The sequence below is a fragment of the Echeneis naucrates genome, chromosome 6 (assembly GCF_900963305.1).
Source record: "Echeneis naucrates chromosome 6, fEcheNa1.1, whole genome shotgun sequence".
Classification (NCBI taxonomy): domain Eukaryota; kingdom Metazoa; phylum Chordata; class Actinopteri; order Carangiformes; family Echeneidae; genus Echeneis; species Echeneis naucrates.
Window position 1 is genome coordinate 4398500 of NC_042516.1, and position 240999 is coordinate 4639498.

Below are 240999 nucleotides of genomic sequence, written 5' to 3' on the forward strand. Positions count from 1 at the left end.
TTCGTATACAAAACAAACCTCATTAACTGTTCTTTGACAAAATTACTGAACTAATACATAATGATATATTATTATTGTGCAGCAATGCACTTTTTCAATGCAGAAAATGAGTTTCGTGTGTAACTATCCCCAGGATTGCAGTCAGGTACAACAGCTGAATTGCTCTACCGCAAGTAGTTTAGTCATAGAGAAATGCAACACAAGCACCGTCTGCACAAGATCATTTTGTGCATGCCAAACACACCACAACAAACAAGCTTTCATCATTCATGAGTTCACAGACATAAGCCGTCCCCATAGATGGACCCACACTGAAAAGAGATCAGGTAAGGTTCTCCTGATGTGCCTGTTTTTCATCTCCCTTTCAGGTGCTGAAGAGATTTCCAAAAGATACGATGAGGAGGAGGATGTGAATAAATGTACAGATGCACACATAAAACACATCAAACATCTGTGCGTTGTTGAGCACGTGATCAGTCTAACAAGTGAGACATCGTATGATTCTTTTCAAATCTGATGTTTTGCCCCACATCTGGGAGACTGTCACCCAGATTTCTTTGCCATGCTGACTCTGCCCAGCAGGTGGCAACTTATTTTACCACATCTGGGGCACTGACCCCCAGGTGCACTCTAGATAACCCCTGAAGTGGACTTTGTGGGAGCAACTCCAAAAGTGAGCAATGGCTTTATTTCATCATCACAAAAATGTATTTATCTAAATAAATTCCTTGGTAGTATTTTAATCGTGGGATTTACTCCTCACCAGGATTTTAAAATACACACCTACGCCATTGCCGTGCAGACTTGAAATGGCTTTTGCGTTTGCACTCGTCAGATATGTCACTTTCTCTATAGATTATAAGAGCTGCTGTATCAGACCCAGGAGGTTAAATACTCATGCCAAGCAGAAAATTAAATTCGCTCTCCATTTCAACCCAAACACTATAAATCTTGCGACCATTTCATTCAACCCAACACGTGTGAAACAAATCCTTATGATATGACTTTGCACTTTAAACGTTTTTCTCCACCTCGTTTCAATTTTACTTCGCTTAGCACGAAATGCAAGTGTCGCTTTACAGCGAATGGTTCATTTGCAGCAGTGAGTAGGTCTGTTTGCGGACAGTGTGGCACTGTGACACTCCTTCTTTGCTTTACCAATGACACCTGTTCTCAAATGGCTTCTTAAAGTGCACCTCGTATATGAATGGAGCTGAACGGAAAAAGTAGGCCTTGAAACAAAACATTGTTGTGTTTATGTAGTATTTTTTGTTTTATTTTGTTTGTTTGTTTGTTTGGCATTTTAATCGTGTATGCCTAATTTAGATTAAGTAGATAAGTACTTAAGTACAACACTTAGACTGCCTTTCTGGCGTGTTTACAACTAATTGAAAGTCCCTTTTCCCGAGGGCAAGCGAACTCATCACAAACTCCTGATCCTCAGCATTGGGTAACTGGACTGTCCGGAGTTGCTACAGGAGCGAAGGGTAGTGGGCTGAGCGGGGATGAGATGACCAACAGCAGACAAAGATGTGAAAAGAGAGGACTTAATCTCTTATTTACATGAGAAGCACAACATGGCGAACTCCAGTTCACCACACGAGGCTCCTCTTCTGAACTCCGCTCACCGGACTGAGATCCTGGAAAACCCTCTGCAGGTAAGTGTGCTCAGGCTGTGGGCCAGTTCGGACTGAACCAGAGTCCATGCTGTCTGTCACTACAGGGTTTCCACCTGTCCCTACAAAAGCATGGATGGTGACAACATAACTTTTTAAGAATTCATTTAATGAGACTAAACCTATCATTAACCACATCGGTTAAACGGGCATCTATTTTATATTGGCCTAAAGGAATGTAACAAGCTTGTATAGGTCTAATTTTTGTATTTCCCTCTTGATATAAATCATTTTGAACCTGTTGAACATAATAGCAAACATTGCCGATATATGAGGGCTTTTGTTATGTCTTGTTTTGTTTTACCCACAAGAATGTCCCTCACTGAACTTTTTAAATAGGAAGTTACACTCTAATGCCCAACAAAGAGATTAAATTTCCTGTCTAAAAACATATTGGGGTCAAAAAATGAGCTCAGCCTCTAAAGCTCTTTGTGTAATGAGCACTCAGTGTGGATGAGGAAACCAGACAGCACTGAGATAAATGGGTGTTGGCACCTGTCAGGGCTGTTTTCCAAAGCAACCACAACTAAATCATTGTGGTGAAAGGCCATTTATGTCTTTTGAACTTTTGTCTTTGTAAAGTGCACCGTCTCAGTGCGCATTGGTGTGTGTGTGTTGGTGAATGGTAATGTGACATCTCTCCTTTTTGACTGCGTGTGCATTTACTAGTTTGTCATCAATGTGTGTGCCAGTCCTCTTTCCTTCCCACTCTTATGCAGAGACGCTTTCTCTTCGTGCTCATCCTACCCTGTCAGTGTGTTTCTGTCTTTCTGCCATGTTTCCTCTGTGTGAAATTACCAGAGATGGGTCAGAGAGAGGGAGAGAGAGAGTAACAGAGGAGGAGTGAGAGGCGTGAGTAATGAGTAATGGCTCATGGGTGGGCTGTGAGAGAATAGATCCACTGTGAGGGTCCTGAACAACTGGCTAATGGTCCCAGCTCACCCTCTGTCCAAAGCTACCCACCATACCAGTGAACATCCCAACATCCAAGGGACAATATCTGTCTGTGTTGCGCTTTACTGCCTTCCACAGTCCGAAGTGTCTGCATTGGTGTGACTGCACTTGTGGTTTTTTGACAGTGTAATGTATCCCATGTATTGCCCTTTAGATAACTGGTTCTCCCGACCTTATACCCAGTTCATCAAGTATAATGTTAGGTTACAGTATTTATTTAAAAAAAAGCATTTTCTGGCCAATGTATGCAGACAATTGAGGGAATACAGCAGAGAGATGACAGAAAATTAAGGGAGCATGATACTGAGGATTTGCATGCATCAAAGCTCCTTCGGCTAGTTCCAACTGGGTTCATTTCAATTCATGATCACATGTCAAAGCCTGAGTCAATCATGGAACTTAATAGTGTTGCAGAAATTAAGTCCCTGATTATGTAAAAAAAAAAGTTGATAATACAACAGTTTCCATCTTTTGTCAAAAAGATACAGTTTCAGCAAAGTGCAGTGTTGGCTTAATTGTATCTCTAGTCAGATAGTATGCATTTTTAGATATATTTTAGGCATTTGATTTCATCTTTAAAATGTTTAATAATATTATCATAAATATATATTTTTGATTTAAAATCCAGCCATCAAAAAAAGTTGAAGGTACAATATTTCCCTTTGAATTGTAGTGGTAGACATGATACAAGTACAGTGAAATACAAATTTCAAGTCACTGTCCAACTACTAACTGATGTTACTTGATGTCAGTGTGGTAAGTAGTTCAACCTTAAACTCTTTTATAGCACACTGCTTATATTTGTGTGAAATTTTGCTGTTTCCATAGAAGGTGAAGGAGGTGAGTGAGGACAGGAAGAAGAGTTAAGAATAACAGTTTAGCAGCAACAGAACTGTGCTGAGTTAATTCATCAGATTTCTCCTGATAGCAGAGGAGGTTCAGGCAGCTTATGTCATGTTATGGCATCTCACAATCCATCACTTTGGCCCAGACTGAATAATTTCCACAGCCACTGCACACATTTTCATGCTTCCCAGGAGATAAAAGCACATGTGATGCGCTACCCCCCACCCATCACCTATCTCACTCATTGTGCCAGCAATAAACCAAAATGAATATGGCCACGATGCCGATTTCTTTCCTTTCTTAACCTGACAGTTCATTAAACATTGGAGGCTTTCTTGGCAGTAGAACCTGACAGTGGCTTTGCTTCAGTCAGGCATGCAGCCTGAGTATTAGCGTAACTGCACCCTGTAGGCACAGAGATAGGTCTTCTCATGGCTAATGGCAGGGTAATTATTAACAACATTTCAGACATTTTCAGATAAAAACTGAGCCGTGCCAAAAGCATAACCTTCATATTATGTGTGTGCCTGTGTTTCCATCCTCCATCCTCTCTCCTCATAGCAATGCTTCTCCTGTACCCACCACCCCTGAACAGAGAGTGAAGGGCTTCATCCAGAGATCAGCCCATCCTGGGAGGGACAGATCCCCATTGTCAGAGGACACAAAGAGCCATGCTCTCTGGGTCTGTCTGTTTTTCTCTTTGTCCGTCACTCAGTGTCCTAGTGAGGAGGAAAAGGAGGAGGATCATTGCTCTCAGACCCATTCAGCTTTTATTACTACAGTTGATTCAAGCAGGAGATCTGAAATTGCCATTCATAGCACCTAAACATGCTTTAAAGTTCTGATGTTGTGCTCTGATCCAGTGATGACAGTTTGCTTGACACTACACACTGCAAACTGCTTGTCAGAAGAGTTGTGTATATATGAGAGTGATGCAAGGTCAAACGAAGGGGTCAGGATGAGGGTCACTGTAAGAAGATAAAGTAGAATGTGTTCAGGGTTTGATGCTCAGTGTGGTCTCTTTTTAATATAATAAAAACATCTAATCCACTTAATCTCTTGCATTTATGTAAATGTCTTTCAGCTTTTCTGTATGGAGTTTGTGCCTGTGTGGTTTCTCTCACAGTCAAGACATGCAGGTTAATTGGGAACTCAAAAATAGGTGTGAGTGTGATGAGGTGTGAGGTTATTCTCTATATGTCCTTATTTGTCAGCCCTGCGATGCTCGCTCCAGGGTGTCTGCTAACTTCACCCAATGTTTGCTGGGATTGGTTCCAGCCCCCAGTGATGGTCACTGGGGCTGGAGATACCGTAGATGATGGATGGATTTACTCAATTAACTGCCCACAGTTTAAGAGAGAACATGCAGTACTGCAATATTCCAACAGTAAGACAGTAAACGTAGAGGAACTTTAGTGAAGCCAACTGGACAGCCTGATGCTGTGCTTGTCAGGTCCAGTCTAAGCTGTCTATTCTGACCTCCTTTGAAGGCACAGTCCTTTGAAGACAGCAACGTCAAGATCTTGGACAGAGAGGACAGATGGTTTGAAAGAGGAGTAAAAGAAGCCATCTATGTAAAAGTGGAAAAGCCATCCCTTAACAGGGGAGGGGGTCTGTGACACCACCTATCTCCCTTTACAATGTCGCCCTTTCATCTGTACCCAGGAGAATTAACAACTTAACCTCAGACGACTCTCAACAATCATAGTTCACCAGGGGTACACCTGACCCCAACGACTGTTGTTCACATGTGACCACAACAATGGTCAATTGAAACCAGTGCTTTCACAGGTACTTTTTGGTGAACACGCCCACCGAGGTTAAATATCTGGGTCTTTCTCCACTGCCGTGGTCAGACTAGTGCAGACTAGTACTGATGAAGTGATGAAGCACCTTGGATAAGAGGCGAAACATCTTCAACGTCTTCGTAGACAAATACAAGTCCAGTTGCCTACGAATCATGAGACAGAGAACAATGACCTGGATAAATGAGAATCTTCATATAGAAGCTTGTCAATATGGAAATTCTAATTTGTTTCTGTAGTTGCTCTCATTAGGTTTTATCATCATCATGACCTTTAAGCACCAAAGAAAGTAACAAGAGGACCTTGCTTTGATAAATTTTCTCATACTCGGGATCATTGTGATGTTAAAGAATGCAACAACCTTGACAGTAATGTTGGTACTTCCTCAGACTCAAAAAGCGAAAACCGTACTGTTCAGTCTGCATCATGTGCATGTGCATGTGCACGCATGTGCATCATGAGTGTCATGTTCTGTTGTCACATTAAGACTGTCAGATGTTTGGTTTCATTTATTGTCTGGAGACATTTTCCTTGTAACATGGTTCGCTGGTTGAGATTGTGGTGAGATCTGATTGGCAGCTGAACACCTGAACTAGGAGTACAGTGAGAAAATAAGAAAATTGTTAGTGGAAGCAGGAAACAGCTCCTCCTGATTGAAGATGTATTAAGCTTCATTGACAGAAAAGATGATGAAAACTTAACTCACTAACTGGGAAAGTGTAAATATGGTGGTGGGATACATGCATATCTTTTATTTCAGTGGATTTAGCAAAACTGTAAATTCACATGATGCAAAAACGACCAAGAGTCCTGTATTCAAAATGTTACTCGGTACTTAATTTGTCAAAACTGCACACACTGTGTCACATCATTTATTTCACTTTTCAAATGTAAAAATATCTATATATGTATAAAAGTTATACAGGGTGATAAACAGGTACACTAAGTTGTGCAAGTCTAACAATTCATTTTCATGTATTCAGTGGAGATACCTGACAGTTTCTATAGAAAGGTCCATCTTTCCTTTTGTTTTCAATTAGACCCAAAACTATTTTCTGGTGATAAATACCCACAAACCTTTACAAAAAAAACAAAAAAAAAAACATAATAATAATTGGTGTTATCAATTAATGTGATGGTACAATAAAGTTTTGAAATGGGACTCTAGCTGAGCTCTCGGAGAAACTGGAGCACTCGCCCTCAAACCAAAGCTGAAGTGGTCCTGCTGATAACGTGACTGGAACTTGCTTTCCCTGTATTTGGGACCGCCTATCACTGCATGGGGAGGGTTAGAGAAGGTATAGCGCTTCAGTAATGTAGCCTATCATCGTTATAGTACAGTGCTCATGTTGTGACATTTCCTGTTCTTTCCCTCAGCAAAGTGTGTGATGTTTGCCAAGTAAGCTGGCAAGCCAAAATACAGGCCTCTCCTTTACTGGCCTTGTTTGCTCTTCCTGTGACAGGAAAACTGTCTCTCCCTCTTGCTCCCTCTCTCCCCTGCTGCTTCCGTTCTCTCACTCTCTGCTGAGAGTATTTCTCTCCCTGCCTGGGTAGTGCATTGGGCTCCTACTGTTAGGCTGAGGTGCTTGAATCCTGCTGTGACCACATATTCTGACAATCCATGCACATTCTGTCTGCACCAACACTGACACAGCAAACAAACAAAAATAAAGAATAATTAGGGTGAATTTACTGGCTTGCAAGCTCATTCTATTATCTGAATCCAATAAAAGGTCAGATGAATACCTCCCCACACTGCGATAAACTGTCCGCAGGCTGTATATTCACTACCTGGTGTTCTTAATACACTGTCTATCTCTGCCCCCTGGCCCCTTTCAGTATTAACTAGCAGCCTCCTTGCAGCACAGCAGGCCACTTACACTCTGTCCTATAAAACTTGACAAGTGTATTGATCTTGGTTTAGTGAACAGACCGGAGCTGGCCTGAATGATGACACCGTCTGTCTGATCATGAATTACTGCTGAGCTATGGAGTCAGACCCACCACACTCTCTGTCTTTCTGCTTCACCGTTTCAGGATGGAGCCCATCACTGAACACCCACACATGGAAACATGCACTTTTTACCTTCACGTGTTATCAGTCCCCAATGAATCTCTGCATCAAGCTGCCTGTCTGCTCCACAGCTCCTGCTAAATGCTTATTACCTCTGATGCCCTGCATTCATAATGCACCTCCACATATACACTGACAAGCATACAAGTACTGGAGTCAAAACTCCTGTTTAACTCACTGTGTCATCCCTGTTGTGTTAGAGGTCAGATTGGGTGTCAGGCTAAATGTGAGGAGCAGATAATGAACGAGAGGACTGCACTGGTGGCCTTAAATTCAAAATTCAAGACATTAATTTATCCCATAAATCCACTTGACTTGAATTATTTTTCTTTTTTTCAACCTCTCCTGTTCCGCAGCTGGGGCAGGCAGTATGAATGCTCCTAGTGCTTTGTTATGCCAAACAGTTTTACTCTGTGAAGGAGGAGTCTGACATACTCCTCCTGTCACTCTGTGTGTTTAACTTTATTGGCAATGGTATTGGTTTATAGATAAAGCTACCGGACTGAGGCTCAGGAGTGGATAGAAAGAGAGAACAGTAAGTAAATACAGTAAGCATAAAAGGAAGCTTAAGTTTCTTATGCTCTTATGTCTGCTTGCACTCATGTAATCCCTTTTTCTATCCCAATCATTTAAAAGTACAGTGCTTCTTTTCATCAACACTGAATCTGACTAAAGTGTGCACAAAAAACAACAGAAAGGCTGCTGACATGGGATTCAAGTAATGGCTCTAGTTCTTTCCAGTTTACTTGTGTTTTAAAAAGGGTATATGGTATATAAAACTGAGGGTGAGCTCAGGGTAGAATATCAAAAAACCAAAAGAAAATTAATTGTTTTAGACCAAGGACCTTTACTATGCATCAAAAGTGTTCATATAAATTTTATCCATCCTTAAACAGAATTTCACTCAGTGGTTTTCCTGCTGTTATACTTTCACCTGTCCTGCCTACCTGACTGGCAGTCATCTTTGGGTTTCAGTAGGAATGCATCCGTAGATTGACATATCTATTTTTGAGCCACATGTTTCTTGTGAGACTCACATCCCCTGTGTCGCTTAAAGTCGTCTCCATCTTGTCGTCTTCCTCTCCATGTGAAAATGAAGAAATAACTCGATAACAAATTTCACAAAAAACTCTTGAGAATCGCCTTGCAATGAGTTCACCCAATTATAAGTGTTTGTTGCAGCTGCATTTTCTTTTCTTTGTGTTACTGTCTATCATATTAATTCCGCCTACATCTGCATTGTGATTTCATGGTGCTTCGCCGTTTTCCCCATTGGGCGTAGCCTAGCAACAAAGACGGTGACAGGTTAAACTGCACTTGACCCCACGTGTGCCCACTTTGACATCAAACACAGCCCAAAATGACAACCTTCCCTGTATTCTTCACAGCCATTGGAGAAAAGCCAACTTTTTGAAAAGCGTCTGTGCTGCACTGGTTTGACTTTTGAAAACTAGAGCCAAACAAATTGCGGGACATCATCTCAATATGTGGGGGCGCAGAAAAAAATTCTAAAAATGCTGTGCTTTCCCACACGAGCAGAACAACTGGTCACCCAAGCCCAAACATGAGCAGAGCTCTCCACAGGTGCAGATGTAGTCCAGGGCAGCTCAGACCTAGTAAGATCACCAGCCAGGGGCACACTGTACAACATAAAGGCCGGCAACCAACCCCAGCCCCACCACCAACGCCTAAATCAAAGCCCCCATCACCACTTGACTTGAAATCTTATCTGCAGTGTTGGATTGAATTATGTTTTGTGATGATCAGAACGTGGAGATAACTATTTGAAAATTGACTGATGATTTAAGAAGAGTAGAGTTGGAAGGTTTTTTTTTTCACAATTTCACATCTGCTGTGTGTTTAGAAGTTTGGAGTAGTACCTCTATCTTTCTTTTCTTTTGGTAGACTAAAAATTCTTTGTCATGGTGAAGGTGCTGCAGCATGACCAAACATCAAGCCTTAGTCTACACTGATACAGTCAGAATAAGAAATAATGAAAATCACTTGTGATATTAGGCTGACCTTCTGTATCAGGGTGGTGGAGGCGCTCTGTGTGTGACTCAGTATTGACAAATAGAAGTGGTCATGGCGAAAGTCTTATCATGTGGGCAAATGTGGACAGCTTATTCTGACAAGGAATTCCTCTTAAGGCAACACATTGAAATTGGCGGCATTGCCACAGCCAACAGGTGTAGTGGATAAAAAAGAATTAGGTAACTTTTCATCTTGAAAGATCTTATGAGTTGGGCAACCTTCCTGTGTCCAGTAGATGGTGCTCTGTGGGTCAATTAGTATTAACAGATAGGTGTGTTCAGGGTGGGACAAATCATGTGTGACAAATTTGGGGCAGCATGGACAATGTATCCTCATATTATGAGGACTTCCTCTCTAGAAATTGGTGCCACACCATGCCCCTCAGGAATAATGGGTAATAAGTCATTGATAGTATTTCATCTTCAAGGTCTTGACTTGGTACTCAGTGAATGTAAAGTCATTTGGATGAAAATTGGAGGAGTTCGTTTATCTATGAAGCATGGTATTTGAGAGTGACTTCCTGTGTCCAGTAGGTGGTTAGGGTTAACCCTAACCCTTGCTCAATATTAATGGATAGACTTGTTCGGGGGGGGGGGGGCTCTGATCATGTGTGTTCTTCATTGTCTTGAGATGATGCTGAGCAAATTTTAAATGATTTGGATGAAAAAGGAGTTTCTTAAAGTACGAGGCGTGGAAATCACCAGAATCGTCAAAAAATTAAAATTTCAAACCAAATAGACAACTTCTTGTTGGAGTGAGGGTATGGGTCCTTAAGACTCTTTTGCGCAGCTCGTCATGATACGTGTAACAATTTTTGGTCTTTTCAGTCATGAACGAGGGCTTCAACAGAATGTGCACTGTGGAGTGTTTGACGTACATTTCTGCAACAAATGAAATATCGAAATTTCACTCATTCCTGTCATGCTCCTGGTAAAGAGTCCTTATCTGAACAATGTCATTGCTAAATCACTTGTTGTGAGTGTTCAGAGTACTGTTCAAGTAAATGTATTTAATAACTGTCCACTAACAGTAACGGGATGAACATGATAAACACTAAAGCTGGCAAACATCACCATGTTAGAACAGTCATTGTTAGCATGTTAGCACCAAAGCAAAGCACCACTGTGCCAAAGGACAGTGTCTTTGTTGTTGCATGCCTTCACCACTATAGTCTTTCATGTTTCCCATAGCAGCAACAACGTGGCAATTGCCTAAAGTGATGATTGAAAACTGACTACTATTCATGGTTTGAGTGACTTTGTGAGGGGAACTCATGTCTGTGAGGGGCTGATGTATAACTACATCACATGGAGTCAGTGCAGCTTGGAGAAACAGGACGAACTGATGAGGTGCAAATGTTAATTTGATTGATCCAGAGCCATCAGTGAATAGTAAAGTCATGGTTTAAGGAGGTCTCATCTCCAGAAAAGCTGTTAAACTATCGAAGTGTACCATCAATATTTTGTCTGGAGCTTCGCTTTGCCATGTTTTCTGAGGCTCAGCAGAGGGTAATGGATGTCTCTCTTTTCTCTCTTTTCCAGAGGATGGTCTTTGGCCTTTGTTGAATGATTTAAGAGTGAGCTCTAATGACAGCTCCTCCTCTTCTCTGCTGAGAAGAGAAATCCTTTAATGTAGTCCCTGTGGATGATCAGTAACGTGCTCTGACAGAGAGACAGCTGCATCTGGATTGCGTCATAGTGATTGTCTGTTGTGTTTGGAGTCCCGAGGAATTAATTTACACTCCATGTATTTTGGCATCATTTGACCACAGTGCCATTATCTTATTGTCAGTAATATCAGATGGCCAATGACAGTTATTGACAAAAGCCTACTGCCAGTCTCAGTGAATAGACAGCTGAACCTGAGGAGAACACACCGCAGATGCCAACACTGTCACTCTCCTCTCACTTTCTTTTTTCATGTTTTATTGCCATTTCTTCTTCTCCATCTTTTTAAACTGTTTCTCTGCCTGAATCCCTCACACTCAGTCTGACTCCTTCCTTTCCTAAGCTTAGCCACATCTTTTGTTATACCTCCTATCACTGCACAGCCCCTTTTTTTTCCCTCCCCAAACCCTCCATCTCTCTCATAAAGCTCTTTCAAGGGATAAATACTTGGATATGCTTGGCTGTTGCTATTTCTTTTACAGTGATTGAGTTTCTTTCTTTAGATTTTCATTATTCACATTCCACCCCCACTCTGTGCTTTCATTTCTTTGTAAACTTTGTCCGCCCACAGCTGCCAGTATGTTTATGACCTAAAATTAAATTTCCTATTGGCAGTCATTTTCCAAGCACATGGGGGAAAGCAGCCCTGTGCATTATTGAAACATTTAAACCAAATGTATCCCCGTTTCCACTTATATCAGTTAATCATCAATTATCCATTTATGCTGTTGACTACAGAAAGATAACCATTTTAAGTTCCTGGTATTATGGCATATATTTTTTTATTACTAAGATAAAGCATTTTTTGGTTTTTGTGGCTCAGGGAAAAATAGAGTTGGTCGTTTCAGTCTACCACTTTGATCCAGAGAAATGTTTTAACAACTATTGGATGGACCTTGGATGGACATTGATGGTCCCCATATTATGAAGCCCTACTGACTTTGGTAATCCATTTATTTTGCACGGCACATTCTTGTCACTTGTCTTGTTGCGCCTGCTTTACGAAATATATTTTTAAGTACTTTAAACATTTTTAAATAGTTATATATTACTTATTCTAATTTCTATATTGTTTTTAAAATTGATCTCAAAAGTAGCTTTATAGTCACGCCCCTGAAGTTGGCTAATTAACCCTTAATTATCATGCACAAGGTAATTTTGCTGATTTACAAATGGCCTCATAATGCTCCTTTCACCTCAGCAGACAGAACACACTGAGCCAAAATGTCGTGCATAGACATACACTGTAATTTTGAGGGTAGATGGGTTGGTTGTTTATATAACTCTATTTTCCAATAAATAATATAATGAGAAGGATGCCCTTTTATTATCACTTGAGCCTTTCCCCCTCCCTCCAGAATATCTGTGTACGGATGCCCTGTATCTACATTATTTTGGGTTACCCTTTTTTGTGTGTGTGTTGCTTCACCAAAGGAAGACTCGACTAACTCAGTCACCAAATAAAAAACTGGCTTTGTCCAGTAGTGTAACCAGAAACTACTGACATTCCTGTCAGTCCCACTTGGACCTAATGAAATGAAAAGTTGTGCATGCTAGACCACTAAACCAAGCTGAACATGATAAACAATATTTATTTGTTATTGTGAACACTTAAGCATTGTGACCTTTGCTTTGAAATGTTCCTCTGTGCAGTCTTACACAGCTGCTAGTGTGGCTGCAGGCTTTTCATCTTTCCCACATTTCCAGCTTCCATAACACAGGTTACATTATCAAAACCCTGTGTCATGTTTGTGTGCCTAAAGGTGTGAATGGCCCGGCATCCAGAACTTTGTGAGGTTTCATATATCATGGGAGAGTTGGATTGAGGGAGTGTTTTTGTTGTGTAAACATCTTAAATGTCTGTATTTACATATTTTACTGTGTGAGAATTGAGACTGCAATCGTACCTTGTGTGTGTGTATACACAAAGAAGCAAACACACACACACTTTATGGTGCCTGTAAAAGGAGAACCAATGGAACAGTGCTGTCTGTGGTTGTCATGGAAGTGACAGATATGACAGCTGGAGGAAGGACTTACAGGGAGTGTTATGGCTTTCTTGTAATTGTTGTCTGACAAGTGGTGCATCACCTAATCTTCTGTCTGTTTACTGTTTGTTTCTTCAGATCTATCTCCTGGGAATCATTATCTCCATATGTGGGAACGTACTCATCAGCATTTCGCTCAACATACAGGTATGAGGTGCTGGAATCCAGTTGTGCAGCAGACACTCAGAGTACAGCAAGTGCTTAATGTCTGTCTCAAATATATTTAGACTCCCTTTATCCTAACAGTGTGCTCTCTCTTCATCAAACTGTGTTCATAAGGACTTTAGTGTGATCTGACAGTGGACAGACAGAAAAAATGTCTGTGCCTTTGGCTCTAATAAAGACGATTTGAATTCAAATGAACAGAAGTGAACCAACAGAGAATATATACAAGCAACATATTATTTGCACTTTGTGTCTGGACCTGTTTATTGAACTGATTATGGTCTGTCAGTGCACTCCGGACGCCTTATGCAGTTGTTGAGAATTACGTGGTATTTAAGAATTGACCAAATAGTCCCATTCTGCCATTGTGTTACCTGGATGGAATTACAGTGAAAATTAATGATCTACCTTTTTGCTAGGGACCCCCATAATGGCAGCTGAGGGTCCCGGCCTTCACTTTGAGACCCACTGATTTAGAGAACACATGTAATCCATTAACCAGCCTGAGAGGCCTTTAGGAGACTATGGTTTAAAAACATACCTGCCATAGCGCAAACATTTTTTCATTTTATTTTTAATTTATTGATTTACCAAATTTTCTGTAGCTAAATTACACTCTGTTAGAAAATGCAGAAGCAGATGCAATAACTGGGGCTTTTGTGGAAGGAGCACGCTGGGTGTGCAAGACAAATTGAGAAGGTGAGACAGCATCATCTAAGCCTGCATTATCACAAAAATATTGTGAGGTCCGAAGAAAGGGGGGGGGTGGAGATTCCAATCCCCCACACCGCTCAAACTTCTAAGAGACTCTTACCTCCAAGAGAGATTTCTCAGGTCTCTGTTAAGTGCCGTCCTGGACCCTTATCTGAACCTGGCATCTAGAGACCCTGCTTTCCCAAGACAATAGATTGCAGTCAGTGCCACAAATCAGCATGAACCTACCTCACCCCGCAGAGAGGTACCCCTTTTCTGACCCTCCACTCAGGCTGACCTGATAACCTTATCAGGCAGCGAACGCAAATTGCCGCTCTGGAAAGCATCCATACTTATAAGGACACAAGGGTTGATATAATAAAAAATAGGATACTCTGATCAAGTAAGAGACTACAAAGACGCCGAACCGACTTCTCTGAAAAAAGAGGACTTCGTAGCTGTTCGAACCGTTTTTCTACGAGCTAATTTGGCAGAGATATGACTTACACAGAATAATGAACTACTCCAATCACGCAGCCACAGCACCACCTGATGGCGAGCCATCGGAACCAATGGCGCGTTACATATGCATGAAAATTATCTCTTCTTAGTTAATTCGTTTGTGCGCTCTGTGATGTCGTGATTGCCTAATAACCATTTAATTGTGTTTCACAGTGAATCAGATAAAACCATGTCCACCGAAGTAACTACAACAAGTAGAGAAAACTGTACTTATCAAACAATACATTTATCCTTGTTTACGTATAACTTCAAACTTGGGTGAAAGAAAGGCGTAGTTAACATCCAAACACCGCCTTTGCTAAGGCCTGAAGCTTAAGGGAGAAATTCAATTGAACCAAATTTGCGCCGACAACCAGACCACACCCATGGGTCGGCCTCCAAATAAAAGTATAAAAAAATAAAAAATAATTTTTTTTAGGAGTTTTGGGGCGTTCTGGGGAAGTTCTGAAGAGGAGTGCTTCCTCAGGAGACCTTCCGAAGCAATAACAACCACAACAGAAAAGAAACTCAGAAGTAAGAATTTAGCCGCTAAGCTACAAGGGCTAAGTTCCAAGTTGAAGCTAAAGCTGCGGGAGACCGAAACAAGTTTGGCTGCACGGCACTCAGCCTCCAACGTCTCGAGTTGCCGTGGTAACCATGGCCGCTTGTGCCGCCCGCGGCTTAAGTCTGTTTTCATCAGGAAAGAGAAGGATAATTCGGATATTGACTTAATAACCAAGCCAATCGCACGAAAGACAACACTGTTGCTGAAGAGGGACGAGCCATACCGACAGCCGCTTCAGCCGAGGACCAGTCTAGCTTGGGAGGCCATGACGAAGGACCTCGACACGGCCGCTCTCGTTGGACATCTGCTCTTTTCGTGGCCAGTTTAGTCGTCTACCAAGTAAGGTGGCGTTTATCTGCTTCTGCATCTGTTCTGAGTGGTGTGAGGCATGGATATTAGAAAACAGTGAATCTAATTTTAGTTTTAGAGCTCTCCTTCTTCAGACAGACTCCCCCTTCTATTTTGGCAAACTATCTGCCATTCATTCGCCCAAATCTCAAGAATGCTTTGACTGCACCTGTATATAATGAGCACGTTATATTTCCCCTTTTTTTCATTGATAAAAACCCCTCTATATTATGCCATTGTTGCACTCCTTCCTTCAGTAACTGTTCTTAAATCAATGCACAGTAAAGAACATTACTTCTAGATTGAGATTTGATAAGAGGAAACCCTATACACAATCCAAGGCACAACAAAAAATGACGTATTTTTCAGCACCTCTTGGGCCTGTATAGGTAATTAATGACTGTGTGTTGCAATTTTGGGTATATTTCATGCAGCTCTCTTATAAGTGTGTCCACTTTCTCAAAATAATGCCTACTGGTCCCTCTCTCCCTGACAGAAATATGCCCATGTCCGTCAGTCTCAGCGTGGCTCCAAGCCTTACTACACCTCCCTGATGTGGTGGTGCGGTGTGATTCTCATGGGTATTGGTGAACTGGGGAACTTTGCTGCTTACGGCTTTGCCCCAGCATCGCTCATAGCCCCGCTTGGCTGTGTGTCTGTCATAGGTAAGGGCTATTATTTTCCTCTCACACATTATCTATGCATATATGCAGGATGAAAGGTTCCTTCTTGTGATCCTGTCATAAAAAGACTTTTTCATGTCAGGTGCTTAATTTATGTACTGAAAAACTGACAGCATTTAATTTAAATACCCTGTGAGTACAACTGCAGAGTAGAAGCCTTAGAGTACAGATCCTGTCCATCTGTAAACATGACAGTAACAGGCTTATATAGAAATGGTTGCTCCTAAAAAGAGCAGTGAGATTGTTGCAGTTTGATGCACCATTGATATGTCACTGTGAAACTATTAAACCATGATTTCTTAAGTCTTAGAGAGTCTAACATTTTATGAATAATTCTTTGTCATAATTTTTTTCCGTTATCCTTTGTTAGAAAACATTTCTATTTCAGTGCAATTAAACTGCAAAAACAGTTGGGTTAAATTTAGGTTTTGTTAAATTAAAATGAACATGTGGCTGAAGTCACTGTGAACGTTTTCTTTGCTATAGCAGACCACAATCTAATAAAAAAATATATTGTTATTAACTTGGTTATATTTATTCATTCTTGAAGTATCTTGTATCTTGAAAGTATCTTTACCTAATCTAATCAAAATACCTCTTAAAGCAGCTTTTGTCAACAGCAAACAGAGCTTCCTTGAATGGTAACTGAAAGTGTTTCCATGATACTGGGAGGATTAGGTGCTGACGTGTTCAAGTTGTGTCTGTGTCACATCAGCAGTCTCGGTGATGCGGCTCAGTAATCTGCCTAGCACACCTGCCATTAGCTGTGACTTCTCTATGACACCTCTGCCTGCTCCTGATGGAAACTGAAAACTTGACAGTGCTGCGAAGCCTGTGTGTGTTCAATGCCAAAGTGTAACACCTCTCCTAGGTGTTTTGAATACATCTGATTTATAAATATGGGGATGAGGTGAAATGTAGTCTTGCCCAAAACAGAACATGGAAATGAATGACATTAATGAAGTTGTGTATCTGGTAATACTGTTTCTATTCTTTGGATTACAATTACGTGCTCTGGCAAACCTGAGAGGACTTCACTTTATTCAATGAAGTCTCCCACACTTGATTAAAAAAGTTTCCAAGAATAAAATAAAAAAATCTGTTACCAGACAAAGCCCTCACATCAGGCCACTGTGAGTGCAGGCGTTGTTTTCATCTGTTTTTCTATGCAGCATCTGGATCAAAGGGATGATTTACAATTCTCTTCAGGTTTTGTAGTGAATTAAGGAAGCACACCTACTCTTGACAATTTTAATACAACAGTCTGTGAGAAATGAAGCCGTCATGAACTAAGCTGGATTCATTAGCCAATCAAAACAAAGACTGCCCAGTCACTGCAGCTGGCAGCTGCTCAGTGCAAGCACACTAAACACAGGTTAAATATTCAACAGGTTCATTTCTTACCTCCTGCTCCCATCACTCACTAGCACTGGAGGTGGTGGTGAGTCATGGATATTAATGAGAGCCATTACCCCAACGCTTCAAACGATTTTCCTATAGCCATGCCTCTTAAGTGGATAAATGGTTGGAATAAAACGCAGAAACACATGATATGCGGGAGGATGCAACTCTGTCGTACTTGTTTTAGTGATCAGCTTAGTTCACAAATGATTTCACCACAATAGCAGGATTCAACACTATGTTGTACTGAAAGCAGTAACCTCTCTATGCTGTGTCACTATAACGACTGTCTTTAAAACCACAGGTATTAATAATTACTGTGCTCATTTCCATTTTACTATCATTGTTTTCCTTATAAAAACCACTGACAGCTTGAGGCTTATGTTGAATTGGAGTGTGTGTGAATAATACTCAACCCAAATGTGCTGGAGAGTCTTGAAGAATTAATGAAGCCAGAGATGAAGAGGGTATGGGACAGGAAGGGAAGGTAAAGGAGAAGACGATGTCTGCAGCAGTGACACGATCTGTCATCCTCCAAGGTAATACGTGGAGCTCAGTGTGAAAAATGTGCAGGTTGCTGTGTGTCACTGTGACACCACCTCTCACCTCATACAGACTCACTCACATTGTTTGCAAATGAGAAAACACATCACATACACACACTGTGCATAACTGTAGTGTGTGTTCAAACTCCCTGACATCCTTCCTACTTTGGGCCTGTTTTCCAAGAGCTTTACACAAAGAGCTGCGTGAATGCTCATTATCTGCGGGCCCAGTTAGGGGTAGGTGGGCAGATAGCAGGGGGCTTCCTGTGAGTAAACATGAGGTTGTTGAAGTGGTTGGGGTGGTGTGAACAGGGGTGGATAGGAGAGAAAGGATCTGTATGAAACAAAACATCAGGTGAAATTTAGAGTGGAGAGTGGGAACCGAGGAAGGAAGGTACTGGATGGATAGAACTGATGATGATGCTGCCTTGCTCCCTGTCCCTGCATGTCACTCTGGCACCCTCAAACTCCGTTGGGAGCAATTACTACTGTTCCCTTCCACAGAGCACATCGGTCTCTATCATGAATGACAATATCACTCCCGATGCTCATGTATGGACTAGAGCATCAGCTCTCCCCACGTCATCACATGCAAAACAGAGGAAGGCTGGCATGATGGGAGAGAAAACAAACGCTATGCATCATTCAGAGTTCAGAGTCACAGCAATGTGCCCTAAACAAAGGTGTACTATTTAGCAAAGTGTGTAAAGTATTCACTAAGTGCAGTATATCATAGGTTTTATTTGAGAAAGCTAAGTTGGTAAAATCTGGAAAAAACACTTCACACCAGGGTTTTAAGGTTTGGCAAAGCAAATTAGAAGTTTAATTTAAACATATACTTTAACATCACAACATTCACCACACGGACATTTGTGAATGTGAATGAACAATGTGTACAACGTGGAAATGGTTCTTACATATGAGTTTATCTGGTAGATGACAACCATACATTCTGTGCTTTGATCTGTTTATGTCTGTAGAGCGGTTGGCACAGTGTGTTTTCCCACAGCAGCCTGTTACTACACAACTGACAAAGAGCACATAGAAGGGAAGAACTGAGCTGTTGCATACACACACACACACACACACACACACAGTGATATACATAACTCTGTAAACAGTCAGGGCCAGTGACAGGACTGTGTACCCCAGAGGTTTTTGTTGCCACACATTCATTTTATCAAGCCATGTGAATATGACTTTGTATGGAGTTGCTATGGTTACTTACTAGATATTGCCAGTCCTAGAGGCAAAGACAAGTCCTAAATAATAATACGAACATGCTCACAGCATGAAATATTGAACAACCACTGTTTCGTCAGAATACCAACAAGAGTCGTTATGAACTTCCAGTTCGACAGTAATCGAGCATGTCCACACCCTGTGTGTGTCCTCTGTCCTCTGAAAGACACTCGTTCAGCATCATATTGTATTTAATTTAAGCCCCTGAGTGCAATACAGATTTTCATAGCTCTAATTTATTTGCTGTATAGTTGGTGCTAAACACCCAGAGAACCTTTCCTTCATGCTACCACACTGCTGTAGTGCTCTCTGTGTCTTTGACATGCCAAACTGCTTATGTTCTGTGGAACGTGAGCATCCCCCTTAGGATGCTGGCAGACTCAGACTGCCTTCATCATCAGTGTTTCACAGCAATTTCTGTCTTTGGTTAGCCATTTTCTGTGTAAGGACCTCAAACTGCTAGGCTGTCTTGCAGTAGACAATGTAAAATTTGCTGTCATTTCTTATGGGATGTTAGCTTTTGAGAACCCCACGCATGGCTACCTTGGTGTGTTATGTAAACTGGCCTCCTCTCTTTGACAGAACGCTGTCACTAACGTGTCTTTTGGCCTACCTGCCAGTCTGTCTGCTGCCCGTCTCTCCTCTAGTTTGTTTTTCTGTATCAGACTGACTCCACCTGTGTGGCCATCCATCTGTGTGTCAACCTGTTTATCAGCACGTGAGCGTGCATATCTTCTCCGCGTCAACATCTGTCTCTGCGACAGCCAAATGCTGTGTGTTTATTTATCTTCCTTGGTTCGGCGCATATCCCCGAAAAACATTAAGAAGACTAATCTGAAGCTTATCGCATGTGAAGCTGATCGCTTGACAGCATCACACTTTCTGAGAGTGATATTGATGAATGGGTTCATGAGAAAAGTGACATGGCATTTTGCTGTAATTTAATGCTGGCACTATGAAGTCTTAATGAGTACCATTTATCTAAGCATGCTGACAGATTTGTCATGCTGATCAATATAAACTTGTCAAGCATTGTATTGTATTATTTGAACATACATTAATAAAATGTATGTATTTGTATTATAACTGTGCATATGGGTGACAGAATGCTTGCATATGGATAACTGCATATAATTTGTGTGTACATGTAATATAGGAAGTGATTTTCTCATGTTGCCTGTTAAAATCAGATTACTCTTCTTCCAATGACTGTATATGTGAATAGAGCCATCACTCTAGTTCTGTCCGAAGCCTCAGACCTTTGGATTAAACCGACCCAGATTTCAGAAAAGATTTAATTATCTCTTTGTCATCAGGAGATAAGTTTTTATTCTAATGCATTGTGTTGCTTTTACTGCTCAATTCATATTTTATTGTGTAGACTGCTTTAAATGTCTTATGACAGTGAAAGAGTTCCGGTGGGCTGCAGGATATTTTGACTTTCAGTCCGATTAACAGTAATATATTTTCACTTCACAGCCAGTGCTGTCATCTCTGTGATTTTCCTGAAGGAGACTCTGCGGGCTTCTGACATTGTTGGTAAGCAAACATTTAGTCCGGATTATAGCACCTGAGGACCTCACATGTCCTCTCAGATCCCTGTCAGTCTCAATAAGTAACATCTTCAATTTAGATTTATCAAACTCACACACAAACTGTCGGTGTGCAAGAAAATAAAAGGTTCCAGTCTCAGTTTGGATCATACCAGAATCAAATATTTTGTTCACTTGTAAAAGTCAATTTCTGTGTACCATGAATTGGAGAGAAAATGCACATAATCAACAGACCTATCTCCTTATATTGTTTTATGGAAAGCTATTGTTTGTCAGAACAATTTCTAGAGTCTGCCCCTCAGTGGCATGATTGTGATGGTCGCTACAATAATGATAATTAAAGCTGCAAGACTGGAAATTCATGTAATCATTACATGCATAACTGCATATTGTTCATCATCAGCATTTCCTGCCAGTTTCGTATCATCATGTAATTGCGGATTGACATTATGAACCACATATTTGAAACATGTACTTGTATGAATGTTTTATTTATAACAGGGATTCACATTTTTCGGTGGTTCTCAAACAAGCCAACAAAAAAACAAACTAGCAACAGAATGAGACATACAACAGTTTGCTGGCTACTTTCAATGGATAAGGTAAAATGAGAATGAGTTTCACAAGTCCAAAACTTTATTATCTTTATTTTTCTGCAATGCAAATAAACTACCACGTTTGGTTCATACTTAAGTCTGATTTTCTAAAGACCGCTTTCAAAGACAATGCTCTGTGAACTGAAGGTGGCTTGTTAGATATCGGCAGGTTATTGGTTATTTATATTGGAAGGAGGGAAGTCTGCATGATGTCCAGTGACTATATCTCTCTAACATATATTACACAGTGATAACCCTAGTGTATAAATTGATGTTGCTTTTATTTTTGGGTGTGTGTAAGGTAAAGATATTGTCATAACTGACGTAAATGTCATAATTAGGGCTGCATGATATGCAAAATATGTCTGTTTCTCATACCAAACAATAGCCATATTGTGATTAGATTTTTATCATTATATTTTGATTGTCATTATGGTGCAACCTATGCAACCACATTTTTAAACTGTCAAAGTCTAAAAAAAACTTCAAATGATATCTGCATACTTTCTGTTTAGAGTTGAAACAAAGTGTGCCTCAATGGTTGCAATGTGAAATGAGCTCCAGGGAAAGCAAAATAAACTTACTACAGTTTCACTACAGTCTCACCATACTCTGCTCTCTTTCTTCCATAGGGGGAACGCTGGCAATAACAGGAACATATCTCCTGGTGACATTTGCCCCCCACACTTCCACACACATCACAGCCCATCTGGTCCAGTACTATATCATCAGCTGGCACTTCCTGCTTTACTTTGTATGTAAATCTATAAAACGTTCATCCTCAGTGCTGTAATACTGTGCATAGAATGTATAAGCATGCTTTCTTGGGATGACTGTTTCTTACTATGCATATATAAATTTCTTAGCACCTTGTCATTGAAATGTCCATGTCAATGCATCTCCTGGCAGCTGTTAGAAAGAGTTTCGAAGCATTTAAATTCAATCTAAAAAGAAGTAATAAAAGGACGTCTTTTAATTATTAATCTTAGGTAAAGCAGTTGAAGTACTGCCAAGGGACATAGCTCAGAGTTTGAGCCCATGCTTTGCATGCAGACAACCCAGTTTCCAACCCCAGCCACAACGCAAACCAGTGGTACCCTTGTGCCGGTCCCAAGCCCAGATAAATGGGGAGGGTTGCATGAGGATGGGCACTGGGTGTAAAAACTGTAGCCAAATCAATCATGCAAGTCAAAGTCACAAATAGGAGAGAAAATAGCTGAAATAGAAAAAAAAAGTTAAAAATTTAACTAATCCCTGCTACCATGAAAGATTTTTGATATTTTTGGTATTCCAACTCAGATGGATGAGCTCATTTCTCTGCATTTTTGAAACTAAGATTGTCTGTTTTCCCTCTTTATATAGAATCTGCCTCTACCTCATGGTCTGCAAGTGTATTCACACTCACCACGTGTTGTCCCTCTCCAACTTTGCCTCAGGCAGGGAGCCCATAAACACTGGTGTTTCCATAGTGACCGCTGTGGAACAAAGTGCTTTTTCAAATCCTGCACATCACAAAACTTGTTCGATACTGGTAATAGCACAATCCTAAATGGTATTCGGCAGTAAGTTGTGCGGAAGAGCCCTATTTTGACTCCTGAGATCTGCCGGTCACTAGAGCCAGTAGTCTTGATGCCAACCCTAGCCCTAACCCAAATTTAAAATTAGTAAAGTGAAAAATAAGCTCTGAAAAAAAATCCTTTGCACATATCCCAGACTATGACCACGCCAAAGGTTATCTGCCCAAATGAAGCGGAGATTAACCTAAAACGACATCACCTAGCAGCTCATCAGACGAGCCAGCCATAGTTGAAACAGTTCGTATAGGGCAGCAGTGTCATCGTTATTCAGAGCACAGCATTGCCCTCAACTATATTTCATATTCCACTCCTGAATCTGATCCTTTTTCCTGAAGTGACACACACATAGCCAGAAATAACAAAAACAGATCTAATGCATCAAAACCAAAAAGACAAATGTTCAATCAGACATTAGGTAAATAGGGGCAGATGGATAGACAAACACATGTTTTCAAATTGAGACAGTCCTGCTGCTGTTTCCTGCAGTGATTGACGGTGCGAGAAAGGGTATGCTGTCTAAAACATCTAGAAATGCATTGTGAATACTCAGTCAGAGAACAAGCTCCATCCAAAATGGGATTAACTGTGGGTGGTGATTAATCAGAGGAAAGTGAAATATCCATCACTATCTTCTCATTATTTCCAGAGGTCATATTATTATTGCACGATTTCATCTGCCTTCACAGAGCATAGTGTTAAAGGATTAAATTATTATGAATGGTCCAGGTCTTTCTAAAAGACTGATTATCTTCCATCCATCCATTCATCTTGAGGTAATCCCTCTTTAGCATGTTATAGAAACACAAAGATGCTTTAGACATACAGATACAAAAATTCTGAGGTGAGCCAGCCCTTTTCCTCTCTGATCCTATAGTCCATCTGTCAGATCTCTACGCTTTCATATTCAGGGTCCCTTTTAATAAAGACAAGAAATTCATTTAATTTTCCACCATGGGCAAAGGTTTGATTTAGAAGATGCTGCTCCCTACCTGCATACAGCACTCATTTATTGCTTATTTCCTATATATTAAATCAAATAATCAAAAAAATTTTAATAAAATTATAATAAATAACAAAAAACAAATAGAATGAAGTTTAAAAAACAACTTTTGTTGGCCTACCCCCTTTAGAACAAAAGCAAAGAAAAGGAAAAAAACAAAAAACAAACCCAAAACAATAATTTTCCTCAACACAGACTTCTCAGCCAACTATAAAATCTTTGTATTCCTGTCATTACTCCAGTACATCTATTAGTTCCTCTGTATTATATTGGTTCACTGTGGAAAATTTGATCATTGGCTTAAACTTCCCAAATGTTCCCCATGATTGACTCCTTTTATTGTGATGCTGCGAGACTCTGTGTTTGTCCTAATTGGTTGTTATTTTTATTATACTTTTCCTCTCAGGTCATGCTTAATTACCCTAATCTGGAACAGCTTTTGGATACAGATAATTTCTGACTCTGTACATGATTTATAATGTTCTGAAATCAACTAATCTTTTGAATTTGAGTTTGTTTGTTTGATGAAGCTTGGGTTTGGTGGTTCTCTGTATGTGGACTACACGTGTTGCTTTTTTTCTGCAGAATGAAGATTGAGTTAATATTGGTTTTGTATGTATCCCTCCATACCTTGATGCAGTATCAGAATCAGAATCATACTAGGAATTTGACTCTGGTGTTTCAACCTTGGACAAAGGAAAAATAAAAAGGAAATATGTGTATAAATATATAAATACATATATACATTGAAATTAGAAAATTAAATTAAATTAGCCTGTAATGTATGGTAGTCTGAAGAACCAGTACAAGTGAATAATGATGTTTTCTTCAGGAAATCTTTAACTTTATACAGTATTGCTATTGACTTAGCTACTTTAGCTTTAAAGTAATTTAAACGTCACTTTCAACTTACCTGTTATTACTCCAAGTAATTTGATTTCTGTCATTCCTTCATTTTCAACATCATTTATCGTGAGTTTCTTGTTAGAGTTTCTTGTTAGAGTTTCTTGCTAGAGCGATTTCCAAATATTATGCATTATGTTTTGCCTAGATTAAGTATCAATTTATTTGAAACAAACAATATCTTTCACTTCTTCATTTCAATGCCCACTGTATCCAAAAGCTATTCTATGGTTATTCCGACCCCAGAGTAAATTTGTGTCATCAGGAAATATGAATGTCTTTAGTGTTTTGGAAACTTCACGTCGATCATTAAGTAGTCATGCATGACTTTGTTGTATAGATAAAACACAAGAAGTAAAAGTCAAGAACAATGCAGATTTTCATTTTCTGAGGCAATGGTGTCTGCTTTAGTGATTTACATATCCCCTCTCCCTCTCTCAACAGTTTATAGAGGTCGTCATCTTTTGCATCCTGCTCTATCTGTACAAGAGGAAGAATGTGAAGCACATCGTCATTGTGATGTTGCTGGTGGCTTTGCTTGGTATGAACAAGTGGAAGCAGCCTGTTTCAGGGCAGAGGCTATGGATTAAACCATTTTAGATAGTCAGAGGTTGCTCTGTTGCCTGGCTACCGAAAATGGACCTGTGCTCTGTAATCATTTCTGTAAAGAGCTGAGTAGAACACGATGGAAGAAAAATAATTCACTACAACTCACTGCGAGATAATTAACCACCTCCACAAATCAGCATGAACCAGTGAAGATGTTTTTCAGTACAACAAGTTGTGATGTGTTGCCTCTGTGTTTCTGCAGCCTCGCTAACTGTGATCTCCGTCAAAGCTGTGTCAGGAATGATCACAGAGTCGATAAAAGGCCAGCTGCAGCTCATCTACCCCATATTCTACGTCATGCTTGTCGTCATGATTGCCTCCTGTGCCTTCCAGATCAAGTTAGTCAAGGTTTTCTCTCCTTTCATGTGCACCTTCTTTTTCTCTCTTTCAGGATTTTTTTTTTTTTTCTGAAATCCCTCTTTGCCACAGACTGGATTAAATTCTCATATTTTTTTTTTTTTTCAGTTTCTGAACAAACAAAATTAAATATATTGGACAGGGTGACATGCAGCATATCTCCAGTATTATGATGGATGAAGGCTGCTTCATGGTACCTCTGTAACCGTGCCTCTGAAACCTTTGTCTATGCCCTCTCAGATTTCTCAATCAGGCGATGAAAATGTTTGATGCCACAGAGGTGGTCCCTATCAACTTTGTGTTTTTCACCGCAAGTGCTATAATCGCAGGTTGGTCAACCATAAGTCTTTCTCTTCCTGTGAGTTATGCTTCACATATGGTGTGTTGGTGTTTAAAGTGAGTTATTCTTCTTCTTTTTAACAAATCTCACAAAAGACCAAAACCAACAAAGAGTTGATAAATGTTTATAACCCTAATACATCTTGTTTATCAACACTGTTAAATTTTTTCTAAATTTATTTACAGACATGCATGATTGTCATTTCTGTTTGTATGGAATCATACACTATAAATTACATCAGGGCACACACTTTACTTGGTTTAATACATTTAATTCATGTTATTTTTTTTGGAAATGATGGAAAGAGGATTGGAAAAAATGTTTTGAAATCAGAATCCTTAAAGAAAAAAAGAAAGGCTCTTTGTGTCAGGAAGACATGAGAGATGAACAAACAAACAACAAACAACAAACAAAATATTGCTGGCTTTGGGCTTTTGATAAAATTGGTTGATTAGAAGAAAACGTAACCACAGCGTTATCTTTGAAGAATCATGTGTATGCACCAAAACTCTCAGCAATGGTTGAAATCAATTCCTGACACTACACAGTGGAGTACTATACACAGTTAAAATGGTGATTCACTCCTATATTTATGACTTGTTCTGCAGAAGGCCCACAGTATTTATTGTATGTTTATTTTGCCAGGTCAGGTCTTTAATAGCTTGTCAATAACAGGGCTCAGTGTTCAATCTGAAAAAAATCAAGCGTTTCTCTAAAGTAATTTTGTCTTGAAAAGAAAATAATGTGAAGACACTTGATTTTAATTTGAATTCATTTTCAACAATGGACCTTCAATGCTAAGTCAATTTCCTTCCTTGTTAGTCTTCTTTTGGATAAATTGCTCAACCATTGCTGACATTATGTCACTTGAAGTGCTTCTTTAGTAGATGCCAATACAAATGTTCTAGCAATTCAGAAAATATTAGCTATGAACAACACATTGTGAAGAAGGTCATGGGTTTGGTTCCCAGCCTGGGGCCTTTCTGTGCGGAATTCGAATGCTCTCCCCGGGCCTACATGGGTGTCCTCCAAGTACTCCGGTTTTCTCCGACCATCCAAACACATGTTTGGGTTTATTGGTGACTCTAAATTGTCCATAGGTCTTAGTGTGAGTGTTTGTTGGTCTCTGTGTGTTGACCTTGTGATGGACTCGTGACCTGTCCAGGGTGTACCCCACCCTCACCCAAAGTGAGCTGTGAGTGGGTCCAGCACCCCCCGTGACCCAGAAACAGAAAAGCGGTTGAAGATGAATGAATGATCTAAGAGGTTACTGTCAAACTCTGTTAATGTGGGCACTGGGAGAAAAGCCACAGAAATACCCCAGGCCTGGGAACTGAACCTGCGACTTCTTGTTGTGGGGCAACAGCGCTAACCACTATGCTGCCGTGCTGACTTTCACGTCCCATAACACATCCATCATAGTGGCGAAGCCACATGGTATGTGGTGCTTGACTTACTCACCTTTTCAGAAAATCATCTGCTTGGTTTTGCTGTGGCCTTCTCTGAAAACAAATATAAGCCATACCAACACTGAACAGCTGTTGTATAATACCTATTAGAGGTCTGCATAATAGCATCAAGGGGGTGGACTTGTCCTGTAAAAATACTTTTGTTCCAAATTATTAGCGGGGTCCTGAAGTGGTGGGCAAATCAGTGGCCTTGGGTACAGTGAACTTAATGCTCCCACTGGGAAATCTGCTCAGGATGTAAGTTACATTTCACAAATAAACAAAGCAATAGAGAGCCGTTCAACATATTATATTGCTTTGTGTAATTCATTTTAATGGGCTTTTGTATTTCACAGGGATAGTATTTTACCAGGAATTTGAAGGCTTGGCTTTACTGAACATCCTTATGTTCTTGTTTGGGTAAGCGTTCAAGAGAACACCTGTAACTACACCTTCTTGAATTGATGTATTCACTGTAAGATCATGCCTGTCCATCCATCTCTTTTCCAGCTGTCTTCTGTCTTTCCTTGGAGTGTTTCTGATAGCCAGGAACAGGCCAAAGATAAAACAACAAGATCGTAATTTTATCGCCATGGACAGGATTCCTGGTAACAATCAATCCACTGCTTATCAGTTCTCGTCACAGCAGAGTATATTGAATTTTAATTTATATCAAGTATGCATTGACTGACCAGGCAAGCAATGATAATGTGACTCTCCCAGACGTGACCCTGGATTTGTCAGGCTGCTAGTTTTTCAGCCCTGGCAGCAGGGTCCATCTAATGAGCTGTGCTGACTGTGTTCACAGGGAGAAGAAACACAGTCAAAGTGCAGCCTGAGGCAAAGACTCTGACATACGGATCGCTCGCAGCCAAACTCATGTGCAACAGAGCTGGCCAAACAGACGATTCTTAGGACCAACTCCATCTGTCATGACTGTAATTTTGGTAGATATGTGTGTGAGTGCATCTTTTCCTGGGTACTTCAATAATAACTCTATTTGTAGAAATTAATGATAGACAGTGATTAAAACCAGTGCCAGCTGAGCGCCAGCATCAGTGGCAATATTAGTGGTACATTTTCATGCCAGAAATGTTGAGTACCTCTCTCAAAAGAGACTTTTCAGTTTCTCCTGTGTTAATAGTATTTTCAGCAGTTACTGGTGATACCTGAGAAGACAGGCTGTCTCTGATTCTTGATTATCATCAATTTTTAATTAGGAAATGGCATCTATGAGGCCACTGTGACAAATGCCTCAGAATAAAACATGAATTATGTTAATCATCTGAATAAATTTGGTCTGTGTGTGCATAGTCCGAGGAGGCGCCCTCATGGAGCACAATAAGTGCACTACCGCCCTCTAATGGTGGTGGAAGCTCAAAGATGATCTGGCAATTGATTATCTTTGAGCTGTCATATTAAACTGAGACAATGTGAATTCACCACATTGGAAAAAGCAGTTTTTTTTTTCTTTAAATCTTTTCTGGTGGTTCATCAGATAAAGTTTCTCACATTTTTGTTTTTAGGTTTTCAGTGCATGTGTGAATGACGCACTTGAGCTTTCATCTCTCTGAAATCATATAACAAGGAGTTCAACTGGAGTGTAACTGGTGTAAAAAAGTTCTAATGCACAGCCTGACCACCCTTCTTTACCTCAGTTAAACCTCAGACTACACATTCAGCTGAACTGCTTACTAACTTTAGTGTTGCCAAGCAACAAACACTCTTATCTCCCACCTACACATTATGGGATGTGTGGAAAACGACTGTTCATGCCAGTTTAACTATAAAAAGAATGAACATTTAAGTATTAGTTGTTTCATGCATTTATTTTAAGGCCAAACTTTAGTGTGTATTTCAGTGCATGTACTGTTTTTATACAATTGGAGTTGACAGTAACTCCACAGATGGCTTATTGTGTCAAGAGCAGGATTTTATTACCGTTTTGAACAAAACCTTTTCAGTGTTGTGGTGTTTGAACAGAAACAGGCACATTTCTGAAATTCAAAGTTATTCATTTGAATTTTTTGAGAATAGGAAGAAACCAACAAATATTTTCAGGATGAAAAAAAGGTTGTACAATAAACCGTAAATTAATACCTTCTGGAAACCAAGTTGATAAAAGGCTGAACTAATCTTTCTGAATGAATGAAACCAAGGTTTTCATTCAATTGCTTTATTTAACTGATCCCTTGGAGAAATTGGTATGGAAACGAATACGCAAAAACAACTAACCTTCATTCAACTGAAACATGCCCCTAATTGGAATAAAATATACACAACTACAACTTTCAACTCCTGGTCATTCCACATGCATGCTATTATGTCCTCAGCTGACACAGTAGACTATGGCAAAATACATTCATGCAATTATGAATGCGCAGGGATTCTGGGAGATTAGTTAATGAGGCATCTTGCAATTCATGACCTTGAGCCTTCACAGCGCAAAAGTTACAGTCATCTTTCTCCATCACTTCTCTGTCCATTTTATAAATCAAATTCCGTAGTGGATCAGATGTTTCATTCAGACCTCAATGTTGATTTTAGCAAATCGGTAATGTAGGGAGGTGGGGTTGCGCAACAGGAATATTCCTCTGTGTTCCTTCGGCTGGTTGAGGAGGGTGTGGATGAGACCAGTAACACTGACAAACCCCAGAGCTTCCCCACAGCCTGCAGACAGGAAGAAGTCACCCTGTGTAACCCAGCCAAGAGTCACTCTGGAGCAGTGAGAGGTGATGCTCGGCAGAGGATCTGGCCACAGGCCGACAACCAGATCTGTGGAAGACTCGGACGAGGACTTGGGGTCTTCAGCAGAAGTGATACAGTTTGGGTTAGGGGCAGAAAGGTCTGACCCTTCACCCTTATCAGAGGAAGATGGAGCTGCTTTCTTGGAGCTCTTCTTCCTGCGCTTCATTCTGCTCTTGAAGTGGTTTCTGTGTGGTGGCTCCCGGGGGCAACTGCTGTCAGATTTGTTGCTCAGCAGCTTCAGGTCCTCTGTGAATGGCACACACACCATGGCATGGAGCTCTGGCTTGCCCTTCGACAGCAATGACAGACGCACCCATACCACACTCATGCTGCACTTTGTGAGAAATGACATCATAGCTGCAGAGTCGAGAGGTGGTGTCTCCCTGGCACGGCACAGCCTCTGACCTTTAGATGTTGTGGGTCTGCACCAACCAGAGAGCAACTTCAAGGACTTCCTGTCCCTAGAGAACAAAGAAATAAATGATACCTATTTATTTTAAGTGATTTCAATTCAAATGTTGCAATAGTCATGTTAGACATTGCTGAACGAAATTTTTTTAATCCAAATGCTGGAAAGAAAAAGGCAGCCGATAGAAAAGCAATCAAATTTTTTGCTCATAAAGTCAGTAATTACTCAAATCTTATAAGATGACTTTATGAGAACAGATACAACTCTGTATAATTTCTGTGATGTGTTGGAACAATTTAAAGCTACATGTACTTAGGGGATTCTCATCAATGACAGGATGATCAAAGGGAGGTAGACTTTAGAAGTGTCATATATCATGCTTGTCAAATAGTGTGCCAAGGTGAAATTTGGAGGCTGCACATTCCTGGCCAAGATACCTTTAAAAGTTAATTCTATCAATATTGTTCGAGGTGTGATTTAGATGTGCTGGATGTTTAATGTCTGAAGAGACCTCAGTATAAACCGGCAGTGGGAGTGTGTGTTCTGAGTCAATAGTAAGCAAACAATAAAGAGGGGAGAGAAAGGGGGGAAAAAAAAAAATAAAATAAAAATCTGAAAACATAAAAATAAAGACCATAAAAGAAGTTAAGCTAACCATTTACCTGAGCACAGTGAAGTGGCTGAGAGGCTTCATTACAGCATTATCTAGCTGTGAGGTCGACTCCTCTTCCATAACTGCATTTGCATTGCTTGTGGTTTGGGTCTCAGTGGCGCTTTTCCTCTCTTTTCCTCCTTCCCTTGTGATGAGCTCCCATTCCTCAGCCAGCTGTTGCCATGGGCAACGGAATGGAGCCAGACAGCCATGTTTTATGTAATTGGTCCTTTTGGCGGGCGGACGCCTACAGGAGAGGTCAAAAGGTCAAACCCTTGTCAAACTGTTGAGGCAACCCTGCCAATATATGCAACCATGCACAATTGCTGAGCAGTGGCTAGTAGAGGAGAAGCAACATGCAGCCTCATTACCATCCATTTGCACAATGGATATTAACTGGGATCACATCTTTAGAGTTCTTCCCTCCACAAAAACCTCTAACCCACTGACAGCCCCACCACTTACTTAGGCTGAGGGCTGGTAAATATAATCTTTTCCTTGAAGAGTCAGTTACAATCACACAGTAACAGACCCTGTCAAAGCATCTTTCAAGCAGACTGTCATGATAATTTTTCTTCATGAAAACATGTTCCTTTAAAGTTTAAAAGGTAATTAGCAATCTTAATATGGTTAATTATATAAAGGTACAGTTGAAACGTCTATTAGTTTAATATGCACTTTTATATCTTGGAGAGACAGCTAGGATTCTTCACATGATGATAATCACCATGCATAACATAACTTCTTCAGCTCACCTTTTGAACTTGACCAGGAGGTCGATCTCCTGCTCCTCCTGAAAGCGAATGCCTGCGGGGCAATCTGGGTAATCATGGGGGAAGTGCGGGGTTCCTTTATTCTGAGCGTGTTTTAGACTCATATTCAGTCCACCGATGTGAACGCCTCTGTACACCTGGCAGAGGGTAAAATAAGTAAACAATGGATTTTAGGCATTTTGACAAACAAAGCAAACCTTCCAGTTTCCTTGTAAATTTCAAGGTACAGTTAACATTTTCACAGTGCTTGTCCAAACAAAATGGAGCTGCTCCAAAACATGGACAAGGCATCCAAGTAATGGATGTCCAAGCTCTTTCACAGAGCTTTCCACACTGACAGCCACGTGTTTGCAAAACACTTCATTTGAACATTTGGATGGCATGTGCTCGACAATATATCAAACCAAAAATTGATAGTGTGCACATCCAAAGAAAAGTAAACCTCATCTGCACACTGAAAATGTAAAGCTCAATAAAAACATAATGTTTCAACCATTGCTTGATGTTGCATTGTTACATTATCTGGGAGCTTGCAGATGCCAGAGTGTAGACAAAAAACTGTTTTTCTTCATGTGCGTAGTTGCCCTGCCTGACATTATTTAACAAATATATCTTGATGTCTACAATTGCTTGCCCTGGAATATGATATATGTCCCATTTCAACACCAATGCAGACAGTGGCTTATGAGAATGGAAGGATATTCTAACAATGTTTTAATCACAGTTCAAACAAATTACTGCTGGGAAACAAAATTCCCAAACTTTTTCAACCTGGCAGATCCAAAGAGATAAAAGAGTAAAATTCAATCAGTTGAAAATAGCACCTACCAGTGGGACCCAAAAGGCCATGCCCCAGCCTTTAGGAAGCAGCAGGTCCCACCCTGCACCCCATGACCTCATCTCATGTCCCAACTGCTTGCCAGGCTGGTGAATCAGCAGGATTGGAACTCGCCCCTGCAGGGGGGTGGGGCTAAGTCTGGAGCCCGGCACCAGCACTTCGCTCCTCATACGGTTCAAATCCTGTTTCAATAAACAGTAATTGCTTAAAGTTACAATATCGCTGAGGCTAAAATGTTATGTTGAGGTAAAAATGGATAGTAACCATTACAGAAAAACACTGTACTGTTAGAAAGTGGCAAAAGGCTACCTGCTCTGATATCTTGTTGTCAGTAGCATTGTCCCGTACAGACTTCTCCCACAGGAAGCTCTGACAGCAGTGTTGTGGTACTCCTCGTAGCATCAGCTCCCTCCTCTTCTCTTCCTCCTCCTCTGAAGGGACACAGAGCATGCTCTTGTATAACCACCGTCAACAGGCTTGGTGAAATATGAAGCTCTCTACAACTGAATTTTAACCCAAAACATAAAAAGCACGAACCATATCACTGATTAATAAAACAAGTCTATGCTGCAGCAGTCCCTACTTTTCATGTGATTTATATGCAATGTACCTGTGCTATGTAGGCGTAGTGATTGTTCATTCAATCAAGTATAGCTTAGTGCATTCTCTAAATGGAACAGAATGAAACAATAAAAAACTGCCCTTACATTGACCTTTATGGAAGATCCTGTTATGCTTTAGTGTGGTAATCTAACAATCTATAAAACTGAAAGTTTAAATAGGTTAATATTTAATTTTATTATCACTACTACATATAACATTTGAAATCCTAAGAAAATTTTATGAATACATTTACAGGCCAAGTGATGATAATGTTTGGATATAATATTCCAGCTCCTGGAAATGAACTGTTGTCCTCCATCACCTTTTGGAGGAATAAATGTGAGGATTATTTCCAAACCCCAGTGGTCTCTGAGGGTGCAAAATCATTTAGGCAAGGGGAAGGTGGGAGATTGACACCAACAAATATGGCTGAATAACTTGACAGTCATACAGTGAGCAGATTAGTGAAAAGAAAAAAGAAAAAGCAAATCTCTTATTTAAACTATTTATTTCTTTGCTTTGGCTGTGATCAAGGTCTCTTTGTCAAAAAAGCATTTTCTATTTGTTGTAGGAATTCATATAAAGGATATGGATATGAAAATTCCAGCTATTATGTGATAACACATCCGTTAAACGAGAACTGATTACATTTTGTTCTTCCATATCTTACTGATGTGAACATAGGCAAGGACTAACAGGCAGCAAAGTAAACAAAGATGTGTGAGCAGTGAAACATGACCTAGGGCAAATCAACTTGATATTATCTCTGAAATTTAATTTTGATAGGATTTCCTTTGTCCCATTTCTACTGAAACCCAGAAATGTAGTCGGAGCTGGGAAAGTGACAATAAAAGAATGGACAGGTTTTGTTGTGATACGGAAGACTATAAAATACAGGCAGTGGCTATAGTCTCTGATATGTCTGGTCACTACGACCGAATCAGTTGTCAGTCACTGAGGGTGCATTTTGAGTACAGGGTCCTGCCAGGATTCGAACCTGGAACATCTGCATGGCCGGACAGAGGCTCCCAGGAGCACAGAACCAGATGTGTACTCGGGAAACAACCTCAGGACCAAACAAGACTGATCCCATGTTCAACAATACAGGGTGAGGTTTCTGCTCATCAGTTTGATCTGCTAACTGTATGATGTACAAGTACAAACTGCATCTTTGATTGAAGTTAAGGGTGAAAGATTTTTTGTTTTCATGCCCCTTTAGTTTTTTTCCAAACTGTCCCCTCCGATGACTGCTTGGTAGGTCAGATTTTACCTTGTATCTGCTGTACATGGGGCAAAGCTTTAACCTTCTTTGTTGGCAAAGTCAGCCTGGGGTCATCTACAGCCAGACCCAGCACTGTGCCTGAGGGGAGCTCTCCAGTTGAGTAAATGCCTGGGTGGATTAAAACATTCATTGTCACATATCCATGTGTGCCAAATGAAAAAAATTGTAATTTTTTTTGAATAAATAAGAATAAACCTTTGAGTATATGAAAGATATCAGCTTGCAGTTGGTGCAGTTTCATTTTACTCTCATCTTTGCAATGCTCTGGCCACCAAAGTGTTGATGGCTGGGATTTATTCACTTCCTAAATAAATAAATAGATTTATTATTGTTATTGTTATTACTACTTATACTACTACTACTATTATTATTAATAATAATAATAATAATAATAATAATAATAATAATAATAATAATAATACACAATTATTGGTGTGAAATGCAGCTATAACTCAGAGACTGATTGCTTTTCACTTGAACAAGGTAAAACTTACATCACAGTCTGTAGCAGCTTCTAAAGTCTCAGCCAGAACTGAGTGCGACTGTGGGCCAATCAGGCGATAGCGTACAATCTCCATTGTGAGATCACTGCAACAGATTCACAGGTGTGAAAAAACAATTGCAAAATGAAAATCAGTTCTAAAAACTATTCAATCAAGCCTTATGTTTTCTGTAAATTTCACTAACTTAATAACTATTCCAGTGGAGCTGGACCTCCATGTCACTGGGGTGGTGAGAGATCTGGTGCCATCTCCTAGGATCTTCTTGGCAGGAGGACCACCAGCATCTTTACAGTTCTGTTTTCTCTTGGTCCTGGGCATTGGTTTGTCCTCAGGGCTCTCTCCTGGTTCTGGGATGGGTGTGGACTCTGCAGGTATCACCAAAGGCACAACTGGAGGAACTACAGCCTCACAACACTGGCACACACTTTGTAATTCTGGAAGAAGATCCTGAAAAGAGGAAACAGAGTCTGGAAGTCACAACTTGTTTCCCTTTTGACTCAATGAATTAAAAAAAATAAATAAATAAAAAAAATAAAATAAAAAAAATCAAACTTTCATCAGAAATCAATTTTTGAGAAATGATGTATACTTTTTTCCAGAATACTTAATGATGGTGTTTTTAATTTCCATACCAAATACTCAAACAATTTACACCTCTAAAACACATACCTGTTTAATAGTGGGATGAGCCCAGATCCACAGCTGTCTGTGAGTGGAGCCTTGTGTAGAGGGTCTCCAGAGGAAGGTGACAGATCCAAGGGGCTGTGAGGGGTAGCATCCTGCTCTGTAGACCACCACACTGCCTTGTCTTTGCCCTGATAAACATAGTGCTGCAGCAAACGTAGGACCTGAAAACACCCACAAATACGTATATTTACCAACTACCAAAACAAAAAGATAAAAAATTCAAATAATGGTGTACACATCTTCAGTTAAGGGGGAAAGCAGCTTACCAGCCTCCTTGCTGGTCAGCTGTGACAGGGCAGCCAGCAGCTTGTCTTCTTCTCCCTGTAACTCTATGCAGCAATAATAAGAAAGGTCCTGAGGGGGTAGATTAAAAGTTGATTTCAATTATACTTACAACACTTTCTACATTTAGAAACCAAATGAAGCATGAAACACATTCCCCATCTGTGTGGTCACCTGTAGTAAACAGTGGGTGCTCATGGCTCTATAGCAGGGGCGGTAACATTTGTATGTTGGTCTGTCACCAAGGCAGTAGCCCCACTTTTTAACCATGTGGAAGCGCTTGGCATGCCAAATGTGCGTTTCCAACCATACATTCTTCCTTTGACGGCGGTTGAATTCAAGCAGTAGGTTTCCATGCCGGCGACGGGCCTTGCGACTCTTGCTCTTTGCCTGCTCTTTCTTCTTCTTCGAGCCTGCCTGGAGGCTCTTTTCTCGCTAGAGGGTAGAAGTAGAAAAAATATAAATGATCAGAGATACTCAGAGAAAGATAGTTTGTGTATTAAAAAGAGACATGTTAAGTGAGTGATTGCAGCACTAAATGCAAACATGTTTACAACAGTACCATTCTGTTGGCCACATCTCTTAGTCGACGAGGAAGCCGCTTGGTGTTGTGGCTCATGGCGCGTCTCCTCATGTGTTTGGGAAGGGCACCAAACACATGGCAGCTTCCCGTTGTCTTGCTGACAGCTTTCAACATTGCGTTCACTTCTGCTGCCCTGGCCCTAGCAAAACCACCAGCTGGGCAAAACATGGTGGTAGCAGGCAAGAAGAATAGAGTGTGTCAAGTTTTACTGGAACTGACTGCAACAATTACAGTTTCACGATGTATTACTAATGTTTTGTGACTTTTGATTTCATTTTTATTTTGAGAGCAGAAAAAAATACAGTCTAAACTACATCACATGAAAGCAATGGAACTAAAAATGTAAGCAATTGATCACTCTGTAGAAGCAGCAGTACCATATCACGATAGCCATCAGACAAGCATTAGGTTGTGACTTCATTGCAATCTTTGTACAAATACCACTTCTTCATAGTCTGGTGAGGTTGTTTAAGCAGGACATGTCTTTACCAGAGATGCACTTGGGCAATTCCTTAGCATAGTTTCCTCCATCTCTCTGGTGTCCACGGACCCATCCACTCCGGTAGTGAGAGCTCTTCAGCCTCTCTGTAGCTGGATGGCTGTCAGATGGACCATCAGCAACACCTCCGCCTTTAAGAAAATCAATTATTTGATTGATTGGTCACCTTTTATTTTTGTTGTTTTCATGTAATTGGGTGATTTTGAAATACATAATAAAGGGACATGTTCATGCTCTTGTATATTTATACTGTTTATGCTGATTATGTGGCCTGCCCTCTTGACATGATACTCCACCTTCGCACATTTTTAAAAAATATATGCTTAATCGTCCTGAAGAAATTGGCATGCAGAAAGTGTGAAGTGGTGTAGTATTACCCAATGGTGACATTGCTATTTGAAAAAGGACCTATTTGTTCTGACCTTGGGGGCCCCATGGTGATTTGACACCCTGAATATGTCAGTGTTTTTCCCTTTGGATAAACTTCTGTTTATCCAGTGCGTATGTTGTGTTTTTGTTGGTGACATTCAAGCTGAACCTTCAACAACCCAGATACGTTTGATTAAATTCCAGAGACATGCAAAGGCAGGGATGAGATGAGATGTAGTGAAGGACAGGGTGCAGACTGAAATCTGCTGACCTCACAGCAAGAGACGGCGAAGTCGCAGAGAATAAGCGGTAGTGAGCAGAGCACACACGGCCCCACCAAAGCAAAAGAAATCAGAGACAGTGATATTGCACATGAGCAGAGGAGGCAGGTACCGGAGGCCAGCCCGTCTGCTGGGTTGTGAGGTCTCCCCTCCACACTCAGCTCACCAAACGGATACTGCACACTGGGCGGCTGGTTCCTCATCTTCTTCTCCCGCATCTTCACCTTCGCGGCAGACATTTTCTGCAGGGAAGAAATAAGCGCACTCGATGTTTACTGAACTCAAGGCTAACACCCCGAGCAGCGACATGACTGCTAACTTCAATGCTGGCTAGCTCAGCACGTTACGCTACTCCGCCTAAAGTTGAGGCGGTTGATTATCTAAAAAAACAATAACGACAAAGATATTAGTATTAAGAGCAAAATAAATACATTGCGTGTATTCACCCCGGTGCCAGCTAGCGTGTCTGTATCTCAGCAGCTTTGTTCCAAATGTAGCTCCTCTCTCTACTGACGGAGCTGCCATGTGAGTTTTTCTCACGCTGGTGACGCACATTTGCTTCCGGGCATGTGGTTTTCGTGGAATTTGTAGTGTATAGGAGCAACGATTTCAATAAGCTCAATTTACTCTCTGTATCGATAAAAAGGGAAAAAATCTTGTATTTATTTTAATCTTAGGTGTCATTTATATCTTAATGTCTGCACTAGCACTAAAATTTAAACATAGGGGGGCGGGTGCGCATCTAAAATGTACTATACGGTAAAGCATCTGAGCTGTTCATACCTCACCCTGTACTTTCCAGTCTTCTCCACGCCGGTCACATTGGCAGCGGTTGTTTCCCCCACCTGTCCTGATATAAGAGCAGGGAAATGGCCGCACTGATCAGGAGGATCATCAGCACAGCCAAAGCTCCTGCTGCTATCGGCCCGTACAGGTGAGAGAAAATCGGCCGTCAGCCTGGAAACACAGGCCGTCAAGTCACAGCTGCCGCTTAGCTGACGCAGGCACAGACATAAATAAACACCATTCGGTGTTAAAACTTGGAGAGGTATTGATTTAGTATTGATATTTCCCTCAGTGTGATCACTCAGCTGTGTTTGTTTGAGAGGGATCGGCCAGTGTTGCTGTTCAGCGGGCTTGGAGCAGTGTTCACTCAGTGAGATGTGTTTACAGAATCAAAGTACACACTTTTGGGTTGCACTTTACACTTTGTAAATTATTGAGAGGGTAAGCTATTAAAATGTCTCCATGTCACGATTCTAACAATGCATTTGAAAGTGTAGTTAAACTGTGCAGATTCAATGTGAACACTGCATGTGATTTACTACAAGAATGGAAAGCAGTTTATAGTTTATCGTTAAATTGAGAAACTTCTGAATACTGTCTATTCTCCACATGTGACAGTACAGATCAATGGGCAATGAGAATGAGAGTGACAATGAGAATAAACAATGCATTTAATTCAAGGCAGTAGTTTTTGGAGATAAGTCTTTGTTCCTCCAGCCAAGCAGTGGTGGTCAATAAGATGATGTACATCTCGGGACAGCTGGGGATGGATCCTGCCAGTGGACAGTTGGTGGAAGGTGGCATTCAGGCTCAGACCACACAGGTAACCCCTCACACAATCAAATCAAATTTATTTTTATAGCTCCAAATCATAAAGTTACATCAGGGCAGTTTACACATAGAGCTAGTCTAGACCAAACTCTTTATGGAGTTGTTACAGAGACCCAACATATCCCTCCAAGAGCGAGCACTTACGCGACAGTAGCAAAATAAAACTTTCTTTAAGAGGCAGGACTGGGCTCGGGGAGGGCGGCCATCTGCCTCTACTGGTTGGGTTGAGAGAGATAGGGGTGGGCGGGCAGATAGAGAAGCAGAGGAGGGGGGAGTCAGGAGAGAGATGGAGAGAGAACAGCAACAGGAGAAGGAAAGATCACTTTATTCTTATCCCTAAATAAATCTGTTTTAGGTTTTGCATAATTCAATTCATTAACGCCATGTTAAAATATTTAAATTTACCAATTTCCACAGGCTCTTGTAAATATGGGTGAAATTCTTAAAGCTGCTGGCTGCAGTTATGAGAATGGTGAGAAAAAAACTTCCTTGTAAAGTTTTGCATTTTGAACAGGCCACTTAAGATCACGTAATATTTCAAATGTACATTTCACGCTATTTGTCCTGCAGTTGTCAAAACCACAGTGCTCTTAGCTGATATGAACGACTTCTCCAAAGTCAATGATGTCTACACACAGTGTAAGTATAGTTGACTAACTTAATAAACTGACTTTCTCTTAGCATTTTTGGACTACAGCCATCAAAAACTTTTCATTTTAAGCCTTCATGTAATTCCATTCGAAAAGATATATCACTTGAAACATGCAGTCTAGTTTTTGCCACTGGGTGTCAGCGCAATCGATTTATGCACACAAAATGTGTCATGCCATTGCACATACTGGTCTTATTATTCACATTAGGAAACACTGTTCACTGTTTTTCTGAATGTTTGTCTCCAATCACAGTTTGTTTAATTTTTAATATAGGCCAGATATCTATCTATAAGCACCGTATTTTACCAAATACAACATTCAGATAATTGTCATACTTGATATTGTTCTAGATAGTATGTTCTGAAATATAAAACAAATTTTCAGAAATAGGTAATTTTGATAATCGAGCTTGTGCTGCTGATGTGCAGAGTCACCACTGAAACCTGATCTAATGCTGCCAGAGGATGAAGAAAGATTATGATATTGATGCACATGCAGACTCTGCCCTGTAGCAGTCTGAAGTCATGTTGTATTGCTTGGCCTTCACGCAAGATTCAGATAAGATTCTTTGAACTAGCTGTAGTCGTTTGTATATTTTTATTTTAGTACTTTTAAAGCACCTGCATGGAGCTAAAGCTATTATTTTACCAGCACTGCAATGATGACACCATCCTGTGCAACTGAATGAGCTCGGCCAGTGATTTCACTCAGCGTTTAATTGTGTCTCATGTAACCATGTAGCCATTTAACTTGCTGTTTTCTTCAAGTCTTTAGCACTAACTATCCTGCCAGAGCTGCCTACCAGGTTGCTGCTCTTCCCAGAGTATGTACTCCTTTGTGACTTGTGCTCTTTTCCCTTTATCCTATTGTGGATCTTGAATCTGAATTGAAAGCTCTTTGCTCTCTCTGTTTGTAGGGCGGACTGGTGGAAATCGAAGCAATTGCTGTTTTGGGCCATCTGACCAATGCTCCTTGAAAAAACCATCAATTAAAGGAATCCACAATCACTGAAAAACATTTGAGCTTTTTTTTGTAGATCAAGCAGGAATTGATAAAAACTCAATTACTATATGGTACTGATTATGTATATGATAGATGGATAATTTGTAGAACTATAAGGGCTAACTAATATGTTGAGGATGGTCATGCAGATTGACAGCAGTCATGTTTGGAGCACTATCTCTTGTCTCATTAACATTTATGAGACAGGGTTACATCTTATATTCACTTTGCTCAAATTTCACTTACAACAGCTAAAAGGCCCCTAAGCTTATTCTCTGTATTGAATTACTCTACCAGTCTGTGTTATCCCAAGCTGTACCTATGACAGTGGATCCTTTCTAATTATGATCAAAAGTAATAAATATTTTCAATTACCTTCAATGCTGAGTTCTGCCCTCTCACACACATTGCTGTAAATTCACTTTGGGACATGTATATTTTCATTTTGTCAGTTGGTGATAGGTCAGTACATGTAGTTATATACCAGGGCTTTATTGATGCCCACGGGGTGTGACAGGATGTCAAACCTTTCATACATTAACACAGTCTGATTTTTGCTCTTTAATCATTCTAATGCTATTAACATTAACTGTGTGTATTTGCAGTTGAGCATCTTCATTCATTTGTCTTAAAATCAAACTGAAAAATTATGTGCGTATAATCTTTGCACGTGGCAAGTGTTTAATGTGACATGTCACATTAAATCAAGTGTGTGAAGAAATGGAAGCTTTTTCACATTAATTTAATTTAAATGACATTGCATCAAGCTTTGGGAGGTGATGTGCACTTAATGTGAATTCCAGTGGCCTCTTTCCCAGTTTCTATGAGAGAGGTAAGACTGCACAGCAGACTCATCAGTGATATGGGGGACATAGTTAACTGAACCAGTTTTTCTTAATATTTCAACTTAAATGAAAGTGATCAGCCTTTATTTTAGTTTATGTTTTGTGTTCTTTAAGAATAAAACCTGTGCAGGGACATTGGGAGCACATAAAATATAGTGACATTTCAATTAAAAACAGCAGATGTTTTAGTGGGTAAACTTTATTCTGTACACTAAAAGGTCAGCAGAATCATAAAACAGAAAATGAATATATTACAAATAAAGAAACAGATGGAGAAAAACATAAATTCTCATCATATGCAATTAAATCATTTCCTAAGTCTTTGACTTTTTAACACAGCATGCAGAATTAATGAGAATGTAAATGTCATGTCCACAAGGCAAACTCTTATTGCACTACGTATGTATGTAATTCACTCAAAGCCAAACCAATGTGCATGTTACATCAGGGTGGCCAGGCCTCATCTATTTGGAAATGCCCTTACTTTCAGGTAGAGAATGTAATGAGCATCTGCCTGATGAAGAATAACATGTCAGTACTTGGATCACCTGCATTCTCAACCTGGCAGTGACCCATTACATCATTCCTGATATTTTACACATGCATCCAATAATCTGTATGTTATTTATTTCTTACACAATCCATTATTTATTCATGGTTTTCAATGTAAACTAATAAAGTGATATCCAAAAAAGATCCATTTGACTTACAGTAGCGTTCATCAGTATTCCATTGTACACCATGATACTCAACATTTAGTATTGTCAGTTAAATCTTGCGTAAAAACTGATCCAAGTCTAGATTTAAACCAGAATATACATTTCAGAAAATTTATTAAAAATGTACCCTGTTTTTTTATTTTATTTATTTTATTTTTTTCCCAAAATGAGTTTCATATAGATGTTCTTGTATAGTTTGCTGTCACTGCAATCTCTCTCATTGTTATATTCACAGTTGTGTTTGGCTTATATTCCTCTGAAGCAGCTACTTTATATAGTAAAGCATTCACTGTGAGCATCATCCTTTGCACTTAAACACACTGCCACTCTAGTCACTCATGAGTTAATCTCTAAAGCAAGAGTTCACAGATTTCACAGAGTATTGCACCTTCTTGTCTCATGTAACCTCTCCGTTGTGTTTTCATAGCATGTTGCATGCAAAGGCCCACATGGGGCTCCAGGCACTTCCTGGTCTCAGTAGGAAAACTAACCATAAAAGGTTTATATTTACAAATGTATGAAAAATCCTTCCCTACAAGACAAGTTATTAAGGCACTTTACATATTAAAGTATCTGGTGTGATTTGGTTTGGTGTGAAGTGATGAGACAATACTGTAAATGTAATGTTTGTTTGGTCACTGTCATTTTTTTCCAGTATAAATTTTGTTTTATGAGTTTTCAGTAGATTTCTTCCACCTGAAAGAGAATTAGAGAAAACAGCTGACATGCAACTCTTATTATGGCATGTTCAAATATTACACTTTAAATATGAAAAAGTTTTAGCAGGTCTCAACAGAAAAAAATGTTGATGTTTAGTATGTATTACAGTTTACACAAAGTAATGATGGATTCCCTCCAACAGTCAGTAAGTGAGTCTGATCTTGCAGTATTTGCTCTGGATTTAGTGCGGTTTGTGGTTGTGTTCTTACCACCTCAATCCTCCTTTTTGGTTTTGTTGCTCTCTGTATCCTGAGAGGCTTCTGTTGCAGACACAACTGTACACAGACACAATGAGAGGAAATCAATACACAATGTTTTCATTCAGCACAAGCCACTTTCATGCTGAGTTCACATCAATTTTGTTAGACAAATGACTTCATGTTGAGTTCACATCAAGTTTGTTAGACAAATGACTTCAAAATCATCAAGACAAAGAACTCATGCTTGTGCTGTCACAGCAGCTCACAGAGCAGAAATGACAAGCTAAGAGCTCCAAATCCACATCTGGTTCTGCTCAACTGCTTTACCGGCGAGCTGACTTCTCCGCACGCACACAAATACACCCACATGCACACCCATACACTCATTGCAATGTATGGTAATTGGCCTGGCTTGCACACATCAGTACGAATGAGACTCTCATAAACGTTATGCAAGGTCTCTTCATACCAGACCAGTATATGACATGTGCTGCTTGGAGGGGTGTCTGGCCAAAGAGTACAACATGTTCTCTGACAGTCAAGTGCGGGGTGCAGACTGAGCTGGGAACCATGAAAGCCGCCCAGAGCCAGAGGCAACTCCAGGCAACTGGAGGTACAATAGGTGGCTTCATATGCTCAGAAAAGTGTGGATAGCTATTTCAGCTAGTGGTTGAGTTTATTTTATTCAGCAGACCTTTATTCAATTCTTTCTCTATCTTTCATTACTCAAGGTTTCACAGAATGATAGCTCTGTTGGCAGCTCACAATAGAACACAATGAGTGAGTGAGTTGTGTGACTGGAGCTGTTGTGCTCACAATATATTCCTGCTATAATCAACACACTCAAGGGGCGCTTACACAGAGTGTGCATCGCATCTTTCTGTGACTCGGACTATGTTGGCAGTTCAGCCTCACAGGCCCAACAATGTTCAGTTCATCCTTTCTGCGCCAACCAATCTTAGGGGGGATTGTTTGGGAAAACAGTTTCTTGATTTTTTATGTATGTGTTGGATACCTGCATGGTTACCAAAAGCAGCACCTTTCCTGGTTTGACATTTGTGTGCAAGAAGATCAATCAGCTGTTTGGACATGTTTGACTATTAACTTTATCTAAAGGTCAACAGAATCCCCTTATCTGTCTCCCTCCCCTCTCACTTCTTGCTGCTTGTCCGGACATGTTCACTGACTGAAACACTTTAGAAAAATGTTCCTAAATATTTTAGCTGTGCTGTTTAACCTCCACCCAAAAGCTGCCAGAATTCATGTCATTCACCTTTTAACAAGCCTATAAGCCTATATATTTTACTCTAATTGTGTTGTATTTTTATGTGATGACAAAAAAGACTTATCTTATCTCTTGTCTTATAAATACAGCTATGACACCTGAAAATCAGAGAAGCATGACATGGAAATAATTTAGTCTCTGAGCCACAAAACCTGTTAGAAACTCACTGAACTGATATAAAACAATGATAACCTTTGTCAACAGAGCTCCCATTATTGCCACCCTTCATTCATTGATTGATTTATTTTGACGTTAACAATGTGGTTGGTGAACTGTCATTTACAGAGCATGAAGAAAATCTTATATAAATGTACATAATGTGCCAGATATTTTACTTAATTGAACCTGAAATGTATTTATATTTAATTTAGTAAGAAAAAGACTCATGTTCAGGCGTTGCATACCTTTGGGTGAGGGTTCAGGTGCCTGGTCAGCAGCAGTGGCTGGTGCTGAGATGGGCTCCAGAACAGGAGCCTCTGCTGCATCTGTACTATCCACCAAAGGCTCTGAGATCACAGCTGCTGGTGTTTCTTCTGGGGCTGCTTCAGTGGGTGTCTCTAAAATGTCTGCTGTAGATGCTGAAACCTCTGCCATCTGGACCGGCTCAGCTGGACCAGATTCAGCTTGCGGGGTCATCTCAGTGGGGATTGCAAGATGTTCTGTGGCCTCTTCAGTGGGGGGCTTAGTCTCAGCTGCTACCTCAACTGTGGCTGGAGCAAGTTGAGGCATCTCTGGAATAGTTGCTGCAGCAATCTGAGTATCTATGAGAAGGTCTGCAGCCTCCATGTGCGCAGAGGATTCACTTGGTGCTTCGGCCTCATCTAGCACCACAGCTTCATGTGGTGCTGGTGCTGAAGTCTTATCTGGTTCTGAAGATTCAGCTGATGCTGCCAAAGCAGCCTCTGGGGCCACACTGTCAGCTGGAGCTTCTGCCTTCACAGGAGTCACTTCTGCAGGGGCAGCTGCCTCTTCAATAACGATTGAGGCCTCTGCTGGTTCGGATACAACAGGTTCAACAGCAAGGGGGGCAACTTCAGGGGAGGCCTCAGTATGCATATCAATATGCATAGCAGTAACCTCCTTGGTCTCTGCTTGCACTGCTGCAACAGATTCTGCAACAAAAGCCTCTTCTGCGGCCTCAGCCACCACAGTTTCTACTGGGGCAACTTCCTCCACAGGAGACAGAGCCTCCACTACCAAAGCAGCCTCAGGTTCAGCATATTCTTCAGACGGAGCAGCAGCTGGAGCCTCCGGAGCTTCTGGAGCTGGCTCTTCCAGAACAGTAGGATCTGGCTGTGGTTTAGGAGCAGACAGAAGGTCCTCTCCAGAGCCAAGATCCTCCTGGGCCTCCAGGGCCACTAACACAGCCTCAGTCTCATCATCAGCTCCTGGTTGAAGGTCATCAGATAATGCAGTCTGCACAGGCAACTGCATCTGGTCGTCGATGGTTTGTGCATCTTCAGTAATGATACCATTTCTTACTGCTGTCAACACAAAGACAACAAAAGCTTGGTTAGAATTAATGCTGATTACGCTGACAGTGATCAATCAGTCCTTTCAACGGCTGACGTCCTGTTAATCTGTAACTTATGACAACATCAGGTAACAAAAGGTCTTCGAGAAGGTTACTTAATTGTGTGAGTGGGAAACTTTGTGTGGGGGACAGAACTATTTATTGACCCAAGTGTTATATTTCAAGCTGGCTTTATCAAGAATGGATCATCTGCTTGATAAATTGCATGTGTTTCTATACTGATTACAGCCACATTAGCTCCACACACAGGTAAACTGAAATTAGGGTTCTTGCAGGTAGCCTATTGTTACACGGCAGCTGTTGCACTACATTATGGGATTTGTAGTATAAGTGTTATGGGCCATTAAAAATTCGACAACTGAAAGGATCTTGCGGTCCGGATATGATCGTGTTCTGGGCCGGATATGGCCCATGGGCCTTGACTTTGACACATGTGCTCTAGGCAAATGAATATTGACTCAACCTGGAATGCAGGACATAGGAAATGAAGCAATAAGGTGCATGCTGAAGCATCCTTTCATTTCTGTGGCTGAAAATATTTTTTATTGAAATCTTTTTGTCTAATGGCCTGAGGGAACAAAATTCACTTTCTAAGGGAATAAAATACATGTGACCACAGATTTACTACCTTTGGAGAGATGGCTATGCTTGTATTCTTATTCCCTAAAACTGTTCTTCTAGGGTTGCTCTGAACTGGCCTGTGGGAAAAACTATAGTCAATGAGGAACAATAGTGGGCTTGGATACCAAACTCAAATATTAAGGTGAATCTCAGTTCCAAGAATTACCAACAACAAAAGCTGTAATTATTTTAGATAACTGGGTGGATATTGTTCACAGATGAGACACACTAGAGAGCTCCAGTTGGCTGGATGGGTGGACAGTTTGGACACTGCAGCTTCCTGATTTTATTTGTCTGTCAGATCAAGTAAAAAGAGCTCAGAGTGATGGGTGGAATGGAATGTGAGGGCCTGGCAACTCCAATGAACAGGAGTCGATGGAAGAAAATGCAATACAAAACACAATTTCGGTCAATATGTTTTTATATATCATCACATCTGATGGGACCATCTTTTATATATCATGCACTAACATTAAAGTAAAGGTGAGCTTCTTGTGACATCCTTAGAAGACTTCTAACATGCTCTCTATCAGCCTCCAGTAATTCAGACCTGATATCCCAGAATAGAAAGTTGTTGTCTGAACAGAGGACCAGAGCTTCTTTTGAAATGTTCGAGTGTATGGTTGGGTCAAGACAGAGACAGCGTCCCCAGACATGGATGACTTGGGTGTCAACATGATTTAACAGCCAACCATGACAGAGATCCCAGTCAAAACAGTGCCATGGCTGACTAGAAACACAAGGGGTGGGGCGGCAGAAGAGGCAAGGGGCCCAGACAGGGGATGGGACCAGTGGTAACTTGGACAGAAAACAGTTTGTTACATAGACTGTACACTGTATGAGTTAAATCTCCACCCTATTCAATAGCTTTTAGACTACAATGAGGGGGTTTCTTGTTGGAGTGATGTCAGAGCCTGGAAAGAGACCCAAGCCTGTCCAGGTGACAACAGCTGACTGGCTGTAGAGACAAAGCCACGACAGACATCACTCAATGACATAGAGGAAAATGGAAATGCTGAATGTGCCCAGAGGAAACCATGACATCTTTTCCTCATCAAATCAAAAGACAATCTTGAGTTAAACTAAAGCAATTACATAAGAAATAAGAAACAAAACAACCATTTTCTAAGAAGGGTACTAACTGATGTCGTGTCTCTCTCTGGTCTAGGGTTGGAGTGGAGGGGGTTGGTGGTGTCAGAACATCCTGTGCATGCAGCTGTGCCTAGCGTGACATAACCATGTGCCAGGAGGTTGTTGGACTTATGAATGTACAATCATGGTGCGTGTCATGCCTATTGGTGGGTTACTGCAGGCTTGAAAACAGAGTACATGTAAAGCCAAAGAAACCAAGATTATACCCATGATTGCATATTACAACGCAGACTGAGGCATGCAGACTTTGCTATCCAGGGCAGAGGAATTCAGGAGTATCCTGGAAATATGTGGGCAATCGTTATTCTGGCATCTCTTCTTTTGCCTTTGCTATCCTTCATTTACTGTGTGTGAGAGCTGTAAAATCAAAGCTCTCCTTACCATTCTCACACAAATGTAAATCTAAGTCACTTACTTTTTTCACTCACTTTTTTTCTTCATACAAACGTTGAAGGCATGAAAAAAATGCACACTGTCTATTACATTTCATTCTTTTGATCTTTAGTGCTTGTGAAACATATCTAAAGCCACAAATCAGTTCACTACAGCATGTCAGCAAACAGGTCAGGCTGCACCTCTGACCCAAGGCTGCGAATTGACTGCTTAACACTTCTAGCCAGCTTCCACACAGCACTACTGCAGGAGTTCCTGACAGTCTTGTATAACTTCATTCTATCTATATCAACATAAAGCTCAGTGTTTTGCATGGAATGAGATAGAGAAGACAACATGATCCGTCCCACTTGTCAGGAGAAGAATATTATGCACAGTGCACAGAGGATGTTATGCATGAAATGACTGACTAAAAGTGAATCCCAGGTACTTTTGTGCATTGTTGAAAAAGTGGCTCAACATGAATAATTCTCTCCACTGCAGTGTGCTGTGCTGCAGGACGAGTGAAAAAGCACACGGTGTACCAGACCTGCCGGCAGCAGTCACACACCCCTCAGCAAGACTTGATTCTAAGTGACAGAACCACAATTGTACAGATCTTGGTAAAACGTCTGTACCACGTTTCGCGCTCATACAGCAGATAAACACACCAGGAAAAAGATACATTTAAACTTAAATTAGATAAAACTTAAACATTTAAACTCCACAAAGATGATTACAACTTACCCACTGTGTCTCCGTTGCTCTCCTCTGGCTTTGCACCTGGTCTTTTCTCCTGATCCACAGTCTGTGCACTGGATGAGGAGCAACCCATGTTTTACAGAAGACTTGAGATACACAGCAAAAAAAAACAACCTAGAACCTATTGAGGAGCCAACAGAAGTCGCAATGGTCTCTTTCAACCAAGACAGGGAGCGCCTAGCAGTGAAAACATGAACAGCTGAACTCTCTTTAGTTCCTAAGAGAAGCTTGGCACCATTACCTCCCTGTTTGTGTGTTTAAACATGGCCTGCTGCCCTCTTGCTCCAGACAACAATCTGTTGTGAGTATGCATCCAGGCAGCACAGCTATCCAGCTGAATGTCCCTTGACTGCTTCCTGCTCACAGTTACGCTATTCATACGGGAGGAGGAGGCTAGCATGTGCATGTGTGTCCTCCCCTTCCCTCAGGAGGAGATCTACCACCTTGTGGCAAAGACCAAAGTAGCAGAGGTACACTTTCTCTTCTCCCTCCATTTTTGTGGCCTTTTTGACAGTCGCAGTAGTCTTTGGAAAATTGAAAGACTAACATATGGTTTCAAAATGTCTGTTCAATATCACCACAAAATCTAATAAATTTTAATTAAATTTTATTCAAAATTTATTTATTTGACTTTGCATGACATAAGAAAGAATACCATAGACAAAAATAGGCAATAACATTTAGATAACAATAATATTAAAAAAATGTATGTCTATCCCATTTCATGCATTTATGGGGGCCCAGTCCAAATATTTCACAAATCCATTGCAGAAAAGATATTTTCAGATTAATCTGAAATATTGAATATTTTACAAAACATTTGAGCTACAGGGAGGTAAAATCAGAGTATTGTATTAATACTTTCACTCCCCTAACGGGTGTTTCAAATCCAAGCTGTTAGAATTAAATCATAACTTTATCTATGTAATTCAGACAGGATTGAGTTTTGAATAATTTATTGAATTCACTCACTCATCTTCATCCGCTTTATCTGTTTCTGGGTCAGGGGGCTGCTAGAGGCAATCCCAGCACACATTGGGCGAGGGGCGGGGTAAACCCTGGACAGGTCGCCAGTGCATCGCAGGGCCCAAACACAAAGACAAACAACCACTCACACTCAATTTAACGTCGGCAGTTAACCTATACATGCATGTCTTTGGACAGTGGGAGGAAACCAGAGTACCTGGAGGAAACCCACGCAGACACGGGGAAAACATGCAAACTCCGCACAGAAAGGAGGCCAGGAACTGAACCCGCGACCTTCTTATTGTGGGGTGCTAGTGCTAACCACTACGCCGCCGTGCTTTTTTCAATAAAAAAAAAGCATCTGCCAAATGAGTAAATGTAAATTATGAATAGAATAATAATATAATGTTAGAGTTGGCATACATACACCCCCCTGTGTCATATGTGTTCAAGATATATCATATTGTCCATCCTGCTGAATTAGGAAGAATTGAATAGCTACTTAGAAAGCCAAAAACAGCACCATACAACATATAAATGAGAATTTTTGTACTAAGCACTGCTGAGTGTTTCTCAGACAGTGTCAGTGCTGGTCCACCCAGAATCTTCTCTCATTCATATATTTAGACAATACTTTAGAATATGCAAATCAAGTACACTCATTCATTCATTCATTCATTCATCTTCAACCACCTCAGGGTCGTGGGGGGTGCTGGAGCCAATCCCAGCTCACACTAGGTGAGGGTGGGGTCACTCACACTCACACTCAGACCTACAGAAAAATTAGGGTCACTAGTTAACCTAAACATGATGTCTTTGGACGGAGGAAACCCACACAGGCACAGGGAGAACATGCAAACTCCGCACAGACAGGGCCCAGGCCTGGGTATTGAACCTGCGGCCTTCCAGTGGTGGGCCAACACCACAGGGAGGTGCTGCCAGATGAACTATAGCCAAAAAGAAAGTAATACATGATTTTTATTATTATACAGAAAATGATATTACTCTACTCCAGGTTCCTCAGTATGGACATGCGGTCAGGGGAGGCAGGTGAGGCTGAGGCTGCCTCAACGTAGGGGGCGATAGTCAGCCTGCCAGTTCAAGTTTACGACTCGGTTTACTCTTGCAAAAATTCAAAAAGAACATCAACGTAACAACTGCACTGGATTTTCACCCTAAACATGGAGGATTAGGTTTCCGCATTAAGGAATTGCAGGATAATGTATCGTAACCTTGTGATTACTGACAAAATAACTACCCTCAGGCTTTAGCTTAAAGCTTTTAAAAACTGGTTGAGTTGTCTGGTCACATTTTTTGTCAGAATTGGAAATCAGTTTTTTGCACACCACTGTTTACTTTTGTGTGTATTTAATGTTTATGTACTGTGGAATTGCAAGAGCAAATATGCTCCCTCTGAGTTGCTATAAATTTAACTGCCAAATGTAGCCCTATTTGTGTGTAAGGATTTCTGATCCTGTGATCTCCCTTCAGTAAACGCAATGCTGACACATGGGATGTTTGACTTGGCAACTTCTTTAGCTGAAAAGCTGAACATGTGACGTATGGCTGAGACCATCATAGAGCCTCTCCCCATGTACTGCATCCGGCTCACAGCCTGTTGGATGCTGTGGTGAACTGACCCAGGGTGAACTCTGTTTGGACTTCGGTGGAGTACTGAAGGAGACCAACATGCGTGCCTGTCTTGGAAATGTCCAGCGAGTCCACAATGCCATTTACAAACTGTTTGACCATCTCAAAGTTGGCCGGTCCCAGACTCTTAGAGCCGTCAATCACAAAAACCAGATCTATGACTCCATTGCAAAACTCTGCTTCCGCTGAGACATTAAAAACATGTTTTATTTCTTTTTATATCAAAACAGTGAAAGAAATTGTCTTTAGGGTGTAGAATCATACTTTTGACGCTCTTCCCGTCTTCAGACAACATAAATCCCTCAAAACATCTGCAGATTTAGGATTCGGGGGTGCTGGCACACTGATGTTCACAACCATGGTCCACATTCTGACAGAGGTCCAGACCTACAGACACAGGGGATCAGTTTGATAAGGATAAATTATCCAACTTAATATTGCATATGGAGAAATCATATTGTTGTATTCTAAAATTTGTTTTAAAATTAATTAAAAGTTTGTTTCGCTGTTATAAATAACTAAACATGAACACGTTATCATAGTGAGCACAGAATATTTCCTTAATCTAGAGGATTTTTTGGGGGAGCACAGGGATTAACACTGACCTTTTGCGACCCAGAACACATTTTCAATTACGTAACATGCAGAAAGTGCCACAGCAACAATTAAGCGACACTGACCAATGATTGCCCCACTGTGCCAGCAGTGCCAACAAAAGCATCATTGCTGTGTTTTCACGCTGGAATGGAGGTCACCCATCACACTGTAGCTGATTATGCACTAACTCTGACATGTTTTGCCATCAGTCCACAGTGTGTATCCTTCTCTGCATTTGCACACACATGATTCTGTGCTCATGATGTCGTGTTCACAACCATGACTTCCCCCAGCACAGGGATCAATTTCTGCAGAAAACAATCAGGTTAAGCTGTGAAAATAAAGTAACTCTGGACCACTTGCCCACCTAAACCAGACAAAAGAGCTATGATCTGTGGTGCATACATACATCACGCCTCCATCTTAACATAAGTCAAAAACAAATGAACGGCATCTTTCTTGCTTTCCATTTACACCTGAATTTCTTTTACCTTTCACACATACTTCAACAGACTCAAGTTGAGCTCTGTTATTAATCATCTGATTCATAAGAATAATTTGATTGATTCATTCATTAATTCATAATAATTTGATTCAGAGAACAGTGATGATGTGATACCTTGATGTGTTTTTGACACTTATGATATATATGATAAGATATGATGATTTTCAACAATCAAATAATTTTTTGTGATTACTATCAGATCCTGCAGGATTTAAGTCAAATTTGTTTCTAATTGAGATATAGCAACAGCCTCAGGTCTGTGTCCTGTTGAATTATTGGGCCTGTTTTCATGATATGAATCTCATGAAGGGAAGATGCAAAATGTGTTATGAGTCCAACTACGTTGCACTCATAGCAAGAGGGATGAAAGCTGCCAGTTGTGCTGATTCCATTTACAGCCTCAGGTTGGATTTTCAACTTGTTCATTTCATCAACTTTAATTGCTTTTAGGAAAAACTTTCACATTGTAATGTTTAAAGAACTCAAAGAACAGTTCTTTAGGGTAGAATGTATTTTCCCACTGAATTCAAAACTACATCTACATTTTTAAAACATAATAATTTTTTATACTAATTAGCAGTAAGAAGCAAGTGTTTCATTCTGACAGCAATGTTCAGTTGACCAGCAACCAGCAGAGGAGGAATACTTAACCCCAGACACCTGTATAATATTAAGACTTGCATGATTAAAACATCTTAAAAAGCATTGTAATCTGTGGTCAGATGGTATTTTATTGAAGAAACAAATAAACTGACAATAATATTCAAATCCATTTCCAATGCAACCCATTTGCATTTACGTAATTCTACACAAACAAACTGATTCAATGATATCTGCAGAAATGGATTTATGCAGGGTTACACATGATAGAAATCTACCTGTGGAGGTTGTGGAATCTAACTAAATTTTATTTTAATGACAGGTGGTTGTGAAAAAGGACTTGACACTTACTCTTGCATGTTTCTTCTGTGTTCATAAACTCCTGTTCACAGCCATAGATGCCAGCAGCGCAGTGATCAATCTCTGAGGAACATTCAATAGAAAAAAGACAAACCTTGGGAATTTAGGAGGTTAATTTACTAAGATAGGTAACTGTTGAGCTGCACAGAAATAGATTTTCATTTGTGCATTGGAAGTATCAAAATCTCACTTAAAGATTATAAATGTACTGATAAGATTCTTTCTCTTTTCTTGATGAACTTTCTTCTTTTAATCTTTATTCAACTGTATCAATACAAACTTGATGAAGGACTTGGCACTTACTCTTGCATGTTTTCCCATCAGACCTCAGTGTGAAGCCTTTTCTGTATTTACACACACAGGAGTCTTCTGTGTTCATAAACTCCTATTCACATCCGTGGGTGCCAGCAGCGCAGTGATCAATCTCTGAGGGACATTAGATATAAAACTGAAATTAGCAGAGTCTATTGCTGTGGATCTCAATCAGGATCTCTAGCTAATTTATGTGGCCATACCTTATTTGCTGTTTGTCCCACTTGTCATCTGTCCTCAGTCATTGTTAATAGAATTTGAGTGTGGACCTGCTCCTCTCTGCTGACCTGATGCTGTGGAGTGACTGTGTGCTTATTCACTTACAACTGCAGGTCTTGCTATCCAGGTTCAGGATGTAGCCCTTGTTACACCTGCATATGCAGGACTCAGGAACGCTGACACAGTCATGTTCACAGCCATGCTCCCCCAGGTCACAGAAATCTATCCCTGAGGGAGAGGCATCTCACTTACTCCACTTCTTGCATTGTATTTCAAATCAAATCAAATCAAATCAGATTTATTTGTATAGTGCCAAATCATAACAAAGTCACATCAAGGCACTTTACATATAGCAGATCTAGACTAAACTCTTTAAAAAATTATTTAAAAACACCCAACAGATCAACAGAAGCAAGCACTTGGCGAGAGTGGCAAGGAAAAACTTGGGCAGAACCAGGCTCAGGGAGGGCGGCCATCTGCCTCGACCGGGGGAGAGGGATAGTGGAGGGTGGATGGGGGAGTGTAGTGCAGGGTGAGAATGAAAGCAGGATAAGGGGACATCCAAAACAGGTGCAGGCAGAAACATGACGCCACATGAAGTTCATGGAGATGAGCTGTAGCATGGAATTCATGAAGGAGACACCGAGACTTCAGGAAAACATGGTTAGTAAATGCAGTATACATGCTTAGAAATGGGAGAAGCAATGATTTTTAAGAAGTGTGGTTATTGTCAGCGCATGCAAGGGAAGGGTGAGAGGGAGAGAGAGAGATGCTCAGTCCTTCCCCAAGTAGCCTTGGCCTATAGCAGCATAGCTAAAAGAGTAGATGGACTAGAGTAGATAGCTTTTAAACTATAAGCTCTGTCACACATAAACGTTTGAAGCCTGATCTTGAAAATTGATAAAGAGTCCGCCCACCGACCGATACTGGAAGTTGGCTCCACAGAGGAGGAGCCTGATAACTAAAAGATCAGCCGTCAGATTTACTCTTGGACACTCTAGGAACCACAAGTAAACCTCCATCTAGAGAGTGGAGTGGCCTACTTGGACAGTAAGGAACTATGAGCTCTCTGAGATATGATGGACCTTGGCCATTAAGAGCTTTATACGTTAGCAGAAGGATTTTAAATTCTACTCTGTATTTTACCAGCAGCCAATGAAGCGCAGCTAACACAGGAGAGATGTGCTCTCTTTCCCTAGTTCCTGTTAATATTTGTGCAGAAGCATTCCGAATCAACTGAAGGCCTTTCAGAGATTTGTTTGGACATCCAGATTGTAATGAGTTACAGTAGTCCAGCCTAGAAGTGGACTAGTTTTTCTGCATCATTCTGAGAGAGGATGTTTCTGATTTTCCTAATATTTCTCAGGTGTAAGAAAGCTGCCCCACTGACAGGTCCTGTTCAAAGGTTACTCCAAGGTTTCTTGTAGTGGAGCTCAAAGCCAAACTCATGCAATCCAGACTGATTAGATGATTAGATAGCATTTTTATGAGGTGCTTAGGGCCAAGTACAATAACTTCGGATTTGTCAGAGTTGAGAAATAAAAGATTTTGGGTCATCCAAACTTTTATGTCTTCAAGACATGTCTGCAGTTTGTATCTGGCTGATTTCATTTGGCTTCACTGATAAGTACAATTGAGTGTTGTCTGCATAGCAGTGGAAGTTGATGCTGTGTTTCCTGATAATGTTGCCTAGAGGAAGCAGGTAAAGTGTAAAGAGGATTGGTCCAAGCACCGAACCCTGTGGGATGCCATAACTGACTAAAGTGCATGAGGAGGAGCTGTTGTTAACATGAAAAAACTGATGTCTATCTCATAACTAGGATTTGAACCACCTTTAGTAGTAGTGCAGTACCTTTAATCCCAATTCATGTTCCAGTCTCTATAGTAAAATATTATGACCTATGGTGTCGAATGCTGCACGAAGATCTAAGAGGAGAAGTATGGAGGCTGATCCATTGTCTGAAGCCATTAGAATATCATTAGAGCCTTTAACCAGCGCTGTTTCTGTGCTGTGATGGGCTCTAAATCCTGACTGAAACTCTTCAAGCAAGCCGTTTTCATGTAGATGGTTGTGTAATTGGTTTGCTACTGCTTTCTCAATGATTTTAGAAATGAATGGAAGGTTTGATATGGGTCTATAGTTGGCCAAAACATCTGGATCAAGATTCGGCTTTTTAAGCTGGGGTTTTATGACTGCAGTCTTAAGAGTCTGAGGTACATAACCCAAAGATAAGGTCAAATTAATCAGATCTAGAATGAATGGCTCAATTAAGTAAAAAAAATCTCTTTAAAGAGGCTAGTTGTTACTGGGTCTAATAGATAGGTTGATGATCTGGGTGATGAAACTATAGAAGCTAGCTCTGAGAGATTCAGTGGTGAGAATTATTCCAGATGTACAATGGGTGTTGCAGCTGATTCAGGAGTTGCTGTATTCAGTAGGAGATTATTGTCTAATGTAGGTAAGGCTAATGATTTCTTTCCCTGATTGTGAGAATTTTATCTGTTAAAAAGTCCATAAAATCATCACTGCTGAGAGCTAAGGGGATCACTGGTTCAACTGAGCTATGGCTCTCTGTCAGCCTGGCTACAGTGCTGAATAGAAACCTGGGGTTGTTCTTGTTTTCTTCTATTAGTGCTGAGTAATATGAACTTCTAGCACTGCGGAGAGCTTTTTTTTTATATGTTTTTAAACTATCTTTCCAGGCTTGGTGAGTGTTAAGTCAAAACTGTTTATTATTTGTTGTATGTGCAGAAGCAGGAGAGGGCAGTAGTGAGCAGTCAGGTAGAGATCCTGCGGGTAGAGAAGGAGAGGGGAAGTTATTTAAGGCAGGTTAAGTAGGTGGCCTCTTTCTTCATGAGCTGCATGAGGCTGCTGCTGTAAGGAGCGCATGAGAGCTCAATGCCCAGTTGACGACAGAGTTGCTGCTGGTAGGTTACTTTTGTTTAAGCAACATTATTTGGTTTGATGTGTAAATTTAGTATTTAGTAAATTTAAATTCTTAGTCTACTCTGTTTATTTATTGCATGTTGTTGGTTTAGTTTTAACCTCCGCATTTATTGATTTGAAATCACAATAAAATGAATTCATTTGATTCATTAAATGTATCATCAGTATTTTATGATCAAGTTTGTTTAAAAAAAAAAGAAAAGAAAAAAAGAAAATTGAAAGTAAAAAGGTCTGAAATAATTTTAATATCAAACATTTAAGAATTAATGTTTATTTAAAAGAGCATGATTGGTATTAATTAATTTGATAAAATAGGGTTAAAACCTGAGTAAATTCATTTATTGTGTTAAATTTCAGAATAAAATTATTTAAGAGCATTAAAATCTGAGTTAAAATATGGTTTTGCATTCATCATACTATGGGTTTCTTGACTGAATTTTGTTTTTTCTGTCTTTTTTCAACCTAAGGTACATCATGTTTGAAAGTAATAAAGAAATTGTATGGAGTTGATCTACGTCCTCTGTCGTCATCCGTGCCTACTCAAGTTTAGGCAAGCATTGAAGCTAAGACAAATATAACTTGACAGTGAGACTCTTCCGACTTACTGCAACGCCACTTTCTTTCTAATTTCCTTGACGTGCTTTAAGGCACGAATTTGGGAATGATACCAGGGAGCCAGCCCTGCCCTTGTTTGGTTACTTTCTTTTTGAGAGGGGCGGCATCGTCAAGATTTGAACACAGTGTGGCCATAGTGCTAATCACAAGGTCATCAACCTGTGCATGGGAGAAATCCTCATTTGAATTTAGATATGGCATTGTTGGGAATGATGACCGAATGGTCTCTTTGAATTCAGCCACAGCAGCTTCAGATAAACATCTATAGCTGAATTTATTCCTCAAAACTGTGCAGCCAATTAAAGTAAAATCAAAAGTAATGAGGTAATGGTCGGTCAGAGTTTTGAGGAAAAATTGTTAACTTGTCAATTTCAATGCCATATGTTAGCACAAGATGAAGAATATGATTGTACAAGTGAGTGGGTTCATTCACATGCTGGGAAAAGCCAATGGAGTCTAGTCGGGAAAGAAACCCAGAACTAAGGCTGTCGCTTTCTACATCTGCATGTACATTGAAATCTCCCAGTATAATGATTTTATTTGTGCTGAGTACTAACTCTGATATAAATGTGGTACACTCAAAAGATGTAACCACATTTGATATTATTATATTATTAACAATTATAAGTAATTGTTTTGGTGTCATTTAACATTATTATAATAATTATAGTGTACTTAGCAAAAGTTGTCCTGTGTAAATAATATTGTAGGGAAGCGGAACCTTTGGCATTACGCGTTTGCAGCTCCCCGGTTGCATAGTGCGGACCGATTTCCTGTTTCCGTTCATACATAAACTGGAGAAAGACGAGTGTACAGCTGTGGTTCCTACTCTTACACCCTACATATATTGTACAGGCGTTCTTTTTTTTGACGTGGTCACCGTGCCAGCTGGGGCCCGTAACAAACTGTGGGGGCTCGTCCGGGATCTCTCCTCTTCAGTCTTCAAGGGGCAGATCCAGCGATAACAGAACCAAGACGACCGTGACCAAGGGGTCGCTTTAGCCAAGCCAGCCAGTGGGTGTCCATAGAGGGAGGTCAAGGTGAAAAGCATCTTCGCCTCATCGGAGAGCTGCGCTGCTGTAACGGAAAGACAACGCACGCTAGTCACTGCAGAGCTTCATCACCAGAGAATAAAGACATGTCAGCCACACGGAAGGAACTTGCATGGAGCATCAGGGGGAGCCTGTTCGCGCTCTTTGGGTTAGCAAAGAGCCTCGCTGCTGATGACGGAGACACAACACAGTTCAGCCAGGATGATAAAGAGAGCTGCATGAGCTATGTGACCTCCTGCATCCAGTCAGAGACTCTCCTAGGCCTCGAGGACCAAGGCATGAGTCAATTGCTGGCATTGGACGACTTAATCAGCCGAGCCATTCAGATCAGCACAATTGACACACCCTTTGGAGCTACAATGCCAAACGTGCCGAATCCCCATCCATCAAATACGCCATCAGAACCACCACCCTCTCCTGAAAACCAAATGGACATCAATGCAAATGTGAGCATGGAGACACAGTTAATAGAGGAGTTGAGGAAAGTGTACAAGGAACTAGGTAAGCGACTGAAACAGTGCGAAGCAACAGTCCCCCAACTCAGCCCAGAGAGAACAGTCACCATAAGAAACCTCTCCTATCTTCCACGTAGAGAATTTAAAGTATTTGGAGGAGACAATAGTTCTGAGATCAGCTATAACAGCCTCGCCAAGTGGATCAATTAAGGGATAAAGGAAGGATTCGCTGAAGCAGAAACTGTTAGAGGTGTACTACGAATCGTCAAACCTGGCACCTTCAGAGACATGCTCCTGCTCAAAGATGAACTGTCTCTCCCCGAACTTCAGGGCTTCCTCCGATCTCACCTTGGAGAAAAGGCAACAACTGAAATGTTCCAGGATTTAATGTGTGCTAGACAAATAGAACAAGAGTCACCCCAGCAGTTTTTATATCGCATGATTGGACTTAAACAGAACGTAAACTTCCAGTCAAAACAGGCCAACACAGACATTTCCTATGGTCCGAAGACCATACAGGAAGTGTTCCTACACACAATCTACCAGGGCCTGGGAGCTAAGTATGCTGACATGCGGCAGAGACTAAGACCCCTAACTTTAAACAATGATGTCACAGCCGAAGAGATCTTTAGAGAAGTCACCAAAATAATCAGTGAGAATGAGCACCAACGGAGATTGGGCCAAACGCCTCGTCAAAAGACAGTACAAGCCCACAGAGCTGTAGTTGAAACTGATGAAAAGAAAGCTAGAGAACACCAAACCTCTCAAACAATCAAACAACTCACCGCCCAAGTAGAGACCCTGACAAATATGATGGCCAGTCTAATGGAACCCAAAGCTGCAAATTCCTACCACCCTTCCCCAACCCTACCAGTCCAAGTTCACTCTCACACCCGTCCACGCCCCCCCCCCCTCCAGTGCCATTACCCACTATCTTCCCCTAGCTTTCAGCCAACCGACCGACAACCCCCTCCAGGAGAACAGCCCTTTGCCCAAAGTGCACTGAACAGAACTTACAGAACTGTTGTCATTGCTTCACGTGTGGTGAGGAAGGACACAGAGCAGTTGGATGCTTAAAGCGGACCAAGTTTCAGGGAAACTGGGAACGGCCTCTGTCGAGGGACAGCCAGAGACCAGGACAGGACCCCAGTCCCAGCCAATAAAGACTGGATCTGCCAACCCTGTCAAGCCACCCACCATAAAACGCAGCAAACAGACTAGAAAATAAGCCAAACTCAACAGGAATAAATCGGATGCATCCCGCTGCCAAAGCACCGCAAGCCACAAAGTTCCCCTAGTTGGTAAGAAAAGCCTACTGAAATGTGTGATTAATAGTTATCCCATGACAGTGTTACGTGATTCTGGTTCACAAGCACAGTAGACAGACAGTGGGCCAAGAAACACATTCCCAGCTACCCAGTGAGACCGCTGCAGGAGCCCTTGAATGATGGATTGGAGGTTTATGCAGTCAATGGCCATGCTGTTCCCTATGACGGGTGGGTTGAACTTACCTTCACCCTCACAGGTCACGAAGACCCAAACCTTACTGTACAGGCCCCCTTCCTTGTAAGTAAGCTGTCACTTCCCCAGCCACTAGTTGGAGCTAATGTGTTAGGGGAAATTATCCAAAACTAGGGGATGGGCTGCTAACGCCACATTCCTTAGTCTCCTACGCAGAGCTTTTGGTATGGATGAAGAGCAAGTCGTAGATATTGTTAACTTTATTGAAGTACCACAAAGTTATGACTGTGACCCAGCAACAGTAAGAGTTGGCAAGGACAATGTAAATATTCCAGCAGGTAAAGCAGTACAAGTTTGGTGCAGGATGCCCCAGAACTTTGATGTTGCTGACCCCCTTGTCCTTTATGAACCTGCAGAAGAGAATGTTGCTTTGAGACACCTGAGTGTTGGAGAAGGACTCTTGGAGATCAACAATACTCAAAGACCTTTTGTGAAGATACCCATTTCCAACCATTCAACACATGAAACAATACTACCAAAAAGAACAATCCTGGGCACCATCCAGCATGTTGCCAAAGTGATAGAGCCAGACGCAATAGGGCTGCCCAGAACTCAGACCATGCCAGTCACAGTAACAGCTATGAAGGTGAACCAAGGCACCCCTCCTAATGTCCCCTCTACTGATGCCTGGTTACCACCAATCAATCCCAGTCACCTGAGTTCAGACCAGCAACAGGCAGTAGAAAAGGTGCTGCAGGAAGAGTGTGAGGCATTCTCCCGAGACAGTAGCGACAGAGGCCGCATCCCCTCACAACAGATGGAAATTAGACTCAAAGATGACACACCAGTCCAAAGGGCCTATGCCTCCATCCCAAAGCCCCTTTACCGGGAAGTCAAAGAGTATGTCCGAGAACTATTAGTCAAAGGATGGACTGTAAAATTGCAGTCGTCCTATGCAGCCCCTGTCATCTGTGTGAGAAAGAAAGATGGAATCCTGCGCTTGTGTATAAATTATCGCCTTCTTAACAACAAAACTGTGCTGGATCGTCACCCGCTTCCCCGAATCCAAGACCTCACAGATTCGCTTGGGGGCTACAGCTGGTTTTCGATCCTGGATCAGGGAAAAGTGTACCACCAGGGTTTCATTGCAGAAGGATCGAGGTACCGCATTTTGACTGCATTCACCACGCCGTGGGGTCTCTAGAGTGGGTAAGGATACCCTTCGGGCTGTCAAATGCACCAGCAGCCTTTCAGGGGAGTATGGAGGAGATGCTCGACACACTCCGTGACGAGTGCTACTTCTCTTACCTTGACGATGTGCTGTGCTTTTCCAAGTGCTGTGCAAAGTGCTACAAGCTTTACAGCACCATGGTGTGAAATTGAAACCCGAGAAATGTGAGTTGTTCTGCAAAGAGGTTTGATATGTTGGACGCTTGGTGTCTGCAGATGGCATGAAAGTGGATCCCAAAGACATTGAGGCAGTACAGGCACTCAAAAACAAAAGACCACAGACAGTTGGAGAAGTCCGACAGCTATTGGGTTTTCTGAGTTACTACCGAACGTATGTACAGGACTTCTCCAGTATTGCTAAACCCCTGTATGACCTGCTGCAAGTAAAATCTGACACACCACAATCTAAACCAACCAGAGGCAGAACAAAACACCCCCAGCAGTCTTCTCGAGCTCCAGTGCAATGGAACGAGGAACACCAAAAGATACTAGAACAGTTGACTGACATGTTGACCCAACCACCAGTATTAGCGCACTGGTGGTACGCCCCTTCACCCGCCCCTTCATACTCAACACGGATGCATCCCAGAGAGGCCTTGGAGCAGTCCTTTATCAAAAGCAGGACAACAAAATGCGAGTTATCGGCTACGGGTCCCGCACGCTAACCCAGGCCGAACAAAACTACCACTTGCACAGTGGCAAACTTGAGTTTCTAGCCCTCAAGTGGACAGTTTGTGACAAATTTAAGGACTACCCGGTCTATGCCCCACATTTCACCATTTTAACGGACAATAACCCCCTAATGTACGTCCTAAGCACAGCGAAATTAAATGCAGTTGGACATCGTTGGGTGGGGCAACTAGTGGATTTCCACTTTGATGCAAAGTACCGTCCAGGAAAAGTCAACATTGATGCGGATGTACTGTCTCGCTGTCCCCTTGACATCAATGCCTTCATGAAGGAGTGCTCTAAGGAACTTATCCTCACCTAATCAGCCACTCAAAGAACCTCTCCATCCTATCAACCACAACGAACTGGTTCGAGAACAGCGAGCAGATCCTGCCATTGGGAAAGTCTTGGAGATGAAAGAGAACAACATTACGCCAAATGAAGACAACAGAGATAAATTTGACACAAACACTAAGAGACTCTTAAGAGAGTGGAGTAGATTGCACATAGACAATTGTCTTCTGTACAGAAAGACTACAGAACACAAACAACTTGTCCTAGCAGCTTCTTACCGGCAGACAGCGCTAACACACCTACATAACAACATGGATCATGTTGGAGTGGAGAAAGTCCTTTGTCTAGCCCGAGAGCGTTTCTATTGGCCTTTTATGAAAAGGGAGACAGAAGAGTATGTCGCCAGAAAATGCCCATGCATTAAAAAAAATTAATGTCAGTTAACATTCACCAGAGGATCAGCAGAGACGTCACCCAGTCGTGGGTGGAGGGACATCACTAGCAGTGGGAATTCAGCTTCTCATTTTGATGGAAGGTCCATCAAGATCACACACATGTAAACTACCAACCGCTCAACCCTATTGCTGTTACTCCTATCACCATTAATGTCACTTTCATTGGATAGTGGTCTTTTCCGTGTACTCAAACTCTCTCTCAACAGATGGCTGCACACCCTGAGTCTGGTTGTGCCTAATGTTTCTGCCTCTTACATGGACCCACTGTCACAAAGCGCTTGTCCTTGATAGGACTTGGTGGGTCTCTATGAATATTAAAGAAAGAAGGTAGGGATCCTCAATAAAGTTCTGCCTTATTTAAAAAGTGTCTTAAAATAACTTCTCTTGTGAATTGGTGCATAAAAATAAAATGGATATGACTTTACTTTTCATTCTAGGCTAATTTGTTTTTATCCAGGGGGCACCCGTAATCTACTTAGAAAACCTCATATCAGAAAAGGACAACAAAAGAATAGATTATATTTTAGGATGATTTTAAATCACAATATTCGAGGCCTGAAACCAGAACATTATTTGGCTGGTGTCACATTAAATATCCCCTGTGTCAATGTTGGTATGTTGTGAAAAGTAGAAATTCTCATTTCAGGGGGATATATTCTCTGAAATTGGATGACAAAACACACACACACACACACACACGACCATGTTGAAAGGAAGTCTCCAGAGGTTAACCCCACTACAGATGAAGAGGAAAGAACAGTTGCGAGGAAGGTGAGAAAAGTATTGTTACTGTTGCACGTCGTCAGGTCTATGGTGAGCTCAGAGCCAGGCCGGCAGTGACACTTGTAGCCATCAGGCAGGTTAGCACAGATGTGCGCACAGCCATGATCCACAACAGCACACACATCCTCAGCAACAACAAGGAGAGAAGTTTTCAATGCCAGTCATCCACTGTGGAAAGAGCGGAATTAGTCCAACCATAACAAACTGTAAACACCACACTGATTATGATCTCCTGTTAGAAAGTACATCAGGTGGGGGCAGAGCATTTGCTTTCTGCTCACCATTCATTCTCTGCTCCTTTTTGTCGTCCACCAGCTGTTTAGCTGTGTCTCCAACATGTTTTTCTCTAACTGCGTCATCTTGTACACATAGTGTAGAGTTAGCCTTTTGGTTGATAACAGCCTCCTACAGCTAATGGTACAGGTGAGAGTGAAGTTAAACATAAAAATTAAAAACTGTGAGTTAGGGATTTTCAAACTTTGTGTAAAGCTGAAGGGAGTTGGATTTGTCACCAAAGCAACCTGACCATGGCAATTTATTATAGCTTAAAGTACAAAGAGGCAACCTTCAGTGACTCTTCTCACCTGATAACACCCATTTAATGGGCTGACAACAGTGAAATCGGGTGTGTCCATGGTGTACTGGATGGCCAGACCAGTCATGGTCCTTGTGGCGAGGTGCTCCATGGTCTTCACTGCCTGCTCTACTTCAGCCTTGCTGCTATAGGTCTTAAAGGAGAACTCAGGTTGGACCACGCTGCCATACTGGAGCAGACCAACACGTGTGGCATCAGGGCTTGATCTTCTCGTAGTCATTGGGATGGATGCTTCTGGAGCTATCGATTACAAAAACAAAATCCAGCAGGGTGGCTTTGCAAGGGTTTTCTGTGAGGAAAGACATACCCCTGACCAAAGAACCCCAGTTGGTTCCTTGTTGAAGCCATGAGTGGACATTTCACTGTCCAGCAGGTCCTGGGCTCAGGTTCAGGTTCAGGATGAGCAAGAACACTATGATGTGGAAGAAGAGGTATCTGAAGAAGAAGATGAGGAGGAATACAACACAGACCATGAAGCCTCTTCAGATGAAGAAGAAATGACCCAAGCTGACAGAGAAACATTTTTATCCAAAAACAGTAAAATAACATGGTCCTCATCAAACACGGACCATTCAGCTGCCCATGCCAAGGACATCTCCTCCACTTTCCTCCTGTTCATCACACGGCAGCAACCGTCTCTTGTCAAACACAACGCGAAACTTTTTCTGAAATGAAGAATTTTTTAAGAGAAATCCCCTTTTATCCCTTACAATGTTTTGCTGAGGGGTTTGAATTAACCCCCCCCTCCTCCTCCTCCTCCCCTCTCTCAGCACGCTCACATAACCGTCCACCAGTCGTTGAATCTTTGACAGCTGTCATGCGTCTGCGTAATACCCTTGACTTTGAGAACAGCTTTTTTCTTGTTCCTGGTTTGATAAGAGTAGCTTTTAGGACCGGCTGCAGCAAATTCTTGTATGCTGTCTCTGTCTAATTCGTCGGTCAAATGTCCCAGGTAGTTGCCCAGAGGCAGTGTGTTTTGGCCCTTTCTAGTGGTGTAAATGAGGCTGTCTGTGTCAAAGTAAAGAACTCTGTCCTGCATCTTTTCCAAGTAACTGTACAATTTTAATCTGCCTTAGGCCGGGGTGAAAGCGGCTACAAACACATTGTCTACCTTGTTGGGAGGGGCGATGTAGCGATCTCCGTGCACCCACTGGATCAGAGCCACGCTGTCGTTGATGAAGTTAAAGTATTTGACTTTGTGTTTTTCTGAAAACATAAAAGAGAAAAACTCTTTGGGTTCTGTGATGAGAGACGTCTGACAGAGGTTATTTCTCTGAGCAAACTTTCCCCAGAAGCTGTTGAGACACAATTTAGAAATTTGTCTTTTTGCCAGATTTGGTTTAATTTGGGAGGCGTCCAGCAAAATGCCCTGATGCGTCTGATAGTCCCTGACGTATCTTTCCCTGCTCTCCTCATCTACGACCTCGGGTGGATAACCCGAAGCCTCCTGTTTACCTTTCAAAAATGTCTGCATGTACTTTAGAAAGACGGCGTCGTCCCTGCGATCAAAATGCCATACTTCTGTGATCTTGGCCAAAGGATAGCCCATCTCCAAAGCCTTGTTAAACTCTGGCCTGACCCAGACCCCCTTTAAAGCTCTGGCCTCGTCACTGTGAGTGCACACCCCCTGCTGAAAATCCATCTCTGCGCAGGTGAGGCACAGAGTAAAAACCAATTTACCGGAGAGAGTTCTGTACGGTAGAACGAGGAAAAACAAACCTCTGCGCGGATACACTACAGCTTTGATTAGCCCAAAGTAGCTGCTGGTGTGTTCAAAATCTTTAAGGATTATTTCAGGGTGACCCAGAGGATAAGGGAAAATGCAATTTACACAGGGATACAGGGAGGTCACGTCCACGTAACCGTCAGCCTCAGCTTCACGGCACACGTGCTGCCTCTGTACAAAGCCTTGCAGGGTGACAGAGGCTGAGGAGCGTCGTAAGATCTGAGAAAATCTTTCACCCCCTTGTGTGTTTTTTTCATCTCCGCCCACCTGTGCTCCCTCATGATGACCGGTGTTACCCCGTGCACCGAACGCAACCTCTCTAGTCTCCTCACTGTGCTAGAGTGGAGCTCCTCAAATGTCGTCCCTGTGAGAGGAGAGCGTTCTTGAGGCTGAAAACACACAGGGCAACCGTGATAACATCCCAGATGCTCCCAGATGTACTTAACGCCTCCTGCTTCTGCATAACTGTCTACAAAGTAGTTAGCCAGCTGTTCCTCACCGGCATTCAAAGCGTGTTGTATAAAGATGCCGTGGGTGTTAGAAACCCATTCTAACCACTGTATGCTGTCGTGCGAATAAGATTTAAACTGACGTTTGTAATGATCGGGAGGAGGAATGGCTAAGGTTCTGGGCCTGAGAAAATTAGTGAGAAATACTTTCATGCAGGCCAAGGCTATGGTCGACCTGCTGAAAGGATCCACACCCGTTTCCTGGATGTAACCGTTTCTGAAAACGGTACAAGCCTCAGAGAGAATGTCCACTTCGTTTTGACAATAAAACAGCGCTTCTTTTTCAAAGTTAAAGACTCCGCCCCTGACCGTTTCGTACCACGCCTCAAACTCCCTCTTGCCCGCGGCTGTCATGCGTTCTGTGCAGTTCTGTGATGAGAACTGCACAGCTCGCGGGTAAGGACCTTCATGCTTCAAACGCTGCTCAGAGCTGAAACCGTGAGGAAAATGGCCTTTGGTTTTATCAGCAAAACCTAAAGCTTTGGGCATGGCGGAGAGAGGCATGGTCAGAAAACTCGGGGAATCTATGTATTTATGACCATAATCACTTTCTGAAAAACAAATCACTTTGCTACCCTGCATGACCAAGGAGGGCTTTATGCCCAGCTCTATCATGGCTTTGAGGACCAAGTAGCTGTCAAAACCTTTTGAATTATGTGCCATAAAGACGGTTTTCTGATAAGACACCGTTCTGAAATGTCTGACAAACTCTAACGCGCATGTCACGCCATGGGCGTTCCATCTAACGCCGTCTAAGGTTTTTGCGCACACCAGATATGGAACGTGCACGCCCTGCATGTAACATGGATGCTTCTCGCTCCCTGACTCCTCCTCCTCGTCACCGGTGACCTCCCCGCATATTCTGCATTTCAATTTTTGACACACGTGAGGTTTGCTCTTGCCGTTCATAGCGACGTACCACAGTCTGTGGCATTTTTCACACTGTTTGTACATATCACATTGACTAGCGTACGACCCAAACCCTATTCTCTCAACGGGCTCCTTGTGTTTACTCAGACACTAAGCAGACCGACACGTTCTGTTACAATCTACAAAGGACGGGCTTGAACCTGACTTTACAACACGAGCCGTCCAGACACACGGAGCACCGCCCTGGACAGCGGTAGCTGCAAACGCCGTCATACCCCGTGTAACAGTACTCATACACGTGACGGGCTCCTAGAAAGGATTGCACATATTTTATGCCATAATAGTGATTCTGGTGTAAAAACATAAACACAGTTTTGTCTTCTCTAGGGTTAGGGGTAAGGAATTTGGAGCGGGCTCGTGTGCTTTTGTTTCTTTAAAACACTACAATTATACAATCCAAGGCCCTCTCAAATTTTGAAACATCATCAAACGTCACCTCCGTCTGATCGTCAAAACCTACAGCCGTCTGAATCTCTCTGGCCTTCCTCTCAGCCTCTCTATGCAGAGATGGGGATGCAGCAGGTGTGCCAAATTAATAGCAACGCACATTCTGTTGTGGAGATTTTCCACCATGTACAAAAATCTCCTCTTTTTCAAACAATTTTCCTCTCAGCTCCATCTGTATAATGTCACGAGGCTGTGCTTGCCAGAAGACTCTTTCAAACAGCTCATGAGCGGCTCCCATCACAGCCCCATAAAACTCTCCATAATCAGCTATCAGCTCAGATCAGCTCAGATATTTAAAATTTGCCTAATTTCTATATTATTGAATCTATCTCTGATCACTTCCCCTAGAAGAGCCTACATCCCCCTCTGCCCCTCTGCCCCCTCCCCCTCCCTCTCCTCTGACCCTGAAACTACACCGGCGTTTCCCGCCTCCTGATTCTCTAACAGGTGTACGGCCCTGTCTATGGCATTCAAACATTCTGTGTGTGAAACAACCGGTGGAGAAGGTGAATCAAGCCGAGAGAAATGAGGAGAGATGGGGGGCTCGGTCGCAGGATCATTTTCTATAGTTAAATTGTTTATTACAGATCGCAATTCATTTACAGCATTCATTACAGCTTCAGGATGATTCAACTCATCCATAGCGAGGTTTATTGCAAGAAAAGGGTCGTCTGAAAAACTCCTACAGTCGTCATTGCTCCATGTCACACCTTTTTTAACTCAAATCACATACGCCAGTGCATACAACCTGTCAAGGAATCTATCGAGGTTTCTGCCTGAATCCTCCTGCAGTTTGGTGATCTCCTGTAGTATGGCGATCTAATTCTTCTGTAGGATGGGGACCTGTTTCTTCTGTAGCGTGAATTCCTCCTCTTCTATAGTCTGAAAAAAAAAAAAAAATTCCCACGGAGCTATACACGGTTGAACCAGCTTCGCTCTGTTTCACTGTTCATGCAGGTACACAGTTTGAAGTACACGCTGATGTTTTAGATGAAAAACAAACAGAGTTTAAAAGATTCTCCTCGAGCTTCCTCCCGTCTTGAGACCTCCGGGTCCTGGGATAGTTGTTTATCCCCATACGGTTGTAGTTCTTCAGCCGTAGCTTTCCGGGAGCCTCCGGCCTCTGGAACTGTCTCTGGTACGGGCCAGTTCACGGCTGTAGCGGTTGCTGGTGCGGGAGAACTTTCCCTGAAAACTCTCTCGATTTCGTCCAGATCTCGCGTACAAACTACCGGAAAAAATGAAAATAATATGAATATAATCTTGATAAAGACGCAACACTTACCTTCAGGAAAATCATCAAAAGTGAGACACTCCAACTCACCCTCTAGAAGACTGCCTGTAAAAACAAGTCTTTTAAGAAAATATATATATATATATATATACATCACAAAAAACTTTTCAGAAACAATCCATTAACTGCGTTATCTTAGAATGACTTACCGTGGTTCATTTATTTTCTTCCGCCGGTCCGAGTGGTCATCTGATCACAACTTGTCAATCGATCGTTTTGTCAATACAAAGGCTGTGCTCGCTGTGCCCCTCTGTGCCCCTCTGTGTGCTTCTTGGGCTTTTAAACCCCACCTTGTCACGTCAGCGTAACTCATCTGTGATTGACGGTCAATTGAGTGTTTTCTGGCAAACACAGAGTCCGAGATTTTGTCCGTCCAGACTCACCCTGACAGTTTTTTTACCCTTCATAGATAAACAAAACTTTTTACCATATGTAATAAACATATCAGAGTCAGGGTCTTGTCCTTTCTTGGAATGAGAAGATGGACTAATTCTTTGTAAACTTCATATAGAGAAACACAAATTTCAGATTATTTAACACACTCTGTCGATCTTGGAATTAGAAGACAGACTCACAAAGGTGTGTGTGAGAAACATAAAATCAGATATCCCAACACTACTTATTACGACTTGAAGAAGCTAGTTTTGAATGAAATGCCTCACCATAAAGAATGAGCAGGATTTTTTGCAACAAAATTTTTGTTGAAAGCTTAACATAATTGGGAGCAGTAAGCTAGATGTCATTTAAAAATATCTTTATTTTGCACAATGTTTAAAAAGTGCATACTATTAAACAGTAAATTTTTTTCTTTCAAATACATAGAGGTAAAGCCAAAGATTTGTTCCTCTTATGTTTCTGTAATGAGCAGTTAAATATCGTGTTATTTATTTCAACTCTTGCATTTTACTGTGACCTTTGACCTGTGATCTTTTAATTCCAACAAAGCCACCTGGTCTATGGAAAAGAAGATACTAAATGTATCTAATATAGTGTTGGCCATATTAAAATAATTCATGACATTTTGTTGAAAAAAAAGGGATAAAATAATCATTTTTAAAAATAGCATTTGCAGTATTGGAGAAAAAAATCGCAGTTAGATTATTTTCCAAAATCGTTCAGCCCGATCCTGAATCATCCAACATGAACTAAATTTTCTCCACTGCTCTACAGGGCGCTCTTACAGAGTCAGTGTTCACTGGTGACTTCAATTAGGTTTGGTTCATCAGAGCACATGGCTTCAAACACTTGCTGTCCCTCAAACTGATGGGAATTTTTAAGGGGGCTAATAAATTTGACCCTGGTAAATTAACTTTTTTGTGAAATAACCTTGTTCCTGTGTGCAAATTAAAACATGGGAAGCATCCAAAACGAAAGTAGGATGCTTGGAAAAGCTATGTTAAAAAATTCATTGCTCTCTTTAACAGCACTTGGGAAATATTTAATAAAATATAAAATTTTCATGGTAGGGTCTGTCCTCAAGTGTCCGTATGTATGTGTGTGTGTGTATATATATACTCTGCATATATACTCTGTTCAAATTTTAAAACGTTGACAGACGTTGCTCTTACTTCCGTTTTCAGTAATATGTCCAAGTGTCAAGCTCATGTTAAGTTTGTAATGGAGAATGTTCAGAGTCAGAGTGGTGTGTAGTTTGATTAGAGCGGAGAGCTGAGGTGAAAATGATCTGATCCTCACGGGTAGTTTGAACCAAATTTACCATTTTTACCCAAACTAGTGGAGATTCGTGTCCTGTTTCAATGTGCCTACTTTAACAGTGACAAAGACAGAATTTGTTCTGTGCCCACCATCTATTTCTCCAATTCACTCCAATGTCATTTCTCGGGAGAAAAGCAGAACTGTCTGTTTTTTACGTTGCTCTCTTGTCCACATTTTAGGCTCTCGAAGCACCAAAAACCAGACACTGCTTATGGAACTTGTAGTGGTCACTGTCTGGTCAGTCCTCTGATAGGAGTTACCATTTTGTCATAAGTCGGTTGAGTTTAAGGGCTTTTTAGGGCTTTCTTTCTGCTCTCAGGACTTTGTCCCTGCAATCCTGCTACAGGTGTGTGTGTGCTGCAGGGGCAGACTTTTCTGATATGAGAGTAGTTTATCAACTAGCATGAACACACACACACTCACTGGGTTTAAAGTCAATGTTGTTCACTTTGTCCATACATTACTGTGGGACAGCGACACAGACAGACACATACAGACACCCCCTCCCAAATGCCTGCCCCCACCCCACCCTTTCAGCCCCCTGAGGCAAATTTTCCCACAATTGCACAGTTTAATCCTACTGTTATATCTGTTGAATCATTCAATAAATAGCTTATTTTGTGACTATTTGGGAATATGTGTTAAACCAGAATTTGTGGAAATAATGTTTGAGAGAACAGTTTGGGTTTTTTTTCACAAGGACAAAACCTTAAACCAAAGTTTAAGGTCAGGTATTGTAGTTAAAATATACTTACTGTTGATGAGGTTCAATCAGATTTGACTGACAGTAATCTAACCCTTTTTGATTCAAATGTCAGGAGTACCTGGCAGTCAGCACCCGTTCACCACTTCAAACCACAGTGATGAGAGCAGGCACAATCACAAGATACTGAAAGCCCTCAAATCAAACTAAAACTAAAACTAAAACTGAAACTAAACTAAACTAAACTAAAACTCAATTTTAAGTTCAACTCCACCACAAATAAAAAGCTGATTGAAGCTGATGAAGTGTGATATTCACTGGACCAAAAGATCACTTTCATTTCTGTGTCTCACAGATTAAGGCCCAAGAAAGTTTCTCTTGTAGTGTATTACATCTTGGAGCGAAAGAGAAATATTTTATTTATTCCAAATATTTTTTGGGAGTGACATCTTCTACGATACTGGCAAACAAAAGTGAATACTTGAATTTATTCATCCTCTGTTCTTAGAAGATGTTACGTCTTTGTACATAGTTGATTTGTTTTATTCCTTCTCTATTCATGCAAAAAAATTACACTTTAAAATTAAATTTACAAGACTTTAAAATAGTACAAAAATACAGTAGTATATAGCGTTTCTCCTGTTATTGAACTAACCACCATTGTTTGTGATATCTTAAATACTCTGTGTGACACACAGTGTTACACAGATCTCAGAAAGTCCTCAATTCAGATAAATTATTCAGTTTATAAACTCTTTCTTTATAAGTGGAAGGTAAATAGGAGGTTCAGGATTTCCCATATGTTGCCATGTGTGGGTTTGTGTATGTTTAGCAGCATACTGTAGGAGGTGTACAGAGATTTACTACAGGTACTAGTGACCGTTTCCCTGCACAGATCCTGGGAGAGCTGTTGAGTTAGATTGAGACTACAGGTTCTGCTGCTGTCTTTGATATATAGCAAGTAAATCCACTTTCAAAGTCTTAATAACGTGGCATCAAGCTTACAAGAGCAGTCAGTGGTCTGAGACTAAGTGAAACTTACCAGCTCTGACCTGCTCTGTGATGAGTCTGACTCAGAGATCAGTCTGTTTGCAGCTGAACAGTCAGATGAACAGTTCCACGTGAATATGGATATGGTTGCTGCTGACCCATGACCTGCAGGGGGCACATATCCATGTTGCACCCAACACAGGGCAATTTACCTTTGACCTCATATGCATTTGATCTCACTCAGCCACAGACACTTCTGACAGTAGTTTGGTGCAAGTGTGGAATGAAAGATGTACTAATGTACTAAGGCATGTGTCCTTCACTGGCCCGTCACAGCAAAAAATATGGTCATCACAATTCCTCCCACACTGGCGGTACCTGTATGGTCACATTTTCCTTCATTCAAACAATTCAACTAAAATTGGCGTAATCTTCTAAATCAGCCTTAATCTCACATACAGAAGTTTCACCCTCAAAATAAAACACAAAATATCTGTTGGTGAAATCTAATTTTAATAGACAAATAAATGTCACATCTTTATTTTTCTTTGAACAGCACTCTTCAAATTTCATTTTTGTGTCTTTGCAGAAAACCTAAAAATAGATAAACAGCAGCTCAACACATTTCTAGCCAGTCAGTAGAAACACACAGTTCAATTTAAAAGTTAAAAGGACCAACCAGCACAGCCCAATAGTCATGATTTTTACAACAGGCAACAATCCTGTCTGCAGTGAATAAAACACTAAAAGAAGGTGAAATGTTCAATAAACAGTCTAAGATCATGTCAAAATACAGGCAGATTCATTTCTTTGGGAAAACTTCCAGTCAAGGTAACACTTCACACGCGGGTCTATAAAGTGCAACCCATCAGAGGGAAAGTTATGAATGAAGGCAATTCAACCCTGATCACGAGCAGACTACAAACAGGAAACACAATGACCCTTTGCTCACCACCATGGGTAATAGCAACATTTTTGCATATGTTCATAAGTTTAATATGAATACAAAGTCAGGACTCACAAAATATTATCACAAGTACACACAAAGCATAAAAATATATCTTATCTATTAAACTTTCTAGTGCTTTCATATGTTACTCAACCCGATTTAAAATGGATAAAAATGCACATGATTTCTGACTTTACAATGACAAAGACAAGAAGGATACATGGTAGAGTTATTAGAAGAAAAGGAGCTTACCAATAAATAACAGAAGTGCATGAGGTCACGGTGGTAATTGTGGTGTGCGCATGTGCATATATGTGTGAAGCAGTTGTGTGCATGTCATGGTTGTGCTGTAATGTGCATGTAACTCCAATATATCAATGAATATTCTGTTCTCTGGAGAGGCAGTGTGGTGCATAAATTCTGCTGGGGTGTGACTGCCGACAGGGTCCAGGCTGAGGGGCAGTCAGGGAATGACTTCATGCTGTAGCAGTGGTGTAGGGTGGAGGAGGCTGCTTGGGGGGCACGCTGGCACTGTCACCATATGGAGATAGCAACACCTGACGATTAAAAAGAGGAGAAGACGTTTCTCTTTTACTGCAAGTTCATGTCAATATCAACAGCATCAAAATCTAAGTGCAACATTATGATAGTGCTGTCAATCTCTGACTGCTATTACACCGGCTTTATACTTCCAAACAGAAGAATCAAACTGTAAATGTGGAATCTTGGATTAAATGAAAATGTGAACTGCAGGATTTCAACCAAATATCATTATGTAACAACTGACGAATGTGAGGCAAGGAAAATTTAGCTGTCTTTGAATTTTATACACAAGCTAATAAACTCAGAGTCATTAAATTCACAGTACAGCAAATGAAATTATATGAATAGGAATAGCAGCATTATGAGTCAACAGTCACACCAGGAGCACAGTTGTGCTTTAACCTACATGCTAACCTGTAACAGAGTACTTTTTCTTTTACTGAGATAAAAGATTTTAAAAACTTCTTTACACAAAGTGCAGCTGATGTTGTTGGGAAAGTCATCAGCTTCTTTCAACGCAAATAACTGGTATTTTGATATGCTCACCTTGACGTTCAGACGTATGCTATTATATTTTATCCTGAGGTGGATGTGAATTTGAGCGCTAAATGATAGCAAAGTCATCCAATGGCCCTTAAGACTTAATCAGAACCACAAATATAAAAACCTTGTGGCCAAGTTTGAGCAAAGGTCAGAGGATTGTTAGTCATTAGACTTCATCTCTAGAGGACCTGAACATTGTCTGTACATAGTTTTATCGCAATTCATCCCACAGTCGTTCAGGAATTTCCGTTAGGTAGCCCAATCAAATGTAAAACTGATTTATCAATTTATTATAAATATATTCTTATTAATTTAAAAGTAATGGGTAGTAAAAGAAGTCTTGTTGAAGCTGGTTCCAGGTCTGCACAGCTTGGTAGCTGGAGGCAACATCAATACATTTTGGTTTTATTCAAGAAACATGGACCAACAAACGGACCATTGTGTGCAGAGATGATGTTAGTCCATTCAGTGAGTGAATGGGTGGTCTCTGCAGGAATAAACTGTTTTAAAAAGAAAAAAAATGCAGCAGAGAGAGAGAAAAGTGAGAAAGTGCTGCTAAATTTGGCTAATAGCTTTCGCTCAAGTCCAGTGACGTGTCGTGAGATTTGTGGTCGGGGAGGCACTGACTCGCAAGTCAGATTTACAAACATATAATGCTAATAGCATAGCTTAAATTCATTCAGTTGGCAGATTTTACACTGACTGCTCGTTATGTTTCATATCAGAAATCCTTACACACAAAAAGGGCTACATTTGGCAGTTAAATTTATAGCGACTCAGAGGGAGCATATTTGCTCTTGCAATTCCACAGTACATAAACATTAAATACACACAAAAGTAAACAGTGGTGTGCAAAAAATTTGAATTCAAACCCATTTTTGTTCTAAACGGAACAATTCCTGATGTTTTTAAAAGCTTTAAGCTAAAGCCTGAGGGTAGTTATTTTGCCAGTAATCACAAGGTTATGATACATTATCCCGAAATTGCTTAATGTGGAAACCTAATCCTCCATGTTTAGGGTGAAAATCCAGTGCAGTTGTTATCTTATGTTCTTTGAATTTTTGCAAGAGTAAACTGAGTCGTAAACTTGAACTGCAGGCTCACTATCGCCCCCTACGTCAATCCAGTTTGTGAGAGATTGCGCAATCTGGGGTGAGGCACAGCTCATCACTGTCTCATCTCTCGTCTCTCCGTTGTATTTGAACAGGAAATACAGAATTATATTAATATATTAATTGTTACTTATAGGAACCACACCGAAATTGCGTTGAAAGCCCCGACCAGTGGACAAATATTAACATTAAAATTTTATTATTTCTTTTTTACTTCTCATGATGACAGGTGAGGCTCAGCCTCACTTGCCTCCCCTGATTCCACGTCCATGCTCAAGTCTCACTTTCTGCAGGACAGATGTTTCTACCCAATGTTAGTGGATGACAGATCCAGGACTGAAGTCCCACTGCAAGGAAACAACGTTTTAAAGTGACATCAACCCAGGCTCCTTAAAATTACGGAGATTCATACAACTAAACCACAACAGCAAAAATGTAGGAAAACAAATCAGGGACTGCATTGAGATGCTTCCAATGTATGCCGTTCCCATGTGAAGGAAGTTCGTAGTTACAGTATTAATGCATCTGTGACTTGCGAAATACACAAATGCATCATAGTGAATAGTAACATAAGTGCAATAAATATTCATTACACTAGCACCATCTGCTTACCATTATGCTACGGACATTTTTTTTGCTGGTGCAGTTTAATTTCTTGATATGTCATTTCTAGAAATCATTCTAGAGTTATTGAAGCTTCCCTGAATAGTTACTTCCCCAAATGGGAAAGACCTGAAGTGACATTTTTTCCATTCTATGAGGTATTTCAGTTATGAGTTAATTTAATGTTCCTCATTTAATACTAAACCTTTCCTTATGTGCCAGTGTTCAGCTCATATGGAAGGCATTAGTGCACCTCTGACCCAGCCACTGTATAACTGATATGCAGCCGTGCAGGCTGACATCCAAAAGCCAGAAACTTGTCTGTGATCTGAGGGGACCTCTAATTAAATATGCCTGCTTCTGATTAGAAAAGCACATCTCCAGACGTGAAGCAAACATGAGGAAAAAAAGGGGCAGGATCGTGTTTCTCTGGCACTTTTTACCTATGATGTCAGTACGCTGGAGAGTCCCCCTTACAATTTTTCTCTCTTTACAGCTCAGGTGTTTTATGCATAAGGACCCTTCATGTTAAACCAGCCCCCACAACATCACATAAAGCCAAACAGTGTATAAAGCGGTTGAGTAAAGTGGATTGTGTGGAATGTTACACACAGAGGGGTCTTAGGGTTTCGGCCATTTCTCACAATACCTGTGAAATGCAACTTGCTGCATTTCGTGCTGTCTGATATCAGTCATAACGGAGCCAGCAGTTTCCAGCTCACATCTTGACTGTTTTTATGTGAGAGTGACAACATGTCATTAGCATTTTTACAGCCCTGTTTTTCTTGCCCCTTCTGTCAAAGTTTAAGTGGTTATAATACATGTGTGGGCAGCAGTGCAGTCACTGTCTGAGAGCCAGACCAGGGCAACAAGATATCGACAGGAGTGCAGAATAACAACACTGAGCTCACTGTACAACTTAAATCACCATCATAATGACTTTGCCAGCATGGAGCTTTATCTCTCCCTCCAAGTCTGTTCATTCATCCATGCTTCTGTAGCACACATAAAATATACCTACATAAAAACAACATGAGTGCAGCATTACATTTCCTCCCCTTGTCAACATAATGACTTTACAGCCGCTAGACTCGAAACCTACGCAGATGATAAAAACATGAGTTATAGTCTGGATTGAAAAGTGAAATAATTTTCCGTAGGAGTTGTTTTGGTGAGAGTAAGAAGCAAGAAATCAAAATCAGAGACTGTTTTATGTTGGATTTCAATACAGAGATAAAGGATAGTTTAAAAGACAGAGTACACGAAAACAATGTGTGTGTCAAACACGTAAAATATTGCACATTAATGATATCTTAAATTAATATCTCCTGACCTGTAAATCATTTGCTTTACTTAGCTGTCGGAATCTGTGAAAATATCTCTCTTAAAGTTAATGCTTATTAAAGTATCGGTGGAAAATGTCATGATGATGAGGTGAGAGAACTGAAAAGCTGAGCTTTTCACACAAACATTAGCAACAGTTCACAAAAAAATTGAATAAACCTTCTCACAGGTGGTCTGACAGGGGAAAAAAATGACAAGACAATCTATTTTTTCTACAGGGTTTGTTAGATTGCTGTTCGACCTTCCCCTAAAATGAACAATCACAGATTCACGCACAGATGCACAAATTGTCTTCTGATTAAAAACTCATATTCTGTATTTTCTTACTATCAAACAAATCCAACAAACAAACTGAACTTCATTGAGTTAAAATAACAGTGAGCCACATTGTTGGTTCCAGATATTCTTTTATCACCATGATTATCACTTCCCTGCCACTGTAGCTATGAGTAGTGTCACCAAATATGTATTCATATGCTCAAAGTCCCATCCCCAGTTTAAAAAAAGAAAACAACAACAACAACAAAAAAAAAAAAAACAACTACATTGCACAGCTGTTGGAAAATGAATCAAAATATTAGTGGTTGCCTAATATGGCCATCTTTAACCTTCCTAACCTTGTTTATGACTTGGGTCTTTTGGTGCAGTAGTGATCATCAGAGGCGACTTACCGTGGTATCATTGGTTGTAACATAGAGCAGGATCTCAGATGTACCCCGGCCACTCACATACCTCCAGCAGTTCCACACACATGATATGAGGTAAGCCTGACATCAGACACACACGGAACAAAAACACAGATTACAAACTTGAACTGCATGCAATGCAAATCTAATATCATCTATTAATTCCTCTATTCCAATTCACTTCCCATCACCTAGATGATACGTGAAAACATATGTGACAACAACAAATGGCATGTAAGTAGTATTTGTTTGCCAAGCCAAGTTCCTGAAACACTGTGGTTCACTGAAAAATATCCTTCCCACATTGCTACGGAAATAATTGTGTTCCAAAATATAATTAGGATGCCTTGCCCCCTGGGAAGTGGGGGTGCAAGTGTTGCACCACTGAAACTTCTTTTTGTACACCATATGCCATGATGCCATACGCATCATCTCTCACAGTCTCATAAGAAGCTGTCGAATCTCAAAACCAGCAAGGAGACTCAAATCAAAACACCAATTATAATTCAATCTCTCAATTTTTTGCATTCACATTCTGTTTTTAGGATCACACGTTACTGTGAACTGTCATCCAGCAATCATCTGGCTCTCAGTGGGAAACTTGTTACTGCAAATCTCTAGACAAAAACTACCACTACGTCCATCCACTAACATAAGCCAAAACCAGAAAGAGCTTTCAAACTTCTATAATAACCCACTTAAGAAGCAGCTTTAAAGCTCTGACAGCTGAGTTATTACATCAGTGCCCTCAGGGAGCTTCAGAGACATTTCTAAATGTACTGCCCAGGCCATTGCAAGAGTGATAATAATACTGATGTCTGCAAAATGATTTATTCCAATCTGATCCCAGACACGTCTGCTGAGGCACAGATTCTGAGTATACTATGTGGTCAATCCCCCCAAAATTTAAACCTCACTTATCCATGACCTGCTGGCTTTGTCTTAAGATCTCAGACTCGGCTTCGTATTTACTGACAGAATGGTTTTGGTTAAGTTTCATCATGACCACAACAACAGCATACAGGAGCTGACATGCGATCCTCTGTTTAGTCAATACAGCTCTGTGACAATCAGCAAGGGTTAAACACCCATAAGCTCTCCGAGGTTGTGGATGTTCATGGACACAACACGAACAAGCTGATATTTACCACTTATAATATTTATCACATAAACAATCTAAGTTGAGCAATCTTAGCAACGTTTTTTTTGGAAGTTCAGTGTAAACCAAGCTACCAGTAGTTTGTGTCTAAATAAACAGGCTTGGGTGAACATACAAGCTCATTGGCACAGATAACAAAAGACAACAGCAAAAGATCATCATGTGCAGTATTATATTTGAGTTTTACATTTATCAAAATAGGATAAGGACAATCTATTTCCACCCCACTAAAATCATCACATAGTTACGTTCCAAGGCCAGCATGCTCTGAAACTACCCCTAGGGGGTGCCCGGGAAACTTCCAGTGGACGACACCCAGGAAGAATCCTGATCATATGTTCGAACCACCTCAACTGCTGGCTCCTATGAACAGGGAGGAGCAGCAGCTCTAACCCTAGTTTCCAAGGCTGAGCCCAGCACCTCACTGAGCGAAGTCTTTATGACAACAGGTAATGCTGGAAAAGTATTGACTAGATAGAAATTTAATAAAGAAAGCACCAACCCTGTTGCAAACTTGCATAATGCATCTTCCACATTGTATGAGAATTTGTTGTGCTGCAGATAAAAACCTGGTAGGCCTGAGGGAAAAAATAATGCTTCCAAACATATGAGGAAAATTGTGGAAACAGAGGTTAGAAACATTACCTTGAAGCTGAGAATACAGCCAATGAAGAGCAACACCATGAGAACCAAGCAGACATTACTGAGGGCAGCAATCTCCTCTTTGTAGGGGAAGTTATCAGGCTGCATGGGAGAGTTAAATGCTGAATTAGGAGCAGAAATGATTGGAGCAGACAGTACAGGCATCTGCTGGGATACATAAACACTGACACCACTTCACTTTGAAGAAAAACACTTTGAGGGGTCTTACCAGTTGCTGCAGATAGTCCTGTATCGTGTTTGGGTAAACCACTATGCTAACAGCAACCAGGGTGTTGAGAGCAAAGTCAAATATTTGGTAGCAGAAAAACGGGATGATCCAAGCAGCACGGAGCTGAAACAGAGATATTTATTGTAGTTTAGTAATTTAGGATTGGATATTTGGCCAAGAGCAGGAATGAGCTGAGCTCTTTAACAAACACTGTGGACAGCAATCCTCAAACTGGGCCACAGGGAGATTACGGTATGTTTAAAATGATGAAACAGGAGGGATGGCTCTTGGCTTTCATATGTGTTAAAAGACAACAAAAATAGATGTAGTATAAGTATGCTTAGTCAACTGGCCAAGTTCTCTGAATTTCACCTTTGCAGTCAGTGTATTCTGCAGAATTGTTTCAGTATGGAAAGAAATATCACCAAAGTTGACAGTTTACCTTGTATGCACCATATGTTGCCATCCCACATATAAGAATCATCAGCAGAGAGATCGCTGAGGCAATACACATGCCTACAGGAGCAAAAAGAGCAGAGTAAGAAATACTGATTTTTATAGTCACATAAATCAGCATTTGATCTGGACAGAAGATAAATACTTCCTGCATCTGCCAGTCAGACAAGGAATTAAAGTCTACTCTGTGGCTCATTTCATGTCAGCCTGACCTCATATAAACTCAGCATAACACAACAACTACTAATCATCAGGTGATCAGTGAAACATGTGGAAGCACTGAATTTGATGGCAGAACATATCCTTGGACACATCACACTACCATATACAGTATAGCTTTGAGTCAAAGTAGGAATCGCATCTTCTCAGTCAATTAGTTTAAAGTCTACAGAGAGGGAAAGTACTTATTATTTCCCAGGTTTATTTGGCAGAATATCAGGAGGGTGGTGTCTCACACCTTTGGAAAAATAAAATGATTTAAAATCAGAAATTACTTAATCCTTCCTTCCCATCCTTAAAGGTCCATTAAATTTTTTTTAAGATGGTAAAGAGAAAAAACAGCAAGCTACATTGGTCTTTTTGGACACCCAAGATGCATTTATAAAAAAACAACTGTTTTGCAATATCAAATTCTTTACAAATGGAGTAGCTTTGGATATTACTACTTATAAAACACTGGTAAGAGTCAAACAAGCTTTTCTGTGCTAGTTAAACTCTTAACCTCAGATTTGTATTTAAAAAAAGTTAGCAGAAATGGTCACCCATTATCTCTTAATTACAGCAGCATAGATATAGTCACAAAACCTCAAACTGGTTGATGAACACGCTCCTTCAGTTCAGTCATTATAAGTTCCTAGTTAATATAAATTGCATGACAGACTTTTTATTCATCTTCTCTGTGTCTCAGCTGCTTTGTCTGCAATGGTTCAATATCAAAACTCTGTTATTTGACAGGGGAAACATCTCCATTACATAAATCATTCTATTAGTGAGATGACAGCCTTATTGAGCCTGTCACCCCACAAGCAGAGGAGGAGTCATCCATCAACAGGAGTGGAAACATACACCAAAGGGGTGCACACAAGCTGTTATCAGACTAAATGTATTTGATGGTAACAAGATTGGAAACTATCATATTTTACTGACAGTGTCTGTGGTATTCTGGTTCTCAGTCCTGTGAGGCTACATATGGGACATTTACTGTTAATAAGCCATAAGTTGTTCAGCGCAAGCCTTCTGGGCTACTTACTGACATCATCCATGACGTCCAGGTCATTAGCCAACTCAGCACTTGTCAGGTGATACTGCTCAGGATCACCAAGCGCTGTGAGCAGGATGAGTAACACCACGGCATTGATGAGCTTAGGGACAGAACACATATGGGCAGATAAACACAACAATATGGACCAACAGATGGGTGGTGTGGAACAGCAGAATGAATTACAAATCTACAGTAAAAGTTACAAAGTCCAAGCACATACATCAGCCTTTGTTTTGGTCTGGCTGGTGCAGCTCATTATGCAGATGACTCATCTGTCCTCATCTCATCTGCTGAGCAGGTGAATGCAAAGGAAAATTCTTTGCAGTCAATAGGGTGCATGACATTAAAGCAGCTACCTGAAGAGGCCCACTGCTAATTTATTCATAGGGAGAGAGGAAGGATTTTTCCACATGTGGTGTTTGGTTCAGTTAACCCTTCCCTGTACAGTCTAATAACACTGGCTCAATAAGCAGAGATTACCTTTGATAGTTCTTTAGATTTGTCTTGTGCAAAAGTGAGAGCACATATATATTTTTTCAATGATCTGAAAAAACTCACAACATGAGCTGTTTTTGGTATTTAAAAAAAAAATATGCTGATGGGGAAGAATACAAATAATAATCAGCATAAAAATTTATACAAATAACAAACATGTAAAAAATATATATATATCTTTGTTTATTCACAGATCCCAGTAGAAATGTTTCTACGTCAGCTATACCTCAGCACGAAGTGTGACTAACTGCTACAAAATGGCCTTTCAATAAATAATCCAACTGTTTACTGTCAATAAGAATGTGGACGTGAACATTAGACTGTGCCTGTCTGTTCAGGCGGTGCTCACCATGTACCAGACCCCCAGGATGATGGTTCCTGTGCGGACATGGCAGCACAGACAGCAGCTGGTGGAGAACCAGCGGTCCCACGGAGAGATCACCATCCTGTCTGCGGTGCTGACTGCGACGAGGCTCTCCCGCTGAGCTTCAACGGGCACCGACGACCACAACGCGGCTCCCTCCGACCGGAGTTACTCACCACTGAGCAGCACAGAGCACGGCTTCAAACGGCGTCACGTAAAAATGGAACGTCCGGTTTCAAAATAAAACACCCGGGGATTTGTATTACTTTACTTTTTTTTCCTTCTAGAAAATAATGTCGTTTTAAAGGAAATGTTTTAGTCATGAGCACCACAGGCTTAGGCCAAATTAAATATATGCAATTTTTAAGATGACAGAGCAAAAAAAATTTTATTATGATATTTAGATGATGACTAATTATGCTCTACTAATTATAATAATCAATGAAGGATCTCAACAGGAAACTTCCCATTTAATATCATGGAAGATCTGTTTTAAACATATTTAACATATTTAAATTAGTAAAAAGACAGTGATCATGCATAGTCAATTTTTATTTTCAACAATCATTGCTAACACCTTATGGATCGTCCTGTATGTGCGCTACTCAGTACCCTTATTAGTGTAACAGGACATCTCTGTGAAGAGCCTGCAGTGTGCAATGCTGTCTTTCCTCCCATGGTGGCTGCCTTGTGCTTTGGCCTAGTTTACCAGGCCTGTGGGCACACCAACAGAAATAACAGAATGCTGTTTCAAACTTCTCATTATGTAGAAAAACCCATTTGAGTCATCTGTGGCAGGTCAAAGTCAAGTTAAGTCTTTTGTCATTGTTAGTAAAGTCCACAGCCCCTGCTAACAGAAGAACAGACAATAGACTAGTTCATTTTTGTTTCCAAATAAAGGAGAACAAAGTAAAACTACTACTATTAAACTACTACTCCTATTACACCTACTTTGAAATACCTTATAATGTATAAACAAAATGTGCAAGTTTGTAATAATTGATATAACTGTCAAATATTCAACTTGGTAATAATTTTTAACAGTCTCATTACACCAGGATGACAATTATGTTCAAAACACAAGACAAGACAAAGAGAACAAACTAATAAAACCAAATTATGGTTTTATTTCTTTTGTTCCAAGACAACAAACTTCCCTGGACAAGGGATGTTCATTTTTCATTTACAGCCTGGAGGAGCTCTGATAGGATTGTGGGCTGCAATCCTGCCACCTGAACCATTACACTGAATATTACAGTCTCTCTGAACCCTAACCCTTAATGTTAGCCACAGAAATCCAAATCTTTTGAATAATGGGTTTATATTCCCCCACTGTTGTACTTCCTCTGCAAATGTTTACCTCCCTCAAAATCATGTTTTCCTTTTTTCCCCCATTTACAACAGTAAATGGGGAAAAAAAGCTGGTTGTTAAAGCACTAATTTCTTTCCTTGACATTTTAATATTTCTTTAGATCTGACTAGTAATGTAGTTATGGGTTTTATACAATACAAAGGCTTGACCCCCAGCATTACTTTTAAGACTTTGGTTAACACTGGCCATCCTCCTGCTGATGACAAACTCTGGGGCATGTGACAGACTAGATGGGATCAAATCTAATGACATAGCCAATCATTTCTAGAAAGTTGTTGTGAAAAGGTTTAGTTTACTGTAGATATTACAGCTGATGTCTTCTCAGAGCAGTTTTCTCCTGAAGGAAACACCAACTTAATCTCCAGACATTTTGAAAAAAAAAAATTAAAAAAAAAAATACCCAAATATACAAAAACTGGCCTTTATTTAGTCTTTTTACATATGGCTTTACCTTTTCTTTTATTACAAACAGTTTTTACAAAAGGTTCTGAAGACTTTCAATTCAACCACTGGTGGAAAGTTGTGGCGTTAATGACACGGCAATGGTACAGCTACGATCAGAGGCTCCAGCTAAAAAGCAGTCACAGATAGTAAAAACAGCAAGGAAACAGTTGTTGACACACTGCAGCACAATGTCGGACAATGGACGAACCAGATGGACTGAGTCGATGAAATGTGGTAGTCACACATTGTAATGCAAAACACAGAGCAGACATGATTCCCTTTTTTGCACCTAATGATACAAATATCTCTTATGTCACAATTGCTTACACCTGACTGAGATAAAAACTGTTTGATCTCTGCACTCCTCTCCCCCTTCAGTGCTCACTGTGCCACCAGGCTCACAAATGTCAGAGCAAAATATAAAACTGCAAAGCAAATGCCATTTTAGCATCATGGCCCAGTGCTGAGAGACCTGACGCATGTTGACTGTTCTGATTCTACGCCTTCAGAAAGTTAAACTGTTAAGCCCCCCCGTTCCCCTCAGCATCAGTTTTCTAAACATGATCAGTTTTTTCTACGTCTAACTACTACAATACAGCTCCTTCAGTTATTTGATTCAGTAGAATTAGGACAGAATCAAAAATATCAAATGCATACTTAAGAATCATTAACACCACATCACATTAGATTGCACTGCATCTAGGTTCAGTTCTCAATGATCCACTGACTTAGACTCAATGTGTATAAAGGTTGGTTTCACTTTCCAGGTTTTAAGTTCGTCTTGAGATCCTTAGTTCAAAGTTCTTGCCACAAAAGTTTTGCATAAACAGGATAGGAAGTCTTTTGCATACAGAGATCTGCAGAGTTGACTCGATCTCATGTCTCTCTCCTTGCCTTCTTTTTCTTTGCTGGTTTGGGCGCTTGGATCTCCTCAGGCTTTTCTGTAACACAAAGTGTGAACACAAAGAAAATCAGTCATACAGCTTAGGATGGCTGAGGGTCAGCAATGTGCTATCTTATTTAATGCCTTCTTAATTGTTGCTAGTTGAAGTAGACTTCTCTCTGGCTGCCTGGCAAATAGACTTCATCCAAATCAAATAGTTGTTAGCAATAAAAATTTACCTGCTAGGGTAGACAACTGGCCTACCAGAGTTTTAATAGCAATTACTATGGTAACAAAAGTAACAATTGATTTTCAGCTTAAGGTCAGGGCTCACTTTGTTGGACTGGAGCAGGGAGACTAGTCTGCTTAGCAGCAGGCTCTCCATCAGTGAGCTTCTGTGGCACTTGTGTGACAGGGGGTTTTGGGGGTACATTTTCCTTCACTGGTTGCTCCGCTCTTGCCTACAAGGAAAAGTTCAACAGCTTGTCTTGATCATTGCAGTCAACAGAAGTGAATGGTACACGCCTTCCAATCAATTCACCCAACTGTTGATTTGTTTCAGAGCACGAGCTTGTGCCAGGTATTAGACACACTGACCTCAACAGCAGCTGTCTTAACAGGCTGGACAGCAGCAGTGCTCTCCTGACTAGGGGGCTGCTTCTTCACTGAACCCTCCTTCTCTGGCTCCTTCATGAGGACACAAAATAAACTATAAAACTAAACTGTCAAAGGCTGAACACACATCCAATGCCTTAATGCCTTAAAAAGTGCATGTGTTTCCCCACAAGCAGTTACCTGGCCAGTTGTTTCTCCCTCTTCTGCAGGCTTCTTCTTCTTTTTCTTCTTTTTTTTTGTTTTGGCTGCTCCATCAGAAGCAGCCTCTCCCTTCTCCTTTTCATCCTCATTTGCCTGGGATACACAAATGTATGAAACAATTGTCAAACAGAAATGTGGACGAGTCCACATTTTTTAAAAACAGTGGCTTAAGAGGACAGTGAAAATTTTAGTATTTTGAGTTTGAACAATTCAGATTTACAGTAAAAACAGGAAAACTCAGGCATGAATGTTTCTTCTCAATTGAAAATCTTACTTGGCACCATCTAGTGGTAATATAAAGTATCAAAGCACAATAGCAATGCATAGCACTGTACCTGCTTACTTTCTTGATCATTGATAATTATCTATCTGCAATGAATCAATGAACTGTACAGGTGTGCCAGGAGTCTGTAGAGGTTATACATTCTCCATAGTATTCAAAAGACTCCTGTGTGTTTTCACTCTGTAGAGTCACTGCTGTGAGCATCAAAATGATATACAGAAACCAGGACAGCTGCCCCCAGGCCTGAGCCCTGAGGAGTCATCAACTACGAGGTTATTTTTAAAATGTCCAGGCAATTCCCATAATGCTTATTTTTGCCTCAAGCCTTGACACACCAACAGATCTGATATGCAGATTAACCTTGGCAGGCTCAGGCAGTGGCTGCTCATGAGCAGGAGGGGCCTCGGGAGTGGGCTCTTCATAGTTGCCCCAAGCTTCAGAGGGAGCATTCCAGTCAGAGCTTGGGTCAACTGAACCACCATCTGAAAAGAAAGGGGGGGGGGAATAAATAAATAAATCAATATATAAATGAAAAGAAATAAATCATCAAGACAGTCAGAAAAATAATTAGAAGTCTGAAGCGTGTTAAGTTAGACAAATAATTATTCAGATTTTTAAAAGACCCTTACTGAGCCCAGACCATGCTTCTTCCACTCTAGGCTGACTAAGCCAGTGTAGTTCATTCACAGAGTGGGGCTCTACAAGAGACAACACACAGTGACTCAACCTGCCATCTAGTGGTTCGGGCTTCTCATCACATGATCAGTTCACTGTATGCTCACCAACATCACCAACCCCCAATCCAGCAAAAGACAGCTTTAGGTCCGATGTGGGCATAGCCCTTTCAATCACAGTCCATGGCTCTGAAAAATAGTTAAATAACAATAACTTGGAAGCATCTTAAAGTGTATCAGTCACATCTGAGCCATTCTTGCTCCTTTAAAAAGAATAATATCAACAATTGACAATGCAGCTGATATAGGATTTATCAGACATGAATTGTTGAGATGCATTCAAGTTTGAAAAGATTATATCAAGATTCAACAACTAAGCAGTCAAGTAACAGATGCAGATTTTTACCACTGATCTCTGACTCCCACAGTGACACTGGCTCTCTGCTGGCTGTCCATGGGCCCGACTTCTGAGCAACATTGTGAGCAGGAATCTTGACTGCTGTTTCAGTCACACCAGCACTCACAGCTGGCACCTCTCTGTTGTTAACTACAACCAAGACAGACATACTTGATACTTTGGCCAAACAAATATAGTTCATATGGGGCAGTTCCCTCAGTCTGGTGCCATGAAATGCTTTAAGAGAGACTGAGCATGATCTTAAAATTTATTTTTTAAAAACACTGGTAGGCAATGTAGAGACCTTTCTACTAATTGAAGTCTATTAATTAAAGTCTAATAATTTTTCTTCAGCTTTTAACAAGATGCTGGTTTATATTTTAATTGAGCAACGTGGCATTTATTATAATTAATTAAGTTATGCATTTGTTATTATAATAATTAATTATAATTGCTTTTAAACTTCCCAACATTGAGAACTGTAGACAGTATCTGACATCAACTCTATTTGACTCCAAAAATTGCAGAACAGAGGTAATTGTTAACAGCAGAGGATCCATTTGATGCGGAAGCTGAATTCTTTTTGCGTTTGATTCCCATGCCTGGGGCTTTTCATGCCCTGGTTTCCTCCCACCGTCCAAAGACATGCATGCATGCATGTTTAGGTTCACTGGTGACTGTAAACTGCCCGTAGGTGTGAGTGTAAGTGTTTGCTCATCTGTCTCTGTGTGATGGTCCTGCAATGGACTGGTGACCTGTCCGGGGTGTACTCCCACCCTCACCCAATGTGAGTTGGGATAGGCTCCAGCACCCCCCCGTGATCCAGAAACAGATAAGTGGTAGAAGATGATTGAATTAAAGTTTTCTAACATTTTCTTTTATCTGCTGGTTTCATAGATTGCCTATGAAATACAAGAATAGCCTCAGCAACATCGCCAAAGTCTGCTTTAAGAGTACTGGCATCCAGCTGACAGACCTGAGCTCTCTCTGGAAAAAAACAGGGGGTCCAGAAAGCTTGACAGCTTATGAATCATCCTGAGCATGTTCTCACTCACGAATTTAGTTTAATGCCTCAGGATGGTGCTTACCCCCCCCCCTCCCAAGGAAAACAAAGAGATATTAATTTTCATTTATTACTTTTGCCATTAGCCTTTAAATGTTGCTGATGGCCAAACATTGTGAGAACTATTACATGTACTTATTTATTATCTGGATGTACTATTTTACGATTGGTTGTATATTCATTGCTGCTCTTGTTCTCATACCTTACCTGTTGCACTAAGACAATCCAAATGAATGCTTTTAATGTTATGATGATTCAGTTGTTTTTGTTTTAATGACTGGCTGACTGAAAACTGAATTGCTATATGGGGTAAATAATAAAGTAGTTGGAGTTTAGTTTGAACTCTTGATTTACAACTACAAAAAGATAAAAAGTTACTGCTTGAGTTGTCTCTCTGAATTGGCAATCAGAAATAAAGACTGAAGTGTTTTCTTGTGATAATTACCTCGAGATACAAAGGCCTCCACCTTCTCTGCCTTTACTTTGGTGTATTCTCCTGAGAACAAAGAATGAGAGGGTCAATATATGCCAAACCCATTCACAAGAGAGAAAAGGTAGTGCACTCTTCAGCTCTAACCAGTTCATGGAACACTCACATGAGATTCAATTCAATTCCCTTAATACTTGTTTTTTATAGTCTGTTCTGTCAACAAGAGACCCCATAAATGCAACAACAGCCCTTACAGATCCCTCTCACCCTCTCTTGATGCCAAATTGGGCTGTTTATCGAAGATGATCGGGCAATTTTGTGTGCATATTACAAATGCACACAATACAACAACAACAACAACAATGCTGTCCCCTTCTCCCCCCTCCCCTCCCCACATCCTTCTCCCTGCATAACTGCAGACCAGGTCAGGGGAGAACTGAGGAAGCTTCACCCCAGGAAAGCGGCAGGTCCTGACAAGGTGTCCCCCCGGCTGCTTAAGACCTGCGCTGCTGAACTAGGGGAGCCACTCCAGCATGTTTTCAACCTTAGCTTACAGCTAGGGAAAGTGCCCACTTTATGGAAAACATCGTGCATCGTTCCAGTTCCTAAAAAGAACCGGCCCAGTGAGCTGAACGACTTCCGACCAGTGGCACTCACATCACAGCTGATGAAGACACTGGAGCGGCTCTTCCTCAACCTCCTCAGGCCCCAAGTGCAACATGCCCAGGACCCCCTACAGTTTGCCTATCGGGCAGGTGTTGGTGTGGAGGATGCCATCCTGTATCTTCTGCATCGCGCCCACTCGCACCTGGATAAGGGAGGCGGCACGGTGAGGATCCTTTTTCTGGATTTCTCAAGTGCCTTTAATACCATCCAGCCCCTTATGCTTCAGGACAAACTGCTGAGGATGCAAGTGGACCCCTGCTTGGTGTCCTGGATCTCCAACTACCTCACCGACAGACCGCAGTATGTCAGGCTGACGGACACCACGTCTGACACTGTGGTCAGCAGTACAGGAGCACCGCAGGGGACAGTGCTGGCCCCCCTTCTCTTCACCCTATACACCTCAGACTTCTGCTACAGCTCGGAGCTGTGTCACATCCAGAAGTTTGCAGATGACACAGTTATCATGGGGTGTATTAGGGATGATAGAGAAGAAGAGTACAGGAGTCTGGTGAATGACTTTGTTGTCTGGAGCCAAAGGAACCACCTGCACCTCAACACCTCAAAGACTAAAGAGCTAGTCATGGACTTTGGGAAGTCCAGACCGTGTCCACGTCCAGTGCTGGTCAGGGGTGATGAGGTGGAGGTTGTAGGTAACTACAAATACCTTGGGGTTTGGCTGGATAACAAGCTGGACTGGTCATGTAACTCAGAACACCTGTACAAGAGGGGCCAGTGTAGACTGTACTTCCTGAGGAGACTGCGATCTTTTAACATCTGCAGGAAACTGCTGCAGATGTTTTACCAGTCTGTGGTTGCCAGTGCCCTCTTCTATGCTGTGGTGTGTTGGGGTGGCAGTACATCCACAAAGCACTCAAACAGGTTGGACAAGCTGATCAGGCGAGCTAGCTCTGTGGTTGGCACAAAGCTGGACTCTCTGGTGACAGTTGCAGAGAGGAGATCCAGAAACAAACTGCTGGCTATTATGGACAACGCCAGTCACCCTCTGCAGCCTGTCATCAGTGCACAGAAAAGCCTGTTGAGTGACAGACTGCTTCTCCCCAGGTGCAGAACCAACAGATTCAAAGACTCCTTTGTCCCCCGAGCAATAAAACTGTATAACTCTGCACTAGGTGGGAGGGGGAGGAGTAGCAGGAAGAAAGAGGGATTGGAGAAGATGGGACACTAAAAAAACTGAATATTTATGGTTGTACATTTGTTGTTTATATATTTCAAACTGTGTGCTTTCTTTTACTGTTCTTGTCGGTGCTGTACCTGCTGGAACAACAATTTCCCTGACGGAGACCTCCCAAGGGATTAATAAAGTCTATCTTATCTTATCTTATCTTATCTTAAATACACAAGTAAGTTCCACATCTCAATTTGACACTACTGAAAATAGTAAGTCACAAACAAAATGAAAATATTAACCATTAGAGCTACCACTTTTTTTCTTCTTCTGATTTGCAGGTGCAGGGGCTACAGAGGCTGCAGGAGCCTTTTGATGCTCAGGGGGATTGTTCACAGGTGTGTCCCCTCCACCGGGACTGGCTGAGCCATCACTTGAACTTTTGTCCTTCTTGCGTTGTTCACGCCTCTCCTTGTTGCTGACCTTAGTTTCCCACGTGCCTGAAACAGAACATTGAAAGGAATTTGTTTCAAAATCTTGAAAGGGTTCATGTAGGATTAGAGTGGTATGGATTAGGCAGTAGGACCACATGACCCAAAGGACCACATGCAGACACTGTTGAGCTGAGTAAAAGAGCTTGAGGGTGTTCCTCATCTACCAACACGATACAAGTCAAATATATCAAGTTTTAATCAAAGTTGTATTCAAATTCATAAAAAAAAAAAAAAGAGATCAGAGGTAAGCTATTAGTTGTGTTGTGCAATGGTCTGGTCACCAATGGTGGCTTAAAGATGAATAAAAATAAACTTCCTAATATTAGTTTAACCAAAACATCTTTATCATGATGTGACTCATAATATTGATTCACCTTCTTCAGGTTCTTTGCCATCTGCAGTGACTATCTTGGTCTCCTTGACAGCCTGTTTGGCTTTTTTCTTGGACTTCTTCACCTGGAAGAGGATAAATAGCATGAGGAAAAATCTAACCTAATGTATCTGGAGATTGAAAAGAATGTTGGATCGAAAAACTGGAATTAATTAAATAGGGGAAGGGCTACTGCAGAGACACTATACAGCACAAGGGACTTCACCTCCAAGAACAGAAACTGGATAAGTGGCTCCATGCTCACTGAACCAGTCAGTCAATCAAATCAGCATGCTCCAGCCACATCTATTTATAAGTGAAACTACACCCATGATTCTCCCCATCTGTTACATGCCCCTTTAGTAACCACCATTTCAATCTCTAAGTGTCTGCACAACTGTATTTTATGATCCCAGCATCTGCAGGACCAGGGTTTGGGTAATTTTGTGACATTTTGGGGCATTAAATGAAAGGCTATACCTTGAACTGTTCTAAGTCAACAGCATTTGCTGCATCTGCAAGTTAGGCAGCTGTAACCCAACACTGGCAGCTGGTCTGGCAACATCACTGCAGGGTGACAGTGAGAAAACGTGGCATTTCCTCTACAGCCTTTCATTGAGGAGGGTCCCAGAAATAACAATAATGATTCACAAGCAGTAACAGCTTGCAACCATTTATGGGCACATGCAACATGCATCAAGATTGACACACACACAGTGTTACCTTATGTTTTTTCGACAGCTAATTACCTCTAAAGCCTTCTCAGCCTTGACTTCTGCTGGCAGTGGCTGGTGATGTGGCACTATCTCTTCGGACGCTATGGTTTCTTCCTGGGGTTCAGCTACAGCTCTCCCATTGGGCTGCGCTTTCTGGAAACAAGATGCGAGGATAAAATGTTGAGGGCCCGTACAATATCCAGCTAAGACCCAGTCTGCACATTTAACGCCATCTCAGGCCAGTATGGCCAACAGCCGACACCGAGCTAGCTTCAATGAGAAGCCAGTATGACATCTAGCCACGCTAGCAAAACGGTCGTCGAGCTAGCAATGGGTGTAGACTCTGCTTGGTTTACCTTACCTTTTCTGCTTTCTTCTTCTTCTTCTTCGGTTCTTCGGATTTGACAGGTTTACTGACCCCGCGCTTTATCTCAGTGCCTTCGTCCACAGGGCCCACAACGCGTCTTTTCTTGAAGAAAGCCCAGCAGAGTGAGGCCCACAGAATGAACATCACCAACAGCCAGATGCATGTAGCTAAGAGGATCACCCATGGCGGAATAGGCTCAGGCTTCAGTCCCAGATCCACGCCGAGCTCGGAGTGCAGTAGCTGCAGACCTTTGGACAACAACTCATTCACACGATTTGTAAGCAGTTTCACCTGCTGAGAGGCAGCGTCCTGCCACTGCTCCATTTGCAACGATTTTCAAACAACAGAGTAGTCACGCTTTGCCCACTACTATTAGCTGCGCTAGCCTGCAGTGCTAGCTAAAAATAACGGGACGACTTCGACATGATTGAAAACAATATAGTCACTCCCCCCACCTCCACCAGCTACATCAGCCTCGTTAGACAGCTATGGACTTGAATCCCGAAAAGGCCGCAGTAGTAAACTAACTGAGCAGAGAGCTAGCTGATATCATCGCAAGATACCGTCCACTGTTACTTGACCACGACAATGCATCTACTGTGACCAAGAATAAGGCAGGTTCACCTCATATAGCTCAGTCCGACGGGAGGAGGAACGCCACCTTCACAGGCAGCTGAAAATCGGATATTCAGACTTCAACACCGCCACAACGTTTTGCGTAATGATTGATTTCTAAAAAATAAAATAAATAAACTTCATGATGTGAAAAGGTGAGAGGTGAAGTCATTTCACAACGATTTATTGTTTTCAAACTATATGTTTAAGAATATGTTGCTAAATTGGTGACTTTTAATTACCGAAATTTACTGTACCATATTTATTACTTTACATATATTTTTTCTGTCAGTGTCATAAACTCAATATATTGATGATTATAATAGACATATAATAGATATTAATATAAGTCACCATTAGCCCATCTGGTTAGTGTTTTTCAGAATTTTTTATGAACGCACCATTCGTTCGCCGTGACAGCGCCAATGAAATGGGCGTGTTAACGACTTCTCTCAATCTGATTGGTTTAAGTCCCCGTTTTAAATAACGTCTCTAGAATTATTTTATTATATATTGTCAAAGGCTGTCAGAAAGTGATATTAATTCTGGTTAAGAGCTAAATTGTTTTATTTTTACTGTGCAAATTCAAAAGTTCTACGTTTCTCCACTGCAAAGCCAACAGATCAAAGTAAAACCATTAACGGTTGTACAGTAGCCATTACTCTATATGTTCATATAAGGGTAGTCTCGGGTGTGTATCAAAACAAGCCATTCACAAATATTGTGAGATTAAATCTTTTAACAGACTTTCAGCCATCGACATGACCTGACAGATTGAACTGCGTTTAGATATACTGGGCAAAACTGGTTTGTACAAGCTGCTAAGTGAGATTAACTAGATATTCAATGATTATATTATATACACATAAAGCCATGGAGTGCACCCTTTGCACAAGCTAATTTAAGGAGAACAAAGACAAAGTCTGCACATTTTATTTGCATCCAAGTTTATTTTGAAATTCCCTACTCCCCCTGTACAAGAAAAAAAGGACTTTCCACAAAGGCAGCAGTGAACTGTCAGTGATAGTACTTTTCTAGGGAAGGAAAAAACTTATAATCACAGTGTGTCTTCTTTTCTTATTTTAAATACTTCTACTGCTGTCATCTTTGGCTGGGTTTCGGCAGACAGCTTTCTGTCAAACCAAATTCCTGGGAAGCAAAGGTTTAAGCCAATAGAGCAGAGCTGTGGGCTTTACATTTTACAGTGCCAATGCAGGAATGTTCTGGACTGTATACCTCTTCTTCATCAACACAAAAGAAAGAAAGCAATAAAAACTGAAATAAAAATAACAAGCTGTTTGTGTTCACAACACAAACAAATATTACCGCCTGGGGAGATAGCGACAGTATGTCGAATTTCATAAAATTGTATAGACAAAAAATAAATCTACAAAATGGAGCTAGGTAAATATTACACAACAGTAAACATGTTTTTTTTTTCTTTTTTAAACTCTTCTGTCAAACCTCTACACAAAACCAAAATTCTTGGTCTTAATGGCTAGCAGGAGTTTCTGTTTGAGTATCTGTTTTGAAGAATAGAGTGGCACGTAGAGACGTGAAATGCAAGTATTGGCTGTGGGGAGGTGCTGGTCATCTGGAGGCCGGATGGTGATGGAGGGCATTGGCTGGAACCCTTCCTCGCTGGCTGGAAGAGATGGACTGGATGTCCAGAAGTACACCTGATAGGGGAGAGCAATAATTCATTATATCAGTCACGGCAGTATCCGATTTTAGAATATTTTTTTGTAATGTTCAAAAAATACAGACTTTTTGCAAGACCATGCTCCTTCTCACATTCATGTCACCATGTCTTAGTATCCAACCATTTAACTTTGAGTTTATTTCACCACATAAAAATAACTTTGGCACCCAGTCTTTAGCAGTGTGTGTGTTTTTTTTCTTTAATTTGCCAACTGATCAATATATATACACCACCACAACAACAAAAAAAAACTAAAAACATATTTACCAGATCTTGCCTCTCAGTCATGCTCATCTTCTCCACTATGGACCAAAACCAACGTTTAAACTGCAGTAGTTTCTCTGCATTCTCCCCTGTTGGATTAAGAATACATCTTGGATCACTTAGGGTATCACAAAAAAAATAAAAAAATAATCTTAGGAAGCACAAAAGAGCGTTAAATGGACAGCTACAAAGGAGACAAGTGAGGAGACACACCAGATTCATCATTGAAGGAGGTGAAGCTGATGAGCATCTGAACATTGACTTCTCCGCAGCCATTGACCAGCAGCCTGAAGTCCTCAGCCGTCAGGTCCTCCAGGGCATTCTTAGGAAGGACGTCCAGCAATCCTTTCCTCATTGCCTGACAGAACAAGACAGATTCAGAGTTTAGGCACCCTTTAGAAACTGCATTTTTTTAACAGACAAATGCTTTGTCAAACACAGAGAATTTAAGGATTTTTTTTGTTTGTTTTGTTTTTCACTTACATGGAGAGGTTGCTCAGCCACTACCAGCATTCTGTGTTCAGCATATTTCCTCACATATTCATACACGTTTAGGGGAGTTACTGGCATGTTAACTCCACCTGACAGAAGCTCCACCTGAACAACAAGAGCCAAGTATCAATCACCAACATAGTTTAGTTCACATATTTATTTATGTACACATTTTTGCATTGGGATATTCTCAGAATAAACATTTGTAGATAAAATTTGAAGGTGAAAAAACTACCTATATTCTTTCTCCCTGTAGATTTGTGCTAGATAATAGTTTTAAAAATTAAAATTTTAACATTTAAAATCATAACTGCTCTACTCTCACCAGTGCTTTTAGCAACACAACCCAATCCAGTCTTATCTTTAGTCTGAACAACAAAGGCATAGTTTGACTTTGCTGACACTTACTGCAAAAAAAATCTATAATTAGTGATACAATAACAGTAAATTCTGTTACCTGCCCAGCCCCTTCCTCTTTGCAGAGGTCAATGGCAAAGGCCAAGTCCATGGCAGCAAATACTGCATCTGCTTCACCAGCTTGTGAATGACGGATCAGCTGCCGCAGGCTTTCATACATGACTGGGTCAAAAAAGGCAAAGTCATGCCAGTTCACCTACATTAACAAGCAGAAGAACATTTAGCAACATCAAACTAATAAACAACAAATGTAACAGAATACAGTCCAACTGAAGAAAAAAAAAGTACTGTGAAAAATGATATGCTTTTACCTTCCTCCCAAGGAGCACTTTGATGACATGTCTGTTCAACGTGATGGGACAGAGCTCATTCTGCAGCAGACACAACCCCAGTATTCTGGATAGAGAATAAAATACTTTGACATTCTTTCTCATAATCCTCTCAAGCTTTAATATATTAATCTAATTTGTCCATTTCTGAAGATTGTGATCTTAAATCTTTGTCTTCTTTTATTTTTGTGAATGTGATGGCCACATGTGACTGAACACAACAACAGCTCATTACCTGCCAATGTTACGAAAGCAGTTGAGTCTGGCCTCTGTATTCTTGCCAGGTCGTGGGGAGTAGAAGCCTCGTTTGCCAGGTTGGTAGAAGAGGGGGGCATTGTCGTCACCATCATCTGGGTCATCCAGCTCCATGTCCACCACGCTGCGGGTTGAACCATGACGCTTACGGCTCTCCTGCTGCTACAACCATATGAGAAGGAGAAAGGAGGGGCTGTGTCAAATATGGCAGGGCTGTGATGTGCATCAGCATTTGCAGTGATTTAACACATCTGGTTAAGAAAATGAGTATGCATGTCAAACTAGGCCAGGGCCCAATTCTTCTTACATTGATACACAAGTTCTCAAAATGAGAAAGCTAACAATTTGGTACAAGATTTTTTTGGGGGTTCTTCAAAGCAGGTTTGAATATTTGTTTGAAGTTTTTGTGTGGGCAAAAAGTCTTTAAGTCAAAACTTGACAGTTAGATGGATCATAGATTTACAGCGATTCCCTTCAACAAACAAGTAATCAGAAATAAGTTGCTCCTTCACTTGCATGCAGATCAGTCAGAAACTTACTACAACCTGTAGTGATTTGCATAACTTATCACAATTATACTACTTTATTTAGGCAGTAAAACACACACGTCTGATTTCAAATTGTGTGAGAAAGAAGGATATTTTGTTAATTTAAGATTTAAATGAGAGCCGGAAGAATAAATCTTGTTAAATCTGCAGTAATTAGTCTATTGAGAGTGTATGAGTTAAAAATGTGGGTGTTTCTCTTTTCTTTTTTTTTTTTTAACCAGGCTAATCAGGTAACAGGTAAAAGTTTTCATGAATGTAGATGGGGAGTACTTAAAGTAAGCATACATCAACATCACTTATAGTCCAAATCATATTCACTGCTAGTATACAACTTTAACAATGACCAAGGTGTGGAGGCAACATCGAACACCAGTAAAAGGCAGGAACAACAATATGATGAGACTTATTTTCATCAATTAACTGCCCGAGTGCATGCTGCAGCTACCTCCTCTGTGAGTGCAAACTTATGATCAGCCCTCAGCCAATCAATATTATTTGTGGGAGCTCAAGAAAACTTCATCCATGAATAACAAATCAATCCAAAAGTTTTTTAAACACAAATTAGAACCCCAAAGCAAGTTAACTAGAAGAGAATAAACAGAACCACTTTGTTAGAGGTGTGTTAGCTTGAATTCATTAAACCACTCCAGATGAAGGAGAGAAATAGCTCCACACCCTGGGAAAGAAAAACAGAGAGCTATTTCATTTACTTGTGTTTTCTCCGGAGTCTCCAGGAGACCCAGATCCAATATACTGTCAGCACCGTTTTCCCTGGGAAGACAACAGACAGAGGAGAAATTAGTTTTTCCTTAACTTATGTTCTTTGTTAACTGTAAAGCTGCATTCTGACCAAAATTACCACGAACTGTTAGTTTGATGACATGGAAAAACAAAGTAAACTCCTAGTCCGGTGGGTGGCAATAAGAAGAAAACCAAGGCCACACAGCAACAATATTCCTAAATATTATTAAGCTGGGCAAAGTAGACATCTTGTTGTCAGTTCAAATGTTTTCTTCTCATTTTGCAACTTCAAGCTAAAAATTTTGATCAGAGAAACAAAAGTATGATGTTAAAGCCATGAGCACAGAGCTGCAGATTTAAGTCAGAGTATTAGGACCACACTGAAGGAAGACGAATGAAGTTAGCGATTTGTGAGAATACAGTCATGGTATTGATTAAAGACATGATATCACAATAAATAAAGCAAATTTTACAAGACAAAAGATAAATTATGAGAATAAACTCCTAATTCTAGTGGTTAATTCTTGAAGGATATCAGATGAGCTTGAAAATGAGGGCTACAAAGCACTTTGTTATATTGTACTTGCATAAAGGCTTCACAAGTAAGGAAATGCATCAGCCCCATATTATCGTGAGTACCAGGACTTTAAGGGGATTTGCTAGACGTGACTGCGTGGCAGTTCAACATTTAGCAGTGACCAAGGAGGCTGACTGTACTGTATGCTTACTTCTGATGCAGGTTCTTCTTTTTCTTTTTTAAATAAATAAAACTGCTGATGGTAATGTAATATATTGTCCTTTATTTTTTCATTTTCTATTACAACTTTTTTGGCTAAAATTACAACTTCATACTCATATATTATATTTTACTCTCATCAAATCACAACCTTATTTTAGAAATCTCAAAAAATATTTTTCTACAAAGCAGCCTTGTAACTGTTTTATAGTCATAAAGAATAACCATGGCAGCAGGAAAAAAGCTGGGTGTACTCGACCAATCTGAAATGTTCAGCACAGCAGACTGCACATCAAAGTTACCAGGCCACTGAAAAGCTCCACCAGTGGTAGCGCCCACTTTGCTAACGCTGGTGTAATTTCCCTAATGACATTGACCACTCTTTGCCCCATTTCCTGTTGCTCTTCAAGTTGTCCTACAAAATAAAGCAAGTAAAGGACATAAAAATAAATCTTAAAAAAAAAAAAGCAATATCCACTGAGGGTGGACTTTTGGAGGGGTAAATTAATCACCCAAGAACTTATTTTTTATCCCTGTACCACAGTTCCTGAAAAGATTCCTGGGGAAATTTCCTGGTGTGAGAATGTAACTTAATATTCCTCATGCTTGATGCCAGTTCCAAAATTTTTGACACTTACAGTTTACCGGTAAATAATTTAAGCATTTCACTATAAAAAAAAAATAACTAATAGCAACTGGTGTATTTCATTATCTGAGGCTGTGTGATATATCGGGTTATTTCACCTTCCATGTGCAATGAGAAGCTCCATGGCCTCCTCAACTCTGGCTCTGAGAGAATCCTCACTGGCCAGTAGCAGTAGCAGTTGTGCAGGAGATAGCTCCAGCAACATGCCTGTGATTTTACTGGCAAATGCCTAGGGAGAAAAACATAGTTGGTCACAGGTCATTCAAGGAAATATTCTAAATCCAAGCACTCAACAGAACCTGTCAAAGTGCAAATCAAGTCTCACGAAAATTTGGCCATTAAAAAAAAAATTCACTTTGGGAAAACAGAGCTTCAGCAGCTGCATTTTTCTTTTCTTTTTTTACCGGTTGCATTGCATGAACACGTGGGTAGAGCCTCTCCCCCAGGGCTTGTCTGTGTGCGGGCAGAGGGTCGGGTTCATCACTGGGGTTGCCTTCTGATGAAGGCCTGAAAGGTCTTGTGTCTATGGACAGCTGCCTCCTTGAGTCCCTGTACAAGATAAATGTACAGGTTTGCCTCACACAGTACTGGCTATTTTGGTTTATTATAAAAGCGCTATGCCTGCATGGGTTTCTTCTGGGTATTCTGGTTTCCTCCCACCATCCAAAGACATGCATGTTCAGGTAACTGGTAATTTTAAATTGCCCGTGGGTCTGAGTGTGAGTGGTTGTCTGTCTGTGTATGTTGGCCCTGCATTGGACTGGCGACCTGTCCAGGGTGTACCTTGCCCTCGCCCCAATGTGAGCTGGGATTGGCTCCAGCAACCCTCACGATCCAGAAACGGTAGAATAAGTTACAGAGATACTATGAGCAGTAGAAGATGAATCAATAAATGAATAAAGCATAAAAGCTGAAGCTTACCTGTCTCTGTCCCTCCGAGATCCTGCTCGAAGCCCTCCACTTCTTCTCTCTCTTTCTCGATCTCTGTTCCTCAAACGCTGCATTAGATCTACACGAATCACCATCAAACAAAGCAATTAAACTTTTCAGTGTCAGGTTTATCATGTAAACTACTTTTTCACTCATAACTGCATTCAGCATAACTGAATGTAACAATGAAATCAAGTTCCATAAAGCAGTATAGTTTCTATATATTGTCATACTTGAATTGTAATCGTGGTGACACGTACTGCTGGCCTGCATGCCCTTGCTGACACTCTGAACACAGTCCAGGTTGGGCAGCTTATCGTTGGAAAGAAGGGCGAGTGCGATGGCCGTGTAGAAACTGCGGGCCACACCACTGCCTTCGCCTGGCTCGTCCTTAAAGGTGACCTTCACCCGGTGTACAGCCATAGGTGTGGTTGTGCAGCGCCTACCAAAGTGCGTATTAAGCTGACGCATGGTCTGCTGTATTAGCTGATCTCGATCCCGATCCACCTCCAGGGCCAAGTCCCGGGACTGCAGGTTCCTCAGCTTCTCCATTTCTCGACGGAACTTAGATTCTTTTACCTCAAAGCCACCAAGTTCTGTGAGGATCTGAGTTAAAAGATGGATACATTATTCTGAGCTTCATCATCTGCTAAAACACTGCTGTTAAAGTTTCACAATGCTAAATGTTTTATAGCAACATCAAAGAAATAAAAAGTTTCTCGACAAGGAAAAGACTGATGTTTGGTTTGCATGCCTGTGCCAAAAAAATATTAACCAGTGGTGGACTGTCAGGGCCAGCAAGGTCTTCTCTGCTGGCCTAAACATATGTATTAAAATGTGTATTAAATCGTTCCCCATAGCCTATTCTCTTCGATTCATAGCTTTCCTCTTGGTTGCGCAGCATCCAGTTTTGTATGTTTATGTTAGTGCTTTCATCCAAATCATATCAGAATCAGATTTAATTGCCAGGTATGTGTAAACATAAAGAATTTGAATCAGGTGTTTCTATCTTGGACACATTAAGACAAAAGAACACACACACACTTCAGCTAACATACAGTTGCTATAACCAATCACATTTCAAGTTGGCGACTCTAGCAGGCAGCACACTAAACTTAATGCAAGTAAGTTACTTTGCATAGCTCTGCCTCTCTGACTTTAAGTCATATTAACAAAACTGAATCTGGTAACATGCGACATTGAATTCTTGTAGATCACACGACTTTTTTTTTTTTTTTTTTTTTTTTTTTTGGGGGGGTGGGGGGGGGGGTTGCGGTTTACCTCCAATGGCTAAGGGAGGAGAAGAAAGATCTCGTTGCAGATGTACTTTCTAGTCCATTTTTAAGATGGACCTTTCAAGAAAAACTGGATAGTGTGAGGAGAAATCACCCAACTCCCCTGCTAACTAGCCTGCCCCTGCCAGGAAAAGGGTTTGTCTTGATCACCGCTCACCTTGCTGTGGTTGCTATGCCCTAGGTTCCGTAGCAATGATGCTGCGATTATTATTTTGCAGTGGTCATCTGTCCAGAAATAACCAGTGCAGAATTTTGGCAACTGACCAATCAGAATCAAACATTTCAGAGTGCCACGTTCTAACCACTCTTATTTGTTAATGAAGGTGTATTGATTATAATGCTCTAATGGTTTCTAGAGCCATGGTGTTGTGATGATGGTATTAAGAAGTGGATAAATTCAGTTAGGACTGTGTAAGACATCAATGAAAGCTTAGGTGTGAAATGCATGGACTGACACTGATATTAACATGAACTAAAAATTTTGTATGTAAATAAGTTCATAATGATAATTTTTTAAGTTATTTTTCTGCACCTCAAATATTTATGGGCATAAAAGCAGAGATAAGACAGTTGCTATTTTTACATAAACACATACTGATCCAGGCTCTGCGCCCACATCCTCCATGAAGACACGACCAAAGAGCTCCAGAGACAGACGCCAGCGGCCCAGCAGCATGTCATGTGAGATCATCATCCCCATGAAACTACAGTGAGGTCTGGAGAGAGGACACACAACCCTCAATAAAAGCAATAATGTGTTATAACAATATTTTAACATATTGAAGATATTTTTCAGGCTGTCTTGAGGGTATGGTTACAAAATATATTTATTATCCAATATCTGTCAGTGTGCAGAGTTGTGTATTTCACTGCAATTTTTTATTTACATTTATTCATCTTGGAGGACAATTTCCAAGACAACTTCATCGAGGCGTGGGGGTACATTCAAATAAATGTTTTGTATATAGCACCAAATCTGAAAGTTATTTTAAGATCTTAGCAGGCATAGATGAAACACTTTATAGGATTCATAAAAAACATGTCACTTCTGTAATGTTTACCGTCTCTAAACTGTTTAGTTTGGAAATTTTCTGGTAAAATGAGAATGAAGCACACATGTAAGCTCTGTGACTCGGTCAGATAAGTTGCAGTGGTCAAAGCAACATAGACAACTGTCATCTTTGCCATTAGCTAAATTCTGCATCTTAAAACATAATCATTGTTACTAATTGGTAGTATTGTATTCCACCAGCCTACTGCAGAGTAGATGAGCTGCTTTTGGCTAACAGCTGCACACACATTTACAGCTTTTGTCAGTAGTCATTCATAGTCATTTGACATTGACTTTTCAGGTTAAGTATGGACAGGTATGTTTACCTGAAAGATGGCAGTGGTGGTCCATCACTCTCAGTGAGGCCAATTTCAGCAAGCAGACTGCTCTTCAGCTGGGCAGCAAGGTCATGGGGAGAAGGGCCTGGTTTTGAAGCCTCCAGCTCTTGCTCTGCCAGTGACTGGTTTTCTGTGTTCCGCTGACCAGTTTCCATACTCATCACATTCTTCAGGTTGGCTGAGTAAGACATCTTAGTGGGCAGGATCTGTTTTAGTGGGGTTCAGAGTAGCCTAAATCAGTAATTCTAAAATGTGTGTGTCTTGAGATAATGACAGCGTGATGATGAAAGAATGGAAACATGGAAATGGGACACAGAACGCAGGCTATGTTCCAATATCCATACTTATTTGACAGCAAGCAAAGACACTATCCAATATTTGCCTTACTATTTTCTATCCATTATTTCCTATGCCCCAACAAGTTGGAAACAATAAATAGAAGATAGTAAATTTTGGGTAGTTTTCGTAGACTGATATTAATAGAAGTGTAGTGACGTCAACTTTTCAGTTGTTCTTATTATGCATGGATATTAGTACACAGCTGCCAGAGTGTCAGTCAGTGCCAGTGAAGAGGGGTGGTATACCTGAGAGGGGGAGGGTAGAGAGGAGCCCATGTTTACCTCCAGGCAGTTCCTGTCCATGCTTGCCTCAGCCAGGCCTTTGGTTGCCATGTAGGAAGAGGAGTATAAGCCCTGAGAGGGACGACCAAACAGATCCTCCTTCCTGGCATTAGGCTGTGAGAGAAGTATCAACATTGAGGGTTCAGACTGGTCAGTACATAATATCTTCCTTTCAGTAATATCAGCCTAGAGAATATTCCCTTTGACTAGTATGTTGGTCTCATGCCTGTCAAGCCACATCTATGCTTGTATTTTTCCAGCCAGGAGCAACTATCCTCTCCACACAAGAAACAAAATCTTTTGATTCTCTATGGTGACAGAAAGAAACTAAAAACTCAAATAGGGCATAGCAATACACACAATGAGGCTTGTGTTTCCATGTATTTCGTACATCTTTGGTCAACTGACATGGAAATGTCATAGACATGCCGTGGGACAGACTGACAAAAATCTTTCATTCGTGATGGGCCAACAATACCCAATTCAGTAGGGTCACCTTCAAGCCAAGCAGCACATAACTTATGACGCTCATAACCTTTCCACAGTGTTTTTGTTGTTTTTTTTTTTAAGCAAGGACTGTGTGAACAATATAGAAAGGCCAAGTCTAACCTGCAGTAGGTGCGGCTGGTCTGCTAGTGGAATTGCCTCAGCCAGGGGAACATCAAAGGGATTGGGGGGGATGCAACCCAGGAAGGTCATAGAATCAGAGCGACGGAAGAAGGGGTGGTTCTGACCAGTTTCAGCCGGCACCGAGTCTTCATCCTTGTCCTGCAGAGTAGAACCTGTAGTAAAGCAGAAACAAAGCAACTTTGAGTTGAAGAACAGTGGAATAGGTTGATTCTTACGCAACATAGTATTTGTACTTTGTACATACTATATTTCCACATCTAACTTCTATGGTTGTTTTAAGATGCCTTTAAAAATACATTTGATTTCCCCCACTTATTTCATGCATTTTGTTAAGCGTATTAAGTTATTACTCTCACTTTGATTAGTGTCTTCATCATTCTCATGTTCTGAGTCTTCGTTGTCCAAACCCAGTTCCAGGATCTCTCGATTCCTACAAATACGGGTGACATAGTGTTAAAAAAAAAAAACAACACACATTGTTTTAAATTGGAAACAATATTTAATTAAATACTCTATTAGACTTCATTTTCAGAAACCCCCAGTCGATAAGGTGTAAGCCCTTGCAAAAAAGTTACATTTTCCTCCATTTACCTCTTTCGATCTATCTGTGGGGTATCCAGTGTGGTCTGCTGGTTCATGGCCTTAATCCAGTAGATGAGAGCCTGGAAGACGTAGGCCACATGCTTCAGTGAGCATACATCCAGAACGGGAAGTACATCAGAATGCTCATCGTTGTGAGAACGCATCAATGATAAGGCGTAGTTCAGAAAATCGCCTCGTGCTGACATCATGCCTTGGCGCGCTGTCAGCAGAGTCGCTGCTCTTCTGAAATAGAAACAGAACCCGCAGAGATAATACATTAATATATTGTGTATTAATCGTAAAATGTCTTCTGGGCAGTTTGAAGTTAACTTTTGGCATGATTTCCACAGCTCCCAGGGAGTCAAGAAATGAAGTTTGACTATGACATCACTAACTTTCTTATAGACTATTAAATGAACAACAATTAATGCTGTTAACATAAAAAATGTAGCGATACAAAACCTCAGAACTTGATCCCTTAAGCAAAAACAGTCAACTGATTAAGGAAAGTTGTGTGAAAAAAAAAAAACCTAACAAGACATTTCTTTTACCTGCGTCCCTCCAGGGTGCGGAGGCTGGCCTCTTCTCTAGCTGTCATCCGTTCCCTACGGGCTGAGTGCTGAGAGGCGTGGAGTGGATGACTGGGATGTCCGGGGTCTCCAGCTGATGACAGGGCTGAGCCATATCGCAACTGTGCTTCAGTGGAATCCATGATAGACACCATCCAGTTCCAGGTGGGAATCAGCTTTTCCTCAACATAGTTCTGAGTGTAACATTTATCTTTTTCAATTCATTGAATTTCTATTAACAGATGACAATGATCAGACACTCATTGCTATTCACTGGCAAATGGCATGGATAACAATAAATATTCTTAGTGTAGTAGTATAATTATGTCATTTCAGGTCACTTTTTTATGACCAGCCTGTTCAGAATGATCAAAGAGCATTTCTTCGCATTTTTGTTCCATCAAATATCAACAAAGAATATTCCCTTTTTAGCCATTACAAGGTTAGTTTTTCTTCAAGTCCAAAAAAAATAGCACATCTTCATTTACTGGTCATCTTTTAACTGTAAAATAATAAAAATAAATGTACATTTTAAACCAGCATTTTGCCATTTTGTTAACCACATGATAGCATTATGTCTTACCTGCAGGTTGACTGCATCCTGGTAGGTGAGCTTAACAGCAGCAGGGTACTGTGAGTAGACAAGATGATTGTACTTGGGAATTAGACTCATGAGGTCTGAGATCTGCCTAATGACAATGCTGTAGGCTCGGGCCAGGCTACTGGCAGATGTCAGATAACTGCTGGAGTTGCTGGCCTCAAGTGCCGCTGCCGCTGCTGCAGCGCTGGAGCTGATTGCACTAGACCGACGGAGGTTGGTTGGGTCAATATATATCAGGCCTGTGGAGCTTGCTGTGTAGAAAAATTATAATGGGTTAATATACCAGATAAATATTTCAAATAAAAAACCAGAGCAAGACAAAGCTTTACTGACCAGCTGGTGTGGAAGAGCTGGAGGGGGCGCTACCAGTGGCCCTCTGGCTGGGTGTGTTTCTTACAGCCCACTGCATGGAACGAGGAGCCTGGGCTGCACTGTTTGCATGTGAGGCGCTTGTTGTTCTTTCCAGTGGTTCATCCAAAAGGAAGGTTTCCTGGTCGACATCGTCGCTCTGACTACTGCTGCTGTCAGAGTCACTGGAGTCGTTGGATTGGGAGTCGTCTTCTGAAAAGAAGGCAGGGACACTGCTGGCACCTTAGAGAGGAGGGAAGAGAGGAGGGGGGTGGGGGGATGGATGGACGGGACAACAGAGGCGAGTTTATGGACTTGAGCTTTCGCCTCACCCCTCTCTCTTGTCTTTCACATCAGTGCAAGTGCAGGTTAGTGAGACACACCACTACAAGTCCACACAACACTGATATGATGGTGTAAAGGCTTTGGATCAAAAGAACATGTGCTCTCGGTTGTTCGTATGCTAAATAACATATGGTTCAATCTTCTCCATTACTGAATATTTCATTAGAGGGACAGAAAAACAATAATTCAATGACACTGAATATTCTATGAGAACATGAAACATTAGTAGGAACTACACGTTTTAGATGACCAAGGAGAAAAACATCCACACCATTTGGAAAGGCTACAAGTTGATTAGTTTGTTATTGGGATAAAAAACTAAACTTGTGATGAGGGACAATGTTAGTTAAAAATAAATAACAAAATTTACATGGTAACAGTGAAATGTGAGAAGGGGACAAACTGAAGGAACTTTCAGCAGGAAACTGTGCACTTTGCAAATTCATTCTTGCCCTGACATCTGTATATGCATTGAAGTAAAGAGGAGCTCATACCAAAAATAGGAAATGCCAAGGACACCCTACTGCCTGCAAATGAAATACATTGGGTATTCAGCCAGTGACCATTTTTTTCTGCTATATCATTAGCTCTCCAAACATAAATCCCCACAATCCAAAATGCCTGTTAAGCACCAGTGACTCTGGAGGAACTGAATTAGTCAGTAACTCATGGAAAAAATACACCACAGTGCAGCAACACTACTCGGTAAGCATTTGGAGCCTTAAAAATATTTGGAAAGACTTCAGTTCAAGCCTAAGGTAGATGGCCGCATTTCCAAAAAACTCAACACAGGATCAGTACTTCAAAACTGAGGAGAATGTTATATGAAGGATTTGAATGAACGTCTAAAATTAAATCTAAACCAAAAAGATTAAAAACAAGGATGACCAACCTGCTTCGGAGCCAGCAGTTGCGGCTGTGACAACACTCCTGCGGCCACTGGCATTATCCTGGTTGCTGTGGTTACTTTCACTGTCACTCTCTGTCTCAGCTGCTGCCAGCAGATCAAGTTCCATGTCACTTCCTAATAAGAGATGACAGTGATGCTCCACTCACTGTTGGTTTTAAATTTTGAAGATTTTTCTTTAGCTAAATGAACTTGAGTATCTTACCATCCTCATCATGTTCATCATGCTGTCCTTCTGCCTCAGCATTTTCTTCTCCTTGTTCTTCTTGATCGTCATGATGGTCTTCCTCTCCTGCTACTCCTTCTACAACTTCCACCTGAATAAAATAATCAGTTCCGTAAACTTTCAAATAAAATAGAATACAGATGTGATCTAAAATTGTATTGTAATTAGGACTTAACTAAATATAACATTAGAACATTCATCAAACTAATCTGGAAATTGAATAAGCCAAGTTCTTGGTGGCACTCCACATACACAGAAACCATTTCACTAACTAATGTACTGACTCCCTTGCATACAAAGTTCCATTAGGGGCTTAATGATTTTATAATGAGGCTCCCCACCTCTTCCACATCTGCAGATACAATGTCATCCTGCTCCTCATCTCTCCCTCTGACAGGCTGAGACTGGCTGCTGCGTCGAGGCTGGGGGTTCCTGATGATATAAGATGCAGCTGTCTGACTGGAGCTGGAAAATATGAAGCATAAGTCCAGTCTTTAATTCTAGTGAAAATTAAAGATGTTAAAGAAAAATCTGGCATATACTTTACTCTTACTTTCTTCTTGCTCAAATCATTTCTTTACTGAAAAACATTTACAAGAGCTCTTACCAACTCACACATTCAAAGCAACTATTCTCCATAATTTAAGGATAAATCTCAACCTGGAAGGAAAATTTAGGAACTTAAACAAACCAACCTGCTGGACTGGTCAGGTGAGGGTCTTGGAGGCAGAGGTTCGACAGAGAAGAGCTCCTCACTACCCTGAACAGCATCAATGCTAGTGCTGGCTAAAGTGAAAGGAGCTGTGGGTCTTGCGATGCCCATTCGCACTGGAACAATGAGTGACTCCGCTACGTTACATAGCTCCTCCACAGCATATGGTAAGAGAGCCTGAAAAACTCGCCGACATTTCCCAATGGGCTGAGGGATGAAGTTGCTATGTGAAAGAAATGCAGAGAAATCACTTGACTCAAATGGATTAACGATAACTCATTAAAATTAGAAGGAGACTTTATCCAAACCTCTACTTGAAAATCTTCATGTTATATGTTCTTACTTTTTCTTTTTGGAAGAAGCCATCTCAACACTGAGGATGACAAACACCCGAGCTACAGAGCGAAGGAACCTCCTGGTAACATTGACTGCCTCCTCCCTTCGGCCAGGAGTGTACTTGTTCTGCAGCTCCTTCACCAGTGTTCCCAGTAAAGTGTCTATAAACTAATGCAAGAGAACAAAAACACCACCGAAGCACAAAAGTGAGATAACAGCATAGACAACAGGGAGAATTTAGGTGTGATGTGAATAAATAATCCCAACAGCGATTTTATTTAGCTTCCTGTGCAAGAGAGAAACAAAGTCTGAAAAAAAGGCTCTTACAGTGATGTCAGGAGCACACTTGACAATCAGGCAGTGGGTGAAACAGTCAAGGCGAATAGTGCCACTCTGCTGGTTTAGGTAGACCTGTTCTTCAGGCAGGAGGTGGGCAATTCTGCTGCTGGCACTGAGTCTATCAAAGACAAAAATACAAAATTCTAAATACTTTGTTACACACAGCTAATCTGTACCACACAGTTAGAAGCAAGCTCCCTACAAACACATTTCTAGACAAACTACTGATACTGTTACTCACGGATCTTTATTCTCCTGAGAACCAAACATGATCATAGACTTAAGGGCATTCCAGTCCTGCAGAACCCTCTCCAGGGCCAGCTGAGCAAAGCGTGGAGGCTCTAGATCATGATCTGGCATATCAGAGTCTGCAAACAGCAAAAGAGAAGAATGTTTCCAAACCAATGCCTTCTAGAGACACTCTTTTAGAAAGACACAGCCCTGACTTCCGTCATAACTATTAGATTATCCCAAGAGGATGCTTCACATTTGGGATGAAATTAAAAAATGATGGTGAACTAACCTTCTGCATTAGCTGCCTTTCGGTTCCGGTCTTCTCTGATGCGTGGTGGTCTGTATTGACAGTGCTCCACACTCTGCCTGGCTACAGTCTGTACAAGGAACAATAAAATATGCTCCCCCCTGCAGATGGAAATATCAGTTAAAAATGTTAAAATATTCAAATAGCCAAACATACCCTGCAAAATATGAACTATCAACTTCTGTTATACAGTAGAGATGTGCAGCTAGAGTGATTTGGCCTAAAATCTTCAGTTACATGCCAAATATAAAGCTCAAAAGACAGCATGCTACCATGCTATGTGAAGCTGATATGATAGCCCAGGGATCTTACCTGCTGTTGGGTGTTGTGACCAGGTTGGTGGCTGTGAGTAACCTGTACAGCAGATCAAGACGAGCAGCCTTCTGGCCAGCAATAAGTGTTTTACACTTGCATTTTTCCCAACAGTCACAGTATGCTGTGGGAGAGGTCCTCTTCAACCTGGGAAAACATATTTATGATTAGAAATGCAACCTTGTTTAAATGGAGGTAATGAAAAGCACCAGTAAGAAGGACTGAAACTTTAACAAAGATGACATAGTCACACTCAAAACTAGAACTTACTTGCAGTCATGTCCTTTATGACACACCCTCGCACATTCAGTACAGCAGCAGAGGGATTCCAGCAGACCACACGTTCGACACTCAAAGATATCCTAAATAAAAGGTCATGTCAGTGTAAACTTTTAAGGAAGCATCACATACTGATAAACTTCACAAACTAAACTGTCATCAAAAAGAGTCTCCACATCTGTTAACTTAAGCAAAGAAGTGCATTTTACACTGCACTCTGCAGTGTGAAGATGTGTTATGATAAACTAAGGCTGACCTGGTTAATGTGTTCAGCACCAGTCCAAGTGAAACTGCAGGTGTCATTACAGCAAAGAACATATAGGGGGGAATCATCTGGATTGGTCCCCAAGGGGCAAATCATTTCCATGAATACAGCATCAGCATCCTCCTTCTCTGCAATGCCTGGATCACCCACTGTGCTCAGAGGAGAGGAGAGGACTCTGAATTACAACATGATAGTTAGCTGTTGGCAGGTCAGCATAAAGGTCGTGATTCACATAACTACAGCTATTAACAAACCAGAAATCAAAATTACACCAAATTCATAAAAACTACTACTTTACTATTACTGTTACTTTCTCTGATCTTATTCACATGGTAGGCAGCTGTTTGTCTCTTCCCACATCAAAAGACATGCCCCGACTATGAGTAAACAAAACAAGGCATTTTAGAACAGCCTCCCTTCAAATACCAGCCGATCTTACATCTGTATGAAGAAAGATGACCTATCAATTTACCCTTTGCCATTTTCTGTGCAGCCTCCAGAACAGTTATGGCTGCTGGGTAAGCTCTCCCACTGACCGCAAGCATGAACGGGGTCATTCCACGGGCATCCCTGTTGGATATCCACAACAACAATGTACAAGAGCAATTTGGACAGATCAGTAGAATCTAATGTACATTAACAAGCAGAATTTGAATAAATATTGCAGAAATAAATAATCATACTTTGCAGAGAGCAGCTCCCGTAGGTGTGGCCTCAGAACAACACTGTCACACATAAGCTTGAGGATAAGGTGAGCATTCGCCTTCCTGTCTTTAGATTCAACCACAGATGGCTCAGTGGACGGCCCTGATCATATGGAAAACACAATTCATGAGATCCAAACATGCTTAAACAGAGCCTGAATGCTCAACAGTAAGTTACACTGAAACCACTGATGAAATACTTATTAAAAAGGTATCACATGTCCCTGCTGAGAATTCTATCTCCAAGACAACACTATCAACACCCATTAATACTTATTATCACCTTAAATATTTACTAGCAGACTCAACTAGCCTTATTGTTGCTCCTCTTAGAGTAAAAATGTTGTTACCTGCTATGGTTGAGGTGCTGGGTCCCTGACTGGTCCCAGTGGTGGCAGTGGTTAGTGAACCCACAGCTGGTGCTAGAATGAAGTCAATGTCACCATCTGTTGATTAAAATAAAACTCTGAAACAGATTGTAGCTGTCACTAACCTTAAAAAGGAATATAGGCAAAGTTTAGTTCTTATTCTCCAAGGCAAAAACAGAGTTACATTTTATGATTGTTCGAAGACTTTCCAACACAGTAGTGTAAAGCAGCAGCAGTTTCCTTGTGACTGGCAGCTCTAAGGTTATTTTACAGTGGGTGGGCTGTCCAATGAAAGATCTCTACAGTTTTCAAAAAGTCAGCATGCTAAATTGCAGTTTACACTCCAGTCAGGACTGTACATCTCCGGTCATATTTACCACACTGGGGCTTGATTTTTACGTGTGTTACCCTACAAATATTTGATGGACTAGTACAAGCTCTTGCCTGAGGGTCAACTAAATATGTCACATCAAAGGTAGTAAGGAGAAATAAATAAACATATAGATTAATATAAATAGATAAAAAAAACAATTGCTCAATGGAAATTTTATTTAATTTAAAATTTGAAAGTGAAATTGCACTGACCAGGGTCCATGGGTGGGGGATCAGGGACCCAACTCGGTGGGGCAATGGGTGGTGACACAGGGTCCTGATGGTCACTAGACGATGGGCCAGACTCATGGCGACCAAGACCTGCTGCTCTTAGAGACCGCCGCATCATCTCTCTCAGACGAAGACTGGACATGACACACAAGGTGTAAAGCAAGGCAGAGCAACAGAAATCAGCAACACTTGTGTTTTGATATAAATGGGACAGAAGCTCAGTAAAACTTCAGTGAGATTCCTTTATGAGAGGAGTAGATATTTTCTCTAAAATAATAGCAAAATAATACTAATGGATGTTTACCCTCTACTGCTGGAAGAGCCAGTCCTGTTTCCAGAGCTGTTGCTTGAAACTACAGAGATTGCATTAGCAATTGCCTCCACAGCAGAAAGACGCTCTGCAAATGTATTTCTCTCAGACCTTTCAGCTTCTAAAATGAAGGAGAACAATCACTTATAATGGAGAAGGGACAGGGAAAGTCAGGCAATTCAATTTTCAATCACACACAAAGCTCAAATAGTGTGTTGAGAATTATAAGATGACTAACTCAATATTTTTTTTTTGGACTCAAATGTTAACTGACAAAAAACTGCAGCTTACCTTCTTCCTCTTTGGTCTCTTTATTACTAACAGGGAAGCAGACAGAGACAGCAGCATGGAGAATATTGCGATTTCCATCACACCGGTGGCCTAGAAGTGCTCCAAGGGCCTGGTTGCCTTGATCCAATAGGAAGGCTTGCTCAAGATTCACCAAGTACTGCCGGCATGCCTCATAGTCACAACGCAGTACATGCTGCATCAGTGTTTGTTTCTGAAAAACACAGTCCAGACAAGTGAGTGTTATTATTTTTCCATTTTGTCTTCTATGATGTTTCATTTTGATACTGACAAAATTGTATTTTATTTTTTCTAGTACATTTATGGCTAGAAACATGGTAACAGTATTTGATGAAGACAGCCAATAAAAACTATGGGATGAACTTTGGAAGGTAATGATGTGCTGAGGACAAATTTTGAACTGTCAAGGGCAGGATATACTACTAAACACATTTTTAGATCCTATTTATAACTTGCACATTGTAATCCTGAGGTAATTTTTACCTCCACAGCCATAATAATAATAGCAGCTTTCTTTTTAATGGTGGAGTTTGAAGGGAGATTGGCCAGAGAGTGCACCCCCATTCCAAGGCTGTTTATAGGTGGTAAGTCAAGCCAATCGGGATCTCGAATTCCACCCATGCAGTCTTTGGCCATCGGGTAGATTGTGCCATTTCCATCTCGGAGGATGATAGGAGACTCCTTGGGGAAAAATTATTTCAGCATTTTAATTATAGAAGAATGTGACTGTCGACAAAACATCACACTTATCTGCAACAATATGCCAATATGACATCTTACCTGTCCTGCAGTAAAAATGGCCACATTGCGCTCACTCTGCCCCAAGAAGGCCAAGTTACTGGTAGGGAAGTTATTTTCCTGCTCAGCTTTGCCCGTGGCTAGGTCAAAGATACAGTACCTTACCCAATTACCAGTTTTCAGCACTGCGTGGACTCCTGGAAGGTGGTAAAGACATATTGGATTGTTGGAGATAGTCCATATATAGGTAAATAAATAACTAATACAGTATATAAAACATTATAAAAGTATACAATTGAATATATAAAAACCGTATGCAACACCCACCTTTGGAGTCAACATTCACAGCCAGAATCTCAGCCTTTTCTGGGATACAGAGCTTTTTAGGTGTGCGCTGAAAACAATCAGGAACTTTAGGAGTCCCACCAGTTTTGACCACCTGTCAGAAACCAAGACAAGAAGTCAGCAAATGTCAATGTCAGGAGGATGACTACTCACACCTGTACAGAGGGATTCTTCGAGCATTGACTCTGAAAACCGTGTACAAGTAATAGTGGATCAGTGTCTATACCTGCAGCTCATCTATTCGGAGGAGTCTACAGTCCTGCAAGAGAGAGGATGGGTCTGAGTCAGTGGGAGCCACACTACTCGGGTTGCTCATGCTGCTTGATGTCCCAGGAAACTTCACAGCAACATATGCACCATCCACTTTCAGCACCTAGAACAGAATATAAAGACAAGGAATTAAGAAACTGGGATGTCTTGAAACAATACCATATACACATATATACCAGTAAAAAGGTAGGAAACACTGTCCCATTTAAATGAATAGGAAAGGTGTCCAAACTTTTGACTGGTACTGTATACAGAGTAGAGAAATGTTTTTGTTGACATTATTTATCATATCAATTCAGTATATCAAGCTGGTTAATATTCACTCACCTTTCCCACTGGGACATTTTTAACATCCTCCACAAACACCACCTCCCTGAGAGGCCACTGCTCTTCATTCAGCTTCTCTTCCTCTTTGGGAGCCGGGGTAGAGCGCCTTCGCTCTGAAAATAATACAGCACATCAACTTACTCCTTTAATCCCTGCATAGTCATACAAGACATTCCTTGATTATTTAGGTTCAGGAGTTGTGAAAAACTTACACTCCTGATTAGGTCTATAAATATACTACTGACCAGGTGATAACAATTATCATATGGAGACAGTTAGCTGTATGGTTTATATGATAAGTAAAAAGTGAACCAAATCAACCCTTATACACAGTGAGCTGGCCACGTTTTCTTCACAGGAAAACAGGCAGGAGGGTGTAGGGTTGAGGATTTGGGGGGTTTCACACTGATAAAAGCCTGTGCACCATCTGTTCCAAAGTCAAAGGGCTACAGAGGGCACAGAGTGAGGAATAAATTGGTTCTGTGCCTGAGAAATAGAAAGAAAAGTCAAGAGTCGAGTGCTGGTTAGAGAACTAGGGGTTAAGAAGCAGAGACAGAAAGAGAGAAGATGACATACTGTAGGGTAGCGAGGCACTGCTAGCAATGGAGGAGGTATCACTGCAGGTGGATGCTGGGGAGGGAGGAGGACCCATCTCAGTCTTCACCAGCTCTGGCTTACTTTCAGTCCTATGGTGTGAGACCCAGATAGTGAAACTATTTTAGCTATTTTAGCTATCATAATTTTACTGCTTTTTTATATATATATATATATATATATATATATATATATCAAACAAAACTGACTTGATTTCCTGGGTTTTAGTGGTCTTCTCCATGTTCTTGAGGCTCTCTGGTGACCGCAGCTGGAACCTGCAGCTGTCGTTCATGTTCCAGACAGACTCCAAAAGGACACCCACTTTGGGGATCCCAGCACTGACAGAAAAGGCCACTGCACCAGCATGGTAGAGGGGGTTATTCCTTAGGCACACCTATGGGACAGCCAGATACATTGGTGGCATAAAGAAATTAGCTTTACACCAACTGCAAGTCTTACATAAAGCCCTTAACATGAGTCATAAGTTTAAAGACAATAACATACATCAATATGAGGAACTCCAAAGCAATAAAAATTCTAAATCATGTCCTACCTGTGTTCCCACGGTGATGTTAGGTATTGAGGAGATGCCAGCACTGGACTTTGGCTTTTTGTTCTTGGCTCTGGCCTTTTCAAGCATCTTCTTCCGTTGACTAAAAGGCACAACACCCCTGTAGATAGATATAAGCTGCTTAGCGCCAAATCATACTGATGTTCCTTTTGTTTTGACAAAGATGTCCTCATGTAATATTTGCTAATTATCTGGTGTCAACGATGATTCAAATTGTTACTGGTCCAATTGTGTGTTTTGGGGCAAGACATCAGAAAAAGACAGTACAGCTTAATGGAACATGTTTTTGTTCACATTTTCAGTGGTCTTGTAAAGTTCAGAAAAGGTCTTAAATAAGGTTGAATGGTATGTGTGTTTTTAACAATTGAAAAACTTATAATTACATAATGAAACAAGGGAGAAAAGCCTGTTTTCTGACAAGGAATAACGTTTACAAAAGCAAAACTTTCTAATACGAGACAAACTCATACTAAGACTCCTATGACTGCTACGTCTACATTCAAGCACCGATGATATAAAAAAAAAAAAAAAAAAAAAGACAGTGGACAGAATGGAAAAACACTTCTTCTCACCACCAATAGAGGCTATTCTCTAGCTGTGCACATGTGTAGAGTGCACAGCAGTGCAGTGACACCATGCGTTCTCCCTGTAGCTCAGGGAATGACTGAGCACTGTGCTCCAGCTTAGAGGCCACTGTGCTCAGCGTGTCGTCCACCCAGGTTGCCACCTATACCGCACACATGCAAAGTGTTAATGAAGAATTCATTAAATAAATATGGGATAACAGTAACTGCAGCTAAAATTATGATCGAGTAATTGTTTCTTCAATGTAAGCACAGGCAGATTATTTCAAGAGGAGATATCGTTATCTACCTTATTGTTCTCTGTAGCTACAGTGGCTCTGATGCTATTGGCAGACAACAATGTGATCTTCTCATTTGCCAAGCCCAAGAAGGAGATGCGTGGGTGATGAATGGAAGGGTTCTGCGCATTCCTGTAAGGTTCAGGTTCACTCCACTTCCACTGATAAAGCTCTCCTTTGGAGCTGACAGCCACCAGCTCTGAGAACATGGCTCCAATGCTCACAAACTTCACACCATCCTGGAGAGGAAGTTTCAAATCTCAATAGATGCAACAGATTTCAGCACAATTTGCAAGCCCATGCAGGGGTGTGGATACCGTGTTTTAAAATAAATTAACAGCTCTGTTTGTATGCCTCCTACCTTCTCAGGCCACCATTGGAGCTCCTCACCCAGGGAGACTGGGCTCTGGACTGGGATGTTCTTCTTGTCCAGGCTAGTTTCGCCCTCGCGGCTGGTGGAGCCTCGCTCTGTGTCAAACGAGGCCCCATCCAGCCAGCGGCGCTCGCGTAACCTCAATACAGACTCACGCTCACGCAACAGCTCTGAGTCGCGCTCTAAGGGAAGAAGGAGAACTGGTATGCAATAAGGTCACACCAGTGGGATAGAAGTAAGCCACTCTCTGGGAAAGACCCGTCAACATAGTTTTAAGAATAGAAAGATAGAGAGAGATAAAGTCTAGAATTACTGTGATGCAAATAAAAATTGCAAAACTTGGAGTGGGAGTCTAAGTTATACTGGTGAGTGAGTCAGTTTGGATGCTGATGTTAAAATGCCAGGTAGAAGAGGAAGTGGATAGATAGAAAAAGCATGCATGTTGACTAGAAGTGACCTGGGTAGGTTTTTTAGGGGTGCTTTTTGTTCTTTTTATTGTTTTTTTTTTTCTTTTTCTTTTTTTTTTTAAAGAATAGACTGACTTTAAGGGGTCCATGTGAAGACAGGTGGGCCGAGCGGGCCTTTCTCAGAGAGCTGACAGCATGTACTACAGCCATGCACCACACAACACCAAACATTTATATTCTGTAACACCAAACATTCCTGTGACATAACCAGCTAACCAGACTGAAGAGAAAATTTCCACAGCAACTTAAAGTAAAATATAAAACCTGCGCTTCAGTCAAGTCTTTTTTTGACAAAGTAGACAACTGTCTTCATCTATGGGCATTTCTCCTTCAGAAAAATACAGAATTTTCCAACTTTTCTGTCGTGTAATGCTATTGAAGCCATATCACCACGAACAAATGCCATCACCAGTGCTGGCACCAAAGTGTCTCAAACACCCTTACTCTCCCCTCACTACACGGAGGTCAGTTGAGTTACCTCTCGAGGATCCCAGACGAGACAGTGAGGAGCGTCTAAATGATGGGTAGCCAAAGTAGCTAATGTCCTCAGAAAACATGGCATCAGCATCAATTATCACACTGGGATGAGCAGAATGAATGTCTGCATCCAACAGGGACATCAGGTCCTCTGCATGAAACAAAGAGAAAAAATATTCCTTATTTTATGATTATGACAAATACCATTTAGACCATTTCAGTTCATATTCTTCACTTAATGTTTAAACCATGAAACAGTAACTCCATGCTTAATTGATCTGTTTTTGATTTTTGACAAACCTCCAGGGAGGTAGGACTCGCTGGCCGTATCATCTCCATCATCTCCATCCTCATCATCCCGGCTCAGCAGATTGTTAACGGCGAGGTTGACATCCAGGTTGGTTCTCTGAAGCTCCCTAATGATCACACTTCTTGACTTCCCCTGTAAGACTACTTGGGCCTGGGACAAGATGCAATTTGTTTTAAGAGCTTCAGAAATATTGTTGATATTGTGATGGTAGGAATGTAAGAATGTTTAATAATCACGTAAACATGAATTAGGATGTATATTCTGAAAATTTGGTACCTGAGTGATAAGTTCTTCAGGGATAACAGAAGCTGGTATGACTGGCTGAGGCTGGCTACCCAGAAGGCCTGAGCCACGGTCCCTGCCCGTACGGATCACCCTGGTCTGTCGACGGGAATCGCGAGCGGCTGTTGATGATCTCCCCGACGTGCCTCCACCTCCGCCTGTACCTCCGCCCCCTCCTCCTCCACTGCTGCCACCTCCTGCTCCACCTCCCCCTGCTCCACCTCCACTTCCACCTCCTCCACTGCCTCCATTTACACCAGAGCTCCAGCGACTCCTGTTGCATACAGTTTAGGCCATGGTCAGAAAAAAGTACTAAACATGATCAGACAGGGCAGTCTCAAAGTACACACACATCAGGGTACCAAGGATTAAGCCTTTGTGATAGCAGAGACAAGGAAGTATATGCATTATTTAATAATAATAATAATTATATATATATATATATATATATGTGTGTGTGTGTGTGTGTGTGTTATGTACATATTTCGAATATTTCATCATTGTCATTTCAATTGAACATTTAATGTACCAGTGCAGGTTTCCAGATTTAGTCTGCAGAGCACAACTATTCTACACAACTTCAGTAAAACCCACAGCATATATATTTGAAGGGGAGCTGATTCTCCAGTGGGTCTGGAAATTCATCAGGGCTGATGATGTAGACCAGTTGGGTCAACACACAATTATTGCAATTAACAGCACCTATGGTTCTCTCTTCTGAATGTGTGGCACTGAACCCTGTGGGGAATACACCCGGAAAACCACTACAGCGTCAGTACTGTGCGCTAAACACTGGGGTTTCCCCGGGACCGTTTGTCTCTGTCAACCCTATCAGAACTTACCCAAGGGTGTTGCCTGCCAGTCTGCCCAGTGTGTCAGAACCAGACAGGAACCAGGGCGGATCACTAGTCCTGCCTGGCCTGGAGCTCCTTCCTGTCCCTGAACCACTGCTCAACTTTGAACTGGAAACAAAAGATGGGAGATCAGTTACAAACCTACAGAAGTCCAAGAAGGACTCAAAGACTTATTACCTGGGTTGACAGAAACTAAATTTACCCCAGGAATTTGTTAAATTATACTAAATTATACCCCTTGGTTCAGGATGAATTTTCTTTTAATATTATACAGTGAAACAGGATAGGGTATTTTTGAGACTAGCATGGCAACACCCTTGAGAATCAGAATTGGCTGCAACTCATTCCTCCTTTAAGACTTTCCATTTTTATAAGTTCTTGGGGTTTTAGGGCTGAAACTGTGTGCTCTTATTTCAAAATATCTTATAATGGAATGCCATCTTAGTTTAAACAAAACGTACTTTACTGTAAAATTTTTAAAGGATGTGTTCTAAAGAGGCTGTTTATAGAGATGGTGTTCCTGTGGCAAAGGAACAAAACAATTTTTCATAATATAAAGGATTAGAATCACACCAAATTGAAATTTAGAGGGCAATAATACAATCAAATTTACTACCATACTGTAACATAGGACATTTGATTAAAGAACCAGGCAGAAAACTTTCTTCTAGAACAAATCAAAGAAAAAAGCTAATTCATATAGTGATACAATCAATGTAGCTTATGTTACAATTCAAAGAATGCAGGCCTCGATCATTAAGCTGACAAACCTGCCAAAGAAAACCCATTCTTTTACCTAGGCTTCCCAGCAATCCACATTAGTGTGGACTGAAAGCTATTATCATTTTTAAACTTATCTTGTGGTCATGTGGTGGTCATTTTTCAGACATGTGGTCTGAAAAAAGGTTTAGAGCAGGCAGCTCTTTAGCCTTTTACAGCTTGATCCACATGCATATTTAGCAGAGGGGCTTTAAACTCTGAAATCACTGATGGATGTTTTTCTGTTGGGAGGATATCAACAATTTTCAATGACCCATTCACCAAAAGTATATGCACACAAAACAAAGCAGCTAGTAAAAAGGTCTTCTATATAGAAAACACAGCAAGAAACACAGTTGCAGCCATAACGGTAACTGGCTTTCAAAAATGACACAGCCCATTTTGGGGCCGTCTCACTGCTGGTTGTTTGGTATCAAAATTAGAATAAATTATTGAGGGGAAATGAAAAAAAAAAAAGTCCCAGCAGTGCAATGTAACTTTGGTAGAAAAAAGCAGCACTATTGCAGGAGCTGTTGAAAAGGGAGAGAGCTCATCAGGCACTATACGAAAGTATCAATCAGCAGCCAAACAAGGGACATTTTAGGAACAAACCTGCAATCATTTCAGATCTATATTTCACTAAGGAGGATGGAACTGTTTGCAGCAAAGAGTCAGAGGGTTATCACTGAAATGAAACCATGTCCAAATGCTTCATACCCAGCCAAAAAGGGCACATAGGCCAAATGGATTTTAAAATCACCGAAACCATCAGAAAGCCTGAGCATCTTCAGTGCATCTCAAACTAGACATCTCCACAAGCCATCTGTTCTCCAACTCAATGCCAAAGCTAAAACAGTTTCCGGGACAGATCCCATCATAGAGAAGTCTCTCACCCATCACTGCCATCCGGTTTACTGAGCTCCAAGCGGTCAGGCTGGACAGCAAAGCTGATTCTACATACACGTCCGTCCTGTAAGACATGAAATCACAATTTTAAAAGGAAAAGCATGTGACACATATTAAAAAAAAAAAAACAACAAACTAAAATCACAGTTATGTTGAGCCAAAAAATATCAGACTGAAGACAAACATAACTTGTAAATCATTGTGTACAGTCAACTGAGTCTATTTAAGCCAATTAATTTATCACAGTGGAAGCTATAATCAAAGTTATAACCACCTTGTGTAGTGATTTGTGAGATAATAACAGACAACATTCTGTAATGCACAATTTTTGTGCAAAGAATGAAGCCACACTGTTTTCACTTTCATCCACATGCACCAATTTGCTGACAAATCTGTCAAAGGTAAAATTAGCAAACTCAGATCAATTTCCACATATCTCTTTGTTGTGTCTACAGCCCTGTTCAAAAATGGATTAGACCAATTGGGGTAGTGTGGTGTATTATCTATTAGCCCTAAAAGGTGCCCACCATTTACACAACCAAAAACAAATTATCTTTTGTTTTATAGCAAAAGCCAGAGGTCCTCTGGAAATTATCTTTTCAGTGGTAAGCAAGTAATAAACATATGATCCAAGTCCCTTAGTGTGTGATTAATGTTGATGATGCCATGTCTTAAAATATTACCTCAAGGAGAAATCCTGCATGGTTTGGGCCAACGACGCACTGTTTCAGGGTGGCCTGCTCCAGCAAACTAAGGTGCGGATGACTGCGTTGTTTAAGAAATAAAATGAACAAATCAGGCAATATAAAAAATAACTGGGAAGATCCTATTTACAACTGGTAACATTGATCACTGACCAAATACATTGAACTCTCGCTCACCTGTTATAGCTGTATTTGTTGAGTTTCTCTGAGACTTCACGGAGCCTGACAACAAGGTGAAGATTACATTAGTGCATTGTTGTAGACTAACTTATTTAATTTAAACAAACAGTGCCTGACAAACATTCCAGTTTCTGTTTTTTTCAGTTTTTGTGCATATCACTTGTGTCAAACAAGGAAAATTAGAAGATTGTGTGACCTACATCATTAGTGATGGTTTAAAATGAAGGAATAATTTTTGTTTTCATCATTTCCAGTGACATACAACAGTGTGCTTGCTGCCAATTTCCTGTATGTTAATATCAACCCTTATAGATGACTTGCAGGACGAGAGAGCTCAAGACGTGGGTGAGAGGTCAGACTCTTATGTGACAATGCCAATTTCTAAGCAAACTAAATATAAGAACCTTTAGAGTAATCTTCTGTAATCCCTTTCCGTCATTTAAATAAAATTAAATTTTTACAAGAATTTTTTTCCCTGTGTATTTCTCTCAACAGCACCGACAAACGTCAGTTCTTGAGGATGTCAGTCAGAGTTACAGCCTGTCAACTTTAGCACCAGTTGTTGCAGCAAAGCAAAAATAATCCAGAATTGAAGACAGAACAACAAATATTGTATTGCCAAATTTTTAATAAAGGATTCATAATAACGTAATTCATTGAATGATGGGACATCATTGGGTTGGATCAAATTGCAGGGCAAGGAACAATATTTTAATGCAAAACAACTACTCCAACATTTATAATATCTGCTCTAGTTTAAGAATAAGTACAATGAATAAAGTACTGAGAACCATACTTTCAAGGATTGCTGTGAACTTTAAACAGTCTATTCTATCATTTTACATAGCTGTCAGTCTAATTTAATTGTTTGTCTATAGCAGTTCATTAAAAAAAAACTGTGGCTCAAACAACGAAGAGGGTAATTAGACATTTATTTCCTGAAAAATAACCTTTGACACACATGCCCAATACACACTTAAAATCTTCTTTTGACAAACCCTTGCAATTTCACAGAACCCATTTACCAACCATCTTGAGGAGTTGCAGCAATCTGATCATGTTTCACCTTCTATGTCCCCAAGTTTTCTTTTAGCATATGCTATCATCTTAAATACACAGTTCTGCAATTTTCACCCACGTATGGTCCGTACACACCGATACAGTGGTACTGAGGCACCTGTTCAGATAAATAATCTCATTTAATCTTAGATTAAAGGATGTCAATTAAAGTGAAATGGTGTTTAAGGATCAAATGCATTCTTATTTCATTGTAGAAAACATCTTCAGTAAAAACTATCAAGCCAGCAGAATTTCAGGTCAGGTAATAACCATTTAAGTTACAGATATGTGTTTGTCTAAATAGATGAACTACCAATCTTATCCATGAGTGCACAGAAGTGAGACAACTTCTTAAATTATAAGAACAGGCTCACCATAGGTGAAAGCCAGCTCATTGAAGACAATGGCATTTGGCATTTCACTGTGCTAACCAAACATTAGGTCCGCCAAAAAAATAAACAAACAAACAACAAAACACTGGGATTTGGTTGAAATCTGATCAGATGTTCATAAAGCAATCTAAAGAACTATGCTCGACCAACTGTCTGCATTTCAGATAGAAGCAATTATCTGCTCTGACAACTGCAAGCTCTTTCATGGGGAACAGTGAGGAGGGGGCTCCTCCACATGGTGACTACAGCATGCAGCGGCATGCATTCCTGGGGAGGACATGGCCATGACCTCCTCAAGGAATCAATGGTCCATGTCCCCAAGACGTCTGAGTGGCATTTTCAATACAACTCATAACCAGCAGAGTAAACTGAGCTATCCTCACACTTAAACCCAGGCTCGCCCCCCAGAGTTAGATAGAAACCTATCCTGCAAAGAGCGTTGAAATATTCTCTTGTCAATATCCATTTCTTAATCTCGAGGTCATTCTAAAAACACTGACTTCTCAACCTCTTTGTCTTTAAGTAGAACAACTCATTAATCAGTTCAATCTCAATGGATGATATAAATAGGGTTATCATAAATCACATGATCTACCTAAATACAGGTCACACACACACTTCGACTGAGGACATTGACTGAGGATGTTTTTAGTTTGGACATTTCTGAGACAGCGTGATGCATGGCAGAAGCATGTCAGCATTAACAGTGTTGTCTTATCAAACTGATTGTGTGCGTGTAGTAGTTTGTTGGTCTGAGGAGCAATTACTGATATTAAAATGTGCCGTCACGTGAACACAGAGGAATCCAGCACCCATCTTAAAACACTATATAAGGCTCGACTTGTCTCCTTTATAAAGTCCATAACGTGATTAATGATATTGCAATGATGCTAGCTGTAAATCACCTCATATTTTTGATATTTATCTCAATATGCGATGTTAAGGATCAACCCATGAGGTATTCATTTTCGATTATGTTATCTTGCAAACTGTACCACAAAACTTCCAAAAAACACCTTGCCATATTTTGCCCCGGAATACAAATATTTGGCTTTGTCAAGAGCGTGGTAGCGAACTAGCTTGCCAGCATTAGCAGCTAGCTATCAGTTAGCTGACATTAGCTTCTTCATTGATCAAGATAATCAACGAGACGCCCGCAAAACAAATACTGACGCACATTAACGTATCGTATATGTAATTTAAACTCGAAATTTTGTATATATTTTTAACAACACTCTATTTTACGACATTTATTTCCCTCTCTTTTCCCCATCCCCCAACCCGCATTGTCTATCTCAACTTTGACTGGGAGCCAATCCTTGTAGAGAAGGAAACAGCCTGCTAATGTTAGCGAAGCCGACGACCCACAGTTAACGGGCTAGCGGCTAGCAGCTAGCACTGTTTGGATAGCAGCGAGCTAACGAGGATTGTTCAAGATGCCGGGCCTTGTTTCAACCCTGGGGGGGTCATTTAAATAATTAAAACCCGAATTTACACGCATGACAATGTCAACACCGCGCATAAACACAGCCACATCTCTAAATATCACACTCGCATGCAAATATTGATTTAAATTCTTATTTTCAGAGGGGCCGCAACAAAATACCTGTCATTGAGCTGATCCTCGGTCCCGGGCAACGGGTGAACCACGAAGTGTATAGATGTCATGGGGTCAATCCAAAATCACACACAAATGTGTGGAAGGTGTGGAAACTGTTGTTCTTTCGATTACTGTATATATATGAATTCATAGGAATCTTTTAATAGCGAAAAACCTCGAGTTCAGATCCCAGCCTCCTCACCCACATGCCGCCATCTTAACTCTACCAAGCTTCTTCTCTGTGTGTTGATTAGTACACATGCAACCACTCCGCTGGTTGGACCTTGAGCACAAACAGGAAATGTGTTAAATTGGACGGGATTGGCTTCAGGAAAAAAGGCAAGAGTAGTGTAATCAAATATACTACTCGGTGACACTCCGGAGCCTTTGTTTTCACCAGGTATACCCGATGCATCGTCGTTTATTTGCATTATCAAGCACCTGCAGTAATTTGCAGTACAACAACTGCACGGGAAAGACCAGAGAACTGGTTTAATATTGCTAGTCTGTCTCTTTGCGAGCAGCGACAATAGAGTGTTACATGCTGAGGCATCAGCCTCAGGATATCAAAATACCGACTTGATTGACCATGCAACGACCTCGAGATTTAATATTACTTGTTGTGCACTGTACCCTTTGAGCAGTTAGAAACGAGTGCAGAAAAAAACTCCATATTTACCAGTCAAAACTTGAAATCGGCAGCATTGTTCTTGTACTAATCCGATTCTTAATCTGTGTTCGTTCTTCACGGGATAAACCATAATACATTTTTATTCCTATACATTTTCTTTACAATGTATGGGTTATTTTAATATTACAATTTATATTCCTCTTAGAAATATAGGTTCGTGCATTCATGTTATTCATGTATCGATAATACAATAATGACGGCCATATGGCCTGTGGATAGAAGACAAACTATAGCATGAACAATTTGAGATAAAATTGAGTCCACCAGTCTGTGACAAATCAAGATTTAATATTATGTCAACAGATCTTGAGATAACAACATGGTTAAATTTGGAACATTTTCAGCACCACTCAGGAAACATGGCAATTCATGTGGGAATCTCATATGATGCAGCTACTCTTACACTAGTATTATATTTCAAACAGAACCCACTTAAATCTCTAAATGGTGTGAATAGAAGAAACTGTGGTTCTGCTCATGCTGCGGTCTCTACCATGAATAACATCGAGAAGGGGTAATCTGCCCTTGTTATTTAAACCCTGTAAAGCTCAATAAATAATTTTCACAACAGTGGTGAAAATATACTCCAAGGGTGCAGAACTGGGTAAGAGGCAGGAGGCAGAGAAATGAGGACTCAAGGTCAATCCTGTGTAAGATTGACGAAGGAAAAGCTTTGGAGCAGTGCTGGAATCTTGGCCTGCTCGAAGTGAAAGGGGGAGCTGGCCTAGATATAGTAGCCATTAGGGACAAGAGAGTGCACTGCAAATCATGGATTAGATGATATCTGAATGTAAATTATAAATCTCTATGCGAATCAAAGTCAAAAGGATGTGGAGATTATCTTTTGGTTATCTTTCTAATCTATTTATCTTCAAAGCTTTTGTTTTTTTACACCAGCAGATGGCAGGGTTTACCTTTTGTAATGAGATCCGACTTAGCTTCAGAAGGCCATGCATCCCCTTAAAATATATGTTGATTTCCTGCAGTGCAATTCTGTATTTGTCTTAAGACAGTATATGTCCTCAGACAAATATATATAAGTACACAAATATATTTTATTCAAAATGAGATTAGGAAAACTGGAGCTGAAACTGGGAGAGTTCTTGTCAAACACGTCTCTGAAATTTGAAATGTGACGCAGAATAAAAACATTTTCTGTGCATAAGCCAGAGCAGGTTCCTCATTTATCTGCCAGCTACTGCACAAGTTCCCACATTGTTAAACAAAAAGATATGACTGATGCTTTTGTTTTTTATTTCTTTATTTGGTCTGATCTGCAGCTCACATTGTCAGGTCTTTAACTAAACACATTTAGTAAAATATCAAGTGCTGTCCAGTTGGATAGATAAAGATAATGCATTCCTATTTACACAGTAATAACATAAATTCTATTTATTTAAGTATTTATGTACACAAGATGGCATTTTAGGTATCATAATTTTCAGGTATGCGTGTTTGAATGTTTAGCAATATTAATAATTGGTTTCCAGTAAATCAAATGGTTTTACTTTCAACTGCAATCTCTTGATTCTCTGTTTGTTTAACACAGAGGTGACTGCAAAATAACCCCCCCCCCCCACCACAGAAAAAAAAAAAAAGAAGTCAAACAAAACCCCAGGATCCTCAGAGCTAATTTTACTATATTTGGCCAGGAAAGTGTTGTATCATAAAAAAAGGTTACCGGGTTTGGAGTTTTAGGAAATGTGTACATTTCAGGCTGAAATTATTATTTCAATTTATGATCAGTTTCCAATTAATGGTATAAATGCATTTGAGCGGGGACTTTTTAATTCAGTGCCCTTCCGTGTTTTGCACCTCATCATGAGATACCAGGCAGACCCAAAGGTAAGCCATCAACACTGACAGATTATTGAAAAATCTTACACATTACCTCATAGATCAGTGGACCAGCACCATGCTCATGTCATACAGGCCCCAACTTGAAGTATAAATTATTCCCAGTGAGGTAACACGATCACTGGCTGTAGAGCAAGGCTTTAAAATAACTCCTCTTAGTGCTGGCAGTGACAGCACTAAGAGTACAAATCCAGGGCAGTACTAACCATAATGGGGTAATTCTCCTGGCCTGTTAACACAGATCAGTCCAGACCTAAAGCCACAACCCTCAGCTCCATACACCCAGTAACACGTGCTCTACAGTTTAAAGAACATTATGTTGGCACGCAAGAATATTAGGAATATAAAGGAGTAATGGGCTTTTCCTGGCGGTTGTCTTTTCAAGGATTTATTTTGGAAAGACATAAAATCCTTTTCTGTGACAACAAAAGCGAAGTGTGTGTCTGTTGGTTCAGTCCCAGATTCAGATTCAGAGTACTTTATTAGTAAAAAAAAAAAAAAAAAAGGCCAGTTCTTTTCAACAGTCAACCCATCCATAATAAATAGAATATAATACACAAACACAACAGAGTGTACATCAGCCAGTGACAACAAAGTCAAATGGAAATTGATAGAACAGTCAGCACTTCACAGTTGGTTATTCCTTTGTGCATTTAGCAATCCAATGGCAGAAGGAATAATAATTGCATAGCAGTTAGTTTTTTGAGCCAGGACATAATGCCAACCAGAAAGCATGATTGACTGCCAAGTACATGATCAGGAAGATATAGTATTATCTTTGCTTCTGGACCACTTCCGTATTCCAAAGAGAGCTATGATCATTAAATGGGACGCCAGTGATCTTCAAGCACACTCTGGTGATGTCATTCAGGCACTTCTTGTCTTTAAGAGATAAACCATAAAGCCAGTGTATAAAAGAAAAAGTTAAAAGACTCTTGATAAAAATTTTGATAAAAGGTACATAAAATATTTTTGCAAACACCAAAAGAGATACATTTTCTCAGCAAGTACATTCTTGGGTTGCTCGTCTGATAATACTGCCTGTGTTCTCAATGACTTTCAGTTGTGAGTCAAACACAGTGCGTAAGTAATTGTATGTCTGCATAATTTTTACCTCTTCACCATGTATAATTCTGACTTATTTATGAGTCTCACTTATTTTTGAGTCAACAACTAAATTGGCTCAAGTATATGTAGCTGTAACTTCTGGGATAATGATGCCATTAAATCTAATAGCATTTATTTTGCCCTTTGCACAACACCTTGAGGAGGTCATAAAGTTCTGTAAAAACGGGTTTGGCTATTGTAACCTGTTAATCTTAATCAAGAAACTGGGTGTCCATTGCATCATTCCAATAAAACTAGGGAAACCTGCCTGGCCAGAAGTATGGAGGACATGACATACAGTCAGTCCACCTTAATGTTGACTTGGAGAAAAGTAATATACCAGTTGGTTCAGCAGTTAAACATATTAAATAATGAAGTATGTACTGAGCGTTTATGACAGCTTTATGTGAAAACACTGAATAAGAACGGATCAGAGGAAAAGAATAAACGGCACATATTTTTTGTTTCAATAACTATTTTTAAACATTTATTTTAAAAACCATTGTTTATAAATAAATCATGACATACATTAAGAATAGAAAGATGCGATGTGGGTTTACAGTATGTATAAAAATCTTGAGAGGATAGTTTTACATTATACATTTTAGATAGCTATAACAAAAGTAATAGGTGCAAAAAATACAACTCCAAGACTTGTTATCATTTATATCAGTGCACAGATTTATACATTTATAATTTAAAAATATATGTCTTGGCAGTGTGGGTGGTCTAGTGGTTAGCATGCATGCCATTTATTTGCAGTGTCCTGGATTCAAACTCAGCTAAGGGACCTACAGGTCGTTCCCCTCTCACTTTCTATCTGTTTTCTGTCAGCCCTTTGGCCAATTACTGTCTGAAATAAAGGCATAAAAAGCCCCATATATATATATATATATATAAGGATTGCAGCAATGGCTTCTGTTGTAATCCTTAAGATGAAATCCGAATAGGAAGATGAATTCATGATAAACAATTATATATTAGAAAATGGCGGGGGGGAGAAAGAAAGAAAGAATTATTTCTCCGTCTTATTTGCTGTCAGACTTTTTCCCTTCTCTAAGTTATTCCTGGGTCTGCTTTTGAGGAACATTCCACAGTACCAGACACAGTCAAAGTAACGCATGTCTATATGTGTGTATTTCTCTGTTGTGTGTCTACAGCTGGCCTTTTGTTCTGGATCTCTGTGCTGTGTGGGAAGGTCTACACAGCTGACACTTACCTAATCCACAGGGCTGCCCGAGGCCATCTCCTGTTGGCTGACCCCTTTCTCCCACAAAGGACAAGAGGCTGTTTATTGAGAAGCACTCAGATTAATCAGGAGAAAAAGCAGAGGCAAGAAAGTCCAGTCTATCCAACTATATCTTTGACAATCCTGCCACTTGTTGATTGATCTTCCAATTCATTAGATTCATTAGAAAAATTGATGTTCGGAAGAAAGATATTATGTCAAATTATTTTAACATGGAGAATCTCTTGGTTTAGATATTGAGACCTCACAAGTTGTTTTAATGCAGCAAGTTTTGACACATTTTCAATTGGCTTCAATTGATTTGTCTATCTGAGTGAATGTCATCAGTATAGAAAGGACTTCTAACAGTTTGGCAGCAGCTGGTATAATCTGGTATACATCTCTATCTCCTATTTAATCCAACCTGAACCTGTTAACAATGCTTGGGATATGTAAAGATCCCTGACAAAGCATTCCCTCAGTCACACACTAAATTTAGTGTCTGATTTATTTTAGTCAGGTCTTCAGTTAATTATTAACACGATAATGTTCACGTTGGTCACACAGGATCTGGTTTCTTAACATCATCCCTCCAAACTCTTATCAGCCATAGGCCCAGCAGGAGGTGTGTGTCTGCTGCAGCTGATGGAGGGGCACAAATGGCCCATCCACGACAGTGTGTGTGTGTTTGCTGTGTGGGTTGGGGGTGATGGACCAGAGTGAGGACGAGCATGTTTTTCACAGGTCCACGCCGCCTTCACGGTGCGGACAGCCGGCGATCATGCACCGACTCACTCGCTCATTGGTCGGTGTCCCAAAACACCTTTTGGCGGTATTGGCCGACGCGTTAGGCCGCGCCCATCGTTTCGCCCACTGCATTTGAAACGATGAATGAGAACTCAGCTGTGAAAGAAAGTGGGAAACACACAATCTGTTTTCAAGTGTTCACATACACAAGACGTGAAGGAGGAGCAGTTGCAGTCACACTGGATCACAGTCTTCCAGAAAATGTAAGTAGATAAATTCAATGTCTTTATAGTCTACTATTCATCTTACATATTACACATTTTCTCTCTAAATTTTGTATTTACCTTATATCAGATCACTATGTCAACATGATTTAGTGCCTGAGCCTCTGGAGGCCATGTCAATTCATTTCCCTCCAATGACTGGAGGACTGATAACTGTGCAGGGCTGGTTTGGGGAGGGGTTGTGTGACTGTGTAAGCAGCACAGTTGGTGCTTTTGTCCCAGGATGAAGTAGGTAAAAGGGCCCTGGAGCTGAAAAGCAGCCACCGATCATGCTCACCTCACATGTTCCTGTACATATTGTCCATCTCAATGTCCATCAAAAGTCAATATGCTGAGGTATGCATGTTGACATAAGTGCAAGCACATGTGTTATGTACAGATACCTTCAATTATTGCGCAATAATTATATTTGCAATGACACAAGTATAGACTCTTGTCCATTATATAAATTTATCTCTGCTACCTTCCATTTCTCTTAAGATGTTACGACACCTTGATTGGAGTTGGTCTACTCAACAGGGTGGGCATGATTTGGAAAGTCACACCATTTAAAATGTATCACATCAAAAATCTAGTTACGAGTGGAGAGACCAGCGGGGTTAGGAAGGACCACTAATATAATATTTTGACCCTCAGATATTCTTTGTGGAGATGGGAACAACTTTCTATAGAAAAGTGGCCATTTCACCAGGACCCTAATCACGTTAAATAAATATCTCAAAGATGGGAAGCAGCTATGCTACATTTCTAAGTAGTATTTGAGTCCAGACCGATGAGGGGGAAAAAAATATTACGCTGCAACATAACAAAATGTCTGGATTATAGGATGCAGAAAAAAATGCATTGTTTAAATCTAAAGGACACTCCATAGTTTGACTTTTAGATTTTTGCTCTTGGTGTCAGATTTACAGCATGGACCTTGAAGTGCTCCACTTGGACATGCAGAAAGAACCCCTGTCTGCTCCCATGGGTACAGGTGACATGGAGGCAGCAGAGGCTCTCATGTCCATGACTAAGCACTGGAAAACCAGGGTCTTTGAGCCTCAACACTCAAGACCTATGACTCCATCCTCAGACTGCTCAGAGGATGACTCTGCCTGCTCTGGGTCTGGGCAATCCTGCGTGCTGCAGGATTCTCCTTTGGTAAGTTATCGGTGTAAAAAAGCTAGCCAACATTACTCTGGTATTGTCTTTGCCATGCTACTAGCTACAAATAAGATTGTATATATAAGATTGTTTATAAATAGATTATACATATTTTATAATCATGAGTTCATGAATTAAAAAAATAAACTACTTTCCTTTCTTCTCAGTGTTTGACACCACCATACAGCCCACCCCAATATCAGGTCACCCATCCAGCCTCAGTGGGAACATTACCACAAGGTCCAGAAGTTGGAAGTCCAGCCTGGCAGCCACCACAAGAGGCTCATTTGCACACATACACTGGTGTTTCTCAGCAGAGCTTCCAGTGCACCAGTGTGATTCACCACACTGTAGACAGCCAGAAGTGCTGCTGCAGTATCCACTCTGTCTCAAAGAAACACACCCTCGCTCCGGTTCATACAAAAGACTCTAAAAGAGATATAAACATTGAAGATTGCCAGAACATCAGAGACGCTTATAGGAAAATTACAATGCAGTCTGACACTGCAGTGACCACACCACAAACACCTTTATCTGTGAATTCACCAAATATGATGAAGGAAAGTCAGACCAACATGAGACTCTCAGCCCCAGATGATAAGGACACACCTTGGTCATTCTCCTCTGCAGCATCTCCTGGTCCTGTCCACTGCCAGAGTCTTCCTGTCTCATCTCCCTTCACCGCTGCAGAAAACCATGTCACAGCCTCAGAGAATCAGGGCCAACACTCACTACCCACAGCATCAGCAGTTACAACTACAACTTATACACAGCAACAACAGCAGGAGCAGCAGTACAAAAACCAACATGCACATTTGAAACCACAAACCCAAGCAGCGCCATCTGCCCAGGTCTTCCTTCTTGGGGGTCAGGTTACAGAAGGCCCCCTAATGCTGCTGGTCTCTCCACAGACTGCTACTACTCTGTATATTCAGCCAGCGCTAGTGACACCTGGTGGCAGTAAGTTACCAGCCATCGCCCCTGCACCTGGTCGCACATCTGTGGATCAAAGACAGACCACAATGCAACCAGAAGTGTCCCGTGTACGAAACCATGTTTGTCCCAAAGAGGATTGCAGCAAGACCTACATCAAGAGCTCTCATCTCAAGGCCCATATGAGGACACACACAGGTAAGAGAGAGGATATGAATATAAAGTGTAGTGGAGGTGGGCAGAAAAAAAATAGGTTTTAAATATTTAAAGAACAAGACATCAGAAATTTGTCAAAATGCTCAGTTTACAATCCCTGTTTGTGTCGTATCAGGTGAGAAGCCCTTCAAATGTAAGTGGGAGGGCTGCGAAAGGCAATTCGCCCGTTCTGATGAACTGTCTCGCCACAGACGAACCCACACGGGAGAGAAAAAGTTTGTCTGTCCAATGTGCCACAGCCGCTTCATGCGCAGTGACCATCTGGCCAAGCACGCCCAGCGACACATGTCAGCAAGAAGGATCCCCTGCCTGACACTGGGGGTCACAAAGACCATTTCCACAGCAGTCAGGGTGTTTTCATCAAACTCTCTGATGAAGCCGAAGGACACACCAAAGTAAGAACTGTGAAATTTCAAGACTGGATGTGGCTGAATGTCACAGCACAGAGGATCCATTGCCTAATGTGTACATGTCACCAGTTAGCTTGTCACTGCCTAACTTAAGTAAATGAAATTGAATGTCAAGTCTTTGCTGCCTAGCTGTTGTTTAAGTTTCATTGACGAGGAACAAGGTAATAACACTGCAAAGAGTTGTTGACTTACTTTAAACCAAGCAATTACACTGTATCAAATGTAGACAGTATTTTGTAATTTTCATAACAAATCATGCGCTAAACATACATTTAACGTTCAGTGACCTTCTGACCAAAGAATGTCACCTACTTGTTTTTTGTTCCATTTGAAAACATATTTGTGAGACAATAATTTTGCACGAACTCGTTTTCTTGGATGAAAACTAGAATTCTATATTAAACCTTGTATTTTCAGATGTGATGAATTCTTTATATGGGAGTTACTTGTGGAATTGAACTGGAATCTGTATTTAGATTTCTGCTGGTGCCTCGTGAATGTAAAGATGGTGTTACTGACTTTGAATAACCCATGTTAACAATTTTAAGTCACTTTGACTACTGTACATATAGATTCAGATTCTCAAACCAAATCCTTTTCAGCCTGTATTCAATAAAAACAGATGGAGTGATTCACAGTCCAGTCAATTTATTACTGTTCATGTTTATAAGCACAACTATATGCTAATAAAAGGCAGATGCTAGCTAATTCTTCATGCCTTACACAGACTGGAGGACAACTTCACAGATATGATACACTTAGCAAGTATGCTTGCAGTGTCAGAAAAGGGCTTCAATATTTTTTCAGCATAGTCATAAATGTTGAAAAAATATTAGCAAATGTTGCAAATAGAAAGAAAAGATTATAACATTTTAAATAATGCTTTCTCAAAAAAAAAATCCAGGTCAGCTGATTCTTTATCCATCAACACTTCCTTTGTTCCATCTGCAGCACATGCTTGTCTAACAAACCTGCTCCACTGTGTGTTGGCACCTGCTGCTTCTTCACTAGCCAGAGAGCTACTTGGCCTCTTAGAGAAACACTCCCACAGATTACTGATGAACACTATGTCCGACCATACCAGATCAGATGGCACCTCTGATTTCTCCAGGAGCTGGGGTCGGGGTGACACTGCACATCGATTGCACAAGACTTGGTTGCTGCATCAAACATATGAGTAAATGCACGTACACAGCCTCCAATAGAAAACATTGAGAAAGAAATCATATTTTAGATGTAATAATGAAATCAAGTTTGTCACGCAAAATAAACTATGCAACCAATGCTAATGAAAACATGCCTCTGAGGCAAAGCAGTTCACCGGGTCTCAGGTATGTGTTTATGTTTAAATCCACTGCTTTGCTCTGGGATACATGTGTTACTTTGCAAGACTGACAGCAGCAACAGAGATATAGATAATACATTTGTCAAATATAGTTATTTAAAGTCATCATGTGTAGTGCCATGGGATACCCAAAGCAAAGGGAAGAAAAAGAAAGCCTTTTGGAGTCACCCATTTTGTTGCATATTAATTACCATTTACTTCTGTTTTCCAGTTCTAATCAATATAACACACTGTTCAAAGGGGATTGTGAAATGAACTCAATCTGGTCCCAGCAATTTCAAGCGCTATCTGAACTGTTAGTTCAGTTCATTCCAGTGGAATGTAGACCAGGGGAAGCTAGCAGCAGAAACCAGTAAGGGAAGTGAACGCTTTCCTGGTCTCATGATTGCTAGGCTGGGACCGAGAGTGCAGCCTCTGTTTGGCAGGAATTGAGGAAATAAGGGACCAATGAGAAGTTCTTCAGTGTAGCCTCATGGGTGACACCAGTGTCCTGCATCTCAAACCTGGAGGAGAAAAATAGACCTCAGTCAACATCACCTTTGCACAAGAAAGAAGGTTTCTTTGAGCAAATATCTTTGTAATGCACATATATACCACGAGTGCTTACCAGTCTCTGGAGGATATGACATAGTATACAGGAGGTGGGGGTGAGTCAGTGGCAGTGCAGAGCGGCTGACCCAAACTGTAGGCTCCAGCATGGCTAAACATGAGCCAGTCTCCGATGTTGAGTTCAGGTAACAAACAGTGCTCCACCACCTGGTCCAGGTCATCTCCAGAGGGACCCCATAGGCTGCTGCTGAACACTGGAGCATCCAGAGAGGTGTTCTGATAACATACAGGAGGAGTTGAAAAATAAACATCATCAATAAATGCAGCCTATACAGCTGAATTAGATTTTCAACATTTTTCATTCACTTTATAGAAGGATGTTCATTATATTCATCATCTTGATGATTTATGGTTTGGTCCATGAGTAAGCCATCTTATTGTCCAGTGTATTAAGGGGGTATTTAACCAGGCTGTGTCTATAAAGTTGAAAGAATGGATAAACTACGGTCACATCTTGTAGCCAGAAAATATTCTCAATTTACCTTGTGAACAGATGGAGCAGAAATCAACGTTTCAGAGTGTTTGCTGGCAAATGATCCATACACGCCCTCATTCATATAGTATTGGAACTCTGGCTCATCATTGGGAGATGGATCATCTGTTGGTGGACAGTGCACAACAGCTATCAGAGAGTAATATTTATTTTTAAACGTGTTTATATTTACCAGTTGCAAGAGCACAGTATTATTTTCACTGGCTGTCTCTCTCATCTGGCCCTGAAGACATTTACTGTAGTAAGAACTACCACAGAGGAAGTTTTACTTTGGGATTTTTGTTGATGGTCATCCTGGCTAGTCTGATCACATTACAAAATGGGATCTGTATAATATTATAGTTTGTGCCTCACATTTCTGCCATTCTCCTTGACACGACAGCTGAGTTATTTATTTATTTATTTATTTTTGGAACTGTGAACCTCCTCATTCATCCCAGTCATTGTTATGCAAAGAAAAGTTAAACGAATCAAATTTCTAAACACATAACTGTTTTTTATTCATGAGCCTTGAGAAGTGAATGTAAGGCCACTGACCGTGTGCCTGATCTCGTGCCACCACCTCCTTGGAGATGATGTTAACAGCCAGAGTGAAAGCAGAGGACACAAAAAATCTGCCAGGCTCAGCAATCACAGAAACCCCACTTGAAGGAGGGAAGTACAGGTCGACCATCGATATTACTGCACTGTTCATCTGAAAGACAAAAAACAAAACACAGTTGACAAGGGTAAAACTTGAGAACCAAAATGTATTAAAATTTTCAATGTATCATGGAAAAAAATATAGCCAAATCCATATCAGCACATTTCTCTACCACATTATACCACCCCACTGCTAATGTGTCCTTAATTTGACAAGCATATAGAAAAACACTGACCAGCTCAAGCTCAGTCTCAGAGCCACTAAAACCACCTCCAATGTCCAGGATTTTCATATTGAAGCCTATTTCTTCCTGAAGCAGAAAAAAAACAACTTGTAAATATGACATAAAAAGGATTTGATTACTAAAGCAATGACTGTTTCTGGAAAGAGCACAAGTGCCCAAAAGTCAAATATCCAACATTACTTACTCCCATATCGAAGACACAGCGGGCATCAGAGATGGCATGAACATACATCTGGTCGTCTTCACAGGAGCTTGAGATGTGAGACCTGTGAGTGTTGGATTGAGGGGTTAACAACAAAAAATGACATATACTAATGTATACTGTTAGTGGGTAATTGAAGACAGTTGCAATGGTCTTTGTAAACTATACTGTATTTAATCTCATTAAAAAACTGAATTGTTTTAAAGCAGATCAAGTGTTGACAGAAGTTGTATCGAAGTGTTCATAGACTTTCCAGATCCACTTTCCTTAAATTCATGAACCTCATCTGGTGTAGTTTAAGACACAGGGCAGATAGATAAGATCCTTTTTCATACTGGGACCCAGCAGGCTACAGAGAAGCTCACAGACACAAAAAAAAACCAAAAACAAAACAACCCACCCCCCCCCCCCCCCCCCCAAAAAAAAAAAAAAAAAAAAAAAAAAAAAAAATCAGAGTAAAAAAGAGTGATGGGAGACTGTGCCAAGTAAAAAGGGTTTTACTTGGCAAAACTTCCTATTAACTAACCCTAACCCATTATTGCAAAGAATACATACATATATATGTGTATTTTTATTTACTAAAATCATCCTAGAATGGTTTCCCTAAAAAAAAAAAATAAATAAATAAAATTTAAAATATATATATATATATATATATATATATATAAAGGATATCCTAGTCAATCGCAATGAATTGCTACAGGCCTCACCTGACACCCACAACCTGCACCCCCAATTCCTTGGCTTTCTCAAGCAGATGCCTGCAGTCCTTCAGGGAACAACCAAATGTCATGCTGATCTCATTGTCTGGGCAAGATGCTTCTGTTGATAACTGCAGCAGCAGCCTGAATTTACAGAGGAAACAAAAATCAAACACAAAGACTGGTAACTGTTTTGCTGAAAGAGAAAATAATCCTAATAAGTTTAATTAAGAAAAAAAACAATGAGTTATAAAACATATGCCACAAAGACAGAACAATGCCAAGAAACAAATGATGACAGACAAAAGAATACAGAAATACTTACTTAACAATACTAAGTTACACGAGCACAAGGACTAAAAGAATTAAGTACTAACTTGGCATTCGGATGGCAGCGGGAAATCTTGCGTAGCTCAGCTTCATTATCACACACAAGGAGGTCAATGCCATTTTTAGCAGCATATTTAATCTGGGAAACCTGTTTACAAACACCACTGTAGATGATATCTTCAGGAGCAATGCTGTGGCTCTGCACCAGTTTAAGTTCAGACTGATAAAGAGACAAAGACAGAATACCAATCCATTAATGTGGGTTAGTGAGCAGACATTTATCATGTCATGTCCACCCTGCATAATTTACCACAAACAAAACAGATGATTAACAGTAAAAAAACTAAGCACTGAGATTCACTGACTGCTTGGTGGTACCTTATAATTATTAATTATAAATATAATTATTTTTGATCCAAGAGTTTTGGAATATTAATCTAAATAAAAAAGGTACTAGTCTTTTCTCTGAGTGATAAGTAAAGATCTCAATTTGGGACCCTGTGAAATTATTGTATTAAAATGCTTGTTAACTGCTAAGAATGCAAATATGAAACCTAAATGATACATAGTGCAATCCTAGTCATTGTCTGTGAAGCAACATGAATTGACAAAAGTAATTTAATGTGCTTCTGACAGTACCTTATTGGTGCATATGAATCCAGTGCCGAGAGCAGCAAGAACTTCAATAACAGCTGGACTGCTGTTGATTCTGACAGTGTAGTAGGGTCGAATATGGGCCATGTGTGTTCGCCAGCGAACATGTTGCCTCATTATGACCCCCAAGTCTGCTACAAAGAATGCATTCTTCTCAGACTGAGGGGGAAAAATATACATGTGTACGAGTCAGAAATATATTTACATCAACACTGACAGTGGTTGCACAATATACAACATAACAACAGATATTAAACCATGTAACAAAGCAGGCTTTTTATAAAATTATAAATTCAAGCACACTAAGCAGTCCCATTTAATGTATAGAAATTGCAATAGTCAGATACCTTACCAGTGATTGTTCACAGATGTGGTTATCAATCATGTCACAGAGAGCCATGCCTCCCTCTAGTAGGCCAACAGAATACTGTGGTTCATCAGTAATATCTTTCATCCTTTCAACCGTTTTCCTCTAATCCGACAGGCATAAAGAATGTGGCTAATCTGAAGTGGTCTGGTTTGCTTGGTAGTTTGAGCCCCTGGGTTCATAGACTTTTGCAACAAACTGTAAAAGGAAAAGAGGAAAGTCAACATAACACATGAAATTCAACAAGCAAAACAAGTAGGCCCCATTTGGACAACAGAATTAACTAAAAGATAAATCTCCACAATCAAAAATTAATTTTGAGTGAGCATCCAATCAGAGCGCAGAACAGGTCTCATGTTATTGGACAGCTTTGTGGAAAAAGCCTATTCTTCTGAAAAGCCACTATCAAAACATTAAAGTCTGGGGCACAGGGTTCATTTACTTTACCATCAATTACTCCCAACACACACGATTAATCCCTGAGCTGGTGACCCATAACAGTTCTTTTTGAAGGCATTAAGCAAGGTACAATACTGTCTGCGGCCGTGTCACAGCTTTGCTTTCAAAAATATTGCAAGTACATCAGAGATAAACACTGACTTTACCAGATTCAATATGACTGTGGTTTTGGAAGGTTAAATGGGGAGACTGAACAATGTGCCTTGCGAGACTGCTATGTGGTGGAGTACTATGACAATGTTGATTTTGCTCTGAAGACAATTAAATTACTGAACCCATTAAAGATGGAATGTGAGGATTTGAATTACTAAATTCTCTGCAGAAAAAAGTGCTTATTGAATTTGAAAGACGAGTAAATCCTTTTGTCTCTTTAAAAATTAAGCATGACTTGATTCAACTTTCCATTCCCCTCATGAAAAAAAATGATGAATGCATGAATGTATATTTCGCATATGAACAAGATTAATGATTTTCCTTTATTGTAGCTACGTCTTGGCTGAAGAAACCTACTGCAGAAAAAAAAAATCTGTCAGAACACAGCATCCAGTTATTTTTATAGAAGTGCTGGAAATAGATCTGAAATAACTGTAGACTGTTTTTGATTTATCTGGGATGTGCTTTCATTAACAAACACATTTATTACTTCTGTCAAGAGTTTCAATTAAGCCATTTATCAGAATGCATTTATATTACAGTCAAACTGAATAAGGTAAAAGAAAACTATTTTGATTGCATTGTATTTTTTCTGTTATGATGATATATTTACATAGAGACTGAGCATGTTACAGTTCTTAAATTCAAAACCTCATTTACTCACATGGATAAGTCCTGGGATGAACTTGCCCACTATCAGCTAGGATCCCAAGGTGGCTCAGCGTTAAAGTCAAATGACTCTCGGTATAGAGCTGCCCCTAAATCCTCTGGATAGTTGTTGTACACCTGCAAAGGGACACAGGAATTCAGAAGTCAGAAGTCTGACGAGGAGAGCAACTGTTTCTCCAGAGACATGAGCTCCAGTCTGCTTTTACATGTCTGCCCTGTACAATAAAATGTGTTAACTGACCGGTGTGAGGAGGCAAAATTTGTGTTAAGGGCTAGGGTCAGCATGGGCGTTGCACACTGGTATAAATATATATTTATTTATTTGTAGGTGGGACATATTCTCTGTGTCATTGTTTACCCGAGTTTGAAATGTTATTCGTTTGAACATCACATTGCTGTTTATTATTTAATGAATGAAACTGATGCAACCATGACAAGCAGAATCTTTGCTTTGTTGAACAATAACAGTAAAAGGTATTTTAACACGCTTCCCCGACGTGTCTGCCTGCTGCTCATTCAAAATATTAACATGTCAGACTTGAGTGCTATTTTAACATATCTTTTGGATTCATTGGTAACGTTAAAATTAGCGTTAGCTGGCTACCTAGCAACATACAATAAATTGTTGTTGTTGTACACGAATCTAGGGGTCACATTTAAATAATGATACATCTGATTATCACAAAATATTCAGGTTAGCATAGCCAGCTCCCAAAGCTTACAGTGCGATAGCCGGCTTATTTGACAAATGCTAATAGGCGAGCTAACAACGCCGTTAGCTTGTGTTACTTACGTCTGCTGAAAACCCAAAAGAGGGGACAGAACGCTTTTTCTTTTTAGGCGGAATTTTTAAAGAGTGGTGGGGTTACAAAATGAGAAAGGGATAGCTGCCATGGACGTGGTGAAGTAGGCCGACTTTTTGTTTAGGTCTGAGCCACTACGGATCATTTACGGCGACGGCGCGGACGGCATCAGAGGAAGGCGAGTGGGAGGTGAGAAGGACCGACTGACAGCAGCGTCAAGTACACCAAATTAATAGTTTAACATCCGGTTAGTGTCAAAATAAAATCAATATTAAGACATACATGGCAACGTCTTTTCCGGCAATAAAGGTCAAGAGGTTTCAAATGTTTCTTTAAAATTTTGCGTCCATGAAACCTTTTTTGGGGTTGTTTCTAACATTTATGAATGGCCAAATAATATAAATTATGTGGTCGATTTCCTGGTCTGATTGTGCCTAAAAATGGTGACTTGATACAGCTCAGATGGGCGGAGTTTAGAGCTGTCAAAACCAAAGAATGACATCAGCTGCAATAATAGATGACATGTGGAGCAGTTAATAACAAAACCATGATTATCAGGGTAATTCTCCACAAATCCAAATGATAATTAAAATAACTATAGTCTTGTTTGAGAAGACAAATATATCTAATGTAGATGAGTTTGTTGTTTCTTCATCCTTTTCCTACACACCTTAACTAGTCTATTTTCTGTATGGTTTCTGTATATATTTTTTATCACAATATTAATTAAAAAGTCAAAGTATATTGTATCTGCTCTAATACAGACATATCTTGATTGACTGAAATCAATATCTATTATAACCTGTATGAACATATATTTGGCCAGTGTCAAATTGCTTAACATTACCTGTGTTATGTCTTCATTGTGTTTCCCATGGCTCTGTAAAAAGGACAAAATGCTGTCCAGTAAAATTTGCAAAATTTTCCTTTTTATCAGTTTCCAAAATCAAATCAAATCAAATCAAAATCAAAACTTCCATGAGTACTGAGCAGATGGATACATGCATTTTTTCTTGAAGTGAAGAGTCAAAAATAGGTTTTCCCATCCCTTCGGTTTGTTGTTGTGACTTTGAGGAGTTGTGTCTGCCTCTGAACTTGTAGGGTCGAGAGCAGTGTTTTTTTTTTTTTTTTTCAAGGAGATACATTTGCATGTCTCCCTCCTCAACAGTGTGGAGGAGGAGGGTGCCAAGGAGCGCTTGGCCACTTTCAGCTAAACAGAAGAAAATGTCTCTATTTGGTTACTGTTGACAGTCTGACCCTAGTATTAGGAGCTCAACATACCTGTCCAGAGACACTGGATTAAAATCTGATTGTGTTTGATGATTCCTCATTTGAGATTTTAAAACTTTAATGTCACATTTCAACCATGAACTATTACATTTTTAACTTTCTGTTTTGTTTTGTTTTTTTTATATTGAGAAATTATTATATTTCCCTTTGGCATTTTTGCTGTAACAATCCATTCATGTCTATATCTTTAAGTCAAAGTTCATTCTATGAGTGTTTTTGTCATCTAATTGTTCCCTAGGTGCACTGTTTTTGATTAAATGTTACATATTAACAAAGACTTGCAATACCTCTGTTCTGAACAAAGACTGCCCCAGAGACTTGGCCCACATCTGATTTTTTAACCTCAGTGGGTAGTTTTGTATAAGCATTTTTTTATCACACAGTCAATACAGAAATCAATAATTCAACGAGGATTACATATTAACCAATATCTCCTCAATCTTTACCACACCACGCTGATTTTTCCACATCACACAACTGTCCATGATGTGTTGTTTTTGAGTTGCTAACCAGAACAGTTGTGAATTCGCATAACTGCACATAACTGTGAATTTCTTCAGACTGTTAGATGAGCTTTGAGTACTCCTCGGGGAAAAATAAACAATAGCTGCATTTGTTTCACCAATAAAACTATTGCTTAGAGTCCATTGTAAAGGCTGGAGAGGCAACGTCTTTTCCTCAAACTGCAACACAAAAGCTGTTCCGTGTTTTGTGCCTGTTTGCTTCAACACTAAATGAGCCTATGTATATATAAGTCTAATCACACATAGCATCTAAAGTGGTTTCCAGTAAAGCACAATGTTTGATTTCCATTGTTTGGCTCATAATAGCCATCACAGCCACTGCGTATGCGACAGCGAAACATGTGTACCACCCACTGTGAGGGCAAATACTCCAGTGGCTGCATTGTGCAGCAGGAATTCTTATTTGCAAACATTACAAACAGATTACATCAGCATACCAATTTAGAAAGGACCAGCTCAGATTAACTGAGCCAAAAATCCCAAGTAAAAGAGTTGAAAACAACCAAGTGCAAAATAATGAAACACCTTCAATAAATGTATTCACTTCTTTTTATGCATAGAATTTGAACAAAACTCAATCAAGACCAGATGCCTGCAAATCCAGAGCATCTGGTCAAATCTGAATGAGTGAATGATTAAATCCTCCATGAATTGGTCTTATGCAACAAACTATAGTGTTGTTGGGTTACTCAGGAGTGGTCTTAGCTCTTTTGGCCAAAGAATGTTGCTAAGTAAAAGGAACTCCAAACAAACTTTTCCTCACACTGATCTGAATGTTAAGTAGGAGCATATAAAGCAGCTGTCAGCAGGAATATAACAAATACACAAAAGACTTGATCTGCAGGTGTATTTCAATGAATTTTCTGCAAACCTCCAGAAAGTAGTAAATAAGATGGAGTAAATAAGACAATTTAATGTATTAGGATTCTAATATTAAATATATTTGTCAGATGTACTTTGTTATGGTTTAAGATGTAATATATTCTTATTATTGAGTATTAAGAGCTTTTCTGGGTGCGTGTATGTCCCAGGTTTTGTTAGTTTTTGTCCTGTTATATACTGTAGTACTGTGACAGTCACTAGTCACTCAGGAAGAATAGCTTAATTGTGATTAGTTGGGTTTTTTTTTTTTTTTTGGCTCTATGCATGCCACCTAGAAGCAAACTTTCTTTATCTCTGGGCTTTCCCACTACATGTCATGTGCAACAATAGAGTAAAAGCTGCGGAGAGATACAGTAAGATATACCATGATGGCCAAACAATAACACAGTCTAAAAAATTATGCACATTTCACCCTCATTTCCTTTCTGCCAAGATAGACTGCATGATAATTAATTATAATAAGTTCACAAGATAACTCTGTGTCAGTAGTTGAGATGAGCATGTGTGGTACATGGTTTACTATAAAAGTACAATATATCTGAGACACCACCAGGTAGATCCTATGAACTGCACTCATCTATGTTTTTTATGATTTTCTGAAATGTTTTACAAATAAGTAATAAACACATGCAGTGACTAGTGTGTCTGTGTCTGTGAGCACAGAAATAGCCATCATACTGTTTATGGATCTTACTCTGTACTCTCATATACCAAGAAGGTATCAACATATATATGTGTGTGTGTGTGTGTGTGTGTGTGTGTGTGTGTGCACATGTATATCTAGAAGAACTAGGTCATTGTGGTCCAAATCAACTAAGTGCAGGTCATATACAGATTGGATAGTTGATGTGCAGTGAGACAGTGTATACAAAGCATTTACACATTAATTCCTGGAACACACAAGTTATTCAACAACAAAGATGTGATTGCCTCGTTGTGCAACTACAAGGGGAAAAACAGAGAGCGCAGGTAGTTGCATAGTGCCAATTACAACTGGTTGTATTCTCATGCTCTAAGATAACTGGGCCTATTTCAAGGACCATGAGGATAACATTAAGATAAATGACAGAACGCCTTCATAAGAAGCTGTGATGATAGATGAGTCCACAGTGTTTAACTGTGTATACGAGTGGCAACAATTATGATTATATATATATATATATATATATATATATATATATATATATATATGCATAGGTCCCATTTATTGATAAAACAACACTCTTTTGTCTTTTTGGACCAGAGGATATTATGCACTAGACTCGGCGATCGCCTGTGCTCTGCAGACTGACTGTGGCGTGTGTGTATGTGTCCTGATAACATCCCAGCAGACTGGCCTCTAGCCAGTCATGGGCAAACTCACCATGTCGTTTGATGTTGAGGGTTGGCTCCAGGCAGACCAAGCATTGTGTCCTAAACAATGAACCCCAGACCCACTGAACTATAAACATGTCCCTTTGGGGGCGTTTTCCAAAGATTCTGTACAGGAGACACCCAACACCAGGAAACCTGACCCAGCTTTTCCAATTTTAGCAACTCTAAAGTCACAAATGCTGCTGACTTGGCATCCAAGATTGACCATTGGTAATGTCCTTGGAATTGGTAATGTCCTTGGAATGTTGACTGAAGCTCAAATCTGGGGTGGAGTTCTTATAATCTGGGATATTTATGAAAAATTCATATTATAAAAAACTGAAAGAAATTTCCCTCACCCAAATGAACTTTTGTTAAATTCACACGAAATGTCTGCCCCCTTTTAGAAAATAAAGTAATTATTCATGGCTGAACATGTGCTCCGCAGGGTTGGGCTCTACTAGGGGTGGTACTGTGCTATATGTTGGCAATTATCTGGCCTAGGGAAATATTGCTAAAGCAGCAGAAAATGCAAATTTTGTTAATGTAATTGTAGTGTGTTATTATTGCAGATGGTTTCATTTCAATTTATGATCCTTAGTGAATAATAATAATAATAATAACAACAACAACAACAATTCATCTTCAACTGTTTCCAGGTTATAGGGTGTTCTGGAGCCAATCCTAGCTCACACCAGGCTAGAGTGGGATACACACTGGACAGGTCACCAGTCCATCACAGGGCCAACACACAGAGACAGACAGAGACCAACAACCACTCACACTCAGACCTACGGACAATTTAGAGTCACCAGTTAACCTAAACATGATGTCTTTGCATGGGGAGAACACATTAACTCCACACAAATAGGCCCCAGGCCTGGGAACTAAACCCGTGACCTTCTTATTGTGGATTGGCAGCGCTTACCACCATTCCAATATTTTGTTGTTGCTGATGATGATGATGATGATGGCATGCCTATAAAATTCAGATGTTCTGAACAAATAACTGACTAACTGCATGTATGTATGTCCTGATCGCTCCTGTACTGTTTTATTCCATCTTCCAGGTTAAAGGAGTTTGCTGGAGGTGAAGAGGTCGGACCTGGCTTCAGGCGCTGCAGTTCCGTCGATCCGCCGGCTGTGGCCGCTGTTTAGTTTGCCGGTAAGCCGAGGGACAGGCCTTCCGGTTCCCCTGGCAAATCAGCTGACTCCGATGCTGCTGTCAGGAGACCTCACGAACTCAATTGAATGGCAACTATGAAAATGATCAGGCCATAGAAACACCACAGTCGCCTCCATTTGATTGGTACCGGCTGCATTTCAACACACAGGTGAGTGAATTTGTGGAACAATTCCATAATGTTCCGCCCGTGTTGTTGTTGGGAGCTGAGCTAAGTGGCTAACGGTAGCTAATCCCTGCTGGATGGGGCTTGACCTTAACCATTGTTTTTTTTGGCAGATTCTTTTGACATGAAGTGCCGTTCATTCATTGTCAATACCTATTCAATCTTATGTAGCTAAATAGAAGGGCTAGAAATACATTAAGGTTGGTTTGTATTGGATTTGGACCCTGAGTGAGCTCCTGATACCAATGTAGCGTTATTTCAGCAACCTGCTCAAAGGTAAACAGCATCCGTGCCCTCACTGACAGCACTGAGGGTCATTGATGGACGGACAGACTTAGTGGGGGTTATTGACTGAGTAATAACAGAGAAAGACATTAGACTAAGTGTAGCTTTCCTTTCAGTTTTTTTCTAGCTGCACCAGTTCTGCAATCATGACAGAGTTTTGGTTGATCTCTGCACCTGGAGAGAAGACCTGCCAGCAAACATGGGACAAAATGATGGCAGCCACAACACGGGCCAACAATCTCTCCACCAACCACAAGTTCAACATACCAGACCTCAAGGTTAGTATTGATTTATCCCCTATTTGTTGTGTTTCATTTGTCCCTCCCTGTAAACAACATCAACTGGTTGATAATATGGAATCCTTACAATGTATACTGTAATTCCCTGAGGTCATTATTTTCTTTCTTGCACCACTCAGTTCAAAGAAGTTAGATATTGGAAGTATGTGTAGGTCTCAAAACACCACTCACCTTGTCTGACTACTCACGTTGTATATCCACTGTCAAGAATAAGCTGAGTTTGTATATTGGGAGCAGCCTTTACTCTGATGCCTTCCCTGCATGTTGAAGCATTAGTAAGATGAAGTTTTAGTTCATAGAGCACTTCAGCTTGTCTGGATCCCCTCAGTGCTGAAGGTGAGGTAACCCCACTGACCTTGCTGCCACATTGGGCTGCAAAGTTCTCTTGGAACTGTTAGCAATGCATGAGCGAGTCTGGACAAAGAGGCGCCGCTCTAAGCACATAGGGCCCCCTGGATGTCACTGTAAGCTGATTGAACCCTAGATGTCACTATTTAAACACAACCCTGCTGACCCACATGTCAAGACTGATGATGAGTCAAAAGTCACAATGTGTTGAAGTTTCATTTTTTGTTCTCGGTGTCAAAAAACAGGTCGGGACACTAGATGTCTTGGTCGGACTGTCGGATGAATTGGCCAAGCTAGACTCCTTTGTTGAAAGGTATTCAATGTCCTCTCTATCCCTGGAGAGTAATTATTGTAGTATTTAAATCATCAATTTATGGAGGTTTTGATACACTTTAAATACACTCTGTAAATCTAGAAAATCTCTCATAACCTGTGCAACACTCTAGCCTCTCTGATGTAGCGGGTTTACCACTGCCTCACCTTGTAACAATGAGGAATTTCACAGAGGCCTGAGACTAGAGAGCCTAGCTGTCTAAACTTGGTCAGTTACAGTTGGGTGACACACCAGCAGCTCTTTCTTTAGTTATATTTATACAAGATGACTTATGTGCTGCAAGTAGTTTTGAGTGTAATTTATAGTCTTTTGAAAATATGACATCAAAAACTCACACACAGCCATCACAGCCTGAGGCCTGCTCTGCTTCCTCTGTGGATATTCCCAAAACTGTGAGAAAGACCAATTTAGCCACTCATTTTCACATGTTTGTCTGCAGTCTGTTTTTAATCTAGTTCCTTTCAAAGTCTCCATCCAGTATGTGTGGAAAGAGGAGAATAACTAACTATTAATAACTACTAATAACTACTAATAACTATTCTTTTTCACTGATTTGAACGATTAATGGTGAGTTTGGTCAAGTTTTCATTTGCTACTACCATCTACATTGGCAGCCAGGTGTTTCAGCCATTTATCTGTCATATTTATCTATTCTGCCTCTCTGATGGGTTGCTGAACAGGCTGGTAAAAATCTTGGATCTTTAAAAGTCTGCCATTTAATAATTGCCTTGTCATGAATTAGCCTTTAACAGGTGTATGTTAAACTTTTTCATGTGTCTGTATATTTGTGTAAAATTTTGAGGTTGAGTTCATGGTGGTCATGTGAGCATGTCTGGTATAAATGTGTGGTTGACTCTGGCTTTGTGCATGAAATTTGTGTTGGCATGGAGAGTTTTGATGTCTCCTGGTTTTTCACAGTGTGGTGAAGAAAGTAGCTCAGTACATGGCTGACGTGCTGGAGGACAGTCGAGACAAAGTACAGGAGAACCTGCTGGCCAATGGAGGTACAGTCATGATACTGTGGATTATTTTGCTAACAGAAACATGGTAATTACTGAGTAAACAGAGAATAGGTCTTTCACATGGTATCCTCCATAGAGGAAAAAAATCTATGCTGGCGATCTAAATGTGTTAGCAGTCACGTGATTCAAATTAATTGGTATTTAACGGTGCTGAGGTTTGGGGATATCCATCTCTGACACTTTTGATTTAGAAATCACAGTATGTCTTTGGCGCTCAACGGTTCTTGTTAACACTATTCATAATAAGAGTTGTTTATTAGCCAGAGTGACTGAATAACCTAGTCTGTACTTAATACTTAGGAGTCTGGTTAGGTATGAGACCCATTTAAAAGACTCAGCTATTAACCAAACTGATTGTATCAATTGGGTAGTTTCACAGGAACAAATCAAATTTCTCCTGTGCTAGCCAACCGACCATTGAACAATATACTCTGCTGTTGATTTGGGAGACATTTCAGTATTTACGTGCTCATAACTCCCAAAAGCCTTTTAAATTTTGACTGGCCTTCAGGTGACACAGAAGGGAGCAGAAGTGTATGTTGCGTATAAGGCTCTGCTGCAAACATAATTACCCTTACTTCATGATTACATTTAAATACAGCACTACCCCACATCAGATCAAAGGACATTTAAACTTTATTTGTACCTCCTGTTCACACTGAACCCAGAAATGCTGTTGTGCTGAAATATTTTTTTAACCTTAGGTTTTTCTTGATAAAAGGATAATTGAAAATGTTGTTTTGTTTTGTTTTTTTTTTTGGGGGGGGGGTACCCAGAGAGGTAAATAGGAAATTCAGTATTTTCCAATTTAGAAAACTTTTGCAGTGTATAAACAAACAGCTCTACCAAACCTTTAGCCAACCATAATGACATAAAAGACAAATGATAACATAGCATATCTTTTTCTGGGTTTTTCAGTTGATCTTGTCACCTACATCACAAGATTTCAGTGGGACATGGCAAAATATCCCATCAAGCAGTCACTTAAAAACATCTCTGAAATCATCTCAAAGGTAGGTCACTCCATTTCATTTAAATATTTATATCTGTACCATGCCATTGAAACCATATTTTTCTGTCTTTTTGTTGCAATCCATTTGAGCTTTGCTTCTCATCTTTTCCAGCAAGTGACTCAGATCGACAATGACCTGAAAACAAGAGCATCAGCTTATAACAATCTGAAGGGAAACCTGCAGAACCTAGAAAGGAAGAATGCGTAAGTGATGCACAAATTACTAAAAGGCATTACTAACTTCATGTTAAAAAAAGGTCGAAATGTAGTGTCACCAAACACCAGGAGCACTTTTACTAGTGTGTGTAAAAGAATTCATGAAGACAAAAATGAAACTTTCCCCCTTGTTTTAAGCAACAGAGTGGCTCTTAGCAGAGTTGTTGGCTCGACATTTGATCCTTGTACCTAAGTGCCATACCAGAACATTCCTCAAAACATCTTATTTCACTCCTGGCATCATTATCTAAATCCCTTTTTTTGTTTTACAGATTTTCTGTTCACTCAGAGTATCAGACAAATTAGTTTTATTCCCTCTTGCTTTGCTGTGTCTCATCAGTGGAGTTTCTGGGATTACTGGACATGTTATGACCATGTCAGCATGGGTTAAAAAGTTACTGCAACTGCACAATGCTTTGTCAACATCAGGAACCCTTGACGTATTTGTCGTTGTTATTGTGTTGTTGTAACACTGTGGTTTGCCACTAGGGGGAGCTTGCTGACCAGGAGCCTTGCTGACATTGTCAAAAAGGAGGACTTTGTGTTGGACTCTGAGTACCTCATCACTCTGCTGGCAGTTGTACCAAAGTGAGCAGTACATCACCAGTAAACCACAGACTTCTGGAAAAAAAATAAATAAATAAAAATTGAAGCAGAGAGAAAGAAGGTAAAATGCCTCTACATCATTTCAGAGATAGATTAACTTTATCATGCTGGTTGGTCCTTTCAGGACAGCGTATACTGACTGGCAGAAAACATATGAAACACTTGCTGAGATGGTTGTGCCTCGATCCTCAAAGTGAGTGATGTTCTCATATCTCATATCTCATATTGCATCAAACAATTTGATTTTTTTTTTTAGAAAAGCAACAATATCAAATATTTGTTTCGCCTGATTTTCTCTGTATTTCATTCAGTCTTGTATTCGTTTTTTATATATTCTGGAGTTATCTCAGCAGTGCCATCACAGGAGAATAACACCTTTCTCTTCTCCCAGTCTGCTTTTTGAAGACAACGACAGCGGCCTGTTTAGTGTCACTCTGTTCAGGAAAGCCATTGATGATTTCAAACACAAAGCCAGAGAGAACAAGTAAGATCAAAATCACAGTCACAATGTGTGAATCACAAGGCATATAGTGTCCAAAAAGAAAAATTAGCTTGATTTCAAAAGAAGCCAGGCTATTTGGTAAATATAAATAGAGCCAACTATAAATACATGTATCAAGATAGTGGGCAAGAATTACCACTGACTATACAGAGCAATTTTATTATTTTTACACAGAGGATTTTTAAATGTGTGAAGAATGTAAGAAATATGCATGTTATTGCCTTTTTAGGTTCACAGTGAGAGACTTTCAGTACAATGAGGAGGAAATGAAAGCAGACAAAGAAGAGATGACGCGGCTCTCTACAGACAAGAAGAAGCAGTTTGTATGTAGCATAGTTTTTAAGTTGTTTGTTACGTTTTAAAAATAGTTGTGTGTTTTTTGTTTTTTTTTTTGCTGCTGTTGAAATGGTTGAAAAGGTGTTAACTCCCACTCTTGATCGTGTAAGTGAGGCAAAAAGCTCTTGGTATACTCGGAAAGATTGTTAAAAAATTATATTATTCTGGATTGTCACCGTGGAATATTTTAATAAAATCTATGGGGCAATGAAACATGAAAAACCTGAAACAGAACTAACTTTAATAATATCCAAATTTTGTTGTATTGTGTTGACATTTCTTTCAGTAACTTCCAAAGTTGTTACACAATAATGGACTTAGCTTTCCCACTGTAATCTCTGCAAGAAAACCACTTTTTAAGTTGTTTTTTTAAAATCAGAAAAGAACCAGTTACAGCCAGCAGCAGTCAGAAAATTCCACTGCGCAGTGAGCCAGAGTATGATAAGCAGCAAACATTTGGGTCATGAGTTACAAATTCATTCAGGTTTGTAAAACTGCTGTACTCCAAATGAATAATTACTATTGAATAGCTTTTCTAACCCTGAGATGCTTTTCCTCTTTGCAGGGGCCACTCGTCAGATGGCTGAAAGTGAACTTTAGTGAAGCCTTCATTGCATGGATCCACATTAAAGCACTAAGAGTCTTTGTGGAATCTGTTTTAAGGTTCAGCATTCATACAGCACAGTCCTAACAGTATCTGTCAGTTAAATGTTATAGGTAGCAATAGTAAAACTATGTTGCTCAGTTATAGTGATGTGGTCCTCCTGCAGATATGGGCTGCCAGTGAACTTTCAGGCCATGCTGCTGCAGCCAAGTAAGAAGACCATGAAGAAGCTGAGAGAGGTGCTTAATGACCTTTACAAACATCTGGACAGCAGTGCAGCTGCTATCATTGATGTGAGTACTTGGTGGTTTTGTGTAAAGATCTTAATGTAAGGTCATAGTATTAAAAAAATGTACGTTACAACAAATTCATAACTCACTGATCATGAGAGATGTATTCATTCATAGCTGAACATAGCTATAATACCTTTATGACCCAAAAGAACAGATATATATATATATATATATATATATATATATATATATACCTAAAAAGTCTGAGGCGAAATCCAAGGAACCTGGGATTGTGGTTGAGAGAGATCTTTATTACTCACTATTAAAGGCTTTGGTGCTCTTCTCAGAGCTCCCTTGATTCGAAAGATGATGATCTTTTTTCTTTATTCATGAAACATGACTGTTTCTGTTCATGCTGCATCAACCACTGTTTCAAGTAATAAGTAATTATTAGGAAGAGATTTTCTCTTAGTTGGATGGAGTGAAAATTTGCTTCAGTGGGATCCTGTAAAACAGATGTTTGTCTCATTTGGGAAATCACTCCCGACATTCAGTCATTCCAACTGCTGCTTACAAGCACAAACAACAATTGTTTCCTGTCTTTTCATTTCCAGTCTGCAATGGACATCCCAGGCTTGAACCTGAGCCAGCAGGAGTATTATCCTTATGTCTACTACAAGATCGACTGCAACCTTTTGGACTTCAAAGTTTAACCCTTTCTCACAATTTTGTCTTTATGCTGAGTGTTCATTAAGTTATGTTTCTCCTGGTACAAGCTTTCCATTCTTCCTTCCCCCTCCATCCAAAATTCCAGCAGTCTGTGTCCTCACTGTCTCCTCTCCACATCAGCTGCTTGAATGACGACGCTGCATGTTCATTCCTTGTGGTGAAAAGGCTCATCGACCAGCTTCTATCACTTTTACAAACAAGGGACAAAAAACAACTTTTAAATATTGTTTTTGTTTACAGTTTGTTTTTCTTCACACACCACACAAGTAATTGATTTTTGATGTGAAATTAATTAAGAAATCAAAAGAGTTGTGTATTTACCATGTCATTCCACATGTTGTGGTGTGTGTTTATAGCTACATTTTCTGCATTGGTGTTGAGAGATTTGTGATTACATCTGGGCAGTTTACTATTGCGCCCATGACATCCAGATCTCTTTGTCTGTGAGATTGTGGGTTACCCCCGGAAACATTGTGAAACTAAGATGTAATTTGAGTGTGTATTGTTTCATGTTGTGTATATTTGCTGTCAAAAGAGATCTATATCTGAGTATTATGTAAGCCATTGATTGAATAAATATGATTGAATGAATCATATGATATGAGTGATAGGCTGTGAATGTGACATGGAAACGTTCATGGGGGAGGAATGGATGTATCCATAAGATAAGTAAAAACACTTTCTCAGTGGAGTCACAAATTCAATTGTGGAGCTGCCGGTAATTTTAAGGAAACTTCCTATTCTTCCAATAATTAGTTGGAATGCACCCAACTTCAAGGAAGATACTCAGGTCTCTGCATAGGCGACCAGCTGCATGTGCAGACAGCAGAGGGCACCATAAAGCCCTTTCATGGTTTTTGATGGTAGTGCAGTCATCTGCCTCACAGAAGCTACTGGAAATCACAAATGTAGACTTTGGAATAAATGCTTAACCTGGGAACTCCAACCTGTTTAATCAACTGTAACATGTTCCCTACTAATACACAGTATAACCCTTCTTTGCTTTAAGCAGCTTCTGTCCTTTGTGGCATGGAATTGATCCAGTGTTTGAAAGTGCATGTCAGTCACTTGTCAGCCAGTAGATGGTTAACGAATGGGGTGAACATGGTCAGCATCAAGACTGTGGCATTCAAACCATGGCTGACTGCTAAGAAGAAAACACTCAGTACTACCACTAGCCTAGACTGCTGTTGGATCCATGGATTCATGCACTCCCACACTTGGACCATGTCTGTGTAACATTCTGACATGAGTAACACTACAGGCACATGACAGTTTAAAAACACACATCAGGAAAACACAAAATACAACCACTCAAAGAGTAATTAAAAAAAACATAATATGGGGTTTTATTTATTTTTTGTGCCCAGTAACGCAAGTGTAATATAATAAATGATACTAAAGATTTTTATACTATGCTATTCAAACTAAGGAGAAAAAAATCAAAGCAATGACATCCTGTAGGTTCAGCTGTTAGTACACAATAATATTGAACTGTAAATACACAACACAAAAACAAACTTGTAAATCGCCAATGAACGTATGAACTGCAGCTATCTTCCTGTACTGTTGTGTGTCCATTGTATAGCTGAGAGGGAGAGAGAGGGAGGGATCATGTGATGAAGGAGTGAACCTGGCTTGTTGTGTTGGAGTGTGAAACACGCACACACACACAGTGCAACCAGACTACAGTCATACAAACACACACGGACGGGCAGGTGAAGCTCCGGTGTGTCCGCTGCTGCCCGGCGGCAGGCGGATCATCGATGCCTCGGACTGCTCCCATCTTCGGGCCTCCCGCGCTGAGATAATGAGAGGATGGCCGAGCAGCGATGCGGGGACCGCGGAGGACTGACTGCTGCAGCGACTCGGCGGGATGAACATCATCTTCATCATCTTCTTCAGCAGCAGCAGCAGCAGCAGCAGCACAGCATGACCACAGCGGAGGAGGCTGCGGCGGATGACCTGTCTTTGGAGCAGATACTCCGGCTCTACAACCAGCCCATCAACGAGGAGCAGGCATGGGCGGTGTGTTACCAGTGCTGCCGGACGCTGGCAAAGGGATGCCGGGGCAGGGGCAGCTCATCCGCCGCCGACGGAGCTTCATCGGCGACGGCTCTGGGCAGGATATCCGGACCGGGGGATGTTCGGATCCTGAAAGACGGGTCTGTGAGGGTGCACCACCAGGGCTGTGAAGGTAAGGTGTTATGTAAGGCCGAGCTCGTGTCGATCTAGGCCGGGCCATCACTTGCATTTCAAATAATGGGGCTCAGGTGTTGTGATTGTCCTTATGTAAAAGAGTGTAAGTTATAGAGCTCTAACAAATTCAACCAACAAAAGCTTGGAAAAAAAACACACCCCAAAAAACAACAACATAAAAACAAAACAAAAAACGGCACTTAAATGTGAGCTCAGTATGGATGTGGGCTAATAACATCCAACATACTGCAATAATAATGTCACTCCAAATGAAATGCACCCACACAGATTTTCAGATGTTTTTCCTGATCAGGTGCTGAATTCGCCTGTCAGGATTACTCTGTAATCTGCAGCCTGTGGTTAAAGCTCCTTTACACATTGCCCACAATCACTGATAAACAAAGGAACTATCCCTTCTCCTACCAGAGATCCCTGCTGCTTTCATTTTCAGGCTCCTTATACATGAGTGTTTTCACTGAATTTCCACAACCTCCTCATCACCAAAGGCAATATATACATAATGTGGTTTCATCTTTGATTAACCCCCCCCAGATTGTTTGCCACTTCACCTTAGATCAGGGTGTTTCTGCCAACAGCATGTGGAGACGAGCTAAAATGTGGACACTAGCGGGATCATGGTCTTGGCCAGTGAATTCCTGTGCAGAAAGAGACAGGCAGGCAGGCGCATTCTAAGTTATGAACATGATCATGTCCTGCAGCTTTATAGCCTGATGAATTTGTTATTAAATACCTGATGATTTAAGAGCCTGTGATGATTATAGCTCGAAATCATTGAGTGCCGTAAAATCACAAGTTATATGATGATTTAGGGCCTTTCTTTCATTTTTATTGTCCTGGAAATTACAAACTAAAAATATTGTGGAAAGAGATTGTGTGGCCTCAGAGCGTGCCAGTAAAGAATCTCCTGCTGTATTCTGAAAATGTCCCTTTAGGTATGTATGTATATGTATGTAGGTATGTTTTTGTGGCAGTGTGAGACCTTAATGGTGACATTGTTGTATTTTATTCTAATTTCAATTGGGGTAGACATGAGAGAGTCAGGGTGAATTTGTACCAGGATTTAAACCAAAACAAAGCATATGACACTGTTTGCCATGTGATGTGTATGGTGATACAATCAGCAGCTGTGTCTGTGAATAGTTCCATGCGTCAGAAACAAACACGTTGTCCTGTCTTGTCACACCGAGGCACGGCCTGTCCATCGTTGGCTGTAATCACATTTGCTCGCAGAGTGGAGCAGAGCAGACAGGCTGAAAGCCTCCCTATCTATCTCTGTTTATAATGGATTACCTGAGGGCCCGAGAGAGGCTCCTGACATGGATGAAATGTAGCACACAGGGCCAAGCAGTGCTGAGTCAATGTTATGGCTATTCAGTCGATAAGTGCAAAGCGTGCATCTTTTAATCAACTTTTATGACCACATCTGAGGGGCACAGCTGCGATGGCAATGCTAGTTGCGGCCTGTAGGTCTATATGGTTAGACTGAATGGGCTATTTTTAGGAGCATGGAAGCAACCAAAATAGAGGGGAGTCTGAAATCCTTCAGTTGCTCATCAAGCAAAATATATGTAAAATGCCCTGAAGTATTATATGTGTATTTGTGATTTGTATTTTTAGTCTGCCCTGGCTTTCTCAATGTTTTCTCAGTAATCGCATATTATCAATGTCACTTTCTTTCACATCAAACAGTGAATGTGAAAATATTAGAGATGCTCTCTCCGGATGCAAACAGATGAAGTAATATCTACTGTCTTCCACATATATCCCACTCTGAATCATTTGGGGATATATGCTTCATCAATATCAGTCAAGTCATTTAATTCATTTAACTCATGTCTACTCATGTTTAACAATGATCAAAAGACATTTTTTAAAACTTCAAAGGGAACATTTTGGCCTCAGTTTTATCGAGTTTGCAACTGCGCTATAAACAGTTAGAGCAGCCGCTGGAAGTTTAACCATTTAACCATTATTCTTATCTGTTTTACCTTTTAATCTGTTACATTTCATTTCTTTTAGCTAGTTGACCATTTATCCATTTATTTATGCCACCATTATCCACTGCTGTCAGCTGATTAGTTCAAGTTCTTTTAACCGTCTATCCATCAGTTCATACAATTTGTTAATCTAGCTGTCAGCCTCTGTTTGGCTGTCAGTCACACACTCTTCACAGTGTATTGCTAATTTCATATTTGGATCAATTTTTCAATTTCTTATTTTCTTCAAATTAGATCAACTTCATCACAGTCTTTCCGTTTACTGCTCTGAAAGCTGCAGCAGGACTCCTGCTGCATGTGTCTTGGGGCAGTTGTAATTGATTTGGTAAATGTTTTGCAAGAATTTTAATCAGTTTAACAATGCAAATAGCTTCAGTTTTCAGGGTAATTCAGTAATTTAACTGCAAATTATCTGTGCTCCTCTCTTTTTAATGCAGTCACTGATGTAAACATGAAAGGATTTAGGGCTACTGAAGGGCTCATTTGGTAAGCTATAAAGAGTAAAGTTGAATTCAGAGAGGGTTGGTCTTAGGCCATGCTATCAAAACCATTTCTGTGTTGTACTATTTTATTCAGTAATTTCATCATAGGCGAACACACAGTTTTTAGGACCTTGGTAAATGCTTTAATATCATGCCTAGAGAGAAATTAATCTTGTTAAATCTCTGATATCAGTTTGGAATGTTTTATTATCTTCAAAGATGCAGAGATGCAAAGAAGCAGGTGTTGGGTGGGTATAAGGCCTGATCCAGAATTGTTCAATAGGGAAGTCAAAGTAATCGCAACATTTATGTAGAAACATTTTTTTTTTACGTTTTTTGAAACATGTCTGAAGAGGAACCCCATTCTCTGCTTATGTTATTTCAAGCATGTGGACACTCCCTGGCATTCACATCTGCTGATGCGAGCCAGGGTCATGAGATGATGTCAGAGTCGCTGTGATGCAGCATTGCTGCTTGTTATAATACAAAACAGCCATTTGTGAAAAGGGTCATCTGTTACCTTGGGTTTTTTGGTCATGAAGGAAGTGCTGGGCTGATGTAGCCTGGAGAACCATTTAAATGTTTTTTTTTTTTTTTTTGAAGGGAGTACATTCATGCATCAAAGGAGTAGTTTTTCATCACTGGTCACATGCTACTTCTACGAAAGTAGAAAAGAAACACAGCTTTTATTAAGACTGATCTAGACGGACTAATGATAACTAGAGCATGTTGGGATATTACTGTGTAATATTCAGAGAACAAGAGAATATAAAATTACAAAGAAAAATTATGTAAATGACAATCAAAAGTTGATAGAGATCCCTTTTCAGTCTTTACATGATTACATTTTTCTTTTTGCACTGGCTCATTTTATGAAGATATTGCACATTAACTTCCAATTGTGATTTTGGCTCATTTGAACACTTGTTTTTACCAAATACAGCTTTACATAGTATTTAATAATAAAAACAACCCCCTTTGCCAGCTTCTTTGTAATTTAATCTCCACAGTGTGAGTGGTTACAAGTCAGTGAAGCCTGGACTCCCACAGGAGGTGAACGATAAATGTCTGAGCTGGTGAGGTGGTTTCATGTGGGTATTGTTTCACTTTGTGTACTGTTGTATGACTGTACATTTAATCTCCTCTTGCTCACTGAGCAAGGTAAGGGCCTCCTTTAATGGTTGGGAAGAGAAGAAAATACTTAAATGAGGATATATGCAACTTGAATGAATAACAATAATATTATTATATTGATGCTTCAGCAAGGAGTTGATATTAGCATTGCTTTGCTTTAAAGGGCAAAAGCTAACAGTTGAGAACCTTTTGGATACGACTGTGTCATCTCTGTCAGTGAAAATCTCCCTGAGATATAGATGATGCTGGAAGCATTTAAAACCCTTCGCAACCTTTCTCATTAATGACTCATAGATCGTCAGATCATGTGCTTGAGTCCAGTATACAGTACTTATTTACTTTAAATGAGAAATGGCATGATTGAAGCTTTAACTATGTTTAACTATGTTTTGTTTTAGGCTTACATCTGCTTAACACAACACTGCTCTCTTATTTCCCTGCAGGTAAATACAACCCTTGCACAACAACAGAGGTGAGTAGCTCCACTATAATTTTGTTTTCTGTATTTTATAATCAGTTTCAACAACAACACTATATGGACATTTTTAAACACATTATTGAAGCACCTGCTAAGGTTGAGAGGGGAAACAAGAGCAAATAAGAAGGACATGGGGCTCTAAACTGGTCCTGCCTCCTTGGCCTTAAGCAGCAATTACATGGGTGTAATGGATGTAGAAAATATAACTTGGAAAATTTCAGTGTTCCTGGAAAAGCACCAGTCAGTCAATTACCAAATGGTTTACGAAGGAAAGGCTTCTAGAAAAATATGATAGCATACTTTACCACAGTAATGGCAAAATGACCTTTATAAATATTTACTCTCCTCTGGTGGTTACATTCACAAATTACTGTAAGAGAAGTAGCCAGCCACAACAAAAGAGATTACATTTAGAGTAGAGGGGCATTCTGCAGGATTATTCCAAAACAACCAGTGTCAGATAACGCTGTGGTTGAAACTGTCATAAGCCATGTGTTAATCCTAGAAAGCAGCTGCTGTGGCTACCACACTGCTTAGTCTAATACATTCTAATATGACACCAGTTTGGAAACTAAACTTGGATTTGAGACACAGAGTCTCAAATCCAGTGTGTTGATGCAGTTTGTGGTGCATCGCAGCACCATGTTTGCAACATCTTGATGGCATGATTAACACAGACACTTCTTTTATACCTTGAAGGAATAGTTAGACATACACGTTTTGTTTTCTTCCAGAGGGTCAGATGAGAAGCACTGAAGCTAATTAATTAGCTTAACTGAGCATGAAGACTGATTTTGGGGGTAAACTGCCTTCTGGATGGCTGAAAGGTTTTAGAGGGAGTTATATGTTGTAGTTATTTCAGTTCTTTCAGAGTTCAGACTCCCTCCTGCTAGTATTCCTGTTGTTTTTACATATCTTGGAACAATGTGTGCATTTGTGAGCTTAAGGTTTCTGGTAGATGTATTTTGCTTTCATCTTATGTTGATGTGTAAAATTGATGAAATTTCCCTTTAAAATAAGCACTGTACTAGAGTCATCTGTTTACCCAATTTGAATGCAGTTTTTCCCATGTTGACTGCTGGGTATACAGACACTCTCCTTGCATGGGTCCTACCCTCCCATCATTCAGGTTGTGCCTTTACCAGTTATTTCTCCCGGCACCCCCAGAGCTCCCTGCTGGCTTCTCTGACTGACTTGTTGGAAATGTCACACAGCAAAGGACAGGAGAGCTTTCAGACCTAACTAAAGGACTAAGTGATATGTCTCCTCCATGAGGAAGGATTATCTTTCACTTTTTCAGAATTTTGTTTATGGAACCAATTCAGGCTGCAGGGATTTTATTTAGTGTTACTCTGACAATCAGATTTTTGTGTGTAAGTATTTTGTGTGTGTGTTGGAGAGAGTGAGAGAAAGAGACATTGCACATTGATTCACTTCACAGAGCCAATGAGAGTAGTTTTGGGGGAGTTTTGGACATGGAGTTACATTGCTGTATAATAGTTACAATAATAGATCGATGGTCAATGAATACACACAAATGTATGCATACACACACAAACACACACACACACACACACAGTTGGCTGTAAAAGCAGAGAATGTGAACCTTTATAGATAGATACCTCCTAAGCAGCTTTACATAAGGAATCAGTTCTCCCAATGCTGTGTGTTAGAGACTGACTGACGGAAACTGCTGGCATGTTTTAGGAGCTGCCTGATTCTTTACAGCATCAGAGATGTGGAACTATCATACAGTGTGTGGAATTAGCTCTGAGCCAAATGATCAGGAGCACATGTTTAGTCATGGCTGACACACTTTATTTGCACATGGCTTGAAAACAGTATGAGCGCTTGCAAATAATGAGTCTGTGAACGTCAGATGATGCTGTTTTTACCAGAGCCAGTGAACCGAGCTCACAGGGTGCCACAGCATAAGCCTCACTGAAGGAAATGCTATTGCTAAATTAACTGTAGTTCACTGTATATTATATTACTATATATATATATATATTACTGTGAATGCTTATAAACATCATCATAGTTTCATTCTTCATCTAGACATTACTCCTCTTTTCTGTTGTGAGAATTTGTTGGTGGCCCCTGTACTCATGCTGCTACGGCCAGATGGTCCTGTGATGTGGTGTAACCTCAGAAATGTGTGGATTATGCTTCATCCTATTCCCCTCTGTCAAAGTTTAACTGCTCAGGGCTCCCCTCATGGCTTTGAAGTTTGGAAAGGGATTAGTGTGACATCACATTTGATGTTTAATGTAAATGTAAATTTCACTCAGGAATGTTGGTCTTTTCTCAGCCGACATGGTGTTTATTTGCTGTCATGATTCCTCTAGGGTTTGTGTGTGCCTGAAAGAGAGGAACAGAACAAGAACAGAAAGAGATAAAAACTGGAACTGAAAAGGTGGAGAACTTAATGTGTTTTGGCTCAAGAATACTTTTTGTTTTGTATGTGAGTTTTACATCAAGTCTACCAAAGAACAAGTTGAAGCAGCTGTGCTCAGTCATATGACAGTCAGAAGTCACAGCAGTAAAGCCAGGCATGTGAATGAGATGGAGGAATCTCCTGAGCGTTTCTTTGAGCCTTACAGTAGATAACCAAGGCTTTGGTTATCTGTTACAGTATAATTATTGTTTTTATTTAAACTTCATTGTATGGACAATTCTTTGCTTTCATCTCATGATGAACTAGAATGTGATCAATTCGGACCGGAACAGATTGATTTTCGGTGTACTGTCATGTCAGTCAGCCTGTTGAAATGATCAAATTGGTAAAACTGTTAGACCTCTTAGTCTAGTTCCTTCAGTTTTACAAGGTCTTACTACACTCGGGGTGATGATAAATTTTTAAAGCGCAGTCCTGAGTTCATACTTTAAAAGAAATTGTATGTGTTACACTATGCTCACACTTTTAGGTTTTTGTTTTCAAACACATCAGTTTTGCTGAAATGGGATGTCAATCTCAAGTGTCCCACGTTGGGTTGTTGCACTCCGGTTTGCTCCTTATACCAACTTGTGGATGTCCAGTTTATGTAATTTTCCTGCTTCTTTTATTTATTTATTGTAAAATTACAAAATTTAAATGAATGGATTAGTGGAATTAAGAGGTCTGTCCAGGAGCTATATGAACAGACTCATATTGCCCATATTCTTACATAAATATAACAACAATACCTTGAAGACAAATTTCATATGACATTATGACATGCCAAACTATAGCCCTTATGATGCAATATATATGGGTTCACTTTTGGTGCTTATTCAATAAATGTAGTACTTAGTATTTATTAGGGATGAGTCGAATACTCGGCTGAAACAAGTATCCAGTACGGATATAGCAAATTTGAGTCCCATACAAGTAATACGATCCAATATCCATGCTGGGCTGAAAGAAAATCCTCCTCAGGGCGTCCTGTGATAGGACAGAGCGCAACGTGTCATACTCCGAAAGCCACGCCCACTGAAGGGTGGCACAATTTAAAAAACACTGTCCAGTAGTTAGCCTAAAACATTATTTCAACATGTCAGATAATTATTTTAACACACTAGATGTAGAGATGAAAAATCGGTACATTAAAAAACTTGCATATGTGGGCCTTTCTTATTGTCCGTTCCGTTTGCCTTCATTTTCATGGAGAAATGATCCCATTGCTGGCCAGAGGTGACACACATTGATATTTACAACTACCTGATGGAGTCCCCCGGTAAGATCATAATTTTAAATAAAAGAGATAAAAGGTTATACTACATCCACACTACTACATCATCATTGCTTTTTATAACCCAAACGTTTTAAATCTGCCCCACTTTATGGGCTTATGAGTTAAAAACTTGATTCCTAACAGCAGCGGTGCAGCCTGCATTTCTCATTCTCGCTGTTTCTTCACTGGGTCAGGTTTTTTCCGGTCAGCTCGCTCTTCTTTGCTTGATAGAATACAAATTAAGCTGTAAATAAAAACATATTGAGGCTTACAATAAATATAGCAACTTCTGACCAACCCATATCAATTTCAGGCTTAAAAATACAGCTTTCGTATAAACCACGCCTTTTGGTTTAAGTCCCGCCCCCTATACGAATACGACAGATAATGTAGATGGTTTAACGGATACAGATACAGATATGGATAGTGGTGTACTCGCTCATCCCCAGTATTTATACAAGGTCTAAATCAAAATCAAATCAGATTTATTTATATAGCCCCAAATCATAACAAAGTTACATCAAGGCACTTTACGTATAGAGCAGGTCTAGACCGAACTCTTCACAATTATTTAAAGTGACCCAACAGATAGCCCGATGAGCAAGCACTTGGCGACAGTGGTAAGTAAAAACTTTCTTCAAGAGGCAGAACCAGTCTGGGGGGGGCAACTGGTTGGGTTGAGAGGGAGAGAGAGAGAGAGATTAGGGATTAGGGAGAGAAAAGAGCATGAGGAGGGGATATTCAATACAGGTGCAGGAAGGAACATGATGCTGCATGAAGTTCAAATTATGCTGTATGGAGTTCATGAAAATATGGGAACAGCAGGTGTTGCAGGAACATGGGGGTGGTGTGATGATTCACCATCTGCAGGATGAGGACAGATCAACTTCAGACTAAAACTGGTCTACATGTGGATGCCTAATCCTAAACACACACACAAGCACAAGCACACACAAACGCAGAGACTTTTCCTCTTTTCAACCAAAGCGCGTTCTCTTTGGTCATCTTTTATAACATTGTGGATGTGTCAGCCTACAATGCGTTTGCTATCTGGACTGAGATCTTCCCAGATTGGAATGCTTCCAAGATATTCAAGAGATGGGTTCGGCGCCACCTACCCTACCAGTGCCGGAGGTAAGTTTGTGTGTGTACATGTGTATGTAAGGTGATCAGGATGCACAAAATTGCTTCTATACTTTTGAAATGAATAAAGTAATCATCATTGTCATCTTCCTAGGTTGCTGGTGGGAGTAAAAAGAGCAAGAGGTGTCAAATCTGCAAGCCCAAAGAAGACAGCAAGATTAGCACTACATGCTTCAAGTACAAAAAATGTATTTGCACAAAACGTGGTGGCATTCTACCACTCATGCATCATAGACACAGAGAGAGAGAGAGAGAGAGAGAGTACAGTTTTGTATGCTTTACTATCCCTTGAGCTTGTTGAGTTACTTGTAAAACATGAGTTACATGTCCAAAAGTTTTTAAAAATAAATGTTAAAAATTGTTAATTAATTGTTAAAATTTTAAATAAAATATGAATGAATGGAACAAATGTGTTGAATGTCTAGTTAGCAGTAGAAAATGCAGTTGAAAAATGAAAAATGAGTGAATTATCATGAATAAACCATCACCTTGAGGGAGTGAAACAGGAGTGATTACACTAAATATTGATTAAATTGATATTAATTGAGCTAAGGATAAATAATTTATGGAAAAAAAAATATTTTTAAGACTATTTTCAGATGACTAAACATGCACCGGGTCAATTTGACCCACAACATTTTTGCTGTTCCTGAGTTGAACATAACAGGAGGGTTAAGTTGGGGATTGATGAAGACGGTCTGAAGAGTCTGGGGTACATAACCCAAAGATAAAGTGAAATTAATCAGGTCCAGGATGAATGGATCAATTAAGCAGAAAATCTCTTTAAAGAAGCTAGTTGGTACTGGATCTAAAAGACAGGTTGATGGTTTAGACGAGGAAACTATAGAAGCTAGCTCTCCGGCTTCAGTTACACTGAAGTAATGCACATCACTTCTAAGTCACTTTGGATAAAAGTGTCTACATATGATTAAACATTTATAGTTGACCTGTCAACTATCTCAACAGTGTAGAGTTGAACTTTACTTCAAAGAAATACATTCAACTTTAATGGATGAAACAATTCTTTTCTTTCTGACTTTTAGCGTCAGTCAGTTTAAAACTCTGTAATTAGTGGTTGTGCATCACTTATCCTCATTCGGAAGAGGCTATGAAAGACTTAAGTGGTGGTTAGTCTCACATTAAGAGGCATTTAGTGATGATGGTGTTGTGAAGAATTAAAATGAATTGGAACGACATCAAGCGGACAGAAACTGATTCCGGATACCAGCTCTCATAGTCAAAGAGGTGTACTGAATAATGTTTGTGATAACATTAATTGTAAGATAGAAGTACTGTAATCAACAGTGGTTTAGAACTTACCTCAGTTCTTGTTGATGACCTAATTCCTGTGGAGCCACTAATGAAGAAATATAATTTTTTTAAATCTTTGTACAGTCCTGTAATTCTGACCAGTTTTTGCTGATTGTGCTAATTCTGTGCTGGTTGTTTAACAGCGATCAGTGGGAGCGCTAATAAATCTAATAGGTTTCTGTTCATTAGGGTTAGGGTTAGGGTTAGCACATCAGGTTCTTGTTTTTTGGTGTGTGCCAATTCCACAAAGCTATATTAGTAAAAAATTGTTTGCTCACAGTGTTTAACAGGCACTGCAGTCCGTAATATCCCATTTCCAAATCTCAAGGTGTCCTTACTGCAGTCTCTTTCCCATGTCTGATCCCCTCCGACCTTTCTCACCCAGACAATGTCAGAAACTTGCTTTTCTCTCATCCCATCCTTTAGTCATGGATTTACCACATGGATTTACCGCAGTAGGACTGGAACATTTCATCATGTGTATTGGTAACTCAACACTCTAGCACTGAGCTGTTTTGAATCTAACTGGTTTGAGCTCCTCAAATGTAGGGGTTTGATTTTAATTTATGGTCAACACCATTTTTAATTGATTAAACTCAGCTTTTCAAAGATGGCTTTTTTTTTTTCAATTAGTGAGCTTTTGAAAATCAGGGAGATGGATTGTGTTTACTTTGTACTGAGCCTTTCCAGCTGTTCTTCCTTATTTCTAGCCTTTGTGCTAAACTAAGCTGAGCCAATTTGCTGCTGACTCCAGCTGACATGAAGGTGGTTTCAAGCTTTTCATCTAGAAAACAGATAAGCACATTAACAAAAGCTCAACTCATTTCTTTAGAGAAGCCACTGGATATGTGCTGCTGATACACTGCACGTAGGAAACAGGGTGTGTGTTATGAGACACCTGGCTGGCCAAATAAACCAGAGGAGCCATTATGTCACTCGTTACGTTCTTAACTGGGACTAAGGCTGTAGATGTTAGATGTACTTTCATCAACATGAGGCTCTATTATCATATCATATCCTGCTGGTGTGTGGCTGTATTACCTGAGGCCATGGAGCTCAGTTACTGTTGAGTGTTGTAGTGAAAGGCAACCTAGATGAGGACACCTGAACACAATGCATGTGCTTCTTTATGAATAATTACACGTTTCTAAAATACCAGACTAGTATTATTTTGGTATGTAACTGAGAAATATTGGCCAGCAGGCAAAAAACAAAAGCAAAATAAAATCAGCATTTTCTGCAATTTCTGCAAAATTGTGGAACATAGTATGAATCCACTGCCATCACACCCACAGAGTTAAGTAAATTGGAAGAGTGTTGGAAAAGAAAAATGATAAGGGTTAAATTTGGACTTTTGTGTAAACAAATTCTGCCTCTTTATCTTGTTTATCTCATAATGAAGCCACAGTCACTGAGGCTCATGAAAAGCTCAGGTGAGGCTAATGGTCCTTTTGTAGGACAACTGTGATTAAATGTCTTTGGGGTAAATGTAAAACCATGTGGTCACAGTGGTTTTTGTTTCACCCTTTGGTCCTTTAGTGTAGTAGCTCTTTGCGACAGGAATGCTGAAATTAAGGCCAAGGTGTTTGATGCCATGGTTGGCATTGATGGCCTCCTCTTGTTGACATTTGCTTGGTCCCTTGGCCTGGGAACCAGTCAGAGTTTAAAGGGGGACATTTGCTTCGGCCCCCGTGTTCAGACATCTTTTAGTCACAGCAACTGTAATCAGTTTGCTTTTATTTGTCAAAAATAACCATGGTGCTTGAATCATAGTAATGTGAAAATTAAAGAATGTAGCAGAGTGCCCATTAAAACACCAACATATTTGATGGGGAAAACCACTTCTCAAGTTGTTCACATACAGATTAACCGTAAAAGGTTAATTTACTGACGTGTAACAATAAAAACAGCAAATCCTAAAATCACAGAGGACTCATTGATTAACATATAATTTACATTCATTCATTCACTCATCTTCAACCACTTATCCGTTTTCAGGTCGTGGGGGGGTCCTGGAGCCAAGCCCAGCTCACCCTAGGTGAGGGCTGGGTCACCCTGGACAGGTCATCATCAGAGACAGACAGAGACCAACAGCCACTCACACTCTGACCTACAGACAATTTAGAGTCACCAGTTATCCCAAACATTTTGTCTTTGGACAGTGGAGCAACATTGGCAACTACCACTGTTGTGCTGCTCATTTGCATATTATTTTTTATTCGCTTCATGACTTAAAATTGTTGAAGCTGTATCTGTATCATACATGCCATCTGTAAGTAAAAGAAACATATCACCAAATGAAATCTATAGATTAATCTATAATTGTTTTTTGATGTTCCAGATTTCAAATTTTGAGTTTATTAGAGATGAGACACATTGTCCTCTTGGTGATTTTAGTATGTGTATAGTTAAAATTTTCATTAGTTTCCACTTTTACCATCTGATTAACAATAAAGGAAACAAAAGGAAAAAAAAAAAATCACATCCCTCTTCACTGAACTGTTGAGTGTGTTCCCAGTTTTCCAGGACAAGCCAAGCTTCAGATAGGAAAGAGAACTTGAAAATCTCCATTCCCAAACAAAATAACCATCAGCTGCTGGCCAGAGCATCACAATCTATTTCTGTCACATTTACACAATGCATTAATGCTGTCTACTGAAGAGATTGTCAGTGATTGCCTGAGGTTACAGCAGGTCCCACTAGAAAGCTTTGCAATTTTTTTTCTTGCAGTGCCATGGTGTTATATGTCAGGGTGTGGTGGTGCCTGAACAAAGAGGTTGTATTCAGCAACTCCCGCCTGAGGAAAACCAGCTCTTATATACTCTGATGGCAGAGAGGACGACTGGACTCTCATGCTTTCCCCTATTTGAGTGCACATCGATCTACCCTTGATCTTCATGTCCGCTAACTCACACCCTCACATCTCTTGATGTCTCACCTTCATCTGCCTGTCTTGACCTCTCTGATTCAGTATCTCATTCACAGTCTCCTGATACATTTCTATCTCTGATCCTGGTATTTCTCCCCTCATTCCCAGTCTTTTCTCTGTGCTCAGGGCTGCAGAATAATCCCCTGTGTGATTGCACAATCTTTTGTCTTGGCTTTGGCATCGCTGACTTGATCCACTATGACTCTCCAGTTCCAGAGTTGGAATGGAGCGCAGCAACTCCTCTCATACAGAGTAGAGCCATTGTAAGGATGTGATTTTACGTTTTTTGGCATATTTTTGCCAAATTGCACATTTGTCAAAATCCATTCATTTTACAAATTTAACATTTCCCTCATACCTACCACTTCACAAATAATGTTTATTCATGGCCCTTTGAAAGCTTGGTTGTACTGGCAGCAGTGGGTGTTGGTGTTGTGATTAACAATCAAACTCACATGTTCCATTTCCCTGAATGTTTACCACAAACATCCTACAGGAAATATTGTAGCATGGCCGAATCTTTAAAAACATCATGGTCTTGTAAATGTTTCATTTTTATTTAAATAGAATGGATGTGGCAGCACAGTAGCATAGTGGTTAGTGCTGTTGCTCCACAATAAGGTTTGTTTTCTGGCCTGGGGCCTTTCTGTGCAGAGTTTGCATGTTCTCCCCATGTCCATGCGGGTTTCCTCTGGGTACTCCGGTTTCCTCTGGGTACTCCGGTTTCCTCCCACCATCCACAGACATCATGTTTGGGTTAATTGGTGACTTTAAATTGTCTATAGGTCTGACTGTGAGTGTGAATGGTTGTTGGTCTCTGTGTGTTGTCCCTGTGATGGACTGATGACCTGTCCAGACTGTACCCTGCCCTCACCCAGAGTGAGGTGGGATTAGCTCCAGCACCCCATTGACATGGAAATGGATGAGGGATAGAAGATGGATGAATGAAGGAAGCGGGCTGATGTAGTTGAAACAGTATTTGCAGTGGTGAGGTTAGCCCTTTTTCCAAAACCTGCCTTAACCCATCCTATCGCTTAGTCATCAAATTGTACATAGATTTTTTGCAAACCTGTTTTGTTTGGAGATGGGGATATGGTAGAAGGCTCAAATAGGCCAGTAAAATCAAGCACAACCTGCATGCATCTCTTGTCTCTGATTGGTAAATGGGCGCCTTCTGTTTTACAAAACAAAACATACAGCCGAGAGCATTAAACAGTAGAGGCAGGGCAGATAACCTGTGGGGCAGCTGTTAGAACCACACAACTGCAGCAGAGTGTTGTAACACTAATAACCAGGTAATGCTTAATTTTAGGCCCTTGACATAATCTGTCAGATGTCTATTAAACGGCAGTTGACCACAAGACAATTTTATCAATGCCTATTAAATTTGCATGGCTTGTTAAACAGTTAAATTGTTGCCCAGTGACAAAATATTACGATATAAATTGTCACTGCGTAAACCTGTCTTAGGCCAAGTTAGAAAGTCTAACAGAAGTGAATTGGTCCGGGTTACTGCACTATTATTGGCGAAGCACGTGTTTTTTTTTATGTAAAAGAAGAAGAAGTAGAAGAAAATTATGTTAATGATTGTTATTAACATTGCTATGTGACTGTGGGCTACATTTTATATGGTTAGGCCATATAGTGTCAGATTTAACATTTAGAGATTGTGCAAAAATGGCACATTTGATATGTTTTTGAATATCTTATTGTTTTTGTACAGACTCTAGCTGACTACCTGCTGTGCTTTCAATCTCCATGGCAACGGGATAGAGATGACAAAAATCTCAAACCTGATGCTATATGGTCTAGCCAGATAACACAGTCACATTTATGTGTACAGCCACATAACAACTTTAATAAGTTTCATTTTCTTCTTTTCTTGTATCTACTGTAGAATACAATCTTAATCACTTGAACATTAAACCCTTTGCAAATGTCGGCTTTTCCATAGATGGACTTTTTTTTTCTTTTCTTTTTTAAGAAAACAGCCAAGCAGCAAGCTTGGAAACCCAGCAGCTATCTCACCAAAACCACTGAACAAATGACAGATGGTGTCTGACAGCGCCTCATGCTGTGCCTATTCTAAATTATTTTATGCTGACTGTGTCCATATACGGGTGTTTATGATGTGTTGTTTGTGTTTTCCTTCATGCATCAGTTAATCACAAGATCTACTATCTGTAATCCGCTCTCTGGGTCGGCCTGTCAAAGGCCAGTGTGTGTGTATGTGAATGTCCGTGTGTGTGTGTGTGTGTGTGTGTGTGTGTGTGTGTGTGTGTGTGTGTGTGAGAGAGAGAGAGTGCTTGTCAAAGGTTGAGTCATGAGGTTGCTATATTACAGCTGTTGAGCTCAGGCTTTGCACACAGAATGGGGTCATGTTGCATAACAGAAACAAAGCTGTTTTTGCTTTTGTGAACTACAAAGCAAACAAAGGATATTTTTGTCATGTATGAATGTACAGCTTGCTTTAGCATTTATATATCCATTTTTATCCTCTACTACTCTACCTCTACTCCAATTTTGTCTCACTGACAATAGAAGGAAGTAGCATGATGCCAGTAGATAAAAGAGTGATAATCCTAAACTTTTAATGATTAGAAGTGAAGGTGACATCTACAGAAATGATGGTGTGCAAAATGGTACAAGCATATGAGCTGAGCATATTTAGATATATGACTGTCTCTTGTTCTGTGTCAGGTAATTGAGTCTTTAGGCATCATGATCTACAAGGCTCTTGACTATGGACTAAAGGAGAATGAGGAGCGGGAGCTCAGCCCTCCTCTGGAGCAGCTCATTGATCTCATGACAAACATGGCTGAGGCCACGAGGGACGTATGCCCTGATGAAGGATATGAGGCCACAGAGGAAGAGGATGAGGCAGAGGATGACCCTGACGACATCTCCAACATACATTGCTACAGAGATATCTTCAAGGTGGGTACAGTAGCGGAGGAAGTGAGCTGGGAGCTGCTTATGCTTATACTGACCAAACAGTCATGGCTGATTCCAGACAAAATCATTGTCGCTATTTATTGAAATGTGAAACACATCAGATCATTCCATTGTTCAGTGATCAGTGACAATGTGTAATGTGAGAGGTGTAATGAGCAGTGATGAGCACTTGCAGCTATCATCCAGTTTGGGTTTTCAGTTCAATGTTACATTTAACATCCCTCAAATTTACCGCATTGCTTGGCTGTCAAAGGAACCACAGGAAGTCATTCTCAGTGAAAAAGAAAACTAAAATAAACTTACTGTACATTCATTCATTCATTCTTCATCTTCAACCGCTTATCCGTTTCGGGGTTGCAGACTCACTGTGCATTACATGTCAATAAATAAAAACTCAGCACTAGGTTGTAATCATAGTTAGGAGCACGTAGCAGCATTTACATTGTCACCATCAGTGACAATGTAAAAACTTGTTTGGTGTTAAGAAACAAGACTCAATAATGTAAAAAGTAATTTTGAAGAGAAAAACAGCTGATGAGGAACTATCATCCCAGAGATATTCCAGGAACAGATCATGTCAGCAGCTGACTGCTCAGTCAATGTGTGTGTGGGAAAATGAAAATGCTAAACACTGAACCCTGAACCAGCCTCATCATTGGTGAGGAGTCACTTATCTGTTGTCTAGCAGAGCAGAGAGTCACTGTGTCAGTCCTCACATGGCCTCATGCCGTTTGCATAATGACCAAATACCCAGTCACACACACAAAGGCACACTACCACTGCTCTGTGTGGCAGTCTGGTTGGCCCAGTGGCTCGCTAGCTGTCAGTTTAAATTGTTGTCACTGTGTTTTTCCCCCAAGTCCATTCACTCTCTGTCCTCTCTCAGACCTTTTGCCCTACTGTATTGTCCACGGTGAGTTGTTGTTAACTTAGTGCCACATATATTCAGTTTATGTAACATTTGCAGTTCTATAAACATTCATTTAATCTGCATACTTTGCAGATATTTTCCCACACATAATGTAATGTGGGGGTAGGATTTTTCATGGAGACAGGTTTGTTTTTGTGTTTAACAGGAATGCTGTCAAGGCAAATAGCTATCTGGCGCACATGGAGCATCAAACTAGCACATTGTCTGCTTCTCTGAGCAAGACAAGGACATACTCTGTCATTGTTAGTTTGTTAGTTTGTGTGTCAGTAGTATCATTGATCTCAGATGTTGCTGTTTTATCAATTGTATATAAAAAAAAAAAAATCTGTGTTTTGTCTTTATTTTTCTTGAATAAATGGGAATTTAGACAAGACCAGAAAAAATAAAACAAAATGTCACATGAGCAGGATTTTTGTGATGCTGACTAAAAACTTCAGGAATCTGATTAATCCTATTAGGCCTAATTTTAAGTTATTGTGACACAAAAACTACCCTACAGTCCCCTTCGTATTCTCCAAAGCAATCTGTGTCATTGCTGGAGGAGAGGTGCCTCATCTGACCAACAGCTGTGTTTTAGGAGGTGTATGTACATTAACCTATGTGATATCATCATGTTGAGATGTAATACAAGATCTAATCATTTCTAAAATACAGACTTTACATGTGTAGTTATTTAAACAAGACTATCTATAACCATTAGCATTGTTGCCCCACAATAAGAAGGTTGTGGGTTCGGTTCCTGATTTTATTTTGTTCCTTTTATTGTTAATCAAAAGCGGCAACTAATGAAAATTTCAACTATACACATACTAAAATCACCAAGAGGACAATGTGTCTCATCTCTAATAAACTCAAAATTAGAATCTGGAACATCAAAAACCAATTATAGATTAATCTATAGATTTCATTTGGTGATATGTTCCTTTTACTTACAGATGGCATGTGCTATACAGATAGAACTTCAACAATTAAGTCATGAGGTGAATAAAAAATAAAACAAATTATATGTATGCAGATGGCAGCACAGCAGCATGGTGGTTGGCAATGTTGCCCCACAAGAAGAAGGTTGCAGGATCGGTTTGCATGTTCTCCCTGTGCCTGTGTGGGTTTCCTCCGGGTACGCCGTTTTCCTCCTACCGTCCAAAGACATCATGTTTGGGTTAACTGGTGACTCTAAATTGTCCATAGGTCTGAGTGTGACTGGTTTTTTGTCTCTGTCTGTCTCTGTGTGTTGGCCCTAGACTGGTGACCTGTCCAGGGTGTACCCCTTCCTCACACAGTGTGAGTGAATTTTGTGAATGTTCCTCCATCACATGAATCGTACAATAAAAATGTCTCTTTCTCTCTTTTTCACTTCCCTCTCTGTAGCTGTGTACTGCTCATCTACCCAGCCTATCGGATGCCCCTAGTCACTACCAGGCAGTGTGCCGGGCTCTGTACACAGAAACCAGAGAGCTAGGCACTTTTCTGGAGAAGATCAAGAAAGCTAAAGAGGTGGGTCCTTATTGTCATGATCACCATCAGCAGGGCCATAGACTCAGAGCTCTTCTTTCAAACCTCTGTTGCAGAATCAAATATTTGATTTGTGTTGATTATGCATTATTTTAACCACAAACACAGACTTAACTTACTTCATGGGGAATATGTGGCTTGCCTTCAGTGAAGAGATGATCACTGACTGTTCTGCCTGTGAAGGACCTAGCAAGGCATCACCTCAGGAGCTTTTGCGCTGTGTTCTTGCATGTCACATACACCTCAGTAATCAAGCCATTTCACTCTGTCTGGGATCACTGGTGGGGCAATGCCATGCACCATTGGACCTTTGGTTTTATTCCACAAGTTGATGATAGAGGTATTCAACTTTTAAACTTTTACAAAGAAAAGAGCTCTTATGTAATAACTAGAGTGAGTGCAGTTTCCTCTCTGCTATGAATGTAACATTCAAATGTTACATTCATACTGCTATGAATGTAACATTAATTCATGTAAGGAAATCAGTTGAGCAAGATAGTCATGTCTGAGATGTCTGAGATCATCAACAGAGGAAGGGCCTGATATCAGAATGTAATAGGTATGGACATGGCAGACAGCCGTGTTTTCTGTGTGAAGTAGATTCTTAAAGTCATCTATGGTAATTACTGAGGATAAAGAAATGAATGGACATATCATTTGACTCATACTATGACAAAACACTATGTATCTCATTCTCATTATTTTTATGCTTTATGCTTCAGAACATTTTAAAGCATTTAAAGGCGCTTTAGCTGAAAAATTGAAAAATCGAAAAATTGAAATTGAAAAATTGATTGAAAAAATTTTCAAAGGCTTTTATTTTTTTACTCACATATTCATATTAATTATATTGCTTTAATTTACTTAATCACCAAATTAAATAAAGCCAGTGGTGCAGTGATTTGTCAGCTCCTGCAACAACATTAAAAATAGCACAGAAGTGAGATTGGAGGTGGCATATGCTCAGTGCAAATGATTAAGTCCGAACTAAATACCAAAAACCAAATGTAGCAGATAAAACAGATTTCAAAGGTGGTATAATGGAAAACATTGAATGATAACTGTATGATAACATTTTGTGTAAGTTGACTGTAAATTTTGAAATTTATGTTATTCTGAAGTGATTTCATTCCAAACTTCTTCGATTGTTACTTAATACTTATGTCACACACCACTAACATTTCTGCAAAACAGGTAAGAACTGAATAAAAGAAACCTTTAAAAATGAATGAAAGCACAAACCAGCAGTCACTGGGAGCTTTGATGCAAACTGGCTAATTGAACATAACCTGTGTTGTAATGTTCTAATGTGTCCTAACTGTCAGAGGTAGCTGAGCTTTTACACCCTGCTGGCTGAAAGGTTGAACTGGGCCACATTGAAGATTGGGTGACATGTTTGTTATGCGTGACAGACAGAGATGACGACAACTGGAGACGTGCTGACTCTCATCCTGCCAAACCCACTGAGTTCAGTCTCATAGTTAACACTCAGACAGGTGTGATAAAAAGTAGCCATGTGGGGGTTCTTGGCTCCACATAACGAACGTTTCCATATTTAACAAACAGGCTGCACAGACGATTTAATTTCAGGCTTAATTTGCAGATACTGGAAAATAAAGACTGTTCATGCCTTTTTAAAGAGTGAGAATTAAACAGAGAGAAAATACATATGGATTGATAGTGTAATTTTTTAATTTGACTCATTTTCTTTACCCCTGAGTTTAAACAGGCTTTCTACTTTTAATTTCTTCTGTCCATTCGTTAAGACCAAAGGCAGAAGTAATTTTGGACTTTTTCCTAAGAAACAGGAGCTCAGCTGTGGGTTGGAAAAGGAAGAGTATTGTGTGTGTATGTGTGCACGTGTGTGTGTGTGTGTGTGTGTGTGTGTGCATGTATGTTTGAGATCTCTGTGTCTTCCACCTCAGGGTTCCTTCCTGCTATGCACTACTGCTGCCCTTTTAGTGTGCAAAATGCATCTGAATGAATAAAGGGGATTTGGATGGTTACGTAACTCTGCAATAAACTAGTGGGGAGACGGGGCTCTTACTGCAGGAGGAGGAGGCTAAGAAAGGAGCTTAAGAATGAGGGAATGTTGGAGTTTTAAAGGTCAACATTGTTACAGACCTCTGAAGACCTACACATTTCTGTCTTTCTCACAAAAATTTACAATAGTGTAACTCGGAAATTTACGTTATCAATCTAGCAGCAGGAGGCGAAAGACACTGTCTTATGTATCTTATTCTGTGTTAGCTACTCTAATGCCATCGCTTTACTGTTGTCTTTTTATGTCAGCCTTCTGCCTCTGTTGGATCGATTGCCAAGACGTTTTGACATCCATTCACATTGGTCTTCTCATTTGAAAATATGTCCTGTTTCTCCCACGTCTGATTTTGATTCTCAGTTAAATGCTTAGTAATATATTAATAAATAAAAATAAAGTAATAATTAGCATTCTAAATAATAATCAATGCAACAAACACAAAGTGGAAGAAATAAAATGAACGTAAGCTGAATTTTGATGATGAAGGCACAAAGTATGTGGGATCTCTTCACTCACACAAGAGGCAGAGTAAACTGTAGTTAACCCCATGGTGACCTGATGAGTACGAGGCAAGGTCAATTATACCAGAGAGACAGTGAGAGAGTGAGAGAGTGTGTGTGTGTGTGTGTGTGTCTGCATGTGACTGATTCTATGATTACATATTCATGAATGCATAGATGAACTCCCACATGAGTCTGAGCAGGATGAGTGGATGTGCATCTGTTGAATGACTTTGTCAGTCAGTTAATACATAGAGATGAGTCTGTGCCTGTGTGTGTCCCTGCGTGCGACTGCATGTACATAAAGTGTGTGACACTCAGAACTGAAATGGGCTCCGCATGCCCCCAGTCAGTGGCGCAGAGTCTCCATCTTTGTCCAACTATCACTGGCAGCCAAAGAGCTGGTTTGTCTCTCTTTAGCTGCCTCCTGCTGCTGGAGATTCACAGAAAATTAAATGAACTATTGCTGATTCACTGCAACAGATGCAGCTCCTCTTTGCTCATGGTTAAAGGCTGTTGAGAGCTAAAACAAATAACATATCAAGATAATACTTTTACTAACTAGAAAGTAGGCTGTTGCTGTTGGCAATAGCCCCCATTATTCATAGCTACTGTATATGACTATTGGTTTTGTCCACACAGGGGCTCTTTTAATTAAGATTCGATCTCCATCAGAGTCAGCACTTCTCAATCAACCTTTTGAAATGCTTGCTTTGAATTGTTGTGATGTGGAGTCATGCTGCTCATAGGGTAATCTAACTCAATGAGATAATGGTGTTAAAAATCATATCAGCTAATCTCTCTTTACACACTTTACTGGCCTTGTTAGCAGCTTTTTGATTGAATGGGCTGTTATAAGCCATTAAGCACTTCAGCCTTACATCATGTCAATGGACTACTGTACAATATACACTGTAAGCATGCAGTGTTACAATGCAGCTGAATGCATGATGCTGTGAGTGACGTTATGTAAGTGATCCGTTGAGCCCACAGTTCAAGGGAGGCAGCTGTTCCCTAACAGGATGATGCTGAGTCAGGATGGTGGGTGGTGCAGGTCTTAACTTAAGCAAACTCTAAAAGAACAGCACTCATATTGACCAGAATAAACATTCTTTCTGTCTTTGAACTACTATGTAATGCTCTCACATTGTCATTAGTTTTGGTTTCCTTGCCCTTCCTTCTCTCACACACAGATCAACATTTTCCTTTTCTGTTGAACTGTGAGCGGCAGCAGCAGAGGAATTCAGGACCCAGGTTGAGCTCCTTGTTTTCCGCACACAGACTGTCCATTTGTCTAATAACAGTCTAATGGCCTCACATCGGGCAGGTGTGAGCTGCTGACATGCTAACAGCCCTTTGCTTAGTATAATCAGAAAAAAAGGATAAAAGTCCAGAGTCTGAAGTGTCGTTCAGTAAACAGTGCAGGTTTCTTTGTTCACTCACAACTGCAAAGTTTACATATTACAGTTTAGCAAGTGAAATGCCATGTTCATTGTTTTAGCCTCCATGTTAGCATGTTAATAGCTGCTGATGTACAGATAGGCCTTTTTGTTCAGACATTTTGACTTTGATAACATGGGCGTGCAGAGTGGAGGGGACAGGGACAGTGAGGGTAACAAATGACAAAACAAATCTGAGAAACACTTTTTACTCTGTTGGCTTCATAACTCTTTTAATCTTTTTTTTTTCAGTCTTTTAGATCACTTACTCTTTTAAATGGAAACTGTCTCTTTCTCACTTTCCACCAGAATCTGCGTAAAATGGAGGAGTCATCAGAAGAGCCGGGTCGAGACCTGAACGAGCTTCAGAATGCTGACTGGGTAGGTCAGCCTAACCCAGAACCTCTATCTCCAACCCGACATTTCTCCTTATCTTTGTCTCTACTGGCCTAAAGTTTGACAGGAAAAACTTTAAATCTCCCTTTTTTGTGTCATATCAAAGATTCATCATAATTGCATGTTTACCTAAAAAAATCTCCACAAGTGCATGTACAGTTGGAAATAGACAGACCATTCTTGGATAGATTGAACCACTTGCTATGATGCTGAATCCTCCTTACTCTGTGTACATGTCTCCCTTTCTTCCTTTGTCAGGCTCGATTCTGGGTTCAGGTGATGAGGGACCTGCGCGAAGGAGTCAAGTTGAAGAAAGTGCAGGAGCGTCAGTACAACCCCCTGCCGATCGAGTACCAGCTCACTCCATATGAGATGCTCATGGATGACATCAGGGCCAAACGGTACAAACTGCGTAAAGTCATGGTGAGTGTTGTCACTACATGGTTCTTTCAGTCGCTGGGGAAAAAAACAAGACTGTTGGCTGGCAAACACCTTTTATTGCTTTATATCATTGTCAATTAAATTCTTTGGGGTTTTGGTCAGGTCAATTTCTTTTCTCTAAAATTCTATTCTTTACAGCTTGAACAACTGATCAGCTCAATATCACAACGTACTAAATAGCCCCCTGAAATGTGTGAGCTAGATTTATGATAGATGTGTGATAACGATAAAGGGATGAAACCATTTCATCTCTGTTACATGCTTTCCCCTTCTACGTCCTGTTATGTTGCTCCAGGTGAATGGAGACATCCCACCCAGGTTAAAGAAGAGTGCTCATGAAGTCATCCTGGAGTTCATCAGGTCTAGACCACCTCTCAATCCTGTGAGTACAACGATCACAGCAGACACCATCCATGGACAGACTATAAAAACTGTGGTTGGTGAACTAAAGCGCTGCCTTTTAATCATTCATTCATTCATCATCTACTGCTTTTCCATTTCTGGGTGCTGGAGCAAATCCCAGCTCACTCTGGGTGAGGGTGTGGTCACCCTGGACAGGTCACCAGTCCATCACAGAGACAGACCGACAACCATTCACACTCACACTCAGACAATTTAGAGTCACCAGTTAACCCAAACATGATGTCTTTGGATGGTGGGAGGAGATCGGAGTACCTGGAGGAAACCCACACAGACACAGGGAGAATATGCAAACTCAGCACAGAAAGGCCCCAGGCTGGGAGCCAAACCCACAGCCTTGTTATTGTGGGGCAATAGCACTAACTACCCACTTTTTAATGAATAAATATTAAATCTAGTTTAAGCATTGTCAGACACTTTAGACTTTATTACTTTACTTTTATTGCTAGAGAGTCTGAAATCTAATACAATGGAAATTGTCTCTCTCGTTCATACTCTCTCATTAATCTCTCACAAGACTACTTCTAGGATTTAATGTTCACTGCCATTAATATAGGACTTTTCAGGCCAGTGCTGATTTGACAGTTAAAAAAATTATTTAATAAACCCGCAACACGATCAAAAAAACCCTTAGATATGATAGGTAATGAGCTTAAACACATAAGTTGAAGATATTTTTTCCTGCGGAACAATCAAACAATCCTGACTTTTTATTCCACATGGGAAGCCACAAGTATTCTCCTGTGCTCTGTATTTTTTGGCCCATCGTTCCTAACACAGATTTACTCTATAAAGTCTCTCTACATTGCCAGACCTTCTTCCCATCATAACTGCTACGGTAACCTAACAATGGATAGTGCTGCTTGCACAGATGGCCCATGGGGTATTTTCTACTATGCAATTGCCTTCACTGTTGAAATTCTAGAACAGCCTGTGTAGTCTGTTGGGTAACATGATGTCACTGCAGTGTTTTCAGTGAAATGCTGCGTTCATCAGTTCCGTGTTGATAGGCATCTTAGGTCAGAAGAAGCAGGTGCTGTTTCAGCAGGGCCCTGAAGGAGATAAGAAGGTGTTGCAGACATGGAATGTCGCATCTCTGGTTTTTTGTGCCTGTTGTTTGTCACACTAATTACTCTCTGTCATTACGAATCCTTCACCCATATATTAGGTGTCTGCTCGCAAGCTAAAGCCGCAGACTCAGCCTCCCCCCACCCTACATGAGCGGATCATGGAGGAAATCAAGGCAGAGAGGAAACTTCGACCGGCGTCACCTGATGTGGTCCGCAGGGGAAGGCTCGGTAAGGAAATTCACTGTTTCTTTGTCAGTACACTCATGCTTTTTAAACCCTTGTTGCACCTGCATATGCTTGAAATTATACATGGAGGAGGTCCTCCAAACTGCTGAGCATCATGTGAAACAACGATAATCAGATAAGAAATATCTTGTAGCTTCATTATTTATTTCTTCTGATTTAATGCAGTATTTGTGCCTCTGCTCTTTGCTGTTGTAGCTGATGCCAGCTAACATTTTGCGTTGCTACCAATGCCAAATATTGTTTTGTTTACTATATTGTTTGCAATATAGTGAAAGCTGTACATGAATAATTATGCTAAGTGTCTGCAATTCCGTTAACAAGACTGACTCCATTACTGTTTCTGGATGGCAATAATTGCTCACCATTGGCTGTGGTTTATTTGAAATCCTTCTATCTCTCCAATGTCAGGGATCTGAAACTAGATAACCAGCATGTTATGCACCTTCCCCTTATGTACCAAGCCTTGCCTTACCTTATCTCCTAATCACAGCAATAACTGTCCGATGCCATGACTGTTTCTCGTTGCAGTAATTCGGCCACTTAGCATGTCTTTCAGTTTTGATGCGTCAGGTAAAGTTTCCTTCGCTGCTTACCTGGCTTTTTAAAAAATCTCTTTCTTTTATCCTCCCTCATGTGGCTGCTCATCTGCTTATACACACACACACACGCACACACGTACCCATCTGCACGTATTTCATATCATGCTTCAGTGGTTGGTGATGGTGGGCTGTGGTCTGTGGAGGCGAAACATGTGATGTGAGACACAAGTCAGTCAGCAGGAGGGTGCCGAAGAGAGCAAACTCATGAGTGACTTACTGTATACATGGTATCGTCAGCTACTCTGATTTGGCAATCTATAATTACTCATATAAGTAATTTGAGGTTTTAATAGTGCACATATTTTGGTTATGATATAATGAATTGTTGTCAATGTTGGGAGATAAAAACGAACAGAACGCATAGTGAAATGAATTAATAAAGTTAAATAAATAAATACATTCAATTCAGCTATTCAAATAAAAGCTATAATCCAACCAACAGTTCTTCCAGTGGTAGACTAATAAATCCATTATATGCTCCCTGTTCACCACCAAGCTGACAAAGTTTGAAGTCAGCTCACAGCTGCTGAAAATATCTAACCTGTAGTTCATTAATACAAAACGTATTAAAAAGACTGGAGATTCTCATTTGAGAAGTCAGAGGCTCATTTGATAAAATAGAGGCTGTTGACGTCTTATGTTAGCTTTACCTGAGATATAGATTGTCTTTAAGCAAAAGAACTGTGGATTTCTCTCCCCCTTACTGACTTTGCAGTTGCCTTTGGAAGGGATTACGTTGTGAATCGTTACGACATGTGTGATCAGTAACATGGTGATTGTACACAACAACAGTTGAACCTAATACCAGATACAATTTTTAAACAGCATTTACTAACATTACAGTCCCTAGGATAATGGCATTTCCACTTCAGTTTGCCATAAGTGTCACTATTGTTGTGCCCTTTGAAGGAATATATCTTTGACTTTGCAATTTCATTTTTAATTCTACAGTTATTGTTTCATAACAAGAGCCAGATTTATGACATTTATTCTACTCTCTGTAAATGGTCTTTGTCAGAGAAGAGAATCCTGACTTCCCTTTAGCATCTGGCTGCCCTAAAGGAGGAGAATAGATTTATTTCTGGCTGATTGAAACACATCAGGCAGATCAGGACATTTTGAATCAGCTGTCAGATACTCAATTAATGACCAGTTATGGTTATTGGCATGGTTATTGATTATATTGGTTTATCTAGCTAAGATTTATGTATAGCATCACTGTTTCTTCTTCTTTAGCTTTATTGCTGCTGAGTACAGGCTGTGAAATAACATTACTGTTAGCTCAGCACTCTTCAAGACAGAACAGAAATATTGGTGTTTACAACAATTACTGAGAGAGCTGTAGAGGTGTGGAGTCAACAAATGTGCAAAGTTTAATGGCCCCTGGAAGACTCCTGGTTGTTGCTACTGATCTATGTACACTCCGGCACAGTAGTGCCTTTGCGAAGAACACCATCCCTCAAACACACAGCTGTGATGTGAATCTCAATTAAGAGAGAGCAACCGGCTATCTAGAACTGAGAGTGAGTAAATACTGCCACCTCTGTCACTTCAGGAGTCATGTAGTGCATGGAGAGAGGTTTAATCATGGTGCAGAGAGATCAGTGTGCGGTCTGATGTCCTGCACAGCTCCTGAGCTGACACCCTCACTTCTCTGAGATGACTGAGAAATCAGAATAATGCTGTGCTCCACTTTCCCCCCTGCTGAAGCCAGTGTCTGTCATCACGCTACAAGCTTTGTCACCTCCTGCTCACTCCTTCATATTGTTCAATAACGTGTTTGAATGTGTGTACAAATCTCCCTCTATCATGCATTACTCATGTACAAAGGGAGCAGTTTTCTCTGTATGTGGAAGATTGCACATAAACACGAACACTTCAAAAATCCTGATTAAAGCTCTTGTCTTGCAACAAGAAAAAATATGAAAGGAAAATGTCATCGCACAAGATTAAAGTACTGGTGTTACACAATGCCTGATGATGTACTTTGCTTTCTCTGGGTGTGTTTTGTAGTTTGATAGTTGTATGTTTTCATTCCCCAAAACTAACATAATGGAGATTTGACCTACTGGGGTGTCACCATGTCAATATTAGCCTGATGTTGTGTGGAATTTACTCACTGCTGAAAGTTAGACAAGAAAATGGTCACTGGTCTTACGTCTGTCCAGTAAATATTAAGATGGACCCATGAGATCATTAGCTTATCATTAATCCAAGGAATGGCAGAATCAGCTATCCTGAACATTAATGCAAAAAAATATGCCAATGACACCTTTGGTTACCTGCTGCATCCTTCATCCACCGACATTAAAGTGATATCAACCTCACTTATTCAGCAAGAACCATAATGGACAATATTTCATTTAAAAACAACAAAAACAAAAAAATGCATAAGGTAAAACATGGATATTCAATGACAAAATAAAACGTCACAGATCATGGAGATCTCATGGTACAGGCAAACAGTGGATGTTTTGGTAGTTATCCTAATGAAGGAGGTGTCCCCTTCCAGGTTTTGGCAAAACTCGCAGTATGCCTCAGGATTTGTTCCGTGCAGGACTAGGTAAAGTATGAACACTGCTGTGGTTCAGAAGGGCTTGTTCACCTTTAACCCAGAGGCCTTGTCTGTCTACCTCCCTGGCTCTAAACTAATATCTCCTCTACTTGAAATATTTAAATGATAAGATCCAGGCCAAGGTGCAGAGACAGTTATGGCTGGTTTGTTCTCCAAATATCTGACATAGTTTAGAGGCAGAAACACAGCTCCTGTGGAGACCATGAACTCATGTGATTGCTGAAAGGAGCCTATAGATCCTATCGGGAAAGGCTCTTTATCTGTGTTCTGCAGCGCCTCCTTGTCTTCCTTTTCCTCCCTCCCACCTATCCTCCCACCAAACCCTGTTTGACTTGGGCTTTCAGATATCCCAGTTAGACTCAGGCAGCTTGGCAGGTATGTGGTTACCATGGGTTGAATTAGGTCATGGGACCAATGACTTCTCTGTTTGTGCACATTGACCTTGTTAAGAGAAATGTTTCGTTAAAGAGGCATCCGTGTTCTTTGTGCACCACCGGCCTGCTCCTTTGCCTCCCCTCAGACCAACTTAACACACCCTTCCCACCCTTGCTGTGCTCCTTTGGGATGGATCTCAAACCTCAGAATTCATTGCATATTTTCCTCTCAGCTTCCAGTCATGTTCGACAATTTCAAGAATAATCAGCCTTCCTTCTTTGGGAGGAATTCCGCAATCAAAATAGAATTTGTAGACAAACTGATGAATGATGCAAAGAGTCATCAGAGGATTTGAGATTCATGTCCTGTGTTTTTTCCTCCCTTCATCTGAATAACTCCCTTGTGTGGCTCTGTACAGATGAGTTTAGTCCCTACATGGGCAGGAGGACTTCCAGCTCTCTGTCTCTAACCAATGGAACAGCCTCTCCCAGACTCGAGCCCTCTGGATCTCAATCTGCACCTCAGAGGAAAAGGCTTCTGAAGGCGCCAAGCCTTGCTGAGCTGGACAGCTCCGACTCTGACGTCAGTATAAGTTTGTTTGTGTTTATGCACCTTTGTATTTTCACTGTAGGGGTGTGTGATCTCTGGCATGTGGGGGGCAAATACTTACTGTGTTGCTTATGTATTTCACATATTCAGGATGAATTTATTGGGCACAAATCAGCCAGCAGCTCCAGTGTGGCTACATCTTTCATGGATGATACATCCCCGGAGTGTGCACTGGGGAAGAAAAGTGAGTCAGACATTATTTTTGCAGCCATGTCATACTTCAGTCCCCCTCAACTAAACACTGACAGTGATTTATTAGTTTTAATATTACAGCCTGGCCAGCCCTGTTCTTATTTACAAAGTCTGTTTAAACTCTCAAGTACTGCCCTTCTAATCTGCCTTCTTTTTCTCACTTGTACATTTCTTGTCTTTGGTCTATCAACACCAGCTCCTCCCATGTTCCTGCCCATCTCCTCAACACCTCAGCCAGAGAGGCGTCAGACCCCCCAGAGGAGACACTCCATTGAGAAGGAAACCCCAACCAATGTACGACAGTTTCAGCCCCCATCCAAAAAGACCTCCAAGTCTCTGGTGAGTCAGATATATTTTCCTCCAGCACATGTCCTCACAATGGGTTAGGGTTAGGGTTAGATAAAAAAAAGATAAAAAGATAATTCCTTAAAGTATATAAAACTGTTTATTAAAGCTCCAACATATTAAATTGAGAATGTGTGCTTAATCAAACAAAGCTTTAGCATCAGAGCAAAATACATGTTTTTCTGCTTTTTGAGCTTCTGATGAGAGCCTGGAAGGTTTTTAACTTCAGTCTGGTCACAGTGATTCTGTTTAGTAATTTAATCAAAGTGAGAAATAAAGGGAGAAATGGAAAGTGGGGTAGATAAGGGGACATTGGGAAATGAGGAGGGAGTGAAACTAAACAGATACTGTCCATTTCCCTCATCCTTTCTTTGTGTGATGTTTGTCTGTCTGGATTATGTTACTGTCCTCTCATATTACCAAATGCAAACTGCAGGGCCCATTCTCATCCTCTTTCCCACTGACACACTCACAAGCACAAACACCTTAACCTTTTCTCATTCAGGTTGGGAACTTAGCCTCATTTCGTCCCTGGATCCCCTTCCTCCTCCTCTTCTTCTGCCCTTCTCCCTCCACTCTCCACCTTTTGCGGACCTCCTACCCTATTGAGGCATTTGCGTTGGGGTTGATGAAGGCAGTTTTTGCTCTGTGCAGGAGTGTTTACGTCAGTGGAAGACATTCAGCCAAGGTTTGCCAGTCTGCCCTCAGACCATCCTGGCAATAATAACTGTAGCTACCCATCCTCTTCTAATGCTTCCTACTTCACTAGAGACCATTCGACCTCAGTAGAGCAGTCTGCTGATGGTAGACTGAGTACAATGAACTGTGATCACATACAGACAAATATCATTCACTGCATTGTATAACATCTTAACACTATCAACACATGTAGAAAGCCACTCCTAAATTACCTGAAATCTACCCTAGTGTAGGACCATAGTTTTTTTAAGTTTATCTAATTTTAACCAAAAACAACATATTTTGAAGTCCCATTTTTAACTTTTCTTTTTTACTGCCTGTGTCTCGTCTAATAACAAAACAGCATACTGCCTGTGAGGAGTCATGAGATGCGCTTGAAAAGTGCATTACCATATTCACCAGTGGTCAGTCATTGACTCATGATGTCTGCTAGTCATGGCACCCTTCAAAGAGCTTTACAACAACCATGCAACAACATCTACACCTCTTCATGATCATTGTCAGTGTCTTCATTTACCATACACGTTATTATTTACATTGTGCTTTGGTACTTTAACTCACCTTAAAACAATTCCTCACTTTGTTTAAGATAGTGCGTGTAAGGTAAAAGTAAAAGCAGCAGGAATATGGATCCAGCAAAGTTTTTTTTTTTTTCTGAATCTCAAAGGGATCGTTTATTAAATTTTAAGTCAAGGGGAGAAGGATACGTTGTCCAATAACAGCTCAGTAAGTATGTTTTCTGCCAATCACCAAGCAATTACACTACAAGGTGACAGCAATGCAAGTCAGTCATTTGAAATTGTTAAATGAACAAAAAACATATGAACAGAGACAATATGAAAGTAAGAAAAGCATTGTCTGTGAAATCACTACACCTCTGTTTATGATACACCTTAAAAGTTAAAGGAAAATGGAAAAAATCAGTTTAATTGTTTTGTTCATCGGTCAGTTCAGATACTGACGTGTATATTTCAATCATATGTCTCAATTATAAAGTTGTAATGATGAATATATGAGCATTGTGCTAATTCATTATGCTCAATGAATGAAAGGACCAGGATAATGAAAGGCCAATGTAAGTCTAATATTCACTCTGTTCAAAAACACCAGTTCCAGCAAAAGAAACTCAACAACTAAAGGCTTAATTTCCTGAAAACGCCAAGGAATGTGTTTCACAATATTTACTCTGAAATATAACACATTGAAAATGGCACAGAAGCCAACTAAAAATGTAAAACATCCAGCTGTATAAATGATTATTGAAAAAAATAATTGGACAGTTTGACAAAAATCTCTTGCTTTCTAGTTTGTTATTCTCTGCACTTCAACTGAAAATGTGTCCTCCCATCACTCACATCTTTTGCACATTATTGTTGTTGTTGTTGCTGCTGCAGGAGGAGTTCTGTTTCCCTGTTGAGTGTCTGTCTCTGACAGTGGAGGAGGTGATGCACATCAGGCAGGTGCTGGTCAAGGCAGAGCTGGAGAAGTTCCAGCAGTACAAAGAAATCTATAATGCCATGAAGAAAGGAAAGGTAACCTGACTCTATCATTGGTTGCATGGGGTTGTATGTTTCTCCACTCTGCCCTGAGTGGCAGAGAAAGAAAAAGATTGTTTGTGTCAACAAATTGATCTGCTCAAATATTTGATTCTTATCTTTATCTCTTTTTTCTTGCAGCTCTGTTTCTGTTGTCGGACCAAAAGGTTTTCCTTTTTCACCTGGTCTTACATCTGTCAGTTTTGCAAAAAGTAAAGTAAATCACTTTAAAAATTTGATGTTAACCACTTACAATGTTTGCTGAAATGATCACCATTTCCTTATGATTCTCTCTCATCTCCCTGCAGACCTGTGTGTTCACAGTGTTGCAAAAAGGTAAGTTTTATAACAACAACAAAAACAACAATAATAATAATAATAATAACAATAGGACCTACAATAGAAGAAGTCCGCCAGAGCATACCTTTACAATTATACATGTTCTAGTGCAATCGAGTGTCTCAGTGTGCCAGGTACTTATGAACATAAATATCTTCATATAAAGACCATGATCATTCATGAAATGTCCAATTAACAAGAAAAAATTTTAATTGTTTTATTGAGTTGAAACTTCAGAACAGTTGAACACAAATGAAATAAGTGTTTTAAATCCAAATACAGACACAATGAGTCATAACTATTTACAGAAAAGCACAATTTGCAGAAAGACAACAGATGCACTAAGTAAACTATTTACAGAGTTCTTCAGATTATTATTATTATATTTCAGTTACAGTAGCGGCTCTGTGGTAAAATTTGGGACAATTCCTGTCCACGATGACACACAGGCACTTTACATGCCTCACACTTTCCATATACCCTGCACTTCCTGCGCCCCTCTGTGGCTTTTGTTGAGCCAGATGCCCCCTCTACAATGACAACAGGGATGTGTTGATAGCTCTCCTGCAATGGTTGTGAAGGCACTCCACAGAGCTCAGCTGTCATCTGCTCCTGGAAGACCTGGTGTGTCATCTGCCACTGTTCCAGTCTCCCACACAACTCCTGGTGGAGTATGTCGCTTCCTGCTCCTTCCCAATGAGTAGTAGAAGCCAATCAGCTTGTCCAACAGATCAACTCCCCCCATAAAGCAGTTGTAGCTCTTCACAGCTGATGGTACTGGCACCTCAACTGCTGTCTGTTTTCCCCCAACCTTGCACACTCTTTTGACAGTGTCACTTGAGAAGGCAGTGTGCAGAGTGGAGCACAAACTCACATCCCTCGTGTCCATCCACTTGATGAAAATAAGAGCTCTCTCTCTCATCCATCTGAATGTCCCTCGTGGAGAGCTTTTTGTCATTGCATTGATTTTGATTTTAGGAGCGCTGAACAGTGCTGGGCTGATGTAAAAACATATCACAATAAAAGTGAGTATTGTGGGGCGTAATCATCTGTGCCTTTTCTGCTGTCACTGAAGGCATCTTCAGCAGGGTCACTCATATGAATGTTCCAAGTGATGGCGAGGAACCGAACTCTGAACATTACCCTCTGAGGATAAGGTATTTGGAAAATGGAAGGGCTCGCCAAAATTCTCTTATCTTCGGGATCTTCAAAATCCCCATGTACAGTGTGAGCCCAATGTACTGATACAGTTCAGCCTCTGTGAGCTCAGTCCATTTGAACTGTTTGCCTGCAAACAGTTCAAGCTATGTCTTTTGCTGTATTTTTATTTGTGTTGGTGTACAGTGTTTTGACAGGAGCATGGTCAAAGTACGTCCTGAACAATTCAGCTGGAGATGGATTGTCTATGCACTTCGAAAGAAGTGGCTGCACACCTGGTCTTTTGGGCAGGAAATGTAGTAGGGGATGTGGCAAGTTGTCAGGCTTATTTTCACTTTTCCAGCCAGTGAGTGTATCTGACCTGGAGCACTTGCCAGTATGACTACTCTGTTTGCTGGAGACCTCAGTTTCCTCATCCTCAACATCATCAACACTGCACACAGTTTTCAGCATGAGAGTAATATAATAATTATGCATAGCTGGCATGAAGTTCTTAACATACAGTATATTTTACATTTTACATTTACTTGTAAATGTACAGATATTGGATCGTGGGTACTCCCGCCGGTCTTCACTTAATAATAGTATTAACTTAATTATTGTAGCCACCTTTCATGGAGATCAAGGAAACACCACAATACACAGAAAAATAAATAAAATGGCAAGAACTCTGTTTAAAATATTAAATTAATTTGAATAGATGCAATTGAATTTAATAAAAATAGAATTTAAATGGTTGAATATATTATTATTCTTAATAATATATAGCCAGTCATCTGTTAGTTGCTATCATCTTCCTCCTGGCTGTTTTCTCAACCACAAGAGTCAAGTCCAAATATAACCACGATAAAAGGAAGACTTACAGACTTACAGTGTATAACACTTTTACAAACACTGAACTGATTAAAAGCTTATTTCAGATTCAAATAATGAGGTTCTCGTGAGGTTTCAGATAAAGGATATTTTGCTTCAGTATTTCTTTACTATGCATCTTTTTATTTGCATTCATACCCTCTCCCTCTAACAGATGCGGCTTCCATCCAAACCCTACTCCAGTTTGCCCATCTACTCCATTGGCTCGACCAACACTCTCCCTGGGGAGAAGATGAATGCCATGGCTGTTATTGGAAAAACGCTCTGCGTGGCTGGGGGGCCAGGGCCATCAGCAGTGGGAGGGGCCACGGAATCCCCACCTTTGAAAAGAGACACAGCAGCAGTTTCTAAAGGAGCTGGAAAAGCTGCTGCAAAATCTGAAAAATCTTCCACTAACACTCAGCGCCATGGTATTCAGAAGACCATGTCCAAGTAAGAGCTGTGAACACAATTACTCAAATATTCAGATTTAAATTCTATGTATGTTGGGATCTAGAAAAAGAAGCTGCTGATTTCATTAGTATTATTATTACTAGTACGTGGGATTTGTACATTGGCCTCCAAGACAGAAAGGCCATAGATTACAGAGAAAAGGCAATATTCCAGAATCAGCTGGCTCCATGGCCCTCAATCCTCAGCCTGTTTCTTTTCAGCCTATCCTTTTCATCAGTACACTGTCACTGCCATCTATTGAATCAAAAATGGCATTTAATAGATCAGGAAGTCAGGTTTAATTTATACACTGATGAGCCAATTAAGAATCAAGAAACTCTCCATTTTAACACCTTGATTATAACAACAAGAAGGAAATGCACTTATAGAATAAGCTATTAATTTAATGATATTGATGCTGACAGTACTGTTGATGATGTGCATGTGTTTACTTCCCAGTCCAGAATACACTGCTGTAGCCCCATGAAATGTAACGTAATTAATGTTAATCGATCAATGGAGATTTTAGTCACTGTGTACCGAGGGGAATTTCAACACTAATTATTCTACAGTATTATTCTGTGTACATTACTACAATTATTTGATTGCTTTTTTTTTCAGACACATAATTAGCTTATGATCTTTCGAGCAGTATTCTGGGTTTGTTAAAATCAACATCCAAAATACAACATATACAAATATGAGACTATTTTCTGACTCTGCTGAAGCCATTTGTGAATTTCCCTTCCCATTTCTTCTCTGTTCAGGTTCTCGAAGCACGGCTCTTTAAAGTCCCATGAAGAACTTGAGCTTCCCCCTGAGCTGACAGAGGACTGGGCCAGCATGGAGGTGTGTGTGGACTGTAAGAAGTTCATCTCTGACATCATTGCATCGAGCAAGCACAGCCTGTCACTGGCCACCAAGAGGGCACGCTTAAAACGCAAGACCCAGTCCTTCTACTTGTCCTCCCCTAAAGGAAGGGAGGACTACCGACCTTCCGAACGAACAATCAACGAGATCTGAAACTCACTATGTCTCTGGCTGCTTTCAGCTCCAATTGCACAATAAGAAAAACTCCCTGGGAACGAATCTGCTATTCATGCAAACTTCAGTCAGATAAAGCTGTCAGAATGGCAGATTTGAACCTTGGTTATGGACAATGTGGTTTCGTTGCTGTGTTGTGATCATTGTGTACAGCTCCTCCTTTTCTTTTTTTAAGGTGACATAGATCCTTTACTCTCCAACCACAGTCTTTTAAGGGGCCAAGTGGATGAGCACCCTCTTCCACTTTCTGCTGGCACTAAAGCATGGTCCACCTCAACTCACATTCAAATCAATAAGCACAAGAGTGAAGAAGGACTAATGTGTGTTGGACTTTCTCAGGCACTACACTGTAGGAGACATGAGGCCTGCAGAGAGATGATGCTGTAAACTGACTTGACACTCAGTTTACAACTGAAACTATAGTATATTAAACTAAAGGTTTTATATAGGTTTTAATTTTTCTACGTGTGTGTACAGTAAAAGAACGTTTGATCAAAACTCACTATTATTTTTATTTTGTTAAAGTCTTTGTTTTTCATCTCTTTTTAAAAAAATAACAACTGTTTTTATGTGGATTTTGTGCCAAATGATAATTTCCTTTTCAGCTTAATCTCATCCATTATGAACAGTGTTTTCTCCAGTGAACTTCCGACAAAATGACATACCTGGACTGGACAGCGCCAACCTGTCAAAGTGTTTCCAAATCAGACAAATTCCTATTTAAAATCAAATGTTCAATAAGATGATGCAAAGCATTTTTCAAAGTCGATGTTTGTTTAAAGGAAAACATACAAACTACCCTAATCTGACCTAATATAATCAAATCTAATCATCAGGACTGGTTAAAATAGTTAAAGTGTGGTTTGATTAACAGTGGCCTGGTGATAAAGCAGTGGGGGGGGGGGGGGGGGGGATTACAGAAAGTAACGTGATTTGTAGGAGCATGTGAAGCTGGTGGAGGGTCCTTATAAAGAAACAATCTCATTACTGTTATCAGATTTATGTTGCTGAATCCTGGTTGGTGTGTCAGAACTTGACTGTTTTCAACACAGTCACAGCCACTTCAAACAACTGGCAAGGGAAGCAAGACAGAATAACCTAAATGATCCAATTTTAGTCTTTTTATCACATTTGAAGCACATTGGATGACCAACATGTTCATGAACGCTATTCTCATTTTGAATAATTATTTTTAATTTGTGTCTGTGGTACCATGTTGTGGCCTTTCAATCATTTACATGAAATAATTGCTTTTGTCTTTGTTAAATGTTTTTCTTAAACTGATTTTGACTAACCCTAACCCTAACCCTAAACCTGATGTATGTCATATGTTAATTACATAAATCCTTTGGTAGATTTCTGTTTTTTGTTTTTATCATGTAAAGACTAATAATGAAACTCATTTCATGTTTTGTGCAAACTCTCAGTACAGGCAGCAAAAACACGTTTAACACATCCAACAAGTCTCAGTGTAAAACTTTCATGGTTTCTCCTCATCATTCTCTCTTTGGGCTGAGACTATTTTATTGCTCATCACATTCTTTATCTTCCCAAGATGTTTCTGCCTTAAAAATTGCCTTTATGGTCGCACTTATATGTATCTACTGTTAATGTATATACTTTGTAGATAAGTTGTGTGTTGCTTTAATGATATCTCAACAGTGGAACTGCTGTAGATCTGTGTCTCTGAGAGGACCACAGAAAAAAAACCTCACAATCTGACTGATGGTATCATGCATGTACTACAGCGTAGCTTGTACCTTCAGTCTGTATTACCTACAAGCTGTAACTCCCTGCAGAGTTTGCAACTAATAATGACTACAAGAATAAATGGGAAAGAGATAACTGTCCAACGCCTCGTTTTCCTCTTTTTCATGTATTTAAAATGTGAGAAACTGATTGTCTCTTAAAATGTCCCTTGAGATAGATCAGTGCAGTGCTGGTGGGGTTTGTAAAACAGCTCTGGATTCAGTCTGAGGCCTAGGATAGTATGAGACCAAGGGTACAGACAATAATAATAATAATCTAACAGGTGCTGGAAAGTCTGAGTGGCACACATTGCATTTGGGCGAAGATGTAATTTTTTTATGCTGACTATGCTTTGTTCAAAGAGATTGAAAATTGCTTTTGGAAATAAAGAAGAAATATTTAAATAAATTGAACATAACGAATCAAAAACAGTCTTTCAAGTTGTTTCTCTTGTACAACCTGGGATATGTCAGGCCAGCTCACCTTAAATTAATATTTCTATTATCTCATCCATAAAAGGAAACCAGGAAATGCAACCATTGTCAATAAAGTTGTCTGAGAAAAAAAAACGTCGTCACGGAGTGTTACCATGGTGACACCTCAACTCTTCCACTTGCCCACTGCCGGTTGTTTTTATGTGTAGAAAGTGAACCAGTCATGGACTAAATTTTATTTAGCCTGAATGAGATTTATTCGTACGGAAAGAGCTAAGTAAGTCATTTTTTTGAAACAGAAAGCTCGCTAGCGACATGCTTCTTCGACATATATATGGCGCTAACTGTATCGCATTGAATCGATTACGAGACATTGAATCGTAATATCGTAATATTTCCCCAGTTTTGGAACTGCTGCCTAAACTAGGCATGGCATTTGAACAAAATGTCTGTCATGTCTCCATAGGATGTGTTTATCACAGCTGCAGAGTGTGAGACTGGCAGCTGTGCTAGAGGACTGCTCAGACCAGCTGGCCATCCTGAGACACACTCTGACGGTTCAGATGAGCAGGGAGCGAGGAGCACCAGCAGCACAGGTGAGCTTCACTGTGTGTGCCAAGTTTACTGTCCACAGAAATATCAAGAGTTCTTCATCTTATTGTGCATTTCATCAAGTAACTGTAAAAATCGAATGAAGAATATGCTACTGCTACTTTGTGGGTTTGTATGTGTGCATGTGTGTAGGAGAGAGCAAGGCTGGCAAAGCTGAGAAGAGACTGGTGAGTAGTTCATCGTAGTGTGAATAAAATACAGAGTGCTTAGGGAATAATAGACAAGCAAACATTATGCTGCATCTACCTTTGCTTTCTCTGACTAGTTTGTCTGTCTTTTTCCCTGCAGTCAGTACATCTGGCAGCAGATTTTCAATCTGCATTTGGAGCTAGACGAGAAGCAGAGTTTCCGCTCTATCCTGCATTTGGTGGAAGAAGTGGAGCAGAAGAAGGAGGCTGAGAAAATGCGAAGGTATATCCCTGCATCATTTGGCCTCTATATTAATAAGATTGCTGTAGCAAATATGATGTTTTTTATTGCAACGGATTTATATTATTAAGGTGCTATGTTATCGTGATGTTACCATGACAATTCACAGCCTGGGCATAGGAGGGGTCCACCCAATAGCAGGCCACATGAAGTTGACTTGAGGTGTCACTAGGGCACAGGTGGTAGGGGTTGGTAATCAGGCAGAAGCCACACAGTTTTTCAACCATTCGGGCGGTTGTTTGTTTTCAGTAGTTTTTAGTTTATTTAGTTAATTGTTAGTTGTTTAATTTACAGTTAACACCCGGCCTTTGTTTAAGCTCCATATCACCCTGCAGCATCTTCAAAATAAACAATTTTAAATGCACTGAAGACCTGTACTGTCAACTGCTTCACACGTTGGAAAGGGCTCCACACCATCCCTCACTGGCAGGTTTTGTGTGGTTCCGATTGCCTTTATAAAGACAGATAACTGGAAAGGAAAACAGAAGGAGAAAAAAAAGAAAGGATTCGGTATTGTGTCAATTATACATATGTCTCTCTACCCAGGGAGGCAAAAAGGCAGCTGGAGATAAGACAACAAACTCTACGGACACAACAAGATGAGTTCAAAGAGAAAATCAAGCAACTGAAGGTGAGAACTTCCAAACACAAACTATTACCAAAGTGGTTTGCCTGAATGGTTGTTAGAAGTGAATAAGAATCTAATCATTGGGTTGATCTGATGCTTTTTTGAGAACCAAAACAAACATAATAGTGAGCAGGTCTTTGAAAGTGTTATGTTCAAATAAACACTTCCCCCTCAGGAATTGAACCAGGTCACCAATAACCTGAAGCAGCAGATGAATGAGCAGTCATTACAGATTGCCGACAGGCAGAAGTTAATGGAGGAAGACACTGAGCTGCAACTCCACCTGACACAAAAAAAGACCAGAAAGACTGAGAAGCTGCTGGAGGACCAAAGGGAGGTGGGTTCATCAGGGAGGTGGAGAGTCCATCCATTCCAATTCTGGCATGGTCTAAAATAAGCTGATGACCACTGCAGTTACATTTTCCTTTTTAATTATCTTTGTCTTTGTCAGCTGCTGGAGAAACAGCTGAAAGTGGAGGCGAGTGCTCATGAGGCTTCTCAGAAATTCTTGCAAAATCAACACAAGGTAGCATTACTACTAATATGAGGTTATTATTGTACACAGAACTATAGTTATTATAGTATCCTGTGATAATCACTCATTGATGTAGTTACTCTTTAATTAGTTTATTAGCTCACTAGCTCTGCTGAAGTTTAAGTTGTAGCATGTGGTCTAATCTATGTTTGTTGCTTTGGCTGGTAGTTCAGTCTAAGTCCAGTTGCTGTCCTATATGTAGCAAATTGCCTCACTGCCAGTGGCAGTCATTGTACCTGGTGTAGATATGGTGTGGTGCTATGACCTTGGTTTTGAAAAAGGATGAATGATTCTACAATTTTTAGTGTATAATTTCACCATTAAATATTTAGGCAACCAAACAGAACCAATGCAATGTTATAGTACCATTTTAGGTGTAAATAATCTTCCATATACCATGCTTTCACATCCTTTTGAATACCATGCATTTTCTGTTACTCTGCAGTGAACATGTAAAAGACATGGGCCAAAACACTAATGTTAAGTTTGGATGCTGTATAGAGGAATACCAACTATCCAACCAATCATACCAATCTGATTTGCCTGAAGACTGTATGACTATACATGTATGCTTGCTTCTCTTAACCCTGATGAGGTATGTTGCCCACGCACACATTATGTGTTGTCAGGAGTGGGCATAACACACACAAAAGGTGATCACCTCATTGAAAACTGCCTCATGGTGTTGCTGAAGAACTACTCCATTGAGCACCCTTAAAACATTTTGTTCATTACCAGTTGCTCAGAATACTAAAAATGTTGTTTTATTCTGTTTAAGTCTTTCTGGTGTGGGACCAACTTTATGAGGTGGTTTCAATGTACATCCAATTCTTCTTTGAGTTAATTAAACTTTTGTTGATCTTTGCTGAGACGTCACTAACTTGAACTCAACAACAGTTGCTAGTTAAACTCCAGGAAGTTCCATTTTCGTTGAATCTGTACTAACATACTTAGATTTAGAGAATCACTGCACTACATACTTGTGTTTTCCATGCTACGGTACAGTATTGTACTGTTGAAGTAGTTGGTTTTGCAGAAGCAATTATCACTGATATTCATCAAGTGCTGCAGTTGAATGTAATGTTGTTATGGTTATTGTTGACCAGGAGCTGCAGCAGCAGCTGCAGCTGTGGCAGCAGCGAACGAAGCAGATGCTACAGGAGAAGGAGCAGCAGCTTAACAATGTGCGCTGCAAAAGAACAGTGAACTTGGACAAACTGTCACATATGAGGAGGAAGGTGAGGAGCTCCCAGTGCCGATGCTGAATAGGACACAAGCTCAATTTTAAATGACCAATGACTAGATGCTAATTTTTAGTTTAGGGAGATGGAGCAGGTGGTGATGGAGGACAGGGAGGAGCAGGAGAAACTGTGCATACAGCAAGCAGAGGCCAGAGCTGCTACCAAGGTGATAACATCCAATCAGAACTTAGATCCATGAGCCTTAGCATCATGGTCAGTTGGATTAAGAGCCGATTGTTTAGTGTGTTAACCCCTGTTTCTAAACCCTGGCTTGTGATCTTTGACTTGACAGCTGCAGGCCTGGTGGAAAGGCTGCATGGTCCGCAGAGGTCTTGGCAGTTTTAAAAAAACACAGGATAACAAGAAAGGCAAGAAGAAAAAAGATGTGAAGAAAGAGAAGAAAAAATGAACCTTCCACCTTTATTGAAAAATTATTTTCATTGAATTACAATTAAAGGTACCACCATTCGTGACCAGTATCTCTATCATCATTAAAAACATGTTAATAATTTGTGATCATTTGAAAATTTTGACTAAACAAATACAAATGAAGAACTCTCATACAATATTTAAGAATAATACAAGAAGTAGAAAACAGCATGTAAAGGTCATCATACTGTACATGAGCATATCAACAGGCAGAGTGGTAGCATGTTGATTTCTTTCAGGCTGTCTTAACTGTTTGACCTTTGGCTACAATTAAACAGTTAACTCAGTGCATTAAACCATATCAAAGATATACATACAAGAAATCACGACTAAGAATTCAACTGTGTGTGACCATAGGCCATACATTTAAACATGAGTCAGCATCTTTGTCTTAACTTGATAAGGGTTTTAGTCAGAGCATTTCACTGGCAATTAAGTAATATACAATTTGTAAATTGTACAGTGAGTACAAACAATACATGTCTGTGAGCAGATTAGATCACCGGATATAAATACCAGAGGTCAACCAGTCAGAGAACTCAATAGAGAGTCATTAGAAAGTGATATCAATGGGAGAAGTTGTTGAAAAAATTTTCAGCGTTCCCAACTTTATGCAAGACGAATGAGTGGAAGACCTGGCATTGTTAAACAGGAAACACCATAACTCACTGTAAAAAAAAAAAAGCAAGTCTGTCTGACAGACAACTCAAAATGTTTCTCAGAATACTGAGTTTATATTCTCACCCTCCCAGAGGATGGTGTTTCTGTGTGTGTGTGTGTGTCTATATCTGAGACAGCTCTGTGCAGCCAGAACTTCAAAATTGTGGCTCCTTCTCTATTTCAGTTGGGTGGATCTGCTCAGTGTGCATGTAGTTGTTGTCCCCAATGATGACACAACTGAGATGTGAGTCAATAATGTTGATGCTTGGGTTTTCTTCAGGTGAAGAAAGCCGACAGTGAGGAAGCGGAAGGGGAGATGAAGGGGCCTGTGCTGTCCCCTGCTGTCCGTGGTTGCAGCTGCTCCTCAGTTTGTCTGTAGCCAAGAACAAATGAACGGTTGTTATTCTCATAATTACTGTTATTATGTTTTTGATATAACTACTGAAAAAATGCAAATAAAACAACATAGCATGATATAAATATCATCTTGAAGAGCTTAAAGTACTTCACCATGCAGATGGAACACAGAGTTCTGCATTAGAAGCTGACTCTCTGTCACTGATGAGGAATAGGCTTCATTCCCAATGGCACAGTCGATCAGGGTGGAGTTGTTGATGTTCAAAATCAAAATGGTGGACGGAGGACTCAGGCGCACCACTGGTTAAATGCCAGGAGACATTGTGAAGGGAAAAAGGAAGAGAATGTGAGAATAGGAAGTTGTTGTTCCAGAATGATGTAACAGCAAAGCTACGTCACAATGATGAATTTACTGATCACATGGAAAAAGTTAGTTCCACTGGGCAGCCACAGCAAAGAAAGGATTTGAGATTAAGAATTTAACACCTAGTTAACGATATCCTTGCATAAAATGATAAAACTCCTGCATGTTTCAACATTTGGATTTAATTATTATTAAAAGTAAAAGAGCACATTAAAGGAAAAGTCTAACATAAAAACTAACCTTGTGTAGTCTTGTCCTCTGTGACCTGGGGACTTTTAGCTGTAAAAAAGACATTAAAATATGTCATTTTAATTAATTATACACTTTGCCATGCAAGCTTCCATCTCGCAGTAGTACAGCAGTACAGTCCACAAAGAGCAGATGCGGTGAGTGTGTGTGATAAAAAATGGTTTCACCTGGACAGTACTGGTCCCATGGCAGAGTGTCTATGGGGCAGCAGAAAAGCTGGCAGGCTCTCCTGCAGCTCTTCTGTGCCAGCCTGTGAATCACCTGGATTACTCTGTGCATGCTGGAAACTTTAAAACTCAGCACCTGGGGCAGAAGACAAGCACTGAGACTTCAAACACTCTTACTACCACCCTTCAAACAACCACATACTCTCATAACTGTTTTCTAGTTCACGGGAATTTTCTTTTTCAGCTGGGGAAGTTCTGTCGTTAAACTTAGGTAACAGGTGAAGTACTTTGGAGCTAAATGTTTTAATGCAGCAACCCAATAGACGATATTCACTTTGTTATTATTCTGTACATACATACATATACACACACACACATATATATATAAATATGTAAGATAGTGGCGAGCTGAAACACATTTAAAAACTGTTAACAGTGACATATAGATATATGATTCCACCTTCAGGTCAAATATGAATAAAAGCTCACTTGGTTCATCGGTGTCTTCTCTTTGATGGCTGTGAAAGGGTCAAACAGAGGCAGAGGGTCTGGGCTGTCCATCTTTAGTGTAGCAGAGATATTATTCTGATTAAAGCTCAACTCCGGCGATTAAAGTTTTATTCCTGCGGCGCATGCGCATTTTGATGTGGGCGGTCCATGGGTCAAGTTTCCCAGAGTGACAGTCGTGTAGGTGGCTCTATATTATTCTGTCATACAGTGCAAATGAAAAATAATATTATAGTATTGGGGGTCACGAAATAAGTATAATGCATATGGTCTGACTGCATATGCTAAAATTATTACCACAGTTACTATTATTTTCATTCCAAATGTTCATTTTTTATGTTTGAGGACATGTTTTGTCCATTGATGTTGTTTCTTCTGCAGCTCTACTGCAATTTTTTTCTATGAGGGTAAACTACGAGTAATTCCACGTTTGGATGCATTTAAATACTTTTGGGCTTTAAAGTATACAGGTAAACTTGAATAGAAGATGAAAAAAGCGTGCGACTGTGATCCCAGTTAGTAGTTTCACAGAAAGACCGGTGTTGATGTAACAGTACAAAAAAAAAAAAAGCTAAACTATGTTGGCAAAGAACAACTTTATAATGAGACCAATACAGTGATCTTAACTCATCAATGAACATTCAAATAAGTATGGAGGCAGATAGTGATAATTCGTTTATAGTACACAGTAATAAGAGGAGAAAGAACATGTATGTTGCACTGTTTCATTTTGCGATTTACTTCCTGAATTGGTCAGAGGTAAGCAGTGTACACTATGATGGGGATGGTTGACACCATATTTGTACCATTAACAGGAAGTGCTTCTCTGAGGATGTGGTATAAATGAGATGGTTCCTTAAATATGCCACTTGAGTTGAGCTTACTTCCTGTAGCTGTATCTACTTCGATACTGCTATATACAACTCATTAGAAGTATGTAAAAGACAATAAGGCAAAATTATATAAATGAGGGATTGGCTTTAGTTTGAGATTTATAGTAAAAAGTGCTTTTTCAAACTACCTGGAATAATGAAAGACCTTTGGGCTAACCTTTACCATTTCTAAAAATAAAGATGAAATGTTTTATCATTCAATTAAATGTCTAGCAACCAGATTGGCTAGATTTATCTAAAATATGAATTCTAATATTACAAATAAAAGACCTGGAGACAAAATGTCAAGAGTGTAAAACTGTGATTGATTTAACAAATTAGGGATAGTGAATAGTTGAGTTGAGTCACAGTTGGAAATAAACACAGAAACCTCTGTCGTAAGATGAGCTATGTTTACAAGAAGCAACTGTAATGTCATGAGTATCAGTTTTGAAAAAACAAAAACAAAAACACATTTTCCAGGGGAATTTGACGACCACTGCCTTGTTGATGTAGATATAACGTTATTGTCATATAAATGTTTATTAACAATAACAAAAACAGACTTGAAAATGAGAAACTGAGTGAAATGTTCAAATGTACAACAAAGCATGTAAATGTTATAAAGCAATTTTACACAGAGTCACTAAACTAGAGATTAGATCATATCAGCAAATGCTTCTTCTGGCCAAATCATGAGGGCTCTTTGTGGTAACTCTATGATTATAGGGCCAGTAATGGATGAGTTCAGTAATATCAGTAATACACAAAAAAGTCTCATGCAGATGTATAGCTGCTGTACAGATAAAACAAGGAACTACTTGGGGCTCAGAACTAGACTGTCAGGGGAATCACTGTGGGCTGACAAAATGAACTCCATAGCTCCGTCCCCTCAAACAAACAATGGACAATTTGCAATTTCTATAAATATTTTTTCATTTACATGATGCAATGCTCATCTAACTATAAAACTATAATAAGAATTAAATTTGTTTAGTAGTAAGTTGTAGGTTGTGGTTGAGACTATTACTGAAGAATAATCAAAAGAGCAGTGGAATAAATTCATTGTTGTTAACGCACAAATTCAAACTTAGACAATCAAGTTACCTCATGTTAAATAAAAACCATGGGGATCGATGATTAGTTATTAGGTAATCATTTTTATAGTTCATTGTCATTTCCATGAGCCAACTGAATATCCTGCAGGTCTGTTCCACCCACAGAGCACTAGTCCATAGTTACATCAGATTTTCTTGACTGAGAAGGACAAGAGATAAGGAATTTCCAGTGTATGACAAATAGACAAATATGACAACCACATATATACCATGCCACATATCACCAGTGAGAAAAAAAGTTACCAATGTCACTCAGTCAGAAACCTTTAATGGGCTTAATGTGTAAATGAGCAGAAGTCTTATAAAGTGGTTTACTTTAATGTGACAATAATGAATTAATACACTTTTTGATTATTTACTGTTATATAATAATGATAATAACAATAATTATTGTTATTATAATAATTATGTTGAAAAATCAACATCAACATGACCATTTTCAGATTCCGTACATTTTTCTTTGGCCTTTATGTATTAGATAGTGGTCCCACAAACTTATTTGACGAGCTTCTTGGTAATTTTTTGCCAAGGTAGAATTGTCTGTCTCTGTCCTCACAGTTTCATTTAAGTTCATCAGATAATTGAGATCAGATAAATTTATTAAGGTTAAATTATTGCTTTTAGATTTAAATCCTTTTAAAGTGTAAATGTAACGTATGTACGTATTTATCCCAAAACAAAAAAAAATCTCTATGTTCTTAGAATTAAGTTACATTAAAATGTATAGAGGCCATAGCATGCAAAAGTAACTTTTACTGAACTGCTTCTATGCAAACACCCAGTATCAGAGTTCCTCTAATAGTTCCGGATTCTTAGTTTTACATACTATAGGGATAACGAAATCAGGATTTGTAAATCTTACAAATCTACATGAAAGAATGGGCAATTAGCAAGTTTTGTTTTTGATTTGAGTCAACTCTATACTTCAGTCTGACAGTAATCCCAGGCAGTTACCGAGTACGAATATTTTGTAAGAACTCATCCTAACATAACTCGTAATGACACTGAGACCATTTTACATGCTTTTATCTCATCCCGCCTAGATTATTGCAACAATCCTTTTACTTGCCTGAACCAAAAGTTTATTAATTGACTTCAGACTGTACAAAATGCAGCTGCCAGGATTTTAACCAGGACAAAGAGGCAGGCTCATGTTACACCTGTTTTAGCTGGCACCCAGTATGTTTTAGCATAGATGAATCTCTTCGTGGTCTTTCCCCCTGCAACATTTCTGACATTTTAATACCCAATGTTCTCTAAAAAGTGCTCTGTAAATTAAGTTTCTTCTTCTTATTATTATTATTATTATTGTTGTTGTTGTTGTTGTTGTTATTGTTGTTATTATTATTATTATTATTACATACGTTTGTGCGTAGTCAAAAGCTGTTTCATTTTCACTTCAGGTCACAGAATATAAATAAGATTTATAAAGAAGAAGTTTTTTCCCCATACGCATCAACTTGACATGCTAGAGTTTTACGAATCATATGTAATTCGTTATCACGGTTAATCGTCCTTTCGGAGATTAACAGGACGCAATTTAATGTGAGCTGTACCTGAACGGAACACAGCATGCGCCAACCTCACACTCGCGAGATGTTCATTTTTCCGACGGTCCTTGAAAGCAGTTTGAGTTCAGTGAAATAACCAGCAGGAGCAGTGAAGAGTGGATCACTGTGAGAGCAGCTCAGCTTCCTGGATGGAAACAACACAGAGGAGCAGAGCTAGCACGCACACACACACACAGGGCGCAGACAGCAGCCAGTAGGACTCGTAAACATGGTTTTGGTTTTTCTTTAAACGTGTGTGGGTAACGCGGTGTCGGCGCCGAGCTGGACGACGGAGCTCCTTGAAACAGCTGACTGGATCAACACATGTGTCTGCCACAGTCACAGCAGCACTGCGGCTGTGGATCTGGACTCTGGCAGCTCCTACATACAGCGGTCCACTGGCGAGGTAGGTCCCCCCTCTCTCCTCTGCTGCTGTGGCCTTTTGTCTGCAGCTGTAGATCCGTCACCGAGGCTGAGATAAACCAGAGTTAAGAATGCGTCAGTACCTCAGTTCTGACCCAAGCGAGTGCGCAACCTTGAGAGGGATGCAGGTGTGCCAGGTTTCATGTGAATGCACTGTAACAGATTAGATATTACACTGTTATTTAGCCTCTGGACAAATATGCACTACCACTGGCCTTTTAGGAAAAAAACATAGCCCATCTAACTTACTGTCCACCACAGTCTCTTAACTTCAAGAGATTTATACTAAATGGTTTGCACTTCCTTCCTACTGCTGTTTATCTGCTTTTGTGTCAGACACGCTTCCACTGTTGTAGAAACCTTTAGAACCACCCAGGCAGTCAAGAGAAGGACTGCAGCTCTCTGAATGATGCCACATAAATGCTGCTACACACTCCCCGAGCTCCCTGCCCAGCTGCCTCCCTTCCAACACAGTGGCAGTCTGTGAATGCAGCGGCAGTTTTTCACCCACCAGATTTGGTTTTCCACCCCTGCCTCCCTGCTCAACAACGATGCTTTAATCCACCTCGGCCCTGTGGCAGGAATGCCATTTGAGCCTTGATCTCTGAGGACTGCTAATCACTGCATGGTCCGCTCCACCTATAGAGGGCTGTTAGCACACAAGGGCGTTTTGATTGATGAATATCTCAAATAGTGAGGATTTGCGTTTGAATGCAGACTCTTGTTCTCAGTTTGATTGGTTCTGACTGCAGTCAGGATGGGATTTTTCAGAGCCATCACTGATAGCGAGGTCTCCCCTATTCAGCTTTTGTTTGTCAGCATTTTACTGACATCTAATTCAAAATGGTCCCATGTGCCAACATGTGGGGTGGGGTGCCTCAAAATGAAATCTAATCACTGAGTATCACTAGGGCCGAGTTATCAGAAAATATTGATGAAATCTACAATTATTTAAACTGCTTAATGACTGTCATCTGTCAAAGGTGTCAGTTATTCTGATCTATTGACAGATGGTAAGACATGTAATCTCAAGTTCCTCTTAACACAAAAGTTGTTCTGTAATGATAGGCTTCAGGATGCTATTAAACACACACTAGTTTCCAGGCAGCAAAGCCAGCTCACAAGAAACCTGTTATTTCCCCTTGTGAGGCCATCCATCTGGTTATACAGGACAGCACAAGCTGACAGCATTGTGGGATGGCATGCCGCCGCCAGCTCCGCACGCCTGTCTGAAAGCAGTGCAGGATCTCCTGTGACAGTGCAGAAATACCGGCATGCTCCATGAGTTCCACCATCAGTGAGCTGAATATTTGCCATCATAGATCAATAGCACACAATAAAAGAGCACTCACTGAAAAATTTAGGACACTGGTGGTGGTGGTGGTGGCTGTATCGACCAGACTGCTCCAAAGTTTACTGCCAACTTCACCAGCCTGCTGAAATAAAGACATTGTGTGTGGGATAATATGTGATTTCAACAGGAGCTTACAGTGTTTTTTTTAACACTGCTTTTCCCAGTGTGACCCTGTTCTGTGCCTAACCGCTGTTATCTACGGTATTAATATTAAATCCCAGATTATAGTGTTATTATTTCTGATGTTTTTTGGTAGTGGGAAGCCAAATCAACTGAGGAAATTATTTTTGGGGTTTGGTGGCTTCAGTTCCCTTTAACACCAGATTACTATCCACCCACCTCTGGCCCCCACAATCCCAAAATATGTAATTATTGTATAGTGTCTGATAACCAACAATGGAAGTCACAGATTACATTTATGATCAATAATGTAATTTTAACAGTTTTTTATTTTATTTTATTTTATTTTTTTTTATTTTGTATTTTTTAATGTGAGGATATTGATTGTGCAGACAGCCACTGTTGTTCAGCCTGAAGGTCTAGAACACCTAGGCAAAACTGTCACTGCATTTTATATAGGCCGTTGTTGTCCTAACAGAATGAACCTTGACCTTGTGCCTTCATGAGGTTGACAAATTGTATTCTTTCAATTTGAATGGATTGCCATAAGATTTATGAATGTATGCATGTTCCACTCAGGAGGAATTTTAAGTTGGAACTGAATTTGAAATGAAGTGTTCATAAATTCTCACAGTATCATTGCTGATGTTTGGTGTCATAAAATTTTAACTGAAAAGTTTTAAAAGCTTTTCATTTTATATGGGTCAATTCCCAATTTTCCATCTTTCCCTCTTTATTTTTTGCTCATTGTTGACTTTATGTGCTGAACAATATCACTATAACTATGACTGTATTTACTATGTTTACCAGAGCAAACTAGGAGCTTGTAAACAACTGATGTCTCACTAAACACAGACCTCTGGGTTTTGCTGTAAATATGGCATCCTATTATTTAGTAACAACGGACATGATGAGGAATCAAATTTGCTGCAGTAATTACACATAATTATATTTTGCTTTATGCACCAGACAGCTTCAAACAATGACTAATTCAGATCTATGCTGGCAACAATGCAGTAGCTGTGTGTTGCCACAGGTACAAGTGAAGTCATCCCAGTTGTACACCAGTTAGCAGAATGAATGACAAGATGCAGTTGTCAGAGGTAATGTGGAGTGTAACAAAGGGGGTGGGGGGTGGGCACAGTGTTACACCTGTGTTGGAAACACAAATAGATTTTTATTGTCTCTTTTTTCAGGAACATGGAGGATGTAGCTCAGCTCTATCCCTAGCAGAAGGGCTAGAAGCAGCCTGATTTCTTTGTACTTCCCTCCCCACCTGCCTTGCCCCTACATGGCCAGCAGGAGTGTTACCCCAAGCCCGGAAGCCAGGGATTCAGCTCTCAGGACCCCTGAGGCTGGTGCTGACTCCCAGACAGGTTCTGAGATCTTCTGCAAGCTGTGTCTCAGTGAGCAGCCGTCTACAGCCACCAGGGAGCTGCAAAGCTGCAACTGCAACTTCTGCACAGCAGTGAGTAGAGACGGATCCAGTTCAGTAGATAATATTTATTGGAGTATTTGCTTAAATTGTAAAGGACACATTAGCTGCTTTGGGACTAGGATCTGTGATCCTTTATTAATGAAACAGAAAAGAAGCTTCAAGAAAAACTTGATTTTCTGCTCTTCCAAAACTTTTATGGATGCTGAAAAGAACTGCTGAAAAGAAGGGACAATTCAGGAAAATATCCAGTATTAAAATTTCTTGGAATGGGATGCTCATCTTTATTGCAGAGCCACTTCCTGCTTCAGGATCTTAAAATATCCTTTTATTCACTACTCTTGGGTATTTTAGCTCTAGTGGGAAAAAAGCTGTTTTGATCCACTTTCTCTTGCATTGTTTTTTTTTTTTTTACTGTCCTTTTTCTCCAAATTCTTGTAACTACAAAATATCTACCACGAGAACCACCATTATCAGCATGATGACAGGGCTATAGAGGACTGCTACAGCACTATGATACAGGCCTGGTCAATAGAAACAGAGATGACAGTGTTATACCCTAACACAGAAATGTTTTTAGATAGTGGCAGGTGCTAATCTCTGTCCAGGCCAGCTAAATTGTGAGTGTTGCACACTCAAGGTCACACAGATAAAACAAATGCATAGACATTGTCATAGGTGCAGATGGACAGAACTGGATACCATAAAGCCTGTTATCAGTCAGACTGTATTGTATAAACTTTAAATATCTCTTCTTGTCTAGTTCATAAGCACAGACTCTTACGTTTGTGTTTTGTTTTTCTTTTTATTCCAGCTCAGTTATTAGAGGAACAATACATTGAGTTTTATGAGAAAGCACATGATAACCACAAGATTGCATTCAGCCGACTGCATTTATTTTTTCATTTTCCACAGAAAAGTGACATCTAGTCATTATTTTTTTTGTTCCTCTAAACAATCTACCCTTGCACAATGTTTACACACTTCCTCATAGTTTTCTATGTTGTGCGAGTGAAGTAACTTGTGATATTTGCCATTTTCCTTTGAATCCCATTGAAGAACTTGCATTTATGTGCAGTTCACTACATTTTCCAGGATCAGAGACTTGTGATTTGATGTGTAAAGATTGGAAAGATAAAATATGTGATTAAGGCATTTTTTAGATATACACCCTTTTGCATGGGTATGTCATGTGTGATCTTTCATATATCTATTGGTTCCCTTCTCTATCTGTGTTGTCACTGTCCGCCCAGTGTTTGCAGCAGTATGTTCACCTAGCAATCATGGAGGGAGGAGGGGCACCTATCACCTGCCCAGATATGGCCTGCCAAAAGACTGGTGTGCTACTGGACACTGAGGTATGTCCTGTTTAAGACCTGAGATATGTAGGTCATAAGTGAAACTAAAAAAAAAAAGCAGGGAGTCTTTAGACACCATAAAATGGTGTGACACAATAATGTTGAAGTACAAATTAAAAACCTGTTTGAGGCAAACATTGTTGGGCAGTATTTATTGGAAACCTGATGCAATTGCTTGAACAACCAGTTTCCAATTTCCAGTGTGCAACAAATGTATCCAGAGTTTAGCCTTGTGTTTTGAAAATGGTGTGGATTGAATGAATTGGGGATTAAGTATTGTGAAAATTATGTGCACCCAGCCTTAACAACATTTCAGAGGAAATTATCCTTTTTTTAAAAGAGGGTGAAATGTGGCAATATGTGCAATCACACAGAAAGTGAAACTCATCAAACTGTTTGACACTGTGGCTTCTACGCAGCTAGTGCTTCAGATTAGAAGTGTAAAGTGCTGATTCACAAATAAATGGAAATTCTGTGCATCAGTTCCTTATTTGTCATGCTTCTCCCAGTTGCATACCAATGCATTGAAACGTTAATGCCAAGAAAACCCTTGAGAACAGTCTTTGACGACCTTTGGAATGAATTTAATTTACTGTGACAATAGAATTTTTGTGCAGAAGTAAAATTAGGTGTGTATACAACAAGATAAGGTTAAATAACATTAATCTTAAATACTTATGTTGTTCTAAAATTAGCGTAGTGTGAAATGAAAGCAACTTCCTCAATCTTACTGGCACTGAAAGTTTGCAATGTTGCAATCAACTGTTTTGTCTCTGGTGACTCAGTAATGCAGCAATATGTGATTCCTAGGTGATCATTTGACCCTAAATGATCTTGGTAGTGTTGCAACACATTTGCTGCATTTACCTATTAAAGCTTACAGATACTTGCAATGAAATTGCATTAATATACAAAAACTTCATCTTATTTTTTAACGGCCTTTCTGTGTGCTCTGATTGCAGATAGCCAGCCTGGCTGCAGCTGAGCAGGTGGAGCTGTATCAGCGTCTGAAGTTTGAGAGAGGTAGCTACTCTTGCATTCGCATGCTGATGGCTGGTGACAGCAGTGATTTCAGGTTACACTCAGCTGCAGGCATTACGCTATCACATGCCTGGGATACAGTGGGACCTCCAGTGTTATCCAGGAGGTTACTGAAATTTTAACCTCCTGTCTAATACTCTCTGGAAATTCAATAACAAATGCTCTAAGGGATTCTTGTGACCACTATGGTAAAACGAAAGTGATGAACTTTTCATTTCTAATAAATCAAATGGCATGTGTGTAACTGATAACACTTGCATTGTGACAATGTTTGTGAAAGTAAATTGCCTCTTGGTCCTGCATTGGAGACCTGGAAACAGTGAGTCCTTTGGTAGAAATGGGTTCCCATTGGCATCTACAAATTGCAAACTGAGGTTAGCCTGCCTTGCAGCTATATTGGTTTTTTTCCAGTTGCACGGCAACAATGTGCTGCAAAGTCAGTAATAGTTATTGTTTACTAAGACCATAAATCATAAGTCTCACAATACAGCAAAGTACAGGCTATTTTGCAATGATAGTTTCCTTTTATTACAATTCGCAATAAAAGCTGATGACGAAGATATGAGTCATCCTTTTAAAGCCCCAGTTTTGTTTTGGCTGTGAAACACATCAGATGTATTTTTTGTGAAAATTTTATGCTGGAATTATCCTCTTGTCCTTACACACCAGCTGGAAATGAAATCATAGGATCTGTTTGAAGTTGTTTTCATGCTAGCAAAGGATTGCAATGTCATTAGATTGGTTGTTCTGTCTTTGATCAAGGCAGAAAATATTTGAAAATAAAATTTGTTACATATATAACTTTCACCCAAAGATAAATTACAATCATTTTGATGATTCCCTGAATTTTCAGCCAGCATAATTATCACTTTTAACTTGATATGATATTTTTCCAATGTTATAGTTTGTGATCAAATGTATTCAGAATTAAATGAGTTAGTTGTAAGTTTTGCTCTTGACTACATTGTCAATGCTAGAATTAATGGCTGTTTACCTATTTTGGTAGAATAATCAGTTTGATCTCAGCATCATACTCCTTAATTTACTTTAGTATTTATATGAGGTTATAAAGCTAACAGGCAGCTGAGGCCTCTTCTTGCTTTTCCAATTGTGCCTTGCTTTTGCCACCAATCTACCATGAAGATTCTCAGATGGTGTATTGCATCCTCCTCTGTTATCAAGACAACAATGAACCAGGTCACCAATTTATTGCAGGGTTGAAATAGCGACAAAAAACACAATTTAGAGTCATCAGTTAACCTGGATGTGTGCTTCTTGGGCCGTGGGAGGAAGCAGGACTACCTGGTGACAACCTACATAGGCGCAAGGAGAACATGCAACAACTCCAGACAGGGAATTGAACCTGTTGAATAGAAAAGTACCATCTTTCTGTGAGGCAGCAGCTCTAACCACCACACTGCTTGGCAATGGAGAGCTACAAAATATGCATTTAGTCAGTATCTAATATCCCCGCTCCTGCTTCACATGCCCTGTTTGCTTTACGCAGGAGTGAAGTTGGATCCCAGTAAAGCCTGGTGCCCAGTGCTTGAGTGCCAGGCGGTTTGTAGCGTGCAGTTAAGCACAGAGGGCCAGCCCACCACTGTGTCCTGCCTCAGCTGTCATACCGTCTTCTGCTCAGGGTGCAGAGGGCCCTGGCAGGACAGCCATACCTGCCCTGAACGCCAGCCTATGATGTCACTGTCTCCCTCTCATGAAAGCAGGTCAGTCAGCTCGCTGTCTAGTCAGCCAGCCACACAGTCTGAACAACACTTGGAAAGATATTGTGGTGAACGCTGGATGAGTGAGCGAGTCCAGAATGAGTATGTCTACAAAACACTTGTTTCTGCTGTGAATAGATTGAATCATGACTCCCCAAACCAAAATGTAATTTTTTAAAGACATTAATACTATTTTATTGAAATCATTTCATTCACACAGAAAACACTACCCTACCATATAATCTGTTGTGGCTGGATACTGGCATTGAAGGGCTCATATGAAAAAATGTGTAGCCCCTTATCCCCCAGCCGAGTCTCTGAGCTGAATACAAACATTATTTCAGGAGTAATAGCCTAGTATCCCTCTGCGTACTCCCTGTTGTTGTACATTTACGTTATTGTGCTGCTCCGAGCTGTGGCTCAGCCAAACAGACTAATGTCACTGACTTATATTGGAATTCCATTGTCTCTGTCCCAAAGGGAGGGGAATGACAGGCACTCAACCAATTAGTGCACCGTACAGACAGAGTCTGTGCACTGTAATGAAGCAGTTGCCCCTGCAGTGCGTTGTGGAGGATGGAGCAGATGTGGGTCTAAGCGAAGCAAAGGCTTAAGATTTAAATTAATATGTATTGGACAGCCTGCAGGTTCACTCAACAAGCAAGATGCTGTTGTGCCAGGATTTAGTGAAATATTCTGGTTAGGAACCCAAAATCCCTGGTGTGGCTCACCCCTTGAAAGGGTTTGACTAACAATAAAAAAATATATTTTATTTTATTTTCACACTTTGTATAATAATTCAGCTCATTTGAGTTCTGCCTTCTCCAGCCTTCCAACTTAAGACTCAGATGGAACTGCTGTTTCCGAGAATTTTACTTCAGCTTGGGATTGGGTTCATGTTCACCTCTTTTTATTGGAGCGATTTTTATTCTTTCCTAATTGGTCTGTGGCAAATCCCATTTCTGTTCCACCCTCATTATTCTCCCTTGACACAGTAGCTATTGGAGCAATGGCTGTAAGCCATTCTCCATAAATGATTATTTTTACTCATGTGAGTTCACAATGTGTATAGTTTGGGTGGCCTCACATTTCATGCTACTTTTTGGCTTTGTTCTGAGAATATGGTACCATTTTTCATTTCACTTTCAAAACCTGTTAATGTATTTTAATGCCTAATGCACTTTTGGATGTGAGCAGGGATATAAACATTCCCAATGTGACATATTAAATGAAATGAACTAAAATGTATAATTTCAATTGGAAAAGTGTCAAACGTAGTAACAGAAGACCCAGAAAGAGATTGCCTGACTTTGCAGTTCAGTTCTGTTTTGTGATCAATGTTTTTTAGCCACAAGAGGCAGCAATTTTCAGCAAGAAGTTCTTTCACAGAAGTGCATTCACACTACCTGATCAGCAGCGGACAGCACACACACAGAGCAAACACAACTAAAAATACTTCCCTCAAATGAATATAGAATTAGCATTCATCACCTTAAGAAGATGAGCATTCTGTCTGTCAAAGTTGTTCACAGCTCCTTCCAAGGGTCCACCCTGTTTGTAGGATGGAAACTTGATGAAACCTTCATTTATAACTTCAAGGTTGTCAGTACTGAGACTTAGTCCTCCATGCCTCCCAAAATAAGTAACCCAGTACAAAGTGATTGCTGACACTTCACTCTGCTGCTAAATACAGAGTCACACTGTGCCTGAAGCTTCCTGAGGCAATGATGGCCACCAATAACCTGTTCTCTCCTGTTTTTACTCCATGTGCAGGGTACGCTCGGACAGCCACACTGACATGCCCATCAAACAGTGTCCTATGTGTGGTATCTATATCGAGAGGAACCAGGGCTGTGCACAGATGCTTTGTAAGAGCTGCAAACACACATTTTGCTGGTACTGTCTGCAGAATCTGGATGTGAGTCCTGCTTCCACACAACTCACCTATGTGATCAATGATTTTGGAGCCCAGTTGAAAAAGTACAATTGTGCCCCCACCGATGCATTTGTGTTCTGTAAATGCAGGGTGATATCTTCTTGAGGCACTATGATAAGGGACCGTGCAGGAACAAACTGGGACACTCCAGGGCCTCTGTGATGTGGAACAGAACCCAGGTGAGGCTGCTCAGCCAAGCAGACACACAGTGTCAATTTCAGGCTTGTGGCAACACTGTCATTATGTGGATGGATTAGGCTGCAGCACTATCCATCCATGAGTGGTAGGTTGTTCCAGGCCTGCGTTTGTTGTAGTAAAACTGTTCTATAACACCTTCAGGATTGGTCTACTGCTGGGCTGTCAATTCAGATAGTCACTGTTAAAGTATTTGCTGGTGAGGACAATGGAAGAACTGACACATTAAAAGTAAAACTATCACCCATCATTTGTCTTTTACTGTATGTGTATTCTAAATGGAAGTTTAAAACAGAGTACTTTTGAGTTCTCATTCGCCGTCTTCTTTTTGTCATTAGCGCTGTTCTATTTTTCAGCTTTTTGTGTTCTGGTGAATATCCCCTTAAAACCCTACAAAGTCTGTTTTAGCTTGTTGTTTGTGCTTTTTTTGTTTTCTACCATTAGCTCAAATAATCCTTTATCAGACATTAATCTGAAGTAATCCACGCTAATCTCAAATTTCTGCCCTATGATGACGTTCACTCATTCAACAAAATCGCCACTGGCCACTAAACCTACTTTCTTTCTGTATTTGCCTTGCTCTGATGACTTTATCACATGATTGTTATCAAGTTTGCAGCAGTCAGCCTCCTCACCGTGTCTCCGTGTGCCCGCCTTGCTAAGTGTTTGGAGAGTAGAAGTACAACTTGTTCCCTTGGAAAACAGCTTGTGGCAGACTTTGTCATGGCCTTGCCTAACAGGACCAATAGGTTTTACAATCTGCTTGTTACAAATTGCTTGTGCTGCTGTAAGTCTTTCTTAGCAACCTCCAAACACATGTTGTCACAGCACATGAACAGTGTACTATATACTGTATTTTGGTTATACAATGTCAACATCTAGATTTTAAATTATGTGCAATATGGTTAAGCTAACTACTGAAATAAAATACGATATGACGCCAAATGTATAGTAGTGATTCTCAAATGGATGATAGTGACATTACCCATGATCCTTGAGTGGGATTGTTCAGCATTAGCATTTCACTCACATCATAGCAGTCCCCCACTTGACATAGTTGGTTTCAACTGGGTGATTCATGCAAACCTTTTGTGTCATAGAGTAACCTCTCCTCCTTGTGGAAAGCAAGAAATAAATAGAAGGGTATTAGAAAGGCTTGGTGCAGTTGAGGGGAACTTGAATTACACATTTGATTCATTGCTCTAAATATTTTGTGTTATTCTTCAGGTGGTAGGAATCCTGGTGGGAGTCAGCATCATTGTGCTGGTGACATCTCCACTCCTCCTGCTGGCCTCACCCTGCATCCTATGCTGTGTCTGCAAGCCCTGCAGAGGCAAGAAAAACAAGAAAAAGAAGAAGGACCTCAGCCAGCCAGACTCATCTACATCATAGCAGGCCCCGCTTGTCATTGCCCCAGTCCAGGATATATTCATGAAGCCTAGAGAAACCAACAAGCGCATGTGCAAGTGGTGGAATGAACATACTGAACAACGGAGCACTTTGTCTGGACTTGACAGATTGAACGGTTGTCAAGATGTTGGAAATGTAAATATGAAAAGAATGAATGTAACTAACTCACATAGATTTGTCAGAGGCACAACCAGAGATAAGGATAAGGTGGTGAACGTTTTCCTGGAGATCTTTCTCTCTCCCACACAGTTAAAAGTGCTAGGCCAACCCCATGTGCCAAATGTCATGATGCCAAACCAGAGGTGTTAAGAGCTCAAGTGCCTCGCTCTACAGTGCCTGGTGCTTGGTTGTATTTGCTTTGCCTTCCATTCTATCTTTATCTTATGCAAAACTAATTTTAGCATTATGAAAATGGACAACCATAAGGATCACACAGGGTTATAAATTCCCCCCCAAAATGCAAAACTTTCTTTGATGATGGTAGAAGGCAGATGGTGTTGTATGTGCACTGTATATTCTATAGTGATATGAAATATAATAGGGCTTCAGTGGTGCACAGAGAACTGGTGTATGTTCCAGACCAAAGGCTCTAAAGGATAATGTGTACTTTTCTACAGTGTGTTAAAGTGTATTTATGGTTTATGTGTGTGTGGTATCCTGTTATCATTTTTACATTTCTGTTGATGTTTCTGCACAGATGTTTTATAAAAGCACCATACTAATTGAAATAAACACTATATTGAATATGGTGATATCATGTTGGTCACTTCATGGCTCATTTATTCACTTGTTATTTGGGGCAGTTTCAGAAAATGTAAATTTCCTGTAAACAAGCACAAATGAAAATATGTTGTTCTCAGTGTGGATAAAGTTGATGTGCTGCTATAGATGATTACCCAGCTTCCTATGGTCAACAAGGATACAAAGGTGGGTGAGCGAAAATCTGGATTTCTGGAGAATTTCTCAAGGAAGCACATATGTTAAGGAATGCATACTAACATATGATGCACTCTGAAAATAATCTATTGCACTTTTCTGTTTAATGGGTTTACAATCTGTGACTTGAACAAAGTTACCACTGTATATTACCAAATATGAACAAGTGCTACAAAAAATATTAACCCAATTAAGTGCTACTAATTTTGATTTTCTTTGTAAAGATTTTAAGTATACTTGCATTTGTGCTTATGGTATTTTCTGTGACACAGATAGTGATAGTGAGCTATTTAAATGCAAAATTCAAAATCAAATCCTAAATTTCTACTCTAAAATGTAGAAAGAAGTCAACTGTGATCACGCCAAATGAAGAAAAAGTATAACTCTATATATATTCGTATAAGACTAAGCTCAACCCATCCATGTGAATGTAGATGATATAACACATACATTCAGGTGAACATCATGGTGAGAGAAGCTCTCCGTGCTTTGCGGGTCTGCACTGACCCCCTGTGGATGCACAGCGGGAGCTCTGGGTGTCGCAGGAAGTACGTGGACGGAGCTGCAGCGGCCTGCAGGAAGGTTTCTCCGCGGAAATAGCAGCTCAGGAAGATTTCTTCCCGGTTAAATCTCATTATTTGATGGTTCTGCGGTGCTGCGTTCACTGGCTGTTTGAGCGGCGAACAGTAAACAGTGAAGGCCGCACAAGTTTGTACACAATTTCATTTCGATGTGTTTGGCCGCATTGTGTGTTGTCTTCACGGAGGCGGTGACTCATCCGGTATGAAGTGTGACAGTTCAGCGGGCTGTGTGCGGCCAGCCAGCTGTAACGTCACATGTTTATGGTTGGCCTTTGTTTCATTACATATTGCGTAACTTGTTTAACAGTAATTCCCAGGGTCCCATATGAGCCCAACGCTGGGCCAGGAGACGTCATGTGTTTCAGACACTACAATCCAGAAGAGGTGGGTGTGGTGTGGTCTTAAATAACTCGGGTGATGTTGTTGGGGCATGGCTATTGAATGCTGTGATAACCCTTCTGTGGGACCCTTCTGTGGGACCACTGCTGCAACAAGTGTCCTGTCATGAATCACAGTTAGCAAGGAGACTTTCATGTTAGATCTTTGGTTGATTCTGACCACCCCTTAAAAAATAAAGAAAGAAATACCAAGAAAAAAATAACAAAACAAACACACACTAACAAACACACGTGCAAACATGTAACTATATCTTTATAGTCAGTTTTTATTACCTTTTTTCAAACTATTATTTTCTTTCTTAGGTGCCGATCCATTTGGGTTTCAGACCCTCCACCGGCCCTGGAATGAGGGCACTCCAATGGAATCAGCCATTCCATTGCTGCTTTTGAGTTCTTCACCAAGCTTGGCGTGAGGGAGTTCACCTGATTTTCACATTGACACTTTCACAATCAGAATGAAACCTGGTCTGTTCATGTATCCTTTGTGACCTCTGCTTGTTTTCGCAGGTTAGGGATTACACTTTTCATGACAGGTAATGGACCAGAGTTTACTTGTAGGTATATGTTTGATTTCACTCTTACAGGACAAAGTTGTGTAACATTTGCATAGCAAATAATTTTTTAGGTTGCATAATCCAACTACATATAGTTGATATTTTAAATCAAGTCAGCAAAGAATCAATCTAATGTCAGCAGTGTTATTGGTATAAAGATCTTCTTTATGTAAAGCCTTATGCTGTGGATTCAGACTGTAGCTGCACTCTGTTTCCCCACAGAGATATGGCCCCTGAAGGCTCCACACTGCAGAAGTCCAAAGTGAATTTGGATGAAATAACAGACCTGGCCCTCCAGCTGCAGAGCCAGATGGGAGTCAAGGTGCTGTGGGTCACCTGCAACCTCTTTGCCTGAACTTTGATGCTAAGGTGCAAAGAGAATCCACCGACCTGGAAGACTTGTTCATATCTCACATCGGAGCTATGGATGCCTTCGCAAGAGGGCTGAGGAATGCTGTGCGCATCATTGAGGGTGGGGTTATTCCGAGTATGGTGAAGGTATGTGTGCAGCTACTCTGAAGTCACTATTAAAAATGGTAGATCATAATTTTCAGGAATAATATTATCAGGAAAGAGGTGCCATTCAGGTTTATGTCTGATTTGACTCGGAGCGATACACAAGTGTGGACATAGTCTTGGACAGAAAGCGGAGGATGGCACTGCCGCCTTTGAGGACATGGAGGTAAAGTTTTGCCTTATTCATTTCCTTTCTCTAATTCTTTTTTAAATTTGTGTAGATTGATAGATTTAGATGAAATTTGAAGAAAATACATTTGATGCAAGAAATTGAGCGATGGTGGTCCCAAATTTAAAAGATTATGGTGTTTACTATGATTATTTCAGGCCTTCATCAAGGATAATGGCGAACCCAAGGTCATATCAGGGAAGCAGGAAAAGTATTAATCCATCTTTAATCACTACGTATGATAAAAATATAATCTGCCTGTATCAGTAGAAGATAACTGATAACTGACCCTAAATAAAAGCTGTGTGGGTGATAAAACACTGGTTTGCAGATCAAAAACAGTTATTGATCTCACTGGGATGAAAAATTACTGCACCACAGAACTGCACTTGTTTCAAGATAAGGCTCCGCAATTAATCTAAATATAATTTAAATCACAATATGGCCTAGTCCACTATCTAAAAATTGGGATGTGCATTTCTCTTGATTAAGGTAAAATGTGACACACAATTTTAGTGCATTGTTAGTGCCATGAACGTAGTGGTGCTAAAGTGCCAATTTCAAGTGGAGTCGCAATGTCTGTCAGGATAATCACAATATGATAGTTTTTTTCTGTAACATGCAGCCCTCTGCTGAACAATGTGAACAGAGACTATTAGAATGAACAATGTTGACTTGACTTGAACATGTTTTGAATATGTGTCACTGTTGATAACTTGTGCTGTATAAATTTCACCAGGCTTGGTCTCAATAAATTAATTCACATGGCTGATGACTACACAATAAAATACGTTATCACCAAGTTATGTTGTGTTGTATATTAGCTTAAGTCAGGAGTCAGGAACAATATGTCTGTATTTCAAATTTACATCATATATAATTTTAGAAACAGCTCTGCTTCAACAAAAACACACACAGAGAAAAAAGTGTTAACTTGAAATGTTTTAATATGCAAAAACACACAGACTCAGATGGGCCAGTAAAATCAAGCACAACCGGAATTCATCTCTTGTCTCTGATTAGTGAATGGGCGCCTCCAGTTTTACAAAACATGTAGCCTGAGAGAACTAAACATGGGTCCTGCTGGAGAGGCTGGGCAGTTGGAACCACATGAATGCAGCAGTGTGTTGGAAAACTACTGACCAGGTAATGCTTCCTTTTAGGACCTCGACATAATCTGTCAGATGTCTATTAAACGGCAGTTGACCACAAGAGGATTTGTGCATCATGATAAAGTAGGCACTAGGATCTAGCTAGCTATTCAACTGCAAATTGTTGCCCACCTGCAAGATATTCAGATATGAAATGTCACTGTGTGAAGCCATCTTAGGCCAAGTTAGAAAGTAACAGAAGTGAGCTGGTCGGGGTTATTGTACTATTGCTGAAACACAGGTGTTTTTTTTAATGTGAAAGAAGAAGACGTAGAAGAAAATAATGATTGTTATTCATGTGACTGTAGGCTACCGTTTAATGGGTTATATAGTTGGGCCATATAGTGTCAGGTTTAACATTTAGAGATTGGGCAAAAAGTTGATAATTGTTCATCCTTAATCATTAATACTATACATTATAGGTTTAAGAACATTAGAATCTCATCCAATGAAATGGCTGATTTAGTCGGGTGATGGTATATCAGTGGAACTTGTGTAACACCTGTTCAGCGACTAGCTCAAGTTGCTTAGCTCTACACATCATATCCTTCCACCTTTACCCAACTCCCAGTTTAACTCCCAATTATGCTAACAGGGCAGGGGGATAATACCACCAGTGCACTGCAATCCATCAGTCTGTACTCAAAAGGGTTAACACACAGTTTAACACGTGAATAGTTTCACTGCAAACAAGCACAACAAGCAAACCCATCCTGACTGAATTAACTGGGAGTGCACTGGGTATTGCTGGTGAGGGGGAAGCAAATTGACAATGAAAAGAAAATAGAACAAACAAACATGAATAAAGAAAAGAAAAAGAGTCTGCCCCACACCGTTCAAAAAGGAAGAAAACCCCCAAAAAAACCCATCAACCAAACCAAACAAATTGCTCCCCAGTAAGAGCAGCACATGTGCCCCTGATGCTCTGGAGGGACACAAATATTAACAATTATAAAAAGACTATTACAAAATATGTTAAAATACACACCAATTAAAATATGTTCACTACAACCAAACTTTAAAATACCTAGTATGTTGGCAATCTACTTTCCTACCAACTGCCAGTTGCCTTCAACCCAGCGGGAAAGCAATTTAATTCTGAAATTTATAGAAATAAGTGTGGAATGAGGTGTGCACAAGCCTCCTTCCACTGGCCTGAACCAACAGCGGAACCTGTGTTCCATCTGCAGGTAACTATACCTGTAGGATACCTGCCTGGTACACCTACCACCTGCCACACTTATACATAGATCATGGTTGGATAATTAAAAAGATTCTTGTTATATATGCCTTTACGAAAAAAATCTTAACCTTTTCTAAGAAATTATCAAAAGTAGATGTAGCTGCTTCCTGGGGGCAGAGCTCCCCCAAAGGTCAGATCCTAGAATTGCCCCTGGCCTCAGTGGTTGTTTGTGCTCCATCGTGCTTTGTTATACTGTAGCATGTAGTTCATAGAAATTATGCTGTATTAAGTTCATGAAAATATGGGAGTAGCAGGCGCTGCTGGAAGATGGGGTAGTGATGATTCCCGGGGACAGGGAGAGAGAGGAGAGGAACTGAGAGAGACAGACTTCGGGAAAACATGGTTAGCGAATGGTTACAGTTACCTCCACACTGGTTTGTTCTTGCTCGTGTTGATATCTGTGTGTGCTGAGGAAGTATGCAGAGCTCCAGTTATTGGTCACGTTCTGAACTTTATGTTGTACAAAGAGTTCAACAGTCTCAGAGCATTCCTTCTCCTGGACTCAGTCTCCTCCTGATAACCCTCACTCTTCTTCCTGGGCATTATTACTGAGAGGAGAAATGGAGCAGAAAGGAGTTCAGCTGGAAACCATCTCCTGTTCCGTCTGTCTGGATCTACGGAAGGATCTGGTGACGACTACCTGTGGACACAGCTACTGTATGAACTGTATTAAATCCCACTGAGATGGAGAGGATGAGAATAACATCTACAGCTGCCTTCGGTGTATGAAGGCATTCATACAAAGGCCTATCCTGGAGAAAAACAATGTTAGCAGATTTAGTGGAACAGCTGAAGAAGACCAGACTCCAAGCTGCTGCTGCTGATCACTGCTATGCTGGACCTGAAGATGTGGCCTGTGACGTCTGCACTGGGAGAAAACTGAAAGCTGTCTAGTCCTGTCTAGTTTGTCTGGTCTCTTACTGTGAGAAACACCTGCAGCCTCATTATGATATAGCTCCACTGAAGAAACACAAGTTGGTGGAGCTCTCTGAGAAGCTCCAGGAGAACATTTGCTCTCATCATGACGAGGTGATGAAGATGTTCTGCCGTACTGATCAGCAGTGTATCTGTTATCTCTGCTCTGTGGATGAACATAAAGGCCACAACACAGTCTCAGCAGCAGAAGAAAGGACTGAGAGGCAGAGAGAGCTGGAGCTGAGTCAACAACAAATCTAGCAAAGAATCCAGGACAGAGACAAAGATGTGAAGCTGCTTCAACAGGAGGTGGAGGACACTGAGAAGATCTTCACTCAGCTCATCTATCTCATTGAGAAAAGAAAGTCTGATGTGAAGCAGCAGATCAGATCCCAGCAGGAAACTGAAATGAGCCGAGTCAAAGAGCTTCAGGAGAAGCTGGAGCAGGAGATCACTGAGCTGAAACTGCTCTCACACACACAGGATCATACACAGTTTCTACACAACTACTCATCAGTGTCAGCTCTCAGTGAACCTACAGACTCATCCAGCATCAACATCTGTCCTCTGACATACTTTGAGAATGTGACAACAGCTGTGTCAGAGCTCAGAGATCAGCTACAGGACGTTCTGACACAGAAATGGACAAACATCTTACGGACAGTGACTGAAGTGGATGTTTTATTGTCAGAACCAGAACCAGAACCAAAGACCAGAGCTGAGTTATTCAGATATTCACAGAAAATCACTCAAACAGATGTCTGTTATTGTCTGAAGGAAACAGGAAAGTTACACGAATGAGTGAAGATCAGTCTAATTCTGATCATCCAGACAGATTCACTTATTGGTTTCAGGTCCTGAGTAGAGAGAGTCTGACTGGATGTTGTTACTGGGAGGTGGAGTGGAAAGGAGGAGGAGTTTCTATAGCAGTCATGTACAAGAATATCAGCAAAGCAGGGGAGTGTAATGACTGTGTGTTTGGATGCAATAACAAATCTTGGGCTTTAGTCTGTGCCCAAAACAGTTTAACATTCTAGTTCAACAACATCTGGGCTCCAGTCTAAGGTCCTCTGTCCTCCAGATTTGGAGTGTACCTAGATCACAGAGCAGGTATTCTGTCCTTCTACAGTGTCTCTGAAACCATGACTCTCCTCCACAGAGACCACACCACATTCACTCAGCCCCTACATGTTGGACTTGGTCTTTACTGGTCTGTTGGAGACACAGCTGCGTTGTGTAAACTGAAATAGATGTTATTGAGTTAAATGTGTCTTTTAGTTCCTACATGTTTTCTGTGCGTTGCTGAGTCATGTTTGTGTGTTCAGGTGGAGCTGGAGCCGTGGAGGAAATCACTGCTTCTCATACTGTTTGTTGTTGCAGTTTGACCTGAACTCACATTTGTCACCATGAAAGCAAACTTCTCTGTATCCTGAATGTCTCTTTATATATTTGTGTTGAAGTGTAAAGAAATCAGTTGTTATATTTACACCGATGTTTGTCCCTTCGACATCTTCTAAAAAAGATTTACGAGGTTTAATCGTAAATAAAAACTGGTTATCTTGAATCGTTATTTCGTTTCCCTCTCTGAGCTGAAACAAACTGGTTCTGTAAATAAAGTGAATGAATTCATGAAATCACTGAACTAAAGTCATTTAACAGACGTTACTGATTTAATCTGTGAACAAACTGAAGCTTCAAATCATCAATAAAGTAGATTTTTCCCAAATCTTAAAAATATTTTCCTGTGTCTTTGTTCCAGGATCTGATCCTCAAACAGCTGTCATGATCATCTGTGTACAGAAGAAACCATAATATACTGAGATCCAAAATACTGTTCTACTTTTAATGAATATTGATTGATTGGTTTTATGATGGTTTTTCATTCACATTCATTCAAAATAGGGCTTTTTTCTTGGTGGGATTCACCTGAATAAATAAAGCGTAAAAAATATATATGATATGAGCTCTCATTAGGGGCCAAGCACCAATGTGTCTTACTCGAGGACACGTCTTTTATTATCCTTGGCCTTTTCTGAAGATTTTTGGAGCTCCAAACTAAAGTTTGAAAGTTGAAAGTTTAAAATTAACACATTTTTGGTCCACAATTTAAAAATGTCCTGACATAAATGGTAAAACATTTAGAGTTCACAAACTCCTACAGGTCAAATCTGATTGGCTTCATATTTGGTCTTCTCTACAGCCCATGACAGGAAGGCGAATTTCAAACTTTGACCATGAAAAGTCACACTGTATCCACACTACCAAACCAATGGGCATTTTCCCATAGGTTTCAACACAATCCATGTCCATCCGATGGAGTCGCCCCCTGATGGTCATTAGAGAGAATTAAGTCCAGGGCCAAGTCTGCAGACGGTCTGACTGCAGGAGTTGTGAGTTCTGGTTTATTTTCATTCAGGAATGTCAGTGAACAGTCGACATCAAAGTTACCAGAAGGGGACAAATGATGTGTTTAAACAGCTCTGCAGCAAAAGATCTGTTTGGTCCAGGTCTCACTCTTCTTCTCTGCGAGCTGCTCAGATTTTTAAATTCAGTGTCTTTGGTTCATCTGAAGGTATTTAAGAATAAAAAGGTTTGTTTCACATCCATTCATTCACCCTTTGATCCACAACATATTCACACCCCCTCTAATGCACAACATATTCATTCTCCATGTGATCTAATGCTGAGAGAGTGTTTCTTTGCTATACCTTTGTAAATTCACTTTATTTTACAATTGTAATATTCCAAGTATTCCTTCAATATTTTGTTTTTGATTAGTATATGTCATTATTTCCATTAATCCTTTCTTATGTTATGAACAAAAATAGATTTTGCATTATTACATCAACTTTACAAACAAGTAATAAAAAATAATCACTTGAGCTGTGCTTTGGGCCACACAATCATACATTTAATATTTGAACATATTAACATCCATACACATACACATACCTCTGATAACAAATAACAGGACAACAACTGAACAACTGAACCGAACTATAACTATTGTAATCTGATGGATGTGACCGAATAAAATAAAAAACAACTGATCACATTACATAACAAAATGCATTTTCAATTCTTACATGCCTAACAAATGACCACTAGATATTTGTGTTCCTTGCACACAGGTGCACTGGGAACACCAGCTGCGTACTTTTCTGTCTTTGGAAGCTGGGCAATTGCACACCTCTTCCTCTTCCCTCCCGCTTGATGTCCTGCTGTAGCTGTATGGTGGGCAAGTTTTGTTTTTTTAGCCTGCATCTTCCCATTGCACCAATTATATGCTTTTGGAGTTTGGGTGTGCCCTCCATGCACCTCATATGTGGCATGACAAGCTCTCTGCCCAGCTTTTGATGAATAGCCAGAGTGTATTGTTCACACAACTCATGTAACCAGGGTGATGTGCAATGAAGCTGGTGTAGGCATATTGTGCCAGAGCACCATTGGCCACCTCCATGTTCTCCGCTTGCATGAGTGCTAACCATCTGATCCACTGTGTCCACTCCTCCTTTCGTTTTGTTGTAGTACTGAATCACTTCTTCTGCTTTCTTCTTGTGAGTGCTGTCATCCACGGCTTTGTCATCATGCATGGTGCTCAGGAGGACAACAGACTTTCCCTTCTTCTGTTTACGATGGTCGTGTTGCCACTAAATCCAAATTCAGAGCTATGAATTTTCTGTGATTTGGATGGCTTCATGATAGGTGGTATGTCCGCCTTATTCTAAGGTTCCCACCAAATGACACAGTAAATTAATATGGGTCGTTTCTGACCCATATGTGTAAACTTGATATAGATGTATAAAAGCTATGGTAGTTCATAAAGTAAGAAAAGTAAATACATGTGAGGATTTGTGCTTAACCAAAATAGAATAATTAATGAATATGCTGTATTATTCTACTTTATAAAAACGTATTGCAGTGCCTCGCACCCGCACGCAGCATGAGCGGAGTGAAGTAAAATTCCATAACCTACTCTGAAACAAAAACCTGAATACAACGAAACAACTTATATCAGAGTAAATGAACCGCAGTTCAACACAAGCAAATTGCGCACACACTGCAACATGAACTTTCACTCGCCGAGGAATAGACTAACTGCAGTAATAAAATATAGGCTAGTAGAATCCATCCAACCATTCGCAAAACACTGAGCTCTCTCCCACATTCACGCACAGGCTAAATGCTGCCGGTAGGATCGCTAGACAAACGTTTCAGTCATATTGACAACAGTATGCCTACATCTCATGTCAATAAAAGCTCATAGCCTGCTCACTGTGTCACTGCAGAATGATTTTTTTTCAGTTCAGTTAGCCTAATCCGTGCACTCACTGCTAGTTGATCGGTTCGCTGCCAGTTGCTGCGGACGAGGTCATGTCAGCCAGCCAATCAAATCAGTTCAGTCTCGAAAAATCTTTTTCGTAATGTGTGATTTGATTGGGTTGATACATATGTTACAGCACGGGTGTCAAACTCTGGCCCACGGGCCTAATCTGGCTCTTAGTGTAATTATATTTGACCCGCGAGACCATACCAATTATATATTAGAGCTGGCCCGCAAGTATATAGCGCGTATACCGCAAATACTACACGTCCCAGAATGCTTTGCGTTGGGCGCGTCTGCCCAGACCGCTAAGCGCCCACTTCTTCTCTGTTAACAATCATTAGCATCCATCCTACCAGGCACCTCGGACAGCCTTGTCTCACCCGCCGTGTTGTCTAGTGTACAGTTTGCTGAAAAACTCAGCGTACTCAGCGCCGAGTAAACCCGGCGATTTGCCGACTTAGAAGCCCAGAAACGCAGATTTGGAATGCTCAGTGATCCGTTTGCGGTTGACGTCGGAAGTGCATCAGGCAACCTTCAACTGGAGCTTGAACTCCAGTGTATAGACACAGCCAAGTCGAAGTATGAGTCTGTGGGTGCTGCTCAAAGGCCCTCTATGTTCGGCAGCACATGCCGATGTGAGCAACTGTTCTCTTTGATGAAGATGAACAAAGCACCACTAAGGAGTCGTCTCACTGATGAACATCTTCACTCAGTCCAGAGGATTTCCTCAGCTCAGAGCCTAACCCCAGACATTGATGCACCTACGTGAAAAAAGAGACGTCAGGTATCTGGCTTGAACCAATATGCATCAGAGTAAATCAGAACAAACTGAGCTTGAATAAATGTTGTCTTGATGCACTTTTTCTACTCCAAGGCATGGACTATTAATAGTTGAATTTTCATCGAAGGAAATTATTCTTATTTTTGGTTGCTTTGTTGTTGGCCTGTTAAAAAAAGATTTACATTAAATAAGAACTTGAAAGGCTACAGATGGAGAGAGACATTATAAGAAACAAATACGACTGATATGTGTTTTATTTAAGATTTAATGTATCATTGGTTGTTCCAGATCCAATTTTTATGCAAAACTAAAGTTGTTTCCATATCTGGAGAGAAGGGAAAAGATGCACAGTTGCAGTCTACTTTTCAATAAATATTGAGTTTGTCCCGTGACTTCGTCCCAGTTTTTAATTTTGGCCCACTGTGAATATGAGTTTGACACCCCTGTGTTACAAGCTTTTACAGCTCTCCCAGCAACGGCATACCAACGCAGCAGTTGATTGTGGATGCTGCTTAAATTTTTTTTTTTTTCTTTTTGAATTGTAGTGCCAGCAGGGCGAAACGGTCTTGGCAGCAAATCTGGACCAAGCACAAGAATATCATCCAAAGTGGTATGTATTCATCACTCTTTTAGTATAATGTGGATGATAACCTGCGTAACATATTACGTGTTAATATTATCTGAAGCAAACAAGAAGAAAAATGAGAGGAGAAAGAGTGGAGGGGCCCCGCTCCAGCAGATTACACAGCCTTAGAGGAGCTGGATCATGGAGGGGATACAATGGGGTATTCAGTCAGACCGCCAGTGCTGACAGCTCCCAGCAGCTATTCTTTTTCCAGGGGATGTATAAGTGCTTTGGTGGTAAAATACTAAATGCACATTTTATTTCTTAATCTAATTTATAGTTGAAGGAGACACTGTAGAGGTGCTCAAACAGCCAGCACACACCCTTGCTGACAAAGTTGTCATGTACTCATGTACTACATGACATTGTGCAACCTCCCCCTCCTCCCCCCAGCCTGTGGCCTACACCTCTAGGCCCACAGAAAAAAACAAGGGCCAAGGGTTTTATCATGTCAGTCCTATGTCTACTTTTTAAAAGTAATCCTGACCAAGAACACATAAGTGAATGATGAACACAGTATACCAACATAAAAGTCTATCTCACTCATTTCTGTTGCTTGATGTCCTATTAATACATGTTTGAGCAGACAAAATGAGAGCCCTTCATAAAAGGAATCTAGAGCTGGATAATAATAATAATTAAAAAAAAGCTGGAAATCAAGAAACTAAAACTTGAGATCGAGCAACTGGAGTAAGGGAAAAGGGTACTGCAGTAAATGCTACTTTAAAATGTTTTGTTAAGCATGATTGACATTTTATACTTATGACTTTTCCTTTTCCCAGGGAAGGCAGAACTTAATAAATAAATAATAAAATACATCCTGCAATTGGTGGTGCATGGCTTCGTGTAGTCGCATTACTTCCACATGGTTCAACAAGACTGCATATGTAACATATTCCCTGATCTGAGAATCTATATCGCTCATAGAGAATATCATCGGAAAACTTGTCTACTTCTGTGAATAATCACTCCAAATAAACCATACAACTCCCCAAATGACAAACCATTATCTTTAAAGGTTTTCCTTAAAAACACTTCACACACACAGACACACACAAAAAAAAAACAAAGTTTCTGAATTCAAACGCCATGAGCATTTGCAAAGTAGGAAGAATCACTAATCCTGTGAGGGACTTTAAGTACAGTTTTTAAATAAAGCTCAAAGCTTTAAATAAACCCTTAACCAACATTTAACCCTTACTATAATTTGAATTTGCACCTCTCCAACTCTTGAGGGGTGTACTACAGAGGAAGCAAAACAGAGCCAGGCTTTCTTTGGGTGAGCTGGCTCGACATAGCCAAAAGCTCCAATCAGAGATAACGAGTATAACTACGGTGGTTAGCAACTTGGTTTGTTGACATAGGCTTTCCTCATTAGGCTTGGTGAGCGTTCACATAAAAAGGGGCGTTTAGTGTAATTTGACACTGTTTCCGCAGAAAAATGGAGCAATCACATGTAATTGGTGTTCTATTAGTTGTAATACAAGCACCGCAAAATGGTCTTGGCAGCAAATCTGGACCAAGCGCACAAGAATATCATCCAAAGTGGTATGTATTTGCTGTGCATTTATCACTCTTTTGGACTGTGGATGACACACTGCGTAACATATTAAGTGTTAATATTATTTTGAGCAAACAAGAAGAAAAATGAGGAGAAAGACTGGCGGGGGCCCCGCTCCAGCAGATTATATGGCCTTTTGAGCTGGCCTTTTGAAACAACGAAACGCGGCCCATCATGAAGGGGATACAAGGGGGTATTCAAAGTGCTGTGGTGTTAAAATACTAAATGCATATTTTGTTTCTCAAATGATAAAAGTCTTAATCTAATTTACATTTGAAGGAGACACTGTAGTTTTGGTCAAGCTGCCAACACACACCTTTGCTGGCCCCCACACAGGGGTAAAGTCGAGACTGCCATTCCCACTTATATATTTCAAGCCACACATGTTCAGTTAAGTCTGTTTTTCCTGAATATATTTATTATTTTATGACTGTCCTAAATATTTTTCATCATTCTACTCATTATCATGGTTTTAAGTGACAGTATGTACACCATGGTCTTTGGGGTTCAGAAATCACTTAGTTTCATTAGTTAGTTTTCCATCCACATGGTCAACATCAAACAATGTGAATACTGCTAAGCCGGCTAGTGGGTGTTCCAATTGTTAGTATGTTTTCATTTTACATTTTTTCTCAATCTCATTTACTACATTGTTCAGAATACAAAAAAGAAAAAGCGCACCGACCATATCTGGTTAACATATGTTTAGTTAAAAGAATTCAACATGGTTATTTCAACACACTGATTTACTTCCTGCATTGGTCTGATCCTCCTAAAAGAGTCACACCTGACTGCAGGGCCATGCGGTTAGCCTAGGAGAATTGGCCTGTGTTGGAGTGTTGGCTTTGGCTGTTCAGGTGAATTTGGTTGCTGAATCTGCTGGTGTGCTAGCGTAGCTTGTAGTGCCTCCACTTCCTGCACACTCTATACTCTCATGCCCCCTACCCGAACCAGGGTCTGTATCCCATCCCTACTTTTCTCTCTCCTCTATTTCTCCCCCCTACCCGAACCAGGGTCTGTATCCCCACCCCGCTTTCACTGGTGCAATTGGTGAGAGGTTAGAGTAGTTGACAGTGGTGTTTGAGATAGTTCCTTTTGTGTTTGTGCCTCTTTGACACCATGTAGTTAGTACAGGTGAGCTGGCCTGTGTTGGAGTGTTGTTTGAGTATAGGACCATTTAGGTGAGTTTAGTTGCTGAATCTACTAATGCAGCTTGTATTGCCTCCACCTCCTGCGCCCTCGATACTTTCATGCCCCCTACCCGAACCAGGGTCTGTATCCCACCCCTACTTTTATCTCCACCTCTTCTATTTCTCCCCCCTACCCGAACCAGGGTCTGTATCCCTACCCCGCTTTCACTGGTGCAGTTGGTGAGAGGTCAGAGTAGGTGATAGTAGTGCTGTTTGAGATAGTTGTCTTTGTGTGAGGAGTGGTGATGGCTGGCATTAGGGGGTGACTCTGGGACGCCAGTGTTCACGGTCTAGCCTTCTGGAGGTGTTGTGGGCCTAACTAGACGAAACACTGGTGAAAGGAGGTTCCCACCTGATGACCCCAAAGACATGATAGCTATCACCGCTCACTGGTCTAGTTGGATATTATCTGTAGGGAACATAGAACAGTGTGAAATTTTGTTGCTAGGAAGGTGATCACTGAGTCTGGTCCATTTTTTTGTCGCACAAGTTTCTTGTGTTTTTCTAAAAATTGTAGTGAGGTATGGTAATTGGAACCCATCATTTTGACAGGGGAGTTTGTCGGTGGTTGAATTTGTAAGTTGTCCATACAAAGAGTTTTATTGCTAAAAATATGAAGAATACTTACCAAGTGTTTACATGCTGATACTGTACTTGATGTTGTGCAATGGTTTTCTTAGATTATGTCACTTGAATTGTAGGTGAGCTTGTGTATCAGCCCTTCACTAGGGAAAGTTGGTTTGATCCAACCTAGAAAGGTCCTGGCGGGGAGAGTTTCACTCAGTTTTGTCTCTGACAGTGGAGAGAGAGGAGGGCACTATGCTACCAAGAGCTTTGCCCGTATATGGCACCATTGACGGATACCATTCCTCTGTGCCATGTTTTGTATCACACCCCACGCTCTTATAATGCGTAAAATGCATGTGTAAAACAAAGCCATTAACAATCATTATACTTTCCTGTTCTCCGTTCGTCAGCTTTACGTGATGCTTTTCATAGCAAACCAGACAAAGAAAGGGGTAATGTCCACACACTTCAGTCTAAAGAATATTTTTGGTGGTGGGGGTTAGCATGAACTGATTAAGCCTATAAACACAGCGGTGAGCCCTGTGCGTCATGCTGCACCATGGCACTGCTGGCACTGCTGGAGGACTATGCCAATGGCAGAATTGGGAGGGAGAATGCCCTCAGGGACCAAAGCAACTTTTTGGTCTATGATAACTGTCTTGGATCTATGAGATCTATCAGAAAGCTGCAGCAGCTAATGCAACACTTGTCAATGTCTTAAACAAGGAGCACAACAGACAGATCAAAGAAAATGGGGAATACATAAAAACAATAGGGGAAGTGCTCTTATTTACTGCCACTCAGAACATGGCCCAAAGAGGTCACAATAAGTCTGCAGACTCACATAATAAAGGGAACCTCAAGGCAATTCTAGACACAATTGCTAACCACGACAAAGCTGTAAAGAAAAGGTTGACTTCCATTCATAATGCAAAGTACACAAGCAAACTCATTCAGAATGAGATTCTGGATTGTTTAGCAGACATGATTCGAACTAAAATTACAGATGAAGTGAAAAACAGTGAAGTCTTCAGCATCATAGCAGATGAAACAAAAGATGTAAAGAAAAAGGAACAGATCCGTCTTGTGTTTAGGCTTCCGTCATGAGTGGTAAGCATTCCGGGGTACAGGCGAGAATCAAAGAGGAAACAAAATATGCCTTTTACATCCATTGCACCGCCCACTGTCCAAATCTAGTTTTAGAAGATACAGTCAAAGCTTTCCTGGAGGTATAGGAGTTCTTGTACTTACTAGAAAAACTGTATGTGTTCACATCTGGATCAGCTGTCCATCCTAAATGGCTAGCTATAGAAAGAGATCAAATCAAATTAAGAAAGAGAGAGAGAAGGCAGGAACATGTTGCTACATGAAGTTCATGGAGATGAGTTGTAGTACAGAATTCATGAAGATATGGGACCAGCAGGCGTCGCAGGAACATGGAATGGCGATGAGTCACCACCTGCAGGATGAGGACAGGGAGGGAGAGGAGAGGAGCTGGGAGAGACAGAGACTTTGGGAGAACATGGTTAGTAAATGCAGAACAAATGCTTAGAACTGGGAGAAAAATTGTTTTTTAAGAAGCATGGTTCTTATTAGCACATGCAGGGGGGAGGGAGGGGGAGTGGGAGAGAGAGATGCTCAGTCCTTCCCCCAGCAGCCTAGGCCTATAGCAGTATAGCTAAAGAGTAGAGGACTTTAACTTTTTAACTATAAGCTCTGTCATACAAAAAAGTTTTAAGCCTGATCTTGAAAATTACTAAAGAGTCCGCCGCCCGGACCAGTACTGGAAGTTGGTTCCATAGAACAGGGGCCTGATAACTGAATAGATTTACTTTTGGAGACTCTAGGAACCACAAGTAAACCTCCATCTAGAGAGCGGAGTGGCCTACTAGGACAGTAAGGAACTATGAGCTGTCTGAGATATGATGGCCATTAAGAGCTTTTTATGTTAACAGATGGATTTTAAATTCTACTCTATATTTTACTGGCAGCCAATGAAGAGCAGCTAACACAGGAGAGATGTGCTCTCTTTCCCTAGTTCCTGTTAATATTCGTGCTGAAGCATTCTGAATCAACTGAAGGCCTCTCAGAGATTTGTCTGGACATCCAGATTGTAATGAGTTACAGTAGTCCAGCCTAGAAGTTACAAATGCATGGACTAGTTTTTCTGCATCATCCTGAGAGAGGATGTTTCTCAGGTGGAAGAAAACTGCCCTACTGACTTGTGTTACGTGAGGGACAAAGGACATGTCCTGGTCAAAAGTTACTCCAAGGTTTCTTACAGTGGAGCTGGAAGCCAAAGTAATGCCATCCAGACTGATTAGATGATTAGATAGCATTTCTCTGAGGTGCTTAGGGCCAAGTACAACAGCTTCAGTTTTTTCAGAGTTGAGTAAAAAAATTTTCAGTCACCCAGACTTTTATGTGCTCAAGACATGTCTGCAGTCTGACTATCTCACTGACTTAATTTGGCTTCATTGATACATACAGCTGTGTGTTGTCTGCGTAACAGATATGTATGAAGTTGCACCAAGAGAGCTCCAGCGTTTATGTGACACTCGTTGGGCATGTCGATTTACAGCTCTATGCAACATTATGTTGACTACTGCAAGAGATAGCCCAGGAACGTAATGGTGAAAGATCTGTTGAGGCTCAAGGTCTGCTGGCTCAAATAGACCTTGAATTCACAGTGCATCTTGTTACACTCCGTAAAGTGTTTGGAGAAACAAAACTTCTCTCTCATATACTACAGCCTTCAACACTTGACATTTCAAAAGCTGTAGAATTAGTTGAAGCTTTAGTTAAGACATTGAATGATTTCAGAAGAGAGTCATTTTTTCATGATGTGGGGGATGATGTGTTGAATGTTTTTGGGCAATGTGAGGGTTAGGGTTAACCCTAACCCTAACCCAACACCACCAGCTGCAAAACGACAAAAAACCCTTAGCTCAAAACTCAACAAGCACTGTGTACTGACCACTGTTGGGCAGAGAGAGTCAGATCAAGATGAAGATGGGTTTCGTACCAACTTTTTTTTTTTTTACCCTGTCATTGATCTAATGCTCAGTGAGCTTGACAGGCGATTCTCTAAGAGAAACTGTGACTTGAGTAGCATCCAGGCTCTAAATCCCCAAAAAGATGCATTTCTGAAAGAGATGGCTGTGTTTTCATTTGCTCGATTGCATGATTCAAATATTGATGATCTGCTGCATGAACTACATCAATTCAGAAGGATCTTAGACAGGAAAATACAGACTGGGATGCAGAGACCCTCCAGTACAGTAGAGCTAGTACAGCGCATTGAGCCATATAAAGAGGTATTTTTTGAGCTCTACAGACAGCTCTAGCTGTTGCGATCCCAGTGAGTACTGCTTCTTGCGAGTGGAGTTTTACAACGTTAAAGCTCGTGAAAACATACCCCAGATCTACCATGAACGACGCGAGATGAAGCAATCTGGGGGTGTACTGTGCATTGATTCTAGAAGGACAAAGGCATTGAATCTTGACTTATTTGTGGATTGCTTTTCCAGAAATCACCAAAATTACAGAATACAGTTGCTGTAATACTAGGGCAACCTATGTACAGTGGTGGAAAAAACGTTTTGGGACATCCTTAAAAATGACCACAATGTCAATGTTATGAAGCATGTGTCTCATCAGGCGTGTCTCCTGTGTTTTGTCCCTGTCTTTTTTCTGAGAACCTCTCGTGTGTACAGTATGTCATTTTGGACTAAGAAACTGAACCAAGGCTGCACTTAACAGTTATGTTCATTATTAACTGGTTGGTTGGCTTATAAAAATAAAATAAGATCAAATAAGATTTTGAATCTTTGTCTTTTTTGCCCCGGCCCGGTTGAATGGGCCCCTCTGGCAAAAGCCCTGGTCCCAGCCAGCGCCCCTCCCCAGTAAAACTGGTCTAGAACTGCCAGTGTTGTCATCCTGCGAGTGGACAATATGACAGTGAGACACTGGTGATAGATTTTTCTGTTCAGTTTTCAGTTAGGTTCTATAAGAGATGTTTCCGAAACCATTACTCAGTGCAATGCAAAATAACGAATTAAATCATTCTGATGCCATGGCTCATGATATTGTTTTGAGTTGAAATTAAATTTGTGAAGGGCAATCGTTCTTCCAACTCTTCATTTCTTCAATTCGACTTGCTCACAATCTTTGCGTAGAAATGACTTACACATGTTTTAGGTACGGATTGTGCGTATGCAAGTGTGGCAGGATAGCCTTCTGTCCATCCCTTCCCCCTCTCTTTTGTGGGTCATGTTTGGGTCCGCGGTGCTGATTGCGGGGCGGAGAGGCCAGCATTATAGCTGTGCAGGTGTCCCGTTGCTCAGTTACTCTTTCGTCTCCCCTGGGGCCGGCGTCTATGTGTGGTCTGATGGTTGGCTCGGCTGATGTGCTGGATCTTCTCCACCTCTCCGAAATTGTAAATCCGTCTCACCTGGTTGTATTGGGCTATCATGCGGTTTCTGGGCATGACACCTGCTCTTCATTGTGCCTTGCAGTGTGTTGGGCTGCTGGCTGTGGTTGTGTGAGGCGGGAGCTGGCCCGTGCTGGTTGATCCACCCTCCTCAGCGTTTAACTGTGGCCCGCTGCTCTCCCTCTCCGTACTGTGGCCTGTTTGGGCCTGGCTGTGCGCTGCTGTGCTCTATTCATCTGGACTCTACTGCTGTCTTGTCTTGTCTGTTTCCATAGTCAAGTTGGCTCTCATCTGGTTGTGGCTGTGAAATAGCCACGGGTCTCGGTTTTACTTCCGTCTCCTCAATTATTTTAAGTGACAGTTTGCTGGTTCCACTGTCACTGTATTCTTGAACATGTGATCCATTGGCTGTACCAATCGTATGGAGTTGTCGGTTTTGATTAATTTTCCTGTTAGTATTTTGGTTGGGTTTTGCATGTTTATTCCTTTGAGTGTATTAAAATATTTCATTTGTTTCTTTTGTGTTGAAATAACTTTACTTTAGTTGCCTTGTTTTAATTCTCTGTTTTGATTTCCTTGTCTTTGATTGCTGTTTGAGGGTTAGCTGTTTGCTTGTTTGATTGTTGTTTTTTTCTTTAGGTCCACCACGAAGCATTGGTTATCAGTATCTGTGGTTAAAGTGTTGCAGCATTGCAACGGTGGTAGACTGAATTTTCTTTTTAAAAAAATATTAAAAATGAAAAATATTTTTATATCTTCCATTCATGTCTGGTTGAGTGCATTCGGACCTGTGGGAGACTGCCAAACATTGTCTGTTGAGAGACAAGACAGCAGTAGTTGTCCAGATATTTAACCTACCTGTGATTTCAGGACTCCATTTGTGAAGTTTTGCCGCAGCTTGCCCCTACAGTTACGGAGGAGGAGATGCAGCTGCTTAGAGACCTGGTGGCCCAGCTAAGGGCAGAAAATGAGCGGCTGCTTCAGGAGGGTGTTGCCTCTCAGGCGGGTCCCGGTGTGGCTGCTCCCATCCCTCCTGACGTGGTGAGTGGTGCCTTGCCTACTGGCCCAACTGTCACTGAGCGGTTGGTGGTCGTGCCCAGGGATCATAGGTGCCCCATGTTCAGCGGTAAGACTGGCATTGGCATAACTAAGTGGATGGAGGAGGTTCAGGTGTGAATTTGTGCTCGCCATCTTTCTGTGGCTGACTAGGCTTTCTTCATGTTTGACCATCTGTAAGGTGAGCCCAGAGAGGAGATAAAATATCGCGCCAGTGCTGAGAAGCGTGACCCAGTTAAAATATTAGTAATTTTGACAGAGTTGTTTGGCTGTGCTAGACCCTATGTAACACTGCAACAGGCCTTCTTTTGCAGGAAGCAGCAGGAGGAGGAAACACGCTTTGAGTTCTCCTTGGCCCTTATGGCTCTCATGGAGCAAGTGAAACAGTGCGCACTAGAGGTTGCATGACTTCAGATTTTTAAAGACTCTAATGTGATGAAAGTCGAGTCAACGTTGACTAGTCGCTGATGACGTCATTCAAATTTTCCGTCATAAAAAAAACATAAAAAAAAGAGGAGGGAATGATTGAATATCTTTGAAGATGAAATTCAAATTGGTGATTTGCTGCCTTCTTTTCTCAGTTACAGCAGGGTGTTTGGTGAAGTCACTAATTGACTGCTGCTGCAATGATTTAGGCTGTTACTCAGCTACTGTTAGTGAGTGCCTTTTCAATCATATTTTGCAAGCAATGGTACTAGTGGTCTCATCTTTGCTCAAATATTTCCACACACTTGATTGTTTGTTGCAGCTAGTACCAACCTCCACCTGCTGCTCTCTCTGAGGCGTCCATGTTGTGTGCTACCAAAATTACGTGATCAGCGACTAGTTGATGTCAAGCTCAAGACGTCATTGTGGAGTAAAGTCGACTAGTCTGTGCAACCCCTAGTGCGCACCGGAGGGCTCCCTTAACACAGAGGTCCTATTTCGTGACCAGTTGGTAGAAAATGTCTTGACAGTGACATTTGACAGTGCTCTTCGCTGGGAGCGGAAACAGTTTGCTCGCCGCAAACCTATGGCTACATTATTAGAGGTGCATGGGGAAGGCATGCACTAGGAGAGGGAGGGGTTCCCGGGGGGTGCACGGGAATGTAGTCACTCCCTCCCATCCATGTATGGGGTGCAGGGCAGTTCTCGGCCAGCTCCCCTTGTCTCTTCACATGGCCCTAAGTTTGGTGAGTTTGGTTCCGCCAGCTCGATCCTTTCGTAATGGCCCTGTGATTTGCCGTCGTTGCCGCCAGCCTGGTCACTTTGTCAGGGATTGTGAAGGGGAACGGGCCTGTGCTCGGCCTGCCGCTGAATTGTCTTCCACTGTGGCCAGACCCACTAACTCCTCACCAGCCGGAAAACTAGACCCCACTGAACCGCTGAGCCACAGTTCAGGTGGGCAGTCAGCAGGTTCACAGGTAGCAGCTGCCACCAGGTTAATGCCATCCTGTCCAAATATTGATGTTGTCATGAATGGGGTTGCTGTCTCCTGTTTGGTGAACACTGGGTCCATGGTGTCCACCGTCACTGAGAGCTTCTTTTATCAAAACTTGGCTGCATGACTGCCTCCAGTCCTGTCTTTGGTTGCAGCTTCAGGCGGCTAATGGGCTTGCTATTCCCTATATTGGCTGGAACTGGATGTCATTCTTTGTGGTAAGAAGATCCCCTGCTGTGGGATTCTGGTGGTGAAGGACCCTGCAAGCGTTGAATCTTCAGTTCCTGGTATCATTGGGATGAATTTAATTCGCCGCTGCTATCAAGAGCTCTTTGGGGCACATGGGCTTTCCTTCTTCGACCTGCTGGCAGTCACCCAGTTTCCAGGTCCTGTCATTGAGCCCTTGCAGCATTGTCATCAGGCCACCACTTGGCGCCATGTTCCCTCTATGGGTGTTGTTTGGGTTCGAAATTCTCGAGTGGTGCAGATCCTGTGGGTGTCATTAAGATGGTGGATAGCACTTGCCAGCTGGGCTGCTGGCTTCTCCCTGTCTTGTCCGGGTTGTGCAATGTACAACCTACATTCCAGTGGTCAAGTCCTCCTCCTGGGGTCACAGAGGTTAGGTCCTCTGCCACTGTTTTGGCTCAGGTGGCTGCTAGCTCAGGGCAGGGTGGGGTCAAATCTGTTGATTTGTCTGCACTGGCAGAACCAGAGCAGGTGCAAGTCCGTTCACTGCTGCAGAGGTTAGGTCAGTCTTGTCTGTTTATCAGGGGGACCTTGGCTGTACAAATCTGGTTTTTCATGATATTCCCCTGCTTGACGATGTCCCGATTTGGCAGACATACAGACGCATCCCACCTTCAGAGTACGTGGCAGTCAAGGCACACATCAATTAGCTCCTTTAGGCCCAAGAGAAAGCAGCAGTCTTTAGGCTTCTCCAACCGTTTTGGTGAGGAAGAAGGACGGTAGCCTCTGCATGTGTGTTGACTACCGCCTACTTAACACCAAGACAAGGAAGGACGCTTTTCCTTTGCCTCAAATTGAGGAAAGTCTTGATGCTTTGGCCAGGGCTCAGTGGTTTTCAACCTTGGATTTGGCAAGCGGTTACAATCAAGTACCCATTTCGGAGCAGGACAAAACAAAAACAGCCTTTTGCACACCTTTCGGGCTATTTGAGTGGAACCGCATGTCTTCTGTGCAATGCGCTGAGCAACTTTCTCTTATGCAGAGGATGTTCAGAGACCATCAGTTCCAGTCACCACTTTTGTACTTGGACGACATCGTGTTTTCTTCTTCCATGTCTCAGCATGTTCAACGCCTTGAGGTGGTTCTGGATCAGCTCCAGAGAGAAGGTCTCAAGGTCAAGCATGTTAAATAGGGATGCACCGAAAATTCGGCCACCAAAAATTACCCAAAAGTGCATTTTCGGTTTTCGAAAAACCTTAATCACCAAAACAACATGGCAGAAACTTGTGATGACGCGAGGAAACAGCGCAGCCAGCACGCTGGAAACAGGATAAGAGCCAGCATGTCCGCGGTGTGGACTTATTTTACTATCTTAGAAAGACCCACGGATAGCGATTTGCAAAACATGCAATGCTGAAATTTCAAGAGGGGTGCATCTGCAAAGAGTTTCTGCACATTGGGTTTAATTTATCACCTGTAATCTAAACATCCTGATCACCATTTTGAATATGACAAGAATGCGACACAGAAAAGGACACTGACACTGAGCACGCCCTCTCTGTCTGTGGTGGATGTTCTTTAAAAGGCAAGAAAGTTTTCTAGTAATTCTGCCAAGGCAAAGCGCATAACACAAAAAATTATGGAATTCATTGCCTTAGATGACCAGCCGTTCTCTGTCGTAGATGTGGGATTTCGTTCGCTGATAGATCACATTGAGCCCTGTTATGGTATGCCAAGCAGACAACATTTCTCAGACGTGTGTTTACCTGAGCTGTTTGATGTTGTTGCAACTCATGTCCATGAGCTTCTAGCATCAGATATTACAGCTATCAGTTTCACAACTGACATATGGCGCTCCGACGTCAGCCTCACCAGTATGCTCAGCCTAACTGCGCAGTGGATCGACAGATTTCAAGCTCCAAAAGATTCTGCTCCATTCACCAGAGTTTAGAGGCTCACACGCAGCAGCAGTAATTTCTGATGCATTCACCAATATGTTCAACACCTGGCATATTGATCGATCTAAAGTGCAAAAAATATGGCAAAAGCAATAGAAGACAACCAGCTGAAAGGAATATGGTGCATGGCCCACACACTACATCTGGCCGTGAACGAGAGAGTGTTGTCTCAGTGCAGCGTTTCAGACAAATCGGAAGTAGGCCGAAGAATAGTTGTCCACTTTAAACATTCTCATCTGGCCTATTCCCGCTTACAGTCTATGCAAGATCGGCTTGAGATCAGCACTAATAAAACGGTTCCAACAAGACGTGAGTACACGCTGGATCAGCACTTTTTACATGCTGGAACTTTACATGCTCTTTGCACAAAGCGAGTCTTGGCTTCTTACAGAGATCACAAGCTCCCCACGACATTCTCTTCACACCATTGGGTCTTAATAGAAAACATTCTCTCTTTCCTTGCCCCTTTTGAGCAGCTAACTAAAGAGATCTGCTCCTCTTATATATCTGTTGCAGACGCAATACCATTAATTGCGGTAGTAAAGTGTCTTCTAAGTAAAGAAGTTGAGACGGACTCTTCGAGTCTGTCAGCAGACATTTCACTGAGAGCTATGCTGATCCTCTGCACTTCATCGTAACTGTACTTGATCCGCGTTATCAGGATCATTACT

General features: G+C 40.5%; 16 protein-coding genes and 1 pseudogene across 29 annotated transcripts; 9 read left to right on the top strand and 8 right to left on the bottom strand.

The window, feature by feature from the left end:
• The first annotated feature begins 1208 nt into the window (after positions 1-1208).
• nipal2 (NIPA like domain containing 2) lies at positions 1209-29263 on the top strand. Its single transcript, XM_029503508.1, has 12 exons — positions 1209-1226; positions 1445-1658; positions 13183-13251; positions 15873-16041; positions 20727-20786; positions 22029-22150; positions 25321-25417; positions 25688-25823; positions 26083-26171; positions 27987-28050; positions 28141-28238; positions 28439-29263. Exons 2-12 carry the CDS (start codon positions 1578-1580, stop codon positions 28543-28545), a joined length of 1092 nt encoding a protein of 363 aa, XP_029359368.1. The 5' UTR covers positions 1209-1226; positions 1445-1577; the 3' UTR covers positions 28546-29263.
• A 186-nt stretch (positions 29264-29449) lies between these two features.
• On the bottom strand, positions 29450-38677 carry pop1 (POP1 homolog, ribonuclease P/MRP subunit). Of its 2 annotated transcripts, none has more exons than XM_029503506.1 (16): positions 38586-38677; positions 38252-38381; positions 37480-37620; positions 36970-37145; positions 36582-36842; positions 36392-36479; positions 36108-36286; positions 35623-35885; positions 35430-35523; positions 35131-35239; positions 34924-35043; positions 33360-33481; positions 33041-33232; positions 32195-32349; positions 31450-31686; positions 29450-30839 (listed from the first exon to the last, which is right to left on the bottom strand). In XM_029503506.1, the coding sequence occupies exons 2-16, from the start codon at positions 38376-38378 to the stop codon at positions 30155-30157; spliced, it is 2949 nt and encodes a 982-aa protein (XP_029359366.1). In that variant the 5' UTR covers positions 38379-38381; positions 38586-38677; the 3' UTR covers positions 29450-30154. The 2 variants fall into 2 exon arrangements, with proteins under 2 accessions (XP_029359366.1, XP_029359367.1); XM_029503507.1 differs by having other exon boundaries at positions 38571-38675.
• LOC115044483 (2-iminobutanoate/2-iminopropanoate deaminase) lies at positions 38597-42103 on the top strand. Its single transcript, XM_029503509.1, has 6 exons — positions 38597-39073; positions 39643-39748; positions 40174-40228; positions 40327-40395; positions 41177-41232; positions 41326-42103. The coding sequence occupies exons 1-6, from the start codon at positions 39009-39011 to the stop codon at positions 41383-41385; spliced, it is 411 nt and encodes a 136-aa protein (XP_029359369.1). The 5' UTR covers positions 38597-39008; the 3' UTR covers positions 41386-42103.
• Positions 42104-42445: 342 nt separating this feature from the next.
• Positions 42446-49942, bottom strand: LOC115045193 (skin secretory protein xP2). Of its 2 annotated transcripts, none has more exons than XR_003840865.1 (4): positions 49607-49942; positions 45585-46664; positions 43809-43970; positions 42446-43671 (listed from the first exon to the last, which is right to left on the bottom strand). XR_003840865.1 is itself a non-coding variant. In XM_029504756.1 (4 exons), exons 1-3 carry the CDS (start codon positions 49692-49694, stop codon positions 43909-43911), a joined length of 1230 nt encoding a protein of 409 aa, XP_029360616.1. In that variant the 5' UTR covers positions 49695-49942; the 3' UTR covers positions 42446-43671; positions 43905-43908. The 2 variants fall into 2 exon arrangements, 1 of the variants encoding a protein (XP_029360616.1); XM_029504756.1 differs by having other exon boundaries at positions 43905-43970.
• Positions 49943-51593: 1651 nt separating this feature from the next.
• LOC115044605 (matrilin-2-like) lies at positions 51594-65606 on the bottom strand. Its single transcript, XM_029503729.1, is given in 16 exon segments — positions 51594-51678; positions 52141-52210; positions 52213-52413; positions 52502-52624; positions 53023-53142; positions 54291-54362; positions 54603-54725; positions 54939-55058; positions 59114-59186; positions 59273-59469; positions 59790-59861; positions 60178-60247; positions 62412-62607; positions 63578-63665; positions 65073-65196; positions 65376-65606. Coding segments are annotated over 16 exon segments (1965 nt in total).
• Positions 65607-74235: 8629 nt separating this feature from the next.
• Positions 74236-84251, bottom strand: LOC115045346 (lysosomal-associated transmembrane protein 4B). The gene is made up of 7 exons (XM_029504978.1): positions 84073-84251; positions 83217-83328; positions 81954-82027; positions 81512-81634; positions 81286-81384; positions 79467-79562; positions 74236-75207 (listed from the first exon to the last, which is right to left on the bottom strand). Exons 1-7 carry the CDS (start codon positions 84166-84168, stop codon positions 75127-75129), a joined length of 681 nt encoding a protein of 226 aa, XP_029360838.1. The 5' UTR covers positions 84169-84251; the 3' UTR covers positions 74236-75126.
• A 1629-nt stretch (positions 84252-85880) lies between these two features.
• LOC115045617 (protein LYRIC-like) lies at positions 85881-94810 on the bottom strand. The gene is made up of 13 exons (XM_029505404.1): positions 94183-94810; positions 93855-93974; positions 93110-93191; positions 92544-92741; positions 90465-90515; positions 88966-89106; positions 88668-88748; positions 88515-88583; positions 88246-88367; positions 87582-87695; positions 87384-87473; positions 87121-87247; positions 85881-86844 (listed from the first exon to the last, which is right to left on the bottom strand). Exons 1-13 carry the CDS (start codon positions 94510-94512, stop codon positions 86780-86782), a joined length of 1590 nt encoding a protein of 529 aa, XP_029361264.1. The 5' UTR covers positions 94513-94810; the 3' UTR covers positions 85881-86779.
• A 919-nt stretch (positions 94811-95729) lies between these two features.
• Positions 95730-126749, bottom strand: ubr5 (ubiquitin protein ligase E3 component n-recognin 5). Of its 8 annotated transcripts, none has more exons than XM_029503651.1 (58): positions 126530-126749; positions 123470-123514; positions 123272-123353; positions 122576-122652; positions 120912-121031; positions 120303-120343; positions 120064-120215; positions 119778-119937; positions 119479-119628; positions 118522-118733; positions 118172-118399; positions 117871-118025; positions 117281-117398; positions 116937-117121; positions 116710-116819; positions 116134-116246; positions 115763-115909; positions 115519-115630; positions 115234-115388; positions 114937-115134; positions 114436-114646; positions 114139-114265; positions 113817-113968; positions 113214-113309; positions 112843-112966; positions 112620-112729; positions 112151-112287; positions 111886-111977; positions 111616-111762; positions 111286-111404; positions 111004-111130; positions 110751-110880; positions 110431-110591; positions 110071-110310; positions 109717-109840; positions 109355-109466; positions 109135-109266; positions 107883-108140; positions 107532-107800; positions 106931-107142; positions 106389-106619; positions 106154-106227; positions 105777-105949; positions 105168-105281; positions 104536-104753; positions 103754-103874; positions 102127-102469; positions 101855-101942; positions 101338-101482; positions 101032-101162; positions 99521-99581; positions 98243-98418; positions 97990-98074; positions 97719-97874; positions 97253-97366; positions 96983-97127; positions 96773-96858; positions 96270-96482 (listed from the first exon to the last, which is right to left on the bottom strand). In XM_029503651.1, the coding sequence occupies exons 1-58, from the start codon at positions 126589-126591 to the stop codon at positions 96270-96272; spliced, it is 8376 nt and encodes a 2791-aa protein (XP_029359511.1). In that variant the 5' UTR covers positions 126592-126749. The 8 variants fall into 8 exon arrangements, with proteins under 8 accessions (XP_029359506.1, XP_029359508.1, XP_029359507.1 ...); XM_029503650.1 differs by having other exon boundaries at positions 98243-98421; XM_029503646.1 differs by having other exon boundaries at positions 95730-96482; positions 98243-98424; positions 102097-102469; ... (4 more) ...; positions 118522-118715; positions 120064-120343.
• A 5623-nt stretch (positions 126750-132372) lies between these two features.
• Positions 132373-135694, top strand: LOC115045429 (Krueppel-like factor 10). Its single transcript, XM_029505104.1, has 4 exons — positions 132373-132416; positions 133341-133580; positions 133751-134714; positions 134848-135694. The coding sequence occupies exons 2-4, from the start codon at positions 133350-133352 to the stop codon at positions 135129-135131; spliced, it is 1479 nt and encodes a 492-aa protein (XP_029360964.1). The 5' UTR covers positions 132373-132416; positions 133341-133349; the 3' UTR covers positions 135132-135694.
• A 95-nt stretch (positions 135695-135789) lies between these two features.
• On the bottom strand, positions 135790-142987 carry LOC115044924 (antizyme inhibitor 1). The gene is made up of 12 exons (XM_029504280.1): positions 142805-142987; positions 142007-142128; positions 140716-140928; positions 140349-140522; positions 139757-139929; positions 139389-139523; positions 138661-138742; positions 138468-138542; positions 138127-138283; positions 137579-137694; positions 137095-137312; positions 135790-136990 (listed from the first exon to the last, which is right to left on the bottom strand). The coding sequence occupies exons 3-12, from the start codon at positions 140815-140817 to the stop codon at positions 136876-136878; spliced, it is 1347 nt and encodes a 448-aa protein (XP_029360140.1). The 5' UTR covers positions 140818-140928; positions 142007-142128; positions 142805-142987; the 3' UTR covers positions 135790-136875.
• A 5077-nt stretch (positions 142988-148064) lies between these two features.
• On the top strand, positions 148065-155325 carry atp6v1c1a (ATPase H+ transporting V1 subunit C1a). The gene is made up of 13 exons (XM_029504547.1): positions 148065-148197; positions 148614-148775; positions 149390-149457; positions 150397-150482; positions 151419-151513; positions 151625-151716; positions 152218-152316; positions 152459-152527; positions 152726-152818; positions 153066-153159; positions 153738-153835; positions 153943-154069; positions 154624-155325. The coding sequence occupies exons 2-13, from the start codon at positions 148644-148646 to the stop codon at positions 154720-154722; spliced, it is 1152 nt and encodes a 383-aa protein (XP_029360407.1). The 5' UTR covers positions 148065-148197; positions 148614-148643; the 3' UTR covers positions 154723-155325.
• A 1112-nt stretch (positions 155326-156437) lies between these two features.
• spire1b (spire-type actin nucleation factor 1b) lies at positions 156438-193752 on the top strand. Of its 5 annotated transcripts, none has more exons than XM_029505188.1 (17): positions 156438-156935; positions 161015-161043; positions 172846-173082; positions 175400-175525; positions 179833-179904; positions 180178-180342; positions 180656-180742; positions 181949-182078; positions 182625-182666; positions 186064-186227; positions 186345-186438; positions 186643-186785; positions 188885-189022; positions 189167-189237; positions 189334-189361; positions 191550-191827; positions 192595-193752. In XM_029505188.1, the coding sequence occupies exons 1-17, from the start codon at positions 156557-156559 to the stop codon at positions 192848-192850; spliced, it is 2439 nt and encodes an 812-aa protein (XP_029361048.1). In that variant the 5' UTR covers positions 156438-156556; the 3' UTR covers positions 192851-193752. The 5 variants fall into 5 exon arrangements, with proteins under 5 accessions (XP_029361048.1, XP_029361049.1, XP_029361050.1 ...); XM_029505189.1 differs by lacking the exon at positions 182625-182666 and adding an exon at positions 185208-185258; XM_029505190.1 differs by lacking the exon at positions 182625-182666.
• A 1769-nt stretch (positions 193753-195521) lies between these two features.
• On the top strand, positions 195522-198908 carry LOC115045588 (dynein regulatory complex protein 9-like). Its single transcript, XM_029505352.1, has 9 exons — positions 195522-195650; positions 195799-195833; positions 195955-196077; positions 196642-196726; positions 196899-197060; positions 197175-197249; positions 198365-198496; positions 198576-198665; positions 198792-198908. Exons 1-9 carry the CDS (start codon positions 195522-195524, stop codon positions 198906-198908), a joined length of 948 nt encoding a protein of 315 aa, XP_029361212.1.
• Positions 198909-198962: 54 nt separating this feature from the next.
• Positions 198963-201299, bottom strand: LOC115045428 (uncharacterized). The gene is made up of 5 exons (XM_029505103.1): positions 201215-201299; positions 200726-200861; positions 200550-200588; positions 200099-200245; positions 198963-199961 (listed from the first exon to the last, which is right to left on the bottom strand). Exons 1-5 carry the CDS (start codon positions 201284-201286, stop codon positions 199744-199746), a joined length of 612 nt encoding a protein of 203 aa, XP_029360963.1. The 5' UTR covers positions 201287-201299; the 3' UTR covers positions 198963-199743.
• A 3597-nt stretch (positions 201300-204896) lies between these two features.
• Positions 204897-216508, top strand: rnf144b (ring finger protein 144B). The gene is made up of 8 exons (XM_029505308.1): positions 204897-205178; positions 207866-208137; positions 209358-209462; positions 210425-210485; positions 212011-212224; positions 213995-214139; positions 214247-214336; positions 215580-216508. The coding sequence occupies exons 2-8, from the start codon at positions 207961-207963 to the stop codon at positions 215742-215744; spliced, it is 957 nt and encodes a 318-aa protein (XP_029361168.1). The 5' UTR covers positions 204897-205178; positions 207866-207960; the 3' UTR covers positions 215745-216508.
• A 973-nt stretch (positions 216509-217481) lies between these two features.
• On the top strand, positions 217482-219691 carry LOC115044610 (xylose isomerase-like). The gene is given in 5 exon segments (XM_029503735.1): positions 217482-217524; positions 217981-218052; positions 218055-218086; positions 218185-218210; positions 218454-219691. Coding segments are annotated over 5 exon segments (306 nt in total). The 3' UTR covers positions 218587-219691.
• Positions 219692-221593: 1902 nt separating this feature from the next.
• LOC115044917 (tripartite motif-containing protein 29-like) lies at positions 221594-223070 on the top strand (annotated as a pseudogene).
• The last annotated feature ends 17929 nt before the right edge of the window (positions 223071-240999 follow it).

What these genes read in the sequence shown, in the direction of transcription:
- LOC115045428 (XM_029505103.1), bottom strand. Translation starts at nt 201,286, where the DNA reads ATGGACAGCCCAGACCCTCTGCCTCTGTTTGACCCTTTCACAGCCATC. An exon ending in AGAAGACACCGATGAACCAA is followed by an intron (nt 200,862 to 201,214) that starts GTGAGCTTTTAT and finishes CTTCTGCCCCAG; the next exon opens with GTGCTGAGTTTTAAAGTTTC. An exon ending in ATGGGACCAGTACTGTCCAG is followed by an intron (nt 200,589 to 200,725) that starts GTGAAACCATTT and finishes TCTTTTTTACAG; the next exon opens with CTAAAAGTCCCCAGGTCACA.
- pop1 (XM_029503506.1), bottom strand. Translation starts at nt 38,378, where the DNA reads ATGTCTGCCGCGAAGGTGAAGATGCGGGAGAAGAAGATGAGGAACCAG. An exon ending in CTCATCCCACTATTAAACAG is followed by an intron (nt 35,886 to 36,107) that starts GTATGTGTTTTA and finishes TCCTCTTTTCAG; the next exon opens with GATCTTCTTCCAGAATTACA. An exon ending in TGGCCTTTTGGGTCCCACTG is followed by an intron (nt 32,350 to 33,040) that starts GTAGGTGCTATT and finishes ACCCTCTGCCAG; the next exon opens with GTGTACAGAGGCGTTCACAT.
- LOC115045617 (XM_029505404.1), bottom strand. Translation starts at nt 94,512, where the DNA reads ATGGAGCAGTGGCAGGACGCTGCCTCTCAGCAGGTGAAACTGCTTACA. An exon ending in CACTGCCTGAGCCTGCCAAG is followed by an intron (nt 87,696 to 88,245) that starts GTTAATCTGCAT and finishes TGTGTATCCCAG; the next exon opens with GCAAATGAGGATGAAAAGGA. An exon ending in TTAAGACAGCTGCTGTTGAG is followed by an intron (nt 87,248 to 87,383) that starts GTCAGTGTGTCT and finishes TTTTCCTTGTAG; the next exon opens with GCAAGAGCGGAGCAACCAGT.
- rnf144b (XM_029505308.1), top strand. Translation starts at nt 207,961, where the DNA reads ATGGCCAGCAGGAGTGTTACCCCAAGCCCGGAAGCCAGGGATTCAGCT. An exon ending in ACTGCAACTTCTGCACAGCA is followed by an intron (nt 208,138 to 209,357) that starts GTGAGTAGAGAC and finishes CTGTCCGCCCAG; the next exon opens with TGTTTGCAGCAGTATGTTCA. An exon ending in GCGTCTGAAGTTTGAGAGAG is followed by an intron (nt 210,486 to 212,010) that starts GTAGCTACTCTT and finishes TGCTTTACGCAG; the next exon opens with GAGTGAAGTTGGATCCCAGT.
- nipal2 (XM_029503508.1), top strand. Translation starts at nt 1,578, where the DNA reads ATGGCGAACTCCAGTTCACCACACGAGGCTCCTCTTCTGAACTCCGCT. An exon ending in CGCAAGTGCTATAATCGCAG is followed by an intron (nt 26,172 to 27,986) that starts GTTGGTCAACCA and finishes TGTATTTCACAG; the next exon opens with GGATAGTATTTTACCAGGAA. An exon ending in ATCCTTATGTTCTTGTTTGG is followed by an intron (nt 28,051 to 28,140) that starts GTAAGCGTTCAA and finishes TCTCTTTTCCAG; the next exon opens with CTGTCTTCTGTCTTTCCTTG.
- LOC115045429 (XM_029505104.1), top strand. Translation starts at nt 133,350, where the DNA reads ATGGACCTTGAAGTGCTCCACTTGGACATGCAGAAAGAACCCCTGTCT. An exon ending in TGCTGCAGGATTCTCCTTTG is followed by an intron (nt 133,581 to 133,750) that starts GTAAGTTATCGG and finishes CTTTCTTCTCAG; the next exon opens with TGTTTGACACCACCATACAG. An exon ending in CCATATGAGGACACACACAG is followed by an intron (nt 134,715 to 134,847) that starts GTAAGAGAGAGG and finishes GTGTCGTATCAG; the next exon opens with GTGAGAAGCCCTTCAAATGT.
- LOC115044924 (XM_029504280.1), bottom strand. Translation starts at nt 140,817, where the DNA reads ATGAAAGATATTACTGATGAACCACAGTATTCTGTTGGCCTACTAGAG. An exon ending in GATTCATATGCACCAATAAG is followed by an intron (nt 139,930 to 140,348) that starts GTACTGTCAGAA and finishes TCTCTTTATCAG; the next exon opens with TCTGAACTTAAACTGGTGCA. An exon ending in CTGAGACTGAGCTTGAGCTG is followed by an intron (nt 138,284 to 138,467) that starts GTCAGTGTTTTT and finishes TTTGTCTTTCAG; the next exon opens with ATGAACAGTGCAGTAATATC.
- ubr5 (XM_029503644.1), bottom strand. Translation starts at nt 126,591, where the DNA reads ATGACATCTATACACTTCGTGGTTCACCCGTTGCCCGGGACCGAGGAT. An exon ending in TGCACAGAAAATGGCAAAGG is followed by an intron (nt 112,309 to 112,631) that starts GTAAATTGATAG and finishes CTCTGAGCACAG; the next exon opens with TGGGTGATCCAGGCATTGCA. An exon ending in AGACTCCGGAGAAAACACAA is followed by an intron (nt 98,425 to 99,520) that starts GTAAATGAAATA and finishes ATATGGTTGTAG; the next exon opens with CAGCAGGAGAGCCGTAAGCG.
- LOC115045588 (XM_029505352.1), top strand. Translation starts at nt 195,522, where the DNA reads ATGTGTTTATCACAGCTGCAGAGTGTGAGACTGGCAGCTGTGCTAGAG. An exon ending in GCAAAGCTGAGAAGAGACTG is followed by an intron (nt 195,834 to 195,954) that starts GTGAGTAGTTCA and finishes TTTTCCCTGCAG; the next exon opens with TCAGTACATCTGGCAGCAGA. An exon ending in GAGGCTGAGAAAATGCGAAG is followed by an intron (nt 196,078 to 196,641) that starts GTATATCCCTGC and finishes CTCTCTACCCAG; the next exon opens with GGAGGCAAAAAGGCAGCTGG.
- LOC115045193 (XM_029504756.1), bottom strand. Translation starts at nt 49,694, where the DNA reads ATGGGTTGCTCCTCATCCAGTGCACAGACTGTGGATCAGGAGAAAAGA. An exon ending in GAGCAACGGAGACACAGTGG is followed by an intron (nt 46,665 to 49,606) that starts GTAAGTTGTAAT and finishes TTGTGTTGACAG; the next exon opens with CAGTAAGAAATGGTATCATT. An exon ending in ACCTGAACCCTCACCCAAAG is followed by an intron (nt 43,971 to 45,584) that starts GTATGCAACGCC and finishes GTCTGTGTACAG; the next exon opens with TTGTGTCTGCAACAGAAGCC.
- atp6v1c1a (XM_029504547.1), top strand. Translation starts at nt 148,644, where the DNA reads ATGACAGAGTTTTGGTTGATCTCTGCACCTGGAGAGAAGACCTGCCAG. An exon ending in CACAAAGCCAGAGAGAACAA is followed by an intron (nt 152,819 to 153,065) that starts GTAAGATCAAAA and finishes TTGCCTTTTTAG; the next exon opens with GTTCACAGTGAGAGACTTTC. An exon ending in TTTGTGGAATCTGTTTTAAG is followed by an intron (nt 153,836 to 153,942) that starts GTTCAGCATTCA and finishes GTCCTCCTGCAG; the next exon opens with ATATGGGCTGCCAGTGAACT.
- spire1b (XM_029505189.1), top strand. Translation starts at nt 156,557, where the DNA reads ATGGCCGAGCAGCGATGCGGGGACCGCGGAGGACTGACTGCTGCAGCG. An exon ending in GGTCCGCAGGGGAAGGCTCG is followed by an intron (nt 182,079 to 185,207) that starts GTAAGGAAATTC and finishes GTCCCCTTCCAG; the next exon opens with GTTTTGGCAAAACTCGCAGT. An exon ending in AAAAGACCTCCAAGTCTCTG is followed by an intron (nt 186,786 to 188,884) that starts GTGAGTCAGATA and finishes TTGCTGCTGCAG; the next exon opens with GAGGAGTTCTGTTTCCCTGT.
- LOC115044483 (XM_029503509.1), top strand. Translation starts at nt 39,009, where the DNA reads ATGGCCGCACTGATCAGGAGGATCATCAGCACAGCCAAAGCTCCTGCT. An exon ending in TGGCTGCAGTTATGAGAATG is followed by an intron (nt 40,229 to 40,326) that starts GTGAGAAAAAAA and finishes TTTGTCCTGCAG; the next exon opens with TTGTCAAAACCACAGTGCTC. An exon ending in AGGTTGCTGCTCTTCCCAGA is followed by an intron (nt 41,233 to 41,325) that starts GTATGTACTCCT and finishes CTCTGTTTGTAG; the next exon opens with GGCGGACTGGTGGAAATCGA.
- LOC115045346 (XM_029504978.1), bottom strand. Translation starts at nt 84,168, where the DNA reads ATGGTGATCTCTCCGTGGGACCGCTGGTTCTCCACCAGCTGCTGTCTG. An exon ending in GGACGTCATGGATGATGTCA is followed by an intron (nt 82,028 to 83,216) that starts GTAAGTAGCCCA and finishes TTGCTCCTGTAG; the next exon opens with GCATGTGTATTGCCTCAGCG. An exon ending in CAACATATGGTGCATACAAG is followed by an intron (nt 81,635 to 81,953) that starts GTAAACTGTCAA and finishes TCTCTGTTTCAG; the next exon opens with CTCCGTGCTGCTTGGATCAT.